The sequence below is a fragment of the Stigmatopora argus genome, chromosome 7 (genome assembly GCF_051989625.1).
Source record: "Stigmatopora argus isolate UIUO_Sarg chromosome 7, RoL_Sarg_1.0, whole genome shotgun sequence".
NCBI lineage: Eukaryota > Metazoa > Chordata > Actinopteri > Syngnathiformes > Syngnathidae > Stigmatopora > Stigmatopora argus.
In genome coordinates this window covers 12,180,010-12,468,367 of record NC_135393.1, presented here as the reverse complement: position 1 = coordinate 12,468,367, position 288,358 = coordinate 12,180,010, and the positions used below count along the sequence as shown (strand labels likewise).

Genomic DNA, 288,358 nt, shown 5'->3' with positions numbered 1-288,358 from the left:
GCATTTTATTTAGCTATTTAAGCAGGCTAAATTAGTCATTCTAAATTAACACAACAACTAACAATAATGAACAACTCTATAGTGCTGTTCATAGAATCTAAGGAAAAAATTGTCGTATCTATACTCCTGCTATAGCTGCATAATCAATATCATTGATGCACTCTTGAGGATTGATGAATGTTAAGCCTAGTAAATTCTTTTTGTTCCCAAAAAACAACTCTTGTTTGGCATTCCGCCATTTGTCATAGTGATGGTCAGTTAAGTTGCCTATTTTAAAGTATTTATGAGCTTATTACCATTGTGTGACAATATACTTCATGTTATGTTTATCAGGCAATTAAATATATAGAAATGCAGATTAGACATTGGGCATAGAAAATTCCTTTTTCTTCAAAAGCCATTGTTTGATCATTGGATATCAGTCTTATGCTGCTCTTGGCTGATCCTCTCAGTTACGACACTAAATGAGAGAATCAACATGACACCTTAGTAACTTGGTAACGTAAGGAAACAGGGTGAGTCTCTTTAGTGTGTCACTGGACATTTCAGAAGCAGTAGGTTGTCGATACATTAAAATTTTTTTTTATCTTTTCCCCAGCGCTTCCAAATAGTTGCACAAAGCCACGAGATCCAAAGAGAATTATCAAGCAATATGATTAATAGTTTGTCTGTCAAATGTACAAACGTGAGCTATATGCACATACATACTGCAGGTCTTTCAATTTTTTTGTTCTCCAGGCTATTGTGGCTGAGGACCTTGTACTTTCATAACATTGTTTTTATTGGTATCCCAAGTAAACCAAAATTATTTTGAGATGTGCAGTACATTACAGCGAATAATTTAACTGTTCAACAACCTATTGTGTTGGTGAAAACTTTTTTGTCATCCTTTCTCCTGTGAGCGGCAGTCACATCGATAAAAGCCTGCTGAAAAATACTTGATCTTTTTCATCATCAGTAATACATTCAGCTGTCAGGTTTAGGGGCTAACAGGTGCTCTGCGAGCTATGAACGGGGTCTGGGGACATGATATCAAATGTATAAAGCTGCATTATTTTAGCTTATTTCAGTATTACATTTGTAATAGACCACCGAGCTCTTGTTTTGATTCTTGTGTTTCTGTAGGCTAACTTCGTTACATTGTTTTTATTATGTTTCTTTTTTTTTAAATGAATGTGTGAATTCCACTGTGTTTTCTCTGTAGCCTTTTGCAACATTTCATCTTATAGTTTGGATATTAAATTATTTTACGTCATTTTCAACATTTTCTTTAGTGTTGTAAATACCACAATGCACACAAAAAATACTAATGTTGAATAAAACTCTTTGCAGAAATTGTGGCATTAGTCAATCCCTTCGCTTAATAAAGATAAAAACAAAGTTAAACTGAACAAATATAGATATCCAAGCTACAGACTGTGGAATTGCTACCATGCTGCAAGATGATTCAGTAGTAGGTATCAGATGGTGTAATCATCTAAAGTAGTCAGCTTTCCATGAGGACAGATAGGGTTATCTAACGCTGAATACCTATGCTGAGTGAAGCTGGGGTAATGAAACACCAAGCTTCGTACCCAGCTTCGTTCACTAGCCCTTTTAATTATTCACTTCCTGTGGGGGTGCTTGCAGACATCTTTCGCTCACACCAGCAAGTCTGCAGCAATGTTTAATTTACACCCCTCAAGCTGTTTCCTTTGAGGCCAAGGTTGATGCAAACTAGTATCTTTCGCCTTTGTTCAGATTAACAAAAGTTCCAGTTTTCTTGTAACGTGGCTCATTCATTCATTTTCCGTACCGCTTATCCTCACTAGGGTTGCAGGGATGTTAGAGCCTATCCCAGGCACTGTGAGGTCAACGCACTAGGTTAAACTGCATACCTGTCAACCTCTGCCGATAACTGCCCTTATAAATGATTATGATTCCCCTTACAAACCCCCAAAAAACCTTACAAACACCGTACGAGTCGTACGGTGTTTGTAAGGTTTTTTGGGGGTTTGTAAGGGGAATCATAATCATTTATAAGGGCAGTTATCGGCAGAGGTTGACAGGTATGAAACTGGTTTCTTCCCACAATCCCAAAGCATGAATTATACATCAATTGGAAACTCAAAATTCTTAATTGGTATGAATGTGAAGGTTTTTTTTTAATGTACCCCTGAAATTGGTCAATTGATCATTCCTTGCGTTAAACAGGTACTTTCTGAAATTCACACTGCACACTGAAGCTGACAGTGGCCTGCAACTTTAATTCCAGTAGAGAGCAGTGTTACACTATGACCAAAAAATAGTTGTCTGCTTCCATTAAGAGATAGAGGACTGGTTGGACAAAAGCCCCCCATCTATTTAGATCTGATGCAAAGCGCTCGCAACACTGGTTAGGCAACACACAAGCTTGACCACTGATGTAATGCTGACTTATTGTTTCAGCCCTTTTTGTTGAACTCTTATTCAGAATATGTTCATGCCTCAAACCTCATGTAAGAGGAGACTTGGCCTGTCGAGCTTCAAACTTTTCCCTGACTTGTTCCTATTTTTTTGTAGACTTTGTGGAATAATATCAGGACAAAGAGCACCATTTGAATTAAGTTTAGGGGAGCTGCAGGTATTGCATGGTCTGATATGATCATGTCATTGAGATCTAATTTACATAGATGAAATGAACACTAGAAGTATAGTGACGAAACTATGATTTCATTTTTTTTCCCAATGATTCATCAGTGTGTTTGTGTGTTTATGGACAGAAACCTGTCATTATGTCAACATGAAGATGGAAGGAGCCTGACAACAGGTGGAGAGATTGACAGCTTTTATATCAATGCAGCTGCACTCAAACTGTGTGTGAGTGTGTGTATTAACGTGTTAGGAAAGGGTATTAGGTTGGAAACAGAAATAAATCATGTCATTTGGATGTCATCACTTGTCAGTTTGGCTCACCTCTGGCTGTAATCTCTAAACTCCAGTGACCACATGTAAGTCTCACGCGCACGTACATAAACATGCACACACACACACACACACACACACAGTGTGACTTTGACATGGACAGATGCCCATGTGTGTCACCCACAAGGAGAAAGTTGGCCAAATGTTCCCTTGGCACAAAAATCGAGCCTGTCTGTAATTTACTCTGTGCTCCTCTCCACTCGGAATTAATTTCTCCGGTCTCAAGTCAACCTCTTATTTTCCAATCCTCCTATAATTCCTTCCCTCACTTTTCCACCCACTACCCTTTATATATTCACTTTTTTTTTTTTTACCAAACGCCACCCAAAGCACAAATTTGCAAGGAAAACATTTGAGTGGCGCGGCCCTGACACATCTCAGACAGCAGCAATAACCAAGAGGTCAGTAGAGACGTGCAGGCTCAGAAGAAAAAATGATAAAAATCGCATCTCAACTATGATTAGGTAGCAACCTCACAGGTGTGATGTTCACACAAACACAATTACTTAACCCTATCTTTATTTGAACTCAAAGTACCATTTGCTCTCATATGTCTCTCTAATCACTGCTGAGTTTTTATTTTTCAGATGAAGGACAAAGTCACGCTTGCTATGATATGCTCCCAGAAACATGCTTCGTTGTATTTGCATTATATAAACACTCCATTTGACAAAGCTTGCCTACAGTAGATTGCTTATAAATGCATTATAATTTTCCATGACGTGCTGAATTCACTTGAATGTTATAACAACATTATTTTTTCTATTCCAAAGGAGATTTAATCCACCCATTTATACTGCAAATGCAAAACTTTTATGGAACTAATTTTTCAGGTGTCAATCATACATTCCCAATTTTAACATAAAGCAGTACTTCATTTCCAAGTCACCAAACTACACGGGGAGACAAGTTAGATTAACATTTTTAGCCAATACACTTTTACATTTAACTAAAACTTGTAAGATGTGGCCAAAAAAGCCTTAGTGTCTTTTTTTTAATACCATCTTGAAAATCAATTATATTTATATGTATCCTTGAAAGAGAAAATCAGTACTCTATTTTGTGTTACACGCTATTCCAAGCTTGTATGCGGTTTACATTTAGTCCATTATGGGACTTGAACCCTTGGCCCCTGTGACGTGAGCCAGGAAATGAACAGACCCAAGGGTACAGAACTGCAAAACAGAAATACAGTAGCCAAAACCATGGGGCCCCCTCTAATTTCACGATCTATTCCAGAACGCTGTGCGCACGAAGGAATTATTCGAGAACCCAAAGTGTTTATTTTTTAAAGGAACTAAATCTCACATAGCTATCAAGACTGCATGTGTGTTTAATTATTTATTTTTCACTGTGTACTCAGGTGATAGAGGAATGCTGATGTGTTTATTGGCCTTTTGGGCAAAGATGATTGTGCTTTGGGTACGCTACCTAGCAACAAGTTTTCCAAAAAAAAGTACAATAAGAAAACAAGATAGAGCAGCACAGGAGCTTCAATAAAGTCATCATCGACCTTCAAAACACTGTGTAAACACTCTTGTCAGATATCCAATTGGTTATCTTAAAGAGCGGATATCAGCGCATCTTTCTGTGTGCGTGCACTCGTGTTGAAGTGAGCACACATTCTCAGGAGCCCGTCAGCTCGCACTCCATCTTTGTGAGCAGCAGCCTGGCGCTCCATGCTTGATGGATGAGTCTCCCTTGAGCAGCTCTGTTATAGTGTGCTTCTCTATTGGTCCGACGCCACGTGGGCCCTCCACATTTGATTAGATCCCAACGGAAGCTGGTTGCCGGCTGCCATCACTCATACGGTGTCGTACCGTGCCGTTGAAGCGCAGAAGGTGACACAGCGGCGACGCCATTTTCGGCATCCCGTCCGACTAAATTGCGTACGAATGACAAGGAGAGTACGCATGCAAGCTATTCTCACAGAGCAGAGGGCTCATCCAAGAATCCGTCTATCTGAACACCCTCAGATTCATTTCAATTGGAGGAGAAAGACAATGAGGGAAATTATAGCGATTCAAACCTCCAAGGCTTTTGTGTGACATTGACTTCCGTTCTTTTTTTCACACTTTCCTTCCGTCGCTTTCCTTTTATCTGCCACCTCCGTCCATTCGGATTTACATGTCAATGATGTCCGCGTAAATGCATCGGATGTTTTTGGTCTCAATTTTATATTTCAGCTTAAATGAGCCGCATTCAAATGAAAGCTATCATTTTGCCAGCAAAATCACTCAAGCTGTCTGGTCAGTAAAGACATTTATGCTCTTGTCTGAAATAATAGACGTTGAAAGAGGCTGAAATAATAGAGGGGTGGCCCTTGTGCTTTTATTGTTTGTAATCATTTTTGCTTTTAGGGACAACGGAGGACTTAAAGAATGACACTAAAATCCAATAATGTCATTAGAAGTATTCAAAGAAAGCAAGACATAGTTTTAAATTCAGAGTGACCCACTCCAAAAGATCAGGCTCCTAATGTACCGTATTTTCACGACTATAAGGCACACTTAAAAGTCTTAAATGTTCTCCAAAATAGATAGGGCGCCTTATAATCCAGTGTGCTTTATATATGGAAAAAATAAAATAAAATGTGTCATTCATTGAGGGTGCACCTTATAATGTGGTGCGCCTTATAGTCGTGAAAATACGGTACGTAGCTTCATTACTTGATTTGTTTTTCGCTATAAAGAGACTACCTTCCCTTATTAATTTTTAATATAATATATAAGATCTAGAATAAAATGGAATACAGTAACTAAGTACAATGTGTACCCCAACTGTCCAAAAGATACCTGAGCTGGGGTCCAGCACGCTTTCGCAAATGGGGAATTAAAAATTCATTAAAAAAATCAATAGTTGAATAGATGCACTGAGCACAAATTTTAAACAGTTTCTTAAATATAAATCTTAATCCTTAATGTGTGCACTTAACAGTGGCAAATTATTAATGAGATTTCTCTTTCAGAACACTTCCTCAAGGTATTCTTTGTTCGTTAACATTTATTCCTCATTTACCTACTGATGCATCTTTAAGATTTAGGATTACCTGGGCGGTTCAGTGTGTTGCTAAAACGTGACTGCTCGAGCCAGTTAAAAAGATATGGACACCCACCTCTTATCCTGGTCAGGGTTGCAGGGGTCTGGAGCCTATCCCAGCTGACTTCGGGTGGAAGGCGGACTGCAAAATTAACTGGTCGCCAGCCAATCTTAGGGCACACACAGAAACAGACAACCATTTGCATTCATAATCATAGGTCCACTCAACAAGGATTAATCCCACTCATTAATCCCACCCATACCGAAGTCAGGCGAATGAACCACTACATTAACAGGTGACGTGAGGAATTATAGTTCAATCAAAATTTCAAAAATCGACATTATTGTCGTGATTTACCTTCTCAATTCACATGTAGGCTTCAACTCTCGCCTATTGTTGTCAAGACTTCCGTTGTCCATTAAAGATTTAGTCTTACAGGCAGGACAGAAATAAGGTTTATTTGGATTGAAATATTGATGAAGGCGAGTAAATTATTAACTGGGCTGATTTCTGGAATAAAGATGCTGTTGACCTACTGAAGTGAGAGGTGAGAGTAGCAGTCTTCTTTCTTTCCTCTCCATTCCGTTGGAGGTTTGCACAAGGGAATGGGACCGTGATAATGTTGCTGCTTTTATTCTTTAAACATACACAGCACAGCTCACATTGTTGGCATGAAGGAGCCGCCTGCCGCATTTAGTAAGAGTAGTTAGTGAAACTGCTACTGTCATAGAGTGGGCAGCACAATGCAAATTAGTCCTGCAGCTTGTGTGTGTAATGGAGGTAATGGTTGATTTATTTTGTTTACGGAGGAATTCCTTGCAAGCTACCTCACGCAATCTCCTTGTCCTCTTAAAGATTCACAAGCCTTCAGATCATTTTTCAATATTTACAGTCGCCTGCTGTCTTCTTGTTTTTGTGGCGCTAGTAAACCTTCACTTTGGCTTTCAGTGGCTTACTCGCCTCACTTACTTTTCACAGGTTGTTATAGGACTGTTTTTCAACCCCTTAAAAATGTCACTCGTTGACATTTCAATTTAAACAGGCCTTTCATCATGAATTTCATTTAATGAATTGATTATAAGTGTAGCATTACATATGATCCCAATAGTACTTTTTTTGTTAAGGTACCAAAAAGTGCCAATGACAGCAGGGTTTGTTGGAAGTGAATCATTGACTCATGTAAAATCACTGCCCAGAAACTTTTAATATTTCATTTTTAACCTTAATTGAAAAGTGGTGTACAAACTATGGCCCGCGGACCAACTGTGCATCATCGCCTTTTTGCTTTTACATTTGTCTCACTGTCCTTTGAATGATTACATGTTTATCTCTTTAAAAATACACAAATATGTATACGTATACGTATGGTATGACTTCAAGCCGACTTTGTTCATTCCTCCATAGGTTTAAATGAGGATCAGACTAAACTTTTTGATGTTTTTTGGTAGACATTTTTGAAAGGTAGATAGATAAAGTTTCTGCTCTAAGCTGCTTTGTCCTTCACGAAGGTCAAGAGGATAGATTGAGATGGGAAGGGAGGTGGGAGGTGACATGAAGGGAACACAATCTCTCTCCTAAAGGGATAAAAAGGGGGGAGAGGGGATAAACAGGTACGAACTTTGGGAAAATGAAAAGATGGAGGGATTGAGAAAGGAGATAGTGGTGGAAGTAAGGCCATATTGTGGATAAATTGGTAACTTGGCCTGAGTAAAAACTAAGACAAAAGGATAGAGGGAGAAGTTGGAAAAAAAATTCAATATGTGATAAAGTAAAATAATTCACAATTTTTGTTTAAATTTCTTGTTGATGGATCTATTACACATGGATACAGAGTTTTGAGCTTAAGGTTTATGGCTAGAATGGCCATCACAGGACAAATCCTTGGGTTTAGATGGCTGGTATAGATTAAGAAAAGTGTTGAGGATATAAAAAGATTAGCTCAAATCACTGGAAGCGTGAGGCTTTTAGAAATACAGAGCACAATCGATTGTTGCTAAATTTGGAGTTTTGTGCAGGATGGGAATCTGTGAGTTTGTGTTAATATGTGTCTCTAAATAAGGAAGGGGAATCCCAGCACACCAGGCAATAGTTTCCATACATTTATAGGCACTACATTGTTTTAGATTTAGACGCACAGGAACAAAGCTAATGTTACCTACTTTACCAACTGACACACATCACAAGTAACATCAAATTTACCTGGAAATCTTTATGCATGCATAAACACAGATTTGGGTAGAAGAAGAGGATATCTTAATGGCAAAAAGAATGTAAATCTTCTGGAATTTGTTATATTTATAGGGCTTGCCATGTACATTATTGATATGAAATCCCTATATTAATCTCACTGTCTTTTAATCGTTCACAGGTGAGAAACCTGGGCATGATCTTTTGACTGAAAAAATAAAATAAATAATAGTATTTTGTATAACATTGCCAGCCTACTTTCTCTCGGGTCGACAGGTAGAATCTAATGCAGACTTTTATCACCAGTCGTATTGATTATTGCAGAGCCTTGATTTCTTGTCTGCCCCAAAAAGTATTTCAGGTGTACAGCTTTTAGAAAATTCAGCAGCACTTGTCCTGACAAAGACCAGGAGGTAGGATCACATCATGGCAGTTTTAAAGTTGCTACATCGGCACCCTTGTATGTTTCAGGATCGATTTAAAGGTTCTTTAAATGGTTTGAAAGTGCCTTAATGGTTATGGCCCTGCTTATCTGAGAGAACTGCTTTTACCTTATGAGCCTCTGTGGCCTTTGCGCTCCTCTGGCAGAGGTTTCCTTGTTCCTCTGAGATGTTTTTCCAAGTTTGCGGCTCTCGCTTATGGAGCATCAGGAATCAAGCAAACAGTAGTGGGGCTGCTGTAAACACAGATATTACTGTATTGATCAACCCTTCATATATTGTAGCAAACAAAAGCATTCAGTCCACGATGTGTGGATGTTGCATTGATTGTGTGCACTTTGTATACTTCTACATCAAGACAGTCTGTAAATTATTTTGTTAAAGCACAGGTGACAGAGCACATAAGGACAAGTGTTATTGATTGTATTTACACAGCAGTGCCAGAGAAAGATGTGTTTGGGGACACATCTGTAATTACACCCCTTGTTCAATCACTCCGCCATCTCACTGTCATGTTCACTTAGAATACATCACACTCATGACTCATGTGGCACAATTGTTTGGGCCCAGAACATTCATTCATTCATCTTCCGTACAGTGCATTCTCGTAAGGAGTGAACCCCTACAACATGGCCTAAAACAAAGCGTGTGATTTGCCTCACTAATTTTTAAGACACAGCAAAGTTTCTTCTTTCTCAAACATAACCTATTTACAAGTTTAACTATGGATTACTTACCTCTTGAAAGGATTATCCTTATTTAGCCTTTTAAGTGGTGTATGAACATTAATTGAATAATCCATCTACAGTGACATCTTGAAGGGGATTTAATCTTTGCTTCTAATTCTTTACCAAGAGGCAACTTTGAGTACGACTTATCTTGTCCACATACAAGGGAATTGCATTAATTGAGTTTCTCTATTTTTTTTTTCATTTCACACAATGGTTGGCGTATCTAGATGTTAAATAAAATTTTAGCTCTCTTCACAAAACTAAAGATCGACCATGGGATAGGTTGTAAATCACTCATAAATTACCTGCAATATATCTAATGGAAATATGCGAGGAGCGGAATGTGTGAACTTCCTTAGGCTCTAATTACTGTGTGATCTGGTCATCAAGTCTCCTGAATTTAACACACTGGTTTACTGGTTTGCATAGACCCAACAAATTGAGTGTATCACAGCCTCTGGCTAGTGGACATCTTGGTTAGTGAAATGCTTTTGGCGTTGAGTCAAACTCATTCGAGTCAGCATATCATAAAGATGAACATGGGCAGGGATAAAGCCATTGTGAGAAACAACATTTTACAATCTCTTATGGATAGGTCAGATAGAGCCAAATCCATTATTATTATTTTTACAGCAGTTGCTTATCGCTCTTTTCCTAAAAGCAAGGCAAACAACTCCTCCACTTTACTAAAAAAGTAACATTGATAAATAATTGTACTTATCATTATTATAGTAGCCCGGTGTACAAGAAAAAATGCTCAGTAGGCTGTCAGTATTACCTGGAGAAAACCCACACAAGCCCAGGGAGAACATGCAAACTCCATACAGAGAATACCCACCTGGGATCGAACCCGTCAACCCCAGAACTGTGAGGCTGAACCACTCGTTCACCTGACTGCCCACGGAGAATGAATTATTATTAATACTATAAATGGAGTTGACCTTAAATTTTGCGCTGTTCTCTAGATCAACATGGTGAAATTATATTTCTAAAAATAGGGCACTCATTTTCTTTCATTGACTTTTTTTCCCTTTTTTGAAACTCATAATAGTGGGTCTCAACTTAATAACAATAGGGAAATGCACTTACCAGGGTGAAAACTAATTAAATCCATATTCACTGGCATCACATTAGAACACAAATACTTGTCCAGTACCCAATGCTGGGACATGATGATGGAAAACATGTCCTATTTGCTATTCCAACCCAATCCAGATCTCTGACTGTGTTACAATTGTAGACCACATGAAGTATATGGGCACATCTGCCAATATTAGTGCTCACCAGTTTGGCTATCCTCCTCTCGTTAGAATGAAACAGTCGGAAACACAAAATTGATTTGTCTTTCTGCGGTATGTGTGTGATGAGTTAAATACGATTAGTTTCAAGAAAGGGGACAGAATCTTAGTCTCATTATAATAAGGGTCAAGAACCCAGATTGAAAGAGCAGCATTATGTTTCCCAGATTAGCAAATGTGCGTGTGTGTCTGTGTGCGCCGACATGTTTTTGCCTGTTTTTCTCATTACAGGATTAAAGAGCATCTGGTTCAATGTTCCTACTCAACTGTGCCAGTTGAAGTCTCAGGGGAAATAATACACAGTTGTCCATCTGTGTCGTTGTGTGCATGTGTGGACAGGCCACATACGTGGTCGAGCATGCATGTCAAACAGAGCAGGCTCTTATGGATCGAACAAAGCTGGACATGAGTGGAAATTCAATGCCTCTGTCTAGGGGTTGTGTGAGTAGAGACGCTCTTCTACTGGGATTTTGGTGTAATAATGCTCTTGACTCAAATCTATTTTGGTTATATACATAATAAAAGAAGGACTACGAGGAATTCAGATACGCTGTTGGTTGGGGTGAAGGTGGATGTAGATAGATTGCAAAATACTTTAATATTTGAAGGATGATACCTCAGGTGAAAAAGGTAAGATTGTGAGATGTATAGCTGTCTGAAGTAATAATTTTTATGCTTTTTGAGGTGCCTTGGAGGTTTTTTTCCACTAGTTGTGTTACTTGTATTCTATGTACGACATATGCTATGCTGTATCTGATGATAATAAAGCCAAAAGTTTTTTTAACATCTGATCATAATGTAGTTTTTTCAACCTATTCAAAGAGAATGATCAGCGAGGTCAAAAATAAACTGAGGTCAAATGCAATGAAAGTAAGTTGTGAGTTTTTGCATCAGTATACATCGAGAGACACACCTGAGAGAGTCAAATGTCAAACTGGCCAAAGACATTTCATTATCGAAACAATGGTGTCAAAGCTTCTAATTTAAATGGCATGGTGAGTTTCATTGGCATCAATTCTTGATTTTGAAGAATGGTTTATCAACTTTGAGCTTTTAACATGCTTCTTCTGGTGATCCACTATCATTTTGTGGAAAAACATTGCTTTAAAAATTCACCAGCACATGTAAAACATTCAAATTGCATTCCATAAAGATACAGAATAAATGTAACTCGGCAAGCAATACATTAATTCACATGAATCCGCATAATGTATATGTAATGGATGGGAAATGTACCCAAGAGGTCAAAATGAAATGTTTATAGCTGCATTTTCATTTCTCTATTTACCCAAATAATTATGAATCATCATACATTCAATGGTATTTTTATGGGCTGATAACAGTTTACGTCGGTGTTATTTTTGTGTGTTTGTGGATGTGTTGTGTGCATGTTTACTGCCGGAGTGCCCACTAATCAGAACCTATCACTTGTCCCTAATGGAGACGGATTATGAAGCGGAAAGATGTGACTTTCCCAAGAGACTACCTCGTATCTGTGTGTATGTCGTGTACGTGTGACTGATGGAGAAAATACACGGATAATCATGTGTCTCTTCAGCGTTGGTGACACATGACCCCAATAAACCTTGCAGTTATTTTGGGGTAGAAACAGAGGCAAAGCACTTTTGCCTGCAAATAATTCAAGTGTCAATTTGTGACATGATAAAATCTTTTAGGCAGAAATGGCCAACCATTTATTTATTTTTTTATTTAAGAAATTAATGTTTTGATTGTTAATGATTATCCAAAATGACAGGAATGCAGGGATCAAAATACTCAAAATTCACCATATAGTAGTAACATTTTAAGGTCTTTTTTATATTGATTGGCAGCCAGACAGATTTGGTGATGACCTTTAAATTCAGTGTTTGTTTACTAGTGTATGCGTGTACCAATGTGTGTGTGTTTATATGTATATAAATATATATAGTATTATCTAGCAGCAGAATTTGCTCTGTCTTTGTGCTCACTCATGTTATCATATTTTCTGCTGTTCTCTACATTGATTATCTGTCAGCTGGCTGAAAAGTGGGCCTTAGTTTGGCTGAGTTTGAAACGACGAAGAGAGAAAAAGTGTGTGTGTGTGTGTGTGTGTATGCGCGTGTGTGCACTCTTTTCCATCTTTGTTGCAAGCGTTTCTATTTCATCCCTGCTGACCACCAAAGGCAGTGCTGAAAACCCTAAATGATCCCTTAGCGCATGTGCAGTATGGCTATTAATACCAACAAAGTCACCTGTGACCCCAGGTTGACCTCTGGAAATGGTATAAGTTCCGGTCTTTATTTTCTTCTCGCGTGGCAGGCAGTTGCTGCTTGCCCGTGTGACACGGATAGACCTGTGATCGTGTTGGCGAGACAGACACAGGAGGCAATCTTGCTCGCCTTCGGTTCATTTTCTATGAAAGTAGTGCGACAAGGTGAAAATGGCCTACACTCCTGTGGCTAAGTGAGACGTGACAAATATTGCATGTGAAAATTCACATGACAAATATTGCATGTGAAAATTCACATGCACGCTATTTGACAGTAAAGTCTTCGGTTTCCTTAAAATTCATAGCCAATAGGAGACAAGCGTTGACGCACAGAGTGAACGCGTAGGGTGTCGTTGTGTCACTGTTTGCAATCGTTGAGTGGATAGGTATAGGATGGTATGTCTTTTTTGCTTCTTTGTTTGTCTCATTGCAGTATTTCAGTATCCAAACGTAAAAAAAAAAATGCATCATTAATCATTGAAGAGTTGTGGTGTCCCCTTGTCTCTCGCCATGCGTGACTGTCTTTAGCAACACACTTACAAATGCTACGTAGTTTTATTTTCTTTCTGGGCTCGTCAAAACGTGTGCGTATACAGGAGCAGCGCTGAAGAGGTTAATTAGAAAGGTCGACAGGGGGACAAAATGATATCCACCCGTTAGCAGAAATTGATACATTTGGACAGACATAGAGGCCATTAATTTTCATTTCTATTGGAAGGACAACTGTTTTGAGAGGTAAGCTGGCAGGCAGCCTGAGGACAGCTTGGCATATCCACTGCAGACATTTGGATGAGAACATTGAGCCCAACCAAACAAATCAGAAAAAAAAGAAATCTCACTTGGCTACAGTGTGGTTTCTTCTGTGTTTTTTTTCCGCTATCACTTTTAAGTCTAAGCGGTGAATAGTGATAATTGATTTGACCAATTTACCAATTGAAGCACTCAAAAGCAAGAATGAGCCTATTTTTATTGAGAAAATTAATGGTAGTATTGGAAACTTTAGTAGAGCTTCACTGATATCTTAGAAACTGTGTTTATTTCCATGAAATGACTGTAGTGAAAAAGGCTATTCAAATGTAAAAATAATTCCTCATGTCTGTATCACAAACTAATACCATCCTATTTTTCATGACAGCACTTTATATGATGTCCTAGTAAATCTTAGTCAGACATAGTGAAGATGAGTTTTCAATTTGAAAAACCAACATTATGTACTTCACGTTCTTCATGGTCTGCTGTCTTGGACATTTTGCTTTTGACAACCACCCAAAAAAGACGTCACCCAACCAGTTCTCTCCTATTTTCTTTCCATCTCTACCCACATTCCTCCCACACACTACACCACCTTCTCCTGCTTTATCCTCCTCTACTTCTTCCTCACTTTCATTTTTCCTTCTGCACCTCCTGTCTTCATTGCCTCTCTAATTATGACTATCTCCTGCAATGACAGGCCTGGACGTGTTCTATTTCTATCTACCGGTACTCTTAGACATGTGTCACACGCGTGTGTGAATGGTACCTGTGAAAGCGAGAAGGTACACACACAACAACACCGCTTATGGGAGCACGTTGACCGCTGTTGCTGCTTCTGAACTATCCTCAGGCAAGACAGTGTTGTCATCTATTTACTTTTAATGCTTCCTCTCCTAAATACATTCCAAAACATCCATCTGATTATCTGTAGGATGAAAACATGGCATAAAACATTAACTGCATGCTCCTTCACATTCCCTGATGGGACGCCTATTAACAAGCAGAACACAACATTAATATGGATGAGCTGATGCAAGAGAAATGTGTTGGGGTTTGTTTATAAAAAGTGGCTCAACAGAAAATATAGATTGATGTACACATCATTCATTGTAATGGAATTTGTCACTAATAGTCTTCCGTCATTAAGGTAACCGTGTATAACTTGGCAAGACACAAGTTTGCTTTTAATCAGGTAGGAAAAGGAATATACTAACTGTAGGAATGAAACTTTATTTGGATTCTGAATGTTTATTCGATTATGTTAATTTGGATTATTTTTATTTGTTTTGGGCTTGTAAAAGATTTTACTGTCATTTTCAGATTAAAAACACCACTCACGTATTATTCCGTGCGTTTGATTTTTTTTTACGGACCAATAATTTGCTTGTCTATTGGTGTAAATATCCTGTAACACAATGCGGACACCTAAAGCAGTGCAGCATATTTATCAATAAATTTGGCGGGTGTGGTTTATGCTAAACAAAAATGACAATAATTGGAATATTTGGCTGCATGTAAACCAGGCAGGAGTTATGTTTTCAAGGTTGTTCCCACTTTAGATTTGGCTGCTACACATGCTGTAATGCACTTATCGATCGTCCCACTTAGCTCTACCAGTAAGTGAGTTTACATATTTTTAACAGCTCACAGGTAAAGTTCTTTGCTAAGAGTAAACTCCTCTCTGAACTTAAGATACGGAACCTTTATTTATATATGACATCTACATACCTGAGTTTTCAATTTGAAAAACCAACATTTTGTACTTCATGTTCTTCATGGTCTGCTGTCTTGGACATTTTGCTTTTGACAACCACCCAAAAAAGACGTCAGACAACCAGTTCTCTCCTATTTTCTTTCCATCTCTACCCACATTCCTCCCACACACTACATCACCTACTCCTGCTTAGAGTCGTACGGTGTTTGTAAGGTTTTTTGGGGGTTTGTAAGGGGAATCATAATCATTTATAAGGGCAGTTATCGGCAGAGGTTGACAGGTATGCATCTACCTAATGAAACATGTTATGTATTTGTGATTTGGACTCTCCAGTTGGAAAGACAATAAACGCACATAACAAAAGAGAAATAGCTGTTTTGCTGCACTCATTTCAGTATCATTAAACTTAAACTAAAATGATATTTCCATCTCTTTAGCCACACTAAAACATTTGGTGTGTGTTGCTTGACCCCACAAGGCCGTCTGCTCTATCCCAAAGCTAGCGTCGTTTTTTCTTTTGACCTCCCTCACAACCTTCCTCATAGCCTCACAGGGTCTCACACACTCCAATCAGATCATAGACCTATTTGCAGAACTTCCCTTTAGGCGCTCGAAGGATCCAATCAGATAAGAGTTCGTGCCAAAGCTCAATCAACAAGGGAGGTGACCACAGTTACACAGCCTTCAAATAAAAGATGGATGAGAAAAGGGTCATTATAAAAAGCTTCATAAAATAGTGCATGGGTGTGACGAGCTCTGACTGCTGTGTTTCACTTAAAACGCCCTGATGAGAGTGGGCATCTTACCCTGAGTGACTTGCTATGCAGAAAACATGAGGATGCCAATTATTTTGAGGATGATGCATGGGGACTTATTCACTTCCGTCTGTCTCACAAGCTGTGCGCACCCTTGAACAAAACAACTGGCTCTTCAAGACGTACTCACATTTTCCCCGCGAGTTTATTTTTTTAGGGACATATCCTCCCTCCCAGTAAACATCTGTCGCCATGTTCCCATTGTATGCAGCAGGTTGCATGTATAATATTGGCGTGCGCTCGAGGGGGAGCGAATGTGTTACTGCGCCTTGTGGTGCAGTTGTCATCAATGTCACTTTCATCCTGGCGTGGTACTTTCCCCTCTGTTGAATGCTTTGAAGATTCACAGCAACTTTAATTCCCTCTTTTGCTCAAAGCGACTCCTCGATATGTAGACAAACACATGCCCATGCTGAAAATTCTCCATTTGTAATACCGTTCTCCAGGCCTTGAACGAACAGTTGTGATCTGCAGAGGAGGCCTTTCTTGTTCATTATTTTGTTTTGCCCAGAGGATGAAATGATTATTCATGGTTAAGCATTCATGCATCCATTACTATACCGCTTATCGTTTTCATGGTCGCTATTCGTTGGACTGGTTGCCAGTCATTCACAGGGCACATATAGAGACAGACAGGCGTTCACATTGGAGTGTTAAATGGCATGGAAGTTAGGAAAGTGACTCACTACACATCACAGAGTTTTGCTGTTTGACGTTTTGGCAATTTGAATGAATTTTTTACGCCCCAGTTGAAGACCCAAATTGCTTTTTTAGAACTTTGTTAAATTAGCAAACACTTGGATGTTTATTTCAAATGGGTCATATTTACTGTCCATTTCATTAGTTTCACTAGCATCATATAAATAGACTCACCAGCGCGCATGATGCAAAGCTGCTTTTTCAAAGATACGTAGATCTAAAGTTGAAATGAAAATGTCAACAAAGTCCTCATTAAACTGCCCTGTGTTATGCTGGCCACCAATTCGGGTGTCCCCCGCCTAGTAGTTGGCTGGGATATGGTCCAGCACATTTACACGCATCCTTGTAGCCCTCATCGGGGTCTTGACTTGACTCCAGTTTGCCGTCGTACATTTGTAACAGACTCGTAAAAATGTTCTCATTCCATGTTGTCTGGCAACTAGGAGAAATGTTCTTTTCACGAATGGATACTGGTTTGCACTGTTCAGGGCAGATGGCAGACAGCGTGTGTGGCATTGTTACATCACTTCATTTAGCAGCGTGATAATGCACGACCCCCATGTGGCAAAGATCTGTGCAAAATTCTTAGAAGCTGAAAATCTACTATTTCTCATAATGCCATCATACTCAATTGACATTGACCGGGTTGGAAATGCTCTGGATCAGCATATGGACAGTGTGTTCCAATTCCTGCCAATATCCAGCAACTAGCACAGCCAATGGGGCAACATTCCACAGGGCACGATTGACAACCCGATCAAGGAAAGCAAAGGAGATGTGTTGCACTGCATGAGCCAAATGCTGGTAACAACAAATACTGACTTGTTTTTTTTGTGTCGACAACCCCTCTTAATTTGGGTGTATTATGTATGGTTTACCATAGACTGTAATACATCAGCTGGCAAATGTGAGTTCGCTACAACACCCAGGGCCTGAAACGTCCTTTACAAGTGTCAACATGCCAAATCATTAATCAACACTTCTACGCTTGCCTGTCGCTGTGACATCAACATGCCTTTCACTGCAAAACATGCATGACTCTTTTTTTTAGCTTCCTTTTTTTCCATGGATAATTAAAAATGTAAACTAACGAGGAAAAATACTCACCACTAAAGCTGATTTTCATGATTAAAGGTAACTTGAGGTCTGACTTAAACAGCCACTGAAAAATAAAGATCTTCTATGTCAATTATCTTTATATCCCACTTAATTCCAAATATAAATGTAATTGCAGTTCATCCTATTTCATTGCTCAGACCAAAGATAATCAAGCCTTAAGAGAACAATAAAGCTCTTGCACAAGCTAGAACAATATGCAATTATCATTTTTTCTCTCTCCTTAATTTAGTCTCAAAGCAAGGAAGGAGTTGAGAGAAACATATTATTCACACATGCCCTATAACATGTATGTAGGTGATGGTTTTATTGAGACTCACTGTTGGGGGTCACTTTCTCTAAAGGGCCCTTCTAAAGCAGTCAAATTCTACCTCACCCACACAGAAAAGAAACACACATACACCTTGGTCAGCAGACTGTGCTAATGTGTGTAACTTGTGCATAAAAGATTGCGTTGTAAAAGTGAAGCTTGCCTAATGTACTGTATACGCTGGATGGTGCGTGTTTCTGTGTGAGTGTGTGTATTAATGTGGGTTTCATAATAAGTGCATTTGGCACCTCTCCACCACCAGTAAAGAACTCCTCTCTGCTATAAATGTAGATTTTCACCTCTTTGACCTGCAAACACTCACTCAAAAGTATTGACTGGTGTCTTACTTAAAAAGCCAGAGGCAGCTGAGTGTGCTGAATTTCAATAATAGTCTTTGGCAACTCATAATGGTTGCAGTGATAACATGAATCCATCAGCTCAATACAATTGTTGTTATTTTCCTTTTTAGAGAGTGTTCTAAAAAATGGAGAAAAAAAAATCCTCACACGCATTAGTGAGGACACAACATGATTTCTAAAGCAAAATTCAACATCATGCCCCAAAGCCAATATGTAATATCCAGTATGATCGGCTATCAGACAACTGTTCCCGAACATAAACTTGGAGCCGGAAGGACTATCTTGAGGTGGATGCATGATGAACCAGAATTCATTTAAGGAAGGATGCATAGGAGAAGTTTGCATTGGTAAAATTGTCAATGTATAGTGAACATAAAACCAAGCATATACTTGAATATGTTGTATACATGAATTTGAAGCATTTCTTCACTGCAAGGCGGAGAAACTACCAATGAAATACTATATTCCAGTTGTGTATCTATTTCAAAGTTCACATTTTACTACTGTTATTGAAATGTGGAAAATGTAGGCTTCAGGGTGTTTAGGTCACTGGTTGAGTCCACAGAGAGTCTTTAGTGAACATATACACGATAAAAACGTCTACATGCGGCAGAAATTAACAGCCGACTATCCTTCCACAATGTCTCATGCGCTAGGAATGTTAACCAGTGATCAGACATTGTCTCTCTAGGTCTCTACAAGCCAAATTTAAGACTTAAAAACACTAAAGACAGATTTCTTGCAAAGGATATGCCATGCGCTCAAGTCCGTGTCTAATTTTTCAAAAGTAATATGCTGTTGTAGAGCCAGACAGAAAAAAAATACTGCTTCGTCAACAATTTTACACTTTCATTCAATTTCCCTAAGTGTCAGATTGCAGTTAGACGTCCTTCGGAAAGATCCGAAACGTGCACTGTACATCTAACATGGAGCTCCACTTTCATCTCCTTAATGCCTGTTGATTACACTTTGATGGCCTCGTTTAGTGCCGTATGCCTTTCCCTCTTTGCTCCTTGACCATTAGGCCTAATATCCCTCCTCTGCTACTACAAAAACATGAGAAAATAATAGATTTTTCTTGAGGGTATGAAATAAAATTTGCATTATTATGAGGGCATAAATTAACTTTTTTTGACACTTCATACCACATTCCTGTGGTGCTGGCTTCATCATAGCTTGGTATAACTGAAAGCTTTCCGTCAACAACAGAATCATCTTTCTTTGTGAATGTGTGTTTAACGGGCCGTGAATTGATTTTTAATTTTTTTTGAGAGTCGCACAGAAATCAATGTTACGCTTTGTCTCAATATTTAGTGGACAAGTGAGCCGTGAATAATAGAAACCTGCTCAATCGTGCAAATTATTCATTTTTTTTGTCATTGTGTGCATTACACACAAAAATAAGCACACATCATCCTGTATAGCTATCACATTTGGTGACTGATTTGGTCTGTGATCATTTATTTATAGCCATCATTTTTAAAAACATGTTTTTTATTGGTGTCTGCATATGAACACATTTTAAAAAAATACATGTGATGAGTAAAAGAGGACATGACGCATTCCTGATAACAAACTTGTAGTGGTGCTGCATGTACATATGACTAGAATATTTAGGTCAGATAGGGGGCTCATTAGTGGTTCACAACAAATGCCTCAACCCTGTGGGGAGTAATATCAGTCTGCATGTTTATGGATGAGATTAAATGCATGTGCAATATGTTGTGTAAGGGGAGCGTCTAACTGCTAATGCAAATGCTACCTGCGGTAATTTAACAAGTAATCCAGTTGGTAGTGAGGGGGCTAAATAAATCAGGGTTCGCCAGTGTATCCCTTCAGACAATTCATAAAAAGAAGAAATGGACCAGGGAAGGCAAATGTTAACCAGTGATCAGACATTGTCTCTGTAGGTTTACACAAGCCAAATTTAAGACTTAAAAAGACTAAAGAAAGATTACTTGCAAATGATATGCCATAAAGTCGAATGATTTGATTTAAGCATTTTTTCCTTTAAAGTATAAACTTTTTAAGCGAATGCTCTGTTGTCGAATGGGGAGGAAGAATAGTAGTAGCATACAACAACAGTCTGTATTTTGTATGTATGTTGTTATGGATAACAGTATGTATTGAGTATTTTGGCTGCTGCATGTTAGCTATTTGATGGCAAAAGATGTCTACAAGGGTCACATTCATGTACAGTGATTCTTTTATAGAATTGTCAGTAGTTTGGCTGTGACATTGTTTGCCAAGTTTTGACCACATTTGGTGCCAAAACTCTTTCGCTCAAGTTCCACAGTGAATTCATCACATTCCATATTTACATTCACTTATGAAAATGTTATAGTCAGCTCCACTGATCTATTTTGCACCACCTGCTAGCCATCTGATTATATTTTTTTTATTACTTAAAACAGAGAAAAATAAGAAAACCCCTGTGGTATTAGGCCAATACCCGCAGACACCAGGTTGCCCTAATTTACTCTTTTTTATTCTTGTGTTTTTTTTTAATAATTAGATGACAAATGAGAGGAAAAAAACTTGCTTTCAGAAGAAATGACTGGATCAGATGTCTCATTTGAAATAAAAATGGACTTTAAAGAGCTACGGTACTTAATGAGCCACAAAGAAGCAGTGATTTGAAAGAAAAAAGAATCACAGAAAGACTAACTTGCAAGTTAAAAGTAACTGCGTACTGATGTCGATTAAAGCGATCAAATAAGCAAGGCAAGAGAATTTAGCTTCATCATGGGAAAATTCAGAATGTCTATTACAGATGTTTTATTAGTATTTATGGAAAGCTCATGAAAGCAGAAAGAATACAATTCCTAGAAGAGAAATATGAGGTATGATTGCTAGCTATAAAAAGACAAGTCGAGGAAAAAGTAATAAAAGGAATCAACAAAAAGGAAAGTGAATTTGAATGTAAATCAAGGGAATCTATTAAAAGTTGAGGATAACATTTTAAAAGACCTTGAGCATTTTTTTCCATTGACAACATAGTTGGGTGGGTGGTAGGCTAGAGGGGGCTCAGATATTGCTTCTTAAAAAGTCCAGTTTCAAAATCTCTATGTCAGTCAACAGCCAGCTATTTTTGGTGCATCAGAGGCAGTTAACTTTATTGTAGTTCAATGGGGGAGAAAATGAAAATTAAAAAAACAGAACACAAATGCGACCGTAAAATGGTACACACTATTGCTGATTTATGCTCTTTTTTTAAAGGATGTGTGCCCTGTTCACTTCTTTTTTTCTCCCTCTATCTTTCCTTTCCTCAAATCTTCCAAACAAACTGATCTTCTTTCCAAACCTTCCAGAGCTCAAGAGAGCTGACTAAAATAAAATTGAACATGATGGCTCTCATAATGTGGGTATAATTTCAATAGTTAGAAGGGTTGAAATATAAAATTCAGTATACAATTACCCTTCTCCTCAGACTCTCTGAGGGAGTGTCGCCGTCATTTGGGGTTTTTCTGCAGGATGGGTTAAAATGAAGGCTAATTCTTGTCTCAGGGAGGATACTTGGAGACAGATGGAGATGGCATGATGCGCCCCGTGTATGGGTTGCATGTTTACATGGACATCTTGAGCATCAACACTCCTTGGAGAGAGCCTCGTCACTTTAAGTAGTGCAAATGTTGTTTATAGTGCGCATGGTGAGTCAAGGTGACCTTTCGAAATCATCTTGTTGAAAATGATGCAGTCTTTGGGTTTTAATTTTATCTGGCGCAGCAGGTTTAATGTAATTTTCACCTGTCCTATTAAAAAGTTAAAAAACTTTCCCTAACCCCAAGATTTCTGAACTGTTTTTGGATCTAGTTTGTTCATGAATTAGATAATAAGTCATTTGTTTGCTTTATGTCCAGGGGTGTCAAACTCAGTTTGGTTCTCGAGCCACATTAATCCCAACTAAATCTCGTATGGGGCAGACCGTTTTATTTTTGCCCAGAAAAGTTAACTTTCTTGCCGCTATTGACGACGCTAGGTGTCACAACTCACAAACTTGGATCAGATCGGACCCTGTGTAAATTTACACAGCAAGGCTGACCCTAAAATTAAAACCCTGAGTTTCTGAACTAAAGGGCACACATGTCATAGTGCACTCTCGTGCACAATATTAATGATGAGTGAGATGTAAAAAAAAGAGAGGACAGGGAGAAAAAAAAGAAGACAGGACACTAACTATGAGAAAAATAAATATAAAAAATACCATAATATCATGTTGGAGTTGACTGGTTCAGTTTGCTGAAGGAACACCAAGTATTATATGAAAGGCGACTTTTGTTTAAGAGATAATGAGCTTGGTGTTGATAGGATAGAAGAAGTATTCTTATGTTCCTTGCTTTTGCAAATATCCACTTGAACTGCCAATTATACAGCATATTTAATACTGCTTTGAAAAAAGTGAGGGCACAAAGCTGTCTGTTGGTAAGGGTAAATATAAAATTCAAGAGTAAGAGAGAATGTTTTAGCAGGATATGAAGGAGACCATATGCTTCAAATTACGTCGAAACAAATGTAAGCAGTTTTCATGGAATAAAAGCCCCTAGAACGATATAACTCACAACAAAAATACAAGCGAGTTTTATTCACATCTATTCTCTGTTAAGTTTTGCCTTTACCTGTCTACATTCCTCAGAGTTTTGCCTGTGACCACTTGCATTCATGTGCATTAATCCACACACATGGGGGTGTTATATAGCATGTTTATGTGTTCTGGCATGGGCGCACAACATATGTTAGTGTAATTTGCATATTCACTTTAGCACAATACACTGTAAAGTGCGATGAGCCCCTCCCCACCGATCCGTCTCCCTCATCTCGTTTTCAGGTTCAGCGCAGGTTCTCTAATGCTATCACTGCAACCATATGGTGGGAGCATCAGTTAAATTGCTGCTGTTGCAGTGCCACCTGGCCTGCTTGTACCGTGCACACACACACACATCCCCCCCCCCCACACACACTCAAGCTGTGTACAGATAGTGAACACCACAGTATGTATGGCTGGTTCAGCTGTAGGACAAGAGAATAGTTGAAACCAAAGCTAGTGGGAGATAGTACAAAGGCAGGATGAAATACGTATAAGCACATATGGGACCTTCCATTGGTTTTACCAACCGTGTATCCCTTTGTATTCCTGGGATTCAAAGCCATTAATGCACCTCTATTTGGTGTGAAAAATGGGACAAAATTAAACTCGAAAATCTAGTTAAGGATCGGCCCCTCATCAGCGCACTTCTGATCGAGCAGGAAATTCACTCTCTGCTTGCTTTCAAGTTAAAGGTCAGTTTAACCCAGCCGCAATAAATGTCTGTGCATGTGTCCAACTGAGTCTGTTTTTAGGAAACATGACTATGGATGTTTCTTATCCTCCAAGCCATTAGAAAAGACTCATGTAACCAGCCAGTAGGCCTGAGAGACACACACTCTATAAATACACACCACTTAAGGGCCTGTGGGGGGAATTGGTACGGACACAGTGCACACACACAGCAGTTTCATGACTTCCTATTAAGACTTTAAATTGATGTTTATGCTTTTCCTAATATGAGCAAACCTGAAAATTGCACATCTAAATGTACTAAAGTTGAAAAGAGAACAATTTAGCCAGCCTTATTGCTTACTTCAATCCATATTGTACACCTCTGCTTTAATTAACCAATTAGATTAAATTAGTAATTTAGACGGGTTATATGAAAGTGCTTCTGTTACCATGTTACTGTGTGAATGGGTTAGATTTAAAACACAAACAGCCTTGAACTCGATCACAAGCAACAAAGCTAACAACAATGTTTGTGCCGTAATTTCTGCACTATAAGGCGCACCTAAAAGACTTCAATTTTCTGAAAAGCAGGCACTTCGCCTTATATATGGATCAATATAGGTTAATCATTGTATGAAATTCCCTTTTGTACAGCTCCAACTAGTTGATGTATAACGCAATTCTTAACCACTACTACTATTAATACTGCTACAGTTCCATCTAGTGGATGTATAACACAATCCCCTACTACTACCACCACCGCCACTACTACTACTACTACCTTTATAATCTGGTTTGCCTTATATATGAAACAAATTTTAAGAAGGCCATTCTTTGAAGATTTGCCTTTTACTTTGGTGTGCCTTATAGTATGGAAATGATAAAATGTCTCCCTCATTTTCAAAATTATAAACAATAAATTAGACTTTCAGTTTTTCATACTAGATAGAAAATCATTCGGACATATTTACACTTCAACGCGGAGACATTACCAGATACTGCATTCTGTCCATGGTGTTTCATGGCAGGCCTTGGTTGCAACTGTGGCCATTTGTGGCTTATTTTTTTGGGAATCTTTCTTCAGTTTTGTCGTCATCAAGTGAAATGCATACTCAGTCAGGTCATTGACTACATCATTGCATAATATTTGACTTTTTTTTCCCTGAAGAGAAAAGAAACTGGTAGCTTTCGCTGTATGCTTCGGGTCATTGCCCATCTGCCCTGTGTAGTGCCGTCCAATAAGCTCTCAAGCATTTGGCTGAATATCAGCGTATAATATTGCCTGAACCATGATTCATCCCGCTGCTTCTGCCAGCAGTCGCATCATCAATGAATATGAGGGAATCAATTGCGTTGGTAGCCATGCATGCCTGTGTACCACAACCACTCTTAACTCCAAACAAAGTATTTCATGTGGCTCCAAATAGCTCCTTAATAATTAGAAATTAAACAAAATAATAATACTACTTTAATGGCAGCTATTCAGCTTGAAATTGAGGGCCTTTCCAATAATTTAATTCAAATAAACAAGCACTGTACAACTCAATCTGATTCTTCTCAGTGTGTGTCACACAGGGCATATTACTACACACATCCTACTTGATCAGTACGTTAATACTTTTAGCACATTGTTTTGGCATCTTGTTCACTAATTCCTCAAGTGCCAGTGTAAATGGTCTGAGCAGGATGACACCTAGATGCACATGTGCAAAAACATCCCGCACGAGGCTATACACACTTTCGCACTCACCCACACATCTGCATACACACTTTAAAGATATAATGCTTGATCTTGTTCCTCCCACATGTCCATTCCCTATATCCCAGTAGAATTTAATGTATGCAAGTCTAGCCATTTTTCCACAGTGTGTTCGAATTATGTTAGCACATGTTTTTAATAATTTGTTCAATTGAGTTTTATTATAGTATCTTTTCAAATTTGGAGATTCTGCAAATAAGTTCCTTGTAGTAATGCTGTGCTGAATTTATTACCAGGCTATTAACAACTTTGGCATTGCTGTCTGACCAAAATATTTCAAACAGATCCCAGTATTAATAAATGCTTTCCTTAATCCCTCTTTCTGTATGAAAGTGATAATCAAGACAAACTTGAAATTTATGTGTTAAAATTCGAGGCACACCAAACATTCACATTGCTTGTCAAGGCCAAAAGTAGTGGTGCTACAATTATCACTCCCCCACACATTTTCTTTGTGATAGGGACTCATGCTGCTTCTCTCCTACTGACTACGACGCAGCAATAGAAAATGAACGACAAACTTGAGCATTTTATCATTTGGCTCCTGTGCAAAATAAAGTTGTCAAAGTCGTCACATCTAAATTCTGATCATTGCTGTTTTCGTTTCAAACATTCATTGGCTTGAAATACTTGGCACATTTCAACAGTGTCTGTCACTCATTGTCCTTTGTTTCGGCCAACAATTGTTAATGTGATTTGAAAATTGTGTGTGTGTCTTATCAAAATAATAAAAAAAAACTCGTGAAAAAATCCGCATATGAAAGTATTTTTTGTCTATTCAGTGCAATCAAAAGACATTTCAAGGCAATATGCGCTGTAATTAGTTTGATGACAGATGCTAATGTACAATGACATTTATGTATAGTATAACAATAACAGGCGGCAATAAAAAGAATAAAAAAAACAATAGTAAGATGACTCGGTAAACAAGTGTTCGTTCAAATTTCTGAAATGTTTCAGCAACAATTTTAACAAAACGGTCATTGACACCATCATTGGTTTGTGTTTTTGATTGTACTGGTACTATGGACCAAATGATATTTATTTTTTAACAGCGTTCTTTTTTCTATTTGACTCTGTTAGACGCACCTAATGGGAATACGAAGTCTCTGGCAGGTTTCACTGTAAGCCATGGTAAAAATGGATGCTGGCTGCTACCCCGCAGGGTGCACCTCAGGGGTTGATGCCGAGTTGCTCTTAAACTCAGATTCTCACACAGTCAATGACTACTTTCTGATGCTCTTTTAATCCTACGATTTATCCCTCCAATTTTCTGGTAGAAGCAATACTTACTTTCCCCCCCCCCCCCCAAGTATCCCATGTACAGAACCCAAAGAGTAGCAGGAGCACCTAAAGCTGAATTCTCTTGCCCCTCTAATAATACCACGTGCCTGCGTGCGCATGTGGGTTTCCATATGCGTTGGGTAGTGATCCATTACTCTGTCATCGCACTCCCAAGATACTCCCAAAAGCCCCACAACCTTCTTTACATCTGGAGAAAATGACTTCATCCTCGAAATGGCCGCACTACCTCATTCCTTTACTGTAGATTGTCTCCTCTCCTTTGAACTTGTCTCTGTGTGCTATAATAAACTGCATTGGCAATCCCACATTTTATCTCTATCCCCTCTCTTCTTTCCTTGATCACTTCATCTCCTTCCCTATGTTCTATGACTCATTTTTGTTCTCCCTCACGAGTACATCAACTCTGTCCTTTTTTGCCACAAACGTTATCAGCGACATGCCTGCTCAGTGCAAGATGATCCGACGAGCTGCTTCATTCTTCATATGGAACGCTAACGTGACAAATGCTGCGCCCGTTGTCTGTTTCACTGCCGTCTCACCCACGTGCTTATGTGCAGCGGAACATTTAGTGTGATGCGCTCGAGTGTGAAGCAACAGCAAGGCCCCCAGCTATTTGACTTTGTCTATTTTCATCAGAGGGAGTACAGTATGTGGATTTATGCTCAATGGTTGAATATGACAGTAAAAATGTAACGCACTAAATCGAACTTACGACCAAGGAAAAGGACCACATTTCACCAGTATAAGACTTTAAAAAATATCTTAAGTTAGATTTGCTAGAAAAGTTTTAATGGGGTTTTATTGTGGGAATGCAAATAACCAGATTGCGTGAATGAGCTGCATATCAGTTTTTAATTTCATTTTTTTTTTATGGTACAACAATAGCCAATCAGGCTAATCATTCAATCCCCTCAACACTGCAGCTGTAATACTGGTCATCATTGTAATAGAGCCACTAATTAGTTGTGTTTTATGAGGACTAATGTGGTTTATTCGGTACTCGGTCGTTTGGTCGCCGGTCTTTTGGTCGCCCGGAAGCTTATTGATAATTACCATTTAAATTGTTGCTCAAATTCCCTAAATACAAACTGCGAATTATTATTTAGTCATACTTAATGCCCTGTTAATTATTAGGCTAAAAAAAAGCTCAAAATTTCCCGTAATTTTATTGTGTTTTATTGGAGAACTTGTTAAGACCCTGACTGATGTCCCTTCCTAAGGGGAGAACTCATGTACATACAAACTCTTATACACTCACACGTCCGCTCAGTGAAACTGCTCAGGGCCATTGTTGGCTTTTATTGATGCGTAGACCGTGTTGTTTTACCTTGTTTTGACGGCGGTCTTTTGGTCGCCCGTTGTCGCCCGTTGTTTGGGTCCGGGCGACCAAAAGACTGTGACCAAAAGTCCGGCGACAAAAAGACCGGCGACCAAAAGTCCGGCGACCAAAAGACGGCGACCAAAAGACGGCGACCAAAAGTCAGACGACCAAAAGACGGCGAGCAAAAGACGGCGACCAAAAGTCCGGCGACCAAAAGTCCGGCGAAGAAAAGACGGCGACCAAAAGACCGTGACCAAAAGTCCGGCGATCAAAAGACGGCGACCAAAAGACCGCGAACAAAAGACGGCGACCAAAAGTCCGGCGACCAAAAGTCCGGCGACCAAAAGACCTGCGACCAAAAGACGGCGACCAAAAGTCCAGCGACCAAAATTCCGGCGACCAAAAGACGGCGACCAAAAGACGGCGACCAAAAGACCGGCGACCAAACGACCACACATGGGTTTATTCCATCGAACTGAAGTATATTAGTCAAGGCAGCTACATCAGAAGCTTGATTTAAAATAACTGCACAAATCAAATATTCATTCATTTTCTTAACTGCTTAGGGTCTGCTAGGCGATCAACATATTGCACACCAATCACCTACAACATCTTAACATGCATTTGTGGATGCACATGTAGCATCAGTGTGTGCACAGTAAATGTCTCTTCTCTCTGCAGGGCTTTTGCAGACAATGACAGCCTATTCAAATCCAATTAAGTAGTACTCCGCGGCACTTTCATTCAGCTGCCTCTCACTCTCACGATTGTAAATGACAGGGTAGCATGCGGCACCCGAGCACCTTATTTCCCATTGTTGCCTTTTCCATTAAAATCACATACTGTTTAGTTTTCCTTTGACCTTCCAATCATCAGTGTGTGGAGGCACGCTATAAATCACCCATTAAAATGTCAGAGATGACCTGTAAACACAGAATTCTATGGTTGCAATATAAGATTGTTTACATTGTCAGCAAATCACCCTGCCAGTGTAAAAGTTAACCACCGTAAATTGTATAAAGTACAACTCTATCATAATTCTGAGTTACATTCAATGGTCTTACGGCATGAATGCAAGTCATTTTTCCTTCGGAAAAAAACGTTAATGAAAGGTTAAATGTTGACAAAATAGTTTTCCTCATGCTCACATTATTTCCTGTTAGAATGTAGTCATTTCTTTGCAAAGCTCCCCACATATAATATTCATATTTTTTTTATCCCATTCACTTTTTCGGAGCATCGAACGCAGACCACAGGCTTTAACCGATTCAAATTGTTACAACTTTCAACAATTTAAAAATTCATGCGCTCTAGGCTCTCTTTCAATAAAAATCTAAAGATTTATGGATCCTGCAAAAGCACATTCTTTTGACAAATGATGGCCCCTTTATACATGTATGTAGTTAGTGATTTTATTGTCATACATTAGGCAAAAGGTCAATTGACTGACCAATATTCTTTACAAAGGAGCATTTATCTCTTTTTTTAAGTCATGTATCATGGATAAACCTATCTACAATTGCCTTTTAATAGTGCATTGTTGACACATCTTATAAGTAATAACAAGAAATTGAACGTTTTCCGCCTAGCTGCTTGTTTCCTGAAATGAAAGAACTCTAAAGTGTGTTTGCAAGGTCTCATAAACATTTGCATACCTGCATCTAACTCCATTGTAAACACATTCCAGAGAGCATGCATGCACTCCCCATTAATATGTCAGCTAAATTGCAATTCCGTCATCTGAAATATGCTAATTTCTCTTGTAAATTCAAAGCAAATTCAATGGCTTTCATTTTCATCATTCAAATCAATAAAAGCTCAATGTCATAAAGACGCGCACACAGCATCGCCCTACTGTGTATGAATCCTGACTCGACCGGCCTGGGAATCATATATCATGCTCAAATTAACGGGCCCGTGACTTGATACATGAACAGCCCTCGACAGCTAATCTCTAGGGTGTGATCATAAGTATATAATGTACATTTCATCTTTTCAGAATTAGCTGATTCATGATAACCTCAATACAAAAAGAGGAACGAAAACATTTGACAAGCTGACTCATGCCGAAAAAAAAGCTACCAAATGGTTCTAAAAGATGCATTTACAACACTGGATATTATTATTCATTCATTCATCTTCCATACCACGCATCCTCATAATGGTTGCGGGGGGTGCCAGAGCCTATCCCAGCTGAATATTACGTTGTTCAATGTTCCTTCTACAGTGGCCAGTCTGGAATTGATCTAAATTAAGATAACTTATTTATATTTGTAAAAGTAAAGGGCTTTTGAAATGCATCATCACATGCCCACGTTTTTTCCTGTGTATGCAGACGTGCCTTTGTCATGTATCCTCCTCAACATTTATCTCTAAAAATGGGTCAGGACTGAATGGAATCAAGAGGTTCCTCAGTGTATGAAAGATAGACATACAGGAAGAATGAGATAATATTGTGTTGCTGTGGGTATGGAAGTTTATTGTTTTTTTTGTCAGCTGTCAAACTGTGAAGGAAAAACAAAATGTATTTTTCATATTCTGCATAAAGAGTGGGTGGCTTCTTGTGTGTCTATGCAAAAACACAGATGCCGTATGCTTTCTCTAAAAAGTATTCGAACTATTGCTATCACCAGTTTTTGCATGGAATTATTTTTCTCTTTGTTGCTAGACAACGGTCATGAAGTGAATGTAATGCCTGGCTGACAGTTTTGCCCTGAGCGACTTTTTCTCCAAAGTCAAAAGGTCTGCAAGGAGTGTGATATTGTTGTGTGGCTAATGATTCAGTAACGTAAACAGCCTTGCAGGGGAGGCATGGGGAGGCAGGCACAAAAGTAAACACTGGAAGAGCAGGACCACGGGTGAGCAAGGATACAGAAAAAACAGGACCAAAACGCTGACACTTTATTTCATTTTTTATCTATTTATTTTTTTACAGAACGGGAAGAACTTTCTGCTTCTTTTATTATAAATTCAGGAGAGTGGCAATGCCTTTATAATTTCCACTCAAGTGAAGATATTTACTTTAACTACAGTATTTTACAGACTAGAAGTCGCTCTTTTTTCATATTTTGGTACGTGTGTTCTTGGTTTCTCATCAAATAAAACATTGCTCTCCCAAAAATGTCACTCCAGTGAGAGTAAATGAGCCATTTTTAAATGTTGCACTTCAAATATTTAAGAAATTGAACTAATATTTCATTTAACATTACAAAAAATGGGTTTTGGAAATGTATTATTCGTATCAGGACTATGTATTTCAAAGTTACCTGCTGCTTGAAAACAAATATTCAAATGAATGCAACCCAGGTGGTTGACTATAGCAAACTTTCATTCAAAATGTCTTGTTGTCAAAATGTCAAAGTAAGCATGCGCCATTGTTACAAAGAGCCAGTGTTTTGACTGGAACAGTGAAACTTCAACAAGTTTTGTACATGGCCATAAATAAGCACAATCCTGCTCCATTTCCTTAAAGTGTTAAACAACACTTCCATAAACTGTAAGCTTGATGACCCGTAATTAGTTAGTGGTGTATACAGGTCCTCCATATCCTCTCTACTCGAAACAACCATGTGATGACCCTGGAGTGAGTGCTGGTGACTCATATGGATCTTAATTTGTCAACCACCTTCTGCTGTGCAACCCATCAGCAGGGAAACATGATGGAAAATAAAGATGTTGGCTTTGTTCTTGGACCATTAAAATAATTTAAGTCAATTTATTTTCTCATTTTTATTAATGGAAATGCCATTAATCCATTCTTGATCATTCCTGATTTGTGAGAGAATCAATGTGTCAAAATCCAAATAAATAAAGTCGCAATAATAATGAAAGCCTCAACATTGTCAATTTTGGGGGGAAATATAATGTTAGAAAAGCGAGGAGGGAGATTAAAGCAACATCAACATGAAAGGGTTATTTAAGTGTATTTTATATTCTGTGAGTTGGATTCTGGGAAGGAATCTATTGTGCGTCTTGAACAGAGAAGCTATAACAAAACATGGTTTACTTTGGCATTCTTTGAACTTAAACCAGACATCAAAAGAATATAAAATGAAAAACAGTGATCCTGATTAATTTGAAATAAAAATGCATATGTATGTGTCTACTTATTGTTTTGTGAATTGCCAGACTTGGAAATGAACATTTTATGTGGCTACTGTGGTAAATAAATGGTCTTATTATAAAATAACTTTAAATTCATATTTTTAGGCCCTCACCCTTATTAATCCTACATCTTGGATTTGCAGGATAAAGTGGAATGGACCATGCGGAAATGTTTATTAAGAAATCCGGAGGGATTCCTGCACAGTATGCAAATAAGGGAAATTCATCTGTCATGCACCATAAGTTATGATTTTGATTCCTGGAAGGTATTTCATGTGCATTATGCTGAAAATATAAATAGTATAGAATCCTACAATGAATATTGTGAAGTGAATAAAAAATATAAGACTCTATTATTGTCAGTAACTAATTTAGCATGTATTTTTAAGCATATCTGTAGAATGCCAATTTCTACACTGAATATAGAGTGTATTGCAATGCAGTGTTAATAATCATGAAAAGATTAAAAATATGTGTTCATGGCAATGCGTGATCTTGCTATAATTGAATAAGTATGCATTGCCATTTTGCTAACACAATTTTGCTTTGGAACTGATGGGCCATAAACCCCTTGTGATTGAGATTGTGGGTTTAAACGCCATCTGGTAAGGTACAAATTAGTATTTCTTCACATTACATTTGTTTGTTTCAAGTGTCTACCCTTCTCCAAGATGGTTTCATTTTAAGATACATGCTTTTAATTTCATTAGAACTAATAAAAATGGCCTGATTGTGTAGTGGTTTACTCGGCTGACTTTGGTTCGGGCTCGATTCCCGCTGATGGCAGTATGATTGAGGGTGAATGGTCACCTGTCTCTCAGTGTCATACGACTGACTGGCGACCAGTCTAGGGTGTAGTCTTTCACCTTTCACCTGATGTCAGCTGGGATAGACTCCAGCAACCCCCGCAAACCCTTACGAGGATGTGCGGTACGGAAAATGAATGAATGAATAATAAAAATGGGTACTATTCTCTGTGAGGTTCGGTGGCACATAAAGCTGGGTGGGTAATATTGATATAAAATGAATATGAATAATGAGAGAGCAAACCATCATGTCAATTTCAAAATAAAATACAAAATACAATATGAATTTAGTGTTTTTCAACTAGAGGTCAACATTTTTCTAGCATTATATTCATGCATAAACAAAATTGTGCAACCAGTTTGGAACAAGCCTAAATCAAATGAGATGCTATGAGTATGCTTTAGCCAGCTGCAAATTTACCAGGATAAAACAACACATAAAGGAGAGTTGAAGAAGACTTCAAATAAATTACTGGTGACCTTATCACCATATGGTTCTACAATCTGCTGATGTTCTTCAATTGTGGAACGATAGGCTTTCTGTCCTTTTACTAGGCACACAACGCCATATATGTCCTGCTCAAATATGTGGAATAAATGACCAAAACAAAAACAATCACATTAATATTTTGTTATCAACAAGAGACAGAATCAGATTTTTTCACTTATTGAGATCAGTCTCCTACTGCCATTGTATATCAAAATTGAAAAACCATTTCATGAGAGCATTTTGATTACAAAACTAAATCGTGAGCGTGTGTGTATAAATGGGAGGTTTAACAGTGTATCTACTTCTAAGAGAATCATTATATGATTAACAGCCTGCCCCCGACATCAGTTTCTCCACTTCTCTGCTTGTCACGACTTCACACTAGCTGAGTGGAAAATGTCTTATGTAGACACACACACACACACACATACACACATTCTGCAATAACAACAATGTGCCATTCAAGTGCACACAGATCTGTGTGTACATTGTTGAGTGGTGATGTTTGTTAAATGCACACTTCATTTGAACTCTGACAACTCAGTGCATGTTCCTGATGGGACAATTGGCAGTTCAAGGTGACACTTGCCTCCAATCAATCCAGCCATGTGCTTTGTGTATGACATTGTGACTTCACACTTTTTTAATGTGGTTCTGCTTGAACCAGGTTGGGTGTATCTGTCATGTGTCCCTTCTTTTTAGCCATGCAATTTATCAGCACGCTGGTGCAGGAAGCTTTTCCTGAGTCCTAATGCCTGGAGAGGAAAACACATTTATTAAAATGTTTTCCCTTTTATTTATTTTTCTTAATCCATGAAGCTCAGCCAGCTGTAATCACATTTGAAAGGAGCATATAACGTTAAAGAAGAAATCTCTTCTTCTCTTTTCTTTATAAGTGCAGTGAAATAATAAAATCAGCCCCTTTTTGACATGCTCTGCAGCCATACAGATTTTTAAGTCTTTTGTTCATCCTATCGTGATACCGAAATTTATTCGAGGCAGCTGTCAAAAATAAACCATGACTATCAATATCGCTCCTCAGATATCATTATTTTAGTTGTATTCAATTAATTATGAGAGTGCACGCTGAGACGCTACTTTAGATCTCATTTCAGGCCCTAAATTGGTTTGTGAGCATTAAAACCCATGTTGTGTTCGCCCTGCAGCTCTAGCCCTCTTTTTCTTTCCTTCACACGCACACAACCGTGGTGTGGAAAGTGAAATTATATGAGGAAGTAAAATGTATAATTTAGTAGTTGCACATCAAAACTTTTTCTTTGACATTGATAAGCTTTTATTGTGGCCTGAATTCCATCTTGGCCATTTTTTTTTTTTTTAACAGAATGATTTGGTTCCTTTTGAAATGTACATTCCATCGTTCGGTCCCTAGTAACGGTGGCTTTCTCTGTGGGAAGCCTCTTACTAATACACTAGACATTTCTACCCCACGGCACCCCACCTTTGCTTTTCATCTACAACTGCTGGGGGTTAAAGCTTTCAGAGCTGGACGCTGATGAGGAAAACCACACGTAGACATGCTTTAAAAATGAAATGCAAATCATTGTTTGTTTAACCTTCTATTTCCTTGCCGTGTTCATCCCAGCTCAATTCTTTCGTGCAAGCAAACGCGAGAAGCCCGGTTGATAAATAGGTCGTGTCCGATTTACTTCTCCTCTACTGTCGCTCTCCTCCTCCTCCTCCTGCTCTCATCCGACTACCCTTGTCTCAACTCCCCACTCCCCTGGACCAACACTCTGTTCATTCCTGTCAGCAAAAAAAAATAGGAATCAGTGAAAGAAGCGGAGCTGAGTGTCCAAGCATGCACGCACTCATTCATACACCAATGAACAAAACGGACTTGACCCCCCATAGGCAAAGGTAATGATAGGATGGTAAAGTGCAAAAAAACAACAAAAATAAAGTACTCACACACACACACTCACACACAAACACACACCATATACCTAGCCAGAATTCTTTAGTGTTCACAACAGACGGTGCCAACAAATGAACATCATCGGTCACCAGCATCGACATCGAACAAGCACCAGTTCATCACCAAACCGCGGCATCTTTTCATTAATTTGTGTGAGTTGTTCAGTTATTTTTACACACTCACTACCATGACGGCATGAAAATATCACACTCCACTTGGCCAGTTCATTTGGTTCATTGGAGTACTGTATCATGTTTTATTGTATTTGCTCTTTTGCATGAAAGTTTGAACCAAAAGTAGAGTAAGAAATGTCATGCTAGTCTGAAACTCAGAGTTTATTGTAGCAAAGTCCATCTATATAATTCTACACAGTTGGTCCTGTGGAGTTTACTCTCTGATACTAAGTGGGCTACACCCTAGGCTGGTTTGCACAGTACGTAGACAGTCACTTGCATGCACATTTTAACCAGATTTATACCTTGGAACCTAGACAAAACTACTGCACATTATGAAACACTGTGGCTCTAACCTGCCCCCCCCCCCCAAAAAAACCCATTGGTAGAGCAGAATAAGCATGAGTAATAATGCCAGAAACTAGTGCATTATTCCATTTCAAAAGGGAGCGTATTACTGTGTGAGAGACACAATGAAAGGAAAAGATGGCAGCGTTGTTGAAAAAATAATTTCTGAAAATTTAGATCAGAGAATAAAAGTAAGATAGGATACAGAAAAAATAAAAATAACAAGTAAGGGTAATGCTCAAAGCCACAAAGAGTAACATTGTTGTGAAGTGAAATTAAAGATGGTCATCTATGGCTCAGAATAAAAATCACTGTAATCACAAAAGAACGAGGTCATGAATAGCTAAGCAATCAAATGAAAAACAGCTATACAATGATCCTGGATATTAAAAAATCCATTCTTGGTCACCATTTTATTTTTAAAGATTGTGTTCTGCTAAAAACATCATGCAGTTTGCAAAAAGTGTTGAGTTCCAGAAGTTATAAACTAATATTGAGTCCCCATATGAGGTATCACTGCATGGCTCTGTGATTGATTGGTGACCACAGTGGGGATTAGTCTACCTTTTGCCCAAAGTCAGCTAAAATAAATATTTGAGAAATTTGATGGATGAAGTGATATATGGTGCTGAATGGTAAATATGTTATCTCGTTCTTCAGTTATTCAGTAAAATGTTTGTTTGCACTATTCTAACTGAAGACTGCCCGAAAAGAATTAGTGTCAGGATTGCAAATAATGATTTTTTTTAAATATAGAAAAGTCAAGGGCAATATGTACCAGTAATAAATAGATCACAGTGGCCACAAAAGACCTTAATGTTGCAATCATTGCACCTCTAAAAGATTGTAGTGAACTTCACTTGACCTCCGGTATGCAAGCCGGAATGTCACTAGAGCTTTATTGAGGGACAATTGGTGTAAGCATCCCCTCAGTGCGACCATGGATCAGCACCTGTTCTATAATTGAAGGCGCCAAGTGCCTTTTAATGATCCTTCAGCTTAACCCTAGGCCTATATTTGCATTCCTTTAGCTTAGCAAACAGCTAATAGCTAGCCTGAAGGCACACCATTTCTGCTTAGGATCGAACACCAATTTCCAAAATGCCAGGGGCGAGTCCTCCACGTTATTTGGAGCACAAAAGAGAAGCTGCAGAAACGCGTGGTCATGCATTCTCCAGAATGACTAAAACGCACAAGAAAATCTACACGCAAGCACACACAACTACTTTTTATGATTGAAACTAGGATTTGGCCTGCAGGGGTGTTGAACAGAACCATTACAAGATGCCATGAATTTAGCTGAGTGAAATGAACCTGTAAGCAAAAAGATGAGGTGGGAGGTCCATACAACATCCCCAGAGAATCGGGCTGCATCTTTCACCCAGTATGAGGTTACTGAGGGTTAAAAGCTAAAATAGCAGCCTACTAGAGAAAATTGAGTCTAAATGGAACACGCAAACACGCAATACTCAGCCACCTCTCTATATGTCTTTGAATAGGGTTGTAAAAATTCACATCTCTCTGGTTTATACAAGCGTCCAATGTGAAATAGAGCAAGAGATAAAAACAAGCAAATCAATTTAGGTGGCGGATTTATTTTCCCATCACAGCCAGCAGTGAGTTATAAAAATCGTATACTACCAAGGCTAAGCTTGACTTGGATTTGACATTTTTTTTGTGGGAATATAGAGACCTTCCACAATATTAGGTACATCAGCACAATCCACTGGTATCCATCACATTAACTGTGTAAAAAGGCATGTGTGAAATAAACTGCAAGGCCAAAGAATTCATAATCGCACAGCATCAGAGAGCACACTAGCCAGCGTACAGTTTTACTTTGGAAGGTTTATCTTGCATGCAAATAATGACAGTAATTATGATTAAACTACTGTGTAGGTTGGTGGCAAGCAACACCTCATTCTGATTGAGGAACAAAAAGGGAAAGTTCATTTCTTCAAGTCATTCTTGTTTGCTTTGGTTCCGCAGAGCATGATTAGGTTATCGCTACGTGAGTTCTGTAAATAGGGTGACATTATGGCAGCAGGACATTGAATCCAACAGTGGAAAAATAACGAGCAAAAATATTATCTAGTCATATCTTTGTAGCATATTGCATTCTCTAAATAACGGCTTTAGTTTCTTCACAGATAAAACATCAAGAAAAGAAATAAACAAACAAAAAATAAAACGTGAATTTTATTCTTAACAAACCAGAGCATAGATTCATTCATCCATTCACTCAACTACTCATGCAATATTTCACCATTTAATGTTGATTCCATTTGATATTGATTTAAACCAAAATCAATACGGAAAGAAGTAGAAATACAAAATGAAGATTACATTTGTGACAATTCTTTAAGAAGCAATCTTAATAAAGACGCAGAGAATTAGAATCAGAGTGTGCTTACAAACTGAACAGTTTTAATGCACCACATGAGAGTTTACTGTACTCCCATTGTGATTGTTCCTATTGTTTTGTCTATTAAAAGAAAGAAGTGGACGGGAAGAGGTTTTGTCGCAAGAGACAGAAATGAGCCACATACAAAAGAAGAAAAGAAACAAACAAGAAAAATAAATAATGAAACTACCCATGAATGTAGAATTTCTATATAACTGTATTCACCAGAAAACACCATGTGAGGTTGCGTCTGACAACTGAAACATAAGCGGAGGGAACATAGGTCGGATAGGAACGTGATAGGGCAAGGTTGGTGTGCGCGCCATGATTTATTATTCTGAAAATCACCTGTGAATATTGATAAATCGATATTGTTCTCTCGGGTACCCGATCTCGAAGTCTGGCACCAACAATCTTATTTCCCTGAATGTCCCTAGTTGAACCTAGTCATGCATGAACCCACTCCGTTGTGTGTTATTCATGCATAAAATAAAACTGCTGTGCTGGGGCCGCCGGGGGGTCCTAGCACCGCCCCCGCCAAATGAGGGGAGAGCGAATGTGGCTTGTCCCACACCTGCAGAGCTGGCTGTTTACAAGTTTCCTATAATGCTCCCTGGTCGTCTGAACATTTGACTCAAATTCCTGTTCATTAGTTAATGAAATGACAAGTGATAGTTCTGTAGGAAAGTTGCTTGAGAAGCCAACACATGGTCGTCATTATAGAAAATTTTAAACAGTGGGGTTGCAGACAAAGAAAGGAAGAATTGGATGAAATAATTCTTAGTTACATTCAATAAACCAGGAGAATTTGAGGGAATAACACATTCCATTTTAATTATAACACAGAAGTAACATTTTTCCTTTAACCGGAAGAAAATAATTGAACTTTTTACAATATAACTTTTCTTCAGGTGAATGAGGATCGATGAGATGTTTATGGGGATTTTTTTTAAAGGACCGATACTAGCTCTAATAACCCTGTTAAAGGTTTATCATGCTGTAAAATATATGCGCATACTATCGACAGCTTCCTCATCAGCAACATTTTCTGTATGTGTGAGTGTGTTTAGAGGTGATGCTTTATTCAATACAAGCCAGACATAATAAAAGTCCAGTGGGTCCTATTTACAATGCAGAAATATCTACTGCAGTCAGAGAGCAGTCAGAGACCTGCCTCCCATATCGGTTGTGATTTTGGATGCAAACTTATTATTGTAGAGTAGACAGACATAAAAGAATCATTGAGAAAGAAGAGATTGGAACAACCAATGTTTATTTTTGTATTCTTTAGGTGTCATTGTCTGGTGTCCAATACGTTTGCTCCAAAATTCTACAGGAAATCATCTAGCTTGGGAGTCGGCAAACCCTTTGACATGCAAATTCTAAAATTTGACAGAGGCATCAGGCCAGGAACAGATGGATGGTGTGTTTGAGTGAGCTAATATAAATAAATCGCTAGACATATAAATGAGTTGAGGCAATTCTCAGGACAGGCCCAAGTTAGTATTTGAGACAGGGAAGAGGAAATCAAAGGCTTCAAAATAATAGAACTGCTGACTGAAAAAGTGTTCAGCTTGTTCAGTGATTTACTGTTTCTTTGTGTTTTTGTTTACAAATCAATTTTGACCAAATGTGCCTGAAAGCGGTGAATATTTGGTTCTAAATGCTTTGAGATTTCTCCCAAATAGAAATCAGTGTAGGGTCCTTGGGCCATAGTTTGCTCATGTCTGATCTAACTGAACTGTATGTCCCTACGTTTCCAAAGCACTCTACAACATTAATTGAAATGGAAACAGTGGGAGAAGCCGTTACAAACAAGATGGTGATTTATGAAATCCATCCCTCTGTTCATCCGAGTGAACTCATTACATATGCGCAGTAGCAACGTGCCTACGAGAAGACGGATGAGTCGTCCTGGCGGTGAAGGAAGAGCGATGGCGATGGTAAACTCCGCCGGTAATCAACTGGTGAAATTAAACATCAAAAAGCTACGAATGATTGTGTGCGGCAAAGCGATTTGTCTGCAATTAGCGACTTGTCGCATAACTCACATGCAGGAGTCCATAAACAAGCTTGCGCTTAATGGAACAAGACGGTATGTGTGCGTGTGTGTATGTGTGCTTGCTGAATAAACATAAAAACAGTAAGTTAATAAAGGTAAGTGACATTAACAGGACCTGAGGCTAATGGTGAACAGCTTCCTCGTTTGTCACCAGCTCCTATTGAACATTTACTGAAAGGTCTGCCAGTATTTATGGTGTGGACTTACTCATTTGTACTTGGTCGTCAAATTAAGTAGAAGAGGGAGACTTTACATTTGCTTAATGTAGTTCTACAAATGCCACCGGTATGAGCTTTCGAAGTATATTTTGATTAAGTCGACTGGGAGACAACTTCACAAATTTAAATATACTGCATGTCTCACGGTCTAAAGTTCTGCAATCGAATCTCAGAGTCTTTTTGTGCTCAACCTAGAGACAGGCTTACTTTCTGCTGAGTCAACTGGAATAAACTCCAGCTCCCTCGTGACCTTGATGGTAGCAAATGGATTGATGGAGGACTTGGACTAAATGCAAACATTGTTAGTCATGTAGGTAGTGAGTGCTTGTCAGCTACTGGCCCCTCACACAACAACAATTAGTCACAAATTATAAAAGGATTTTCTCCTGTTTATGCAAAAAAGAGGCTAGAAAATGGTGTAGATGGGTTGTTGTAGACCTCATGTAGACCAAAGGTTCTCAACCCCAAAAAACAACAACCATGAAGCAAGATACCAAAGACCTACATCTTGTTTTTTTGCTTTACTTGGACGTTTCTGTATTATGGGCTTACTAGTTGTCTGAATTTATTTACATACATATGAGCTATTTCTAATCCCTAATCCATGTAGGAGGGTTGGAGGTCTGTCAACTGATTCAATAAATAAAGCTATGACTACCTGGAAGAAAAAAATGTCCTCAGGCAGTGTTGTATACAAAAATGACTACATGGAGAAAGGAAAGTTAAGATTAACGTGAAAAAAACGTATCCAAGAAGAAAAAAAGCATAAAATAAAAAAATATGGGGTACTCACAAACCAATTATTTATATGATATACAGTACATTTTCTTTCGCTCTTAATACTGCGGTGGATAGTTGGTAGTAGTGCAGTAGTTTTTGCTTTTATCTGGAAATGCCAAATAAATACTTTTTATGGAGTTGGAGATGGACAAACATTCACACATACTCATACCTAAGAGCAATTTAGTGTTCAACCACCAAAGCAGATACCTTTTTAATTAAAAATACATAAGATGGCCTTCAGATCTTTTGGCACAAGGAGTAGGTCAGATAGAGTTGAACCAGTGCTTGCTTTTCTTGCCAAATAACTAGTACAAACTCCTTTTATCTCCCCAAAACCTGACATCCAACTAAATACAAAATACTCTTGGACAAAGCCGCCTCTCTCAAGCGGATGTCTCCCGCGGTAGTCTTCAATCTATCCTTTCCTCTTTACCTCTGACCTTTTCATCTTCCAATTCCTGTGTGACAATCCGTTCTTCCATCCTGTCATCTGCTCTCTTTCTCATGGCTGCCATAGCGCTGACCTTTCAGTTTCATTCCTCTTCCTTCTTTCCACTTCTCCTCTCGTCCTGGTCCGGGCTGTAATTCAGCTTGTTTCAGGGCCACTTAGGCAGCCAGTGGAGTTAATCTGTCTTTTCAGGTCATAAATCACTTTTCTCACTTTCTGTCTTGTGTCCCCTGCTCTCGTTTGCTCATACCTGCTGCATGCAGACTGAGCATATTAGGAGACGATCGCACCTGAAAACCGTCTCTGTCTTTTCGGTACTCGGACGTTTCGTCGAAAGATGTTTGGTCGACCGGACGTTTGGTCGACCGGACGTTTGGTAGAACAGACGTTTGGTAGAACGGACGTTTGGTCGCCGAGTTGTTACTGTTGAAACCAGCTCTCAAAATTATAATCATGAGAGAGAGTGAGTTTAATATCTAAATATCCAATATCAAAATATCAACAGTAAACTCTCAAACTGTCATAATTTGACAGCGAGTGAACCCGGTGACCAAATGTCCGTTCTTCCAAACGTCCGTTCGACCAAACATCCGGTCAACCAAACGTCTTTCGACGAAACGTCCGGTCACGGTCTTTTCAACCACTTCAACAACACGGTGAGGAGTAAAACTGCAAAGTGGAGATTGTTTTAAAAAAAAAAAAGAACAATCAAAAGTAAAGCTCTTCTCCCTGGAAGGAGCCCTTTGGTGACATTATTTTTCAAGCACACATTGGAGAATCTTAAGGGATGGGAAATTTGCGTCTCATTTCTCAGTGTTAAAAAAGTAAACACTGCACGTGTGTAGGCTCTTGTGAGCTGGCAGGTGCATGGGAAAGTGCTGCCCCCTGCACAAGACAAAACAAAAGTTGCATTCGGGGGAGGAAGAAATGCCAAAGAAAAAGTAGAAGCAGGGAAAGCAGCTTAGTGTGTTGCGAGGGAGGACAGGAAAAGAAAGGGATAGCGGGAGGGAAACACGTTGAATAGCGCGAAAGGGTTGCAGTGGGGGAGCTGCTGAAAGAACGTGTTGTGGTTCTATTGTGGTCAGCTTTTCAATGGGGTGTTACTAAGCTAAGTGGTAACCAGTGAATTACAGCGGCAAGGCCAGTGCAGGTGAAGTGGGCAAATAATAGCCTTTCATTGGCCACACTCAGCAACAAGGAAAAAACATGTACTACTCAAGTAGTTGAGGTGCTTCATTAACTGTTCACTGCCACTGGGCCTTTAGAACAGAGGAACAGAGAAACAGCTAACTAAACGACGCTTCAAGACAATTTTGGAATATTTTGTTCTTGTTTGGACTGAAATATAGAGCAAATTACCTTTCATTTCATAGCCAGAAGAAAAGCTGTAATGCCCATTCCCGTCAGACCACCGATTTGCCTTGACTCATTTCAAGTGTTTTGGTGCGATTCAAAGATAGATGAGTGATATCAAAGTGAGAGCTGCTAGTCACAGCTTGTTCGAGTCAGGTGGAGTAGCCCGTAGCAGCCATGACTCAGCCAAGGGCTGCAGCTTGGTGTCTGGGGACCTATAAAATATTGGCTCCCTTGGAAACCACATAACCTCAAGAATTTTTCTTCTTGCATCAGTTTTGACAAAAGGAATCATAAATTGCCAGGTGTGAAGGACCCAAAAGCAGGAAAAAGGAGAAAGACAAGTATAGTCTGTTTAATGGCAAAATGGCCCATTGGCAAGTGACCTTGGTGAGAATCAGTGCACAAAAAAAGAATGAATAAATTTAAATGTGAGTGGATTAAACATTACAGACAGTTGGTAAACAACCATATTACGGAATTTGACCTGCTGGTCTTGACAAAAAAATCACGAGTCCACCCAGCCAGTACGTGACAAGCAATTATATAAAGTAAAATAGTCAAATCTAACAAACACTTCACTAAACATAAGAGCTTTGCAAACAACACTCTTAAGCAATCTTCATCTTGACAAAAAAGTGTTGGGAATTGGTTAAATATTATATATCCAGCTTTGTGGGATATTTCTAACCAACATTTTGGTCATACTATAAATGATGAATCTTTTGTCATGTTCACACTTCAAGGTGAAACAGCTGATTCAAGGCAACAGACAACAAAATAAGAGCTGCCCTTTCTTCCAATACCTGTCCACCCGTGTTGTGTAAGGAATGCTGATTTTTTTTCCTCCTAACACTCCTTCTCACCATGGGGACCTTGAGCAAATATCCACCGTATTAGAGCAACAAGCCCTGTGACGAATGGGAGAAAATAGAGGAGCAGCGTGTTGTTTATGTGTGTGCCTGTGTGTGTGTGTCCAGAGTCCAGCTACACGTTTGCCATTCTGATTTGTTGCAAAAGTAAAAGGGATTCTGGGAACCAATATCCTGCCTCCTTTTTCACTGTTGGATTGGGATAACAGCAACACACACTTACACACTTGCTCTGCAATCATTTCCCATCAGATTGCTCTGCATAGACACTTTGGTAAATGCAGATTTTGCATCACCGTTTTGCAAGCTGGGTCAGCAGTGAGCCCAAACTAGCCTCCCCCAAACGTTGTGCAGTTCTTTCCAGAGAGCCGAAGACCTCGGCCTCTCTTCTAATGATCTCCCATCCCTCCCGACTCCTCTTTTTCCTCTGCCCTTCCCACCCCAGAGCTTTCCTACTTCTGGCAGAGCAGTTAGTCATATGCTCTCACGATAGGTCTCTTCCCAGTGTGAGGCTCATGTCCAGATGTACACTTTCATTTTCAGCAAGGCAAAAGATCTTCCCATCAACACCTCAGTTTTTCACTCACTGTATCAATCTTAAAAGCAATTTCTACTCATCCTGGTGAACCTTAGCAAAAATAATCTGCAAAAATAACCTTTTTATAGACCTTGACATTTACAATTAACTCTGTAGTTGCACTGTGACATGTACTATGAATCTTATGAAATGTTGATTGTGAGGTACCAGATAAAAATATTTGAAGCATTCACCTGCCAAATGTTTTTCTGTTATTATTTGTATGAGCAAAATAAATATTTCAGTTATGTCTATTGCTAACCACAGACAACTCTCAAATTCCAGATAAAAATATTGTCTCCTCTTAAATTTTCTCCAGATCTGTATTCAACTGAACAGGTCTCTGCAGATGAAAAGCAATGCTCCAAATAAACATCACATGATTTGACTAATGATTTGTAAGTCAGTCTGTTGTTCATCAATGTTATAAAACATAATCTTTTCAACAATTTTAAAGCAGTTTCATGTAAGTTTTTATTATTGCTGACTGAACTAAAACTACAACTAGAATGGCAAAACACACAAATATGTTTAAATAAACATTGCTTTTCTAGTTTATATGTCAGTTAAGGAGTTAAAAACTGTACTCTTGACTTTTCCCTGATGAAAACCTGGGGTCTTTTTTTTCTTCAAAAATGTATCCCTTGTGAACTAAAAGGCAATTCTAGCCTTATACAATTTGAGACTTCTGTCCAAATATGATGGATGGATTTATATTTGGAGAACCAAGAAAAAGGCCTCATACTATACAGTTTCTATAGATGTGTCAGACGTTCAAATATCAGCATTAGTGAAATGTTAGCCAACAGTTTGAGTTGGAACAACCAATGTGGTGCAAATGTGTACCTGTCTGTGTGTCTCTAGGATTTTATTGGAGGTTAAAACAGAAGTATCACTAAAAGTAAGTGTGGTATAAGTCTCCAAAACATCTTAATATATGTAATGTATACAGAGCTACCATGATGATCTAAATATAAAAGTAATTTAATGGTCTCAATATAGACCAAGTGTAATAACTGAGGGATTATGTCTTGTTATATTTTACCTGCTGTATTAGAGTTATGGGATTCAGCTCTTCATAGAAACTATATCTCAGATGTCTCATGTTTTTTTTTCATTGGCCCGTTAGAAAAGATTGGTGATTCAGAGCTATATAAATGAAATTGACTTGATTCATTCGGACAATGGTGAGGTATTATATAGAGACTCAAACTGAAACCACATCATAATAATCATGGATACTTCATCCACTAATAATGTTGTATAAAGAAAAAAACCTCAACATTTAATTTTATTGCACTATTATCCACAGAACAAGCCACATTTGTCTGATTACTGATTTAGTGCGTGATTTTAAGTTAATTCCTTACTGATGTTCTTCAGAGATCAACGGTGAAAACAATTCTAATCTTCTGAGAAAGACTTTCAGTAAGAGATAAAAATGTTATTAGAGCAAATTTGCTTCCCAGCTGTCTCTCATTATATTGCATATTCAAATTATAAATATAGGTTTTCACCGGGAAGTAGTTGCCGAGATAAGAAATGTGGGTAGAAAGAAAGACATTGTAAAGAAGATGGAAAATGATCACAACTATTTACACAAACATTGATCATACCATTTGGCATGCATTGACAAAAAATAAACCTCTTATATTTTAAGTAACAGATGCTAAATTGTACATCTCAAAAGACAAGAGCAGAAGATGATGCAGAGAAATGTTGTGAAAACTGTAAAGCAGGTCCAATATCAACACAATGAGTTCAGCAACCATATGCGGAGGACAATAATTGAAGGCCAAGATTCATTCTCCATAAGATTTCATAAGGTAAACGTCAAAGCAACACTAGTCATTGGGACTTAAGTTTACACTGCTTTTTTTCTTGGTGGAGAAAATGAGTCCTTGTTGCTATTGGTAATACTATCAGACCAAGTAATTTACAACTAATTTAAAGAAAGATGAACCATACTGGGAGAGTCACAATTCAACAATATTTTACATTAATCTCCAGATTTAAACCCTGTAAAACACACATTTTCAATTTAAAAAACATGAAATTAACAGTTTACAACCTTGGCATTTCCCTCAAAGTTACTACTTGAGACAGTCCGGCTCACCCTAACCCTTTTAAACAAGTCCTACTCTTTAGCTTTTTGCTAACATACATGCACACACAAATGTGGCCTGTGTGAGTATTAGAAGTCAGAACATAGTATGAATAATTATGAAAAGGTCTCACATTCTCTGGATATTTGCTATTCCCCACAGAACATCATAACCCTTGCTTGATAGTAACCGGGATGCCATGTCCATGTTCATACCCACATCTGTGCCCTTTTCTCTGCCCACCCCCTCTCGCTTTCCCCCTCTCTCCCCACACACACGCACACACACACCCCCACACCGCCAGGCTTTTTTCCTGTCAAAGGCAAACACACAAAATTCAACACTGCGTGACTGCCCATGTGATGTTCATCCTTGGCCACCATTTCATTCGACAAGGGCCTTTGCAAGCTATTCTGGGAGAGAACGAAACGTCTTTGTTGATTGCTGAGACGTCTCCAATGGCAACTGAGACCTCTATGGACTCCCGGTGTGGCGTCCGGCTCTCCCTATTTATGTTTTGGTCCGTATCCATGTAGAAAGGCTTTTGCATGTTCAAATGTATGCTTTACCATGCATGTTTGCTGATGAAAGTGGACGTGATGATCTTTCAGTGGCAGCTCAATGCAAGCGGGGATGAACATGTTAGTGTCAGCAGGAGCCCTAAAGGAGATGAGCTGCTGAGGGGAGTGAGCGAGTGATGCCACAGATATTGATTCTGCCTGGTAATTACAGCACGATTTATTACCACGGAAAGGGCGGTGGAGGGGAGCCAGGGTGGGCTTGGATGGAGGCAAAGATGGAAGCTATCATATTCAGTTTGGGTTTGTAAGTCAGGTTTTTTGGCAAGCATGAACAAGGTCAAAGTGAGAGAGAGCCATGGATCATTTTACATTTTCCGCCCCTTGAGTGTAATATGATGACTGTCACGTTTCCCTAAAAGCATTGTCTCCACACTTCCGCTCTCATTTTCTCATGTAACACCAGCATGCTTCTGTGCATACATTTATCTTTTGCGTGATCACTGTGTGCACCAAGCTTCACCTGTATTTGGCGTTTTGATGAGATGCTGATGTAAAAGAAAGATGCTTGTCTCAGTGTTTTTGTTGTTTATTGAAGTGTGGGAGCTCTGCGCTTGCAAGTTGTGTGTGGGTGTTGTTCACAATCCTTATGGGCATGTGCATGCATATGTTTTGTGTGTACGTAATACTAAATATTGTATGGAGAGAGTAATGCGAGAGGATTCTTTGAGTTGGCCACATCAAACACACTATCTTAAATTAAATACTCAATGGTAATGTTAGTCTTACATGTTATCCGACACGTTTAATCCGTCTTAATGCATGTTTGTTTATATACTATAATATTTCATGCAATAGCTGTAGAGTACATTCACACCAAGTCAATCTTTATATATATACATTATTTGTTGCAAGTGAGAGGTGTGGGTGGTGAGAATGTGAATGAATCCATTCGGGATCGGAGATGTGAAGACGAGGTGTTGATCTTATTTTGGTTGAATTCAACGACTCCTGAATGTAAATCCAAATCAACACCTTACACTGGAACTGTTAGGAAAACATGCTAGCAGCTGACGGCAGATATCGACGGTTATCGGGGGATCTGGCTCTACCAACGAAGTTTCCCCTATTTTTATTCCAGGGAGTTGGCAACCCTACGTACAACAGAATGTTGAGTAAAAAGTAATGGCAGTAAGAATGTAATCTTTGCTTAAAACATTATTGTTGTCATTTTAGATGCAATATTGCTATCTAGCATCTTCTACATGTGCAATTATATTTTCTTATCAGTATTGGGCTCTGTATTGATTGGTCAAAGGAACCGGCTCGAATGTGCACAAGGCAGGAGGTCGGGGCAGCTCTCATTTAGCCTCCAAGCTCTTTGGGGAGCATCTATCTGTCAACATTTCCAGGCAAGACAAGGTCGACCTCACAAACACACACACATGTTCATATATACATATGTATATTTGTACACACATAAACAGCCTACCCTGCCTATTTTTGGGATGTTGGAGGAAACCGAACTACTCGGACAAAACTCACACAAGAACATGCAAATTCCACAAAAAAAACCTCGACCTCAGAATGGTGAGGCCAACACGGAATCCACTCGGCCCCCGGGCCACCTAGGTACAGTCATTAAAATACTGATGCTACAAACAGGGATTTTGTTTGTATGCGTTTTAGAGGAGGTAGCATTCTGCTGCCTATCTCTGCCAAGACATGTAGAGCATATTTATAAGGGTATAGTGCTACTTCCTCCAATAAAGAGGATCAAGCATGAACAAAGTTTTTACACTGCAACACAATTGAGTCAAAAGACATAAACACATGGATCCAAAAACTCCTGTTGGTGGAGAGATGAAGAGGAGTGGATTTAGGCAGTCTCCTGCTCTTGTCTCTCACTTAACTAAAGCCCCTGATGAGGACAACAAGCATCGGTGACATTTTTCTCTTCGAGCTGTTTTCTGTTTGAGCTCTGGTTAGATGTGGCAGCTAAGAGACTTTCCACATATCTTTTGTTGTCAGACAGCATAAGGCCTAAGTGAGTGTTGCAGTCACAGCCTGGCACTCTGCGCGTTATGATTCTGCACCCACATTGGAACTGAATGAGTTTGGAATTTCTTTCTTAGCAGTAAAGATTGCAAGAATGTGTATTGCTGCACTATGATGGCATTGTTTATTTCTTACAGTGAGCTATTGTTCTCTCAAAACAAGTAGTTTCTGTGTTGCAGAGTACAACATAAAGTGGGTTATCTAACCTGCTCTGAAAAAACTCAGAAAAACAATCTGTACATGTTTTTCTTCAGATTTCAAGGTCAAAATTAATCAACATGATGCTGTGTAAAAGCAACAAGACTCCACTGTTGTTTCATTGACATTTTTTATGTTTTTTCTGCTTACCTATTATTGTGACAACTAAAGACAAGTGAAGGGTTGCAGTATAAATTTTGGTTATCACAGATTCAGAAACAAAACAATTTGAATTACTCAGCGAACCGAGACGCTTGTGAGGATAAGCGCTACTAATTAATTTCTCAGAGATAAAATAAAGTAAGAAAATGCGACATTCCACTCTCTACTTATGCGAAAAACTTCACCTTACTCAAATTATTGAGCATTTTTATTAAACAGGTTATTGATAGATTATGGTCTTCTACTTTCTTAATTTGGAGCATTATGACAAATGATGCTAAGCAGAAATCTCTGTCCAACACAATTGTACAATTCTGTGTTTTGCGATGGAAATAAACAATGCAAGACCACAAAAAAAGGCCAGGCTATGTAGATTAGTTCTCATTTGTCTTCATTTTTGGTATACAACAGATATGATGACATACTTGCCCATAGTTGTCAATACCCAGCATTTCATTTATCATTTTTGGCTTTTCATTTCTAGTTTGTTCTGAGCAGAAGTGGTTCTCATTGTCATATGGAGAAATGGGTGAACATCTCTAATTACACTTCACCCACTGACACTCATTTACATACAAACACAATCACACTCCAGTACAAAACCTTCATTATCTCTGAATTCCATTCTTGTAGGGCATGATATTCTTGCTGCTATATTTCATTCAAGCTCTTTTTTCTCGCCCTGCTGCATAATTACCTCAGCAAGTGAATAGGGTGTTTTCATTGCTTGCGGTGATGGTGTTTCAGCTTATATGATGTCTTTATTTTTCCACCCTTAGACCATTAAAAAAAGGTTAGGTGATACCACTGTGAAAACTGGTGGGATTTATATAGAGTGTGGATGCATCTATGTGCATGTCTGATACTACAACTATCATAAACACAGCATTGTCATTTCCATAGTCAAAAATAGGGCTGAAGAATAGTCTATTTCTTACTTCTTCAGAGAATACGCGCTACAACACTTGAATGTCAAAGATCGCAATGATACCAGTACTTTTTTTGTCTGGAAAATAGGTCATTTTGGTCACCATATGCTAAGTATACTGCAAAAGATAAAAGTCCAGTGGGAGTATTTCCAATTTTTGACTTTATAGTTAAACTTCTCTTTTGTTTCTAAGGACAAAAAGACAGTGGCATTTCAATCAGGATTAAAATGGGTTATTGCATTCCTTAATGACACTACTATTGCATCACAATTTTGAGGTGACTATAAGGTAATGTATGGTAAAGTAATGTCACAGAGAGTAATGTATTATAACCTTTCGTAATCTAACGTCTACGTCCGACAGCAGGGAAATTTACTAAGGTTTGCCCTTCCCATTAGGGAATTAAATACCAGTTTTTCCATAATAGGCAGAGAAACTGTTTACTGTGCTAATGGGGAGTTGGTGGGGCAATTTACAAACTGATATACACATACATCAACACAAGATAGGTGGAGTTAGGGTAATGTAGGGTGAATCTCAGTACTGTGAGGCTCACGCGCTAACCACTCGCTTTCTGGGTCGCCAAGTTTTTTAATATATATTATCAATAGGACAATTTTACAAGAAATGCAACACTCTGTATTCTGCATACAACTTGAATTTTATACTCCACATCACACAGAGAACCAATTCATACAAATGCATGCAGATGGTATTGCACCTCTTAAGAGAGAGATGGGTGTTCTGTACTTTGACAGCATATTTACAACACCCTGCTGCCATTTATTTCATTCTCAGAACCTTTAGTACAAACTTTAACCCTTTCCTTCAACGCTCTTACAGATAAGCAATCACTTCCCCATCTAAATAGAGACAGTCAAACAACAAACACGCTGTGCATCACTCATCACTTGATATCGTCTAATGTTTACATTTTTAATAGGAGTTAATTTCTATATTCATATGTTCATTTTAAATAAATCCGAATTCGGTAATCCTGCTCCAGTGAATTGTGTTCGAGCTTTGAGGTTCCACTTTAAAGACCAAATGATGTTTTTTTTCCTTTTCCTGAGTGCACAACTTTGCCCGAGGCAACAATGTTTCCCTCATACCTCTCTCTCTTCATCGTAACAACTGGGCCCCCTATTAAAGCACACGCACACACCCAAGAATAAGCCCTTTTGTGTGGCCATTACAATGTGAATAAGGGGGCCCGCTAGCTCCATTGAGAGGTGCATGAGAGAGTGTGCGTCATTGCAAATGGGTTTGGGGGAGATTGATGAACTAGTGAGGAGGGAACGGGTGGAAAACCTAATCAAGTTAAACCTGCTGGCCTGACATGATTTGCCTGATAGATAGACATTTGGCACTATTGGGCTCCTAAACCCTAACACTTAAAAAGAGGGAGGGGTCCTATAAACTTCAAACGTGTTTAAACTCATTAAAACATACATTTGTAAAAAATATTTCACATCAGTGTACGCGTCTTCTCTGGCTAAAATATTAGCCAAGTCCCCCTTTCTCTGTATGACTTGCACACACTCATGACTAACAACAAGGCACTCCAAAACAGCCACATTCACGGGTGATTCAAGTTAAAAATGCATTTTTGGGATGTATGTACAAGAATTAATTTAATTGCTTTCAAAATTGTAATACATAACAATGGCTCTCAAGATTTTACCAGATCTTGAACATTTTGGGGCGAACTATCTTGAAATGTGCATAGATAGTTTTTTTTAAATATATATAATCTTTATGAATAATATTTTGAAAAGCATAAAGACAATTTCAGCTCTCATGGAGGACTCTGAAAAGTAGTAGAGTTACACACTTAAGAGCCATGAATATCAAGATTATTTTTTGTCGTGAATATACAGCATTAGTGTTTCACAATCTATATACTATTTGCTTTGTATCGGATCAATACACTTTGTTTTACTCAATTTGAGTGCTTAATAATCCCATTCAACCTGTGCCACCATGTGCTTTACATCGACCAGATTCAGACTGTTATGTCTTCATTTTTCAGTTCCGTCCATGAGGTATGACTCAACGAACTGCTCAATCTATTGAACCAATGCTGTCTATCAGTGAGGATTATTATGAGTATTCTTGAAGAAAAAATTAATGAAAGTGTCCACCCTTAACATCCAAAATATTTGCAGTAATACAAGTACCATCAGGGAATGTCCACTATGATTGATGTTTATCCGCCTATGACACATACTTCATTCCACTCTAACGTAACAGGACTTGAGCAGTGATCTTTGTGAGAAAGAGAAAAAAAGAAGGTGCTTTTTGTGTCAATCATCCACCCAATCTGAAACCTTCCCACTCATCCACTATAGTCGAGCATCCTCCTGCGTGTAGGCGCTCCTTCTTTAACGCTCTTTTTTTTACGCGCAGCCAAGAGTCGTTAACGGGCATCCTTCTCCCGGTATTCCCCGGTCTGTCTGCTGGCTGCCAATCTTCAGCCTTAAAAGCGAAGATAAAGGCAACTTGGCGAGAGCGAAGAGGAAACAGCGTGTAGGGAGGGAGAGAGTCGGATAAATGGAAAGGAATGATAAAAGGGGGAGGAGAGCGCATCATTCCGGGTGGCTGCCCCCGCTGCTCTAGTGGAGGGGAGCGGGAGGAAGGGAGGGAGGGAGCGAGTGGGAGAGGGAGAGAGAAAGTGGGAGAAAGAGGGAGAGAGAAAGAGAGAGACATCCTCACACACAGGGCTTTCGGCATCCAAAACACACAGGGGAAGCGCACCACCGAGACCAGATCGCTGGAGTCACACGGAGCATCACCGTGCTCACCGGTCCTCCGTCGGAGCTCCTGCCCGCGCAGCAGTGCATCAACGGCGCCTAGAGGTAAGCGGGAAGCCCGGTCCCCCCAGATTGATGGATGGTGGTGCAGTCGCCTACAGGAAATTTCGTTTGTTTTCTTTTTGCAATGGGAGTCTTGCTGCGATCTGATTTTCATTCAGGATTGTTTCACGCTTCACTTTAGTGCATTTGCAAGGACCAATATTAAACTTAACGTATCGTCATTTTGTTCTGTTAGTAGCTATGCAAAGTTTGCATGTCCTGCACTGTAGGATGTTTTCTTGAAAATTAGAATATTACAGACAAAGTAAAATGAAAGTGAAAATACCTGTGGCTTAATGAACAACCAAAGGAAAGTGTAAAACCTTACTTTTACAACTATAGGATACACATTTTAAAAAAATGTATTTAACACGTTTTAATATAAAGTATATAAAAAGTGCCGCTAAATATGATTTTTATTCCACTATCAAGGATATAAATACAACTGTTAACTAAGGTTTGTGTACCAAAATGCGGCGCCCTCGGGTGGCATCCAATGACACTACATCAACGAGTAACAGGTTACTAAAATGTTTCACATTAAAATTGTTAATAATTACAGTGTTGAGAATGATTTCACTTATTGTTTCGTGTGAGAACTCACTCAAATATAAATTAAGTGCTCTTGTGTGGGTGAACCCTAATAAACAAGACAACTTTGTTAAGAGATGCTATAAAGAAACTGAAGTCATTTTCCTCATTCAGTTTATATATTAAGATTTTTCCACTGTAAATAGTTTCATCTGATGATGACAAATAAAAGGACGAATGTTGGGGGGAATGCTATTCATGTTAGAATGGTAGGACGGGGATAGAAAATATGCTGTGGGATCTTTTCTTCTCTCTGGCTCCCGGCACATACATTAAGATGCTAATCCTTTTTTGTCTCTTTCTATAATTCACTGCATTTTGTTCCCCTCCGTCTCTTTCTGTCTTTGCTCTTTGTCTCCATTTCTCAATTTCTCTCCCGCGCTCTATTTCATCTGTACTGTCATAGGCTACCCTCAGATTAGTGCTCCTGGCAAAAAGAGTCCAATTCTAATTTTGTGGTACTTTAGATGATTAGGTTCAGAAATAGGACAGAAGTGAACAGAGTTGGCACAATTAGAGGGAATCTCAGCAGAGCTTCCTTGACTGATTATTGTGCCCCTTTCCACCTCCCACAAATTAAAACATGACAGCTGTTGTTTATTGAGTTGTGTTTTCACTTGGGTGTCATGTGTGTGGGCGTATGTATCTTGGGCAAGTCTGAAGGCTTCAAGTTTCTATCAGTAATACGCGTACATACTAGCGGTTTTATGTGTTATGAAAAGGTGGCAAAATTACTCACGGACTGTACACAAATTTAAGTGCCGACAACATATAATTACAACATTTAACATACTACTAATAAGACTGGTTTACTTCCCTAGAAGATGATAGATGCATCGACTTAAAGGGGCAGAAGTGGAGGTAGACGGTCAACGTGAATATTTCATAAACGTATTATTCATTTCACTATTTTACTAATGCGGAAATTATTTTGTATGATTGCACGCGCATCATGGCAATTTGATTAATATTCATTGTCCCTTGCAGATGGTTTCAAGTCAATCAGAGTTTAGGTAAACGGGTATAACTGATCTCGTGCAATATAAGAGCTTTTATTTTGATGTTTAACAATGTTTTCACTTATGACCAAGTCTAAGAAATTACTCATTTGCACAGTTAAATAACTTTGTCTTTCTTTTAGACACAGTAAGAATATCAAATGTATACTTGGAATGTGCTATTGATGTTGCTATTCTTTTCACAGATATTGATTACAACCAGCTGTCCATGTGAAGACTGCAACTTCACATCCCCACTTGCTTAGTGATGGGTGTGCCTCGACCACCAACATCTCCACCTGCCATGGTCACATGACGCCCCCGAGCGCTTTTGCTCTCCGATCCACAGACTCGTCCAACCGCTCTTTTTACAAAAAGCACATCTGCTGTGCCACCATGACAGTGGCCGTGCGATTCCGTCGCCACTTACGGCGGCTCCTCCTCCTGCTGGCCTCCTGTTGTCTCCTCTCCTTGCTTCTCTCGGCTTACTTCTTGTTCACCAACTCCTCACCTTCCATGCAAATAGGACAATCCTCCGAGCCTGCATGCTCCCAGCCCCTCTCCCTGTCCCCCTACCGCCAACTCCCATTCCCATACCCTCCGAATCCGCCTCACACGCATGTTTTCACCGAGCCCGCGGTACTGGTTCTAGTAGAATCCCAGTACTCTCAGCTGGGCCAAGACATTGTGGCTATATTGGAGTCTGCACACTTCAAGTTCCGCATGGAAATAGCCTCGGGGAAGGGTGACCTCCCGCCTTTGACAGACAAGGGCCGAGGACGATATTCACTAATCATTTATGAGAATCTCCTCAAGTATGCACATGCGGACACATGGAACAGACAGCTGCTGCACCAGTACTGCACCGAGTTCAGGGTGGGCATCATCGGCTTCTATCGGTCCACAGAGACCTCCCCGCCTCTGCTCAAACTCAGAAATTTCCCGCTAGTGCTCAGGACCAATCAGGCCCTGTGGGACTGCTGCGTTGTGTCCAGCTCTCCCATACTTCATCTAACCAAGCCCGGCACAGACCGAGGGGCCTTACCTGGGGAGGAATGGACATCTTTTTCCTCCAATCACTCCTCCTACCAGGCTGTGCTGCATGCCCGGGCCAAGGACGGGGCAAGGGCAAGCAGTGGCGACAATCCGGGGCCTGGCTTCAGCCTGGGTCTGCAGGCAACCGTTGTGCAGGACCTTGGGCTCTATGACGGGGTGAGGAGAGTCTTTTTTGGCCAGGGACTAAACTACTGGCTCCACAGACTCATTTTAGTGGATGCCATTTCCTACCTCACTGACAGGAAGATGACTTTGGGTCTGGATCGACACATCTTGGTGGATATTGATGACATTTTTGTGGGGAAGGAAGGCACCCGCATGAACATCAAGGATGTCAAGGTATTTCTTGGGGGGTTATGGGAAACTGAGTCATTCTGTAACCGAATTAGGATGATATTTGCAGGATACAGAGCTGATATCTTATATTTCGACTATTGGAATATCAGTTTTACAAAAAGAACTGTATTGCAACAAACTTGCTCTGCCAACCATGCTTTAAAAATATGCCAAAAAAACAGTACACAAATGTACATAAATTCCAAACACCTCAAAATTCAAAGCACCAAAGTCAGGCGAGTGAACCACTACACCACAAGGCGGCCCGATGAGTAATGTTTTATGTATTAAAGTGAGCTCTGGCGGTAGCTTCTTGAGAAAATGTCCATTTGCAAATATTCCACGATGGTTATTTACATTCTTTCGTTTTCAAAGAGCAAAGAGAGGGCATCTTTGGCTAATAGATTAAATTACAGCAGCTCAAAAGCACAACCAAAAATAGCCATATTCAGCGCTGATACCAAAACTGAGTATTGGATCCGGTAACACAAATATTAACAAATGTTTCTCATCTCATCTCATTTTCTGAACTGCTTTATCCTCACTAGGATCGCGGGGGGTGCTGGAGCCTATCCCAGCTGACTTCAGGCCAGAGGCAGGGGACACCCTGAATTGGTGACCAGTCAATCGCAGGGCGCAAGGAGACAAACAACCATTCACGCTCACACTCGTACCTAGAGGCAATTTAGAGTGTCCAATCAGCCTACCATGCATCATGTCTTTGGAATGCGGGAGGAAACCGGAGTACCCGGAGAAAACCCACACAGGCCTGGGGAGAACATGCAAACTTCACACAGAAAGGTCCGAACCTGGATTTGAACCCATGTCCCCCCACTGTGATGTCGACACGCTAACCACTCAGTCGACACCTTGCTTCAAATTTGCCCATTTTGAAGGTTCCTTTTTATAAAAATGTAAAGTATGTTTTTTGTTACTGTTGATTCTGGGTCAAAGCTTAGACGTTGCTCCAAATTCAGGGGCTATTTATATAGTTAGTGACTTTTTTTCCAGCCCTTCCACCAACTATTTGAGAAACGTACAAATTAATCAACTAACAACCAGGCACACATAAATGTTGTATATCGCACACTATGAAACAGCGTTTTGTGATTTTCTTGATGACTGGCTACTTTTTGATGCCCTGTAGGGTGTTTATTCATTACATTTTCACTAGAGTATATGACCTCAATTATATTGGGGGATATTTATGTGATGGGTCTTTCCAGTTCTCATGTTTACCCATCCTGACTGGACACAGGTGATATAAAAAAGTAATAGTGTGTGTGTGTGTGTGTGTGTGTGTGTGTGTGTGTGTGTGTGTGTGTGTTAGAGCATAAAAGCATTTCAGTGCTTGTGCGTATGTAGGCATGCTTGAATTTGTGACATTTGTAGAATTGAATGGCACTTTCCATCAATGCATGACAAAAAAGGTCACGCTGGTTCATGGCTAAAATGTGGAATGGAGAGATGTGAAGCATGTGGTGTAAAAAAACAAACACATAATAGGCGTTGAAGTGGAGAGGGATTCCGCAGTTGAATGTAAAAAGGATGCTTATAACCCATACACACATCACCCACAAATTGAGCAGCCGCACTCTACAGTAGTATGAATTTTCATTTTAAGTCAGCTTGACGCTTCAGCTCTGTTGCATAAATATACATGAGGATGAACTGGTGGTGAAACGCAATGACAAGGGGGTGTGAAGAGGGAGGTCAAACGACGTTCAGTCAGTTGTACCAAAAGACAGAGCCGTTCCATCTCAAACGGGCACACACGTCTGCCACATTTGTTCCTTCAGGATAGCAGGAAATCAGAGAGAGGAAGAAAGGAAGTAATGGGTGTTAGTGGAGCCTGGGGGGAATCGCTTGCAGCAAACTTCTTCATTTCACAGAGACAAACTGCTGACAGAGTAGGGCTGGTTGAGGAATAGAAATACGGTGATGAGAAGCAATCACTCCTGACTTCAATATGTGATGAATGGTTGAGAAAGATGACAGTTCTTCTAGATTTTAAGATGTCACAGGTAACGCATAAGACGTTAACCATGGTAAATAAATAAATAAAAATAACGGCAAATTAAGTTCATTGATTTTACAGCGTTTCTTCTTTAATCACACTTCTTGTTTAGGTTAATTCTTCTTTTTAAAGACTTGAAAAATCAAACGCAGAACAAAATAAGTTGGAGCTTGCACCTTTGATGCTCACTGAAGTAAGCTCAATTGACGTTTCTGAGGTCTACCGTTCGATAGTCCTGGCATTCCTAACTTTATATGACCAAAGTTAAAAAATCTCACTGCTAAACATGTATAAAAAATTGTATTGACAGAAATAACTTAAAATATTTTTACACATTTTCAAATACGGAGTATGAAATTGGTGCAGAATAAAGCACTGCACTCAGAGGAAGCAAACTGACTCATTGCATATTATAGTATACAACAGGTTGAAAACCATTTAGTGTGCCATATACTATCCAAGTAAAGAAAGAAATAGTCGTATTTTATGGCTTGATTGGAATTAGATATTTTGCCTCATTTTAAAAAACGGCATTCTTTAAATATCTACATTCCAAACATGAGAGGATATGAAGCAAAAAGTGCAAATTACCACAGAAAACATCTTTATAAAATCCTGAATTGAATAAAGAAATATTATTGAGCATAGTGAGACCTCCTCCTTATGTCTTTTTCTTTTCCTTTTGTCTTTTCAATCATAGAATGAGAGCAAAGAGTGAGTTGGACCAATTAAAATGCCACCCTTTCCCTCTTTCTCAGCACTCTTCATTAGTCTCACCCCACGAGTTCATCTAGTGACAAAAAAATTGACACAGCCTTCCTGGCTACACACACATGAGCACCCTACACACCTTTATTTCCTCCATTAAAAATGATTCACAGGGAGGCAGCCAGCGAATGACATTTCTCAAAATGAAGGATGATGCCAGTCAGAAAGTGCCATCACTGATGCGAGCGTGCTGCTCTCATGTTTTTTTTTTCTTCTAATTTGTGCCTTTCTCCCGCTCGTCATCAAGACGGTGTCCCATCCTCATTTTCCTCCTCACTCAACCGCCCCCCGCCGCCTAGCCAAGTCATTGATCACTATCTGCGGCCTCTTTATATTCTCCTCCTCACTCTTTTGCTCTCGACTCGCTCTACAGAGTTAAGCATTTAGATGAGGCCTTAACGGAGGGTCTTGGTTGTGGTGGGGGGAAAAAAAAGCAATGTCACTGCACATTCCTCTTCCCTCACTGCTTCTCTATGTGGAATTTATTGAGATTTTTGTGGAAATTAATCAAGAGATTGACTGCCAGGACATTGAAAGAAATGTCATTGTTGCTTATGTTCAAATGGGCTGTGCTTTGCTGAACTAAAAGTTTAAAATATGAAACTTTCAAAGACAGGGCTTTTTATGGTGTTCATGTGTATACATTTCATACAATTCATTGATGCGATTTGTGGCATTGAAGCCAAGTGGAAGCTTTAGAGTTGAGAGGTTTATGGTCTGCTTTTGTAGAATTAAGATCTTGGTTCTATCTTTTATGCAGTAGTGCGATGGACTGACACTATCTTTGAGTTCAATTGACAGTTAATAAAATGCATGGATAATTGAGGAGTAGATTTTTTGGAGTAAAAATGATGCGTACAAAAAGTTTTATCTGTCCTCATGTTCACTTTGGTTCTTGCTGACTTCAAATTGAAAGTTAAAGAAATGACTTTGTACAATATGTTAATAGTCTAACTTCAGTCAAGGTTTTGGCTGAGCACTCTGCTATTTATTGCACATTTGTACTTAGTGCTAAGCTTTAGAGCTAATTAATATGATGCATATTTGCCACTGAAGTTTGTGAAATTGAGCTGACTCCATATCCATTTGTCACCCAGCCAAAGCCATAGCAGAATTGGAAAAGGGAGAGAAAATGCTATTAAAAGCGTCTCAAAGTAATTTCTCATTCAAGTTGAGATTTATTTCATGGTGGAATGTTTCATATAGTTGATATGGTTGAACCATGGAATAAAGAGATATCAAATAAGTGAAGAAATAAGTCACTTTCCCTGTCCTGGTCACCAGCTGAGAGGACACTTTTCATTTTTTGGACTTTTTGTAATTTACAATTATCCATTAAAGAACACAATACTTTTTTCCCCATCTATAAGTATATACCTGTGATCTCAAAAACACAAGTAAAAACAGCAAAGTAAAGTATGCATTGGTTCCAAGTCAACGTGCAAGGGAGAAAGAGACCCTCGGAAGATACAAGGAGACTGGCATCCACTTCTCTCATCAAATAAAGATGCCTGACCCACTTAAGTTTGCTAGTCTGGTGTTCATATTACATGCATAGCTACACAAACAGGCACAAGCACTTGACAATCTATAGCAAGATTCAAATCTCATGCGCAGTGCTGTTTTTCAATGAAAAAAAACAACAACATTAGGCTACAAACCACTTAAGGGCGCTGAAAACCAGAAAAAAACATTTCCCTTTTTTACTCCCTTTTTTCACAAGCCATCCAGACCCATTGTACTAGGTACTACACATTCATAGTGCATATTTGTCATGTGATATTGTGTTGTTTCTGAATGAGCATTAAAATAGGCAAGGGTTGCACAGTGACATCTACAACATTTATGAAGTACTTCCTTGGTAAGAACCACATAATAATAAATACAAAAGCCGCAGTGTAGTGAAACAAGTCACACAAACAAATCGTAAATGGAATGAGATAGTGTTCAAATGAAATGTAAGTGGGACGATTTAACCCTGCTAGTACTCCTCCACATGTCCAACACATTGTGAATTCAAAGCGCAAACAGTTTGTCTACATATCAAGGCCCCAGCAGTATTGTAACTTCTAACAATATTGTAAAGGCATGAAATAAAGCAACTCAGCAACACAACTCCAGATGGCTAACAATCTACACCCTACATCGGGTTGGTTCTGCTTCTGCCCACTTTGTCCGCTGATGTGCTACCTTTGACAGTGATTGATTCCCAATCCATTATAACAGAGTGTGGGAATGTGTTAAAAACATCCAAACTTAAATCCGTAGGCATCACAAGGCCCCAGAGACAAAATATATGAAATTCACGTTTCCTCCATGCCAATAAATGAGCAAATCTGTACACATTTGTGACCTACCTACACAAAATGAGTCACAAGCCGTACAGGCAATGAAATAAAAGGCAATACGTTACACAAGGTGATTTTTGTAATATTAACATTCTCTGATCAAAAGTTCCACAAGACATGTTGCCCTCCATACCAATCCATCTGTTGAAACACCAACATTTTGCTGGCATACGTTACTGTGGTTAGGACCTCCCCCCACACACCCCAGCCCAACAAACACACACACACACACACTAACAAACAAGCATTACTTCAGATACTGACTGTGCAATGCAGCTGTGGGATTTAGCACAGAGAGCAGGGCTATGGTTAACCGCTAATCCTAGTGTGTGTTTACCTTCGTCACGAGAATTGTCAATATGTAGTGTACTCACCCCCACCTCGCACACCTCCGCTTAGTTTTCCCTCGAAGGCAAATGCAGCCTTCTCTCTTTCACGGGTTTATCACCACGCTCAGTATCCATGAGACAGATCGGCCCGTATTGCTCCAAGGCCCCTCAATTAAATCGACAGCCATTACTGTCACAAGAAGAAAAAAAACAGAAGGGAAATACATGATTGTTTCTTGGAAAATCTTGAAATGTGTTTCTGACTTTAGGATACGTCATGTCTTTCCCTATGGCCTACTTAGAATGATAATCAGTTCTTTACTGAGAAAAAACAGCTATCAAATGTTACCGTTTGAAGCCAGCAAAGACCTACAATTTGTCTGACACATTTCCTTTTTGTGATATTAACAGATCTTTTTTGCACTACTAGTATGAATATTTTACTGATTCTGTGAAGGTTTTTCCACATCTAAGGCAGTACATTCCTGAACATGATATGCAGCAGAACCTCAAAACTATCCTTGAAATTGAGAACTTTAGAGCCGTTGACTATTATACCATATATCATGTTAAAAGTCAACATTAGTGTGTTTGTTCCTGCCTCAATGCATTGAATCCATTTGTGTTGTCTAATCATTCTTTTCTCTTATGGCTTATGTCTACACTAATACAGCAAACAATTGGACAGAATCCCTTGGCAGTGCATTCTCTTCCCAATGTGTATTAATAATGCATTTTGACCAAGTGCATCGATGAGAGTATATTGAGTTAAAATGTAAAGTGGTCGACAACAAAGTTAATTTGATTCAGAGTTTGTCAATGTGTGTGTCGGGGGTGTGTGTGCAAGTGTGCATGAAGCTGTGATGTAGAGGATCTCATCACAGTGGAGACAAGGGATCAGATTAACACTGTGCATATCTGTCAGCATGCAGCCTCCTTCAACACCATTAGATTAGTGCTAATGAAGATACTGTGCCTGCCGATTTGTATATAGAGTATACACGCACAAACAGTCAGGAAGAACCCAAGCTTGCGAGCGCCTCCTCGCTCATGCATCAGTTGCTCATCCCATAAATCAGAAAAGGTTCCTGGGGATCGATTAAAAGCGGCCTGGCAAACATTTTTAATAGAGACGTGGCGCTGAGCCCGACAAAACGACCCCGCAGCTTGAAATACACACGGAATCATAAAAGTTTCATAAAAAATATTTATGGGGCACAAACAGTAAGAAGTGCAATGATAGCAAGAAGAAGGTCTGGGAGAGAAGAGCAGAAATAGTTAGAGTGAGAGAGAGAGAAAGGAGAGTGAGTGAGATATTGTCCGTGCTGCTTCAGCCTTCCTTTTAAATTACAACAAGCACGTCCCCTGAGAACGTGACATTTGAGCAAGCGATGGAGAGATGTTAGAGAGCTAGAGACGAACATGCAAAAGAGGAAGACTACAGGTTCTCTAAAGTGTGTGTGTGTGTGTGTGTGTGTATATACTAAAATAGGGATGGGTGACACGTGCATTTTCTCTTGGATAATGCCTGGATTCGAGCAGTGAGTTGGAGTGTGTTCAAACGTGTGTGCACGAGTGTGTTTAGTTGCGGAGTTTGGGTTGTTAGTTGATCCTCTCGAGGCCTTCCATGCATTGACCTTCATTAACTCATGTTACTGCCTGTGCGTGTGCGCGCATGTGTGAGCAATGCTCTTCGTTAACACTCATTAAAGAGTCTTTGTTTAAAGGCCAGTAAACTAATTAAGTCATTACAAAAGTGAGGAAAATCCTAATTTGAGGGTTAACACCTGACACTGAGGTGCATTTAAGGATGCCAGATAATGGATTTTATTTTACTGCATCTGTCCATTGTGTAGTATCTAAGCAAGTCTGATCTCTGATCTAATCTACAGGCGCTTCTGGATACTCAAAGACAGTTGCGGGCTAAGATATCCAACTTTACCTTCAACTTGGGCTTTTCTGGCAAATTCTATCATACTGGTAAGTACTAATAGTTGACTAACAAACTAAAAGGAAAATAATATAACTACAATTGGCTGGCAACCAATTCTAAGGTTCACCTTGCATCACACGCCCACATTTGGTTGTTAAATTTAGGGAGTATGTTTTGATTGTAAATTCTATCATAGCTGAGCTGAAAAGGTAATTAATAGTGCAATGTGCATACAGCATTCAAAATAATTTGGTTTTTTTTAAAGAATACTAATTGCCAACAAATGTTGATTGAATATACCAGCATGGCATCTCTTATTGAGGACAGCAGCACTTTTCATTATTGTGGCATCCGAGATCCATATTGATTTTGCTGCGTACGGCTAAGTGAAGCCTGCTGCTTGATGATGAACTCTGACCTCTTGCAACAAGAAGTTGTCTGTCGCTACATCTGTCACACTGCGTCCTTTTGTCCTTGTGTGTTTGTGCGCGCATAGGCACCGTGGAAGAGGATGAAGGAGATGATTTGCTGCTAAAGTATGTGGATGAGTTCTGGTGGTTCCCCCACATGTGGAGCCACATGCAGCCTCACCTCTTCCACAACGAATCTTCGCTGCTGGAACAGATGGTGCTCAACAAGGAGTTTGCTTTGGTATGATTGATTTAAACACACACGCACATCCGCACACATCGATGGGAGTTGGCGCTGTCTATTCCATTGCGTCTTTTCTCTTTCATGCGTCCTTGAAGTCATATTTGCTTTCTGAAGCGTCTCAGTGTTGAATAATTGCAATATCTTTACTATAAAAAGACGCAAATGGAGAAGAGTACTCCATTTTCATACACGCATGAGCCTTAAATTATATTAGAGCATGGATTTACCTGAATCCTGATTTGGTATTTACACTGACAATTGTGATTGATCTTCAAATTAATTTGTAGTTACTTTTTCCAAATGGCAAATTGAGTATATATGTACGGAGCTTTATCTACTTCATCAACACACGATTCAGCTTTGGATTCAATCTTAAAACCGTGAAATATTTTTAACTGGTGAGAACGTGTTGCTTGTGGTTTTGACATGCATAATTTATTTTGTTTTTTTGTAATGTAAACAATTGCCTAATTTAATATTTTTCCCCAAAATGGTAACGGCATTTACAAGCACGGCGTTAATTATTTAGCACAGGCATGCGGTCCAAGTAACACTTTCATTAAAAAATGCATTTTACTAATTACAAAACCTGATATAATTGTTATTTTTATTAATCTCTTGGTTCATTATTTTTCATATCCATTTTATCGACTTTAGATTACCTAGTTGGTCTCTATGTCGCTGAAGCTTGTAAGCACCGCTGTGTATGTTGTGAAATGCTGTTTGATCATGATTTTTATTATTTGGGTTTATGGGCCCTAGTCATATTACTCACCCTCGCAACTGACATATGAGCAAGACACACGGGAGGCAAAGTCATCACCATTAAGCTGAAACACAAAGCATCCTGCCTGTGAGTCATTGATTGTCTATAATTGGATATGAATTTAGAGGGAACCAGTGGTTTTTCCTCATCAAAACTATGAAGAGGTAGAATGTTTTATGGGAATTAACGGGGCTCCTGTATTTAATCTAGATGCACTCAAACGATTTAAAAAAAAATGTTTTAACCCAGAAAATATGCCAAGAAGTAACAAAGTATTAGCTGGTTGCACACTGGTAGTGTGGACATGATATCCTAGTTGGTGATTTGTGGATCCAAAAAAAAGTTGCAGTTTGATTGTAGTGCCAGCGACAGTGACAGAAATAGAACTTTTCCCTATTTTCTTATATCCCGTCACATGCAGTAATTGTCACGTGTCGCCTAGCCTCGAGAGGATACCTGTTTGGATGACCTCTTAGTTCTATTGAAAACAAATTGAACATGGAAACATCACATCTCGTGTCTCACCCATAAGACCCAAGTGTAAACAGTTTAACTATTAAATGCAATGAGCATTATTGTTTTAAGAGCTCCCTGGGAACCTTGCCTCATCTCCTGAGCCTTTTACTTTTTTCCCTTGAGGTGAAATAATTCAAGGAGCCCTGCCCTTTATTAAAAAATGACCACAGATGCAAATGAGCTTGGTGTTGGTAGCCTCGCCTGACCGGCACTTTACTAATCTCCTAAATCCAAAACAATCTTGGAGCACCCATGGCTAATGGGGCATTCACCTTAATGGCGACCCAGGAGCCGTTTTTATCTCCAACTATTTAATCTGAATTCCTCAAGGTAGGCTGCTGTTATTGCTGTTCTCGCTGCCTCCATTCTGTGAGTGTATGTGTGCAAAGATAATTTGTATGGCCATTCAGGGATGTCACGCATAAGCTATGATACAGCGAGGTTGGATGTAGGTTCATGTTATTGAAGGTGAATCTGCTCGTAAAGTACAATCCCTAACCTTTATTGCACACACACACTGAGCTCACACATCTTATGAGGCCGGATAGTTGGTTTTGACAGTGTAAGCGGTGGGCTGTGTGACAAAGGACAACACCATTCGTCTACAAGGTGCACCCTGAAAACATCCGCCCTTGTAATTGAGAGCATGACCACAACTATTTTTTAATTTACCATTCTAGATCCAGGTTGACAGAGATCACAAATAACAAACAAACCCTACATCTATGAGAACAATTTACTTGCTGTAATTTTGTGACACATATCTCATCAGCCATATGACCCACTTCTACAAGATGAAAAAGAGGGCACCCTCCTGTATGTGGTATGCTGTCATGTTCACTCATTCACAAATGAATTGTTTTTGCAGCAACATGACATTCCAGTGAATATGGGCTACGCTGTGGCCCCCCACCACTCTGGTGTCTACCCGGTCCATCTGCAGTTATATGAGGCTTGGAGGCACGTGTGGAACATCCAGGTGACCAGCACAGAGGAATACCCCCACCTCAAGCCTGCCCGCTATCGCAAGGGTTTCATCCACAGCAACATTATGGTGAGAGCACACCCAACTACCATCTACATATATGATATATCTTATTATTCTGACTATAAGCCACAACAGAAAATACATTGCAACAGCCCAACAATCCAAAACAAGATGAAAACACACACAATTTTCTGTCACATGCAGTAGCGGGCCGTCAGGGTCTTCAAGGCCTTCTCTGCTGGCCTAAGAAATATCTGAATCATATTATATTTTGTCCATCAATACTTATTAAATAATTCCAAATTGTCTGTTAGCTTCCTTTCATTGCTTTCCCCCCTGGTTGCACTTGCACTGCTTCCAGATGTGTGTTTTCATAGTGAAGCATTTAACCAATTACATTTCAGCCATTATTTGTTGCCAGGGTCAGAAATCTGCCTCAAGGCCTTCACAATCATTTCTGCAGGTTCTGCTGCATTAAACAAGCATTAATAAGACTGTTGCTTTAACCAATCAGATTTCGAGTTGGCAACACCACAATGCCTTGTCCTAGGCGTAGGGATACGTCATTGCCTTCTCGCAGGCGTAGGGATACGTCATCGCTTTCACCAACTATGATTGGCTAGTGATTAGCCAGAGCTACCAAACTGTATCTGTAGCGAGCTGCACAAGCAAATATATTGTTATTGATTAAAAGCCATTTTCAAGACGGACTATCCCAGAAATATACGACAGGACAGGCTCGACTTTCAGCATTAGCTTTGATGGCGATAGAAAAGAAGGAAGAAAGAAAGGAGGGTGGATATTGTGTACAGTTAAAGGATTTTTGGTGAGTAAAATATGGCTATATTCCTAAATAATATTTCACTTGTGGGCCCGGTTCTGATATCTGAAAAGCTCCAGTGTTTGTATTTAAACTCCAGTGTTTGTATTTAATCACTAAATGCTGCTAGGAAGTGGATTTTACCCCATTTTAGTGCAATTTTTGCCGTTTCGCCATTGAAGTCCATCGCTGTCTTTTCCCGGGAAAATCACCCCCCGGCCCGGTTGTAATGTCTGAAAAGCTCCAGTATTTGTATTTAATCATTAAATGCTGCTAGGAAGTGGATTTTACCCGTTGAAGGCGCTACGAGAAAATGCACGGACCGCCACTGGTCATATGTATATGTGAATATGAGGTTTTATCATAAAGCCCATTCAAAAGTATTTTTGCTACCTCCTTGTATGTTGCATATTATTACAAATCCAGTTGAAATTCTTAATGCAGCAAAATAACAGGCAACACAATAGAAAGTATAGGATATCTTTTCAGTGGACAAAATGCCTTTTTTTTCTTGCTGCCTGCTCGTGCGGGGATTGCTTCTTGCATTCTTAACTAAGAATCAATTAGGATATGTGCTTAAGTGTGTGTGTTGGATGTAACCTTGTTGAGTTTCTATATGAAGCGTTTGACCTTGCCCAACCATACCATTTTCCTCTGTGCGGTAATTCAATATTTAATAATGGGCAGTGTGGCTGAAGATGAAAGCCCTTCTGCTCCATACAGTTTGTGCATTTCTACATTAATAGCCCGAGCAATGGTGTTTTCCTTTTTCTTAGCAAGCAGGAGGTCCATTTGTTTTGTGTCTCTCTTAAAAGTTCTCAACTGCCTCATTCTTGTCAGGGAAAATGCTCCTAATGTGATATTAATTATGCTTTTCCTTGCCACATTAGGCAGGACAAAAAAAAAATCACAAACTAGTGGTCCTTCCACTTTATTTTCTCCAGTTCTGCTCTCTGCTGATTGCAGTGTTTGTTTTGTCAAGCTAATGGACAGATTGAGGATTCAACCCCAGAAAGATGTATTTTGGTGAAAAAGTCTTTCAATAATTTTCATTAATTAGCTTTACCAAAGTTTTGAAAGGCATTCATATTTAAATTTATTAATAGAGTGTCTCATTTGTTCTGTCAAATTATTTTTGAGTGTTGGTTCATGTTTGCAGTTGAACTGTTTAGGACACGTTCACATATTGGCCTGTATGTTTATTAAAATGAACACATTATCAATTATCCCCTCTGTTTGATTGCAGCTCTTCCTCCTTCATTCACATGTCAGGCAGGCTAGTTTTCAAAGAAATGGTTCTATTATTAAAAGAAAAACAATCACATTTGATACAAGAAGATTTTGCGATGACATTTTGGCTTGACAAATGCTTTTTTTAAAAGTCTGCTTCCTTCTTTTTGATGTGACATTGTAAACATCACTTAATTCCTAATTATAATACATAGCTGACAGTTGGATACCTTTTATCATGTGTGATTGCGTTTCCATTTGTGCAACACTCAAAAGCCTAAGTGCCTTTATCAATTTAACACTAATCTATTCAATACTAAGATGAACAAAGGTTAACAAATAAGTATGTGATGAAAGAATCATTTGTTTATTCCTTTTATATTTGAAATCACCCAAATATTTCAATAGAGATTAAATAAATACTTCTCACACTCTCAATGCCCAAGTCAAGATTTTTCCATTTTAAAAGTTGATGTTCAATCAAATCCTTGAAAATTCTTAGATTTTAAAGTCATGTTTTCAAGGTTTAGAAAATGCTTGAATTTTGCCTACGGTCTTTAAAGGTATAATTTATCAAGTGAATGCAAATAAAATACATGGGTATGCACAATGTGACTGCCCCTAGGGGCAGGATTACTTTCCTTCTAATGCCTATCACTTCAGTGATACTGCAGAGTCATGGTTATGATGTGCCCTAATGTGGAATAATCCATATTTTGCATAGGTCCAATCAGATACATACTAAAGCTAAAGACCACATAGAACTCTACTTCCGCTCGTTCTTTGCAATTCCTCCCAATCCATATCTTCCTACCGTGCCTCTAACTTCATCTTTGATGGCTCAGAGGAGGACAGGAAGTCATCTTAAAGTTGTAAAATTGCTCTTCGTGTGTCTACGAGCAGATTGAGAGACGCCCACTGGACCCGTGGTATCAGAACAAATCAGGCTGAGATATGGGATTGCGTGTGAGTGAGTGCATGTGTGTGTGCGTGCGTGCACTGTTTTTTTTAAATGTACTATATCAGTTTGAGCTATAGCTCTCTAGATAATTGGTTTGGTGAAATAGTGCTGAGTGTCTGAAGCTCTGGTGGCCTTCCATCTCTCTGTCACTCTCACTCTACCCAAACAAAACAACATCCATATGTGTGAGAGAGAGAGAGTGCATTGTTGTACTGATTTTAGGAATTCCTCTCCTTTCATATAGATCAAATATCTATGTTACATAAAAACATTCTTCCCTGAATATCACAATGATTTCTTTCTTTAGTGCATAATATTCCCCTTATATATATGTTTGTTGCTATCAAAGAGAAGGCATTTATCACAATTTTTAGTTAAACAGCGTGTTTAAATCTGACCAACACGGACAAAACATTCATGAGATGTCCAGCCTCCAAGTATAGTGAGTCTAAAGCAAAGGGAGTCTTTTGTGTCTCCTGCATTACAAAAGTGCTATTTTTCTGCATTGTGCGAAAAAAAAATGTGCGACTTATTCATAGACGTCACTCAAACATCAGAATATGGACTGACCCATTTTTAAATCAGCAGCGTCTTTGGACAAAGACAAAGTACCTTATCATAAAAAAAGCACATTAAACTAATAGCATTTAGTTGCTACTCTGTTATGGGCCTCATTGCTATCATTACTCTGGAAGTAATGTGCCTAACATGCCATCCATTGCACTTGATCTGATGCTGTTTAAATAAGGTTTGAGCTTGTCTGGCCACCCATAAAGAAGTCACTTTCATCGCTGCGTTTGATGAAATTCTCATCTGCTATGTGACGCGACATTTCACAATATCCCTGACCTGTTTTAAGGTATATGTCACACATTGTAAAATTTTCTGCATGCTGGCATGACATTGAAGCTGTGTTTCATCTGTTCATCCCTCAGATTTTTATGCTCTCTGATGAATTATTTCTGTGCTCTCGAATATCTGCTTGTCATGTTTGCTGCTACCTTGGCGGGTAATTTGTCCTCCAAATGTATGAGGGCTCTGCCGTTAATGTAAAACGACTCAGAATTTTGTGAAACATGCATCTTGAATCAGAACAAAATGAAAAATAATAATAATAATACTGTTCTAATGATTGCACATTAACTATACAAAAAGAGTAAGTCTAACATGACCCTCTCTAATGAGGCCACCATATCTCCCGAAGTAATACAGAAAAGTCTCCCAATGTGATATTAAGTAAAACAGAATTGATTTAGAAGAAGAATGACCCTGTACTTTCTTGACCTCATTGTCGATCGTCAGCAGTGATTTACCATCCATGTGACTGTCTTGCCCCGCAAACAAAACGGAGTAAAATGTAATTTCTTAATTTCACGATCTTTTTCTCCATTACCCCAAAAGAAGTTTTGTGTTCACATTGACTTTTGGGCGCCAAAATCAACCCCCAAACAACTTCCATTGCATGCATCATGAAAATAAGCAATATGACTATAATCTATGCCACATTTGTCAAAATGGCAGCCCGGGGGCCAAATCTGGCCCGCCGCATCATTTTGTGTGGCCCGGGAAAGTAAATCCTGAGTGCCGACTTTCTGTTTTAGGATCAAATTAAAATGATGGGTATAGATGTATATTACATTTCCTGATTTTCCCCCTTTTAAATCAATAACTGTAATTTTTTTAATCCATTTTTATGTGTTTTTAGTTCAAAAATCATTTTGTAAAATTTAAAAATATAAAAAAAGCTAAAATAAACATTGTTTTAGATCTATAAAAACTGAATATTCAGGGCTTTTAATCCAGTTCTTTTAATCCATTTATAAAAAGTCTATCTAAAATGGTCCGGCCGGCCCACATGAAATCGAGTTGATGTTAACGCGGCCCGCGAACCAACCCGAGTCTGACACCCCTGATCTATGCTATAATACAAGTTCATCATTAACATCAGTACTTCCAGCACGTTCTTACAATACATGTCACGAAACATATTAGGATTAGTACTCAATCTGGTTTTCTCAAATGATTTTGTTTCATGTCAACCACATAGAAGCAAATCACATACAAACAGATAGGCAAGAATATATATTAAAATGATTGGCCATCATACAATGACTGCACCCATGAAGTGCATCTGGTTAACTATTGTCTCAATTGTAAAGTGTACTTTTCATGATTTGTTGTTTATCTTTTTTTTTCAACTAAAGAAAATGTAATAATTGTAAAAAAGTAATCAAACTTTACCTTGTTAATAGTTAGTTATCATAAGGTGTATACTATATTGATTTTTTTTTCTTAAAACAACTTCATTCCACACGTTTATGCACTTACTTTGTCTGTGTTGTCCATAGGTGCTTCCTCGTCAGACGTGTGGCTTGTTCACTCATACTATCTACTATAAGGAATATCCTGGTGGACCTAAAGAATTGGACAAAAGCATACGAGGAGGAGAGTTATTTCTCACTGTACTTCTCAACCCTGTAAGTTTAACAGACACTAACATGAACAATTTCAAATGGGGATTTGTTTTGTGTTTTCATCATTTCATAAAAAAGCAACCGCAAGAAGGTTTCTTGCCTCAGTGTGTTTAGTCCACTTATTTCAATGTTTGCTTGTTGCATGTATTTCTTTCTCTTGTTGACACAGATGGCTTCAGGCTGTGAATATGTGTTCTTTACAATTTAAATTAGGTCTCACCACAGGGTGTGCTGCACTTTCATTCGCACAAATGAAACATAGAACATGTTCTGGATGTAATACGACACAGTCCACTGTATGTGTTTTTTTTACTTCTACTTTGACATAAATTGAATGATTAGTTTCAATTCAGGCATTCCCTCCCGCTGCCAGAGGAAAATCTACAAAAATCTACAAAAAAAGGATACTGCGGTCCTCAAAGTTATTAAGGACAGATGAAAATCATATCTCCCCAATCTCTGGATTAATTTTGACTCCCATTCCGTGGGAGTCCTGCGGAAATCCCTTGACTCATGGGATTTCCCAAAATAACTCACCCAATAAGGCAAATAAAAGTAATAACCACAGAATAATAACTATAATATCTTATATTATGCACTTTTCTGACATTCTTTGAGTAATAACTCAGGCAGGATAGTGCACCAGTGTTAGGAGAGTAAAGGAGTAAAGTTAGACAGCCAAAATATAACATGGGCAATTGTTCAATCAGTATAACGTGTTTAATCTGTAATCATATTAAAACAATATATATGTATATATATATGTATATATATGTATATATGTATATATATGTATATATGTGTATATATATGTATATATGTGTATATATGTGTATATGTGTATATATGTGTATATGTATATATATGTGTATATGTATATGTATATATATATGTGTATATATATATACATGTGTATGTATATATATATATATGTATATATATATATGAATAAATGGCAAAAGGGAGAATGACGAAAACTGTGATTAATTCTAGTTTTTGTCATCCTCCTTTTGACATTTGTTCTCCAATATCGAGTGGATCTTACACTGAACCTCCTAATGAATGCACTTTTTAAACGCAAAAGCAATTTAAACCTTACATGACAGTTCCCTGACATGTCTCACAAACACCCAACACACACACCCACACGATGTAGCCACTGATGATTCACTTTTCTGTCTCCCAGCTAGGTTTCCATTTGCAGAGACAAAAGCTTTCATTAGACTGTGTGCTTTGCAATCAATAGCGTTCTGAAGCGTGTAGCTTTCATCCCTCTAGGCTTTCCTTTTGTGTGATGATCCACACGATGGTAACATTGTCACTTCCTATTCAATGATTTTTAATCACATTCGCCCCGTGGTGGCAGTTCAGTGACAAGCACCAGCAAGCTGGTGGGACTGCATGTCCCCACATTTGTATACTTCATCATGGCGTGGCCACCCCGTCAATTACTGAGAACCCTGCATGCCCCTCCCAACACAAGCTCAGCAATTGATTGCCTGACCTGGGCTCTGCAAACAGCAAATAGGAGCCAAGATTCCATGGATAAATGGTCAGAGAAGTGGTGAAAATGTAGAGGAAGAGAGAGGGAGGAGAACAAACGAACAAGTTTTAATTTTCAGGTCACGGTATCTAATGTCATTTGAGAATCCAGAGGCAATACTGAATAGGATCAGAAATACTCACACTGCCACAGACTAATGCATATGTTAATGTTTCTGCTAGAGTCTAACTGTATGTTTATCCTACCTGATTTGCTTACATCAGCAAAGACGCAGACATTTATCAGGGCTGACATTTACGATTAACTCTGCCTCTCTGCTTATTAGCCAAACCCTAAAAAGTCAGCACTATCCCCTCCGCTGCCTTCCAATCTAGGTGTTTTACACTTTCCCCTCCTGGAAGCTTGACTTTTTACTCATTCCTTTTTTTCTCCACATCCAAAACCCCAAATAGAGAGTCCGAAATGTGCTAACTTGCTAGAGGGTTGTTTTTTTTGTCTTATTTCCATTCCCTACTGCAGTATCCTCCTGCTCACCTCTATTAGCTTTGGCAGTTGCGTGCACACACACACATGCACACCAACCCACGCACATGAACACACACACGATGCAGTAACAGGACAAATAAAGGAAGCAATTACCAAGTGGGAGCAGGGCAGTAAAATATTTCAGGAATGGAGGGATACAGTAGAATTTGACTGGAGCAGACAGAATAAATTGAATTAGAACCATTTACTGTATTGACATTCAGCTTTCGATTATCAACAGCAGAGGGAGAGAAAGCCAAATAGGCACCGAGAAAACAGAATAAAAGGCATAGGCAACAAAGTAATTTAAACACTGAGAGGAAAATTGTTTCTTTTCGCTGTAATAATGCTATCGAGGAGAATTGTATGCGGAACTAAGTGGTATGTAATGGGGAATTGGCTAGTAAAGGTTTAATGCAGGGTGAATGAAAGTATGCATTATTAGGACTATTTGTGAGTGCACTTAGTGAAAGTAGGAATAAGTGTGGCATCAATTGTCTTTTTATCTATAATTAGATAAAAGATTGAGGAGCATATGCCATCAGCGATCTTCAGTTCAAGCCTAATCTAAATGATGAGGTAAAAAACGGAGCTTTGAAGTTCTTCCACACCACCGCATAGTTTGCCAAATAGGCCTTTTAAAGTAGATGGGAGTGGGGTACACGAGGAGCTGGCAAGAAGGGTGAAAACTAATGTCTAACTAAAGAAGGATAAAACGGAAACCAGAAACATTAGGAATGAAACTAAACTAAACTTAGATGTTAACAGATGAGTGTATAATGGATATATAAAAGATGAATGATAAGGACTGTGCAAAGAGTAAGTAAATTCATCGGAACGTGAATGGATTTCACTGAATCAGTAATTTAAAGATGTAATATAAATATTATGGAAAGATAAACAGGATGATGAGCATGAGGATGATGGATGGAAAAGTTACGGTTTATGGGTGCAAGAATATGTGGTGATGAAACTGTAAATGAATGGATGGATGAAGTCAATGAAGAATGGATAGAAGGATAGTGAATTCTATAGAATGGATAGAAGTCCTGGTGATGTGCAAAGTGAATGGATGAAAGTGGATCGCTGGAAGAACAGCCTTACCAAAACAAGCTTTATCCAGTACAAGTAAAAAAAAAAGTAATTTTCCCAAATCGTGCAATCATGTCATAGTAGGTTACAACATGTTATAACTCATCATAAATGACTGGCCTAATCCTACTAGATTTGGATGTTTGTCAGTTGTGTGCATATTTGTGTGGATGTAGATGGATTTTGAAGAACATCACCCCATGTAGAAGTGACAAGCTTCTTTAGAGCATCTAGGTCAGTGGGAATGTGGTGTAAAACATAAAGTGACATTTTTGGGCAGACGAAGGCTCTCCAATAAGACGTTCAAAGATGAGAGAGGACGGAGGAAATGAAACTGATTGCGTGAGACCATTGGGAGAAAGAGACACGGGACAAAGATTAAAATGGCAAGGCCGTGCGTTTGGTATTATTACTCTCACATTTTCAGACTTCTTCATTTGGTGCACTGATGACTTCAGAGTTATACAGTGTCTCAATTATTAGCCCATTTCTTAATTATAGTCACAAATGGAAATTTCTGAAATTCAACATTCAACAATTGAGTCACAACATTAGGTGTCAGAGGAGAAAAAAAGGTCTACATGGTTCAGTTAATTGAATTCGAAGCCAATATTGGTTGTTCCACTGTGAAGGTTTAGGTCCTCTGCTGTGTCAAGTGGCTTTTTAAATTCAGACACACCAAGGTTACATTCTTTTTCTTTTTCTTTATGATCCACATATGTCCAACACTTCTTCTAATTTCCTCCTCTTCTCCAATTCTAAACTCAATCAGCCTGTCTTTCTCCCTTTGTTTCATTTGGCAGCCAACGATCACACTCTATAATTAATGTTTCCATTTTAGTATCCAGCTAGTTTCTCTTTCTCTCTGACCTGCACATATACACACTACACACAATCCTCCCAACCAGATCAACATAAACTATTGAAGAGAGACCATATATCACTTTTTGATCATATTGCACTCACCCCCTCCCATGCACATACACCCCTACACAACATAAAGGAGTCTTTCTTTATTTACATAACTGCATACTGTATCTATCTCATTATGACCACGTTTTGCATCTTTTTCCCCCATCGCCTTTCCTTCTGCTTTCTGCCTCAGGCAATCATCTTTCTACATCCCAAATGTGAATAGAAATCTCCAGTGGGAGACTGTCTTGTTCAATTTTTCACATGTCCATAAAGTCACATCCATGAAAGAAGAGGCTTCCATGTCGTGTTTCATATGAAACAGATTTAGTGGCTGAGCATGTGATGATCATCACCGTATTGCATCTATGCTTTCACAGCCACCCACTAGTTTATAATGAAAAAGATGCACAATTTAGCTGAGATGACAACATGAGGCAAACAAACTTAATTGGAGTGCACACAAACTCTGTGCTGTAGAACCGTCAAAATGACACACACACACGTACACACACATACACACAGTCACTTCAGTGTTGTGAGACTTGTTATTCCCGACAGCTTTCCAGTTTGGCCAGATGCTGATCCGTCAAACCCCAACGCTGTCGCTTTCTATTCGCTGAAACCTCTAAAGCAGTACCCCGGTGTTCCCACGTGGGTGTGTGCAGGGGTGCGTGCATGTGTGTGTGCAAGTGTTAACATCCACAGACCCAAATATTCTGACACACAATCCCTCATGCACACGCACGACAAATAATTCATGTCCTAATGGCTAATGTTACCATTTCTTCCAGACATCTCCCATGTCTTCCACTTACAAAAGAATTGCGCACGTGTGTTTAAATGTGTGCGTCTGAATGTGTGTGTATCCCTGGTCTCATCCTGTAAAAACACCAATGCGGACGTGCATACATCACACATCCACCAAACCCCCAAGATCCCAAACCCATACCGATATCAAACTCCCACACACAAAATATACTGTATATAGAAATCCCCATTTCCCCATCATCACCCAGGTAATATTGCCTCTACTTAATCTGTAATCAAGACTTAAAACATGTATTCCTAGTGGTTGTTTTCCTTCTTGAAGCTGCACTCAGTGTTACTTAACCAAAATAGCCTCTTTTACTTTACAAAGTGTTAACAATATTGATTCCCACTGGACAGGTGCTCTGATTTACAAATAATCTGTTTGCGTTCCACTGCACTCACAGCTACAGCGATTGAATTTCCTGTGTTACCTTAATCCTACGCAAACATGGGATATGGGGGAATTCAATTTAGACTTTATTACCGTTTTTCTCAGCTCAATACTGCATCCTATTTGTGGCTCTACATCTACAGTATTGTTTCAACCCTTTTTACCAATCTCTTGATTTCCTCCTTTTTTTGCAGATCAGTATATTCATGACCCACTTATCCAACTACGGCAACGACCGTCTAGGACTCTACACGTTTGTCCACCTCGCCACTTTTCTTCGCTCTTGGACAACCCTAAGGCTCCACACACTTCCCCCACGTCAGCTTGCACACAAATACTTTCAGTTGTTCCCTGAACAAAGGGACCCACAGTGGCAGGTACCTTTGTGTTCTTGCATTTGGGTTTCTTCATTAAATTCTTTAAAGGAAATACACCTCATTTATAATTTTTTTTATGTATTTTCTACAAATATTTGGGTGTCATCATCACCTAAAGCAACAGTCAGAACATAGTTTACTTTAGTTCATGCTGCAACTACAGGCATGACTGCTTTCTTCATTATTTATTCATTAACTAACTCTTTTACCTGCATCTTTAAACTTTAAATCAATTCTCTCCAAAAGCGGCTTTGCAATTTGGATTTTTCGTAATTAGTATATTTTGCATAATTTGTTCCACGATCTTCAATACTACTACTTCATTTAAAATGCGATATAAGTTTATCTAATGAAAATGAAGACCGAAGCTTCCCCATATGTTATTGAAGGATTAGTGACATTTTAGTGAAGAGATGTGGCCCCTCATTAATCATTTACATAACTTGCAAGGCATGTTTCAATAATGCACTCGTTTTTTTATGTACTATATTATGTTTAAAATGTTATATTGCAAATGTATCCTTATTATTTGTTTATGCTCTTGCAGAATCCATGCGATGACAAACGACACAAAGACATTTGGTCAAAGGAAAAGACCTGTGACAGGTTACCCAAGTTCTTGGTGGTAGGGCCACAGAAAACAGGTATCATTCACTCAACTATGCCAGGACCATAAATATTCTCCAAATTTCTGTAAAGACGAGCACCTTAAACATTAATCCTCTGGGACTGTGTCGACTATACGTTTTTCCATGCCACAGACAGCCTGGGAGAAAATTAGCAAAACATATATGTACAAAATAAGGGTGAGAGGATTGCATGATGCACAATTTAGACACAAATAGGGCTGCTGTGGCCCCAAGGAAAACTGCCTGACCAATAGAAGTCTGCTGAACTACCTCTTTTTTATTCATGGTCATATTTGGCAAGTAGAATAACCAGAACCAATGCTGTAAACACTGTTTTACATACTATGGTCTGCCTTCAAAAATATAATAATAATATCCTGTTTTAATTTATACATTTAAAAAATAGGCCGGTATGTAATATTGTTGATCAAGATACAAGTATAGTTTTATTTGACGCTGTTTACGTCTAGACCACAACAAACTATAAGTATAAAATATACAATAACTTGCTTGCCCACAATTCACTAGAGACAATTATTTTAATCCATCTAACTCTCTGGACAGTGTCAGTGGGGGACCGAGTCTGAGCCCCATTACTCTACCCACATGCTATTTTATTTGAGATAAAGAACTACACAAACAAAACAACCTTTTATGCTTTTACTTAGGATTTCTGTACACTTTGAAGAAAAAAATATAAGAAGCATTCTGTGTAAAGAAACACAAAAAAGTTTTTGTGTGTGCTCATTGTAGATGCATATGTACACTGTGCATTGTCCAGAAGTTGAGGGTTGGTTAGTAAAGAAAGTATCAGGGATGGGTGAGGGGGTGACATTCATCACACATGCTCACATTTCCCCCTGCTCAACTGAATTAATGAACTCCTTATGAATTATGCTCTTTCTTTGCAGGGACGACAGCACTTTATCTCTTCCTCCTCATGCATCCCTCCATCTCCAGCAACTTCCCTAGTCCAAAGACTTATGAGGAGGTCCAGTTCTTCAACACCAATAACTATCACAAAGGGATTGACTGGTGAGGAAATACACCACTATCTCTGTTTCCTCGGCTCTGGATTTCTTTTCCACCTGATTGGCTAGAATCCACAAATGAGTGAGCTATTTGAAACAACCATTCAATAAAGTAGACAGACCCATTTCTCCTTTATGCCTTGAATGACAGATAAAGCATTTGGTTGTCTTCAAAATGATCCTTTCAGGCTTTTAAAAATATGCTCGGAGGCATACAAAGACCTAAATTGACCAGTAAATGGGTCATTTAGCTGGCAGGGACACGGATGTCTTATACTTGAAAGTCATCGTTGGAATGCTATAAGCAAGCTCATTTCAAGTTTTGTTTTTTTCAAACTTTGAAATGTCTTTTGCAGCTTGTTTTCTTTTTGACTTTGAGAGCACCAATTTGCCTCCATCTGGCACTATCTATAAATTATTGCTTTTGTGTTGCAGAAATGTGTTAAGTAGTGCTTATTCTGGGTTATAACAGAGGTCTCCAAACTATTCCAAAGAGCTGCGTTGGGTGCAGGATTTACTTCCACCCAAACAAGACAACAGCTTTTCACCAAACGCTCAATCTGGTGTTTTAAAAATATAATTGGTTGATTGCCGTTAGGTACTGTTTTAGCAGAAACCTGATTGTTTTAACTGTGCAGGATTAGTTAGGACCAAAACCACAACCTAACATGCATGTCATGTTGACAACTCATATTGGTAAGCTTGTTCTTTTGGCTCAGGTCATTCTCCATCAAGATAGTCGGATGAATAATCTGCTACTATAATTGGACTCTTACATTTGGAGAAAAATCCCATTCCAAAATGCCACTATTTTCTGAATGAATGCCATGACATGGGATTTAAAGGTGGTTCCCCAAACAACTAGGCTAAACGTAGATCAGTGGGAAAGACAAAACCCTCCACTACAATAGTGACAGTTCAGAGTTCTGCTTGCCAAACAGAACAAAAATATATATACATACATCTAAATATGTGTGCATTTCTTCCTACAGGTACATGGAGTTTTTCCCAGTACCCTCCAACATAAGTACAGATTTCCTGTTTGAGAAAAGTGCCAACTACTTCCCCTCAGAGGATTCCCCACGGCGTGTCGCAGCCCTGCTGCCCAAAGCCAAGATCATAACACTCCTTATCAATCCCTCAGATAGAGCCTATAGCTGGTACCAGGTGAATACAAAAACACATCTAATATGCACCATGTACACTGGTCACTTGAATTTACATACATCAGGTAAAAAATATGTTACATTAAATCTGTCTTTAAAAAACTAAAGATTCTTTATATATAATAGAGTAGTATTCTTATATCATTACTTTACGCAACTGCAAACAACAGATGATCTGATAGTTTTGTGTTTGTTTGTTTGTGTTTTTTGTCACCACAGCATCAGAGAGCTCACGAGGATCATGCCGCGCTTCGCTTTAGTTTCTATGATGTCATCAGTGCAAAAGCGGGAGCCCCAACCGACCTACGTTCCCTACAAAACCGTTGTTTGAACCCTGGCTTGTACGCCACACACCTTGAGAGGTGGCTTACATACTACCCTGCCAACCAGGTAGCCTTTACATCATGTTGACTTTAGTCTTGCACTTCTCCATAACCCACTTTTAACATATTCATGTTTGTTTTCTATATAGGTGATGATCATAGACGGCCATCAACTGAGAGCAGACCCTGCTGCTGTGATGGATGAAGTACAGAAGTTTTTGGGAGTCACTCCTCATTACAACTACTCACAGGCACTCGCGTAAGTCATTTATCTAGGACTTTTTATAAAATAAGATTTCACATAATATTTAAACCAAAGCATCAAGCCATTGCACCCACGGAACTTGATAAGGAAGAAAAAAAATCCACTTCCGGATTACTGTAACCCCACGAGTTGCCAACATGCAGTAATCATTTTCCGATAAAATTAATGATTTTCTTGATAAAAAAAAAAACAATAACTAGCAGGGGTGGCCAAGTCCGGTCCTCGAGAGCCTCTATCCAGTCTGTTTTCCATATCTCGCTCTTCTACCACATCTGAATCAAATGATCAACTCATCAGCAAGCTGTCCAGCTGCATACTGATCCCGATTATTTGATTCAGGTGTGTACGCTCTTTAAATGTGGGAGAACTGCTAAACGGTTTATCAGCCAAAAACTGCTCATTAGAATGCAGCCTGTCCCTCTTCTCCAGACAGGAGTCTCAAGTTGTGTACATGGAGACAGAGAGTGCCTCTGTCTAAGATCCCAGACTGACGTGCATACAAATAATGTGCAGAGAGATGCATCTTGACAGGAGTGTGTCTAAATGTGTGTGCACACCCATGGTAAATGTAAGAGGGAGGACCGCAAAGACAGCCCCCAAAAAAGCCTATATATTTTTGTTGTTCTTTTGACATGCCAGAAACCTGACAGCTTCTCAACAACAAAGGCTCTTTATTTAATATTTTCTTTCACTTGTCTCGTCACATGGAGAAAAAGAACATTTGATAGGATTGCCGAATAATGCATGAAGAGCAGGATTTTTATTATCTTTCACTTCGATCCTGGTTTGCTATAGAGGCCTTGGCTTTCCATACATAACAAATATAGTTTGGTGAGAAGGCTCATAGGTTGTTTAGAAGCTCAGTGATTTTGAAACACTGTCATACAGTTGTAGTTGTGTTTGGTGGCTGTATAATGCTGATAAGGTACCATAAAAGTTGTTTTGTATCATATGGAAACAGTATAAGAAGCAACAATATGATTTATTTTCCCTTTATTTTGTTTTTTAGTCTCACATCTCATTAATAGTGCATAGAATACAAATATTGAAGACAATTCAATTGGGCTCAACACCAACTCTATGGCTTTAGGAGTAACATTTCATTTAGATAAATTTCCTATTATAGATTTCCCTTTTTTTACTCTTACACCAGCCACTCTAGAATGACCCCATTCTTAATTAATAATGGGGGAAGATTACAAAACTGTTAATCATCAGTTAAAACAATATCGTATTTTATTTAAATTCCTTGCGATTTATTTTTTTAATCAATCATATTAAGAGGATAAGTATTCTAACAGAATAAATAGAGAGTTATGATTGGATTTTTGTTATTTTTTGTGCAGCATTTTGGTACAGCTGAAGCGAGATAAATCACATTGAATTGAGTGTGTTTTCTCTCAAATGATGAGACGTCCTTGCTTGTTTTTTTTCCTAATCAGATTCGACCCCCAAAAGGGCTTTTGGTGCCAGCTCCTTGAGGGAGGAAAGACAAAGTGCTTGGGGAGGAGTAAAGGGCGAAAATATCCTCCTATGGAACCAGAGGTAAAAAAGTAAACACTGCATATTATGTATTGAATGAAACAGTGTCAGTGAACAAGCAGCTTGCCAAAGTAACATGGACATAGGAAAGCCTCCATAATGACAAAACATAAAGAAAAAAAAAGGTCTAATCTCTAATCCTTTGCTCCTGCAACGTGATTAATCAGAAGGTGGCAAAATTACACGTTTAGTCTGAAATGAAGATGAGTGCCCATAGATTCAATTCATTTTCCCAGTGCAGTCGCACATGGCTAATGGGTGCGCCGCACTCACCTGTAATTAATCTGTGGGACAGCACCCTTCAAAGAGGAAAAAAGCAGAAAGGAGTTTGCATGCTTTGTAGCGAAAGAATATTTCTTTCATGATTTTTTACAATCCTTGCCTTCAAGATGCTTCATCGGACTGTAAAATTCAATTCATCATTTCCGTTTCATGTATACTATATTCTGCATTTAGGTATTCTTTCTGATTCTACAAAATGAGATTTTGCCCAACCTTAATGGAGCCAAGTCACATTAAAATTAACCTCACAGAATACCACACGAATGAAAAGTATTGATAATTCTGTCATTTTTAACTCACAATTATACCTAATCTGGAAGTCAGGAAATCTGGACCTTGTTTATTTTACAGAAAGATTATTTTGTAGTATAGAGTAGATGTCAAATGGTCCTTACCACTAAGTGAACGCTTAGATGTAGTAATTTAATTATTTAATTCAAATCAAGTTCATGTCTAAACAAACTGTTGCACATTATCCATCAAAATGTTTGCCAAAAATGTATGCTACAATATAAACCAATAGTAATTTAAAAGCAGCACTGAAATGTGACATTCAAAATATTTTACAGGAAACATAGTGATTAGACTGAAAGTAAAATGAGAGCAGGAAGTTAAATGGAGTTAAAAGGAAAAAACCCTCTCAATAAAGGAACAATTACATTCCATTTGGATGACAAACATGATCACGCCTTGAGATATCATCCAAACTATTGGAGAAATGTAGTTCCAAGCCAACAGTAAACCCATATAAATATCTATTGCCCATCTTGCAACACAAACATTAAATAGTTCAAATAGAACAGACCACATTTCACACAGTTAAGTAGATTTCACAATATTTAAGTAGTGTTGAAATTTCACACCACGTTGATGTATTTCTAGGGATTACTTTAATATTCATAGTCTGGGAAACAATGAAATAGCACAAAACAACATAGGCAAACTACCTGATATTTTCATTCTCTTCTAAAACAGGGATCAGCACCAGTCTGATTTCCATGTCTCCCTCTTCCAACACACCAGGATCAAATAAGCTAATTACCAGGCTCCTGGACAGCTTGCTGATTAGTTGATCATTTCATTCAGGAGTGCTGCGGGTCGGGAGACATGGAAAACAAACTGGATTGATGCCTCCGAGGACCGGAATTGGTGACCCCTGGTCTAAAATATACCATCTTCTTCCTGTGCTGCCTTGTCATCATTCCAGTTTTGACATTTGTCCTATTATACTCTCTTCTGTGTGTAGGCTCGGGCATTTCTCTCCAGGTACTACAGGGAACACAATGTTGAGCTGTCAAAACTGTTGCATCGACTTGGACAGCCTCTTCCCTCTTGGTTGAGAGAAGAGTTGCAGAAGGTCAGTAGCAACTCTACCAATGTCATTTCAATTCACCCACCCAGGACAGCAGCTTTAAATCTTGCATAATGAAATGAGACTTGTGAAATTTTCAGTTTGCTATTGATTATAGTCATTCCAATAATATACAGTCATTCATTTGCTTTTCTGCTTTTTTTCCCCCCTAGTGAATTTATTGCCAGTACTGCTCCTCGTGGGTGTGAATATGTGGTTGGTTATTTTAAGGGACAGATGACACCTATCATAAATGACTTTCATGTGAAAGACTGTTACGCAGAATATTAACTTTGCTATTGGGGAATTGTTCGCACTTTATGATAGAGAAAATCATGTGTGAAGACAAAAATATACATACTGACAGACTCGAGCACAGTAAGGAGTATTAATGACATTTCAAGGAGGGGAAGGGAATTTGGAATTCTTGTATTTGATTGTCTAAACCGGAGGTCTCCAAACCGGTCCTCGAGGGCCGCTGCGGGCGCAGATTTTTGTTCCAACCAATCCAACACAAACAGTTTAACCAATGAGGTTTCTGCTGAAAAAAAGATACACCTGACTGAAATCCCCTGTTTGCACTTCTAGAATACCAGATTGGTCGAAAGGTTTTCTGTTATAGGTTGGAATGAAAACCTGCGCCCACTTTTCTGCACCCCATTCTGGAATAGTTTGGGGACCACTGGTCTAAACTATTATTCATTCATTTTCCAAGGCATTTATCCTCGCAAGGGATCATGGGGGTGCTAGACTCTATCTTAGCCAAAAACCGGCTATCATTAGTATTGAGTTAAAAATAATTTAAATAAAAATCTTCCTGGAAATCTGGGCTTTTATTTGCAGCTTTTCTTGTAAGACAAGAAAAATGACATACTTTTTTTCATATAATTAAACACGATGATTTTATCTTTCCCTTAGCAGGCTAAATTGTTTAAAATAGAAAAACAAATGTTGGCTTTTTCCATGTTCAGATGCTGAATAAATTTCTATTCTTCTACCCTTTCTACTCTATCCTCCTCTCTGCACCCATCCACTCGGTGTTTACCTCTTTCTTAAGGTTAGATAACCTTTGCATCCATGAGCCGAAGTTAAAGGCCAAAGGTGAAACAGGAAGGAGCAAGCAAACCTGGACCACCTGACCCTCCGACGCATTCTCCAGCGAACCTCGAGGCCAACGTGAGGAAAACGAGGCCTTTGTTTCTCACCTCTGAAGGACAATACGTGATAGGAGGGCAAAAGAAAGTGGAGCACTTGACAGGCTCCATGAAAGGATGAATGGTGGGAGCAGCTTGGAAGTCACTGAGGACAAAGACGAGTTCATCAAAGTAGAACTCTCACATAGACTTGCAGGACCTTTTGAAAGTTTTGTGTGATTTCACCTTTAATTTATCACACCAGAACAGCGCTGGTCAGCTGTGGGAATCCCATCATCTGCACTACTTCCTTGAGGCTGAAAGAAAGAAAAGAGATTCCCTTTTGTTTTCTTGTTGTTTCTGCCACTGAGAGAATGTGAAATGGAATCATCTCAGGGTGTGTGACAGCCTTTTGTTTGATTTTCTGTTTGTTTGTTTGTGTCAAGTGTCTGCTGGTAGATCTGGCAGTCCCGTTCACCTCAGAGATGTCACCCTGGGCTGTCTCCAGAAAAAAAAGCAGCTGGGAAAATACTACTGATGAACACAGAGGAGCTTCTGTGTTATTCTAAAGCATGAAGGAGAAGAATACCACGTTCAATTTATAAGTTTGATGGTTTCAGGGCCGGAAACTGCAGTAATGAAAACCAACCAAAACGAGTTGGTTACGAACAGGATGCGATGCCGGTTTGGTTTTTCCATTTTTTTTTTCACTGTACTGCCTTCTTTATGCTGTTTTCCTTCATGCCATCACTTTGTAAGTTCTTCAGGTGCAGTTTCATGACAACAAATGTGACATGTCAAAAAGGGAAACCAAAATTAAAAGAAATGCATACACTGGAACTCATGTGTGTTTCCTGGTTATTAAGTTTGCTGCATAAAGTCACCATAAAATAAATACAATAGGTGCAGGAGTTTAAACTGAAGTAAAACCTTGATTTTTATCACTGCAGTCAATGTACTAAACTAAAAAGTTGGTTACGCCTATGCATCCTGTTGAAAACCACATGGTGGTGCACTTGCGCAGACAAAATTACATTGGCTATATAGCAACTAGAGTAGTATTTATATAGTACTAGTGCAAAAACATTATTATAGTTTTCCATGCTTGGAGAGACATAAGTAACTACACATGGAATCTGTCAGTTTGTGGCCGTCACATTCACTATCCATTTTTAAATGTGTTAGTTATAATGCTTGCCTGTTGAAATTGATGGACACACGTCTGAAAATGGCAGCTAATCTTGTAGACATGGTGCAACATACCAGAGAGATTCAAATAGAAGATTTATAGATGCCAAAAAATATGCAAAAAGGTGATGTCACTTAAAGGACAATTATAAATATATGAGAAGCAAAAGTGAAAGGGTTAACATTTGTTTTTTAAATACAAAATCATAGTTTATTCATAAACAACACAGTACATTGAACTAGATAGAATTATTTATCAAAAATAAGGAGACAGCATTCAGAAGCATCAGCCTTTTTCAAGTGTATCAGATTGTTGCATGTTGTTAAAATATCCGAGCACAATAAATGGAGTCACGAACAGGTGCATGCTGTTCTAAAAATCTATAGAAATATTATGTGCTTTGATTGTAATCACTTCTGTCCCTGCTGAAGACAAACATTTATGAGTGTTGGTGCAAGAGAAAATGTCCTTTCAAAATGTCAAAACAATGATATATTTAGTATTTTTAGTCATGCAAGCGAGGACAAACGTGCAGACGACTGAGTGCAAATCTGCAAAGACACTCATGCAATTACTCCACACATTCACGCTGTGGTCCCTTTACACATTAAAATATTTAAACATTGCTCAAACGGAACTTAATGTTGGTAGAATGCAGCTAAGCGACAAAAATAATATTTTCAAAAAAATACTGCAAAGACATTAATATTAAAGAGCCATTCACGACCATTTTAAATAAGTGCTTATTACAAAGACATATATTCAGTGTCTTTTTTTTTTTGGTCATTCAACTCACCTTACCAATCAGGTAAGCCTATATGGAGACTGAGAGGTCGGTTGTGTTTATGGGCTTCTATGCTTTCCCTCATTATGTGCCATCACCTTGTGTATCCAGGAGCTGAAGGCTGACACTTTAGTGTAGACACCAGGCGACTGCTGCGTCCGGCAGGCGTGACCCCACGACGTGACCCCGTAAACCACCCAAGAGCCTCCGAGGCGCTCGCACACCAGAGGCCCTCCGCTGTCGCCGCGGCAACTGTCAACGCGCTTGTTTTGCTGAACGCTGCCTGCACACAGCATGCGGCTAGTGAAAGCTCCTTGGAAATATTGCTGGCATTGGCGGCGAGGAAGAATGGAGAGCGGTGCCTGCTGGAGGGTCTTGGAATACGAACGACCTGCGGGGAAGTTGGAAGTTTTCAAATGAATACTAATATCTTGTCAATTAGTCTTAGTGAGGATTTGTTATTTGATACTTTACATGAGATTTTATTGTGTTAACGTCACCATAAAATAAAGAAAACCCTTTAAAGCTTCATTAAACCCACATCTAACTTATAACTATGCCTTTCCTGTATCTGCAATCTCACCCTCTTGCTACTGTCACAATGAAATTTTCCAAATACGGGATGAATAAAGTTATCCAATCCAATCCAAGTGGAGAACATGCAAACTCCATACGGATAACCAGAGCCCAAATTCAAACTCTTACTTAAGCCTTTGTGAGGCTTGAATGTGCATGAAAAACAAATATATGTACTGCACCTACTCAGCTAACTTAAAAAATGAGCTGAGGGAATGAATGAAAATTCCACTAATTTGACCTACTGACGTGACTTTTACATCCAGCTACATCACACATTTTACAGTTAGGTGAATTTTTTTTGTTGAACGTAGAAAATGAGACCTCTGAGCTCAGCTGATAAAGAATATCGCAACAAAAGCATGAAAAAAAACATCCATTCTAAAACCTGGCTGTTAACAAAATACCAGTTGAATAAAAAAAAAAAAACATGCCTGGCACAACCACCATTTCACCACAATTCTCAATCTGCACATCATTGAATCCATTGAATTAAATGAATTGAACTTTTAGGCACAGTTAAAAAAAAATCCGCATAGCTCAGAGACACTTTCCACTACTTGGTTGTTAAAGTAATAAAACCCTGGGCTGCAAAGTGTTTTCAACATACAGGTATGCATGTCTAAGTGTCACATTAAAGCACGTGTGCAAAGTAGACATCTTGTTGTTAGGTCAAACAGCCACCACACTCCATTAATAGACACTTTAAATAGCCCATGTTGTCACTGTTCTTACATAAACTAATAAAACACCCCTTTACTTTTTAAAGAGTTCCCCCACTATAATCATGAGTCAATCAACAAATGAATCAATAATTATTGATATTTCTTTTCCCGCACCCGCACCTTGAGGCGTTTCAAGCTTTCGACACCACAGTGACAGTTTTCCGGCTTGTTTTGCACCCAAGGGCCACTTTGCCTTCACTCCTCCACGCACACATACACGAATGAAAGCTCACCTGTATCGCCCCAGCCGGTGATGTGACAGTTGCTGGCTTGTTTGAGCGCCCTCTCCTTCCTCAGGGGCAGACAGGCGGGAAGGACGTGACGGTTGAATGACACGCACTCTCCCGGTGTGTGGCCGACAGCGCCCGGTGACAGCCGAACCAAGGCCAGGTCGTAATCGTTGCTGTGGGAGCGGTAACTTGGATGAAGGGCAATCTGATCGACACCGTACTCCTCCTCGTACTCCTCAGGGACAAGGGCGTGATAGTCGCCTACTCTGACTTTGTACTGTCTAGTGTTGTTGCCATACCTGTAAAGAAAGATAATATGATGCAGTAAAGAAATAACATATATTAAGCCAAGGGTGTCAGACTCGGGTTGGTTCGCGGGCCGCATTAACGTCAACTCGGTTTCATGTGGGTTGGACCATTTTAGATATAATATTTAGATTTTTTTTAATAAATGGATTAAAAGAACTGGATTAAAAGCCCTGAATATTCAGTTTTTTATAGATCTAAAACAATGTTTATTTTAGCTTTTTTTTATATATTTTTTGATTTTACAAAATGATTTTTGAAATAAAAACTGAAAAAAATGGATTAAAAAATTATAATTATTGATTTAAAAGAGGGAAAATCAGGAAATTTAGTATAGATCTATAATCTTCATTTTAATTTGATCCTAAAACAGAAAGTCGGCACTCATGGTTTGCTTTCTCGGGCCGCACAAAATGATGCGGCAGGCCAGATTTGGCCCACGGGCCGCCACTTTGACACATGTGCATTAAGCTGTGAGTGACCAGTTATTTAAGGATGCATTTATAAAAAATATAGTTTTTTTGTGTGCATGTATAGAAATGCACCAGATAATAGTGACAGTTGTTACTAGTAGTGAGACTCTCCTCATAAAGTTAAATCATGCAAGCAAGCACAGTATTAAAAGAAAGCTCTGATGCATTGTTTACAAGGTTAACAGTTGCTAAAATGCTGGATATAAAAGCCAAAGTGCTGTTTTTTGTTTTGTTTTGAAAAACAAAGCATTTTTTTTTTCAATCTTAGGTCAATTAGGATTGGATAAAATTACTTTTCATTATTTCATTTGCTAAATAATAAAATGAAATTGAACAACTTTGCATTACTTTCTTCAAAGTCAGAATTTTACAGACTCTACAGTTCATTTGTATTGTTATCTTTAAACTATAGTATGTCTTGGATTTATTCTCACAAGGTAGATCACTTGAAAAGTAGATTTTAGCAGAAAATGGTTTGAGCACCCTTGTTTTAGACCAACTTTTCTTTTTGTTTGTGAAATTTAGTCTTTGGAAGTATTTAACCAGATAGCCTCTGGCAATATAAAATGGAATTAATTATCCTCAAACTACCGAATAAATATACAACCTTCTGCAACCTTGTTTGTTGATGACCAGTTGGTGAAAAGTACGCACAAAACTATATGAAGATAACAGTCTATTTGTCCTTGTGCCATTGTGTTTATGATTTAATCTCAGTCACAAGGCCACATGATGAAATGTTTTGATTCACTTGCTGACATGTTTGGATATTTTTGCAAACGCCTTTCAGTGGAAACGGCCACACACAACAAAGAAAACACCAGGAAATTTCCACAACAATTCAAACAGATTGACCTGCAGCTAAGTACTTAGACATTTATAAACACACACCCGGTCCATCTGTTAATACAGTTGGTGTCAGGTATACGTTAGATATTAACTACCACATAATCATGTTGCCCAAGTTACCCATCCCGTGTGTTTAAAATGGTCTGGTGTTTTGTTACAGTTGGCACGACCAGAGCTTTACAGTCACAAAATATAAATAGCATTAATCTACTAGCTGCAAGGAGGCTAAATGATATCAGGTCGTCTGTGCAAAACTGCACAAACCAGCAGTAGTGCTGTAATACATAGCATGACACGCAAATGTAAATCATCACGTGTTTATGGAAAATGTGAGTAGAGTTGGAAAATGCTAAAACACTAAAAACCAGCATTCTTTAGCAGGAGCGTATTTGCGTCATGTCACAGGTTACATTATTTAGTTTGAAATGTTGGTATTAAAAATAATTTAATGAGTTTAATGAGGCTGACTTACTTGTTTGCAGGAAACAATAAAAGAGACGTGCTTAATGTTACCTTACCTGTTTGCTCGCGGTTTAGGTGTTTTTTTTTACGTCAATAATTTATACCTATTAATCTATCAGTCTGTGCCGCGTTGCCACAACCTATTATTACTGCAATGTCTGGAATAACATCAAAGCATCAATTTTTAATTTCCATTGAAGACATTCCAGGCATCTTTTTGTTTCGATTTATTTTTGAATAAGAAAAACAGATGAGATTTATGTATTAACTATACATCTCTTTCCAAGTGAGTACCGGACCACAGTTAGGACTTCGGAGTCCACGTCTATCTTGATTCATATTTGGAAATAAATAAGTCTTAGTGGTTAATGCTACATTATTGAATGGGGTGTCGGAAAGTCAAAACAAAAACGGAAATTAAATTATTAAGTGTCTTTAGTTAATACACATGTCGAGGAAAAATTATGTCCAAGCCAAACTTCTACTAGGTTTTTATGTAGGGGAAAAAGAACAAAAAACCTAAGAGACCAGACATAATTTCACATCTGGATGACTGGTATGGTAATATTCTGTGTATAATACTCAAAGCAAGAAAAATATGACACACTTTCTTTAAGTAGCTACTGTATTCAAAAGGGAGAAATATGTGACATATGTCCTTACTTCTTAAAGCAGTGTGCCGAAGTGAGGACCCAGCAAGTGTCAATTAAAGTCGCTCCACACACCAGCCTCCCATCCCCTCGAGACCCGCGTAAACGTATCGCAGCCTGCCAAGGCCAGCCGCTCCTAAAACAGATGTATGAATGCACACAAGTGACCACAAAGTATTAATGGCTTCTTCTCTTTTTTTTTCATATTTTCAGATGCATTTGTTGTTCACTTCTAACCAGTATAGCAGGACTCAAGGACAAATACACAATAAACAATACACAACTTTGTTCTAAACAATAGCTGACATTTTCCCAAAAAATATGTGCGAAAAAAAACCTGTTGAGCAACCAGAAGCTGATTGGAAGAGCACTCCCATGGAAAACTTCCAGTAATTAACAAGAACTGAAACCTTATAACACAGTAACGAACTAGTTTCTGCATGTTTTAGCAGAGATGAATCATGTGAATATTTTCTCTGTTTATCACTCATTCGTTTTAAACATACCAGGATCTATTTTAGTATCTTGAAGTCCTACGCAAATGGGCCAGGTGATGGAATGTATTTCAGATATGCAATATGGCAGCACTGTTGAGAGACAACCTTTTGTGCTGTTGAGATATTGACTCCATTCTAATCCATTTAGCGCCAATCAAATCTGCCCCTCTTACCTCCTTAAAATGTGGCACACTCACGTTGAGATATGAGCTGGTGTTAACTACTGGTGACTTAAACAGACCTCTTGTATCACCCATTTCTTATTTGTGTGTCACAGCTATTGTCACTTATATTCAAATTGGACACTGTCCTTTTCATGTTGTTATTGGAATAGTAAAAATGTGTTTCATGTTCCCCATCGTATTGTGTGGGTCTTTTGAAAATCTTTTCTATCACACCGCAGCCTCACCTCAGTGAATTCTCCCCGCCGATGATTCGCCGCTGCCGAGTGTGCGCGAGCCGGAGCCCGCAAATCTGATTGACAGGAGCTGATTGAGACAGATTCGAGATGTTTATCATTATGAGAACGTTCTGGGAGAGTGGTGATTGTAAAACCATAAATTCAGGCTCGGATGTTGGTTTCTTTAAACATTTAACATATTTCTTTTCCAAGTCTGAAATTGCTCTTTTTTATAGGATAAAAGTTTAGTTGCCAAACATCCCAAATGGGTGTTGACTTACGATTAAATTTAATATGTGTAGGAAACTAATGGAGATGTGAGCCTGTCTCAATGTGTGATGGACAGGATGAAACAATAACATAGGAAAAGATCCATTTCACAAACTGGACATTTTTACACACAGTGGAAGGGCCATGCTAAAAATACCTCTATGATTTATCTTGGCTCATTAGATTTTCAGTGCACCAAGCAGGAAAGTGTAACCTCAGTTCAAATGCTGTTGAAATCAATCAATCGATCGCAGAGCTCTCAAATTACTTTGAGACATCAAAACTACAACTACAACGCACTACCTGACTCACCTTTAACGTCCTTGTGGCCGAGCTGGTGTTCACCGTAGTCACAGATTACGCCGGCGTCCTCGCTATGGCGACAGTTGTGCGTGCCAGTTGCCTGCTTGATACAGTCAGAGATGGACCGTTCGTCACCGCTGCACTTCACATTGTCCACGTGAATGGGTCCCGTCCCTTCGCCAAAATACGCCATGACACGGGCCTTCGCCTGCCCCCTGAAGACAATAGATTTCTTGTTTGAGTGTGTTTTCTCAGTAATTATCATCCATTAACAATATAACAAAGTTGAGCACTCAAAAACATGTGAATGGGATGGCAATATTTGGTATTTCACATCATGAAACTGTTGCCAACGTCAACTAAACAATAATTAAATCAAAACTGAAGACAGTCAAGTGTAGATTAGCATCAGGGGTCAAAAATAGAATATTAAACAAATGTGTCACACTGCAGAAATTTTCAAAACTAAACAATTATCTTAAGCACCAATATGTACATCTCTATGAACACACATCTTCAAATGCATGAGTTCACAAAACCTATTAAATGACATTTAATGAAAGATCACTTTAATAAATAATAATACTAAATAATAAATAAACAGAGATGTTTGGTTTATATATATAAACAAAACATCTCTGTTTATTTATTATTTATTATATATATATATATATATATATATATATATATATATATATATATATATATATATATATATATATATAAAGCAAAAAAACTCTATTTAAGGGTAAAAAAGCTCTTAGAAATTGCAGTATGACAGCATAATCCCAACATGCGTTATTCAGGTCAATTTGGGTCAAAGTTGGATCTGTATATAATTTGTATACATTTTTGCTTTATCATCTGGAGAGAACTGTCTAACCACAGGGGAGGGTTTTGTATTTAACAACCTTTCACCACACCCTGCTTCAGACAGAATGATGATCCCGACCTGGCCTTTAGACACCTTCAACATGCTCCGCTGCTCCGTCATGCTAATATTCACCAGATGTGGCTTTCACCAACACAAGACACACGCATGCGGAGGAAAAAAAACGACAAGCCATTTGTAGTCAGGGAGTGCAGATACTTTTGTGTCCTCATGACAGCACTCTCTAGACAATAACTTGTCATGGAAAAGGGAACAGCGACTCAGAGGGACAGGATAATAAGACACAGAGAAGATGAGACATTCCATCACTTAGCACTATTTGGTCCCCTAAGAGGTTGTTTATTTTGGTTTTCAACATGATGTAAGCTAAGCTGTTTAATAGTGAAGAATTTCCATTCAAAGATTTGGGTAATAGATGTTATCTATCTGGCTATCTTGATAGCAAAGGTTTTGTTAGTCTTTGTAGTTTAACTCAATTTGAACGTGATGTGTTATTAAATGGAAACAGAAACATTGTATGAGATGAAGAGATGAACAGTGGAAAATTCATGCCCGTGGTTAAATGTGGGTGTAGAAACAAAAAAGTGAATTATTATATCGCTTTAGGGTGGGATGGTGGACGAGTGGTTATCACATCCGGCTCACAGTTCTGAGATTGAGGGTTCAATCCCAAGTAAATTCCAACCTTCCTTTGGGGAGTTTGTTTGTTCTCTCCATGTAATCTCTGTGTACCCTGCAATTGGCTGGCAAACAATTCAGTGTCCTCTGCCTACTGCCCACAGTTGGCTGGCATAGACTCCAGCACACCACCGATTCTTGTGACGATAAGCGGTATAAAAAACAAATAACTGAAAATATCATACTATTTCTTTAAATTTCATAGCATACTCTAAAAAAAAGGATAATAACCAGCTCCTTTTATTACCCCAAGATAAAGTCTCATTGTTAAATCATCGTTCTTAACTACTAATATAATTAGCTGGGATCCTAGCCCTACTAATGAGCTTTGTTGTAATTTTTCCCTTAAAAAACAAATAAAAAACAACCTTCATGGCGCATCTTTTGCACATCAGTGTGCTGCATGGATTAATTGAGGTGCAACAGATACAGCCAGATTCGTTAGCCCACATACCTGTATCCCATCTGTCGACACACAACTTCAGCATCCCGATCAGTCCATCCGTCATCACATACTGTCCCCCACTGACCAGACAAGTAGATTTCTACCCGCCCCTCTCTGGGGCTTTCTCCTCCCACGAGCCTCACTGGAACACCTGAAAATCAACACAAAGACACACACACACACTGAAATGACTTTCCTTGCTAGGGAGCCACCATTAAAAACCCATCCATGATGACAAACTGTAACCCAATATTTAATGAATCCAATATCATACCTCCATCAGTGTCTAATGAGGTCACACAAAAATATATTTTTGATGGATCATCCACAGATACTGTCCTGGCAGTCATTTCCTCTAAAAGTGAGCTATGCTTTTGAGAAATGCCAAGACCAAAATGAAAACATACACATGTGGGCAAGTGTGCACACGTTCCCGACAAAGGAAACAGCTGCTGCACATGTCTGCTTGAAAGTAATTGGCGAAATTACAGAGGCTCTAAATTTAGGTTAGCTATGTCATCAACCTTTCATTGACTGGAATATTGACATTTTTAGGAACTGGGGATTTTAAATGTAATGTGATACTGTGTTTCAAACGTGTCATTAGTCAAACATGTTTTTTTTTATTGCAGGAAGTCTTAAACCGATGCCATTGTCTTTTAATGTCTCATCTCATGCGGGTTTTTCTTTAAGTCGTCACGGGAATTTTGAACTTTGTTTTGTTCCTTCCTTGATTTCAACATCTAGGTAAATATATTTCTGATAATGTCATACGGAGTCAATGCGGTCACACCCTCTTTTTATCTTTACCAATATAGTGATGCCTGAAACATGCTTTTGGCATCTACTAGTTAGCCTACACCCATTTATCGTAACACCTGGCTAAGACTGCCTCATTTTGCATATCTTTGAAAATACTAAACTGTGGAACAAAAATATACTAAAAATAATTTTGCCTTTTGCTGTTATTTTTCACATTTGAAAATAAACTTTTAGTTTTCATGTCTACATTCTCATTCTATTGCCACATCCCTGCATCACACACTATTTTCATGGTTTAATATATGACAGAGATGGGTTTTTTTTATGTTGGCGCGTTCCACACTGCCTGTAGGTTTGTTTTACTTCCCTATACCCAATGCAAGTTAAACATCCATTGAGCAACTATCAGGTAGAGAACAATCAGTTGAAAAAAATATAGAAAACAAGCCTGTAGCTTTGGAGAAACCCATTCCTGCCTTAAAATGCCATTTTGCGTCACTTGAAAACCTTGCCAGTCATCTCTACATTGTCTGTTCTTTTGAAAAATCAACATGAAGCAATCTGCCGAGGGGGAAGGTTGCACACATTAACACACATATCCGCACAAGGAAACTCATAAATGCTTTGCAGTAATGACATAATTCTTAAGCAACCCAGAATGTTCCTCAGGCTTTTGCCAAAGCTTCCTAAGCTGCATAAATAAACCCTCAGCATGTGAAACAGCTATTTCAGTCTCAACTGTTTGATCGCCAACCAAAGAAAAGTCCCACATGCTTTCTCTTCCGTGACGCTCAGTAGACTTATCACATCCAGTTTACTGTATGTTGCATTTAGAGCGAGACGACAGAGAACTGGACCCATAAAAACAACGACCACACTTTCTTCTTCCTCTCTACCTTCCCCTTTTTTATTGTCCAATATTGCACTGACTGATGTTTGTGCTAAACCCCAAAACCTTACATCCCACTTTCTTGCCAAAAATGACACAACAGCACCTTTTTTACACAAAATGTGTGAAGTCTGGTTTTACACTTGAGCAGTGAGTCTACAGTCTGAGCCCACTAAACCCACATATAAACTATTTGGTCAGTATCATGGGGATTACATTCAGAAAAGCAAGTAGATTAACAATAAATCCAGTTGTTACAGCAGGGTACGTTTATCGGGAGATGTGCCTTTAAAATCTGCATGACATCACCAACCACCACTTGAGGGATGTTGGATTTTCTAATATGAGGTTTTAATTGAGTGCAGGCGCTTGGGAAAGTCCTTGGAAACGTCTCCATCACATAGTAGACAAAGGAAATTGGTGAAAATGAAGACTCTGGTTTCCTGTGTTTGGCTCTTCAGGAGTATGTATGGTATATACATCAGGAGCAGGGTCAATAGTTAATGTATTAACCACTAAGCATAAAACCACTGTACTGTACTATATGATATAAATCGCATGAAGTTGGAATTAGAAGTTGTGGTTGTTTATCTTAGGTTTGCAGAGAACCTGGAGTAGGCTATTATAGTGTTTTGCAAGCACACATTGGATATATTTATTATTGCTATGTCAAAAAATATATTATGTCTTACTCGTCGGAAGTCCATCCCCAAGGCGGTCTCCATTGCACGCGATGTTTACATCTTCATGGTGTGTGCAGTCATGACGGAGCCACTCATCCCGCTTGCACAGCAATAGGCTGGGCTCTTTTCCTGTGCAGCTCACGTCATCCAAAAGAATTAGACCAGAAGCAACCCCAAAACGAGGAACTGGCGTAATATCTAGTCCTTCTGGGACCAGTGTGTGGCCTAATCTGGACAGTCCAATCACACACACATTTATTTATGTAATACATCCATTAGAAATGACAATACACATTGATGTCTAAATTAACTATTCATTGTTACCTGTAACCTAGTTGACGACACACTACTTGTGTGTTTGAGTCCGTCCAACCATCATCACACACTGTTCCCCACTGTCCGTGGTAGAAGACCTCTAAGCGTCCCTCATAGCCCCCAGGCCCACCCACCAACCTAATAGCTCCATCTGTGGTGATAAAAGGCAGGTTACCCTGTTGCTTCTAATCATTTTCTCCAAATTGTTAGGTAGACATCTATACCAATAAGACTAGTCAACAAAAAAAGTCTTAAAGGTTCAAATTCTAAACTTAGTTTTTCTGAAAGCTCTAGTTTTTCGGAAATCAAATGCCAAGTACATGAAAATGTAAGCATACAAAAAAGTTGGAAAAACAAACCTGGTTAGTGTTGCACTATGGTTTTTGATAAAAACATGGGTAATTCACAAAGATGCAGGAGGCATCATATACCTTTTAAAGGGTTACAAGAGACACCGGCATCTTCGGAATGGAGGCAGTTGTGCTCTCCCCAAGCACTTTTCAAGCATTGTTCCACAGTGAGTTCATTTCCTGTGCACCTCACCTCATCCAGCCACACACGGCCAGAGCTCTTTCCATAATGTGCCTGACCCCATGCCCGTGCTACACCACTAAAAGGAAGAAGGAAAATGCAGAGTAATTATTGGAAAACTTACAAGACTTCCGATCTGATTGCTTCTCATTGATTATATTAAACCTTCATGCCTTCACACCTTAGCCCCAGTTGTCGACATACCACCTCTGCATCACTGTCGTCCCACTGGTCATCACATATGGAGCCCCATTGGCCCGCATGGAACACCTCAACTGTTCCTTCAGATATAGTTTGACCTCCTACCAGCCGTATAGGCACCATCACTGCATCTGATAAAGTACAACTCAGAACGTTCATTCATAAGACACATTCCAAAAAAATAAAATAAAAATAACTTGGAAGCTACTACCACCTACCAAGCTGCTTGGTGCAAGTCACAGCTGCAGCAAGAGAGCACTCATCTCCATTCCAAATGGTTTTTGGACACTGGAGCAGATCAGATTCATCTCCCTGGCAATGGACGGATTTCCAGTGGAGCCTGGCCATGCTCGGACGAGACAGAGGGAGTGAATAAGCACGGCCTGAGAGGCTGGAAGGGAATCGAGAATCAAAATGTAAATCCAGGCGATCCAATGTAGCAGAGAATAGAGAAAATGATTTTTAAAAAGACAGTTCTACTTGTTAACTGTTTTCTGCAGATCCTACTGGAAAGCAGGTACAAGTCTTTCAAAGCAGAAATGCTTCAAGCCTCTTGCAATGCCATTTAGACACGAGACTGTTCATGATTTACCATCATTACAAATACTATACACTGTGAGCACTTATGCACCCTACAGTGTTCAATATCTGGCCACGTGACGCCCATTCGTGGCCTTTCTGCCAGACATATGGCTGACATTTGTGTGCTCTCCTTCCTGCTAGGGGTTTGCCTCTTGCATAAAAATGCAGGCATGCGTGCCAGAGCTGATTTTAGTGTCAACAGATGGAAGCGTGCAGCTTAGTCCTCTGTCATGCATGACACTGTATGTGTTTGTGAAAGACCTAAACACAAAATAAATCCATATTTTAAAACATTACATTGCCTGATGATTTGTTTAGAGCTAAAAGAAAATGCAATTGAGGTCATAGGTTAGACAAAGTAGCAATAAGGCTCAGATGGAAGAGAAACAAGAGTGGTGGTAACAAGGTAAATAAGTGAAGCACACAAGGTATTTCAATATGTCCAGGGAATGGAGGTTTGGAATGCAAAGGTCACTGGCAAAAAGGGAAAAAAAAGACAAAAGAGTACTACGTGCGATCCATGAGCCTTCCCATCATGCTCTCATCATTTTTAACAAGCCTAAAAATACCGTATCAATGTGAATTTTTTTATGGTGCACCTGCACTGAATATGTACATACGTGATTTATGGACATTCACGCACACACATTACAGCTTATCCTCAGAGGCTGTATATTCCTAAAGTTGGGCTGAGAAAAAACTCTCGAGAAATTAGTTGTTTCCAACTGTAAATTGTGTGCATCAATCAGTATTTTATATTGTATATAATATCATTAAGACAAAGGGAAAATTTAGTGACCATTAACCCCAGTGAGTCATCGTTGCTGCACACATTATATGTAGACTTAACTGTGAACATATGCATATGTGCAGACTTACCCCCTGCCAAACTGCCTGCAGACAACTGCAGCGTCTTCATTTTGCCAGTTGTCACTGCAAACGGACCCCCAAACTCCTCCCAGGTAGACCTCCACCCTGCCATCCAGTTTGGAGCGGCCCCCTTGCAGACGTACTGAGCCTTGGCATGCAAAGCAGGGCACGGCTCATATAAAAGTAGGGCTTTTCATACAGATACCAATAATTAATAAGCATTGAGTTTTAATGGTATAGGAAACCTAACAAAACTGGTGACACAATATCATAGTATGTATATGTTTTCATGTGTGATCATAGACCCTATCTTACTTCTCAGGGTCTTAGATATCTCAGACAGGTTTGACTGTATGATCAATGCTCAAGTGCTTTTGAAATAGGAAAAAAATCAAATCATCTTTATGACATTTTGACCCAACCAAATTCATTTTCTACTTGGTATCAATGTAAATATGAATAAATAGGCAATTGATAGCATTTTTTTCCTTATTGTCTTAAGTTCAACCTTGGAAAAAAATGGAAATCATACTAAAGATTGTATATTTTAATATTGGTGTGGGATAGTTTTCTCAAACAAAAAACAACAATCAGACAACAAGCACCCACAATTTTTGAAGTACTATAATGTGCCTTGTAAGTGTGCATGGAATGAAATTGATTAAATGTGTAAATTAAGAAATATTTGAATGGAAAACAATATTTGTATAAAAACATTTCTCACTTCACCCTCAATGGAAGTCCATACTTCATGAAGTAAACTTATACATTATTGAAAGACTCAGTTGTGTTAAAATATAACACAAAACTGTGCCACATCTGAGAGCAACATTTGGAGGCTGCTCTTTCATTGTTTCACAGCAGTCTAGTACTCATGTTATATTTAAAGCCATTATCATTAAATCATACTGTGCATAATAAGGTCATCATAATGAGATTTTGAAGCGATAATCTCCTGGGTCAGTATTGTTTTTTTAAAAACAGTTGTGCCAAGGCTTTATTTGGACTGAACGTTAAACAACTTTGGAAATATCATTGAAATTTCTGCCTGCAAACCTGCAAATGTTGAGTGAGATTATGCTCTGCAAATAAGAAGTGCGCTGCCTGCCTGCCAAAGCTGCAGGATGCACGATTTATGGTGTTTACCTTGTTTACAATCGCAATATCCCCAGTCCACTCTTCCTCTCTTGTTCCGGAAAAAGCACCAGGCTCGGATTCTCCCGTCAGGATTTCGACACTGATTGTGCTCCCCGACGTCTTTTCCCGGATGACGCTCGGTGAAGCCGCCCACCTCGCTCCAGTTCATGCACCGTGCGCCGGACTCGGTGACGTCGATCGCGCCCCGGTACGCAGCGCCGGACCCGCGACCCTGCGCGCAGTCACCGAACGCCTGGATAAATGACGACTGGCCGCCGCTCGACCACAGGAGGACGGCCGTGAGGGCGACGAAGACCGCCGTCATGCCGGGGATCTGTCGCTTGGATCCTGCAAGTCCGCACGCGGCTGGAATAGCATCAGATGAGGAGAACGAGGAGTTGCGGCCAAACGCATCGACCTGGCGTGGGACGGGAGGGAGCATGGGGTGGGAACCGATCAATCAAACTGCATTACAGTAGACTGCTGAGTGGGAAAAAATCATATGGCTGTCTTCGACAAAGAGAATATAGACGTACTCGATATGGTTTGTGTCTGTAAATTTATGAGATGACGTGCATAATAGAAGGGCAAAACAGACAATAGTCTACATAAGTACTGAAATTACCATTTTCATCTCATATTTTGTTTACAGTGGCCCCAAAAATTGTCCTTAATGTGAAAATGTTCAAAGGCTTTTCAACCAAACATCTGAACCATACCAAATTAACACAATTCGTGTTCAACGCTTCCAGAATCAGTGGTCACTACACTGGACAGCTATTCAAAAGTTAACACACATGACCTTATTTCTACTATATTTGGTCATTTCTATTTTTTTTCTCTTCTCATTTTTTTATGCTTAAGACTTTTGACCACTTTATATATATCAAGTGACTATTTTTTAATAGCAAAAAATGTAAATGTTAGCAACTATTATTGTACACATTTATAATTATTGATCATTATTGCATTTTTTCAAATATTATTTTTATGTAATTATCAATAACAGCCATAATGATAATCTTTCTGTGCTATTGACGGTGCTTGACATCCGATCCATTCAAACGGGCATAGTCGAATTTGTCCACTGAGCAAACTAGTATTTCAAAATAATAAAATCTCTCTGTATACTTATGTGCGTAAAGTCAACGCCCACTAAAACGGAGCGTAATCTGATTGGAGGAAGAAAACTCTACACACATAGGCGTCCAGTTACATTACGCCTACATGTGGATGCTTATTTTTCACGGAAACACATTGAGCGCCCATGTTGTTGATATTTTGATGTTTTCAATACAATTTCATTGTTCCAAGCACCAAAGCCACGTGTATTATATTAAAAAGGTAATGTAATTTGATTAAAATTAGATTTAAAAAGTTAATAGTTACTCCCGCATTAAATAAACAACAAAGCTCCGCCATTCTGACTATGGATACATTGAGCGCTCCCACAACACTTGACCCATAATTCCAACGTTGGCTAGTTGTTTGCTTCTAGCTAGCAAGTCATTTTTGTAAACACAGAGTTGAACTAAGTGTGCATTCCGTTACCTGAAAACAATTGACAAAATGAACAGTCGTCTGCAGGAAATCCGTGAGCGACAAAAACTTAGGCGGCAACTTTTAGCTCAACAGGCAAGTATGCTAATAGTATCTGGTACCTCTGTTAGCATTGTAGCTAAAGCACACAATAAAATTTGCAGTAATCTGATTGAATACTGCGTTGTATGGTTAAATTGCAATATAATACTCCCAGCCATGCATGGTTTGCAATGTGCATTGCAAAGAAACCTGAGGTCAGAATTTGAATAGCTGTGCGTTCAGAACGTGTGATTTTAAATCCATACATATAATAGTAAAATACTATTGACATATTTTTGATTTATGTTTCAATGCTCATTGAACACAAAGACATTATTCACGTGGAGCAGTTTTACTCACTTTAACTTTATCAACAGTTGGGAGCTGAGAGTGCAGACAGCATCGGGGCTGTGCTTAACAGTAAAGAAGAACTAAAAGAAATAGAAGAGACAAGAGAAACATGCAGGTAAGGAGTTGCAAATCCATTTGGTTACAGCATGGTTAAAATTGCCCCTCAGTAGGAACCCTTTATGCACAAGTTATAATTACATAAATCAGCGTTCTTTTCATTTAAATCCTCTTTGTGAATCCAGGTTTTCTAGGGCCTTCATTGGCAATCATTGGCAGTGGCTCTTTAGCCGGTAACCGGTCAAATAGTCCCAGGGGCTATTTAGCCGGTAAGAATTCTGTGTGGGGTAAATAGTAAGAAACTACGGCTATGGAGCCACTGCCTAAATAATAGTCATTAAATCCCTATTCACCTAATGTTAAAATCTATCAATTTGCAATAACACATCAAATTTCAATACGATTGGTTCAATGGTTTAGAAAGTCCCCTATTCATTCTATGTTAAATAATAGGTTACCGGCTAAATAGCCCCTGGGACTATTTGACCGGTTACCGGCTAAGGAGCCACTGCCATAATCATTTGATGCCTCCAATCAATTGCTGTAGCTTGAGAACATATCTGTTGATGTGCTTTAATTTTTATATGTTTCTGAATATTGTATCAAACTCACAGTTACTGTAGAAAATTTTACTAACCTACGTAGTGCAAGGTTGGTTAGATAATCAGTGTTATTAATGACCTGGTGTAAGGTAAGGTGAGAACTGCTGTTTCCAAAATGATATGCAGGAAAAAGGCTGATTCTGCCAATTTGTGCTCATGTTAAAGTTAATATTTGTGTTTTGCAGGTCCTCATTAGATGATTCTGCCCCTTCCTCCAAGAAAAAGACTCTGACAGAGGGTGATGACACTGAAGAGGATGCGGAGGAACAAAAAGTGAGTGTTAGTGACAGCAGCATATTGTTGAAATATGCAATAACTACTTTTACAATTTTGCTGTTGCTGTTGTTGTTTTGTCAAATTTCCATGGTATGGATGTAAGAAATACCTGACCAACAATATATTTGCTACTCTGTCTCAGGATGAGGTAGAGGCACCCCCGACTGAGGAGATTAACCCGTACGAAGAAGTCTACAAGGACTCGAGTACTTTTCTTAAGGTTTGAATTTAACCTTTTAGTGCATGAACTACATCAGTTGTACTTTTTTTTACAACTTTATAAAAAATAAGCACAGTAGGTCTTTGTCATTACACTGTTGTTTTGTGTCAAATTTCAAATTGCATCTCAAATTCAGGGATTTTCTCTTTGAATTTTCAATATATTTGTTAAGAAAATATCCCCGAAACATTTTTATACTGTGTAGGACAAAAAATAACAACAACAGAAAATGTCTGTTGATTAGGTAGAAAATTTCCCAACACAGTTTTCATATGCTCTATCATACTAGATCCAACGTGCAATGTTTTTATTTTCAGGGTACGCAGAGTTTGAACCCTCACAATGATTACTGTCAGCACTTTGTCGACACGGGACATAGGCCACAGAACTTCATTCGAGATGTTGGTGAGTACGTTGTGTTTGAGTGTATCTTATTGTATTTGATTGCATGCAATTTAACTTTTTGGGGTGGCGTCGGCAGGATTGGCTGATCGATTTGAGGAGTACCCCAAACTACGAGAACTGATACGACTGAAGGACGAACTTATCTCCACAACCAACACCCCTCCCATGTATGATAAGAAACCATGTTTGATTACAATTGTATTTACATTTCTACTCTAAATTCCTCACAAATCGAACAATTTTCATGATAAATGAATGAAATAACATGGGCCATAATATTGTTACTGCAATTATTTTCACTTTTAAATTGGCTTCTTCAAACCACTGGCTTTAAGACAGACGGTGGGTGGTCCACATTTATCCAAATGGGTTTGAAATTACACCTTGGCTAAGTAGTATTACAGTGTTTGCTGCAGTACAAATCTTGACATAGGGATGTGGTGTGCATGGTTTCATCAGGTACCTGCAGGCCGACCCTGAGCACTTTGACCTGCAGGATTTAAAGTCAGAGTTTGACGTAATCCTACTTGAACCTCCATTAGAAGAATATTACAGAGAATCGGGCATCAGCCACACGGAGCGCTTCTGGACCTGGGATGACGTAAGTTGGTATGGTCTAAATCGTAAAAATGTCTAACTTGAGTATTAGAGCACCTTAGCAGGAACAGGGGTAGGGGTACTGGTCTATATGAATTTGTACTGCATTTCTGGCTCTGTATCCAGTAGAGGGCAACGTGCATTCATCTTAACAAGTTGGCAAAATTGTCCGTTCCTGTCCAGTGAAATATTTGTTCTGACTTTCCTTGACGATGTGTTTTTTTCCTTACTTCAACATGCCAAAAAATGCATGTGAAGATCATTGTGGACACAAAATTTTTCATTGGTTTTGCATGTGTGTGTGAAGGATTGCTGTCCTGCATTTGGTTGAACACCAGGCCAGTTGTGGCTCAGCTCTCACCACAGCAACACAAATGGAATCCTAAATAGGAGAAGTTAAAAAGAAAATAGATACAAGGGATGACAACTCATTAATCTTCTTTCCTGCGTTTGGTAGATCATGAAGTTGGAGATTGAAGAGATCTCTGCCCACCGGTCTTTTGTCTTCCTCTGGTGTGGCTCGGGTGAAGGCCTGGATTTAGGAAGGATGGTAACTTTTCCTCTCACTGTCATACACTTGTCAGTTCACAAGTTCACATGTTGGCCAGCGCTCAAGGAATGTTTCTCATTCTATTGTTCGTTTTTTATTTCGTCAAGAGTCACGTGAGTTGACACACTTGTTTTTGTTAGTCAAATAGTAACAATTATTTGAGAGTCTATTCTTAGATCTTCTCACCTACTTGCAGAGCCCCCCTTTGCTCATTATGCACTTGGTAATCCTACTTAATATGTTTTTCCAACTGAATACAGTGTAGCTTCTTTATCTTTATACATTTTGAGTGTGACCCAGTTGGCAGAGCACGTCAACTGCTGAAAGAAGGGTCCACGGTTCAATTTCCAGCTCCAAATGTCTTCAAATGTCTTCAAATGTCTTGTGTTCTGGGTCAAGGCACTGAAGAGAAACTTCATTTCTCTTGCCTTCCTTGGTAATACAAAGAAAGATATTAGGTTATTAGGAATAATTATTATTCTTAAAATACCGTATGCCAAAAGATGACCATTCTCCCTACTTAATTGATTGTGTTCTATGTGCAGGTACAAAATAAGAGTGAAATTATTTTGGAGATGCAATAGAAGCATTATGACTATGAGTTGATTTTTTTTTTTTATCAGGAGTTAAAACTTATCCTTATATTGCTTATGCGCCATCAGAAATAAGTAAACTACGGTATCCTCTAGTCATTCGTAATAAAAAATAAATTCCCATTTAGCATTAAGACTTTAAGTGTACACTAGATTTGAGTCTTAAATATTGACCTTGGACCCATCATGTTCCCCTTTTCACACAATGTTTTTAGTGTTTGCGGAAATGGGGCTTCAGGCGCAGTGAAGACATCTGCTGGATCAAGACCAACAAAAATAACCCAGGGAAAACAAAGGCATTGGACCCAAAAGCAGTATTTCAGAGGACCAAGGTACAACAAATTAAAACAACAATGTCCAATTTATTTCGAACGCTAACTAATTACACTCAGATACATTCAGGTAGGCTTTGGCGGTTTTCCATGGATTTTATTCCCAGAAGACTTGCCCTGTTTATGAACTGCTATGCTGCCAACTTATGTTCCTCTGAACAACAGATAGTGTCTCACGCTACTTTACAGTAAAATCAATATTACTTATCAATTTGTTTGATGAAATAATATGGGACACCACTATATTTTTACAATATAGTCTGATTAAAGGTAACCTACCATGTGATTGATGCACAATAAAGGTCAAGATGCAAAACTCTGCACCGCAAGCAAGCGTGGGAACAATCAGTAATTAGGCTCAGGGGAAATTACCTTTTCACCCTTTAATTAATTAAACTGTTTTACAGTAACTTGGATGTATGTCTCTCTGCAAAATTGAAATTTGTTTGATTTTCTTAATGATTTAGATGTTAAAAATGTCAAACTAAAAGACATTACTATTTGGGAAAGTAATTTTTCCCTGCATTTTAGAGTAATACTTTGAGATATGGGCTTAATGCGTTCCGGGACTGAGCTCATTTACGAGTCGATTTACTCGTATCTCAAATCAACTTACCCATAGAAATGAATTCAATGCAAGTTAATTCGTTCCCACCCTCTGAAAAAAACACCAAAAAACAGGATATTGGAATGGAAAAACATTTTTATTTGTTCTAATTCACCATCTACTAACAGAGTAACTAATAACTATCTAATTGTTAGGATGTTGAATACTAAAAAGAGACATTATACAATCGTATCTCAAGGTATGACTGTATGTATCTTTTAACACAGCACAACATTAAATATCAAACAAAATGTAACATGCTTCTTTCCAGGAACACTGCCTATTGGGAATCAAAGGAACGGTGCGGAGAAGTAGAGATGGCGATTTTATCCATGCCAACGTGGACATTGACTTGATAATCACGGAGGAGCCCGAGATGGGAAATGTCGAGAAGCCCGTTGAGATCTTTCACATCATCGAGCACTTCTGTTTGGGCCGCAGGAGGCTGCACCTTTTTGGACGAGACTCTACCATCAGGCCAGGTGTGACAGATGTTTGTTTTACACATCATTGTCTTTTATTTTTCTTCCTGTTCTGTTTGCTTTTTATTTGTTACTGGATTACATTTTCCCTTATAGGATGGCTGACCGTTGGTCCTACACTCACCAACAGTAACTTCAACCCAGAGACTTACGCCGCTCATTTCGCTTTGCCTGAATCCCACCTATCAGGTTGCACTGAAGAAATAGAGCGTCTCCGGCCAAAATCGCCTCCCTCAAAGATGAAGTCCGACCGTGGTGGCGGAGCACCAAGAGGTGGGCGTAGTGGTCCGAATGCGGGGAGAGGTGGAGAACGAGGCCGGGAAAGAAATAGGCCAAACTTCCGCGGAGACAGGGGTGGCTTCCGTGGCCGGGGAGGACTACACAGGGGCTTTCCGCCACGCTAGCGAGAAAACTCTTACCCAACTTGTCATTTTTTCCTTGACTATTCACAAGTTGCTACTGATAAGAAGCCTTTCATCACCTCCGAGACACATTTTGGACACAGAACAAACAAATGTGCTCCAGACCGAATACGCAAGCAGCTTATCCACCGTCAAGCCCCACTTGTTTTCTTCACACCCTCTTTTATACTTCTTCCCCATGTAGATTCTCCTGTTAAATTCAACTTTTTAAAAATCATTTCACCATTTATTTTTATTTTTTTTGTATGATAAAAACAAGGTCTTCAGTTTTCAGATCATTAAAATCATCATCATCCTCAGACATTGAGGGAGGATGTTTCATAACAGAAAATGTAGTATTTAGTTTTTTTGTGTTTTTTTTTGTCTGTATGTGTGTGCATTTTAATACTCACTGGGAAGAAATGTCCAAAGTTGACACCATTATCTAACTTGACGTATGATTGAGCAATGCATTCTTTAAAACAATGCAATTGTTTTCAGTACAAAACGCAATCTTCCACACAAACGTCACTACGCTGATACTACACTACATCCTTGTATTGGTCTGGCAAATTCTCAGGTGTTAAAAATACATGTTGAAATAGTGCCAGATTTTCACTGCCCTAAAAAAGTATTTGCTCCCTTATTGCTGTTTCTTTGCATATTTATCACACAGAAAGTTTTCCGTTCATTAAACTAATTTGCATACGGAAACAACCTAAGAGAATACAAAATTTAATTTCTAAATGATTTGATATACTAAGGTACAAAATAATCCAAACCTATTTCCCCTTATGGAATAAGTAATTGGGCCCTTGAAAACTGAATAGATTCTAATAACTCGTGTTTAAAAAAAAAACAAGACTCCAGAAGGGGCAAAAAAATTTCCACTGCACTGTCGTGAAGCAAATTCCTTCCGGACTTGACAAAAATTTCCATTAAAAATCTTTAAAAAAAAAATATTAAATAGCTTTTTTAGAAGTTTATGTTTGTTAAGGTTTAAGGGCCTGAACCGTTATATGTAAAATTACAATGACCATAATTTGACCAAGTAATAAAACTTGAAAGTTGGAGAGCCTCATTCATTCATTTTTTGCTCGCATATGTAATTATTATAGGGAATTTCCAAGTAGACATACTGGAAGTGATTTAGGGGGAGCCTAAATCTGGGTATAACGAGTCTGACTGCATAATTTATACTTGAAAACAATGACAATAGTAGAACACGTTCTGCACGTTTCTGTCAATAAGACGTACATCATTCTATTTATAAATAAAAAAAACGGGGGTAGTGGTATAAATGGCCGTTAGCGCTCTAACAGGAGCATTAATCTACACCACAGTTTTACGGCACGTCCCATCTAAAAGGTAAGCATGCAGTAATTCTTAATCAGAGATTTTTTTTGTTATTTTTCCTTGTGTTAAACTCAGAATATTAATTTGTACAGTAATGAATCCTGTAAATCAGTCAATTGCTAATCTTAATTTAATAATGAAATAATGATTAAAATAACAATGTGATCATCAATAATAATGTACTTAGTGTAACACGGTAATTAAAAAAGAGCTGTTCTACTAGGTTATAATTATTGGATATCTGGTATGAGTTGTCTTGCATTTAAGAAGATTATTTGAATAAGGAAAATTCCAGCATAATCAGCAGCATTTTTGACAGTCCAGACTTTCTCAATTTTTATTTCAATTTAACTCACAAAACTTTGGGCCAAGAGAAATTTCTTTGGTTATGGTTTATCTTAGAGCTAAATTTTCAATTATAGTATCTTGCAATAAGCTAAATTTTAAATTGTTCGTTTTTGTGCTTTTCAACTCCGTAGAAACTGAGTACTAATTCCTTTGTCACAAAACACTCATACCCTTAAAAAATGTTGTTGGCAGAAACTCATTTAACATGAGCTTGAATGTGGTCGTTAAGGTGAACTCAAGACCCATAATCTGTGAAAAGTTTGTTGTGCAGACTTGTGTAATCACATTTTTCATTTCTATCTCACCTCTGGGAAAGTAAAACCAGAAAAAGTGAGTTAAAAAGCTACAAGGCATATTAAAAATAGCAAGAAAAAAAGTTTTGCGTGCAAGTAATTTTCTGCCTCTACGTGTTCCTTCCAACTGACTGGCCACTAGTTTAGCGTGTAATGGGGCTTTTACCCAAGATCAGCTGATTTAGGCTCCAGCACCCCATGACCCTGACAAGGATAAACTCTGTTCGGAATAGAGGAATGGATGACATTACTAATGTGACTCCACCTGAAATCGAAGGCCAATTGGCTGATGAGTCAATGATCATTATGTGAGACTAATTATCCAATTTTTTCTTTACAGGAGGAAGAAATGGAAAAGAAAAAAGATGTTATAGCTCTTCTACTATTTACAGGTATTGTGGTTTGCATTAGTACTAATTCAGAAGCTAAACCCTTATGTCTGTACAATCGATGTCAAAGGTTTTGAGACAATTATTCTCCAAAATGTTGACTACAGGTATAAGACAAAATATCAAATATAAATAAAATCAGTGATTTCAGTGACGAACTCAATTACCCCTAAAACATTTCAAGGATCCACGTGTTTGTAAGCGAGTTACTCTAGAGACTAACAATAACAATATTTTATTCTCTGGTCTGCAGGAATTATGGGAACAATGTTACAAGATATTGTATATAAAACTATATCTGTTCATTCATTCATTCATTTTCTGAACAGCTTTATCCTCATAAGGGTGCATATTGGGTGCTGGAGCCTATCCCAGCTTACTTTGGGGCACCAGCCTACCATGCATGTCTTTGGGTTGTGGGAGGAAACCGGAGTACCCGGAGGAAACCCACGCAGGCCCAGGGAGAACAGGCAAACTCCACACAGGTGGACCGGCCTGGATTTGAACCCAGGACCCCAAAACTGTGAGGCTGACACACTCATCTGCCGGGACGCTATGTTTGATTAACCCAAAAATTATATATATATATATATATATATATATATATATATATATATATATATATATATATATATATATATATATATATATATATATATATATATATATATATAATCAGAGATTGACAGATAACCATTTGCACCCACATTACCACCACTAAGTAGGATTCGATGACACGCTTGCCTGCAACGATGTAACACAAGGGAGCCTCGACACCATCAGATGGCTCCATGCTATTATATATATATATCTGTGCCCTACGGCTGATGGGCAAATAGTCTAGGATCCTGTCAGCTTTTCGCATTAAATTGGCTGGAATAGGCTCCAGCAAGCCCCACAACCCTTGCTAGAATGTGTAGTATGGATGATGAATGAATGAAAAAAATCATGGGATGATTTCTAGATTGTAAAACTAATCTTTTAATAGGCTACTGCGCTGCAGTCAACATGACCAATGTGACTACAACTGAAGTCAACATGACCAATGTGACTACAACTGAAGTCAACATGACCAATGTGACTACAACTGAAGTCAACATGACCAATGTGACTACAACTGAAGTCAATGTGACTACTCCTGAAGTCAACATGACTATGCCTGTAGTAAACGTGACCACGCATGAAATAATAATAATAATAACAATCAATGTAACCATGCCTGAAGCCAACGTGACCACGCCTCAAGTTAATTTGACCACTCCTCAAGTTAATGTGACTACGCCTGGAGTCAATGTGACCACGCCATTAGTCAATCTGACCACACAGGATGTCAACGTCACCACACCTGATGCCAACGTGACTACGCCTCAAGTGAATGTGACTACGCCTGTAGTAAACGTGACCACACCTGAAGCCAACGTGACCACGCCCCAAGTTAATTTGACCACGCCTCAAGTTAATTTGACCACGCCTCAAGTTAATGAGACCACGCCTCAAGTTAATGTGACCACGCCTCAAGTTAATGTGACTACGCCTGGAGTCAATGTGACCACACCGGATGTCAACGTCACCACACCTGATGTCAACGTGACTACGCCTCAAGTGAATGTGACTATGCCATTAGTCAATGTGACCACTCCGGATGTCAACGTCACCACACCTGATGTCAATGTGACTACGCCTAATGTCAATCTGACTACACCTGAAGTCAATGTGACTACTCCTGAAGTAAACATGACTACGCCTGTAGTAAACGTGACCACGCCTCAAGTTAATGTTACCACGCCTCAAGTTAATGTGACCACGCCTCAAGTTAATGTGACTACGCCTGGAGTCAATGTGACCACACCGGATGTCAACGTCACCACACCTGCTGTCAATGTGACTACTCCTGAAGTCAACATAACTACACCTCCCGGAAATGTGAATCTGTCAAGTCCAACAACAATATTTGCACCTTCTGTGGCTACTACATCTACTGCATCCACTCCCTTATCCACAGACCTTCCTGCACCCTTAGAAGGAAGGGTTGGTCTTCGGTTTAGTCTTGACCGAACATTTACAGTTGCTCTGGCCAACAGTTCTTCGCAAGAGTTTCAAATTTTGGCTGCAAACGTAACCAACGAGGTAAATGTCCATGCATTCTTTTGTCTGAAACAAAAAAAATCTTCATTTATTTTCAAATGGTAAAGAACCTGCCCTTTGACTTGCCTTTTTTAATTGCATGATTTTCCTTTTTTTTAGGTGAATTCAGCTTGTCGGAACCTCTTTGGTCCAGCTTTCAGGAGATCTCGTATTGATTCCTTTACGTAAGACGACTTTTGTTCCATTTGTATATCGTTCTATGGACTCCATCAATTGATTTTTTTTTTTAAAGTTTTCTCTTTGTTTTCTTTTTGCTTCAGCAATGGATCAATCATTACCAACATGACTCTGGTATTCCAAAATTCATCTGTGGTTCCCTCTCCTGTTGAGGCAACAGGCGGACTAGTCCGCGAACTTAATGAGTCATCCCTAAACATTGTCCCAGGCAGTATTCTTGCAAATAATGTCACTACTCCTGAAGTCAACGTGACCACACCGGATGTCACGCCTGTAATCAACGTAACCACGCCTGAAGTCAACGTGACCACGCCTCAAGTTAATGTGACCACGCCTCAAGTTAATGTGACTAAGCCTGGAGTCAATATGACCACACCGGATGTCAACATCACGACACCTGATGTCAACGTGACTACGCCTCAAGTGAATGTGACTACACCTGAAGTCAATGTGACTACGCCTAATGTCAATCTGACTACACCTGAAGTCAATGTGACTACTCCTGAAGTCAACATGACTACGCCTGTAGTAAACGTGACCACGCCTCAAGTTAATGTAACCACGCCTCAAGTTAATGTGACCACGCCTCAAGTTAATGTGACTACGCCTGGAGTCAATGTGACCACACCGGATGTCAACGTCACCACACCTGATGTCAACGTCACCACACCTGATGTCAACGTGACTACGCCTAATGTCAATCTGACTACACCTGAAGTCAATGTGACTACTCCTGAAGTCAACATGACTACGCCTGTAGTAAACGTGACCACGCCTCAAGTTAATGTAACCACGCCTCAAGTTAATATGACCACGCCTCAAGTTAATGTGACTACGCCTGGAGTCAATGTGACCACACCGGATGTCAACGTCACCACACCTGATGTCAACGTGACTACGCCTCAAGTGAATGTGACTACGCCATTAGTCAATGTGACCACACCGGATGTCAACGTCACCACACCTGAAGTCAATGTGACTACTCCTGAAGTCAACATGACTACGCCTGTAGTAAACGTGACCACGCCTCAAGTTAATGTGACCACGCCTCAAGTTAATGTGACTACACCTGGGGTCAATGTGACCACACCAGATGTCAACGTCACCACACCTGATGTCAATGTGACTACTCCTGAAGTCAACATGACTACGCCTGTAGTAAACGTGACAACGCCTCAAGTTAATGTGACCACGCCTCAAGTTAATGTGACCACGCCTCAAGTTAATGTGACTACGCCTGGAGTCAATGTGACCACACCGGATGTCAACGTCACCACACCTGATGTCAACGTGACTATGCCTCAAGTGAATGTGACTACGCCATTAGTCAATGTGACCACACCGGATGTCAACGTCACCACACCTGATGTCAATGTGACTACGCCTAATGTCAATCTGACTACACCTGAAGTCAATGTGACTACTCCTGAAGTCAACATGACTACGCCTGTAGTAAACGTGACCACGCCTCAAGTTAATGTGACCACGCCTCAAGTTAATGTGACTACGCCTGGAGTCAATGTGACCACACCGGATGTCAACGTCACCACAGCTGATGTCAATGTGACTACGCCTGAAGTCAACATAACTACAACTGCTGTGGTTACTACATCTACTGCATCCACTACCTTATCTACAGACCGTCCTGCACCCTTAGAAGGAAGGGTTGGTCTTCGGTTTAGTCTTGACCGAAGGTTTACGGTTGCTCTGGCCAACAGTTCTTCGCAAGAGTTTCAAATTTTGGCTGCAAACGTAACCAACGAGGTAAATGTCCATGCATTCTTTTGTCTGAAACAAAAAAAATCTTCGTTTATTTTCAAATGGTAAAGAACCTACCCTTTGACTTGCCTTTTTTAATTGCATGATTTTCCTTTTTTTAGGTGAATTCAGCTTGTCGGAACCTCTTTGGTCCAGCTTTCAGGAGATCTCGTATTAATTCCTTTACGTAAGACGACTTTTGTTCCATTTGTATATCGTTCTATGGACTCCATCAATTGCTTTTTTTTTTTTTTAAGTTTTCTCTTTGTTTTCTTTTTGCTTCAGCAATGGATCAATCATTACCAACATGACTCTGGTATTCCAAAATTCATCTGTGGTTCCCTCTCCTGTTGAGGCAACAGGCGGACTAGTCCGCGAACTTAATGAGTCATCCCTAAACATTGTCCCAGGCAGTATTCTTGCAGATAATGTCACTACTCCTGAAGTCAACGTGACCACACCGGATGTCAACGTCACCACACCTGATGTCACGCCTGTAATCAACGTAACCACGCCTGAAGTCAACGTGACCACGCCTCAAGTTAATGTGACTAAGCCTGGAGTCAATATGACCACACCGGATGTCAACATCACGACACCTGATGTCAACGTGACTACGCCTCAAGTGAATGTGACTACACCTGAAGTCAATGTGACTACGCCTAATGTCAATCTGACTACACCTGAAGTCAATGTGACTACTCCTGAAGTCAACATGACTACGCCTGTAGTAAACGTGACCACGCCTCAAGTTAATGTAACCACGCCTCAAGTTAATGTGACCACGCCTCAAGTTAATGTGACTACGCCTGGAGTCAATGTGACCACACCGGATGTCAACGTCACCACACCTGATGTCAACGTGACTACGCCTAATGTCAATCTGACTACACCTGAAGTCAATGTGACTACTCCTGAAGTCAACATGACTACGCCTGTAGTAAACGTGACCACGCCTCAAGTTAATGTAACCACGCCTCAAGTTAATATGACCACGCCTCAAGTTAATGTGACTACGCCTGGAGTCAATGTGACCACACCGGATGTCAACGTCACCACACCTGATGTCAACGTGACTACGCCTAATGTCAATCTGACTACACCTAAAGTCAATGTGACTACTCCTGAAGTCAACATGACTACGCCTGTAGTAAACGTGACCACGCCTCAAGTTAATGTGACCACGCCTCAAGTTAATGTGACTACGCCTGGAGTCAATGTGACCACACCGGATGTCAACGTCACCACACCTGATGTCAACGTGACTACGCCTCAAGTGAATGTGACTACACCATTAGTCAATGTGACCACACCGGATGTCAACGTCACCACACCTGAAGTCAATGTGACTACTCCTGAAGTCAACATGACTACGCCTGTAGTAAACGTGACCACGCCTCAAGTTAATGTAACCACGCCTCAAGTTAATGTGACCACGCCTCAAGTTAATGTGACCACGCCTCAAGTTAATGTGACCACGCCTGGAGTCAATGTGACCACACCGGATGTCAACGTCACCACACCTGATGTCAACGTGACTACGCCTCAAGTGAATGTGACAACGCCATTAGTCAATGTGACTACACCGGATGTCAACATCACCACACCTGATGTCAATGTGACTACGCCTAATGTCAATCTGACTACACCTGAAGTCAATGTGACTACGCCTAATGTCAATCTGACTACACCTGAAGTCAATGTGACTACTCCTGAAGTCAACATGACTACGCCTGTAGTAAACGTGACCACACCTCAAGTTAATGTAACCACGCCTCAAGTTAATGTCAACGTCACCACACCTGATGTCAATGTGACTACGCCTGAAGTCAACATAACTACAACTGCTGTGGTTACTACATCTACTGCATCCACTACCTTATCTACAGACCGTCCTGCACCCTTAGAAGGAAGGGTTGGTCTTCGGTTTAGTCTTGACCGAAGGTTTACAGTTGCTTTGGCCAACAGGTCTTCGCAAGAGTTTCAAATTTTGGCTGCAAACGTAACCAACGAGGTAAATGTCCATGCATTCTTTTGTCTGAAACAAAAAAAATCTTCATTTATTTTCAAATGGTAAAGAACCTACCCTTTGACTTGCCTTTTTTTAATTGCATGATTTTCCTTTTTTATTTTTTAGGTGAATTCAGCTTGTCGTAACCTCTTTGGTCCAGCTTTCAGGAGATCTCGTATTGATTCCTTTACGTAAGACGACTTTTGTTCCATTTGTATATCATTCTATGGACTCCATCAATTCCTTTTTTTTTTAAGTTTTCTCTTTGTTTTCTTTTTGCTTCAGCAATGGATCAATCATTACCAACATGACTCTGGTATTCCAAAATTCATCTGTGGTTCCCTCTGCTGTTGAGGCAACAGTCGGACTAATCCGCGAACTTAATGAGTCATCCCTAAACATAGTCCCAGGCAGTATTCGTGCAGATAATGTCACTACTCCTGAAGTCAACGTGACCACACCGGATGTCAACGTCACCACACCTGATGTCACGCCTGTAATCAACGTAACCACGCCTGAAGTCAACGTGACCACGCCTCAAGTTAATGTGACCACGCCTCAAGTTAATGTGACTACGCCTGGAGTCAATGTGACCACACCGGATGTCAACGCCACCACACCTGATGTCAACGTGACTACGCCTCAAGTGAATGTGACTACGCCATTAGTTAATGTGACAACACCGGATGTCAACGTCACCACACCTGATGTCAATGTGACTACGCCTATTGTCAATCTGACTACACCTGAAGTCAATGTGACTACGCCTAATGTCAATCTGACTACACCTGAAGTCAATGTGACTACTCCTGAAGTCAACATGACTACGCCTGTAGTAAACGTGACCACGCCTCAAGTTAATGTGACCACGCCTCAAGTTAATGTGACTACGCCTGGAGTCAATGTGACCACGCCGGATGTCAACGTCACCACACCTGATGTCAATGTGACTACGCCTAATGTCAATCTGACTACACCTGAATTCAATGTGACTACTCCTGAAGTCAACATGACTACGCCTGTAGTAAACGTGACCACGCCTCAAGTTAATGTAACCACGCCTCAAGTTAATGTGACCACGCCTCAAGTTAATGTGACTACGCCTGGAGTCAATGTGACCACACCGGATGTCAACGTCACCACACCTGATGTCAACGTGACTACGCCTCAAGTGAATGTGACTACACCATTAGTCAATGTGACCACACCGGATGTCAACGTCACCACACCTGAAGTCAATGTGACTACTCCTGAAGTCAACATGACTACGCCTGTAGTAAACGTGACCACGCCTCAAGTTAATGTAACCACGCCTCAAGTTAATGTGACCACGCCTCAAGTTAATGTGACCACGCCTCAAGTTAATGTGACTACGCCTGGAGTCAATGTGACCACACCGGATGTCAACGTCACCACACCTGATGTCAACGTGACTACGCCTCAAGTGAATGTGACTACGCCATTAGTCAATGTGACCACACCGGATGTCAACGTCACCACACCTGATGTCAATGTGACTACGCCTAATGTCAATCTGACTACACCTGAAGTCAATGTGACTATGCCTAATGTCAATCTGACTACACCTGAAGTCAATGTGACTACTGCTGAAGTCAACATGACTACGCCTGTAGTAAACGTGACCACGCCTCAAGTTAATGTAACCACGCCTCAAGTTAATGTGACCACGCCTCAAGTTAATGTGACCACACCTCAAGTTAATGTAACCACGCCTCAAGTTAATGTCAACGTCACCACACCTGTTGTCAATGTGACTACGCCCGAAGTCAACATAACTACAGCTACTGCACCCACTCCCTTATCTACAGACCCTCCTGCACCCTTAGAAGGAAGGCTTGGTCTTCGGTTTAGTCTTGACCGAAGGTTTACAGTTGCTCTGGCCAACAGGCCTTCGCAAGAGTTTCAAATTTTGGCTGCAAACGTAACCAACGAGGTAAATGTCCATGCATTCTTTTGTCTGAAACAAAAAAAATCTTCATTTATTTTCAAATGGTAAAGAACCTACCCTTTGACTTGCCTTTTTAATTGCATGATTTTCCTTTTTTTATTTTTTAGGTGAATTCAGCTTGTCGTAACCTCTTTGGTCCAGCTTTCAGGAGATCTCGTATTGATTCCTTTACGTAAGACGACTTTTGTTCCATTTGTATATCGTTCTATGGACTCCATCAATTCCTTTTTTTTTAAGTTTTCTCTTTGTTTTCTTTTTGCTTCAGCAATGGATCAATCATTACCAACATGACTCTGGTATTCCAAAATTCATCTGTGGTTCCCTCTCCTGATGAGGCAACAGGCGGACTAGTCCGCGAACTTAATAGGTCATCCCTAAACATAGTCCCAGGCAGTATTCGTGCAGATAATGTCAACGTAACCACGCCTGAAGTCAACGGGACCACGCCTCAAGTTAATATGACCACAGCCCAAAACGTTGTCCCAGGCAGTATCAGTGCAGGTAAGTTTATAGATTAGTACATATGTATTAAAGTTGTTAGGGTTCATATTTATAAGTTCCTCTGTATTAATCCTATTTTTCTGAATACTTCCAGGTGCTTCTCGGCCTGTAGTGCTTTCAAAGGCAGTCATGTACCTGACCCTGGTGATTGCGGGCTTGATGCTCACATAATTATAATTGATGTTCTTGGCCATTATAGACATTGACTCTGCCTTGCCACCAACTTGAAACTAAGAAAGTACCAGAGTGATAAAATGCTGACTATTGTCATGTTTTTTTTGCCTATTTTGCTTTGTTTTTAATTTTCTCATAATAAGGCATTTATTTAATCCTTTTGAACCAATATCCAACAAATGTATATATATATGTATTATATAGTTACAGATGTTCAAGTTTCTAGTCATTATGTTTTTTTCCTATTTAGTCTTATAGTAAGGAAAAAGTATTATTCTATTTATGAACATATGTAAATAGAGACATTTGTAATTACAGGCACCACTGAGGTTTTTTTTTCACCCAAACAGTTCTCTCGAACTACTTTTTCCCTTGTCAATCTTCGTCTGTATAGCTCCTGTGTTTCCATGTCGTATATTTCAGTTCCTGGTTCAAAATTGCATGCCTGGTCATCTTGGGTTGTATGTCTGCCCTTTGATAATAATATAGGGGATCTAAAGAGGATTTTTACAGTTGGATGATATTGTTTTAATCCACCTTACTGTATGTTTGTTTGCTTTTTCATGAAAATAAATTTATATTTTTGGAAATTCTTTTTCATGAAAATACATTTATATTTTTGGAAATTCTTTTGCATGCTAAATTTATATTTTTGGAAATTCTTTTGCATGCTAAATTTATATTTTTGGAAATTCTTTTGCATGCTGAATTTATATTTTTGGAAATTATTTTGCATGCTGAATTTATATTTTTGGAAATTATTTTGCATGCTAAATTTATATTTTTGGATTTTTTCTTGCCAGGATGGCTTGTCTGTGCTTCTAGTTTTTGCTTAACAGTATATCTATAGCAAAGTCAGTGTAAATGATCTGTCGAGATCACGTGAGGATAATTGACTCAGTTTTCCAAATGGGAAAATCAACCTTTTCGTTTGCACTTTAATGATCCTGTATAGCGCCTGTGACTGAGTGTTGGAGTTATCACAATTCCGTATCAGTTTACTTGTAATGGAAACTGTAATCACATTTGATGAAGCACTTTATTTGACTGCTGGAGAATAAATAAGGACTCGAATAAACCTTTGCTCAGTCCTTTTTTGGGGTTAACAATAGAGCAGATGTGCTCTCAACCTACTTGAGTCTTTAAAGCACACTTGCTTTACACATATGAAAAATACACTCAAAGGCTGAGCCAACGTAGCTTTTATTACAGCCTTCGTGAACAATCCCCCCTGTTTAATTAGATAGCTCACCCACACTTAAGAGAGCCTGTCATTTCAGGACCATAAAACATTCTCATCATATTTGACGGTGTGCGCTTCATTGCACATTAAGAGACAAGAGAGGGATATTTCATACTCATTTTAAAGGCGAAGCTCCTCATCAATTTACAATTTCAGCAATAGTAAATGGATAGACGGAAGTCAAGTTGGTCTAAAATTATTCCAAATGAATTATCACTTGAGTAAAATTGAGTGGGAAGAGAGCCCAGGCTGCTTGACTTGCAATGACGTGGTTGGTTTAATAATCTGTCATACTGGTCTGAGAACCCTCATAAGGTTGATGCTGTGAGATCCCCTTCACCCCAGCCCCCAAAGTAGAATATTTTACATTAAGTTAGTATAATTTGTTCCAATTTAAGACCACCCTAGATCCTTTAAAAATGATAAAAGTATAACAACTTTCTATTAAACATGTATGCAAAAAAAAGAACAGATAAGAAAATGATTTATTAAACCATTAAAATGAGGGCATTTTCCAATGGGGTGGAATTGCAAGTGGTAGCTTAGGAAACACACACATACACACAACTTAACAACTTAAAATTATGTTATGCACACTCAGAAATACTAAAGAAACAACTTCGTGATGAACGAAGGCCGGAGAAGATTAAAAAAGTGCCCAGAAGAGGGGCTTTTGGTTGGATGGTCACGATGCCATTTCAGGGATTGAAAGGCTCACAGGTTGAAATGCTGATCCAGCCCAGCTCTGAATGACGATAACGTAAAGTTGAAATGAGGATAGCATACTGCAAACATTTTATGATCTACGAAGTCATCACTGACTTTTAGTGACTCATTGGTCCTGAAAGATGCTGGACAGGCACCATCAATCTAATTAATAGGGTTCATGAAAATTTTTAAATGTAGCGCAGCATATTACGAATTATTCAGTAAGTCTTTAAATAGTTTTTTGGAGATGTGTTTATTTCCAGAAACATTTCATCTTCTCTCCAGTGATGGTTTGGATTCTCTTCTGTGATTAATGTGGGGTGTATCCATTTCACCCTCCTCTCATACACCTCACATCTCACTGTTGCAGGGAGGGCGTCATGAGGACAGACCGTCTTCTTTCATTCACACAAGTGAGTGCGTCTTTTACACATTTTTCACAAGACCATAGCTTTTATATTAGAGAAAAAAAGATGTTGATATTTGTTAGTATTATTATAAATAACAAAAGAAAATAATTCTTGTGAAAAATCAGTTCTAGCAAGCTCGTTGGATATTGACGTCTTTTCCAAATATTTACATTTGATGAATAAATTCATCTTTTCTGAGGTAGCATTAGGGTGTATTGTAGCATAATCTCAGATGATTAGAAACAAATGCACGCTAATAATCTGCCTAGAAAAAAGCGATTTGGGGATATAAAAGCTTTCTTTTCTTGTGTTTGTCTCAAGTGTCAATCTCTGCATTGTCCCAGTGGTCTTCATTAAAATGAGTTGGAAATCAACTGAAACATCACATACCACTTCACATCATTACCACTGCAATTAAATGTCATCTATTGTGATACACATCAATGCATGGATTACTGCGAGTGGACAAAACAAATGAAAAGTTTTAAATCGTGTGATTATCTTAACTTTTCAATGATCTCACTGATTTCCTAACATGATACATAATTCAAAAGATATTACAGCATCTTTTCCTCTCTTTTATAAATTTTGGATGATGTTTTGGTGTTCGTTACATTTACTCAAGTAATCTTTTGATATTGTGGGTTGTGTTGTTTGTTGTGTTATTGCACTTGTTATTGATTTAATTGCTTTGTAAATTATGGTTCTCCAAGTAATTTTAATATGACGTAATGGTATTTTTTTTAACTTGGGTAACAAATATGGCATTATTCCCTTTTGTACCTTTCGTAAACTTTTGGATCCCTCTTACATACAATCCAAAGCATTCATAGTTGATTCATAGCCTGGATTATATGGAATTATGTGAATACAATGTAGTCATGGTGAGTCAACCCATGTCTTACCAAACAGAGCTATTCAAGTCATCTGTTGAAAAATCTCACACACGCCAAAAATGTTCCACTGACATTTTTTTCCAATATCAATCATCCCCCTCGGTTGCGGAACAAGAAAATCTTTTTTTTGTTTCCTCGATGATCTTACTTTCCTGGTCGGAAACTGGCAGCATTAACGGTTGTCGTAAACAAACTCCACCCCGCCCTCATGTTTGATTTTTTCCATTGTGTTACCATATTACCTTTTGCTTGTGGTCAAGTATCTCTCTGCTCTCATACAAAAATACCAGAAGCCGAGATAACTGCCTAAGGTGTGTCAGAAGTTCAAATGCGGTTAAACGTCTAGTGTTGCTGTGTAGTTTTACAAGATTCACAACGAATTCAACAACATCATAAGCACTTTAGGCGAAAGTTGTAGCGCATCTGAGGCCATCTATTCATCGATCCATCCATTTTCTTTCAACTTATGTTGTCTTTTTAAGCAACCCTTCATCATTGGTGTTATTGATCGTGTCCACATTTTGACAGGTTGAACAAGAAGATGGACAACAGTAGCTTTGAAGACGCTGCTAACACAACACTTGAGATTGATCTGATTTCTTGCACCGTCTTGAGAAACAATGCACTCCGCTTTGTCCTCTACGGCTTCTTCTTTATCAGCATCATCTGCACAGTGTTGGGCAACCTTCTGGTGGTCCTGTCAATTTCCTACTTTAAACAGCTGCAGTCACCGACTAACACCTTTGTCCTGTCTCTCGCTGTGGCCGACTGCCTGGTGGGCCTGATAGTGATGCCTTACAGTATGATTCGGACAGTCGAGGGGTGCTGGTATTTTGGCTCCCTGTTTTGTCAGCTTCACTCCAGCTTTGATGTCATGTTGTGTACTGCTTCCATATTTCATCTGAGTTGCATTGCATTTGACCGCTATTATGCCGTTTGCAACTCGCTTGTTTATTCTTTAAAAATGTCCCACGGTCGAGTGACTTTCCTCATCATAATATGTTGGGCGGTTCCAGCGCTGATTTCCTTTGGTCCCATAATGCTCGGACTCCATATGGCTGGCGTTGATATTCCGCTCCCTCCCTCGCACGTATGCGTTTTCTTAGTCAATCGCTTCTATGCTGTCATGGCTTCCTTGATAGCCTTCTATTTGCCCATGGCTATCATGTTGGTGGCCTACTGGAAGATATTCAAAGCTGCCAGACGACAGGCAAGACAGATCAGTGCCATGGAAAGCCAGATGGCCGCTGGAGTAGGAAAAGACTCGAGCAAAAAGAAAAAGCAACGTAACACCATGAAGAGAGAGCGAAAGGCAGCGAAAACCCTGGGCATCATCATGGGAGTCTTCCTCATCTTCTGGATGCCATTTTTTACTGTCAACATTGTGGACCCTTTTATTGATTACAGCACAGAAGTGGTCATCTGGGATATATTTTTATGGTTGGGCTACATCAACTCATCACTAAATCCCTTCCTCTATGGTTTCTTTAATCGCTCCTTTCGGAAAGCATTTTTTATGTTCATGAGCTGTAGGGTGTGCCAACCTGGAATGTCCCCGGGGGTAGAACTGTCACACAGCCGTAAGGAAACAAATTAATGAAACGGCTGATTATAAAAATAGATTAAGGAATGGCATTTTTGAACAGAGCCAATTCAGTGTTGGGTAGACAGACAAACAAAAGTCCCCTGCCAGGTGTCTTTAGTTAGCTGGAATAATGATTGAATGAATGCCAGGTGTGTTTAGTTAGTTGGAAAAATGATTGAATGTATGAACATATTTATGTTATTTATCTTTATGAAATACATGCTTAGATACAAACGTAGGTCTTTTTTTCAAATGGTATCCATTAAGCAAAAAAAAAACCCAATTCATTTTGACTGACCTAAAAGAAGAATACAAATGTGCCCACTCATACACACCAAAATAAATAGATTTTCTTTCCAAGTGTCTATCTCCTCTTCTCATAGGTATATCACCCACCTGATCATCTCTCCCAGGACACCTGATCCTCATCATCCCCTCACTAATTATATTCTCTCTCCCCCTCTACTTCAGTGCGAGTTGTTAGCCTTTCAGTAACATACAATTTTTTTACTTCATTTTGTCTGTGCGGATTCTTTATGTGTGTTGGATTCTGCATCTTTGTTTCTTGGTTCAGGAAACTCAATTACTGAGTCAATCCAAACTTAATTGGGTGTTATTATGGTAATTTCTTTTCCATTATGTAAATATGTTTCATATTGATGATTGCTGCATGGATAAATGAGTCAAAGTCAAAGAGTAGAATTAAAAAAAAACAACAACAACAAAAAATCAAAACAAATCATTTGATGTGACTTGTTTTTGTCCGACAAGGTAGATTTGTGGCACGCTTGGAAAATTGCTCTCTCTATCTCATTCGTTTTGTTTTTTTCCATTCAAAAGTGTGTGCAACTGTGTGTTCTCTCCTGAATCACCATTATGATTGAAGATGCTTCTAACATTGTTATTCGAGTGATGCACTAAAAACCTAACGGACAATAGTGACATCTGCTGGAAGGTCTAGTTCATTTGTTAATTCACAATTAGTATTGACAAATCATTGACCAACATTAAAATGAATAGGATTCATGTGAAATTTCAATATATGCACCAAGCAAGGTTGAAACAATGTGTTAAATCTATAATAGATGTGAAGGATAAGAATAGCTGTTAAATTCACATATATTTGTCATTCTAAAACCAGCTGTCATTTACACTTACTGTCCACAATTATATGCCAAATTAAACCAGAGGTCTCCAAATTATTCCCCATTTTATTCCAACCAAATACAACACAATTTCACAAATGTGGTGTATGACAAGTGTAATCAGTCAATTGCAGTCCGGTGCAGCTTGTTTTAACATCATTGGTTAAACTGTTTGTGCTGAATCTGCCAGGAAACAAAAAAAAACAAAAACACAAAAAAAATAGGATCCACATTGCCCCTCAAGGACAAATTTTTGGAGACCCCTTTTTTTAAACAACACCACAATCAGTATTGTATACTATACACCAGAAATGTAAAGTGGCCATTATCATCTTTGTAAAGAAAGATTTTTGATCCATCTCTTGCATTGAACCCTATTAAGTGTATATTGTCTTAGTATTATTTTTGACCTATCAAACGTTGGTCCAAAAGATCTTTTTGGAAATAAAGCATTCTCTTGCGGTCCATCAAATATTCGTCTCTTTCATGCTGTAACACTGAGCCAAGTCATAAATCCGGTAACTGCTTTGTTCACACACATTGTAAATCCCCATTGAGACTCCATCGACCACTGCAGGTGTGCCGCCTCGCCCGGTGCCTCCCTTGATCTTGTTGGAGAGATTGTTCACTGTTTCTTTGAGCTGAAAGGAAGATTTTCTCAGTGGTGGGAGTAGGTTCCACCGCCTCAAACTCTCCCCCGGCTTGCTTATCAAAGAGCTGCCACAGGAGTTGTGCACCGTGTAGGCACACTCGTGCTGTCCTGTTTGTTCCAAAGCTATCCCCCTGACGGCCGAACGCCACTTCTGGCCGTAGAATCGACGCAGAGCCCTTCTTCTGGGGTGACAGTGACACCTGAGAAGTCGCGTGAAAGCCCGCTGGAACTCTTTGATGGAGCAGGGGTAGATCATGGGGTTGATGCAGCTGTTGAAGTAGCCCAGCCAAAAGACCACCTTAAATACTGTCTCTGATGGCTTCATCGCTGGAAAGAAGGCTCCTACAGAAAGGGAAACAATTTGATGTAAAATATACACCAGGATCTTAACAGTAAGATATCTCTGAAGAACACACACTGTTCTAACTTACTCAACATTCACATGAAATGACAATGTAAAGTTGAAGCTTTCATTTTTGAGGGGAACTGGGAGAGGAAGCGATATAGCACCTGGAGAAAACCCACACACCCTCCACACCAGATTGTGTTGCACGAAATCCTAATGGATTTGGTTGAGTGGTGAATGAAAGTGAATGTGGGAAATGAGATGCATGGCTTATGAGGGAAATGTTTAGTATTCAAAATACATATACATATTATATAATAGATGACTTTCATTTAAAACAGCATGCTGCATTCAGAGCAGTGATCACACAAGAGACTCATGGAAACAAACAAACTACAAAAGGTTTTTTAAACCTCTGCGGAAAACAGACAACACTGAAGATACTCGTTTTACTGCAGTTGAAATACCCAATTTTCTCCTTTAGACAAAATTAAGTTATGATTGGAGAACATTATTGACAACAGGATTTGAAAGTCAGCAGTCAACTGGTCCATATTTCATTCTTTTTAAAATATGACTAAGTTTTCATTTACTTATGATGGATTATTTTTCCACATGTACTCAACAAAGTGATGTTGACGAACTGGCAAATGCTACTGGAGATCTCGATAGGTCAAAGCACTCTGTCTACATCATCACAAAACAAAAGGCCTGCAATAAATAGGCGTTTAAAGTGCACGTCTGGCCTTCTTGCCAAAAGGTGACTAATTGCTGTGCAACTAACACGTTCCCTGCACTCATCAATTTGTGAGTTAGTACAGATGGGTGGCTTTTAAAAAAAAGGCTCATTTGAACTCATTCTTTGAAACTTGCCTGTGGACTTAAAATTTTGGGGTCAACTCATTTACTTTGACATACAGTATATCCAGATGCTACTAAGAATGCTGATTTGTTACTGTATGTGCCTCCTACCATCTACTGTTGGAACATTTCATTTTTGTTTCAGTCAAGATACAACACAAGCAATATTGGAAACAAGAACTTCATTTATAATAGAGATGCAATATAATTGCATTGGACAAATATGTTGGAACTCATAAATGTTTAAATAGTCTATTTGAAATGAAAATAAAACAAAAAATTCTAGATGTGCATCAAAATATAATTTAAAAAAAAGTGTATTTCTTTCTACAGTGTATAAATTCAAGTAAAGTTGTTTTTAATCTGATTATTTGAAAAAGAAAGACAAATCAACAAATGTATGGGAGGTGAGTACGTTGAAAAAAAACACGCAGGCCAGTGGAGAACATGCAAACGTCACACAGGAAGGTGGGAACCCACAGGGGATTGAACATTTGATCTCAGAACTGTGTGTGTAAGGGGGGTGTTAAGCACTCGCCCACAGATCACCCTTGTGAGATCAATATACTGATAGATCAATAATATTGTCCCGCTCTACTGTCACCCATCTTAAAATGGATTAGATGTCTATCGCCCTCAATGGCAGCAAATTACTTGGTGGTCCATCAAATGGAAATTATTTATTTTGCTTTATAATGACACTAGAAGGGAAAAAAAGGTGAAAACAAAGAAACAAACACCAAAAGAAAAACACTAACCCATAGGCAAAAAGAAGAAAAAGGGCATCCAACACAGGATAAACATCCCCACGACGATGGCGAGGGTTTTGGCCGCCTTTTTCTCCCTGGAGAACTTCATGAGCCGCACGGAGAGCGAGCTTCTGAACGGGTGATGCTTGTTGCTTTTGGAACCGACCGTGCGCGTATCCTCCAAGATGCTGCGGCAGTGGATCCTTAGAACCACCTCCATGGACTTGTCTCGTTCCCGCTTGACACCCGCCTCCAGACTTCGGGTTGTCCGACGGGCCACCACGTAAACCCGAAAATACATGATGAGGATGACCAGGAGCGGCAGGTAGAAAGAGAAGAGGGAGGAGAAGAGCGCATATCCGGGCTCCTCCGTGATTCTACAGACGCTCTCGTCCACGGGAGGTGGTTCTTTCCAACCCAGCAACGGTCCGACGGAGATGACAATGGACGACACCCACACGAGAATCAGGACCACACCTGCCCTCTTCTCGGTCATGATGCTGGGGTACTTGAGGCAGTGTTTGACGCCGATATAGCGGTCCACGGAGATGATGCACAAGCTGAGGATGGAAGCCGTGCAGCACAGCACGTCCACCGCCGCCCAGATGTTGCAGAACACCCGGCCGAACACCCAGCAGCCCAGAACCTCCAGAGAAGCGGAAAAGGGCAGCACCACGATGCTGAGCAGCAGGTCCGCCATGGCCAAGTTGACTATGAAGAAGTTGGTCACCGTCTGCAGGTGGCTGTTGCAAAACACGGATAAAATAACCAAAATGTTGCCCACAATCGCCACCAGAATAAATAAGGCGAGAAACCCCCCGAGCCACACGGATCCAAAGTCCAAAGTCAAGTTCAAACAGGTTGTGGTGCTGTCATTGGGAAAGAATATATCCACAACTGATCCATTGAGAGCTTCTGTCAAATAGATGCTGTCGTTCCTCAAGTTTGAATGCGTCATACTGAAGAAATGTCAAGCGTCAAAATAACTAACTAACAGTGGGGGCGCCAGTCAATTGGCATTGCTGTTTTAGGTAACGCGTTCAAGAGCTCGTTTGGAGTTCAGGAGGCAGGAAAAAGAAATAGATGAGCCTCCAATTCTGTGCCTTGGGTATGCATGTCTTCTCAGCTGTGCAGCGGCGTGCACTGTCGGCATCATTTGGTCCATCAATTGCCTCTCAGAGTCAGCGCGAGCACATCCGAACGCGTGGCCCCACCCACGTCAGACGCACGCACGCTCACACGCAAACGCACACAAATTCTTTTAAACCACTGAGAAGTCTCGTCGCGTCATACGTGTCACATCGACCTCAGCGACTAATTGAAAATCGGAATTGTTTTGCTTTGCTCTTGAAATGAGTGCACGTTATACGTATATAGGATCTCACAAAAGTGAGTACACACCTCTCATTTGTGCATTTTTTAATTGTATATTTTCTTGGAACAACACGGAAGAATTGACATTATGTAAAGTAGTCACTGTAGAGCAGGGGTGGCGAACACGTGGCTTTCGAGCCACATAAGGCTCCCAGGCAAAATGAATTTTGCTCTTTGCTTTTTAACATAATTTGTATATAGTGTGGCTCTGCTTCTTAACATAATTTGTATATAGTGTGGCTCTTTGCCTTGTGGTTGATGTTTTGACTGTGGCTAAGTTGCATTTGATGTGTGTGATACTTAACTTGAAATTAAAACATTGTTGTTTTGTAGGGGAAAGAATAACATGGTGTTAATTGTGTTTTTGTGTGTCTGTCTGTTTTGGAAGGTCACTGCAAAGTGTGGCTCTTTGACTCTCACAGTTTAAAATTCTTGGTCTATGTGTTGAACTTGAGAAATACCTGCATTTTTTTTAATTGTTGTGAATTAATTTTTGTCAATATGTTCCCTGTGGGTTGCCCGGTGGACGAGTGGTTTACACGTTGGTCTCACCTCACTGTGTGGAGTTTGCATGTTCTCCCCAGGCCTGTGTGGGTTTTCTCCCGGTAGTCTGGTTTCATTCATTTTCATTCATATCTGTATTGAGTCTGCTCCATCATGATCGAATTTGGGTCAGTTTTTTGTTTACATAAATGTGATGTAATTCCCAGTGTGTAATTTGGCAGCCAATAGAATCCCTAAATACACTAACCATTCCCACAAAAGGTTATTTTACTGAAAATGATTCATGACGATAATTGGATTTATTAATGCATTGTGGCACAAACCTTTTTTGTCACTTTTAAAAGCTTGTTATGAACACAATGCTGTGATATCACTTCATAGAATTTATTACAGTTGTGGAAGTCTTTTTCACTGATCCGCATATTCACATAAATGTGTTTCTTTAGCCCTGTCACCCTTGTCAGGATAAGTGCTATGGAAAATGTATGAATAAATATGTTTCTTTAGTCTACTTTCTTTCTATCTTCCCCCAAAATATCTGCAAGAAAAATAAACTGATCCAATTTATTTGTCCACTGTCTGTTTTGGTTATTCATGCAGTCATCATCCATAGCACTTATCCTTACAAAGGTCATGGGAATTCCATTTTGGCCTTCTTTGTTGGTCTAAAGACTATTAGAAAGTGTGCCCTGCATTCATAATCAAAACTGTAATATTAGTTCATTGCAATTTTGTGAATGTATTGTCAATAGTGGGTGGCGTGAGTGGTTAGTGTGTCTGCCTCACAGCTTCGGGGTCCTGGGTTCAAGACCAGGTAGGTTCACCTGTGTGGAGTTTCTCCCAGGGCCTGCGTGGGTTTTCTCCGGGTACTCCAGTTTCCTCCCACGTTCCAAAAACATGCATGTTGGGCTGATTTGACACTCTAAATTGCTCCCTAAGTATGAGTGTGAGTGTGCATGGTTGTCCGTCTCCTTGTGCCCTGCGATCGGCTGGCCATCGATTCGGGGTGTCCCCCACCTCTGGCCTGGGGACAGCTGGCATTGGCTCCAGCACCCCCCGCAACCCTAATGAGGATCAAGCGGTTCAGAAAATGAGATGAGATTCTCAACAGTAGCTTCTCATTTTATTTTTTGCAAGTATTAAGAGATGACTAAACAAGACAATTATTATACCCAAATAAAATTATATTTACTTTGGGAAAAGAATAATTATGAGTATAGTCTTAAATAGGAACTCAGTTATAACAATAAAATAAAATAACTAGGAGTAACTGGTGATACATCATACATAAATAGCCGTTTACTTCTATAGCGCCTTTCCTCCTTCAAGACACTCAATGCACTTCGTCTGTTGTGAATCGTCATTTACATACTGATGTCATACCATTAGGTGCAATGTGGGGTTAAGTATCTTCCTCAAGGATACTTAGCCGAGGTCGCCAGGCTAGCAGTGGAGAAGTAAAGAGAAGTGAAGTGTATGGTAGGAGTGACAGAAGAGTTTGCGGATCAGGTGGAATTGCATCATGTGTCTGCTCTGAGCACCTTTATGTTTGTCATGTTGATGGATAGACTGATAGATAAGGAGAGACAGGAAGCTCATTGGAATATCATATTTTCAGATGATATGGTGACTCCTTTTTGTAGTTTACCTACTTTTTGAGCCATCACATGAGCTCATCATTTGAACCAAATTAGGAAACACATTTGTTTCAAAGGACACTAGGTACAGAATGCTATCCACCCTGATCTTGTGAAGAAAAAAATGTCTAGCTGCAGGAGATCTGTTCTAGTCATCCAAGGTGATCACATCTGAAGTGGCTGTAAATGACTCATAATCAGGTCCCTTACAGAATGGTGATTACGTGGTTTTCGCGCCCTGCTTTTCAATGTGCATAACCCCTGAATGCATCGATGTGCCCGGATGTCCATGTTGCAGCTACTGTAATTGGTCAACAATGGTTGATCAATAGCTAAAGGGACTATACGTTTTTTTATACCATTTACTCAATAACTAATTACTAAGAGTGTATGATACTGACACCGCCTTGTGTTCCAGGCACTCCACTCAACTGAAAGGTTTTTGACCTCTATAAAAATGTCTGGAATTTCCTGTCTGATTGCGCTGTATAGAGATGTGCTGTGGAAAGGGATTTTTCTTTTTTAAATATCTTCATTTTACCTAGTTAATGTTTTAATTGTTGTTTTCTATTTGGTCTTTTCTCAATCTGTCTGTGGTTAACACACTTTTCACCAATCGCAAGCAGCAACATTTTAAGGGCAATGCCAGTGTTCATGTCAGTTTATTCATTTGCTTTTCTTCATGCTTCTTCATTAGGTTTCAGCAGGGTCATTTTAAGTCAAAGAGAAATATAAAGTTCACTTCCAAGGCTCTTGTTCAACGATTGATTTATATATTCAATTGCAATAGCCTTTGCCAACTATACCCTAAAGTAAAGAAGCACATCACTCACTATGGTAATCACTAATATAGACTGTGACTGGTCCTACTTATCACTCCTCGGCAGTGTGACGAGGATCCAGTTTGCCACTGGTGATTTTGTACTTTGATATCACTTCACACATGAATCTTCAAAAAGACTTGAAAGGTCAAACAATTTAAGTATTATTTTCCTGTACAAATGATTGATGAGATCAATTTAAAAACATTTTTTTCATAAAAAAGTAATTGACAAATAGCCTTCACAACCACAATATTTCATGTATTTGTTTAGATTAAAAAACCCAAAAAGGTTATGCCGATAAAAGGAAACATAAAAGGTGGATTTTATTCTCTCCTGGCATTAAATCGTGGGCATCGTAAGCCTCTTTGCGTACAGGAAATATAATATTATGCTCTTTTTGAGCTGGTTTTATTAACTGATTTCTCGCCCTCTTGCATTGTCTCGCTTAGGATGGCTTGGTAGCTGAAATTCACTGGAACTCATCAAAAAGACTGAAGAAATCACTCACAATGAAATCCTGAATGAGGTAAGGTTGAAAATTATCCAGCAAGTTGAACCACAGTGAGCTTTATGTGAACCACTGAATACCATTCAGTGTCAATTTAAAATAGTGTAATTGCACCAATTGCTGCATTGTTGGCATATCTACTTGTACAAACCAGTTTCTGGAAAGTGACAGATGACAGCCATAGAGCTGCAAAACAAGGGAAATAATGACATTTCTGAAGTTATTGCAAACTTGGACATTGGAATGATTGACAGGTTTTTATTAACCGTCCTGAGGGGGCCGTAAGTATTGAGGCAGGTCAGACATTTATAGAATATGACCCAGGGTAAAAAAAATGCAAAGCAGAAAGTACAAATAAAACAAAATTCAAGGGAACTGAATGTAAGTGCACCATATTACCCTATTGGCACAGTTCGTCCCTAAAGTGAAAAGGGAGAGCAAACCTGAAATGACCGAGAAGTCTTTGCTCTAGATGCTCCATGTGCAGCTTTATGTTTGACACCGTGTGAATCGCACTTGCAGTAATTATGCGGCACTAGCTGAGTTTACTGAGACGAATCTCCAGAGACGTGCTCTGTGTACTTCGGCTGTCCTCTCGAAAACACTGGGACCCCACGTTGCCTTTCTCACGCTACACATGCTTTGTTCTATGTTTGTGTGTCACTTCAACTGCGAGAACAAAACGGCCAAGACAACTCAGCACAGTTTCATGAACTGCATTGAGTACATGTCTAGTGTCACTCATCTTAAAAATAGAAATAATCATTAAAAAAAACTGTGTGTGAGGGTGTGATTTTGGGGTGTTTCATTTCAAAATGTAACAGATAGAGATTGATCATACTGAGATAAGCCTGACCCCAGATTTCCCTGTTCCGTATTTGGTTATCATTTCTGATGCCATTGTGAAGGTTAAATGCGTATGATGTATTAATAAAAATCAGTGAAAATACTAAATACAATAGGAGAAGCTCAGCAGTCTAGTCCATCTGGAAACTTGGTCGTTGTTTGAAAAAAATATTCCTGGAGATGTATATTTAAATGTTATAAGATAAAAATATGGGTCGAGAGTGCTTGCCTGTATTTCAATCAAGCTACTTCATTTAGAACTGTCATCATTTGTTATACTATTTAAGCATCTACTGCTTTCTTAGTGTGCTTGAAAAGATGGACAAATACAATTCATACTGGGTAAAAGAAGACAGAAACGAGAAATTAAATGTCAACTGAGTGGCCTCAATCAATGACTTCCATTAGCCACTAAAAAAAGGTTTTCCTGCCCCTCTGGCCTAATGCCTAATGCAAGCTTTCTAAAAGTAATCAATGGAATTTGCACTTTTCTCATTTAAAAGTGCCATAAACTCAAAGAAAAATGAATAAATTGTTGGGCTCTGCTAAAGTAATGACTTGTTAACAACCCTGACAAATTTGAATGAATATACAAATAATAAATGATTGAACATGCGAGGATTGTGTAGAAATTACAATTAAGATTGTATTTCAGACTATTTTGAAATGTCTTTATTCAACACACTTTTTCACAGACATGTGGACTCAACCAAGGAAGTTTTACTTTCATTATCATGTATAAGCATGTCAAACATGCCTCACAAAATAATGTAGAGTAGATTTAGTAGACAAGCAGCATTAAAATGAAAATACACACATTCAGAAAATGTAGACCCTTTTTAAGAGTGTCACCCATAAGAGATATTGCAAAGATGAATGGTTCCTAACAGCTTTGCTTTATAAACACTATTTAAAACTGAGAAAGAAAAATAAATTTTGAGCTGTTAAAATAAACCATGTGACATATTGATTTGATACACATAAAGCAGTGATGTGTAATACAGTCTTTTAAATATAATTTTAGCTCATCATTACTTATTAAAATAGACTACATGATCATCCCACCAGCCCTCCCTATATTTCCATTTATCCGCCGTATACTATCAATCATGAATACTAATTATCCACCATGACCTCATGTTACAGTGGAGTATAAGGAAATGTTTGTGGCCCCAGGTCTCTTTCACATAACCCCTATTTTGTATTTCCCAATGTTTCAAGGACTTTTCTACAAAGTGTGCATGCATTTTTTTAAATCTTGACTGTTACAGTCTAGTAGCCAAGATGAATCCTTCCAAGTGATTGAAACTAAAAATAGAGCAGTCCATTCATTGAAATTCCAGCAGGCACACATCCAGCCATAATAGACAGGTGGATGAGTCCATTTCATTTCTTCACCAGAAATTCAAATGAAATAGCACTTTGGATAATTAGATGCACCCAGAGGAGGAACAATATAGCGTCACTAAAAACAATAAACTCTGAAGTCCCCAGTGTTGTTCTTGAATAATAAATGTTCTGATGAAAATGCTGTTCTTTCACACCTTAGCGCACTGGACCAATTCACATTTCCACAACATATGTTTACCACTTGCGATGTAAATAAATCACCATGAAATATTTCAGGCAGTAAACTATTTTATGACGCACTCAACCTTTTTGAAAATGTGGCATGGCATGACCACTAAATCTTTTTCCACCTGCGATTTCGGCGTCGTTCGAATTGAAAGCGTTGTTGCGTGCACGCAGAATGGTATGGGTCACTTTATATTTATTGGGTCAGAGCGTCACCGTGTACACGGGCCCTTTATAGTAGTACGACTTTTGTTTTAACTTTTACCTTGACAAAGACTACATTCTTAGAGATGCCGTTTCTGTTACACTAATTCTGTGCCCCATACGTTTGAGCAGTGGCGGGCCGTGAGGGCCTTCAAGGCCTTCTCTGCTGGCCTAAGAAATATCTGAATCATATATTATAATTTGTCCATCAATACTTATTAAATAATTCCAAATTGTCTGTTAGCTTCCTTTCATTGCTTTTCTTGTGTGTTTTCATATTGAAGCATTTAACCAATCACATTTCAGCCATTATTTGTTGCCAGGGTCAGAAATCTGCCTCAAGGCCTTCACAACCAGTTCTGCGGGCTCAGCCGCTTTAAACAAGCGTCGATAAGACTGTTGCTTTAACCAATCAGATTTCGAGTTGGCAACACCACAATGCATTGTCGCAGGCATATGGATACGTCATTGCCTGGTCGCAGGCGTAGGGATACGTCATCGCTTTCACCAACTATGAGGCTAGTGATTAGCCAGAGCTACCAAACTGTATTTGGAGAGTGCTGCACAAGCAAATATATTGTTGTGTTAAAGCCATTTTCAAGACGGACTATGCCAGAAATATGACAGGACAGGCTCGACTTTCAGCATTAGCTTCGATGGCGATAGAAAAGACGGAAGAAAGAAAGGATGGATATTGTGTACAGTTTGTACAGTTGTGTACATGATTTTTGGTGAGTAAAATATGGCTATAGTATTCCTAAATAATATTTCAATTGTGGGCCAACTTCTGATATCTGAAAAGCTCCAGTGTTTGTATTTAATCACTAAATGCTGCTAGGAAGTGGATTTTACCCCATATTAGTGCAATTTTTGCCGTTTCGCGTATGGACGTATATGGACGTATCGACGTTCATCGCTGTCTTTTTCCCGGGGAAATGATACTCCGGGCCCGGTTCTGATGTCTAAAAAGCTCCAGTAGTATTTGTATTTAATCAATAAATGCTGTTTTCAGCTGGATTTTACCCCATTTTCGGGCAATGTTTGCCGGTACGCCATTGACGTTCATCGCTGTCTTTTCCTGGGAAAATCACCCCCTCGATTGTAATGTCTGAAAAGCTCCAGTATTTGTATTTTATCATTAAATGCTGCTAGGAAGTGGATTTTACCCGTTGAAGGCGCTACGAGAAAATGCACGGACCGCCACTGTTTTTGAGTAAGCCAATTTTTCTGGCTGTTACCTTGAAGCTATTCTAATTTTTCAATAATTTTGAGCCCTCTGGAGATTTGCCGATCTTAATTATGAGAGGCCTACTCTGTAGCACTAACCTTGTATTTTGCAGAAAGTGCAGTGCATTGTCTTTCTATGCCGCTCCTGATGCTGCAGGTGAAGTTTAAATAAGTGATGGGCAGGAATTGATTGATATTCCAGGAAGATTTATGTTTTGGGGGCATAAAAAGCTTCCATCTCATATTCATAAGAGAAAAAAAGCACCTGGCTCTTCTTTTTCATCTATACTCACATAACCTGCTTTAACAAAAATATAAGATAGACAAGTATATCAACAATGCCTTTATTTTTACCTACTCCATGTCAAGGACAAGAATGATTGTTTTGACCATTTTTTTCAGTTGCTAAGGTAAAATCTAAAACTAGACAAGCATTGAACGCCCCACCACGTCTCTTTGTCTTAACCCTCAGGCCCCCTCATCCCTCGTACAATCCCGCATACAATATAACGAATGACATGTTCCTGTCATCTTAGACTTAGGTTATCAGCATGCTATAATTCTTCTTCTTGCATGACTTACTGTCATGATTTCTGTTATTACATTTATGAAGATGTCACGCAGAAAGACATCATAATGAACATCACCCCCTGTGGTGATATGTCCGTCAAGACTTTATGACTATGTTCTTGATCATACTGTGTCCTTCAACTAAAACGAACCCCTGCTACTAATTAGAGCAAAGTGTAACTGTGAATCTGCCTGCCGAGCACAATTTGTGTTGACAATATGAAACAGCCTTGAGTTGTCTATAGCGAAAAGTGATGAGAAAAAGTGACTCTAAAATGACAAAGTGCTGGGAAAAAAAATCAAAATGTAAACATACAGCATGCAGTACTTTGCAAAAGTCCACCTTGATTTTGCAGTTTTGAAATGAGCAGATGTTTTTGTAAATAGGTCATTACAATTGTAATGTATTAATCTGATAGGACCAAAGTATTGTCAATTAATTCACCACAACTTATAACCAAGGATGAAATGAACGTTTGCAGTCATGTTGATGAGTGTCACCAGTCAGTCAGTATTGTGTTCCTTTATTCAGATAACACTGGCTATTATGTTGATAAACCCGCTTATATTCAACAAACACCCAGATCATGTTTTACATAAATCCGTGAAGAACACAGAGCTGCGTTAGAATAAAACTGATTTAAAGGAAAGGCTTTAGCACAATGCAATCAGCTAATTAAAAAACGGTTTGGATTAGAAAAGGATGGAATTTGAAGTCATCAGCAGGGGAGGTTGAAATGGCAGCAGGCTTTGTAAATAGCAACCTCCATTCAGTGACAGTTCATGCCAAACGCAGACATCCCTGGATGGTGGAGTGGCAGGCAGCCATTTCACTCTTTTTGGTTTAATGATCTTGCCTGCTGAAGCAAGAGAGCTAACGCTGCAAAGCAAGAAATGTTCCCACATGCAAAGGCGAGGGACAGCCAAGAGGTTAATCTCTTTTACATACTTGACTCAACATTCAGAGCACACGACATAGTGTTAGGAGTGGACTCCACATTGTACCAGATAAGAGATCAGTGTTGTTTATATATCTGTCAGTAGTCTGAAGTGTTAAAAAATCAGGGTTAAGTGAGTTGACGTTTTTCAAACCGTTTTTTTTGTGAAGACCACCAACTTCCGACTGAGCAGAATTCTCTTATATGTGGTAAACATCATATCTTATATTATAATCTTGGAATACAAAAAAGCAATACAATATTTTGGTGACAGGAGAGTAATGTATTGTAGACTTGTTTCAAAAATTGGAAAAATACTGTGACTTCTTATATTGATGATTCGTACCGCTGTTTCTCTTATGGCTAGGCTCTGTTTTCATATTTTTGTGATAAGAGCTAATCTAATCAAACTACAGATACCACATTTTGTTTTCTTCTTAACATACTTTTCTGAATGGCAAAAGCTTTCACATTGGTTATCTCGGTTGTGCTGTGGGATGAGGCGCATTTAATTGTAATCCGTGCATGTTGATGAAAAGGGGGAAACAAAAACACAGAGCATTTGGACCGAAAAATTGCTCTTACAGATTAAATGAAACAGAAACATCAGTATTTTGTAATGCTTCATGTATTAAGAACAAATGAAGCCAATTAGCTGCACTGCTCTGCTATTTAGTTTGCCAGAATAAGAATTGTTTTTGTTTGGAGGAAAATCACAAGGCTTATGAAATCACCATGGGTTTGTTCTCCTTTGTTGAAATTAATGTTTGTTATTTTCACAAGATCTTTCAAGTATAAAATGTGGTATTTTCTTAAAAGCATCATGCAGTGCAAAGAATGATTCAGCCACCGGTTACCATGTAGGTGAGTTTAATATTCAACCATTTACAGCCCCACATTGAGTGGCATGCCATCTGTGAAGACAAACTTGGCACAAATTATAGTCACGCTCAAACAACCTCTAAGTACTGCTGGTGCTTGTCACCCTCATTTCACTGCCTCACTTTAGTGAAATACTGCTCAACTCCCCAAAAAATAATCTTTTATCAATTCAGTGGCAGAGACCCATAGTATAGCAGACTCTTAAAGAAAGAAAAATGTCATTATCATTTTATCCGAGGTCTCACTGCATTCTTCTGACATTTGAGTTTTTTGTTGGGCCACGGCAACCACTGAAGAAGCCCAACTATAAGCTTTGATCATCATACAGTATGTGTTCAGTGAGGAATACCTAGCTAACATCTGGTTAAGTAAGCCCATGAAGAAAAGAATGAAAAAAACATTTGAAAAACACATTTAGAAATTTTAAATGTAATTTATTTACATGTTTTATGACGTATATTCTAATACAAGAAGTGACTTCTGTTAATTGCAAAGACAACAATGCACAGTTTTGGTTAAACTCCCAGAGAAGTATTCTTTTTCACAGCGTGTATATCGCTGTGCTTGGAAAATGGAATTATTTGGTGTGTATTGCCCATTGTAGAACATATTAATAATATCACTTGCACATCTATAAAGCAGAAAACCAAAATGTCAAAGCCAAAGGCTAATGTTATTATTATTACAGTGCTCCCAAAGATGTGTCATACCATCCATCACCGAGTGTAATGTGTTTGCCCCATTGGGTAGAAACAGAAGTACCTGTTGACCATATTGTACACATTTGCAGTATTTATTTTGTGATGTTGATGAAGGGTTGTATACAGATGTTTACATTGATGCAAAGAAACAGTCAGACAAAAGCAAATGCAGTGTACAATAACACACAGGTTAGTGTTTTGCTGTCCTTTCCACATAATGACAGAACATTACTCTTACATTAATCATTAACCCATGTAACAGAGACCTAAAAAAAGGAAATATACACACTGAGCATTTTACCCACTTTTAAATCCTTTGGATTGAGAGAAACAACACATTACTCCCCCTTGTCTTGTAATGCAATATTTACTGTAACTGATAAAATAATGTTAGTCAAAATATCTTTCAAGCTTAACAGTAGTTAAATCAAAATCTTATCTAATGACACATATTTATGCAATACTTTTACCATGCATATCATCAGTTTTCTTTGACATTATTTACGGTCCAGCAACCCTTTCGAGGATGGCTGGTATGGAAGATGAATGAATGAATATATTTGGCTTAATCTTCTCCAAATAGGCCTCTGTTTGTTCTTTTGAACTAAATTAACATCTCAAGTTAAACAGACTATAACAATTACTATGCATACGCTGCTACACATGACCCTTGTCATCACAGAAGAAAAATATGTTAGAAATTCTGGCTGCATTCAAAGCAAAGTAGACTCCAGCCAGCTATTCCAATCATCACAATCACTATCCAGAATTGCAATAGCTGTTTCTCGACTGTGTTAAAAAGCCGCCAAGCCTTTCCGCACTTGGAAAATGTGGAGCCATACAATAGCACCCTGAGCTCACAGAAGACTTAATGACAGCGAGTGACCAGCCTCCAAAAGTGCGAGCCTGCTTCATTGTATTGGTGGTGACGGGTCGGGATGTGAGCAAGATGGGAGAGGGCATGAAAGGAAGATGGACGTGTCAAGAAAAAGAATGAAGGCGAACAAGGCGAGGTAATGAGACAATGATGGTGAACATGGAATTGCTGGAGTCTGTGCAATCTTAAAATTTATGCTCTCTTCAAAGACAATTTTCTTTTTTCAAGAACTCAGTAATTTAGAAATTCCATCTACCGCTATTCTCTATCAGTGTGATTTTAATGCCTTACGTTCACCGAGGAACTGAATTTGTGATATTTGTTTCAAGGTGGGTATTATATTCATCATATTGTATTTAATTTCCAGCCAATTCCAGGTTATGAATACATAATCATTGACACCGACATTACTCAATTGGTAGCCAGCCAATTACAGGGCACAAGGAGACCACCACAACCATTCACACTCATACCTAGGGGCAGTTTAGAGTGTTCAACCAGCCTACCCTGCATGTTTTTGGGATGTGGGAGGAAACCAGAATACCCAGAGAGAACTTGTAAAAAACTCCACACGCGAAGGTCTGAACCTGGAATTGAAACCTGTATCTCAAAATTGCTAGACCACTGCGCTAACAGCTCAACCCACTGGCCCACATAGTGTCCAGTATATATTCTTGAATTTTCCAAGCAACCTGGTTGATTGAATGCCATTTAGAGGATGTGTTCATGAAATGCTTGTTTTATTTTCAGCCCTATCTGGGTTGCAAATGTTGTCATCGCTAATGAGAGACTACCTTGCAGACACAGTGCACCAATTCTCATGGTGTAAACCATGGTTTGTTTGGGCTGTGTTCACAAGAGTGATCCTGATCAGCAATTAGTGGCAATGCTGAGGATAAAAGCTGCTGCTGCTGACCTTTCAGTGGCATATGCAGGTTAGACGCAAAAGGCTGGAAAGGAAATGAAAACTCTAAATGACACACTGATGGCAAGTCAACGCCGGATATGACAACAGTAGAATGATGTGATTTCTTGTACAGAGATGGAAAGACTAATTCCCCCCAATAGTCATTTGTCTTCCATACTGTGCACCCTCAAAGGGTTACAGAGGTTCCTGGAGCCTAACCCAGTTTAAAAGGCAGACTACACCTTAGACTGGTCGTCAGGCAGAGAGACAAACGACAACCACAATCATACCGCCACCTGTGGGAATCGAGCTTGCCTGCACTGAAGTCAGGCGAGTGAACCTCTACACCACAAGGCGGCTACTGAGTACCAGTTAAGTAAATTATTGTTTCATATTGCTGACACACTTTAGCACCTATTTTAGTTATGTATAGTATTAATTATTAGATTGCAGGGCAGTCAGATCTGTACCTTCCCTCCCAATTTTTTTTTAAATCTTTTATTTTATATTTAAATCTATGAAAACTAAATTGAGTAGCAAAACTCATTAGATAATAGCACAGTGTGCCCAGAAACGTTTAGGATTAGCTATTACTAAGTTAATTTCACAACAAGAGAAATATCACTTCTCCTTTGATGTGGATTTAAACATTCAAACTGCCTGATGGTGTTGAGTTCCTCCTTTGGGTCTTTTACTGCCTGTAAGGTTTTATCAAAGCGCCTGGAAGTGAGAGCACTTCATCTTGTGTCTCTGCCCTTCTTTGCCTTCCCTTGATATATATTCGCTGATCTCATATTGATGTAGTGTTTGTTCTGCGGGCTGTGAATCACACTATGCCAGATGTCTAATAATTTACTGCACCAAAACACATGCAACGCTGTAAACAGGACCTATTTAATTAGAAAACTGCAAGTCCTGTCAACCTCCAAAAATAGTTTTATTTTATATTTACCTAAATCTCAACTTTCTCAGGGCTATGTATGCATGACGGATCATGCATACGTATGTCTAAACATTGTAAACCACTGACCCAATTTAATATATTTTATGTTTAATATATATTTTAGAGGGCAGCTCAGTGAATAAGGTTTCTCAATTTGGAGATGAAATATCATGCCTTTGCAGTGTATTAAATGAGTATAGATTTTACATGATTTGCATCTTGTATGCTGGTTTTATGTTTAACACCACACCTCAAATTTATTGGTGTTGTTCTCAGTCCCGTTATTTGGCCGTCAGACTTATTTTTTAAACGTTTCTTTGTGGGCTCCTGCCTGTTTGTGTAATTGACATGTGCCCCAAAACACAAGAATCAGTGGATATGTATAACAAACCAGAATGTATTAACTTTCCATTCAATAGAAGCCCGAAATCATTTTGTTAACATTGACCGAGAATGTAGACTACTTAACAAATGACATTGAAATGATCTGATAAAGAAGCCTGATGGGACATTGTGTGAGACTTTTCATAATGTGCCTTTTACATAACCATATTAAGATCACCTCCTATGCTCTGTCCTCACTGTTTTGTTTAGTTTAGCTTCCCCAATAAGGGACAGCCGCATCTTTAGTCCTGATGGGGTGTTTGAGATTATGACAGCCATTTGCCTCCATAGATGGCTCATTATTCTCATTTAGTCATAAACACTGATGGCAACGCTCATTAACAAGGGACGCTCCAATCATTTCTGAGGCCACATTAAAACACTAAACCCAATTAGTCCATTATCATTACTCAGTTGGGCTATCTAAAAATACCCCAGCAGAGAATTCATGAGGGTAATTCTTTTGGTTACCCCGCAACACATCATTTACAGCTATCTTTCCACTTCAGTTCTACGCCATTTTCATTTCCACTTTGCTGGATATAAACTGTTTGTACATTTTTTTCCCTTTTCTGAAATAATGCCAGCAGAGACCAGCCAGAACCATTTTTTTTTTAGACAAAGTAGTTTATTGCTATGTTTATTGTTTAATTAATTTTATTTCAGCACCACACGTATGAGAGATTTTTCATGTATGTTGTATGGCAGGTATGTATAGCACATCTGAGAGAGATCATGCATTTTTAATATCACATTGCATTCTTCAGTGAAGGTTGCATAAAAATGCTGATGCCATGAGGACCAATGAAGTTCAGGGATAATTATGTCATTTATATTCAGTTGGGGTTTATGTTGTTTAAGGTTAAATGAAAGGCTGATTCTGCTTATATGATTTGTGGTTGGTATGAAGCTTGTTCAGTTTGGCCTGCCCATGAAATGGATTCCATGCTCGTCCTGTTTAGTCTCTTCTTGGAGAGATACTCTTGTGAATGTGTACGCTGTTTGTCTTAATATTTAATTTTACTTTCTGCTCATGGCCAATATCACAGTGCAAACAGTAAAGGTCCTGTAAATTCAAATTACAATTAATAAATTGTTGGATTGGGTGGAAAAAAAATGTATATATAATATTACACGCAATAATGCTTTAAAAAAGGGGGAAAACAGTTTTTTTCTGTCAGTTTTAACATACTGTATGTGTGTCTGTGCCATCTGTCAAAAGCACACTTGGCTCTTGCTTGTGTTGATGCTAATGCGTTTAGTCTGTTCTCTTTGTTAACACAATCACACATCCTTGAACCATCCAAACTTAAGACATTCTGAAGGGAAATCAACAATTTTCTTAGTGTCTGTCTAAGTCTACAGCTCAACGGTACAGTATTTTATCCTTTTAAATTCTTACAATTATCAATATGCATTCTTTTTTGTACATCTCATGTCACCCATTATATTGAATTTCCATATTTAGTATAATATAAAACTCGGCATGAAATCACCACATAACTTAACAATGAAAGTGCAAAAGCGCTATAAAAATACAAAAGTCCATCCATTTACCATGCACAATGGCGGATTTGCCAATTCCACTCACCAATTAAATATAAGAATCTATTATCACTCCAATTTTTCACATGCATGTGGGAAATAATTTTAATGCCCTATATTATAATTTATGGATACACACAGGTTCACAGAGCTCACAATCTGTCCTGATGCAATTCATCAAAAAGGTTTACACCACCTACGCAGGAAATTACATGAGCCTCCAAATGGCCCAGTCTTTTTAGACTGGCTTTCTACTGCCAAATTGTCAATCTGCCATGCATATGTTCAAGAATACAATCTCACTATGCAGGTCTACCTCAAAGCCGTCTGCCAAATGGCCAGATTTGGGATTACTAAAAAATCATGATGTACCAATTTTTACGTCCTCGCATACTTGTGCTGTCTATAAAAATACAATTCACAGACTCATGTAGGTAGTGCAAACTAATTGGTGACATACATCTCCAAGACAATAGCCAGATGGATTAAAACAACACACATTGTGCACTCATGCCTCATTAAGAGGCATTTCTGTTCCTTAGTAGAAAATATTGCCTTCTCATTTAAGTGAAAAAGCTGAAAACATAGTCATCTCCACTAGACCATCATACCAGTGAATTCCCTTTACTCATTATGTCTTTCAATGATGAAAGGGGATCCAAACTCTATCCATTTCCTCTCTTCTTTTTGTAACCCAGCGAGGACCCTCCATTAGTACCAATTACTGCAGCTGGGTCAAATGGCAAATCGATGCTAAATTACTTGCTGGATCACAGGAAACTCTTAGTTGCTCTATTGCATCACCTCACCATGTATTTGATCTGTTATCTCTATTCATTACTGAAAATCATTATTATCACATTTTTTTTAATAAAAAATAAATGCACACATCATGATTTGTAATTACCGGTAGCTGGATTACATTTTAATGCATTATCTGATTGATTGAATGATTGTATTATTGCGTTGTAACTCAGCAAATACTGAATATGTTTGACACATTTTCTTATGTACTGAAGAATCTTACCTTCTGGCAAATTTGCATGACATGATCCGACCTGATTGCAAATGAGAGCAAAAAAGGCTTGACATTCAGTTTAGATTGCATAAAATGTTAGACCTGCCTGTGCATAATCATATTGAGAGTACTACTTTGAGTGAATAGCTGAGCTCTCCGCCTTGGATGCAAATCACATGCCACTTGCATTCCACATTGAAGACACCCTTAATGGCAAATGTTCAGTTCCATACACAGTCTATTTTTTATGATAAAAGCCTTAAAATATGCCTTAGGAACATTGACAGGGACTATTAGTGTAGCCTGGTAAGACAGCCTTACTTTTGACATGTACAAGATACATGGGAAGTTGATTTGGTCTTGTGGTTTGGGATGGATCTCAAAATCATTTTTGGAGGGGAGGGGCAAACAAGCACGGATTGATTTTAGTGAATTTGTAGTTCTCAAACAAGGATAGCAAATGAGCGTATCGGTGAACGATAACCGCCATTTTTCTAGGAAACATATAAGACTACATGCTGTATTGTTGTGTACAGTACTTTTTTTTAACAGACAACAAAGACTAAAAGTCCATTAGAACGATTTGGAAATTTGACTGTGGAAAGTTTGTGTGTTGTCTCACACTTTGAACGAGACTTTATGTTCAATGGCCATACAGGAAAAGAGACAAGAATGCACAAAATGTCCCAAAACTCCCAATATTAGTACACATCCGCAATGATCGACATTGACAAATAAAACCTATCATGCACTAATTTACATAAGATCTCAACCTCTGTGGGCTACTTGCTCCTGTCATTGAGAGTCATTAGTATCCTGTTTGATACATATCACAACAAGACAGACAGAATGTTATATACCATAATTCCTTTTATCCATACTGAGCGCTGTGGATTATCCAGATGATGTAAATGTCCTGTAATATTCTATTGTCTTTTAAATTCCCCCTTTCCACCCTCATGTAGCTGAAAACTATATGGAAAAACATTAACTGCCTTCATAGGAAGAATAATAAAACTAATAATAAAGACCTTGATTTTATTTTATACAAGATGAGTAATTACATTTTACAGATTAGGTTTACCTTTTTTTGTGAATGGCATCTGTAGAAAACAGGTGTACTATATACACACCACGAACCTGATTTCCTAAAGCTGTTCTACCCCCTTGTGGCTGAGCTGTGAAAGGGAACAATAATGTTGCTTCCATCTGCAATGGTCAGCTAAATAGTCACCATTCAAGTGAATAATTGCTCATCACAACATGGCTTTACTCCTCAAAAATCAATCTCTATGTGAGTGGATCAACAAGAACCACTGATGTATGTAATAAGGTGTGTTCATAAGATCAATAAACCACTTCCAGAATAAAAGCACTTCATTGTGAAACTTTAATACACAACAACATGGGGCAACATGAAAATGATGAATGCTATTTTTGAAATTTCAAATTCACTTTGTCCTATACATAACCTTGTTACTGCATATGTTTTCAATGAGAGTTTTCAATTTATTTTTATATACCAATCCTTTTTTTGTGTTTTGTGTCTATTGCTGTACAAGAAAAATCTAATAATGTGAACAGAACTCATTTGAAAGACATAAGAAAATAGGGCCCTGTGTCTTCAACTTCATGGTAACCTTTCTCAAAAGTTTAATACATACATTAGACACATGCAGTATAATTGCACTATCCATTGAACAATTGTGAATATTACCACAGTGACTGTGGTAATGCGACACTCATCAAATTCATCTGCCGCTACGGCATACCATCACGCGTTAATTCAGCTCCATTGGCAGGAGAGCAATATAATCCAATTTCCTGAGGAGCCATTACTTCACTGTGATTTCCTGATTCCAGGCTCAGTAATTGTTCTCAAGTTTAACTGACCATGCAAGGAAAATATCTTCTTTTTCTTTTGCAGAAACAGGGAATTCAAACTAAGTATTTAGACAAAGTAAGCACCTTTGCAAATATGTTACAAAACTATATGTAATTTACAGTTTGATTTCAAGAATATTGTAAATAACTGCGGCCTTTTTGCAATGTATATGGTTTAGGCATGCAAAAAAACATTATTTCAATTTGAAATTTGTACAACAAGGACAAGCGGTGTTGAAAATGAATGAATGAATTTGTATAATTAGGTGGGCTGAAACTGCAATGAACCCCCCAAGCATTGGGATGGTTGAATACATTCCATACAATGTGCTTCTTTTAGGGCGCTTCCTCAGCTATTGGACTGCGCATGCACAAACGACGCTACCGCTTCTGATTTGACAAGCGTCAGATGCGACACACAGTCCCACGATAGTGCAAGCTTTCCCGTTACTAGTGCATCATCTGGCTCACCTGCCTACTCCCTTGTCGTAGCTGGAGGTCTGGGACCCCTCTTTATTTCAAATTCGCTGGGAACTTTGAGAAGAACGGACATTTTCTTATCTTTCAGAGATCGCGACAAAAGAAGCGAAAAGCACAGATTCAGCACCACATCATTGAGGAGAGCGTCCGGATTTGAGGCTCTTTTCACTGTTCATACAGGAGGATTTGATTTGGGAATAACCAGCAAGGCGTTTTTACACACTTTGTGGACCTGCAAATTTGCCATCTTTCTAGGTTAAAGGTGGGTTATGAGTTTGAGCCGGCCATTTGTCATGTGGCAGTTGCCTTTGCTAGCACCGTCGCTGGTTGCTAACACTAGCTGAGGCGAGGTCCGCCCGACTTCATTCTTCGCTGTACCCCGGCTAGTTTGCAAAGCGAATCAGTATCCTGAAACACGTACCAAAAAAGGCTTGTTTTTACTATGCGTCCGTGTTGTTGCATTTCTAAGACGGGTTATTCATTTTAACCTGCAAAATCAGTGTCGTCCACTGCTACCGTCACTGGAGGTGCTGCTATCCAGGGAGCCCGGTGCTGAACCACTCTTTCGCCTTTTAGCAACGACACACTCGGGCAGATGCAGGCTAGTTTGCTAGCGACTTTCCTGGGTACGCTAAGCAGCTACCTCTCTGCTCATAAAATCACTATCCAGCTTCCAAATGTCAAACGCCCTTTGCACGTTTGCATATATATTTCTAATTGCACAACAACAATTTAATCAAGATTTTTTTTTAAAAAAACAAGGATAAGCATGCACTACATGGTTCCTTTAAAATTCGTATGCATTGTAGATTAAATGATTTACACCCATCAGTTATTTTCAGATAAAAGATCAATTTATGTCAATTTTAATTTATTTTTCCTGGAATAAATCACTCGTAATGCCTTCAATATGATGAAAATGCACCAAATTCTCAGTTAGGTAAGTCTGTCAATAGTGGTTGATTAACTTGATGCCATTAAAAAAGTTCTCTGAAACAGGCAATGATGAAGTTGTTTTAAAAAGCAATTGGCAAAAACTGAGCCAAATAGTTTGCAGTTGGTCACAAAGGAATGACTCCATCGATATGGTCAGCATTGAGGATGACTGGTTAACATTTACGACAGATATTTACAATGTGCCGCTCACAGTTGTGAGGTGAGAATTCAAACTGGGCCTTGCATGTTCGCCTCATGCTAATATGCACTCTGTCCACATACTATAATTTTCTCCTACATGGTAGGTTAATTCAGTGTTTCCCCTCCACTGTGCCATGGCACACTGTTAACAAGCAGCTGTGACAGGTCGGTTATGTTAGGTAGGCTGTCAGCACCACACTTAGGATCTTAAGATTGTTGAAGAGTCAGATGTGAGTTTTCAAAAAAGTTTGACTATTGAGCTTGGCACATTATGATGTTGCGGTACAAACGATACATTGTTCAGGGCCAAAGGAAACCAACAGACAGAATCAAGTCTTACTCACAGATGTTCTAGCAATAGTACATTGGCTATCGACGTAATGAGCACCCCCATTGTATGATATAATGTCATGTTTTGAGGATTCATGACCAGTTTTCAACATTGTATTCCTTGATAAAACCAATAAGAACTTGTCTATATATTTTGTTTGAGGCATACATCCTCTGCTGGCTCCTCCTGTACTTTTGTGAGTTGTTTTGTACGATTTCAATAGTTATGGATCTGTGTGTCTTGCTCATTTACTTTTGAATACTCTTTGACAGGATTCCATAATTTAATTGGTATGGAAAATCTGTTAGTGTGCCTTTGATCACAATCATTGTTACATTTACCATGTTTTTTTTTTTCCAGCAGTTCTGTGTTCTTGTTTATTTTGCCATTTTTTGGTAAATAAAACTAATCTATCCATGCAGATGCCAAACTGAAAATATGAGACCAGATGAAATCATAAGGCTGATGTTGTCACTATCTCATGTGCCTTTAAATATTTTGAAGAATAATACATTCCTAATATCAGATTGCCCCCCCTCTTCAGCTCTGTACAGTTTTGACCCAGTGTGGATTCTCTTCCTGTAACCGGAGATATGAAATCCCAGGGGCCTTTGAGAGACTGTATTTAGAGTTTGGGTTTATGTTTGCCAGAGGGACATGCTCACATTCCTAGCGACTCCGGTGGACAATGTTTTGTAATTTTCTTCTTCCGGACTGTTCAGTCTGCAATGGCAAAGATTAATTTAGTGTGTATTTTATGCTACAGTTAAGTTATGAAAATATTTAATTACCTATGTAGTAAAACATTATGTCCATGTCATTTGGGACCAACTGTATTTAGGATAGAATTATAGACTGCAATAAAATTATGACACCAGAGCCTCCCCAACATACTGTAGCCGCTTTTGTCTAAATAACATTTCGAAGGCACATCATGTCAGGGTAGTGGAACAAAAAGAAGCATTGGTCAAATGTTTGTTACATAATCATGATTGATAAAAATCAGGGAGGGGAAATAGTTTTCGATGTATATCCGTTTTTCATCGGGTGAGATCAAAATACACTATAGAGCACATATTTGGACTAGTTAATTATGGCTTATTTAAATAAATGTAAACAACCTGGTTAATATTATATTAATACATTTATATTCTCTGTTAGTGCAAATGTAAATTTAACATTGGAATGTGAAAAATATTAAACCCTCTTTTCGTGTTCATTGACCTTGTTTCTTTGCCCAGAAAATGCTTATCATGTATTAACCCCATTTGTTAATACGCCCATGACAGTAAACTTAATCCATATGCTTGTGGCTGTACAGAGGGTGGAGTGGGTCTGGAGACATGGCAGAATGTGATGGGCATAAATATAGATATGTTCTGTCAACTATGTGAAAATCAGTCAACTATGCCAAACTAATATCAGAGAAATGTAACTTTACAAACAACTGAAAAATAAAACTGGTGAAACTTTCTAAAGATTCTGTATAATAATAATTCATACTGTAGTCATAGAACAACAAAAAAATGGAAAAAAAGTTTGCTAATTAGTTTTTCAATGAAAAATACAGTACACAAAATATTATAAGGTTGCCAATGGCACCATTAAAATGTAAGTACTGGAGCAAAGAAGGCCGAAACATGAATCTAAAATGACAACAAGGTTCTATTAGTAAAATGGCAATATTACTAAAGAAAACAAAAAGAGTTTTCATAAGACTTCAAACCTAACATTAACAACAACAAAAATACAAGAACAAAATCCCTAACCCCAAACATAACAGTTTTTGATTTTTCGGATTAGGGCAAAGGCTAATCACAGATGATAAATCATTCAAGTATTTAAGTTTTCCCAATGGGTTACCATCAAACATACTCGACAAGCTCCACTAAACTAAAACTAAAACTGCTGCCTTCCTACTTTGAACCATTAATGTTCTGTTCTTCATATCGCCACAGGTTCATCATCTAGCCAATTCACTTTAAACTTCTTCTCTTGACCCACAAATCCCTTCTCAGTTTTGCCCCTCCTTACCTGACTGAATTCCTGTACTACCACACTTCTACTCCAACCCTTCCCTGCCAACTTACTGTCCCCTCCCTCGAGACAAAATACAAAACCTGGGGAGACCAGGCCTTCTATGTTGCCACCCCTACCCTCTGGAATGCATTCCCACAAGCCATTAAAAATGTAACCCCTCACTTTGCCATTTAAAAAAACACAACTGAAAACCACATTTTACTTCCTTATGATTACCTCCTGTTCATGCACTTTTTCTCCTTGTGATTCATTCATTTATTTACTCAGATTCAATCATTTAATTATATAATAATGCATATTTATTTCTAAATAAGGACTATGTACTAATCTTTTGGCGGTGGGGGTTCGATGGTAATGTGCTCGGGGGTCTGGCAATGAGCTTTAAGTCTGATCTTCTGTGGTTTAAGTGTGGATTTCAGAATGGATGTTAGACGTGGAGCTAACACACAAAAAAAAACTTAAGCTGAAAGAACCAATCACAGAAGTATGGTGCTGACATTTCATTACTCTTCCTTCTACTTTTGACTTCAACAGAGACCATGACGACTGCCACTTCCCCAATCTTGTTGAAATGGGACCCAAAGAGTCTTGAAATCCGCACACTGACTGTGGAGAGACTTCTGGAGCCCCTTGTTACACAGGTAATTCCTGAAAACGGTTCATGCAAATTTCACACTCAAATGAACATATTTTCAAAACAGTATCTTTAACACTCATTGTCTATAAGGTACTCGGCCGTTTGGGTGCCGGACGTTTGGTCGCCCGGAAGGTTATTGATTATTACCATTTAAAATTGTTGCTCCTATCGACTAAATACAAACTGCAAATTATTATTTAGTCTTATTTAATGCCCTATTAATTATTAGGCTAAAGAAAAGCTCCAAACTTCCCGTACTTTTATTGTGTTTTGTTGGAGAACTTGTTAAGACCCTGACTGACGTCCCTTCCTAAGGGGACAACTCATGTACATACAAACTCTTATACACTCACACGTCCGCTCAGTGAAACTGCTCAGGGCCATTGTTGACTTTTATTGATGCGTAGACCGTGTTGTTTTACCTTGTTTTGTCGCCGGACTTTTGGTCGCCGGTTGTTTGGGTCCCGGCGACCAAACGTCCGGCGACCAAACGTCCGGCGACCAAAAGTCCGGCGACCAAAAGTCCGGCAACCAAACGTCCGGTCACGGTCTATAAAGTGGATGTATTAATTGTTGTCTATTCACCTAAATATAGCCTTTCAACAAAGATTAATCTCAGACAATTGATATAGAAAATTTAAAAGCTATGCATTAAATCCTGGACAACACTCAATAGTGTTTCTACCCTTCACTACTGTTATAATTATAATATACACAACTATATTATATAAGCTATTTGCACAATATATGGCCCATTTAAGGTGAGAGTCCACCATCATCAAAAGGCTTTTCTTCGAACTGCTTAAGTGAATAAATTGTTTGATTATGCTTCACAGTAAAAGTGTGATCCGAGAATAAGGAGGTTAATGTACTCGTACAACAAGTAGAACAGTCATCCTTTTCAGTAAATAAACTGCATGTTTTCAGATATGAATGCAGCACTGTTAATGTTTCTTTTGCAGCAGTTGGCTTATTCATTCTGGTTAGATGAAATAAAAGCAGTGTTGTGGATGGCAAACAAGCAGTCTGTCCATGTCATGATGCTTCCAATGCCACTCCTATTTTTCATTTCAAAGCATCTCCAAAATGCTGCGTCAGACATGTTCTCAACTGATTGGAACAAAGGACTTGACACTTTGCTTGACCCCTATGGTTTGTTTGCTATGCCATCACACACAAAACACGTAAAAAGAAAGCAGAGTAGAGTTAATAATTTCAATGCTCACCAAGCTAAATTTACACAATATGAAGTATGCTGAGGTATTGCAAGATTTGCTGAGGTCTCAGATGACTTCATGCTTGACTGCATTTTGTATTCTATTTTCACGCTTGACCTCAGAGAGATACATTTTCACAAAGTTTTGCAGAAATTAATTTTAGTAGTTCCACTGCAGGCTAAAAGATAAATACCCGCTGCTTGAACAGATGATTCCAAGATATTAGAGGTATTAAGATAAACCGATTCTAATCGTTTATCTGTCTTTGATGTGCGTGGTCCAAGTGTATCGGTCTGTGAAGAGGTAAAAAAAACAAAAAAAAAAACATGCTTTGGGAGTCAAGCTTTGGAAATTGTATTCTGTGCTTTGTGCAATTCTCTGAATTGCCCATAATTTTTTTTTTCCTTAATTAAATAATGTTCTATGGTTGGCATTTTAAAAAAAAACCTCTGGTTATCTTAATTTCCTACATAATTATTGACTATTTCAACTACCACCCCCCAACACACATACATACACCAAAACTGGAAAATAAAAATCATGTTTTAAATCTTCTAAGCCAAAATATGTATGATAAAAACTTGGCAAAACCAAATGGATTAATCTTATGACCAAGAGCTTGCCCTAATTCCACTACTTGGATGGTCTCTACATTAGCAGCATATTTTGTGACGTGCATCTGCAGTAGAATCCTTTTTTTTTTTTTTGAGAGATCACAGTGCGAGCGACAACTGTGAAAGCATTTCATATTTTTAACAGGCTGGGTCATTACTGTTTTTTATATTTTCTAGAATGGATTCATTCACGGTAAGTACTTTCCGTCATTTTCATAGCCTGGTGTCAGAGATCAAGTGTTGAGTATTAGTGCTATGTGTGTGTTTCAAATGAATAAGAATCATTTGGGTGTTCTCCCGATGTCATCACATTTTTTTTATAAAGCTGCGCTCAGATATAATATATAATAAAGTTAGTAGGAATCTACTCGCTTTAGGCTTTCACACATGAACACCATGTGTTCATCAAATGTACTGGTACTACGGAATTTTTTTTTTAATCATTCAAATTTGTCAGGGTTTTTAATAATAAACTTTACTTTGGCCCAATCTGACAATCTTTTTTTCATTTAAAATTGACTTCAAGGAAACCTTTAATTGTACTAAATTAAGCTTTAGAAGAAATTTACTGTACATATTTTTGTAACAATTATTTAATATTGATGTGTGTAATTTACTTTGCAAGTAAGTATTACTTTTTGCTACATGAAATTTGCAAAACAATCTTCTTTCATTTTAAATTGACTTTAAGGAAACCTCTAATTGTACTAAATTAAGCTTTAGAAGAAATTTACTGTACATATTTTTGTGACAATTATTTAATATTGATGTGTGTAATTTACTTTGCAAGTGAGTATTACTTTTTTTTCTAGATGACATTTGCAAAACAATCTTCTTTCATTTTAAATTGACTTTAAGGAAACCTTTAATTGTACCAAATTAAGCTTTTGAAGAAATATACTGTATATATTTTTGTAACAATTATTTAATATTGATGTGTCTAATTTACTTTGCAAGTGAGTATTACTTTTTGCCAGATTAAACAATCTTCTTTCATTTTAAATTGACTTTAAGGAAACCTCTAATTGTACTAAATTAAGCTTTAGAAGAAATTTACTGTATATATTTTTGTAACAATTATTTAATATTGATGTGTGTAATTTGCAAAACAATCTTTTTTTTTTTCTCCCTTTAAGGCTGTGGTTACGAACTCAAGGGCACCTATCCAGTCTGTTTCCCATATCTCCCTTCTCCAACACAGCTGCATCAAATAAGCAGGATCGTTATCCAGCTTGTGGAGAGATTGCTGGTTGGTTGATCATTTGATTCAGCTGACTTTCAGGAAGTAGACTTGCAAAGCAGACTGAATAGATGCCCTTGATGACTAGAGTTTGTGACCCTTTACTTTAAGGTATGTGCAAATAAAGGTTTAATGCCTGCATCACAAACATTTAGTGTACATTTAAGGATTTTTTTCTCAGTTTTACATTATTTAGTTTTTACTGCATATTTGAAAGTTTAGAGATCTTCACTGTCAGAGCTATTGCTCCATGCCACCTGTTGTACTTGCGTCATTGCTGCAGAAACTTGGGTATGAATCTGATGGCTGCCAGAGCTAATCATGCTCCAAAGGGTAGCCAGCCACACTGTCTGTATTGTGCTTGTCTCGCTGTAGAATTGCTACTGAACTTGGATGCCTTGCCAAAAGATATAGTTTCATATGTTGATAGTCAGCTGGAAAACTCTGATTTTTTTCCTCTTCATGGTATATTCGCCTCTGTTAAAATGTTTTTGTTACACACTTTCTTTACTTTTTGGTATCATAGCCTGAAGGGGTTCTGCACACACAAAGAAACTGAAAATGAATAACTAATGTGAGAGCATAAGCATTTAAATTTAAAGCATCACTTATTTTTACTGTACTTGGAAAAATCTTTAAAAAACAAGTATACAAAGTAAAATAAATTGTAGCATTACATTACTTTTCCAGGCAAGCTCTGCAATGTTTTGAGAAGAGTAAATGTAACTGCTTGGTTTATTTCAATCCAAAGGCAGTTTATAATTTAGGTGCTGGAAAATAATTCTATTCTTAGGGAATTTCTGGGTGAATTGGATGCCAAGCTGAGAACTCCAACACCGACTTAGATACAGCATTAAACTGAAAAAGTCTTTTGTTTTTTTCCCACAAGCGTGTTCCAGGGATATTCTGGCACTTGCGTGCAGAGGCAACATTACATATTCATAGAACTAGTACTGTTAAATCTGTCTGAAGGTAAATAAATTCCCTTAGCAGACATCTTGCTGTGAGGATATTTAGGGCATAATTAAATATACATTAAGACTTTCAAGCCACTGTTAAAGAACAAAACATCAAGGAGCTGTGACTTGAATGAGGAAGTGCCAATGGAAAAATAAATGAAAAATACTCTTGTATTGTGTATTCCACAGTCTAACCCAATAGGAATTGTACCAGCCTTGGTAGTATGCTGCATTATGTAGATTGCAGTTTATATATCCCTTTATGCAAAAGACTAAATTGCACTGAAGCCTGCATTATTAGCACAATGTCTAAACAAAAGCAAGATAATGATGTGTTTAAAATGTATATCTTTCATGGACATATCTACAGATGTACCTTTATTGGGCCCTTTATTTTCGAGTAATTGCTGACTCCTACTGTTTAATGGTATGAATAACCACTAAATTGCTTATTTTGTTGTTGCTCTGTTGGCCAGTAAAAAAGGAATTGGCTTGTCAAAAGACCAGGTGCTCTGCAAGCAGATTGTGATGTTACTGCTGCATAGTTCTGAAGTAATTGAAGTAGAACTCAATAACACTGATTGGATGCCTTCCATAACTCTACATCTACTATGTGTCTGCAGTGGCACACTGTTGTAAAGAGTGTTCTATCTAGTCATGATTGGGCTGTACTTCACTAACATGGATCATTAAATGGATCCACTATCAATGGATAAATTTGAGCTATTGTTTGGTTTGAAATAACATTTTATTCATGTGACTTTTGGAGTGTGACACTATTAACTGTGTATTTTACTATTGACCGTTGGGGGTTTTCCTCGGTTGCGAGAAATTGATTGTCGGTTAAAGATCCGAATGAGCAAAAAGGGAGTAGGCTACTTTGTTTTATTACTAGAAAGTTTTGTTTTTGACTTCTTTTCATTCTGCTTTTTAGGTGACTACTTTGGTAAACACAAGTAACAAAGGGCCATCCAGTAAGAAAAAAGGTCGCTCCAAGAAGGCTCATGTCCTGGCAGTCTCAGTTGAACAGGCTACTCAGAACTTTTTGGAGAAAGGAGAGCAGATTGCAAAAGACAGCCAGGATCTGAAGGAGGAACTTATTGCTGCTGTCGATGATGTCCGTAAGCAAGGTAACCATTTATCAGTATTTTCATTTCAGAATTTTTTTCTTTTAATATATACACCCAAAATTATTGTCGTATTGCTTAATTATTTGAACCCCACACACTGTTTTCCCCATGAAAATTATTCAATTGTATTTACAGTGGAAGTAAATCCATTTCACACTTTTGTTGTTAAGCTGTGTTTTCTGGCTTCCTTTCAAATTCAATCTAAAAGCATTTAGGGTCATTAAATAACTTAAATTGTCCTTTTGATTTAATGCATTTCTGAACGATTTATTTTTTTTAATCTCTGTATGCTCTGCTGATGGCTTGCAAGCCAGTGTGGTTCTATCAAAGTCAATGGGAGAGAATAGTTTAAGCCCTTGATTGCAAATTTGCTACATGTTCATTGCTATGACCTCGCCGATCAGGCAATTAATAATTTAAATGTAACGTTTATTTTTGCAGGAGAGACCATGCGTATTGCCTCCTCAGAATTTGCAGACGATCCCTGCTCTTCTGTAAAACGCGGCACCATGGTGAGGGCTGCCCGGGCGTTGCTGTCCGCTGTAACACGCCTGCTCATCCTTGCTGATATGGCTGATGTTATGAGGCTGCTGGCTCACCTTAAAATTGTAAGATGAAGCAACAATACTACACCTATTAGAAGTGACACACTTGGCTTTAGTGTATCAATATTTTTATTGATGTTGACCTTTTAAAGCTTTGTCAAACATGTTCTGTGTGCATCAACTTATTTATATTTTGGGATCTATTGTGTTCCTGTGTATAACAGGTGGAAGAAGCCCTAGAGGGAGTTAAGAATGCAACCAATGAGCAGGACCTGGGAAATCGCTTCAAAGAATTTGGGAAGGAGATGGTCAAGCTTAATTATGTAGCAGCACGGAGACAGCAGGTAGCTGAATGCCCCCTTTATTCATTTTGCTTTAAAAAAAACTTGTAATTTCTTGGTATCTTTCAGTCAGGACCAAGCATGAATGGAAATCATAAATAAGTCCAAGTGATTATTACATTTTACTTAAAGATTATCAGAATCGGCTAGGGAAAAAAGTAAAATAAATACAACTCTCATTAATAGAATATTTTACCATTGTATTTATATGTTGCTATGATTCTTTGGAAAAAAAACACACACAAAAAAACAACAATTTATGCAAATTCTACTACACTTCACTGTAGAATTAACAAATACAACAAGATAATGTCCAATATCTAAATCAGCTTCACCATAAGTTAAGCTCTTTTTGTAGCTTTTTCTCTGGCAATGTGGTTTTAATTGTTTATTCAATGATGTCCCTCAGGAACTGAAGGACCCTCAGTGTCGAGATGAAATGGCTGCTGCCCGTGGGGCTTTGAAAAAGAATGCCACTATGCTGTACACAGCCTCACAGGCTTTCCTGCGGCATCCAGATGTGGCTGCTACCCGTGCTAACCGGGACTATGTGTTCAAGCAAGTCCAGGAGGCCATCGGAGGCATTTCCAGTGCCGCTCAAGCCACCTCGCCTACCGACGAAAAGCACAGCCATGCTTGCATTGGTGAACTGGCTGCTGCACTCAATGAGTTTGATGTAAGTTCATTGTTTCATTTTCTCAAGTTACAAAAATGTGCAATTTTATACAGTATGGGACCTCCATCACGCATGCTTGCACACACGTCCCAAATTTCCTCCCTTCCTCGTTATGCCATGAATAATTTCATTCTTAATGTTTCAACTGTGAGCACCAATTGCACCTTAAAGATTTAGAGATTGCAAGCTCACAAATGAAGCTTGACACTTTGGCTGAATATATGCAAAATGGGCAATCTGTGCTACAAATTCAAATACACTTTTTCAGGTTACAATATTTAGTTCACATTCAAACTTCGGTTTGTCATAAAAACTATCTTTTTTTAAACAAAACAACACAACGTTGAACAACAGTAAATGTTCCAAATTCTGATCCTTTAGTGCTACCTTGTGGCTTTATGCTGCCATTGCCATACTTGCACAGACACTGCAATTTTATATGCAATGCGTGTCATGTTTGGTTAGCACTGGTTTTCTGCAATTACATCCGCCCTTGATGAACCAAACCTTTTTAGGTTATTTAAACAATTTTTGGGAACAATATACCTTTTTTAGAGTAGTGAAAAACATTCGATGTCTCAGCATTTGACTTAATATATATTTTTAAAGTTGCTGTGTATGAATGAAGATTTTAATATATCTATATATATTTTGCTGAACTGGCTGCTCTCACATCTGTCTTAAAGTACTGTCATTTATCATTCTCAGAATGCAGTAATACATGTCCCTTATGTAGGGACATCTAGATGTTCAGAAAATTAAGTTTTATAAACTTGGAAATAATCAATTCATATATTCATCATGTTTTCTTCTCCTGGTTAATATCCATTGAAGAACTGTACATGAATACCGAATTTACAGTTCCGTTGGATGTGGATTAAATGTTAACTCCTGACAGACCCCACAGATAAAATCTGACAAAATTCTGCATGACTAACCATTGAGAAAGGTCGCTGCAAGGCCTGGCAGTTCACGTGGCTTGCTCTGTCAATGGCAGCAAATGAGTTAACAAGTTGCCAGTATATCTACTAACTTTTTGATAATGGTGGAGTCTGTGCACTGCATCGACTTTTCCAAAATAGGCTCGACCATTTTGAGATAGACACAAGGAAACAAGTGAGCTCTTCACAGCTGAAGCACTTGCGGTTGTCACCGTTCGTCCCTGAACATATGCACTGTGCATTGTGACCACTGTGTTGTTTCCTGAATTGAAATTATGATAGTGTCACCCCCACTCCCCCAAAAAAACAGTTGAATTTCTAAATTATCATGTTGCATTTTGTTCTGAATCATCTTTACTTTTTTTTTTCTCCCCCAAGGCTGTGGCCTTTAATAATTACATCAGTTCAGCTTTTTTTTCACCATGTAAAAAGAAAAATAAATAAATCCGCTTTTAGTAAAGCAAAAGACCTGCATAATTTGATTCGGTTGACAGGCAGACAGACAGCAATTAAATGAGACAAATTGCCCTTTACTTAGCCCTCTCTGCCCGGTTGTAGCTGGTGCACGTTTAATTCTTAACTTACCACAAAGACATAACACAGACTGGTCAAATGCTCATAGAATAGTAATTACCTGATACAGAGGGGGCTGTGACTCACATTTCTTTCAATTTGTACCTGAATATACTTGGTTGGTTACCAAAATCGGAGGTGCCTACATCTTTTTGGCTCACAAAAATTGAGAATAAAATTGGTCATTAGTTTGATCTGTCAACTTGCACTTGATGCACAACATTGTTTCCCCTTTTCTCAGTGTCAGCTGCCTCACTCTTAGTAGATTGTCTTCTGAAAAGTCAGAAATTGTCCCAATATAGCATTATAGGGTTGAAAGGGATCTAATATTGGTTCCTTTGCTAAAGCTTAAGTGATTTACATTTGTCATATAAAACAAAACAAAATAAAAAATCAGTAGCCAGAAAGAATGGACCGACAACTGGCCATTCTTTTTTTCTACAAGCGACGACATCTTCGATTATTAATATTTTTGTGATCAACCACTCACTTACAATCAATGTATTGGGCATTTTTTATCCAAATACTCCTGCAGCATAGTTTTTTTAAATTATTATTATAAGGGAACCCTTCATTTTTAACTACTCCAGAGAAAGTAATGCCTAAAATATGTTCATTTTAAACAATGGGTCACAGCATCATGAGTATTTGGCAAAAAGAAATAATTTCTCATATTCCTAGTCTTAAAAAAACAACCATATATTAGATCTCTTGTGAAAGTGTGTGCACTGTTCTTTCAGGCCGGAAGCTACCCAACAATCACACAAACAAGTCAGCAGCAATATAAATGGTTCCTCTGTGCTCTTTAATTAGGGCCAGAAAACATCCCCGGGACTCTCTTGACCCCATTTTTCCACCACAGCAAACACAATCCTAGGCATAAATCTTTTTTTGTTGTTGTTTTTTTTAATGCCTGGAAACATACAAATGTGTTTGAGGTGAGGTTCAGTTTCTTATATTTAATGGATTCCGCCACGTTGGAATACTATTGGTAGTAGTTGCAGTATCTCTGGTGGGCGAGGGATCAAATCACAGCTCCAATATTAAAGGTTCTTTCTGAGCTTGCATTGCTTTAGTGGGAGGTTGTATCGAAAGATTCCGATCAAAAAGAGAAAATGTTTTGCCTGCCCAACATTTTTCAAAACTGACATTTTCTCACTAAACACTTAAAAACCTTAACACATTAATGTGAAGTAGCTTGTGAACTTCCATCAAATTATAACAAAAGCTCTTTCTACTGGAAAAAATGCTATTTTTCCCCCATAATGAAACATTTCTAATCAAACCAGGTGTGAACAATGCATGATTAGAAAATATTTATTTTTTTCTTTGATTTGATGTTTAGATTCTGATTTGTGAAGTAAAAGCGCACTATATGACAAAGACAAGGAAGAGCGAACTCCATACAGTATATTTTTATATCCCCACTATAACTGACACATAGAATTGTGTAACTATACAACATTTTGCAGATATGTGACTTTAAATTCGCCACACAGGAAAGGCCTGTCATGTTGGAATAAAGTCTTTATTTGGGAATTTGTGGGAGAACAGATGGAGTTGAAGCCTCAGGGGTGTGTTTAGGAAAGGCAGCATTGCCCACATAGGCATAGATTTCTTTCTAGGTCGCACCACACAACAACACACACTTTCCAGCAAATCACTTCAAACTGAGTTGTGGGGACATGCAACTGAAAATACTTGGAAAATACCTACTTGTACAGTCCTCCCCCATGGACTTTTAATCTACTAGTTTTTACCTCAATCTGTATGCACCTTGTGATTTTCCAAGGAATGGTCAATATCTTGTAGAAGGAAATAGACTAGCATGCATTCCCATTTACCAAGTGCACTGCCCATTTCTAGTATCCAATACACATCGTTCGAGGCAGATTAGGTTCACCAAAGGGTAAATAAATAAATAAATGTCACTTCACAGTATGTATCCTCCCCTAGGTCTCTCCTTATCAATTGCACGGCATTGTTTAACGCAGCCTTTTCTGTGTGAAATGCAACCTCTATGAGCATCAGAAAATAATACAAAGACAAAGCAAGCTTGAGTATAACTTACATAAAAATGGATTATTATTCCGCTACAGTTTCTCCCATTTTATTTAATAGGCAAAGACGGGGGTGGGTAAATTTAATCTAGATGTAATTTCATCAAAATTAATGACCTAATCTTGTATCTTCTCCAGGAGCTGATTAGATTTTCTGTCTTGAGTACTACCAACATAAAAAAAATCTATATTTTCTCTGTCTTGAGTACTTCCAACATATTCAAAAAAATCTTTGTTTTTTTACATCAATTCCCGAGCCATAGCAGTTCATGCAGTTCAATGCTGCTTTTATATTAATAACCAGAAGGGGGCAGTGTGTTGTTATCTTTCTGAACTCTGCAATCTCAAGTTCACCACCCTCTCCTGTCTTTTCCATTTTTATCCCGCTTTCCCTTAAGTCCTTAGAAACAGAGATTTAGAGCTCGCTCATTCTCATGTGAGCCAAAGTGCCTGCATCATCTTGCAGTGTTTTGCAGTGTGCGTGACGGAGGCCATCTTCTGATTCTGAGATGTATTGAGAGCCTTGAGATGAAATTACCTGTTTTCAGAATTGTAGTCTGAACACATTGGCCCCCAGAGAGACCCCCTCACTCCCTTAAGGAAATTCTAGGGGTTATTAGCAAACATATATGCTAACCTTATCTTTTACTGCACCGTATGTATGCTGACACAGTGCAGCATGCATTCAATGGTAGATACATTTATACTTTGATCCGCAACAGAAAATTGAAAGATGAAGTGAACTGGCTTTACTGTGATTTTTATTTCCATCTGCTTGTCCTCTGGCTTTCTTGCTGTTCTAATTTCCAGATGCATCTGAAACTAGATGAGGTGCTATAAAAGCTGGTATGCTTTCATGCAGTTTCCTAAACCATTTGGCAGATTTACAGTATTGTCATGCAAAACTCTCCAATATACCTTCAAGACTTAATCCACAATGTACTAGTATGTGCCCATCCTTAGTCAGCATTGGTTAACAGGATTTGTCGGCTTGTACAAAGCAACGTGTGCAAACAAACAGTGGCTCCACATGCAAATTACTTTCTGGATGCTACATGTGTCAATCTGTTTAGTGGCAGGTAATTGGTTCTAGTAATGTGTAGTGAATACGATACTTTATTGTGGCCTGTGCAGGATTTATCGATAAACACCAGACGAGGGCAAAGGCTTGACAGTTTCTTCCTGTCTGTCACACTTTTTGATGTTCATTTCTCTAAGACTGACAACGTTGTAATTGTGTGAATGTTCATCAAAATACATTCACAAACACTTGCAGTTTTCAAATTAGTTATAGTACTGTCCAAAGAAATTGTGGGTAGGTAAATTGACAAATGCCAAACTAAATAAACAGAGTTTAATTAGATTCCATTAATCACAGTGAGTGAAAAGGTGGTTACCATGTTTGCTCAACAGTTGTGAGGTTTGGCGTTTGTAACATTGGCTGCAGCCTTTTTTGTGGCATAATCATGTTCTCACTTTGCTTGTGTGGATTTCATGCAGGTAGCCCGGTTCCCTATCAGGTTCCTCAAACATGCATTTTAGATTAATTGGTGACCAAGAAGTCCATAGTTATACGTTTGAAACAAACGACTGTGCTCAAGAAAAAAAAGATGCCATAAAAGATAGATCAGTTGTTGTGCTCTTGAGTCTTCTCACATGCAAATTCACCTGCCTGATTCTGACCTGTTACCATGTTAACAAGGAAAGACGTCTTTTGTTCCCTTGGAATATTTTTACAACACATTTTTTTCAGTATGAATTTTCATACGTTGCAAATCCCCAACTGTCTTTTGACAAAAAATCTTTGCGGTTGTGACATTTAGCCCTCCACACTGTATGACACAACTGAATTATCCTGTGTTATCTGGCGTGGTGTGATCCACAATTTGCAATGCAGACTTGCTACGATGTGTTTGAATACTTCACCCCTTCTGAGGGTTGTTTCTCTTTAAGCATTCAAGTAAGTTTCTGGTGGAATTCCAATTTACATTGTTTAATGTAGAGAAAAATGTAATTATCTAGTTATAACAGGACTTCATGCTGTGCTTGGGGGTCTTTATGGATAAGTGGATGCATAGTGAATGGATAGTGATTTCACCTTGTTATCGTATTGCTTGATGTAACATGAATATTCTCTCACTTAGCAATTTCTATAGTGTACAGATTCATGTAAAAAATGAAAGATGAGAATTACTATTATAAAAAAAATCAAAATAAAATGGCCAGGTGTATAAACATGGTTAAAGTCGTCAAGATGCAGGATGAAAAAGAAAAACAACTAAGTCCTATTTGTTAGTGGTTTGGCCTCACAGTTCTAGGATCGTGGGTTCAATCCTAGGTCCCGTCCTTCTGATTCTTCTAATTTAAAAAAAACAAAAAAACAGGTGGGCAATTGCCGAGTTTAGTCACTGGTGAGCACAAATCCGAGATTCCTACTGTTTTTTTAATTGTAGCCCTAAGGCCAGTTCTTCACAATCATGTTTTCTTTAAGCTAACTTGGCATCTTTCAGCCAGTATTTTATTTGTTCATATTACTTTAGTTTTGGTCGAACAGACTTAACATCCACGTCACTTTCACACAAGTGCAATTGAAATAAAGATTATCAGTCATTGTAGCAACAATCAATTCCTAAAGTCTCTTGAAAATAGAAAATAGAAAAGTTACGGAAGTACAAAACCTCTAGCCACCGAACACAATTGGTAGACCGTTTTCTTTGACCGAATTAATATAATATTAATAATTGAATTTATTATTTAACAACAATCTTCAAAGTTCGCTGTAATGGATAGTTAATTTTAATACAACCGCAGACACATGCGGTTCATGCGTTTCTAACAAGATTGGCTAGTTGATTCTCATTCTGATGTGCCAAGCTCTGATTTATTGAGGTAAGTAGGCAGACTCAATGCTTGAATAATGGAAAAGAAAAAAACATCGGAGATAATTAAAGATTCGTCAGGAAGGCAGGCTTTTCAAGACTTTCCGAGGATAATTTAACCAACAGGGTTGCTGACTAGCTTTTTTCAAAATGGCTAATTTGGCATTTTCAGGACATGTATGAGCACCAGAGCTAGGTTATAGGCAAAGAAACAAGGATGGATTTTATGACCTATAAATGATAGGCATCTCTGTGTATGACGCGCAAGTTATTATTATTTTTTTTTTACATTTTATAAGATATGTTACTGATAAAGCACTGGTTTGTTCCATTGCATCCCGTCTTCTCTCAAAAAAAATAATGTTTCGCGTTGTTTTCCAAAGATCAGCTAGTTAAAGGAGCATGATATTTGAGGATGTCTAGTGCATTTCGCCACAGGCCAAACTCCGGATGACCTCAGACACAAAGGCATTCGATGTTTCCAGCCTCTTCTTTCGAGCTCTGCATTCACTATCTCTAACTACCAAGAGCGGACACTTCTATAATTATTATTTTTGGGGTAACGAGAAGCCATGTGGCCCCTGTGGATTCTGTAATACATTTGCTACACTTGTACATCGCAAAAGTTGGTATTTCAGAATATTCGAGAATCCAAACGGAACGTCAGTTTCTCAGGAAAATTTCAAAATGCCGCGTGTAGAGTGATCTCATTCAAATGACAATAAAGTAACGTGCCTGTGGAGGATGTTACATTCCTACATGTAGGATAACCATGCGTTTGTGTGGAAACGGTGAGGACGATGGGCTATGCACTCTATTTTAGGAAAACATCATTTTTAGCTTAAATTCTTGCTGCTTTTCCTCTTACTAATTTATGCTGTGACCCATCTCCGTGCTCTAGTTACATCTTCTGTATCTGTTAATGATTTATTAATGCTTTACATTTTGATTTTAAGAAGGTATTTGTGTTGCATGTGTAGCCCTCAGAGGAAAGAAACGTGTATTTCATAAAGACATGGATTTATACAGTTTATGCATGGCACATGTCTGTTGCATGTCACATGTAACATCCTGCTACTGTATTTTATTCATATCTGTATTTTTAATGTTGCCTATTTTTCAAGGGCTTTTTGTACCGCCATTTTCTGCACCTGTCTTTTAAAATTAATCTGCCAGGAATATTGCATTTTTCTTATTTAAAATACATAAGTTGATGGTGTTGTTTAAGTGAGACATTTGCCTTTTATACATGCAATACAGACACTTTAATTGATCATGTTTTAATAGGCCCATGTCAGTAAGCCTCTAGTTTATGAGGATGGTATACACAGCTCATTAAGGTATAGACAATGTCGGACTCAACACACACTGATGAAACAGACTGCATATTCTCTTAGTAACTTAACCCATTTTCAACATATTTTACGAAATGTCAGGCTATTCTAAGACAGTTAAATCTCTATGACAATTACAAATGTTGAAAAAAGTCAGCTTCTGAATTGTAGTCAAGCTAATACCTTCCACATTTCAGGGGCAAACAGAATGTTCCTTCTGATTCCTTCTCATTTTCTGGGGATATAAGGCTACATAAATATATGAGGTATCTTGTAGATACATATTCTCTGTAACCTAGCAAATCTGTTTACATAATTATGATTTCTTTGCTGTTTCTCACAAACTGTTTTGGTATGTGGCACCGACAAAATATTTGCTTATACTTTAGCTAATGGGGTTTTGACTTTGCATGTGCATAATTTTTCTTGATTGGCTCACGGATTAAAAAATCAAATTATCTTCATGGATATTGCAGTAGGGAGGTTAGCACATTTATCTCACAGTTCTGTAAATGTAAATATCATAGGTATAATGAGCATGCACGTGTAGTTGCAAATGCATAGTTTTAAATTTGCTGTACAGAATTTAATGTTACCCCACTTTGTCTTTTTATGCCCCGGATTCTTATTGAAATGATTAATCATGACGTTAATTTGAAATCTGAATTTTTGGATGAGAGAAATGACAATATATCAATCATTTCATTTGTTTTCTTTCTGATGGAGGTGTCGAGCAATTGCCAATTAAATTGAAAACCTCCAAGTATTTGACAACCCAACATTTTCTAATCTTTCTACCCCAACTATTCCCAATGCCCTATGGTAATTGCTACCTGACATCATGCTTGAATAACAATGAAGTAAAGCCCTTTGGGAATGTTCTCAGTATGCCTTCATGTTCTGTTTTTCTTTACATCTTTCATTCGTCAGGCTCTTTGTGTATTAGGCTATGGTATGTAGCCTTCAGAAACCTTTTATTTCTAGGGGAGATAACCAATTCCAGAAGACACAATGGAAAAAAAGATCATCCAAATCATCAAATCTTTTCTTTAACACATACTAAGCATATCACTGATAGTGTTTTAATTATTTATTAATGAATTCATTTACTTTTTCATTGCTATTTTTCTGCCAGGTATATGATAGTAATTAAATTTGATGGCTCTCTATAAACTGTTGACCGCTGTTGTTTGGTCCTATTAAATTTGCAATTTATTTAACATAACCAAGTGACTTACCTTTGTTTTCTGTTCTTGCTTTACAGAACAAAATTATTCTGGACCCTTTGACATTCAGCGAGGCTCGTTTTAGGCCTTCTCTGGAGGAGCGTTTGGAGAGCATTATCAGTGGTGCCGCATTAATGGCAGACTCTTCGTGTACACGTGACGATAGACGTGAACGCATCGTGGCTGAGTGCAATGCTGTTCGACAGGCTCTTCAAGACTTGTTGAGCGAGTACATGAACAATGTAAGTGTTTCCTAATATATTTTCCATTCATACTCCCTGTCGGAGTGCATATGACTATAGGCCACACCATACAAATCTTTATATATTTCTTCACTCTATTCCCACATTTCTCATCAAATTTTTACATTTCACTCACCCAGATGCAATTGGGGTCATTAAGGAAGGGAAAATAGATTTATTTGAACAATAATACTCTTCACTTACTAGTCATCTTTAAAATATTGTTTGTTCAATGCAATTGTCAATAAATTGGGACAGAGTGCATTTTTATGCAGCCTCACATGAAAGAAACAAAATTCCCCTTTGTCTATTGAATTACTATTGGACAAAGTTCTTTTTTCACTCTGTCTGCAAGCAGATAATTAAGAAATTCCCAAAAGCATTTCGGGTGGCATTTAAGCATTTGTTTTAAGCAAAGTAACTTATTTGTCAATTGCATTGAGTCACGTTGCAACATTTAAACATTTATCACATATGCGATGCTACATAGAAAAGAGGGCTCCAATTTTTCAGGTGAGTTGCTAATAGAGATAGTGTTGTTGTAAATCAAATCAAAAGCCTTTATTGTCATTATAAAACAGCTGCATATAACGAAATTAGTGGTGCTACTCCACAGTGTGTGTTTCCCAGCAAAAACATAAATATGTACTTTAAAAAGTCCCGTCCGGGCAAGGTAATTCTAAAATATTGCACAATCTAAGATATTGCACACCCCAAAGTTATTGCACAGAAGGGATTGCGTGTCGTGCTAGTGCAAGTTCAGAGCCCTGATGGCTCTGGGAAAAAAAACTGTCCTTGTCTATTTGTCCGTGTTCTGTGAGACCTGTAGCAATGTTAATTCTTTGAATTGTGCAAGGACTTCTAACTCCTACCTGTAAAAGACTAAATTATACCTCTTGCAGTTTGGCGGTGTCCATGATGCCATTGGATGTATTCTCAAACATATCATTCTGACAAATTTAACAGCGTGAGAAACGTCTACAACGCGTCGGATGTAATCTTGGACTTGATAAAGAAGTCTATTTTTTTCCAGACGGCAAGCCCTGACCGCATGAAATTGACGTAATACCCATGTCCTGGAAAGAAAGTTTAGCATGGATACAAAATAAAACTCCCGATTTCCTTTCGAAATAAAGCACTGTTCTCATCGAGGATAGTGAAGCTTGTCGATACGTTTCATTTTAATGACCAAATAAAATATGTATTAACTTACATTAGCGTTTAATGTCCTCATGCAGGAAAAAAGAAACTCATGATGATTGAAATCCGTGCAAAAAAACTCCAACAAAATTTAATGACCATTGTGGAATAAGTAAAAACGGAGGGTTAGATCACTTTATGGACATGACACCATTTCAAAACCTTATTAATTGCATATATATGTTTGAAGAAATTTAATAAACAACTTATTTTCAGTTGTGACCAATATCTAAAGGCAGCATCTTATTTTTCCCCAAGAAGCTTGAACCAAAGCACAAGGTTAATCAATGTGGTAGCAGGCCATAAATTAGGTTCAAGTGACAGGAGAATGTCCATACCTGTCTTTGCTGCTGGTGATCTGTGATTGGTGACAGGATGCCTGGCTCCCTGGCTGGTGCTGAATCATCAAGAGCAGCTGATTTAGTTACGGCCGCTCAGACAGGGCCAATCTATCAATTGATCTGGGGAGTAATGCATTACCAGTCTGGGTCAAGGGAGCTTGGGCAGAATATAGCCATAGCCAGAAGCCTTGGTAGGTAAAAAGGGCAAATGGGCAACTCGGTAAGTAGTATAGAGAAGGATTTAGGGAGTGTGATAGTGAGCACACTCGTCTCAGTGTTTGCTGGATGTGGCACATAAAACCAAACATGGGTGCTGCGGTAGGCTGATCATTAGGAAAAGATGGATGGCCTTATTTTATTCACAGTCCCCTTGGAAGTTTCCATGCAGGATGCTCATTCAACATTTTGGGTGACTTGTCCAATGCGGTCACAATGCATGTGGTTGTTTGTTTATGCTGCCTCTATGACATACAAAATATGAAAATCAGACCTGCACAGTTGAACGCCCCAGTGAGACATGCTAAAATGTGGAAACAATGGTTCCCAAAGACCAAATGTCGCCACCTTAAACTGAAGTATTGTCCAAACCTAAGTGCTTTTTAGAGTCTTAAAACTTTTAAAAGTACACTTCCCCTAAGTGAACTTGAAATTTATCCATTTTAGAATTGATTGACCATTAAATGTCTTTTATTCAGCTTCCTTTCAAACAAAGGGCTCTAGCTTGTGTCTGGCAGAAAGGCAATACCTCACTTTTTTTTCACTACATAAAGAGGGGAAACGATTAAGTGCCCCCATAAATAGCAAAGTATTGTGCTGTATAAATGAGGTGTGGTGAGGTGCATTGCTGCAGCATTCCTACTGTTCGGATGCTGCAGACAGCATTTGCGTCACTGATCAACAAAAAGTTATTGCAGTATCATTCCAACTGTTTAAATGGTAGTATATTTGATCTATGGTCCTCTAAGCAGGCACATGGAAAAACAATTGTTCTCAATTAGAGCAAGAGAGGGTAAAACATAAAATCATTAAAGGTAACTCTTAATGTTTTTTAAACATTACTTTCCCAGAACATGTGCAAACATCTAATTAGGTTTGAAAGACAATTTCCATGTCAAAATCCCTGAATGTACATTTTTCAAGCTATTTTATTTGGTCATTTGTGCTTGGCTTTGCGAGCAGTCAGATTCTAATTAATAAATGGCTGAAAAGATTGAATACGAATGTTTAAGTTCTAAATGCATGCTCTTATCTGATTATTCGTTGAACGAGTGAGTTAACCGGAGGGCAATTCTAAAGTCCTCATGTATTGATCATTTGACCCAAGGTGTCACAAATGTTAATAGAGACAGGAATCACAGTTAACTTCACACATTCACACATACGTAAGCAACATTCAATCAACTACGGCCTCTTCTGTGATTGGCTGGGGCCGAGTTTTGGGTGTACCCCACTTTCTGCCCATAGTCAATCATCGTGACGATAACTCGTAACGATAGTAAATGAATAATTGAGTATAGTAGTAGTGTTAAAACTGTACAGTGCACAAGGTGTACAATTAGCTCGGAAGATATAGTTTTTTCAAAAAAATTGCTTAGTTTGACCATTTCATGTTTGTTTTGAGATACTTTCTTTTAATGCCAGTTAGCCTCGACACAAAATTGACTCAACACAGCTTGTACGATTTTATTATTCTATTAGTTCAGTCTCATTTTCCTATTGCCTCTACATTACTGGCCTCCAGACTCCTAGATCCAGCAATAAATCACAACTTATCCGCTACATGCCATGGCCTCCCTCTCATCTGTCAACAAGTAATGCACTACTTGACAAGTTGCAATCCACCGGGCACATATTAACCTCCCACTTTGAACAATTTAAGATTGTTGGCCACTCAAGGCTGGACCACAATTTTGCACTATATGGATATATCAAACATCTAGTACTCCCACAATTAGTATTCCCACAATAGTTAATCACATGTTAGAAAGTTACAAGTTCTTGCAAATTCCTCAGAGACCTGATTTGCTCTTTTTTTATTCAATGGAATATTGAATTTGTTTTGATTGTTAAACAATCAACTCCTCTGCCTTGTGGGACCCAATAGGTTACTAAATTCTTCTTGCCTATCTTTGTATATTGTCTGTGTTTAAACCATGCAAATGTAAAAAATACTTTTAATGCTTGGTTTTAATGGGTGGTCCTGTATAGTGCAAGATTCTGTCCATTCCCAGAGAAATTCTTTTCTCTATGGCAGCAGTGGCATTTATCAGTAGTGTACTTTTAGTGTTGCAGTTCTGAAGTTCAAAATCTTAAATTTTGTTTCCTTTTAAAGATTTTTTTCCCTATGTTTTCAATAGAGACTAACTAAGTGGATTACCTTTTTGAAGTAGTTATCCTTCCTCAGCTAGCAACATTTTTTTTTCTGGTTTTAGGTTACTGCGGAATATCTTGTAGTCTAATTAATTCAATTTCCAAGTAACTTTACCAACACTGTCTATTAAAATTAGGTTTTACTTGATGGGAAACGAGAAACCCAATGCTTTGCTGTTATTAGGAGCACACGCATACCAGAACCCCTGAACCCATTCCCTCACCATTTAGGATTTAGGTGATCGAAGAAATGAGACTTAATTGGGTTTAAAGGTCATATCAGGGTACCTGATGGAATTATCTAGGAACATATTAATGCAATGAAAGGCTTTTAGATTTGGCAACTATATTGCATTAGAATGTTGCCAGCCCTTGTTCTACCCCCCATCTCAATGCTGTGTAAAGCCAATTCCCTTTAAGGGCTTGCTGTTTTGAGTAGCACAAACGTGATTGACATTGATAGCTTGATCAAACCATGGAATCAACTCTAATATCATTATGTAGGCAGACATGCAAGCAAAGACCTGGGCTCTAACTGTATTAACTGCTACATATGTTAGGATTATAGATCCAGAGGGCTAAATGCAATGGGAAATCAAGCTTGCCGGTCACGATTTAGAGCGTGTGTGACACTGTTTGTGTTAAGAGATGTTTCTTTCAAATCCTGTGACTGTGACTGTCAAGGGAGAATGAGCTGGGGGTGGTTCTTCTATTTAAAAAGGCCTCTTGTGAATAGTAAAAGTTTATGTTGAATCACAATTCTTACGCACTCATATCGGCACATTATTTCTTAATGCTGTATGGATTCGTGTGACTGTTTTGAATTTTTAGAATACAAAAAGGACATTTTTTTTTGCATGATCTACCACTACTCCTGAAAAGACATACCAACCTAAACCCCCCACCCTAGCACATATTATCATTTGCCAGTAGATACTTGTGGAAATCTAGAATAATTAAGCCATTGTGAAAATGTAAAAATGGCTTAAAAATATTTTAATATTAGTATTGTTGGTATATTATACTGTTAGAAATGTAAGAGGTTGGCGCAGCGGAAAAAAATGTTTTGCTTCCACAGAACTAGGGCACTTTTGCATGTTGTTGAAATTGAGATGGCCCTTTTCAGTATTCTCTGAACATGCTGAATATTTCCTGAATCATACAAAACTGGGTGTCTTACAATTTCCCAAATCACTTGATGGCTATTTTACACGATGTTTGTCTTAGTTTTTACATGAACAATTTTACCTAAAAAAATAGCCAATAACCATTATGCATTGAAAAGAACTAAACTTTCTACCTGTCCAATTGGAATGCCAAGTTTCAGGTTTTATTTAAGAATGTACCTTTTGGAGGAATGAATTTTATATAGCAAAAGTACAGAAATAATTTCCCAAAAACTCTCTTGAGGGATATAGTAATCTAAATCACGATTCCACACTTAACATTGTTATCATTCCCTCTCGCACTCCTCTCTGTGCAGCCATGCAACGTGCAGTTTCAGTGATACAACGTGTAAGTGCTCAGGCAGTAGGACATAAATTATTCTGCCCTGTAGGCACATGAGTTACAGTACATATGGCAAAGATAGGATTAAGTGACCTCATGAGATGTTTTCCCTTTGCATATATTTTTCCTAGATATGTTTAATATTTTACATTTGAAGCCTTTACCTTATTTGATAGGTTAAAGAAATGTAATGGAATTCAAAACTAAATGCTCTTTGCTAATTGGCTCTTATTTTTATGCTTAAGATTTGCATAAAGTTATAAGTGAGAAAGAAATCAAAGGCAACAACAGAAATTATCTTTTAAGATTTTGGTAATTAACAGAATTAAATCATTTTGGTAATCCTGAAGAAACTGAAGCAGAAAGTGTTTAGTCTGATCTGCCTTCATAGAGTGAGACAAAAAATGAAATGAAGTTTTTTGGGGGGGGAGTATGGAAACTACTAAATTTAATCTGTAGTTTTGGATGTCATTATCATAAAAATACTCTACATTACAATGTCCTTGTTATAGACCTTCACTTATTCCAAAACAAACGAAGCACCCCTTAGCATTACCTCAATGTCACTGTTATTCACAAGGCTTCTAGCCCAAACACTCATTACTTTGCACATTTTGACTTAACACAGTCTAAAATGAGTATATTTTATCAAGATATATTCTTACAAAATCTGCATGTCCAATGATTTGCTGTTCTAGTTTGCTTTAATAGCCAGTAGGAGCCGTCAAAGACAATAGATCACAGTCTGCGTCGTAGTGCCGGCAGTCAAACAAAGAATATGCAGAAAGGCAAATGGGGGGTTGAGGGTGGTGGACCAGATGGAGAGTCATAGTGAATACTCGGCCCGAGAAGAAACCGATAGAATGAGGAGGTAAATCTATGAGCAAAGGGGGATAAAAATACAAGTAAAAATGTGGGTTAGAGAAAAACGACAGCACATCTAACTTTCCTTTAGGCTAGTACAGTAAGGGAAGCGATGCAATTATTGTCTATAAGAATGTGGTTCTCAAAGAAGCTCCCGAGGGTGATGACTCATCTCATGCCTTCTCAGGGATAGTGGCTACTCATGGCTCTTAAACACATCACTTATGTGAGCCTCAAGTCTTGTTTACTTATCTCATTAATTAGGTCCATCTTAATTCTATCTATCTGGATGGATGCGTATCTTCATTTTATCCAAGAAAACTTGTTCTAAATAACATGAAGTCGACTCTTAGAACTATGCTGGCTATCTTAACATAGTCTTCTTGCTCTTTTCGCTGGCGTAGCTACTTGTTCCATTGCCCATATCAATACTGTAATTCCAAAATATTGGCTTTCACTCTCCTAGACAATCAGCTCAAATGAATTCTCAGTGGTGCATACACTTATTGAAATTAAGGCTTCACGTAAGAAAAGGAGGTTTTGACAAGTATTTTATACAATCCATGAAATTTAAATGACACGTTTGTTGTTTTAGAAATCTTACATGTTGATTATTTAAAATAAATGGAAAAGTAAAAGCTTTCCTTTTGAAATACTGCAGAAATATATTAGATCACAGTTTAATGGACATTGGAGTCTATTGGGCCCAAATAAAGTACACTGTATGTTGCCTCCATCACAACACTGTCACAATCTAATTACCGAACCCTGATTTTTATCTTTTTGGAAGAGCCATTAAATACTTTACTAAATAGCAAAATAAGATAAACTCTGAATACTCTATCAGTCTGTATCTGAGGTCACAACAAGTTATTAACCCTACTCTTGAATCACTCTGTCATGGGTAAACAACCAAGAGTAAATAATGACACTTGGTTTACCCCCTTTCCACCTAACATTCATCCACTTGGACAAACTTTACGCAGCTTTCTTCCCCTTTTCACATTGTTGATTCTATTAAAAAACATACAGGCACAAGGTTGTATTGCAAACCAAATCCCCGTAGAATGGGTAGTCTGCCGGATGTGCATCCATAAATCACATAGTTTCCATTACAGTGCTTGTCCATCTGCTATCCTGACGGAGGGTTCTCGAGAGTCACCTTTAAAAACTGATTCATCATGAAATATGGAACCCTTCGGATCAATAAATCAAGGTTATGATGGGAGTGAAGACTGATGTCAACCCCTCAATAGTTTTCTTTTTTCAAACTGGCAGGCAAATATAAGGAGAACACTTATCATAATTGTGTGTGTTATTGATACTGAAATTGCATGTTTTAGTTTTATTTTCTTAATTTTGGTGGTTAGCTGATAACCTGGGTGCACCCTGCCTCTGGTCCAATAGGCAATAGTGAGGATACTTGGATGAAAATCACTATATTTTTAGTATTGTTGTCTGCTGGTGGTGTCTAAAAAAAGTTGGAAAATGTCTCCCCTTTCATAATTAAGTTGATTGATAGAACCCTATCAATAAACCTCTAGAAGAGAAAAAAACACATTTAAAAAAATATCCATTAGTATAATCAAATTAAAATATCGCCCCCTTCTTTGAGACAGGATTGGACTAAAATCACCTTTTGTCCAGATTGCTTCAATTATTTTCTATTCCTGACCCTTTCCTCCACTAAATGCCAGTTATTTTTGTGATTAATTTCTGTCTCTCATGAAAACAGATTAAGTTGTGGTCTTTGAGGTGTTAATGTGCAATGCATATGTAATCTTTTTGAATGACTAAATAGAGAGGTTACTGCAAGATCCTTTCCAAAATTATCCGTTACCACCTCTAATAAAAAAAATCCTTTACCACATCTAATATAGATAATAAATTTGAGAATTGGCCTTCAGTCATAAGCTGTCCCCTTCTATTTCTGGATATTCTTGATAAGAAACTAAACATTGTGTGGCACTGAAGTGCTCCAGTGTATTATCTAAAAAAACAGTTAATTGAAATACTCCAGTCAATCATAAAAAAGGTACATTTTTATTTTTTATATTTATTTTCTCATCTTGCTTTGTCTTAAACATTAAGATACAATTATAAAGATAAATCCATACTTTTTTTTACCTAATACTTGTAGGTATGCAACTTACATTTTATCAACATGTCTAAAAATTGCAAAGCATATTTATTCTGTTTTTCTTTCAAACTGTCATTTTGTAGCCACCCTTTCCCAAATCTATAATTAAACTCAACTTAAAAGCCAAATGCTCAGCACATGACCTTAGGGAGGTGCTGACTTTTGGTTGCACTTTAAGTGGGCATTTATTTGTGTTTGGTGGGCATTAGCTTGTGTTTTCACAGTTTTCAAAACACACTCTGGGAAAAGACTTCATACTTTAAGGCACACTTGTCCCTAAAAAGGCCCTGGGATAAAGAAATGCATCATGCTTATTGCACTAGAGTCTCTTCTTGTTTAATTAAGAGTTCTTGCCTTTGTTTGCAAGATATTCAAAGAGGAGGAATACATTTTCCCATGGAATGGGTTTTTCTCAAACAATTTCATGCCACTGTTTACACAGTAGTATATCATAAGTACACCATTTGTTTTATTATATATTATTATTTTCTATTACTATATGTTATTGGTTTGCATTGCATATGCAGTGGCATACTTTAACATCTCTTTCTTATTGAAATCACGTCTTTTGTTGACCAGTTCACTGGATCTCAACTCCTTTTCTAATAACCATGTTACACGGAGAACATAACATTTCATTCATTTCATTTTAGTCTTGAGGGAATTCATTCCAGTTGTTGTGGTCAATCGTTGCTGCATACAATCTATGTTAATCCTATCATTGGGGGATTGGAGACTAACCACTTCCATTTGTGGCTATTGTGTTAAATTATAGGGTTAGGTTGGCACAGTTGAGTTAAATGGTCTGAGGCCCCTTGCATTTTGAGTGGCACTGCCCAGAGTGAAGTAAGCCCTTAGAAACTGTGATTACTCTGCTACAAAGCCAACACTTGACAGCAGATGCTTTTGCTTCGATTTCTTTATGTAATAAGCAAACACAACAAAGCTTACGCTGGTCTATGAGGAAGGGTTATAGTCATGTCAGATTTTTCATCTATTTTTTTACCGTGCCATCGGTGCATTACATTTGACTACAGTTCTGAGACCAATGATCCAATCCTAGTCTCCAAAGTTCTTGTGTAGTTTCTCCAGATCCCCTAGTTTCCCCCCCACATTCCAAAAATGTGGTGGTTGAACACTCCAAATTGTTCATGGGAACGAATGTATGTTTGAAAAGTTGTTCGTCTGTATGTGCCTTGCGATTGGCTGTCAACCAATTCGGGGTGTACACTGCCTATTGCTCATAGTTAGCTGGAATAGGCTACAGCATGGGTGGCCTACTCTGGTCCTCGAGAGCCCCTATCTAGTCTGTTTTCCATATCTCCCTCCTCTACCACACTCGAATCAAATGATCAACTCATCAGCAAGCTGCCCAGAAGCTTCATACCGATCCGGATTATTTGATTCAGGTGTGTTGATGGAGGTAGACATGGAAAACAGATTGAATAGGGCTCTCGAGGACCGGAGTTGGCCACCCGTGGGCTGCAGCATCCCCGCAAGCCGCTTGAGGATATACGGCATGGGAGATAAATGAATTAATCTATCATTAGCCATACCCTACTGTTTAGTTAGGGCAATCTCAGTACCCAATTCTGTCCCAAGTCTTATGGTCCGCATGATTTAGAGAATAATAAGTTTTTCTATTTCCAATCTTGTGAATAAATACTCACTGGTGCCCAATGTGTTTTGCATTGCAGTCTTCATTTTAAAAGCAAGCAGACTCAATGAGCAATTGGTAGGGGGCCAATTCTGTTAGAGGTTTAAAATGGCACATCATCTGCATCACATCCAAACCTGCAGCAATGTGCTGCACAATTTTCTCTCCAGGCTTCGTCAACCTTACTCAATTACTGCCTTGAAGCTTGGCTGCTTTAGTCTATGCAACACACATGAATATGTAGGGTATTATCTGATGACATTGGGACACAGGAGAGATTAAAAGAATGATTATCTAGCTTCCTGTTTTTGTTTTCAGGCATTAGATTAAACCGATATTTTAAGTGCATCGAGTTGAAATCATTTGGATACAACTATAGTTTACTTTTCTTGATATAGCATGGGTGTAGTTAGTGTTTGCAAATAGATTCAATTTTCTGGAACTGCCTTCCTTCTCTGTTCATGACTTGAGAATTTACATAATGATGCAGTCTAACCCATCAGTTGTTATAGACACATTCAAATCTTTAGAGATTGATGCTGTGTTGGCGTCATAGTTATCTGCTTCCACATTTTCCTACTGTACTTTTTATATTCAGTGAGCGGGTCACATGAGGGCTGATAGAAGTCTATGTATAGTCAGAGTCTAAAATATCATATGATTTTAACTTGGTTTGTGCAGGTGGCATCTGTTGCCTGTCAGCTGAATCTGCTAAACCATGTCTATAAACATTAACACCATTTCCATACGTCCTGAGTCGGAAAACTTTGTCGCAAATAGCTAAGACCTCTGCCTCTCTGACACTGTTTATTTATCTACATTCATTCCGACTGTTGTTGGCTAGGGAATGTAATTACTGGTGTGGAACAGCAGCTGAAGAAGCCAATTTAAAATCAGGTTCCAGCGAGGTGTGAGGCCTGCCCCAAAAGGCTTAGGTGCTTTACTTGTTCCATTTAGGTTGACCAGTGCATTGGGACTAAGGAGGCGGTGGGAGGGCTTGATGGAATGCAGGATTACCAACAGATTTTAGTTGTATAGATTGCATACGCAAAAACATGAATCTGCCATAATCTTTAAATATTTATTTGTTATTACACATGGTCCATATTTAGCCCTTTCAAGATCCTAAAATGCTAATCAAAGGGCATCTTTGTTCAGAGGTTAAAACAAAGGATCTGAGCGATAAACCTTCTTCAATTACAAGCTTTAAATTCATTCTTTTTGGTTTGTTCTTTTTTTTTTCCCCCCAACATGAACAATAGTAAAATTTTATATATAGAATAAAGGGTGATGATTTTAAAAACACCGTATCAACCTTTTGCTAAACGTTTGGGAATAAATTTGTATCAATATAACATTTTCTATTGATGTTAAAAATGTCGGCATGATTTGCAATGTCTGCTGAGCGCCAAATGAAGTACACACAGCTCTTGTTTGGGCCTCTTCTCAATATACAAAATTGGGTTGGTAGAAGTCCATGTATTTACCAAAACCTTCACGCCTGTTATGAGAATGAACAAATTGGAAATGCCTTGCCTTCAAGTTCTTTCACATGTCATATTTTTGAAAGATTACATTTTTTTGACATTAGTACCTTCAGAAAGTATATACATACTTTGACTGTATGAAATGCCAAGCTCGATCCACATCTTTTTCAAAATATTTTAGCACTTTGTGGTTCTTGTGTTCCATTCATGCAATTTAACACGCATCCAATGCATGACAGTACAATTTAGTCATTCATCTTGATTAAGTGTGACTCATAATATCTACCTGACAATGTCAACCTCTCTGCTTTAATTCCAGTAATAGATTGACATGTCATGTTGCATTTCATCTCAAGCAAATAAGTATTAGGGTCACACAAATTGATCAACATTTCAGAGTTGATAAAATTGAGTTAAAGATGGTTTTAGATCATTAAAAGCAGTACTTTTTATCAAAGCTGGTTTAGGGTATACATAGTCGCTTTACGCCCAAAGTTGGTTGGGATAGGCTACAGCACGCCGAAACACTGACCAGGATTAGTGTTCAATGAAAATTGATGGGGCAGCATGGTGAGGCAGTGGTCAGCACAGTTCTAAGATCGAGAGTTCAATCCCCAGTGGGTTCCGATCTTTAGTTACTTTCTATTTTCCTTTACTATGCAGTACATTAACTATGAATGACACTACGGACTTCCGATGTCGACCAAAACATTGTCAGTGAAGCAAGCATATAAAACTTTCATCTTGTCATCATTTTATATTTAGTGTGAAGAGTTTTTTTCATAATTCATTACGTCAATATCTGTTTATTACTATGAATGTGTGAGTCGGCTTTAATTGAGCCGTTTGTTTCTGCGATGTAACAAAATGTTTGATTTGATTTTGACCCTGGTTGCAGAAATCTCCAAACCATTTTCATCAAAGAGAGGAATGCCCTAAACATATAGTATGCCTGTGACAAATTGTATTAATAATTACATGCGGAAGTGTGTTGAATCTTATTTTCTATTTTTTGCATTTTGCTACCATACATCACGCTATTGAAGGGTGATACAATTCCTGCTAAGCCCTTATAATCCACCTTGGCTAGAATAATGATTGCTTTTTGTCTGCTGTTGAGCAAATAGTCCACACCATGTGGGTCATTGCAGCCGAAACAAATCTTGATCTCCACGCTTGATTTCAATACCTCTTTATGCTCTCTCTCCTGCACGCGTTCCTCACTTTCTCCACTCTATCTTCTCCCATAGCTCTCTGAATCTTGTAACTAAGCCTGTTTGTAACAAAAAATGTGCCCTGGGCACTTTTATTAACAAACAACACCAACAATATTCATTTTTAAAGCTCATATCTGCACATACATACTTCTTAACTGGCCTAGTTGCAGTCTGTGTTACCAACACACAAGAGGGAGAACATAATTCACATTTCCAAACCACTAAATAATTGTGGTTAAAAGTGAGAAAAATACTTTCCTTTTTTCTTTCTTTTCCTTTTCACTGCAGGATTCTACATCCTGGCCATAGTCAGCTATCATAGGCTCTAGCACACACCTGATTGTCGTGAGGGTACAGAATTAATTACTTTATGAACGTATGCCATTTTTACAAAACATGATCTCAAATCAGGACAGCCCAGCAGCTGAGTGATTAGTTCTGGGGTCTAGGTTTCTATCCCAGGTCAGTCCTCACTGTGTGGAGTTTGCATCTTCTCCCTGGGCTTCCTTGGGGTTTATCCATGTACTCTGATTTCTTCCCACATCCCCAAAACATGCAGGATTGGCTGGTTGGACACTCTAAATTAAAAATCTGTCTACATTAAAAAAATACAATTTGAAATTGTGCTATTGTTAACTTTACATTCAGAATTTTTTTATTTTAATTAAATAACAATTCAATTGTCGTTTTCCACAATCTAAAATGCAAATACCGTGTAATCACAGTACCACCTGTATTCAAGCAAGGACATGTAGTCAACAGGCTTTCCGTACAAGTCAGTCCACTTAAAAAGTCAGGTAGTTGTTAACCTAAAGTAATAAGATTTTACTAACAGAAAATTTCAAGAGCAATACAGTTCCTAGATACACTGTTAAACTCAGAAACTCTCAACCCGCTTTAATCAATAGAGATTGTATTCTCAAGCTGACGAATACGGTATGCAAGTAGACACATTAAATGGATGCATAACGTTTGACAAGTTAGTTTTCTATCATTGTAAGCACTTGAATTCACTTATTTTTTTCTGAAAGTGTTTCTTTACATGCAAAGCAAGAATCCAAAAGCCTATTTTGGCCATATGTGTATTGAGTTGAGATGGGATCAGTACTTTAAACTTAATCTTTTCTGAGGCACACAAAAAGCTCAAGGCCATAAGTTGATATCAAAGACAGATGTGAATGATGTATTCACTCCTGCAAACGCATCATATTTGTATTCAGGGCTTGGTTGTAAACAACTATCATTCTTTATTCAATCTGGTGGGTGCAAATGACATGCTGTGGAAAAGGACAACATGATGATCAGAGTGAATGTTTTATTTTAGTGCCAGCTCTAGTAATAAATTGCAATGTAATCAGCTATTAACTTGTTCTCATTAGAATTAGCTGAATGGTTAACATGATTTATTTTGGCCATTTTGTTGAAATATTTTATGCATAATTGTAATTCGGGCTTTATTAATGGCTGATAAATGTAAATATTTTGTGTCTTGAAAAGAAACTAAATATAATTATATATATAATAAATTATATTCTTGTCCAATACAATTCAAAGTTAATCAATTCGCTCTAATTTAAGGCATAACAATAATGTAATTTCTGAAAACTATAATCCGTTATTTATATCATTCTTCCGTTAATGTTTTGGGAAGGTCAGAGATAGTGGACATTATCCATCCAGAAAATTAATGGTTGTAGTGGGTGGGAATCAATACAATTTTATTGACTGGTACACGTTACAGACATTGGTTAGTGGCTTTTGCCGTAAATATTATATTTTATGACAGGGTAATGTTTTTTTTTTAAAATGGAGATGTGTAATATTCATTTAACTGTAATATTTTGTCCCCTAAGGCACTTTCATGCAAGCAGGCTATTTTTCATGTGGAGTATTTAGTTATAAAAGATAATAAGACAACATAATAAGGCAAGACAAATTACAGAGATCCAGAACATTTGTTTTTGCATATTTGTCGATATAAACATTGCGATCATAGTAACATTTGGCTTATCTTTGTTCAGCATATTGGAGTTTTGCTCGGCACAAATCATAATACATTATAACAAATCTTGATTAAAAAAAATCTTCACAATGATTATCGTGAAACTGATTAAACTAATCCACTTCAAACTTCCATGTAAGCGCAATTCAACTTCTTGAACTCTGTGCCAAGTTGCCAGGCAGTTTCTCCTTAACATATCCGGAGAGGAGCTCATAAAGAATTATACACTTTACAGACATTTAACTGATTATGTCAGTATTTGCCCCAGGCATTTGTGTGGAAGGTTGACAGCTTGTTGACATGACTTTATGTCACTGAGCCACACAGTGGGGGTTCACTGTTATGTTTTGCTATAGTTTCATGTTAACATTAGCTTGTACTCGGCTGATTTCGACACATGGTTCGGCTTGTGCAATTTATTTTTCCCTTTGGTCTTTGTACATTAAGATTCTGACATTACATTTCTTGTCTTTGTAATCTTCAGGAATAATGTTGACAAGGTTTGACAACTATGGCTCTAAATGCCAAATTGCATTAATTGAATTTCCCCAGAAGGACTTGTGAAGTGTCTTTGTTTTTTGTTCCTTTCTTCTTCTTCCTACTATTACAGTTTAGCTGCTAACATTTCATTTACCTACTTTTATTGTACTGTAGTTTAGGGGACACTACATTTGGTTTTCCCAGTGAATTTTAGGCATACCTTTCAAAAAAACTCCTTGTTTCTGTTTTGTTGTATTTTTCAGTGGGTTTTGTTTTTGCTACCTCATTAACACACAACCACACTTTGATCATGTCCCATAGTGTGACTAGATAAGAATATTGATAATTTTGCAAGCCCCAGTTTGAAATTATGCAGATCTATTCACTTTCCTCATTAAATGCATTGAATATGTTTCCAATGTTTAATAATGACTTAGACATATAACAGTATAAAGAGCAAATCCACAAGTGTATTCAAATTTTGGGGGACATTTTACAACCACTCCCTTTAATGCTAAATTGGTTCATTAAAACATTTTTGGTCTCATTTGTGGCCAGATCCCAAGTTATGGTGACCCATCAGGACTGCATTGTCTTTACTTTCAAGTACATTTTTATTTTAAATTTCATCAACTAAAATGCCTCATGATTCTGCCATATTTATTCCTTCCAGTGTGTGTTTCAAATATTTTTTTGATCATGATCTTTTAAACGGCGGCCTGGCGAATGAGTGGTTACCACATCGGCCTCACAGTTCTGGGGTCCTGGGTTCAAATCCAGGTCAGTCCTCCTGTGTGGAGTTTGCATGTTTTCCCTAGGCCTGTGTGCGTTTACTTCCACCCACATTCTAAAAATATAAATGCTAGGCTGGTTGGACACTCCACATTGCCCCTAGGTATGAGTGTGAGTATGAATGGATGTCCGTCTCCTCGTGCCCTTTGATTGGCTGGCCACCAATTCAGATTGTCTCCTGCCTGGTGCCTGTAGTTTGCTGGGATAGGTTCCAGCACACCCGTGACTGTTAGTCATCATTTCCGGTAATGAAGTTCTTTCCCTACTCACACCAGGGAAGGGCTAATGCTGTCGTCAAACCCAATTCTCTTTAAAACAGCCTTGGGTTCCCAATGGCCTTCATCTGTCTTCGCACCGCTGTTAAACACAAAGCAAACTTGAAGGATGTTTTAGTACTGACTGCTATCCCATAGTGTATTTTATATTGTCCTTGCCCAATTCAAGGTAAATATAACGATATTCCAATACAAAACATTTTCACTTAATCCTACAAATTTTCAAGAAAAATATCATTTATGTTTCATATAATGCAATTCTCTGGGCATCGATTCATAGTGTGCACCATCTGGTGCCCATTGTTAGCTGGGATAGGCTCCATGACCCCCTGCAACCCTTGTGAGGCTAATCGGTTCAGATAATGAATGAATGAATTAAGTTTTCATATACATTTTTGTTTTCATCATATTCTTCACTGGAAGGTATTGTAACATGCAAACAAAGGGTATTTTTGCACTCACAAATGTAAAAAATAAATAATAAAAAAACACTAATTTCCAGACTATACGGCACACTTTATTATATGCCACTTCTACCCTATTAATATATAGGTTGATCCATTTATTTGTAAATTTTAAATAGTTAAATGGTTAAAGAGTCTTTTAATGAATTTTACTGCGCTAAAAACAGTGTTTTTACCCACAAACCACTGCACAGCTTCAAGTGACAGTGCAAATATCAAGCATACAATATGCAGCAGGAAGGAGGCCTGCAGCTTTACTTTAGAATTTGCTCTTGATCCTCAAGGCTTGAGATGTGGGCGGGACTGTCAAGAACTGTTATCACTACCAAATATTATACCCATAAAAGTTTGATGGGGGTTCACATAACATACATTGTTTTGCTTAGTGCAACCACCTTCCTACACTGAACTTCAAATGTTGCACAGTGTCTTTAAGATACTAACCATATTATTTATCCTTTTTGTTTTACCCTTTATGTTATCAATTACAACCAGTGACAGAAGGTGCAGCAACGGTTTGGATACAAAATACTGAGCATTTCAACTTTGGGGGTTTGCAGAGTGGATGCAAGTTAATTTGTTTTATTTGTATAAATGTCTTAAGGAGGCCAATTAGATTTTTAAGAGACATTATTATCAACTCTTAAAGGTCTATGTTAAATGTAGATTTTTGGGCACATTTGTGAATGCCAATTCAAGCTACAGTTTTATGCATTCCCCATTTTACAAAGGATTCCAAGAGGAGATAAGACTGTTCTCTGTGATGATAACAAAAGTATTTTTGTGTCCGGTCTACTGTGAACATGGGATTCTGGGAAGGGCAACACAAAGAACTTTTGATGATACTGGAAATGCTGTCAAGCGCTAGTGGTTTAGATGATGAATTGTTCTTTTAATCATGACCGATGTTGCCTGTTTTCCCCCAAACCTCAAGACAATGGTCCACAGTGTTGCAGTGTGCCTGGGATGAAGAATACATAATAGCAAATGATGTATTGGATATAAAGCACAACAGTATGAGGCACAATGTGTTCACCCATCCTCAATGACCTTTTTTGGAGAGCAAATGAGAGGAAATGTGCCCAAATTGGTTGCATTTAGGTTTTGACCAGGGGTTTGGGTATTTGGAATAGGCCCCGGTGGGTCAGTTACTCCATTTTCTTTGAATGAATGTAGTTATTCTCAGCGATACAAATAATCATTATCTTCGGTCATGTTCCATTCATTCATCTTCCGTGCAGTTCATCCTCACAAGGGTCGCTCGCGTGAGTGATGGAATCTATCCCAGCTGACTATGGGAAGGACTGAATTTATTATCAGCTAACCGGAGGGCTCATTTCCCATTCAATTGCTAATTATATTCTAACATTAGGGACATGGTTGATTTGATTTTATTCTTGGCTGTATTTGTGTTTTATTTTTTGTGAGAGGTGGAAATATATTCGGCCTAAAAAGTGGAAGCCATCAGGGTGACCTATTTGAGGAGAGGTGATAACTCAGACAGATAGCTGGAGATTACCCAGGGATCAAGAGGCTCAGTGGCCTCTCAAACAACAATAACTGGAGAGCATATCCCATCTCTCCACCCCCTGCTAAGGCCCTTATGGCTGGTATTGACCAAAACACTCCGGTACTCCCTCAGCAAAGCAGATTTGTCATGTGTACTTCTTGTTGTTTTCTGTTTAATGGACAGAATAATTCTCCAATTTTGGACCAAAACACATTCTAACCGTCTTTTGAGATTTGAGGAATAAACAAAACAAAAAAAAACCCTTTTTTGGTGAGCTTCCGAAATATCACTTATTTTGATCTAGGATTATTGGCTTTGAGGCAGACTAACATTGTTAGCATTTTTTTATGAGCAGCAATCATACAAGTATAATGTTAAAGCTATTGATATTTGTCTAAACACTGTAAAATTGTTTTAAAGTCTTGCTTGATGAATATTTCAACTCCACATAGGCCAAAATAAGTGTCTTAGTGTGAGTGAAGGCTGTTTATGTGCAGTTTGTAGTTGTGCAAGATGCTTTTAACTTTTCTTTATTTACATCCAAGTTTTGGATGTTAATAAGGAATTTTGATGATAATATTACATAAAAGACTATTGCATCTATTGAAGGGTGGGGGTTGATGGGGTTTCATGCACACTGTAAATTGTGAGGGGGAAGGTAGGTTGCTCTCGGAAAATTCTCATTCACGGGACCATCTGGTTGTATTGGATTTTGGCATTGTACACTCTATCCAACAAACCTTTTAACTCTCATTCTCATTTGTTTCAACTAGCTCCAACAAGTGTTGATTACAAATAAACAAAGAATAGAAGAACAACTTCATTTTATGTTTTATTTATTTGTTTAGTGGTCAGAGTTTGGTTAGCTAGCTGAAGGCAGCCTTTGCTTTGCCAATTCTTGCATATTCATCAGTCCCTTCTGATTCATCCGCATTACTTTCCTCTTCTCTTAAGTCTTTATTTCCGGATGTGGCTTGTGACTCGTATTTTTTATGCATCTATTAAATCATTCTTTCAAAATTTATTGGCCTTTGATGTATACCACGGTCAATTTATATAGCGTTTTAGTTGACTCATCTGGCTTTTCCTGAATGTGGTTTTATGTAGTACTTGTATCGAGAAGCAGAGTAAACTCATCAAAGTTGATTATATTTTGATTCCAAAGTGAGGGCTTATGAATGCAATCAGGTTTTTTCTTTTTTTTAATATCAAGCACCTTTCCAATAACACGATGTAAATAAATTTAAATAATGTTGTTTTTTAGGGTATTCATGTCGTAATAATCATACTTTGCTACTGTATAATATAAATCTCGGTTTCAAGGATATTTTCTAACTTTAATAACAGTCTCTCCTTAACCACTTTTTTGATTTGAGCACTCATACCTGGATGGATGGATGTAAGCCAATTTTGAAGCACTAACTGAACAAAATATCTTTTCATCAAACATCCTACCATTGTATTGGAGCACCCAAGGGCTTAATTAGCGCCAGCTTTTAAATAAAAAGCCTTATTTCCACTCCTACACAGTGCTCCCAGATGCTATAGGCAGAGGCAGAGAAGGAAACATTTGCCAAAAGGGTGCTTGCATATAATTTTAAATGTGCAGTCTCTAATTCTTCCCAAAGTATTTGTACTTGTTTGTATGATACTAGATTGTTTCTCAAAAGACCATAAACCTTTTATAAAAGTGAGTTTACTGTATTTACACGAAAACATATCCCAAATGTGGTTACTTTTCATCAGCATCCAGAAATCCAAGAGAACCTTCAAAGTGAATTTTGCCAATGCTTTATTTTTGTCACCATCCATGAGTGTATCTTTGACGCATTTGCTGAAGTAATTTTAATTGTTCCCACTTTGAAATATACATAACTTTACATAGAATGCATCAACCCAACCATCTGGCACCACTTGGTCTCCTGCTGACCAGATGAAGCATTAAAGTACCTCAACCCTGATTAGAAACGAGGAAATGTACTTAGATGATCATGCATGTATTGCGAAATCAATACGGAGAGACGGAAAAAAAGTTTTTCAGTTTTTTTATTCATTGTTTATTTCTAACCTACCACCAGTTGATTTACAAGACAAATCCCATTCACTAGATTCAAGAAACAGTTCATATACAGTGCTTAAAATCCCAATTCAATATGTAAATCATTTTTTCGATGTCCAGTTTCAGGGGTGGGTTGGTTTATGTAACAGGGAAGGAAAATCTGGTTTGCCATACGCTTTTTTTATTGTCACATTTTCTCCTGAGGTGCCCTTTTCCTGTGTGTCGCTTATAGAACCTTTTCAGAGGGGCAGTCTACCGTTTGCTTTGTTTGAGACATTTAACTTTTAAAAAAGGAAAGGACAGAAGGTTCCCAGAATATCCACAACCTATTCCGTATTCTACCGATGTTTGATCCCGACCTTACTGATGCATGTCCTTGGTGCATGCAGAGCGCAGCAAATGCTTTTTTTCTTTGAAATGGAGGGGTGTGGGGAGCATGCTCCAGAACATTTTAATGTGGCTTGTCATTCTTAGCACACTATCAGTAAGCCCCACAGCAGGGGCTCAGAGCAACCATTTCTATTATCAGGCTGATTGAATTACTGCTGCTGAAGTTGACACTTAATGGATTATGATGGTCAGAATGGTTATAACAAATGAGTCAGATCTGTGTAAAGACACTTTAATCCTCTTTCTTTGCAACATGCTTAGAAAATATATTCATTTTAAAGTTTTATACTCTTAATCTACTTATGTTAAACCTATTGAAATATAGCCTGATAAACAACCACAATGTTTTTTCTTTTACTTAAAGAGCACCTTCATTGGAATGATTCCAAATAGTCAGGTTTGGTCTAAAAAACAGCTTTAATATTACTGCCAAATAGTCTGGCAGACAAAATCCTTCATTTTCCAATGCAAATTTTTTAATTGAGGTACCAAGTAAGGTATTTTTCTAAAACTGAAGCGCAAGAATGTGATGGGTTCAATGCCCGTTAGTCTTCGACCTTCCCGAATGGAGTTTGCTTGTTCTCCAGTTTCCTTCTACATCCTTAAAATGTTCATGGTAGGCTGGTTGAACTCTCTAAATTGACCCTAAGTGCAAGTGTGAATGGTTGTGTCCTGCGATTGGCTGGCTAACATTTCATTGTAATTGTTCGGATTGGAATGGCAACTCTGATTTCCCTGCCATTATGAGGAAAAAAAATCTTTAACTAGTTTTAAATTCAATTAACGCTTTTGCTTTAGACATCACAGTAAATTAGGCTTTTGGATTTTAATCTGCATACGTTTTTAAATGCATATTCATTTAAATTAATACTATTGGAGCTGTCGACCTCAATAACACATTGTGACATTTGACATTAAGCTTGATGTCTGTTATGGAATTTTCTCGAGACCAGAGTCACGATACAGTTACTCTGTTCTTATTAAAAGTGAAAGTGCTGACTATTTACCCTGATATCCCCCCATAAACATAAAGTATTTATTTTTGTCTAGTATATATTTTTTTCTGAAGAGTGCACTCTTTTAAAATTTAACATACTAATTGACTTTAAAATCTCTCCATACAAATACGTTATAAATTGTCTTTTGTGAACAGTGATACACATGCTCTTCTGAATTCTTCAGTCTCAGCTAGCAATTAACACTCGACCCTCAAACCAGCTGTTTTCCTGATATGCTTTCTACACATCTTCACCTATCTATACAAGAAGAAGCCTGCTTTTTTTCTTAAAACTGTTTTATTCGGTGTTCTTGTATTATTTTCTTAGCTTCTGCTTCTGTATTTGTGCTCTCCGTGTGATTAAAGCATCACATTACTAGAGGAGTTCAGAATGATAGTATACATGCGTGTGAATAACATGTTTGAAAGTACTTTCCTCTGTACTTTAACTTGTTTTGATGTTTCTCTACCATGAAAATATATAAACTACAATTACTAATCAGCTTTTTCTCTCTCTCTCTCCCTCCCTATTACATTTACTCTGGGTCACCTCCTCATCAATGATAGGTAAGTGAATCTTTTAAATCTCTTTTAATTTTACTGGGCTTTGCACGAATACCATTGGGAAACCCCTTACCCAAAAGTCTTTATTGGGTGTGTGTATATGAAGAATGCTAAGGGCAGTGCTTGGTAAATGCAGTTTCCTTAGTTGACACTTGGGGAATGGAGCAGCCCCATTTATGCAGCCAATCTCATTTGCTGCTCGAGATGCCAATCTTCCTTCTCAGACAGTGAGGAGAGAGGCAGCAGAGAGTGGGGAGAAAAGCATTTATTCACCGTGACACTGATCAGATAAAGGGGAAATGATAAATGCTGTCTCTTTTTATTTCTTTTAACCTGGGTTAACTTTTTACTTAAAACAGGCCTACAGTTTTGCACTGCAGGCTTTGAAACGTGTTATCAAAGGATCTCTGCGATTCAGTTTGAGTGAGGTGATGTTGTTCCAAATAAGGCTGCGTGATACAGTTGTCATGGTGATTCATTTACCAAATGGTTGAATAAGAAGGGAAGAAAACTGCAGTTGGGGACAAATACACTTTAGATTATTTTTTAATCTCCCTTTGTTTAAATCTTTGAAAGTGAGGTAGCATTAGATAAGTAATAAGAGGTTAAAATATTGAATGTCTGTTTGAAACTTACCCATTTAGAGCTATTAGAAGACTGAATTTTCCCGAAAATAGGTAATATCCAGTCACATTCGTTATAGCTGACTACAAATTACATTTTGGTTTTGTTGAAATGAGCGTCATTGATTTCACAATTGTGTCAGATGGCTAAAGAAAGAGTTCTTCTAACGTTGAGATATGATAAGCATTAGGCTGTCTGCCACAATCTCAGAGGCTGATGTGACCAAAGTGGACATTTAAGCTAAACCGTTAAATCTATACTGTATGCCTATAAGGCAATTCGCATTATGAGCCAATGTTGTATATCTCCTATATTTAAAAATGCCTCCTTGGCTATTTTTCAACTGACTGCCTTGCACAATAAATTCAATTAACTCCGTAAGTAACTTTAACGTCAAGTGTATTTCCCACCCTTTCATTACAACACAATTGGACAAATTATGCATTTTCAGTCAAAATTTTGTAATTGTAGTTTTTATAGGCATTAACACGTTTATTTATTTTTGTACTCAACAGTTTAAGAGCCCCCATTATTCAACATCTCTTAAAAAAACTGAAAAACCTAAAAATCTTGCCGGCGCATCAATTGTTTGTTTACTTTAACAATAAATAAATGAAATCAAACTTAATATAAATCAGATCAACATTATATTAGGATGTATGGATTAAGTTAAAAAAATCCTACATGCAGTCCTTGGTAAAGCTTTTTAGTCCAGCCACCGTAATACCCTGAATATTAGGGACTGACCCACATGTGCTATTAGACTGGTTACATGGAGTCCCAGATGTAGACCCAGCTGTTGCCACGTATTATCTCACTGTCTGACCCTGGTGTTTAATTTTAAGTGCAAGGCAAAGCATTAGTAAAAATCGACGTAGCCTTAGTAAATTTAAAACAAAACACCTCATGTATAATAATGACCGTAATGATGAACAATAATAACGACCATTAATTCACAGTGCCTTTATCTTCATCTGGCTCCGTGTAATGAATATTCAGCCTCCAACCTTGCCCTCGTTCTCTTAGCACATTCACCCCCCACAGTAGCAGCCACAGGTCTACCTACTGTGCCATATGTAGGTAAGAATAATGATTCCTCAGTCATCATTATATATTCAAAGGTACCCATACTGGATGTAAATGAGGCGTTTGCTATAGACCGCCTGCAAAATTGTCCCTCATAATGATTATAATTAAAGTCACTTACTGGACCTTTTGTCTCTTTTAATAAAGTTAGTCATCTGACAGTTAACTCCTTTTATAGGAGGGGAGGGATTGTTGTACAAGAACCCCAGTAAATGCAGAGCTACTTATTATTCAAAACAATATAATTTCCGATATGCTCAAAGCATGGCTTTTTTGTGCTCATATAATTTGATGTATTCACAGCTTTCATTAGTGGGGTATGTAAACAAAATAGGTTCCTTGATTTTTCATGTAGTAATATCTTAATGGAAGGAATATGACTTTACAGGGAAGTCTGCATGCAATAAGAGAAATGTTTGGACTTTTAGATTAACCGTGTCATTCATCATTACTGTGGTGGTCCTGATTATAACCCACCTGTTAGAAAAGAAGCAGTGCAAAGCCGCCCACACATTGCCATTTGTCATCACCATATCCTTGCAGACTACTGCAGTACATGCCACCCGTGATTTAGCCCTGCATCTAGTTATGAGGGGGTGTTAAATGTTTATTATGCAGCACAGACCTCGCCCCGATGACACGGCAGAATGTTGCTCAATCAATAGCCCTCACAAGAAGCTAGGTTAATTCTTTTTTTTTTTTTTCCAAGGATTCTGTTTTTGCATCGATGTTTGTTTCTTAAAGGTCCGTCTGCAGAGTGACATTTTGTCATAGGCGCCCACGCTACAATACAAAGCCATTACCCCTTCCAGCTCGTTAAACGCTCACAATTGTTTGCCAGATCGAGCTGTCAAAATATGATTCCAATAGTCCGTGTTTGGAGGTTGGTTAGAGCCCTGGCCAGGATCAAGAGTACATTTTCCGTATTAGAAGTTCTTTTCAATCCAGCTGCAGCTATTGTGGCTATTTCTCTAACCACTTTGAAACATCACATAGATGCCGACAGACCATGTAGTTCGGGCCGGGAACCTTTTTGACAGAGAGCCATAAACAATTTATATTTTCTAAGGTTATTCACTGAGCCATACTCACGATTTAAAAGTGAAAATACATGAAAATGTGTATGTATGTATATAAATGTATGTGTCTATGTATATATATATATATATACACACACATACATATATATTTATATACATACAGACACATACATATGTAAACAAAAATGATTCCCTACCCCTGATGTCGAGCACTTTTTTGTTTTTTTCATCTTCCAGTGTTTCAGTTTAAACTAACTCAAAGCCAGGTTTACATGCCTAGACAGAGTGCCTGAGTTGTTTAGGGTCCTGAAAATATAATTTTCAACCTTTTACATGATGTTCACACTCAAAAGAATTTTCTTCTTTGGTCTGTGTCACCACATTTCAGGTCTGCATTACTGTGACCTTTATTCTTTAGAACAGTAGTTGCATCCCATTGCCCATGTACAATGGTTTCTCACATTTGCTTCAATTTTGACCTACATTGCAGTATTTCTGTGGCTGCTGTGTTGATTAGATTTACATGTGCTCAGTTGTGCACACGTAACACTACGAATGGGTACCTATTGTATATCATGCAGCTGGGCTTATAACACATAAGGCTCAATAAGAAATAAAATGTGTCATGTGTCATAGTGTTGATACAGGTTGACAGTAGCTCATCGCAAACGAGTTAAGAAATGAACATTACTACGAGAACATTTGCAGATGATTACATGATGATAAAAATAAGATATTGCCACTATTAGTAATAATTTCAGGCCTGACCTTGTGCTAACCCTAGTCACAAGCAAAATCACTGAAAGTCAACTGACCGTATTATCCTTTTTAAAATGCAATCAATCTTTTTTTTTTACAATTCTTCAGAAAGTAAAATACTACAGTATTATTTATCAGCCTAAGTATTTGGTTCATTTTACTAAATGGATTTTTATTGAGCCACATTAATCTTGTCAGCCAACGGATATTTTCCCTAAGGGAATTATCACCCCAAGTGTTGGACAAGCAGTGATATAATGTTGTCTGTGATATGCATTGTTGTGTTTTCTCCCTATATTTATAGTTGGTATTGTCCAAAAGTAACAGTGAAGGTGAGGGTAGAAGGGAAAGAGAAAGTAAATGTGAACAGCAAGGGTTAGCATTTTCAAGTAGTTTAATGTCAGTCCTTATGAATCCATGCTTTTAAAATATTCAGTTGTTCTGCATAACCTTTTGCTCCCATCGCTTATTAAAAAAAAGTTAACTGAAAGCAATGATAATGCCAACATTGCCCTCAATGCGAGATCCCATACAATATTTATACAAATGAAGCCTCACACTCTCAAAATTCATCAGCTGCATGTCAAACAGACCTTAAAGGACAGGTGAGGGCAAAATTACTTAAAATAATTTGGATCTATCCCATTGTAAATGCAACCTTCCATGTTGGATGCATATCAGTTAATGATTAACAATCAAGCTGAGTTTTCAAATGAATCAAATATGAATTGGATCATGAATCTCACATGGCAACTAATAACCATTATCCTTCTCTGAAACATGGTCATCGAAAAATGACTTCAAAGTTTAGTAGTTCACCCCCTCAACGTTAGCAGGAAATGGTGTGTTGACAAAAAAACTTGACTGATTTGTGATGTGTAGAATTGACCACGTAAAAGACTAGTTATCCTTTAGTTGTTTGTACAGTGTATGGACAAATCACTGTAGATGCAAATCCGTGTTTACCCATCAAACCCCACACCTCAAAATTTGTCTTTGCTTTTAATAGAATTTAATTTCAGATATTTTTGAAGAATGTCGAATAATATCCCCCCTCCCGTATTTTTTTCTACGCACTGGTTTCATAACCAGTCTTATGGTTAGTAACAAGTGAAGTAAATGCTCAAATTCAAATAAATGCTGTAAAATTTATGGACAGATATAATGCAAATTTGTGTGTTCCCATTGGCCTTGTTTAGTCCAAAACTCATCCATGGCCTTTCTCCTTTATCAGAAAGATTGTCTTGACAGAAAACATGTTTTGTTTGGTCTTTTTTTTATTCCTGCTGAATGACACTTTGGAAACATAATTTTAATTTATATCAAAATAACACAAAATTCTGCTGTGACACCCCCCTAGACACCCACAAAATTCACTGCAAAGTCATTATATCGTCATCCTGGTGTGTGAATGGCATCTGACTTTAGTGTACAACAGGCAAAAGGCATCCACACTCTGTAAATGTATGCACACTAGAGAGCAGTCTGTTCCCTCTTTCTGCAGTTGAGATCATCCATCTCCATTTTACAGTCCCACCTCCTCTTACAAAATACAGCAGCTCATGTCAAACGACAGAGGAAAATAACATCTGTACATAACACAAAAAATATGTATATATATATACAATATATGTATATCTATATATTTATATACACATGATGTGTACAACAAACATTTTACATAACATTAAAATACATTATATTGTATGTTCAAATTTCTCTTGAAGCTGATTGATTACTCTTTTTAAATTAATACGTAGATCTGCTTTAGATGGAATATGTCACATGTGCTTGATTTGTGTGAATCCACCAGGGAAAGCCAAAAGGACAAAGCAATGAGTAGCATAGATTTAATACATTGACATTTTGATGTCTTTACGTTGTTGGTACATGTGTTATGATATAAAATGTGTGCCAATTGATCAAAATAATCACCTGGTCAAGTTATCTTAAAGCAAAAGAAGGTCAAACTACTCTGCAATTGAACCAATTAAGTAAATCTTAAAACAACACGTGAACAAAATTAAATTAACGAAAATTAGCTCATGGAAATTACATTTGAGTTGCACTCATCACTCCGCCCCCTCTTATCTAGTTTTATTGTTATGTTTTTGGTCAAAAGATTAGAGATATTTCACAACAAGCAAAGTAATCTTCCATCTTTTCCGATAAGTGTCCCACATACAAATAATTTCTCTGAAGAGGAATTTATTTAAACTTTTTTTTAAGTTTACAAAAGAAATAGCTTTATCAGATATATCCACAGTTTCCTTCTTTTTTTATTTTCACAGTTGTATCTTTACATTTTTATCCCAACTTAAATATGTTTTATACACATTAGATCCTTGTGAAATTGTGTGGTTCCATAATACATTTTTTTGTTTCTTTTTTTGTGTTTGTTGGTTGATGGGTGTTGCTTGTATGTGTGTGTGTGTGTCCACAGTTTAAATACATGTCCTGTAGTAGAAAGACACATTAAAGCTAAAATATCCATTTAGTCAGGGGAAAGAAAATGTGCACAGCTTCAAATAAAATCCTTCTGGTGTTGCTATTGCATCAACAGGTCCAAAAGTCCAGCGCCCATTTTGGCTCAAATCGGTAAAGAAACGGCATGAAATCCACAGCAAAATGATCAGCTGTATGAATCAAATTCATTACAGATCACAGTGAGAAGCTGTTTAAAATGTGGCCATAATTTACAAGTAATCCTTTCCAGTGTAACAAAAAGAATACTTATTCTTTGCTCATAGTTATACTTAATCATTGGTGACAACGTGCTATAAGCCACAGGTCACACCTCACATTCCCGAGAAGGTTGCTGTTGACAAGTACAAGAACCATATTCATTTATGATTACCAGAGCACCCTCAATATGGTTAGGCTTATAGTCAACATAGTATTCCGGTGTAGAGATTGTAGCCATCTGCTGCATGCTTTGCTTCTGCTTCTGTTTCCGACGCTGACTGCTGAAACATTGCCTCATCTGTCTTATTCCGGCTGGAAAGCATTTCCATGACACATACAACATGAGAACAATAATGAGGAAGGAAAAAATTAGTGCCATTGTGCCAGTCACAACTTTGTGGATCTGCATGGTACTCTCCAGGTCCTCGTGTCCCACTGTGACAGTGAAAGAACTGGTGACCACTTCACTTCCCTCACCGTCATAGGGGTTGGGCGTAAATGGGCCTAGGAACACAGAACCCCCTTGGACCAGGTCCCTTGTAGAGGTATACAGCCCTGCTGAGGTAACTTCCAGCGTGGGTTCGTCGCACAGCTGAAAAGCATAGACGGCATCCAAGACATCCTCACCTTGTGCAGTGTCTGGGCTTGTACACAGAAGTGAATTGTCACGTTGTCCTTTAAAGGCACTCAACCAAGAGGCCAAGGCACAAATGTTGCGGCTGCACTCCCAGTCATTCCCCCCCAAGGTAATGCTGTTCAGGGAGGACCATGAATCCAGGATGCGCTGGTCTATAGAAGTCAAGCGATTGGAGTCTAACATCAACACCTTGAGGTTGGGTGCACCCTCAAAAACATGGGGCTCAATGTATTCAATTTCATTGGCTGATAAGTCAATCTTATCCAAGAAATGCCATGTCCATTCTAGAGTATTGACAACAATCGTTGCTCGATTGTTGTGCATATACAGAGTGCGTAAAGAGATGAGTCGAGGGAAATGGGCCAGGTTGACCTTAACCAGCTCATTGTGCTCAAGATGCAACTCTGTCAGCTTGAAGAGTCCAGCGAAGGAGTTCCGTGCCAGACTTTGCAGCTGGTTGTATCCCAAGTCGAGAAACTGCATGCTCCGACAGTCTTGAAAAATCCGTACTGGCACAAATTTGAGAGCATTGTAGCGCAAATGCAGATTAGTGAGCTTTCGAAGGCCATGAAACAAGTCAGGCTCAAGGGCCTGCAGCCTGTTGTACGAGACATCCAGGATGCGTAAGTTTGGGAGGGGCCTAAAGGTGCCATTTGGCAGAGTCTCAATTCGGTTGCTGCTCAGGTCCAATTCTTTTACCCGCCTTAGCTTGTCAAAGGCAGCTTCCTCCACAATATCAATGCTGTTGTGATCAAGGTAGAGCCAGGTGAGCTGTGACAACCCGGCCAATTGACCCTCACGTAGTTCAGTCAAGTTGTTCTCTCTCATGGACAAGCCCAAGGCGCTGCTCAAATTCTGGGGAATGTCTGTGAGGTTCAAACCTTCGCAGTACAGCAGCTTGCTGTCGCAGCGGCACAGTTTTGGACAAATGCCCTCCACCATGGGAAACAGTCTTAAAAAAATTGCCACTGAACACAGTAATAACCCGGGGGGCTTCTTCACTGGCCACTTTAAATACAGTCCAATTAAAAGGAAATCCATCAGCATGAATATCCAGGGATTTTACCAAGCAAATGTCCATTCACTCTGGATATGGTTTGTCCACCTATCACATCATATGCAGCACATTATATGCTTTCAACGTTGTTTGTTCTGTTTCCTTAGGTTGTATTTTATATCAAAACAAAACCAGTTTTGTTCTCATTAGGTCAGATAAGGAAATCCTTGTCCAAAATACTCACAAAAAAAGTCTCTTGGCTAATGACTCGGATCAATCGGTGGAGGGAGAGGCAGGATAAAAAAAATGTCCTCGTGGATGAATTTTTATCTGAAAAAAATCCTACTCACCCCGATCCAAAAGCTGACAATCTCCATTCAGCGTCTTGCTTTGTACCACGACACTAATTATGTGCGGATCTAAAAGGACCCCACTGTGGTACAAATTCACCATCACCCCCTCGCCTCTCTCCTTTCAGTGGACACCAGATCCTTGGCAGGCTTACAATGTCTTAGTTCTCCTCAAGTGAAAGAGACAGAAAGAGAGGAATTGAAGTGAAGAGATGGTAGAAAGCGCAAGTTCCTCAGTCTGCATACATGAGCTCGGTCACTCCGCTCCTCCGCAGTCCTTTGCTGCAACGATGATGAGGATAAGAGTACATCTAAAAAAATATATTTTCTTTCTCTCTTACTTGCTTAAGTTTCAGCGGGTCTGAGGGAGTATATTTGATCGCCCATCGCAAGCAGCAGTCATTAACTTGGAAGGTTTAAATCCATCCAAGCGGTTAATCATGCTTTCAATGATAGAGGTTGGCGAGAGAAAAAAATAAATAAATAAGGAGATGAACCCAGTTCACTGATGTCCTATGTGACAATAATCCATGTTATTTGCTCATCTGTGAGGAAAAAAAAGAAAAAGTAATATCAGCCACTTGCATCCCCTGCGGCTTGCAGGTTTCCCTCGTTCTCCGGTTGATTTCTCTCAGCCGTCTGGTAGAGGGTGCTGAAGGTTAGTGTTGTTAGGCAAGCACGGGCGGTAAATATGGAAGGCAAAGGAGCGCGCAATCCCTCGCAGCGGACCAGTACACCGATAGTGCATGCAGAAACACAGACTGTTCACTGAGTGTCGTAAGCCACTCACAATTCAGAGTGCTCTCTCTCTCTCTCTCTCTCTCTCTCTCTCTCTCTCTCTCTTTCTCTTGCTCTCCTCTTCCTCTCTCTCTTTCTCTGCTTTGATTGCTCACTCACTTGGGCATGCGGTTCCCCTCCTCTTCCTCCTCCTCCACCTCCTCCTCCACCTCCTCCTTTCTCTTCATACTTCCTCTTGTATTTCTTTTGCTGCATTTTTTTTTATTTCCTCTGTGCCAAGACATTTACATATTGCAAAAAAACTGGATTTAAACCAAGCACTTAAATGAAACTATTGCCAAATAATGTCTGCCTTTTTTGACCTCACTGTGAGGCAAACACTTGATGAGTTTATAGTTGTGAAGTAACATTGATCCAGAGAAAGGGAATTTTTTTATCGGTTTTTATTTTGTTCTTGTATGGGTCTTCAGTAACTAAAAATCTCCATGTTTAAATTGATGGATCAGGTGACTATGAATGAAACTGGAAAAATGGGCATTTAATTGTTAGCATATTTTATTGAATATTACTTTTATATAGAAGTGATCTGCAAGCCAATGAAATAATATGAAATTTCTATGCAGCATATTTAGAACAAATACAAATTTATGAATCTTCTGGCCAAAGTAAAGCAATATATATATATTACCTTAGAGAACTATGAACTGAACCAGAGGGATTGTCTGTTTCGAAAATGGTATTCATTTGTATTTTCTATGAATGCCAATGTAGTGCAGATTATCCTCTGCCTACATATATAAATTGTTATCAAAAGCCAGATTCTTGTTCTCGGCACATCACTTACACAGTACATTTCTATGGACACAGTCGTTGTCTTGTCATTTTAATTAGGATATCTTACAGTGCAAAGAGCTCCACTTCCTGTATCATTAGTGTGTCTTTTCAACTTGACCTTTTGTGGCCACAAAGCTCATTTTACTGATACAGTAGATGTCTTAACACTCTATTGGCTCATTCAGGAATCAGAATCATGGTAAAGGGGTTTCAATTTCAAATATATAATGACTTAACATCTTATTTGACTATTCCTCCATTCATGATATACTACGACTATATCGAACTTCATCACTACCATTTCTGAAATACCTAGTCTAAATGTTTGCAGCTATGCAAGTGGTACCCTTACATATGAAATATTCAGGTTATGTAAAGCTTCAATGGTAAAATGTCTTTATAATGTCAAAGCAAGTTTTGCATAGTCAGTGTTTATACTTATTAGCATTTTGAATTCTTATAAATTTGTTATATATAAAATAGACACTGTATTTGATAGCCGAACACTACCCCTGCAACCTTTTTTTGTATTTTATTTATGCGTACAATAAAAATAGTACAGTGGTTTGGTTGGCGATCTATTGTCAGGCTGAAAGCCTTTGAATGATCACGTAAACAAACACTACTCACCGTCACCAAAAGAAAAAAAAATCTGCATCTATGATTGCAAGCTTATTATTGAAATCACTTATTGAATCAGTTTAACTGTGTGAGCCCAACAAAACAATGTGGATGATGACTAATTGGCCCATCCATTTCAGAGATAATGTTGACGTGTTGCTATGAAAAAATCATGGTGTAGATATTAATACAAGTGTGGCTGTCAGTAATGTTGGAATAGGTGGTACTGTACACACAAGGTACCACAACCTTCAGCAGATTGAGGATACTCTCAGTTGACAGAGGGCTGAGATGTGTTTATTCATCTACGAATCACAATAGAGATTGATTTTTATTACCAGCACAAATATTCTTATTAAAAAAGTGCATAGACAGCAGCCTTCTGATTGTAACATAGGATGGGTTTGCAATAGAGCCACCCAGTTATTTTCTGTAGAACGTGTCTTCGTCAGATCCGTGGGTGGGCTATCCAACTTAAGGTTTTAAAGTATCTCACTTCGAAAATATATGGAGGATGTGCTTAATTATGAGGTCTCCAGATTGTGAAAAACTATCTAGAATTTGTGCAGTATACATATATAGCTAGTCTCATAAGAAGAATATCTTGACATGCAAGCTTCCTGTTGTACAGTGATGCCTTTATGTCTTGTATTGTGATTGAAAGTTTAACTCTACATGAACTCTGTTTTCTACAACAGGGAATCCAGCAATCCACTATCTTGTAACTGTGAAACCCTAATAATGACAACTCGATGAAAGAATATTATTAAGTCCTGCTATTCAGTGTTATTTATATGAATTGTATCGCTGAAAAAGTACAGTCTAATTTTCAGCATGAAGTTCACTGAGAGTTCACCCTGCTAAATAATCTCTTACTCATATGTATTTATGAATAGTGAATCGCACTGACATTTTAAGGCAGGAACAACTGCTTTGGGCTCGATCCAAACTAGGGTGATCCTTTGAAAGAAAAGACACAGTGGTTTAGACATATTACAACACAGAGCAGTTATGCTCTTCGGGTCATATATGTTTTGTTAAACTAAAAATAGGGATTTTTCGGGACCGATTATAAGTAGTTAGGGAAGGCTGATAACTGACATAAATTAAAGCTGCCTCGTGGAGTAGAGTTTCCCGCTGGTAGTGGTAAGATTGTGAGTGCGGATGGTTGTTTGTCTCTCTGTGTGCCCTACGGGTAACTGGCGACCAATCTAGGCTGTAGTCTGCCTTTCCCCCGAAGTCTGTTGGGTTAGGCTACAACAACCCCCGCCAAACTTTCGAGGATATATTTCTGTGAAAATGATCTATTTATTACGTTATTAAGTTAGGTTTATAATGTAGCAATTTTGTTTTCCATTTTTTTGGAACATGTTTACAAATAAGTTCAGAAAGCTAGATCAGGGGTTAGGGTTAGTACATACCATGGATTTTTTTTCATGCACCATGAATAGGAAAGAAAAATATTGTCATCGCATCATGAGCTCGGATTCAAAACGGCATCCTTGATTAAAAAACAGTCTGCTGTCTCTGTCAACAGACAATAAAAGGTAAATCCTCTGACAAGACAAGAAAATACACAATCTCTAAGCTGTCCTTTTGCCATTGAGTGTCTGTCTTCTGTTTTGCTCAGTGTTTCACCATTTGACATATTGCCAGAAGGCACCAGGCCCCTCCGATTCCTAAATAATCCATTTCAGCTGCATAAGACGCAACAATGTTGTAGTCATGATTTTGGTTGTTAAGATAAAATGACTCGGTACAATATGAGGAACATTTTGAAAGACATATTGTTAACCATACTCAACCCTGCCTCGCAAAACTAATTGAGATATGGATTTCCCAATCATTTCATCATCTACGAATAATTAAAAATGCACTGCTTCAATTAGTACCAGTGTCTCTTACGAACAAACTAATTAAAGAAGTAACTAAACAACTAAGTAACTAACTAAACAGTTTTTTTTTGGGGGGGGGGGGGGTATAAATTATTTATGTTAACAGATGCCTATTAAGCCTGCTCTTTTCCGTTTTACTATTGTTATTTTAACATAATGTTTTTATTGGTTTCTGATTAAATCAAATAAAACACTCCCAAAGTTGCGACTTATACTACAATGCAACATGAATATATTGTTCCTCTTTTATGTATTATTTGGCTGGTGCGACTCAAGTGAAAAGTCCCAAAAATACGTCACTCCCTTGATGCCGCCTTAAAAGGTGGTCATTTTAGTATTATCTGTGTGCCATTAGGTACTCTATGGCTTTATGGCAAATATGCTTTTTTGTGGGTGGACTAAAAAGGCTACATGAAAGGATAGTGTGCAATATAATAATGACAGTGGTTATGGTAGCAGCTTCGCTTTGCCCAATATGTCCCTGCATCATTACAGTAAGGGAACTCACGAATGAACCAAGGTAGAATTTTTCCACATTGGCTCTGTGGTGGCTTCAGTGATGCTGATGTTTCTACTTGACCATACTATTCTACACTGGTAGTTGCCTTACTTAGGGATACATTTCCTTAATCTCTGATTTGAGCTACTAGTACGTCAGTTCAGTTCACCACCCACCAATATGAGCTGCTTGACTCATTATCCAAGCTTAAAGAAACATCTCTCTCTCTCTCAGGAAAAAGAAAGAGGAGCAACTTCAAACCTACCCACTGGTATAAAAGAGTCTGTTGATGATTTTGACAGGTGTTTTGCTTTCGTCTTCATGATTAATTTATATTGCTTATCCACAACACATTTTGAGGTAGTTCATTCCAGCAATGCAGTTTCAGAGATCACAGATTGGCTTTGTTTTATGAATACTACAAATAATTCACACAAAATGTGACTCTTCCCTTGTGCTTGATCTTGATTTTGCTATTTTAAGATCACAGTCACAAAAGCCAGCGAGCAGCATTATTTGTGGATTTTTCAAGGACAGGGAACATGAGTCAACAAACAATAAGCGATCAGTTATTAAAGGTGGGAGACCTCTTTCAGACAGCACTTCACCACAAATACCTGCTTTTGCCCCTGCCTATCCTCAAATAAAAACTCTAGTTCATGTCCCATGTTTGCTCAGCATCACTGTTCACTGAGATGCAATAGAAGTAAGAGAAATTTATAATGAAATTGGTTTAAGTCTCCTATCAAAAAAATAAAATACATCCTGGAATAACCGTATCCTAGCTTTATCTATTGTCGTTTGTATTTAACATGAAACGACACTCTTTTAAAATTGAAATAAAATGCAACTCATCCCGCCACCAAAGCACCGTCCGTGCATGAGCCCAGATAGTGTGTGATAAATACCCCCACCCATTCTCCGCAGTATAACATCGATGATACACAGACCCTCTTCTCACCCCATTGACTCTTTTTCTCTTTAGCAGAGTTCTGCTCTCACAGATATCACACCACTCATTTTCTCACCCTCTCCACCCTATTCCCAGCCTCTCTCTCCCTCCACCCCTCATGTCTCATCTCTCCAGGCCTTCTTCCTCCAGACCCTCCCTCGCAAACTACTTGCTATTCAGTTCAGGGAGACGGTAGGCAGCGACGCTCTCGCTGGCCATGCTGCTGCTGCAGGACGAGACTTTTTTTTCCTCCTGCTTTAGCACTGATAACCAGGCATTTCCTCTATTCACACTTATTTTCTTGAATATATATATACACACTTAGAACGCTTGGCTCTATTCCCAGTAACTCTTCCCTTGCCATGCATTTTGGAAGATGTTTTTTGGGAACTACCAAACCAGCATCGATACCATTCCCCAATTTCACACTAATCATTATGCAGGTGCTGGCTTCTGTAAAGACATTATGTTCTTCAAGTATACATAGAAAAGAGATGGTGAAATGTACTAGGGAAAGCGCCACCATTCCATTCCATTTTTAATGAACACTGAAGCTGAAACGTATTCTTAGGAAACACATCATGGCACAATAAGAAGGATGACAACTGATGGCTACCTTGGAGAAAAAAAAATACCACAACATTGAGGAAAACTATTTCTGATCTTTTCCAGTACGACAAATATTAACTTCATTCATTTTCAATACCACTTGTCCTGGACTGGATTGCGTGGTGTGGGAGTCGAGCCCACCTAACTTCACATGAATGCAGACCACGCAGTGGACTGGTCGGCAGTCAGTCGTAAGGCACACATGGAGACAGACAACCGCTCACACTCACAATCACAGTTCCACCAAGTGGGAATCGATCTCATGTTGTCTGGACCGAATTCAGGCGAAAGAACCACTGCACTATCAGATGGCCCAAAAACATGCATGATAGGCAGCCACTAAAGGGTGTCCCCGCCGGCTGCCCATAGTTGGCTGTGGTAGGCTCCAGCACCTCCCCCCATGACCCTTGTGAGGATAAGATGTACAGAAAATACATGGAGTGAATTTAAAGATCAATAAAATTTACAGGAAAGCATTCGGAATGTGTGAAAGAAAGGGTAACAATATTAACAGACAAGTACCATATTTTCAGGATTATAAAAAGCATTTTTTTGGGGCCGTAGTGTTCTTTATGCTATTGTTATCTGGAAAAAACTCTTAAAATGTTACGGTAACATAACAGACACTCTCTCATTTTGTTGTTTGCACGTCATGTAAGAGTAGGATTACTCAGCCTGTTTTTCTATATTTTGTTTTTATTTTAAATTGGCTTTTCAAGAGGACATGTCTGCTTTTGGTGTTGAATTTTATCAAATAAATTTCCCACAAAATGCAACTTATACTCCATTGTGACTTATATATTTCTCTTTTCCTTCTTTATTATGCTCTTTATGGCCGGTGCGGCTTAAACTCGGGAGCGCGATATAATCCAGAAAATATGGCATATGGCTGAAGCATTCCCTAAAAAGAATTTGCTACCCAAACATTCCAGACCATTAATGTAGACAATGTTTTTTTGTGATTGCTGACATTGCCCATTCCCCAAACTATTCTTTTTAGCCACACATTGAGTATAAAATAAATTGCAGACTTCTTTACATCCATAAAATGTTTGCCAATGTCAGGCTTGCAATCTAAATAAGGAGTAAGCAAACAGGCATCGACTATTAGACATACGCAAGTACCAGAAGGCACTCTGGAGCCACCTCAAGCAGTGCCGTTCTTGGGTGCATTAACTCTAAGTGACAGGGGTATTCCAGGCCCAAGCAGCTCCGTTATAGATACTTTGGGCAATCATGTGAGAGGGAGGATCATTGTACAAGCAACATGCCCTGCAGAATTTACTGAATCAACTTGGCTCTGGTGGAGTAGAATTGTTGCTGGCGAACTAAGTGTTTATTTTTTGTTTGTTTGTTTACAGACTCATACTGTGAACCATGAATTGTGTTTGTTGTTTTTAATCATTGTTTTGGATGAAAACTCTTTAGAATTTAAGGTACCGATCCTCATTTTTTTAGTCATTATTTTTCGAGATATAATAATTTGGGTTGCTAGCAAACATTTTTTTTTTCACTCTTGGTTCATCTGTTTTTCAGTATATTTAAAGCAACAACAATAATAAGCACACAACTTTGTTTGTGTTGGAGTATCCTGTAATCAAACTAGCAACGTGGCTCTTTAATGTCCACTTAATGAGAACAAGTCAAAACAGACCCATCCATGGTGCTATAGTCGAGGGAGCTCAGCGGATCTTAATGAGCATCTCGCTCCCTATTATCTGCTGGTAACCTGACCAACATGTTAGCACTATTATCAAACGCCACCCCAGGCTCACACAAACACTTCCTCACCCTCTCGTTATCAGCTTGGCTTCCTTTTAAAGTGTTCCACAGACAGTGTAACCACATTGGACGGTAATTGTACCTCTCACTCCTGCCTAATTGAATTGACAAGGAGCCGGAATTGATATCATTTAACACATTGATCTTAGGAGACAATGAGACAAAATACCCCTTGTCCTCCCCTACCTGTCTACTGCTTTTTTCTCTGATTTAACTGCCCATTTCTTTGATTTGCCATGTTATTGCGGACGAAAACACGCACCCATCCTTCCCGTCCCCCTTTTTTTATTGCTCTTTCTGCCATTGTCACTTTTTATTACAATAATTTGTAAGCACTGGAATGTGTAGACCATTATGAAATAAATTCATATAAATATGGATCACTGTTTTACTTAAAATATTATTTTACGGCTATATATATATATATATATATACATACATACATACATACATACATACATACATACATACATACATACATACATACATACATACATACATACATACATACATATTTCCCCCTTTTGTTCCTTAGCTTCTTTAATCCCACGTCCCATTGGTGCCTAGAGGATACGGTCTTTTTTTAGACGGCAGCACAATGACTAAGTTTGTCATGTCCACTTCTTTGGAATAGAAGAGGTAAACTATGTATTCAAAAGGCTGCTTGTATGAGTATAAATCACATAGAGACTAGCCACTGAATATGCAATTAATTTCCTTTCCAATTTGTATCAATTTTCCCAAGCAGTAATATAATACATCCAGATGCAGAGAATCTAAGATAGCATCCGATGGTTTTGTCAGTAACACTTGAATGGGTTAGAATGAAATGAGATGATTTTTCCTTGTATGATTTAGAAGCCAAATTATTATTTCTTTGCTGCACTTGTTCTTGATGCATCTGAAGCTATTTCATTATCGGACAAAGCTAAGAGGTAACGCGTCCCTGTTAGATCTGATGAGCTTGTGCTTGCCTCTATGCTATCTGGGACAAAACTGCAGAATTGTTGCTAAGCAACACCACAACTAACTATTTCTGTATGCTGGTATTGCTTTGTCAGAAGATCACACTGTATTGTTTTTTTTTTGTTGTTGATCGTTTAAAAAGCAGGCGACATGCAAGTGAGTGTTTCTGAACCCTAATGGTTTATCAGCTTCTTCCTGTGTGGCCTTTGCATGTTCTCCTGGGCCTAATGGGTTTTCTCTGGGTACTCCGGTTTCCTCCCACATCCCCAAAGCATGCGTGGTATGCACTCTAAATTGGCCATATGCGGCAGAGTATTTGCGGAAAATAAATTAAAAAATTAAATACAATAATTTACATTCCTAATTTCAGAGCAATTGTTCTAATAAACCTGATTAAATTAGCAAAATATATATTCCAGAGTCAGAGTATATGCCACACAAGATTTTGCTGTTCTTTTGTTGTGATGGTTTATATTGTGTTTATTCAGACATTAAGACTAAGACTGATTTCAACTGGAATCATCTTATATAACATTAATTCATTTATTTTCTGTTCCACTGATCCTCACAAGAGTTGTGGTGGTGCCTGTAGTACTTACTTATGATTTGCCACTTTTATATTGACAGATTGCCTTGTTTCCTGATAGTCATCCATTTCTCACACTTGCTTAATGGAAGATTTAGAGATATGAATTCATTGTTGTGCATTTTTATTTAACAAAATGGCAGTGAGTATTATGCACATGGTTAAACCACGAGTTTAGGGGATCTGGCAACAGCCAAATTGATTTTTGACAGATAGGTGCAGTTGCTAGGTAACATTGAACATGAAATCATGTGTTATGGAGCTCTAACAGTCAGTAAATGTTTTCTTGATGAAGTGTGTTTTGAAATCTGACAGCACTGAATACTCAACATCTGACTTGTTGAAATGGTTAAAACACTAAAAGGACTTTAATGGTATTTTTCATTGTTTTGTGACATGATCCCCATGTTTTCCCTTTTCCTTTTCACAGACTGGCAGAAAAGAGAAAGGGGATCCACTTAACTCAGCTATTGACAAAATGACCAAGAAGACCAGAGACCTACGTAGGCAGGTTGGTATTTTTCCTTTTTTTTAATTTATACATTGCTTTATATTGTTTTCTTTTGCTTAAGCTTGCAAGCACAACGAAAACATAATCATTCACTACAAACTTTGAGAAGTGCATTATTGCTGACACCAATTGTGTAGCATTTTCTTGTACCTATTAGTAATGCATTTTTTAAATTGGAACATTTTTTTTTTATATAAAATTAAACAAATAGTTGTCTTTAATCTATTATGATATATGGTGCATTATGGTTTCTTCTAGTAAAATACATTAATACCTGAGATTGCAAAGAAAATGGGTTATCATGTTAAAATATCTTACTTTTGATTAATTAAACCACTAAAAAACATTATTATGAATCATGAAAGTGAAGACAATGGTAAAAATGACACAAGAAAAGAATGTCAGCATGAGTCAGTCTTATTGTGAACAGCTCAAAAGAGGAAAAACTCGCTTCACACTTTTTCATTTGAGAAATTTGATTCAAAAATGCTTCTTTGAGAAAAGGTCATTCCATATGTCAACTGAACATTTTTTTCACCCTTTCACTCACATTTACAATTTGCTCCTCAACCAAACTTTTTGTGCCTGGCTACATTCTCTCGACTTGCACGGATGAATTGCGACCTTGTCCTCTGCAACTTTTGAAGACCAGGGAATTATTCCAGATGGGGAACTATAACTCCCTTCCTCCCAGGGGGGCATTTGCTATCTGACGAGCTGGCAGGTGGTACTCATTTTAAGGGGATGTTCTATTGACTCCTGAGTTGGCTTGACAGAATGGGTGCAAAGCATGCATATAGGCATTACAAAGAGCTTTGATAGTGTAATACACCACATCAGGTGTCATATTGCCTCATCGAATTACAGAGCTTTCCATTGGGGAGGAGCACAGCTGCTCTGTGGTCATTTAAAATGTATCTGTCGTTTTTGTTAAAAGGCCGAATCAATTAATGGGTCGACAAGCACAAATGACAGTCTCTGCTTAGAAAATGAAAGTACCTTAGAGCAAGCACGCCTTATGACACCACCAGCAATGTGCGGCATTGTTTTATCCAGTGTTCTGTGATGAATACAAAAGGATACTAAATGTTTTGTCACCCACTGCACACACACATGTCAACCTTGTACTCCCACTTGTCCTCCAATTGAATTAGAGCATAATACATTTTAAACATGGCGGACTTGTGTAGTGCTGGTCAACACGATGTGCCTTGCTGAGTGTCAACTTGGATAGGCTCACTTTCTAATATATGATATCTTAAATTACAGCATACGTTTTCGTATAAAACATATACAACAAATAAATAACACCGTATACTACTTGTCATGTAAAACAAAGAATAACATTTTCTTAAGTATTCTTTTCAGCATACTTTTAACTGAACATGCTAAAAAGTCTACTTATTGAAACTCTTGAATGTTATGCTATTCTTTTACGGAAATAAAACACTTTAAATTCCTAAAAGTCTCACACAATCTTAACCTAAAATTTGGACAGTTGACAACTAAAACAACCAAAAAAAACACCTTTTTGAAACATCTTCAAATGTACAGGCTATTTTTTTATATATATCTATAAAATGTCATTAAAATATTCAGCAAATCTCAAGAAATACTTCAATTCAAGGACACGAGCGCAGCTACTTAAAGATTGAGTGTTGCGTCCAGGTCGGGCCATGCATGCTTGGCTGATTGAACACTCCAAATTGTCCATAGTTGTGGCTCTGTGCATGAATGTTTTTTGTATATGTGTGCCATTCAAATTGCTGGCAACTTGTTCAAGCTGTCTCTTATTGGATGTAGTTAAAAAGACAATTGATGCAGCAAACACGGTTTGATTGCAACGTTCTGTTACTGATTTTGTCTCCTGGGCACAAAACACTGCTTGATACTGACTGGTAAGAGTGACTTTGCAAGTTGCAGTGCACTCAGATGTTCCCATGAATTTGAAAAAAATCAACACAATGGTAGCACAATCAGTATAATTTGCAATTACTGAAATTTTATTTGCATCCCAAAATGATATGTTCATATGCACTAAAGTGTGAGGGGATTGCATTTACAGCAAACACTTGAAGTTCACACAATGGAAGTAGTATTATGTTACTACACCCAAATACTGAAATTTGATGTGCTGAAATATTTTAAGCTGTCAAGCCATGAGAGAGATTTGCAGTCAAGAGTTGATGAGCTAGCCCTCACTGATTTTGGCTGTGTAGCAAAATATATCTATATATATATATATATATACTAATATAAGTTACTTTTTAATCCTAAACTTTCAGTTTGCTTTCCAGAGTGCAACTGTAATCATAAATAAGTGCAAAACAGGCCAGGTTCCTTCCAGCAGGGTGACATGAGTGAAATATGTCTGCAGTCACAAATATAGATAGTATAGAAGGGTGAATGGAATAGACTTGGCTTTCAAAATGTTTTGCCCCTTGAATTGGTATGCTTTTAATAACAAAGTGAACAAGTTGTTTGAAATGAGCCATGCATTTTACTTCTTATCATTCAGTGTGTAACAAATGCATCTGTTAAGTCATCTTACTTTGACTGATGATTCTCGGACTCCCAAAGCCACAACAGCCTCACTTGTTGTTTGGCTTCCTTTTTCTTGGTTCTTCAATGTGATATTGAAATCATTTCCATTTTTGCCATTAGTTTGTTGATTGGTACATCTGTTCCTAATTGTTATGGGTTATGGTGGTAAGGCAGAACAGCTGCCACAATTTCAAGATTTAGAGGAAAAACAAACATTTGTCTTTCGTCATTAGAAATTATTGATGTTGGAAGTGAGTTTTACAAGACCACATACTGGGTTTTCATCGATGAATGTTTTAGGAGACATTTGAAGAAGATACAACATGTTCAGCTTTTTTTTTCACCAAAAGTAGGTGAACAGTAAATGTTGTTCGCATAAATACAATTATATGAACTAACACAATCATTAATGGAAAAGTAATTTTATTGTAAAAAATCATTTAAAAGATGCTTTCAAATTTTATAACTGCAGCTGCTCAATCTGGTCTCATCATGATTTGTTCACCTTTGAAGATGGCCTCTTACACGTCGACAAACTATTTTTGCACCAGTCTATCTAGCACATTAATTTCTTGAAATGTATATGTCATTTTTCCTTTCATAGTTTTTGACTATAAATATTGCCCTTGAGTACTCCCCTAAAGGGTGAGGCCATACCAAATGTTTCAACCGAAATTGTTCCCACAGTTTCATGTCATAGACCTAAAATGATCACGATATTAAACTGTGTTTCTGAATTACATTCCATACCACCAAAAAAAGAAAAGGTTTGCGCCCCCCACTCTTGGACATGGCTATTAATTGTCCTAATATCTAGGGAATTTGTACTCTTGTGCCTGTGTTAATTGATGATTATTTTGTAATGTATCCTTTATGGATATTCAGCTTTTACATTGCTGCAGTCTGTTCTTCACCTCATTTCTATACACCTTCAATTGTTGAATAAGATGATCCGACACAAAACACCAAGGTAACACAGCCTGTTTTCCTTCAGAGCGTAGATGATCAATTAATCAGCCCTTTTCTCTCTTCTGCCCTTCCAAGCTGTACTTGCTGATAGATATGAGAGTTATTACTCGATTTTTGATTTGCTCAGGCTGTTTCCTCTCAACTGTGACTCCAGCCATTCATGCTGTGATTGCTTTTGACATTTTAATAAGAACTGCTCCTGTACTGACCCCAAGGTATCTGACATGATGTGTTCTGAATCATAAGAACAGCAGACAAACCAAGAATGGACCTGTAAACACTCAGACATCCTATATCGTTGATCCCTTACAAAGCCTTACCAGCATTTGTGGTTCAATAGCTCTTTAAAATGAAATGAATGAGAGAATCACCTAATCCAAGACAGTTTGTTAAATGTTACCTTTACCAAGGTATTGTGTGTTAAAATGTTTATTGCTTTATGTGCTCATAACGATAGTGCCATCTACGTTTAATTACGATTAGGAATTTGAATACAATTGATTAAAACAATCATTGTTCCTGTACAAATGCCTCAAGAACCTTTATTAATAGTTATAGCATTGACAAGCTAATAACGGCAAAAAAAACCTTACGTTGTGTGTATTTTCCGCCAAGAATCCCAGAATAATAATGCCACATCTTTGCCTTCTACAAACATGGTGTAGATGTGGTACAGTAATGTGAGATTTATATCTGCTCACATTCCGCATTTGTACTGCCAGATGACTGGATAGCAATGATGCACAACCGCACTGGTGCAGTAAAACGTATGCAACATTCACCATACCAATGAGCCAAAGAATATAAACTATGTTGTTCTGTACCTGGCATTGCGGCTCTTTAAATCACTGACCGAGGATTGTACTGTTCTTGATAAAGTGGTGCTTCGATAGTACATTACGTTGGCTTCGTGTGGTTTACGGCTTCAGTAGCACTGACGTGTCCTCTAGACTAAAACTTATAGTATAAATCTTTAAATTTGTTTTTTCCACCTCTGTCGAGCAAAATAATTTTCAAAAATTTAATGGTGTAATGCAAGTCTTGTTTTTGTTTGTTTGTTTTTAATTGGGCTGTTCGTTACTGTACCCATTTAATTTATCCATTTGATGTGTTACCATATTGTTTATGACGTGTTGTGCAAATTTTCTTCTAAAAGATTATCAATTATTTATTTAATATGTTCCCCCAAAAAGGCAAAAAATTGTCACTTTCCACCTACTGGCTGTGCCCTCAATGTGTGAGGAAAATACTTCCTCTTCCTACCCCGTGTGCTTTAGTAGGGGTCTTATGTACCTAACCCCATCTGTCTATAAGATAAAGCACCTACCTGTCATACATTCTGGACTGTTCAAGCCAGCAGCCCATCAGACATCCCAGCGAGTACCACACAGGTCCATTTATTTTCATAAAACAACCAGTCCCTTGCCACTTGGCTACAAACTGTTTCCATAAACAAAGATAAAAGTCACAGAATCTTTCCCTCGTAAAAAAGGCCTTATGGGAAAAATTATGCCTTGTAAGCAATCTGCACTCCATCCAAATAAGAGTTACTTTTCACTTTTCCACTCTTAGTCATTCCAACTCTTGCTCTCTCTCCATCTGCCTCTCATGCTCTTTTTTCCCCTCTTTTGCCGTAGACATTCTAGGATAAAGTTAATAAATTAGTATTGTGACCTGCTTGACCTGCTCTCATCCCACTCTTCTTTATTGTATTTCAGCTAAGAAAGGCAGTGATGGACCACATCTCAGACTCATTTCTGGAGACCAATGTCCCTCTGTTGGTGCTCATTGAAGCGGCCAAGAGTGGAAATGAGAAGGAGGTCAAGGAGTATGCCCAGGTGTTCCGTGAACATGCCAACAAGCTTGTGGAGGTCAGTCATAAATTATACATGTACATACATTTCTCTCTCCGAACCCTTCACGCACGCACACGGACACATGCACACATGCACACACTCACACATTATAATTCACTAGGAGATAAAGAATGTGCAAATGTAGAATCAAGCAGGTCAGGGCATGTGGGATGCAATTAAATTTTGACTGACAAAACTGGCTAACCACTCAATTCAAACCAGACTTGTTGAAAAAGAAGTGAAATGAATTTAATGACGCAAACTAGACATCCTGACATGTATTATGTGATGCTTACTGCTGCCACTGTGGCACTGTGTGTAAATACAAGCTTATACAGAGTTCATTCTTTATACTAGGAAGGGAATGTGTAATTTAATGGTATAGTCGTGGTGGGAAGCACATGCTAAGTAGTTAAATTTAGATTCTGTTTTAATACAAAAATGACTCTTGTTTAAGCTTCTTTAGCCATTTGTCATTTGTTAATGGCATCATGATGGTGACTTTGTAGCATGTGCCTATTGGATTTGAGAGGTCGGAATGGCTACACGCATTTGTTCTCAATAATGTGGCAATCATTTTGCCAAGGGAACACACTAAAATGAAAGGAGATTAACCAATTTTTCTGACATTGCCGTGCAGAATTTGGCTTAATGTGTTTGGAAACCCTTGGATCTTTGTGGATATAATATGACCACTGGGCTCTTATGTGACGACTGTAGATTTTATAATTTTTCTAGGTCTGCTTCCTCTCAAAGCCCACACTCTAATATAACTAAATATAACTATTTCAGCATAATGCCCACAAAATACTGATGTTTGTCTGTTTTATATATTTACATCCTCCAATGGGAATATAGGCCAGATTTTCACATGGCACTCTTGTTGCAATTCTCATTCTACAGGAAGGTCCTCAAAGGGTGTTCAATAGGCTTAACATAAGTACCCTGTGATAAATTCTTTTCCTCTTGAAAATGAGTTCCCTTTTGTTCTCATAGCCCATTCAGAGACCTTTTTTCTTAAACTACTGTTACTTCAGATGACATTACTACTTCCTTTGACTTGAGGTGAGAGTGATGTGTGTGACCTTTTGGTCCACCCTGGCTGTTTGCTGATGAGTTAAGATAGTGGACTGATGCAGTCTTTAATGTATACTTTTCACACCAAACCTTAGACCTTTGCTCAGATAAGGACACCAGGGCAGATGAGATCTATACTGATTTATTTAATTATTCAAATCTTACAGCTAAGAAAGCTGTCTTTTTCTTCTTTTTTAAAATGCAAATGACTTGATATCAGATACTCCTGTCTTTTCTAAACTTAAGAGACATTGCCTCTGCAACAGCATATTTGAAATGTGTATTTTGGGGAGGTGAGAGGCACTCTGCTCCGACTCCATATTAGATGCTGACGTATCGGCTATCTTTGCTTTTGTTTGTAAATAAACCTCTAAAAACTGTAAATACTAAGTTGGTATTGTCCTTGTAGACACTACATAACATGCTGAACTTACCATTACTACTGAAAATTCTGGGAGAGTTGTTGCTGAGGGTGCATGTGGACATGAATTTGATGACATAAGGTCTGTTTAAACTCGAGACTGATTTTGGGAATGGGCATAGGGAGAATAATAGTGTGACTGCTAACCATTGGTCTGAACACAGCATATCCCTACCGATGTTCATCAATACCTCTCCTTTCTCTGATCCTTCTTTTATGAGGTTAAGCTTTGTTTCCGTGATAATTGCTTTTTCGTTTGGCTGAACCAGCATCGGTAGAAGCCTCCAGTTTTCTTTTTTGGTGCCTTAATGTGTTGGGGGAAAAAACGAGAAGAAATAGGCAAAAATACTCCAACACACAAACAACTACTAAGCACTGGCTGGGGACTAACAGGTGGACAAGGAACTTGCATTGAGGTATTGGGCATAAGGTTGAAACATTGTAGATCAACTTCCCGCATTTTCATAATTACTCGATAGTACATACTACTTAACATACACTGAGAAATATAATTACCATACGATAGTAAAGCAGCCTACTGCAGTGTCTTTGAGCACCGTATTGAGCTCTGACTTGGTCGGGGTATGACAAAGGAAATAGTCATTCAATGCAGTAGCTAATAATACCTTGTATGACCTTCTAAAGGAGGCTTAATCGAATGAAGTGTCTGACCACCAATCTGTGGAAATAGAAACTAAAACTGAATATTCCACTGTGACCTTTTGTCAACTTTTTGTTATGTCAATAAATAATAATGAAAAAATTATATTGATTTAAAGGCCATTAGAAATGTAGCGCAGAAACAACAAACATAGATTGTGTACTGACAAAATAGATCAATTCAGACTTTTATCCTGATTGCAAATGCTCACATCCTCAGTAGATTTCCCTCCTGGTGTCTTTGTAATATCTCTGAATCAGTGCTTATACCTCCGGGGTGTTTGGTCATTTGGTTTCTGAAGAATAACATCTGTGCTCCGAGATGCAATCAAACAATCTTTTATCCTCAAGCTGACATTTATATTCTTTATGTTAGTACATCTCTACTTTCTCTAATAATGTAAGTGGGAGGAGCAAATAGAACATATTCTCTCACTAAGTATGTGTTCGTATAGATTGTATTCCAAAATCCAATTCCTCGACCCATTATCGTCACAGAACACAATGATTGGTTGTATTGTTAGTGAGACACATCAGACCAAACCTTTGAGGGTCAATTCACTTTCATCCCTGAAATGACACAAAAGCAGTTTATAGTAAAATCTTTACAATATGCTCTACAAAAGGGATGCACAAAAAGTTATAGTGCAATTCCAGTTATAACACTTTGCTTATTTTATGTAACAACAACAAAAACAATGACATTGCTGTCCTAATCATTACAATTTGGATTGCTAACACAGAAGTGAAATACATCCCCAAGGGTCTGCTCCACAGCCCATATTCCTCTTCCCTGAAGAGAAAAGCCCCGGTTTGAGTGTTTACTTACATCATCAAGCCCCAGCATCTCATGTAATATTAAGATGTGCTAAATCAGTTGCAAACAGTGGTAGCAGTGTTTACACAACATCAACACTAGCTTGCAAAGCCACATAGTGCTGATGCCTTTGTATTCAAAGCTGAAGATGATCTGACACCCATGGGAAGTGACAAGATTATAGAGAAAACTTACTGTTTGTACAAGTTCCCTAATTTAGGCACATGTCATGATGATTCTTTATAAGATTTGTATAGGTCTATATAAATAAACACATTATAATTAGTCATTAACTTTGATTGTTATTTGAACAAACACTATAATAAAATGCCCTAATGGTCACAATGACAAGTACGATATTATTGGGAAAGAAAAATATGTGATATGAGAGTTTAAGTCTATCAATAATATAAATTGTCTAAATCATAAAATAAGTCTTACTGTTTTACATGTTCTCTAATTTAGGCATATAACATGTTGAAGGCCTAGGTATCTGAGTGGTTAGTGCGTCAGCCTCAGAGTTCTGGGGTCTTGGTTTTGATACCAGGTCAATCCTCCTGTGTGGAGTTTGCATGTTCTCCCCGAGCTTGGGTGGGTTTTCTTTGAGAACTCGAGTTTCCTCCCACATTCCAAAAACACGCAGGGTAAGTTGGTTGAACTAAACACGCTAAATTGCCCCTAGGTATGAGTGTCACAAGAATGATTGTCCGTTTCCTCGTGCCCTCCGACTGGCTACCATTTTTGTAACGGTTGTATTTTTCCCCATATTCTTCATGTGAGTAGGCAAGTAAATAAGGACAGTCTTCTGTGAGCAGTAAAAAAGCCGTATGCAGTGAAACCTTCCCGCTAAGGCTTAAATCTGGTAATCAAAAGGTTTTTGAGGTGAAGTGGGTTGTCATCAATAAATTAAAATCTTCTCTAAATTAGGCTCATTAATCCCACAGTGCTTAATTTAGTCCTTTGTCCATGTACTGCTGCTGAAGCGTCTCTACATTAGACATGTATAAGAGGGAACAGGAGCTTCAGTTGAGAAGAGTGATACAAAGACAGCACATGCTGGTACAGAAGAAATGGTGTAGATTTAAGTAATCAAATGGGCGTCTAGTTATTTTCATCTAAAACCCCTTTGTGAATTATGCAACATAAGCGGATCGGAAAATGAATGCATATCAAACAGAATAATAGAATCTATCAGTTTTTCTTTCTGACAGAAATGTATGAAGACTTCTTAGGAAATCATTCCATAGTGATCGTAATAAAAGTCAAAGAGAACTAACCCCTATACAAAAGATTTTTGTTTGTTTGTTTCAGATTTACAATATATCTTTTGTCCATCAGTTAGCAAATTTTTAGTCATTTAGTCTTGAAGGGCATCTTCCCTTTTCTTGCATTTCCCGTTTCTGTTTGTCTTTTTTTTCTTCTACTTTCCAATCCTACCGCTTGGGCAGTCCCATGTCGAGTCGTGATTCTGCACTTTTCTTTCCCGCTCTATGCCTCAATTGCCAATTTCTGCCATTATCTTGCTAGATGGGCTTGAGTTGAGGTTCGCTTAACAAGTCAGAAGTGTGGTCATAGATCTGTTTCATGTGTTAAGTACCTTGAGAAAACTTCCTTTTTAATTTGGTGCTATACATATAAATACAATTTAATTGAAATCATCTTTTTCTCTTTTTTATGAGTTTTTGTATCTGGCATAATTTCATGAACCATAATGGTTCTGCAAACTCCACAGGCTTTTGCTCCTTCTTGGCAAAGTATTATTTTTTGTGTCGTCCATACCTTATTGAATAAGCTAATAATATAAAAAAGGAAAAAAACCTACCCCTTCATGCAGTTTCTTTACCACATATCCTCCAAGCTGATATAAGGTTCAGACTTTGATTCAGTTAATATTATGACTCTTATTAAAAATGAATGAAAAGAAGGCCTTTTTGGAGCAAATCTGATAAAGTAAATATCACAAGGATATCTTTCATGGGATTGATGAAAATACCCAAACCAGCCTGCAATAGGAACAGAACTAGGGCCAAATGCATAGAACTCTGCAATGTGTAAAGCTGTATTAAATGTTGCACATGCTCCTGGCTGTATTTATCACACGTGCAAATGGATGTATTTAGTTTCAGATTTATCTCACTCAATTACACAAACACAGATATGCAAACATTCCGCACGACCGTTGCTATTTATAGCACTTGTCTCACTAATGGATCACATGCTCAAATAAACTAGCATTGAAATTCATCAATCACCCTCATTAAATGTCAGAACATTGGAAGCAGATTTATTTGTAAGGCTTCATCTGAAATTGCCTTTACCGAGGGCTTCACATTTCATAATAAATTGAAAGATAATTCATCAGGAAGTGATGAGGTACTTTTGTGTATATACTTAAATGAGCATGCATGTGTGTTTGAGAGATCGACATTTGATTGTAGTATGTCTTTCCTCAGTCTGCTATTACTTACTATATTTGCATAAATTAATTTGCACATTCAGGATCAAATCAACCACACAACAATGAGGTGTGTATTTTAAAAGGAGGCCTTCATTTGATGATTGCTAATGTTGAGGCAACACTTAATGAACTGGTGTCTAATCAGTTGACGGAGAATTGTTATTTTTATGTAACATAAAAAATAAATAAAAATCTCTCAGAATAATAGAATATATCTGTTTTTCTTTTCCTACAGAGAAATGTCAGAATTGTGGGAATTTAGGGAATCCCTTTGCAACTCATATTCAAAGTATGAGGAAAAAAGGACAATGATAATAAAGAAGTGAGGATATTTTCAGATTATTAACTAAACATTTTTTCTATTTGTTTTTTTTATCATTCATATTAGTTGACCGTAGGTTGTGCAATATTATGAAAGTGATTAATTCATACAACATGCTGAGTCAGTGCTTGTTGCGTGGAATGTTTCCACTCCTGTTTGGTGCCAGCAACTCTCCTATCTGACAGCCAACTTCTTGTGGCCATTTCCCCCGAGATTAGACTCAAGTGGACATATCCAGTGAGACGGGCTAACAAACACAAAATCTTTGGTCATGTGCCACATGTGACATGTACACCACAGAGCTGCTACATTCCCTGTGGTGTCACAAAGAGGGACATGCTTGTGTTGCCTACCCTGGACAGATGGGCAGAGGAAACATTATATGTATCGCTAGTCTAATTTTACATGAGAGGGTATAGTATGAAGCAAGGGCAATCGGATTGATGAAAAGGTTTCATCTATGCATTGGTTAAAAGGAAAACATGCACTTACTTGGCCCTCTATGGAATATATTTGACACCACTCATGTAAACAGTTTGACTTTTATTCTGTAATAGTAACCCTAATCCTCTGGGCTGTTACTCTAAACTGATTTGTTTTCATAACATTTTGACATTTAATTCATTGGTGGATTTCTGTTGCCTACGAAAGTAAAATGTATCTGAAAATTTGAAGTTGGAAACAATGTAAATTAGGATCATGCACTTATTATTGAACTACCTGTCCACTTTGTGCTTAGTACATGCAGAGAAGAATAAAGGAGTTGCCTTTGGACATATTTTCTAGAAGGTGAATTCAAAACCAAGCTGCCATATTCTGCTGTAAATGTATTCTGTGTTTCCAATCCAACTGGGAGCTTTGCTACCACCAAATGTGCACACAGTGTGAATCAGTGTGTTGTGTTTCACAACAAAGTTTAAATAGATTTAGTTTGTGGAACATTACCATGGATAAACTAATAAAGTTTGAGTCCATTGACGCTAAAGTGTATGGCAGATCTAGATGGTAAAACTTCAGCACTGAAATGGGAACTTGTACTTCTAAAAATGTCAACGCCAATGTAAGCGTGGCTGCATATGAATTGAGTCACTCAATCAGAGCAAACCTTTTTTACATGCCGCATATGAATATGAAATCATTCTATGTCACCTGCCAGGTGGGAAACTTCAAGAGAATAGTTTAAAGGAGGACACTGTTTTTTTTTTCCAATGTATTTTTTTTGCAATGCCGATAAAATATCAACAAAGACAAATATTTGAACAATGTTTTAGTTAATTGTAAAAAATGTTCTGTCCTAGACCATCTCTTAATCATTTTTTTTTTCAAAATAAGTTGACTTGTTTTGTCGATAAATTAATTAGGGTCTCACTAATACAACTTTACGGTTCCAACTCATGCCAAATCTAATTATGATTGAGCTAGAAAGTATAGAGACAATTTCCCACTCTTGATATGGATTAAATAATTTCCTAAATTGTTGGTTCATTTATTTTGTTGATTACTAATCAATCAAGCTGATCGTTAGTACCGCTTTACAGTTACGACTCATGCCAACTATGATTGTTTTTTAGCCTAAGATGGAGAACTTAATATATTTTTTTCTCTGAACTTTGTTACTTGGACATGGTAACATGCTTCCTTAATTATGGAACGCCGTGCAATTGTTGTAGTCAGTATCTCTTAAATGTTTTCTACTACATCAATTGCTGTCATTGGTGGTGTGTCGTGAATGCATAGATGGCATGCTAAGTGAAAGGGGAGTCAATTGAGATTAGTGAAGCTCGCCAAGTTGCTCCTTTGGAGTCTTGGTCACAGTGCATTGTCATTTGATTAATGGGACAAAAGAAGCCCTCCACTCAATTATTTGAAAAGGAGTATTATCTGTGTATCTCACTGATGCTGCTTGAGCATGTTCCAGCAGGATGTAACTGATGGAATGTGTTGTAAACATCACATTTGTACTTGTTTATAAATGAAATCTTTACAATAAGTTGATGGATGTAATCTGAAACATTAATTTTATTTGTAATTACATTTTATGGCCTATAAACTAAATGGCATTAACTTTTCCATGGCCTTTAAGTCTTTTTTATGCTATAAATTTTGGATTTGTTATTATATTGTAAATGCGAGGTGCTTCACAGATGTTCTGTAGGGTTTAGTCCTTGGCAAATCACCACATTATTTGTGGGAGTAAGTTCATGCTCCATTTAACCCATTTTAACCGACTGTCCTAATTTGAGCACAGCCTCTAATTCTTTTCCTTCTTGATATATGAAGGAGTTTTCCCATTTTATGCTGTTGTTGTGAAAACATGACAAAAATCTTAAAATGAACTTGGATTAAAATGGGTTTATTAGTTCTGAGTGGAATATCTTACATGTAAATTTGAGAAGACAAAAGTCAAAATGTACTATTCTCTTTATATTTTGGGGAGGTGGAAAAGGTTCCTGAAGGTTTTCTTTCTGCTGTCATGAAGCATTTATTGCAAGTAGTGTGTCAAGTCCAGTACATCTATTTTTCTCTTCCCCAATCTACTTGGTCTTGGCTTTCTTTGAATTGGTTGCAGGGGCATAAATCATAATCTTCTACCAAAATTAACTGATGTTTTAAGAATATTGTAAAAACAAATTGATTTGAGTGAAAGAGTGTAGATATTGGTCGGTCATGGATGCTTTGCAGTGATAAGTATATTAACATGCATGACTACTGAGCAAAGCCGCCTCGTGGTGTAGCGGTTCACTCGCCTGACTTCGGTGTGGGCTTGTGCAGGCTCGATTCCCGCTGTTGGAAAGTATTATTGGGAGTTTGGATAGTCGTTTGTCTCTGTATGCCCTACAACTGACTGGCGACCACTTTAGGGCGTAGTCTGCCTTTCCCCTGGAGACACCTGAGTTGGGCTCCAGCAACTCCCGCAACCCTTTCGAGGATGGGTGGAATGGAAGATGAATGAATGAATGACTACTGAGCATTGTCGGTGGCCCCTGAAAAAAGGTAGACAATGGGAGGGTGGCTCCTTGAAAAGTAGATATGGAGCAAAGAAAGTTTCAGTACCCTTGGTTTAAATCGTCTGAGCCCTCAAGAAGAAATAGTTATCCCATGGATAATGTGCTGTAATTGGGAATTTGAGTATAAGTATTATTATAGCTCCTTTAATAATGCCATCTTAAATAAATAAGCCAGAAATCATATGCATATACATGTTCTACCCTCTCATAGTTAGCACGACACTTCACAGTTCAGGAGATCAAGGGTTCAGTTCTGGGCTGTATCGTTCATCTGTGGAGTTAGCATGTTCTTCACGTGCCTATGTGGGTTTTTCCTAATATCCTACCTCCTCAAAAATGTGTAGTAGGCTGATTGAACACTCCAAATTCTATGTATGACTGAGCATGAATAGTTGTTGTCTTGGGCTTGTAATGATTTTTGTCATATGTCTTCTGCTCCAACAGACATTTTTCCACTTGATAAATGGAGCAAAAAGATGTGGTCTATATGTCTGATAACCAATGTATTATCATCTACAATTCACTGGTGCAGTCACTTTCATTTTAGATGTCCATTTATTGAACAATCTTATATCAAACCATCATCTTGTGTTTGAATAAATTGACCCATGTCAAGACGAGTTATTGTTCTGATAAGTGGGAGTATAAATGCAAATTATCCGTACTGCCAATCAGTTAGGTGCTCAGCACACATTACTTGGTCTGTTCAAAATGGAAACCATAAATAGTAGCTGTCTGACACTTTTCTATCAGGCCTCAGATGCGTATGAATATGAATATGAAAAATATGATCAGCATCATGATTATAAACCCAGCTTGGTGTCAGTATAGGTTCAACAGAAGGCCTGGTTATGAATATCCAATTACCCAGTGCAGTAACAACACTCCTGGGATGGCAGCTGTGAAACTGCCCTGATCGGGACTCCTACAGCCTGCCTTCTGTTTTATATGTGTTATGGAAATCGCCTTAAATGCTGCAGGCTGGGTCCCGGATGGTCATAAGGCAGAATCATTAAGGCCACTGTTTCCAATGAAGGAATCGTGTTTTAATGAGTCCGTTCATACAAAACAGCCTTTGCAAGAAGGAAAGGGGAAGATTGAAAGTGTTATTTACAGTGTGAATGTTCAAGCATCACTCCCTCAGGGGCAATGGTCGTTACTGTCTTCCAACTCCTACTGTTTTATGGTACAGTATCTGTGTATATGTTTTAAATTTAGTATTCATATTTTGTGAAGCATCATCCTCAAATATTAAGACACCAGAAACAAATACCAGGTGGAGTCTTTATGTCCTTATATCAAAAGCAAGTTTCTGGAGGTTACACTGGGGGCCACACTAACTAATCACTTTAAATATTTGGTGGGGCATCATGTGTACACACATTTCAGAAGCACATGCTCAAGCACACCCCTAGCCTCCCAAAATTGGCACCAAACACTAAAATTAAAATCAAGAAAAGGCAAAGCAAAGCATCAACACAGTTAACACAACTAGTGCTGGCCACCAATACAGGGTGTCCCCCGCCTGGAACCCATAGATAGCTGGGATAGGCTCCAGCACCCCCCACGGCCTTTGTTAGACTAAGCAGTTTGGAAAATGAATGAATTATGATAATTTTGTTTTTCCTGTTTCCTGACTGACCTGAAAGAGGAGAGTATTTTTCTTTTTTAATGTATTTTTGTCAGTTTTTCCCCCAAGGCGTAGAACTGCCATCATTGGTTGGCACCCTGCAAAAGGCTTGTTTGCTCCTCCATTTAAAGCACGGGGCTGTGAAACCAAATCATTTTTTGGGGAAGCAAAATAACTCCCAACCACTTAGTGCTATTTAACACACAGGCCGTTAGTCAAACTTGTATTTCAGTAACTAGCTCCCTTCTGATGCTGAGCAATAATTAGGTTGCAAATGTCTTCAAAGTTCTATTTGCCTTTACCCATCATGACATGTCTTGTTTGATCCCTTGGTGATAAAAACAAATGTTTATAGGATCACCATTTTGCTTTAGCCCAGCTGGTGTTGATTTGCGTGGTTGGATGGATGCACAAGGAAGAATTACTAACATATTTCACGTTTTTATGGCGCATTTCCTTCCCAAAGTACACAGCCTGACCATGGTCTGTCCATGTGTTTTTGCAGTAAACAATTATAATTAGTTATGGAGTTAAATGTTGTGATTATCTTATATAGATTATGCGCGTTAATACCACTGTCTACAAGAAATTTCATTTTAATGCATCTTTGAAAATAACAAATGAGAAAAGAGTTGACAAGTTCAGAACTTATTCCCCTCATTGTATGTAGTAAATTATGTCACTGGGCTAACTTGCTAACCTTTTGATGTTGGAGGTCAAAAAGTGTGTGTGGCCAGTCCTGGGTTTATTATTGTCTCCTCCCCATGAATTTTGGATGCTTCACTTAAGACTAATGTCTGGTGACAAGCCTGCCCATTCCTAGTGTATAGTTTGTTGAGACCAACATTGTGTTGACACTCCTTCCTGTTTAAAAAAAAATATAGGTCTAGTTTTGTTATCTCTGCACTTTTTAACGTGTGAAATTGACTTTGGAAAAACATGTCCCAAAAAAGTTATTCCATCGTTTGTTTGATTTGATTTCATCCTCTCTCCCATCCCCCACCTTAAAGGTTAAGCATTACGGTCTGACAACTGGTGACCTTTCTCACCGCATGCATCTATTATGCGGCAGGACTAATCATGCTTTTCTTCTGCATCAGATTGATGTGAGAAGGCAGAAGGATGTGACGAGGAGAAATGTCAAGGTCTTGCTGTTTTCACATTCTGCAAGGGATTTAGCATGTTCCCAGATTCTTTGGATCAACTAAAATTGTGGCCTCTTTGAAATTGATTAAGCCTTAAGATATATGAACTATGTCATGTGAAGATGGCTCTTCCTGTAATTACTGGATGTAGAGCAACAATTTCCAATACATACGAAGATAGAAAAATTGTAATCTGCATATCGGCAAAAAGCCAATGTAGGGTCCTGCTATGATTCCCAAACTTTATTGAGTATTTTTTTTTACAATAAACAAACTATAAGGCTTCCCGAACAAACAAAAGTATGTGTTCTCATGCAAAAAATTAAGAAAAATTGAGTATACATATAATATCTAAAATAATGTCTGATGAATTACTAGGACTAAAAAATATGTTGACTGTAGCTATATCACGGAAATACAGATGTACAATGGGCTCATTGAAGTACAAGTGAAGGAGGGGTGAAGTGATGTATGAATAGATGCTGTTTGCTATGAATGCCCTAGAGAGTAAATTGATGGTGGATCTCTTTAGACAAAAGCCATCAACTTTGATGTTGAAACAAATCAGGGCAGTTAGACAGTTGAACTGAATTGTGAGTGTTATTTACAATGAAGGACGTTGAGCAGCTCCAATTCCACCTTTTTGCAACCCATTCGAATGGCCCATGGTGCAGATGGACTAGGGGAATGTAAGGATAGATTAAATGAAACAACCTAGAGGTCCATTTTCATAATTATGTTCTTGTGCCAAGCCTGCCTGCTTGGCTTGCACTCATATAGAGGGCAGGACAGGAAGAGAGGAAGCAAAGGGAAATCAATAGCTTCTTCGAGGAGGGAGAGACAAGTCTGAAAAGACAGTCTAACTCCCGTGGTAGCATTACAACTTCACAACAAAAGAAAATATGTTGAATGAGTTTAAAACATGTGTGTGTGCTACCTAAGAGACACTGTGTTCCCTTTGTTTTGTAAGGGGTACCAAAGATGTCCCTCTGTTGGCTATTCACACACACACTCGGACACATTTCATTATGAACAGCTACTTTTATGATTTGGTTATATTATACTCTAAATTAACATTGATTTTTTTGTGGCCTATACATTGATATTTTTATTTTACAAAACAAAAAATATATAAGCCAATGGACAACACAAAACTTTGTCATTATTTACATGCCACTCCCATTGAAATCAAGTCTTCTAGAACAGGAGACCGTATTGAGGCAGGAGGATTTTCATCTCACTTGTATTTACCATTTGTCACGAATGCGAGCAACTTGCATCACCCCCCTCTTCTAGGTCAGTGGTCTCACACACCTAAAGGCGTCCATGCGAAAACTCCTCCAGGTCTTAAGTTCCCAAAGATGTGCTTAGTTTGCGCTAGTCATACTGTTCATGAAAAAAGGTGTAACACAAGACAAAATAATGGTGAAGATAAATGTATTTAATTTCATGTTTGTTTGAAAGACAGGTAATTACAATGTTTAAATCAGCACAGAAGGCTCTGAAAGCCTCACGGCATGCCACTGGTGCATTTTTTCGTGAGAAGCCCACCCTCTCCCCTGATGGCCTTCTTCATTAAATATCCAGAATTTTAAGTCTGTTGAGAAGGTCACTTGAAGAGTCGTCATGGCTCACTGACATTTATGTAGTGTAACATAGAGGTCAACAACCAAAGCACGGAATATTGCAATTTGATTGCCAGCATCATCATTTGTGTTACATCAGGTTCCTCCCCTCTTGAGTCCATTGCAGTGACACGTGCACACGTTATTGTACTCATCTGAACTGTGTCGTCATTCGCTACCACTTGTTAACTCGCACAGTTCAAATGTCTTCCCACTAGCTGTGCAGTTTCACCCCTACAATAGCCTGCAGAAAAATTATTTCATTTATCAGTGAAGCAGCTGCATTTTTTTAGCTGTTATATTCAATCCTCAGCCAAGAACTGTAGCAGTACAAATCACTCTGTCAGGCTCCCATGCAAACTGAACCATGGTTGTCAAGGAGATCACAGCGATGGTGAAGGGGATCGCATTTCAACAACTTCCAACCAGCTCTTCAGGCTAAATCATGTAGACTGAGAGCATCACAAAATCAGGTTGCATACTGTATTTTTCTTTTTAATACTGACTTGTTATCTTAAGCGATATTTGCCAGGATTTCTTCATCTTAGTTTAAGATGTATTCCAATTTGTACACTACTGCATATGTCAGTGTTTCATTTTAGGCTGGAAATAATATTTCCTATTACAGTAGCCTTGGTCCAATATTGTGAAGAAGACTGTTTCTTACCTTAAAATAGTTAAAACAAAACTTTGTTAATTTGTTGTGGCAATAGTAGATGGTATTTAGCCATTTAGGATCAGGTTTTTTGGAGGGGGGTGCATGAGTGTACAAGGAATATCAGCCTTTGCAATTAATCAATTTTATATTTTATTAGCAAATAATTTCGTGCTTTTCAGACACCATTGCATTCCTGGCAGTTTTGCTTGCACAAAACTTTAACGATGAAAAAATTGCTGTGAAATTACATTAAGAAAAACACTAATCCCATCAGGCAGGTGTTAATGTGTTTGTAAAATTCTGTGTAAACCTACTTCACACTAACTAGAATGAAACCAAACACAGATCAGTCTTTAGTCATGCACCTGACATCCGCAATCACAAAAAAAGCTTTAAGATGTTTTTCACATTATTCTTTTTTTAATGTACCTTATAGATGCCTTTTGATGTAGTGCGAACTGGTGGCCATTATTCTTGTGGCAATGTACGTATGCTCTTAAACGGCATTGATTTTCCGAAGCTTTGTTCATAGTAAATAACAGTGGGTTATAAACCCTTACTGTTTCATTTCCCCTGTGGACTCAACTACCTCGACATGTGGCATTGCCAAGTGTCTCACGCATTACCTTTGTCCCCTCTGGGTCATGCAATGTATGTGCAGACATTTGGGAGACTGCTGGGAGCTGTCAACTTCTGTCAAGGCAAGTAGAAGCTACCCCTGTGGGTAGTACTGTGCTTGTTTCCCAGTCTGCATATTGTATTCCCTGGACACCTGCTAGTCCTCTTGAAACATTGACTGATTTATTTCCATTTAAAGCCTTTTCACATTAGCAGCAGCCCAGTGTGAAAAGGTCTAAAGGCAAAGTGCAAACAGTCGGCAAAAGGAAGGACATTTGTGGCTGAAGTAGACATGGCCAGAACTTGAAGAGCAAGGACTCTGGCAAGCCTATTTACTGTAGTGCCAAGCATGACTGCATTTATTTTTCATTGTTGCTCAAGCAAATAATGACTAGAATTATTTGATAGAGTAAGACGAGGTATAATAAAGAGCTTTACTGCTAAAAGGTGAATAGTTTGTTTATATATATATATATATATATATTTTTTGTGCTGTTCTTGAACTACAGTTTCACACAAACATGTCGCAATATCTTTAGATAGGCACGGAGTCGTATGAGAGCCACACGTTCAGAGTTGCCACTCAGAAATAGAACGTTTCTTTTATTGCAAGGCCCGCCTCACCATGGTAAATTCGCTTAGCTTCGCTGCTCCATCCGAAATGGCCACAAACGCTGACTGCCGCCGGGAATGCCTCCTCGACCATACACAATGAACGGCTTTCCGTACTACAAGCTGGGCACTGCTACAGCGAGCGTGATTAGGCCATAGTGTCCGTGCGTACTCAGTGTGTGTGCCCAAAGATGCATGATATTGAACATGTTCTTATTCATTTTCGCCTCAAAGGCTGTATGAGAAGGTCGCATCTTTTTTTTTAAATGTAAAACTCACCTGCACCAACATCCATCTTTCCTCTTTCAACAGTTTATACCCATCATGGCCGGTTTGTAAGCTATCCTAGTTGATTTTTGGCATAAACTGATATTTGAAGTAGAGGTAACATGGTGGCTACCTGTTTAGAATGCCACTTCAGAGTTCTCTGATCAAGGTGAGTTGTGTCTGGATGAATGAATATTCATGAAAAAATAACATGGAGGAAAGTCAACCTAATAGAAATGTTTTGTAAGTATTGTATTGATTTGTCAGGCAAGTGCATGTTTTACATGTTTTAATCAATTGTAATTTTATATCCAGTTCCTATAAAAAGCAAACATCAATAGTTTTAACACAAAGCTTTGCTATGTAATATTGGAAAAACTAGAAAATATTCTTTGAGTGATTGTCAGTGTGAAACAATAGTACATAGTCAAAATATTTAATTGTATTGTCCTTGAAAATGAATTTCTGCCCATTTTCATTAATAGACACAGGTTTTCATTTTGCATAGAAAATCTCCCCCAGGAAAAACAACGAGTACTGCTAGTACATGCTGTGAAATTTTGCAATTTGTGAAAGCAAATTTTTAAACCTTTTGGGTGTGAAAAACATGATTAGATTCTGACTGATCATGTTCATGTGTCAGGAGATATGAATAATCAAAGGCGTTACACTGCTATGCTTCATGGCTGCATCAAGGGATCACTAAAGGTATTTAATTCATTAAATATGCAGTGAAAATAAAACCAGGTTATCATGCTCTCCAACATGGTGAAAACAGCATAAATTGATTGAGCCTGAGCCAAAGGTAGCTGACCATGTTTCTCTCCTTGCTCTGTGTATATACATATATATACATAAATATGTATTTATAGAAATATGGTACCTCTACTTAAAATTTACTTATAATTTGTTCCAGAAGAGGTTTCATAATTGTAATTGCTTTAATCTGTTCCCCCAATATTACCCTCTAACCCTTTAAAAATGACAAAAGTATACCAATTTTGTATGAAATGTTTTCAAATTAAAATGAAATTATTTACTAAACCATTAAAATAATACCAGCCACATTTTTTTGCGATAATACACAACTGCATGCTTTTTTTCATATAATTTATCATCTCCTCTGTTATTTCTATTGATAACGGAGCCCGCTTCTTCTTTTCACTCACACTGGGAATCACTTTCTTGCCCGAGAACGAGGATATCACCCCGTTCCTTCGTGTTGTTGAGCCTGAAAATGGTGAGTTTTAGAAAGCCGGGAGAGAAAGGCCAGGTGCTCGAAGCCTCAAGAGTGCATCTCTTTCTTCTTCTTCTTTTCCTTCATATTTTTTTTTGCACCAGCATTACAGAAATACAAATACTAAATTCGCACATAACCCTAAACAAAATAATTAATTTTCTTTTGCCAAGAAAAAAAAAAGATTGCATCTTTTCATTAGTTTTAAACACCAGTAGAACATGGGCTGTAGTTTTTTCATTGTGAAAACTATCAAATCTGTATTCCTTCATACGATATGGGAAAATGTGTCTAAATTAACCAGCCTTGTTCAGTTTGTGTATGTTAGGCTCTACTATTTCCTACATTTAATGTTGAAAAATATCAAGGTTCCATCCACTGAGGCTTCATCCACGTCAAGTGACTTGGTGCAAACAGTAGAAAAGCAATAAAGACAGACAGCTCGGACATTGTTTGATTTATTAGGCACCTTCTGTGTTCTTTGACGCAACCATTTCGATCAATTTCCAGTTACTCTCCTCCATTTGGGTGATTTAAGTTGCATGACAAAATAATGTCCACCCTTTCAAATGCAGTGGATGCCATCATCAAATTAGAATTGAAGAGATTATTCAGGGCTGAATGTAATGACAAAATCAATAGTTCAACGCTGAGATGAATAATGGGCAATTGGAGGGCATCACTCCTTTGACTGCTTCTTCTCCATCCCCCTCGTGATTTCTCTCAGTTTGAGCTTCAATCACAGAAAAAAGGAATAGAAACAAAGGAGAAGCACTTCCTAGGATAATTACAATTAGGCGTTTGGCTGACGTTGCAGCATCGGACCTGTTCCAGCACCGTGTTTTTGTGGAATTGCAGTGGGATTCAGTCTATTTGGCTTCTTTCTAGCCCCCACAAAGCTTGTTACCTCTCAGATAGTCGTAAGCGTGTGCAAGAATAAGCACTGTTTGGGGTATTTTTGCCATGGAACTGAAAATAGAACAAATGGATGAAATATAATCCACCTTTCATATTTTCTGAGACCACAAACTGAAGCGCTGAGAATAGTTTTGACGCTTGTTTTCATGTATAGATATGTGTTTTGATTTCAAAGAAAAATGCATGACCAAATCAAAAACAACCTAATGAATTAAGTTTTCCAAATATTTCTTGTTCATTTGACTGCTTAAATTCCTACGAAAGTACAGCTTTCCCTTTCTTTCTGCTCTCACGCACACTCAGGCACTGACACTTTAAACACATCTGCACAGGCACACACTTTCACACTAAAGGACGGCAATCCATCAATGCACTCATTGCTGTCATGAGGAAAGAGACAGAACTCTAAGCCAGAGTCGTCTAACACAAATTTGATTTAGTTCAATTTGCCTCAAACGGCGACATGTGAGCACTAGCAGTGCTAATGTGGACTGGCACTTTTGCTGCTAACAGCCCTGTGTTGGCTCCTTTTCAAACGCTCGCAATATTTGCAACAGCACAGGTGTTTAATGCTTTATACAGTGTGAAATTATGAAAATGAACATAGTGATATATCTACTTCACCTTCTCATAATATGCAAGAGATGTCAAAGATTATTATTCAAGATTTTGAACTTGTTTTTTTTCTTGCACAAAACAGAAAAAAAATGTTACCCTGGTAAAAAACAACAGACAAAAATCATTTTACCATCTAAAAACATCATTAGGTAGCAGTGTGGTAGTGGGTGCCGCAAATTTCCATCACTGTCAAGGAGGTTCTTTATTCGAATCGCAGCACAGCTTTCACATGTTGAGTTCAAGTTTTTTCCTTCGGGTGTTTGAGTTTTCTCCTTGCAAAGCTTTCTCTCATTTAACAAAACCATGAATGGTAGCTGAATTGATAACTGAAATGCAGTGGCGGTCTGTGAGTTTCCTAGTGACGCCTTCAGCCTGTCCTGTTTTATTTCTGGCATACGTTTTTATTCGATTTAGTGCTGAAAATTTTCGTGACATGCTTGCTTGTTTTGGAGTTGTCCGACCTTTCTTAATGATGTCCAGCTTTTTTTTCTTGAAAAGTCCGTCTTGAAAATGGCTTTGACAGTAAATCTGCAAACAAATCAATTTCTTCTCCTTCAGCCATTGCAGGTTGACAAAACCGCTATTAAATCAACACAACAATATATTTGCTTGTGCAGCTCGCTCCGGAAACAGTTTGGTAGCTCTGGCTCGTCCACTCTATCACTAGCCAATCATAGTTGGTGAAAGCGATGACGTATCCCTACGCCTGGGAGAAGGCAATGATGTATCCCTACGCCTGCGAGAAGGCCTTGGTGTCACCAAATCGAATTCTGATTGGTTAAAGCAACAGTCTTCTCGGCGCTTGTTTAATGCAGCAGAGCTTGCAGAACTGATTGTGAAGGCCTTGAGGCAGATTTCTGACCCTGGCAACAAATAACGGCTGAAATGTAATTGGTTAATTGCTTCAATATGAAAACACACATCAGGAAGCAGTGCAACCAGGGGGGGAAATCAATGAAAGGAAGCTAACAGACAATTTGGAATTATTTAATAAGTATTCATGGACAAAATATAATTAACATCAGTCTGTGATTCAGATATTTCTTAGGCCAACAGAGAAGGCCTTGAAGGCCCTGACGGCACACCACTGCTGAAATGTCATTGGGTGTCGCTGTGATTGTGTCACTTTCCAATGTATGCCATGCAGTTTACTGACAATGAGTTTAGAGTGTGCCCGGCCACTGGCTATAGCTCAGCTCAACACTGATAGATGACATATCACTGACATGTCTTTGTTTATTGTCTTTTATCATCCAGGTGGCCAATTTGGCTTGCTCCATCTCTAATAATGAAGAGGGTGTCAAGCTGGTTCGAATGGCTGCAACCCAAATTGACAGCCTTTGTCCACAGGTAAGTTCCTTTAACGTGTTGTAAAGCATTTGCAAAGCCCTGTGTTGAGTGCTTATGTCTAAAAGGCATTTTAAAGGATACCCTTTTTTTCTCAAATAAAATGGAGCTGAGACTTAAAGAATCCACGTTGGCAGAATGGAAGAGCCATTCATCAATAATGCGGAGGAGGATTTTATAGTGCTGTTTCTAGGGATGTAAGCAGCAGTGGAAGTTAAAATCAATACATTGTTTCCAGGGTTAAACGTTGGCCCTTTTCACACAGGACCCAAACTTTAAAGAAGCAAAATTCGACTGAAAATTCATATGGAATGTCCAATTTAACAACCTAACATTTAAAGTCCCACTGTCACCTCTGGCCCTACCTGTTTAAATTTGATAGCTTGGATTTAAGCTACAACCTGTAGTCCTATTCATTGTAAAATACATGGAAAAAAATACAAAACACAGTAATGTGCTAAAGACCCCCACATTAATCAAATCCATAGATAACATTTATTAAATAGAATAATAATTACAGTGTTAAAAGATTAAAGGTTAAAAGAACAAATGGTAAATGCATTACATTGATGCACTAATGCATCTTATAATCAGGTGTCATCAAAAATCAAATCAATTTGCTCAATGATGGTGCGCCTTATAATCCTCTCCATCCTATTGTCGAAAAACTATAGTAATGTTTTGCTTGAACAGTAAGTTTAAATATAGGTTGTATATGATTTGCATATAATTGTATTCAGTTTTTAGTCATTGCTAACAAAGTGTCCCAACTTTATTTGAATTGGGGTTGTAAATTGTTGTGTGGGATTTAACCGTTTATTGGTTTTAACAGGTTATCAATGCTGCCCTGACTTTGGCCGCCAGACCTCAGAGTAAAGTGGCCCAGGACAATATGGATGTTTTCAAGGACCAGTGGGAGAAGCAAGTGCGCATTTTGACGGAAGCCGTTGATGACATTACTTCAGTGGATGATTTCCTGTCTGTATCAGGTATAAACCAGTGTACAGTGAGTAAATGACAAAAAAGTCATTATAATCCATTGAATGTATTTTGCTATTCTTCCAAGAAAACCACATCCTCGAGGATGTAAACAAATGCGTCATAGCCCTTCAAGAGGGAGACGTTGACACTCTGGATCGAACTGCAGGAGCAATAAGGGGCCGCGCTGCTCGGGTTGTCCACATTATTAATGCAGAGATGGAGAATTATGAACCAGGTGTCTACACAGAGCGTGTGCTGGAGTCCATCAAGCTGCTGTCTGAAACTGGTTAGTAGGACAGAAATATGCTTGATTCTAATATATAGGATTTTCCAGTGGTATTTTGGGGAAAAAATCTAATTACTTATGAATTATGTTATTTTAAAAGAAAAACTGTAAAGGATTTATGAAAATTTGAACACAACTGTGAGGCTAAACAACACCCCCATCGTGCTGCCCTATTATATTATTATAATTATATACCTGCAGCTTCCTTGTCTGGGAAGTGTTATATTGCAGGTTTTCATGTATTATACTTTTAAACTACACCTTTTGCCTTGACAAAATAAAACCAAACAGCAGACCTAGCCGAGATTAACAGTTACCTGTCTGTGATTCAAATCGGATTAAAAAGCCTCTTTTAATTAAGTCAGCCCCTAACATATTTTAATTCTTGATTGTCACCCATGTGTTTGTCATTCACTTCTCTCCCCCGAATTATTGTCCATTTACAGATTGATTATGCCCATTGTTTCCTTTGTATCGTGTATACGCTTCGAGATTTGCTAACGCAATAACCAATCCTAGCAGCTAACTGATAAATTGCAAACAGCTTTAGGTGAGTCACGTGGTCTCATTCTCATCAGTCTCAGTCTGATAAGGCTCTGTCTGAAACATGCTGTTTTAATTAAAATAACAAGTGATAGATATAGTTTGGATAGTGTTTAGTCCAGCAAAACAAACTTTGAAAACCTTGAGCACATCCAACTGTTTGAAATATTATTTTCACAATTGTTCATTAAATTATCTGACGATAAAACAGCCTTACCGGTATGAATTGGGTCAAGTAGCAATTAACAAGTCTTCTTGATTGCATAGTGTAGTGTAATTGAGATCAGCAGTGAAGTAGGAAAATGATTGTACCATATTGGCTGGAAAAAGTTAGATTTTTCCTTTCTGGTAAAAATATAAGGTGTTTTAACGCCTTATATGCACAATCTGGGCCATGAAGCACTTATTGATCATCCTGAACTTTTGCTTCCCTCATTCTCTCAAAGACCTGCTCTCTATGAATTTGATCACAGTCAAGTGAAAATCTATAGCTGAGGGAAAGATGATTAAATGTGGCTGAACAAAAGGAAAAGGATGCGAGACCACACACTTTTAGAGGATACCAAGTCTAATTAACTCAACTCTTCCAAAAAATCAATAGCTGTCACCGGTGATTTTACTAAGTGTTTCTAGCTTTTTGTGGAATCCATTGATTCCTATTTCCCTCACCCAATCCTAACCCCGCCCGCTCCAAAGATTTGCTGTCAACGAACTGGTATGAGGCCTGTGAATAAAAAGCCTTGAGATGGATCGCTTTATTACTAATTTGACAATCTTTGTTAAACTTCTGTCCTAATTCTTCACCTTAAGGACAATTTGGATGATTAGACTCTGGGGGGACATCTTGGGTTATAACTTGAGAGCCTTTATCTCAATCTCAGCAAAAGATTTTGTGAGTTCAACAAGATCAGAAGGGTCGCCACTTGCTGTATGTACTGGCCTTTATTTCCGCTTTTCTCCACTATTATACATCAGGAAAAAATCTCATTTCTATCGATGCACTAAACAATGTATTAAAGGTGTTGTCTGATCTTTTAAATGAACCAGCCATCATTCCCCCATATACACTAACTAATCGGAACTGGTTTCTCGGTAGGCACTTTCGCCTCAGTCGCAAAATCTCTCCCATTCTATAATAATCTACAAAATGCAAGACAACATAGTTCTTTGACTTGTAAATACTTTGTTTGCTGGAAAATATTCATTCTTCCCCGTTAAAAATATTAAAATAGATATTTATACTCCGTTTTATTCAGATTCCCACTATAATGTAATGTGTTCTTAGTTGACGCGAAGGCCCATCTATTCAGACAAGGATTATTATTTTTATTTGTTATCCATACCTTGTTGCAAGTTAGTGGAATCCCTCACCCTCAAACCATTTGTGTTAATGTTTTTGTGTTTACCTGTACATTTATGTTTACAACTACGTGCCCATCTTTGTGGCAAGAGCCACATCAGCACCTGAACACTTATCATAACTGGCTGACCTCTAACCTTGTCCCAATTTGCTTATCCTTCTCGCTCATATATTGAGTCTGAGTAGATTAATGGCCCAGCCAAATAGTGGCAGCAAAGGCACACAACTCTTGGGTGTAAAGCTGAGCCATAGATTCCTGACAGACAATCTACACATCGGCCCAGGATTGAATCGTGTCCTTGAGAGGAGGAAAATCGATAGCTTAATGGGAAAGTGGTTATAGTCAAACTCTTCCTCACCCACTTCCCTCCTCCTTTCTTCTTACAAGACACTTTTTGCCAACTACTGTAACTCCCCATGTTTAAACTAATCTCCTCCGCAAAAAGTGGGCGACACATTTTAAAGCCAATCATTAATGTGGTGCCTGGAGTGGTAGATTAAAAAACTGATATATGGCCTAACTTAGTGTGCAATTTCAAGGGGTGGGGTGGTATTACTCCTAGTTATTACATTAGGGCGTGTTAAATGGGATTTAGCCGGGGTTTTACATTTTGGGACCATTACTAAAGAACGAAAACAATTTCATGCTGACTGAGTCCTAAACCTAAACTAAAAAGGCCATGTACACTTATGCTATGTCATTGTTCTGTTCGAGTATATTTTTTATAAAAATATTTTCTGTTTTCCACTTTAATATTGAACATAATTAAAAATGTTTCCATTTGAAATGAAAAATGATTAAAAGATGTTTTCCCTTACAAAGAAAAAAAGAAGCTCAAATAGCAATTAGCATCAAGGGGTTAACTATGCATGCTAGGTTGAAGTAATGTTAATGTGAATTTTGTCTACAGTGTTTTCACTTTGAATGACTGGCAACCAGCCAGGATTTCACCGCCTCCCAATTACAACTTATAATTTAGTAGAGATAGGCTTCAGTTACAGCTACTCTAATTAGAACACAGTCTACACAAAAAAGAATAGATAGATATAAAGAAAAACATTGTTTATTAATAAAATATTTTATATTTTATTTGTTTGTTTGTTTTGTATTGTGGTTTGTTTTAATCTGGTTCATTTTGCTTCCTGGGTGTGACAACCTTTATAGTGGGTTCAATTAATAAACCTGTTTTCAAGGTTAAAATCATGTTCAGGATTAATAATATAATTTTAAGAGACTCCATTTGCAGTAAGTAATGCAAGCAAAAACTTGACATTCGCCCAGTGCTGATTAATCCGTGTTTATGATTACTTTTTGCAGTGCTGTGCAAACTGCTCTGTGGAACTAGGATTTAAAAATGAGTGGAGAAAAATAGGTTGTGCTATTTAGAGCTTGTTAAACACCTCACAGGAGCACACCATCGCTGCACTTGGGGTTCTTCATTGTTCTTGCATAACTTCCTACTTTAAACCGTGCCTAAGCCTGGAGGGTGAAAAAATCCATTCCTACATGGTCACATTTAATTCCCTTCATCATTTCTCAACCGGAATGAGTGAAATTGCTACTTACCATCAGCAACCTTGCTCATTAAGAGCTTGCAGAACATTTAAATATTTCTATTTAAAATGCCTTCCAAGCGATTCCCAAAAGCCTATTTTATGCTGCTCTAGTAAATGGATTAAAGTAAATTAAAAATGAAGAAAGTAAGAGATTTTTTTAGGACCTTTTATGTTTGTTGAAACATAGCTTAACACCAAAAGAGGTATGCCTCAGACATATGCACCTGTAATACTAGCTGACTATCATTGTCAGTTCAATTTTTCATGTGTCATCTTTAAAGTTTCAAAAATACATATTTACTGCAATGTCTAAGAATATTTACCCTAGCAGAATGCTTACCGTTGCTCAAATCTCTGAGACCTATTGACGAAAAAGGGCATTTTTACTCTGCAGAAAATGGAATATTAGGTTATCCATTTCTGCAAAGTTATCAAATCTTGTTTTTGTCATATGTCCACAGTCATGCCTCGTTTTGCTGAACAAGTAGAGGTAGCAATTGAGGCGTTGAGTACAAACCCACCACAGGCCTTTGAAGAGAATGAATTCATCGATGCATCCCGTTTGGTCTATGATGGTGTCCGGGACATCAGGAAAGCTGTCCTGATGATAAGGGTATGTCACTTTTTTTCTTATATAATATGAAGACCTTATTCTTAGAAGTATGCGGTACTTATTTTGTTCTCGTGAAATTTGCTGTATCCTACTAAAATAACATTTTTTGTCCCTCCATATAGTTTTTTTTTATTTGTCTCATTTTATTTCCTCTGGATAAAACTTTACTTTATTTTCTCTATGGCCGTTTTGTAATAAACATACTGTGTAAACTTACAAACTAAACAAACCTTAGTTTTCTTGTTCCATTGTTCATTTTTCACGGAAGTAAATATTACTAAACTAAACTGATTAAAGGAAAAAAGAAACGTAGTAATGGAAATTGATAGTGGCATTTCTCAATTCCAAGCCAATGCACTTTGAGAAAGACTTTGAAACTCTTGGCTTCTTTATTTTTGTTTTGTATCACTCACACGGCTTAACAAAAATGTTTTTAGACATGTGAGCCTTTTGGGAATGCTCCTTTTTTTAACCCAAGTGTGATGTTCACCTGTTTTCAATCGTCTTTTGCCGGGGGGTGGGTTGCTATCTTCCATCTATGTGGGAATGTGTTGCAGGCATCAATATATCCAATGAGAGAACATTGGCCATAAACAAGTAACCTTTATGGCCAATGTTTTCTCATAACATTTCAACATTAAATATATTTTCTTTATTGGGTTTTGGTTTTTTTTTTCAATTAAATGAGTTACAAAAAATTAAAGATGAAAACATTGTGTTGTGGTTATAATTTTAGCTATATTTTTATATATTTGTCCCAATTTGATTAGATATTTTAAGAATTTCTCTTGAATTATAATGAATCATTTTCATACTGACGAATCAATCCCAAAAAGATACATCACTCTATTTGAAGCAATAACTAAAAAGGATTCTGCATGCAAGATCATTCTCTTCTGAGCACCTTTATAGTCAATAAAATGTTTGTATATTTATGAGAACAGTTGTATTTACAGGTTTGGTTTTGTCTCTAGGTCAGAATGAATAACATTTCAGCCCTGACAAATATTACATTAATAGAGCTCATTTCAAAAATGTCACATCCGTGCAATAAATCTTGCTGGTCATTTAACAGTGCATCACAATAGGAAGGCTGAATAACAAAATGGTCGCTGTAGTTCTTTTTTTCAGACGCTCTGAAATGAAACTATCTGCATTCTGCACCCGAGCTGGCCCTTCTCTAGTCACCATGTAATTCATTTATTCAACTTTATGCAGGCTGGAAGCTTTCCCGGTGCAGCTCATGAAAAAAATCTAATTATGGAAAATAATTTGATGCTGGTAAATAATGTAAAATAGGCAGCTTTGAACTTCAGTAGACCAGCTGTATTCATAATACCATCCATGTTCAAATCCCTTCTGAAATCATAACATGTTGTGGAAGCTTTATTTTAATATCATTTATCATGGTTTTATTTGTTTGTTTATTATTATTACTACTACGACTTAGATTTAATGAGCTGCCATTAACCTGGCAAATAAATTTGCTTCGATATTTTAAAGAAATTCCAAGTTGGGAGGTTGAGAGAAGAGTGTTAATGTATTCTGGTTTATTAAAGTTCTGAAAAGTATAGAGTGGCGTTATCAGGTTTGGGCATAATGAGTTTGACCAAATCAATGAATATGGGATGACTATATATTCAATTATTCTGTTTGTTTTTTGTTTGCACAGCATTCACAGTTTTCTTACAATATGTAACAGCATTATACATCTGTTAATGCATCTCAGCAAAAAAAATCCAATTTTTACAGTTTAACCTCATTCACCGCAAGATAGGCATGCAGAGGTGGTGAATGGTGATTATACAACGCAGTCCAATGCCATTAGTATATACTTTGGATTGCACACTGTGCGCTATTTAAAGTAATTATGGGTGTCTGAGTTGTCATTCATTTCTAATGTTCTAATTTTCAATGTACAAAATTATAATAGTCTTAATTCAAAATGGTTCATTTATTGAAAATACCATTTTCAAATAGGACTTGAACAAACCAGTGTATTTTTAATGAAAGATTATCACTGTTATTATCATTATCATTATTATTGTTGTTATAATTTTTATCACTAGAGTTGTTCCATTCCGATACTTAATGACTGATAAAACCTATTTTTTGACAATGGCACTCGATCTGATTGGGTCATGCGATCAGTACTACTCCCATTTGTTTTAATCACCTTCACATTTCTCAGCTTTTGTAACTCAAACCACTCTGCAATGTCATTAATCGCATTTTTTTTGTCCACATTCTATGGTTTGCATGTTTTCCCTTTTTAAATTGCAGCACTTTAGAAGATTATTGAGTTTGAGTTTGATTTATTTTATAAGGATCAGCACATATTAATGAACATATTCATATTCATGTTAATTAACATATACATATATGTAAATATGTAAGATTGTAGCCGAGGGATAATTTCCATCTTTAGTCCCTTGTGTAGGTTGAAGATAAACGATGACACGTACACATTAATTCACAATTTTGTTGTGTGTACACTGTAAATAAGTGTGTAGACGTGTACGTTGTCTATAATGGTCGCTCTTTGTCTTTCTGTTTTTTCCCCCCTGCCAGACACCAGAGGAGCTTGAAGACGACTCAGACTTTGAACAAGAGGACTATGATACCCGCAGTAGGACCAGTGTCCAGACTGAAGATGATCAACTTATCGCCGGTCAAAGTGCCCGAGTAAGTTATCATTTTCTTCTCATTTATTCTGCCACTCTGTATGGCAAATAAAATGCTGCTACCCTCACCCTTTTTATTTAACTCCCAGATAAAAGTGAGAGTGACTGTTCATTGCTAATTCAATTAGTTCATCTCGTTTTACATAACATGAAAGTCATTAAGAATACACCTTTTTAAATTGGATTATTCTGATACACAACGTTTTAAAATGGTATGTATAAATCATGTTCATCAACATTACGACTGTTAATACACTTTAACTCAGGCAGACATACAGTAGTTGACTACACTGATTGCCAAGCCCCATTAGATCATTCACTGTAGACCAGATTTTGTTACTTTGATTAGAATTCTCTAGGGTCCAGTTAAACATCTCTTAAAAATATATCAGACCTCCCCCCCAAAAAAATAAAAAATAAATAACGGCAAATCTCATGTTGAATAACTTGTAAATGAGAAAAGTGCGACACAGCCAGTCTCTGTGGTGCAGTTCTGCATTATACTGTTTTGGCCTTCACCCTCAGTGCATCAGATTATGCACAAAGAACAGAATAATAAAAAAAAACTATAAAGCAGAGAGATTGTGGCTGAATTATTTCGGACCATATCATCAATAGCAATTGTTTTTATTTCCAATAAAATTACAGATGTGATTCTCCACAATATTAACTGGAATGAACTATGCAAAAGTGTTAAATTTTTAAAAAAGCAAAGATGAACTTGGGAAAACTTGCTGAGAAATCAAACTTTTACTGTTACTTAAAAACATGGATTACTTCATGTAACCTTCATGAGTGATACAAGACTAATTTGTAGCTATGTAGGAGTGCCGAAGGAGCACTTTTATTTGTTGAATAAAAGATGTGCAACATTACCACTTTTGTTGCATATTAGTAATTGTAACTCCCATGACATTATGTTTTCACATTCATTTTTAATGAATTGGTTGCTAAATAAAATCTCCCAAAAGAAAAATATCTGGCTGCTTGGAGCCTTTCAAAGCAAACAAATATTTTAATATTTTTAAGGAAATAGACACTAATCTTGTGATTTCTGAATACTTGGTCATTTTTAAACATGCAGAATATATTGCAAGCTCTTGTACCTTTGTTGCCACGATTAGAAAGGGGAAGAAATAGATTCAATACAACAACAGAAAGGCGACAATGCTGTTGTGACAGCTCCATTATTGAACATGATCACACCAGTGAATCCCAAGTTGTTTTCTGGTGTTTTGTTCGCAGTGAAATAACATTCACATTTCTACACTGTGTAGAAACCATTGTATATTTTGTGTTCTGAATAATTTATTACAATAGTTCCAATGCATTCAAAAACAGAAAAGTTCAAGATCACCAAGTGAGAAATCCAGCCATGAACCAAAAGAACAGAGCCTGGCATTTGAATCAAAAATGTAGCTACAGGGAGTCTGCGGAGGTCCTGGGTGTGAATTGTTTTGAGTCGTTTGTATGTACTGTACACTCCCACTAAGGCTCCTGCAGTGTAACATCGTCGAGCCATCTGAGCTTAAATGCGCAAGCTCTGCCACGCAAAGTTGTTTCACAGCACCGAGCTACTTGTCCTGGCAGGCATCTTTGCTATGAGTGGGCAGCTCGTTTTGGGGAGCAGTCTGAAGTCACAGCATGCCTCTTTGTCATAGCTTCATGGTGTGAAGGCTGTGATATAAGTTGGATGTTAGGTTGATGTGGCTGAACGGAAGAAGAAAAAAAGGAATAAATAGTCATGCATAATTTACTTTTAGGATGGGTATGTACGTGCATGTTTAGAAATTAATTATAGCCTTATTTCCCTCAGAGCTTTAACCAGTATTGCATCTTTCCTGCTATTAGATACTCCTATGCCCCTAGAGACAAAACATTTACACATGCAGAAGACTAGTGCATCCATAAAAGATGTGTTTGCTGCAAACCACTGGAGATGTGCCCAGTTGGCCCCAGCCTGTCATGTCAGGACAATACTCCCTGCCCTCTCATGCTGATGCTAAGTGCATACTGGAGAAATATGTTTGTACTGAAACAGACAAGAGGACCACAGTTGTGATCCCCCTACAGCCTGCTTACTGGAGAACAGCACTTTGAGCCATTACCTGTTCCGATATGACTGGTATATCTTTATTAAGTGCATTAAAACTATAAAAAGAGATGGAAACACTTGTTTATGGCACTTTTATTTTCCATCAGAAAATGCAGATATAGTCTTGGTCCTATAGCATAAGCCAGCATTACTTAGCATTCTGATAGGATAACAGCGTTGATGGGTGATCCATAAAATTGAACTGTCCTGTATATGGGCCATCTATTTCAAATAAATCAAAATTAAAGTCATTTTGGGACACCGCGTTTCGTGAAGAATCCCATAAAGCACTTTAATCCCTGCAGACATTTACTCGCAGAGTGTATTGGCACAACACACCCTTGGCTGGATTTGCTACTATGCTAAGCTCTCCCGGTTCCCTCCTTGTTGTTATCAGTCAGGGAAGGGATTTGAGGATAAGTGAATTCTAGAATGTAGAAGGATGGATCGAGGGAGGATTCCATAGAGTTCCTTACTGCTCCCATCTGACGTCCCACCCGGTTCACGTATTTACCTCCGAACGCTTGTTTTTTTGTTTGTTTGTTTTTTATTAATCTTTTTACTAGCTGGCGAGTGGTTAATACGTCGGCCTCACAGTTCTGGGGTCGAGGGTTAAATCCCAGGTGGGTCCTCTCTGTGTGGAGTTAGCATTTTGTCCCCATGTTTGTGTTGTTTTCTCCAGGTATTCCGGTTTCCTCCTACATTCCAAAAACATATACGGTTGGCTGATTGAACACTCTAAATTTCCCCTAGGTATAAGTGGGAGAGTAAATGATTGTCCTTCTCCTTGTGCCCTGTGATTGGCTGAGCAGCGATTCAGTGTGTCCTCCGGCCTGAAGTTAACTGGGATAGGCTCCAGCACCTCCTGGGACCCTTGTGTGGAGAAACGGTTCAGAAAATGAATTAATGTAATTGTATCCTCACCCAAGCATATATGTATAGGTGTATCCTATCTTAAGTGTAAGTCCATCGCCCATCCCTAGTAAATGCATGTCTATATGATGTCGATTTGATTTCACACCCAGTATGCGTATGCCCTTTCAAAGAATGAAACTCACACTGATGTACTTTGGCATCATTATTAGCCAACTCCAAACAGGCCCTGAGGTTCCCAATTCTGTTTGTTTGTGTTATGCAGCTATGTCTTTTCACTGGCACTGTGTAGACACACTGATCACAAGGCCAGCACTTATGGACGCTGCATCTGTTTTATGCATCTTTATATTGTTTTTTTTGTTTTTTGTTTTGTTTCTCACCACAAATCTATTTTTAAAACGCATTGTTTAGTTTTTGCCTCTTGACACTTCTTGCAAGCGACATTAACCAACTGTTGCACTTTCGCAATGAGCTCATGTGGCACCCCCACCCCAGCCTTGCTGTGAGGAAATGTTATTGAATTTAAACATAGGGCGATTATTTTAGTAAAAGAATACAATATTTTCCTGGGCAGGTATAATATATTAACTTTCAAAACAATGGTAGCTTCTTTTTTGTGAATCTTTCTCATTTCTTTCTGCTTCCTGAGTCAATATAATCGACCCCATGGAAACGAGGGTACTCCCACCTCTCTGACATAATGTTGAATTATTCATCTTCTGGTTTAATACGTGAGATAATTATACATTTGCCTCGCAAATAATACAGCAGTCTTACTGCATCTGTGACCTTGCCACAAGATTTGTACCATTTTGAACCTTTCCCTTAAGGCTGCTCGGGAACATGTGGTAAAAAAATGAAAAGTGTTAAAGAAGACAGCTGAATTTTTTTACGTGTATAATATGTCAAGAGTTATGAAAAGGTTCTATCAATAAATGTAAAGTTTAAAATTGTGCTTTTTGTGTTAAGCAGATTTTGATAGGGTGTGTTAACATAGAAATTAAGCAAATGCTTCGACAACTGACTCTTCCTCTATATTTTCTTCATTTTCACTAATCTCTTTTCTTATTCAGCCGTTTTCTCAATTCTGCTCCCAGTCCTTATCTCCCCTCTTCACCTAAATTGTTCGCTTCTGGCAATGTACTTCATTCTAAGCCAAAGTATAAGAACCATTCACAATCAAAGAAGAGCCTGTTTTCTGCTTGTAAAGTACTCTGTTGTTGTTGTTTTTATTTATTTAGTCTTGCTTTTGTTTTCTCCCACAGGCCATTATGGCACAGCTTCCCCAGGAGGAAAAAGCCAAAATTGCAGAGCAGGTGGAGAGCTTCAGACAAGAAAAGTGCAAGCTTGACGCAGAGGTGGCCAAATGGGATGACAACGGCAACGATATTATTGTGCTTGCCAAGCAGATGTGCATGATCATGATGGAAATGACAGACTTCACCAGGTAACGTGTGACAAGTGAAAACAATACAATTTAACGGCCCTTCACAACTCTATGGCTTTGCTCATTGTTTCCTTCACTTGAGTTTTCATTTCACAATGCACAATGATGTATGTGTCGAGTATTGCTTTTGAAGGCTCTAACAAGTCCACTTGCTTTTTTCCCTTAACTTTTGAATTCTAGAAAATGTGACTGTCTGAAAAATGATTGCAATGGACCAATTATACATACAGATTTGGGGACGTAATATTAGTGTATTATAAAGTATTTTAGATGTATTGCTTCAAGCGGTCTAATAGTCATAATAAAGTAATACATCAAATTTTATTTTATTTTTTATTCATTGTTTTCAATTAAATACAAATTTCTACCTCAAAATAAAATAATAAAAGGATGGGTTTGTTTTAATTAATGCCGAAATTGCATTTGTATTTTAACATTCTTCTCTTCTTAGTTGAAGTTTGAGTTCTGACATTCTGCATTCAAATGCAATCATTCTGTTTCGTAGTAAATTTAACACCAAAGGGGATTTGGCTAATCCTTCCACTGCAATTGCAAAGCATTTTGAAGGAGGAGAGTTTGATGATTGGTTCTCAGTAATTACTATTGAATGTTTTATTTGTTTGTATAAACTGTACCTGTATTGTGGTCAAAACCTATCTTCAAGGCAAAATGCAAGAAATCCTCTTATGTTACGATGTAATGTATAACTTAAGATATTTGGCAAACACATTTGTAATATTGAATGAGTTTTTATGAAGTGATTTCTTGTTCCTTATTCCATGTTTGGTGGCTTGCAGATATGTTCCCAATATCCTTTTCGCTATCTTAGTGGACACAGGGACGAAATACATTTTTTATAGGATTTACTCTAGATGTTCTCTGCTCCTCCAATTCCTTTTTCTTCCTTCCCTCCAGGGGGAAAGGCCCTCTCAAGAACTCCTCGGATGTGATCAATGCAGCCAAGAAGATTGCAGAAGCAGGATCCAGGATGGACAAATTGGCCCGTGCTGTTGCCGATCAGGTAGCTGTGCAACTCTGTTTGCCTGTCATCCTTATCATTTCCATGACTTCAAAATCCACATCATAGCTCTCTATGAACACACATATGCAGTTTGAGTAAGAGAGCATAGCAATAGTAATATTTGACAGGGGATTTGACATGGCAGTCTGTCGTGGTGGGCTGTTTTGCAGCATGACTTGGTGTCCCAGTAGGGCCAGGCCTGAGAGCAAGACAGCAGCAGAACCAAGTTATGTCTCTAATATAATTAGCTTGGGCTGAGGTGTTGCATCCATTATCAGATGAGTACCTCTCTAAAACATGCTGACAGACCACTTTCAATATCTAATCAATCAGTGAGGTGCCTAGGGAAGGTGGGAGGGAAAATAACTAGGCGTGATCACGGTCTATGTGTACAAATGAAGTGGGAAGGCTGTTTAAATGCTGGCACCACTGGAGGTAATGCATAATGTTATTCATTTCATCTACTTCTAATAAGCAGTGAGAATAAACTTGGGTGCAAGACTAACTGATTTATTAAGGCGAGCTCTTGTAACAATAATAGAAAATGATTTTAGCGAGTCTTGGAATAATTATTGTTGACTTCATGATCACTCCCCTAGCTTATTTGATTTGCTGCATTGCAAATGTTTGAGCTAGCAGCAAAATTGAAGATATCCAGTCATAAGAGAAAGGGGGTGGCCCGGTGGTGCCAGTGGTTAGCGCGTCGGCCTCAAAGCTCAGGGGTCCTGGGTTCAAATCCAGGCCGGTCCACCTGTGTGGAGTTTGCATGTTCTCCCCAGGCCTGTGTGGGTTTCATGCATGGTAGTTTGATTGGACACTCTAAATTGCCCCTAGGTATGGGTGTGAGTGTGCACAGTTGTCCATCTCCGTGTGGCCTGCGATTGGCTGGCCACCAATTCAGGGTGTCCCCCGCCTCGGGCCCGGAGTCAGCTGGGATAGGCTCCATCACCCCCCCCACCCCCCCCCCCCCCCCCACGACCCTAATGAGGATAAAGCGGTTCACAAAATGAGATGAGATGAGAGAGATGGGTGTTTTTGCCAACAAACCTGCTCTGCAAGGCATAATGAACAGCAGGTTTAGGACAGTCATTTAATCAGTAGTATACAGCATGCTTGGATGTTCTTTTTTAATCAAATGATTAAAAATGGAAAAGCAAATAGAAATTACTGCGTCAGTAAGATGTTTGTATTTTATTTTTCATGGAAAACAGACTGCAACATTTTATTTGCCTCAAAGTAGTAAAATGATTGATTGATTCTGCCTGTAGATCCTGTGAAATATACCAAATAAGATATGTAAAAATATTCATCATTTAGGTAATTATCTGTTTAATGAAAAAATACACAGTGGTACCTCGAGATACGAGCTTAATATCGTATGTCGATTCAGTCGTATCTTAAATGAACGTTTCCCATAGAAATAAACGAAAAACAAATTAATGCGTTCCAACCCTCTGAAAAAACACCAAAAACAGGATATTGGATTGGAAAAACATTCAACCAATAGTCGAATGCTTTATCACAATTAGTTGAGTGCTTTAGGTCCTAAAGCATATTACAATTACATGTAAACAACATGAAAATAATATGGAAATGTATATCTCAGTTCTGTTTAGGTTTTTTTTCTTTTACAGTTTAGGATTATACTTAGGAGGGACTCTTACCTCAATTCTATGGCTTTTTTTCTGATAAAATATCCTTAATATTCTGAACATGACCAAGCTTTCATCTGTCAGCTCCACACAGAATGAATCTCCCTTTAGTTGGCCTTTGAGTGTGCCGAGCAACTCAACTGGCCAGAGGCAGTGCATGTCAAAGGAACTGCTGGTCCCCTCTAATGTCACTATGTCCTGGATTCCAGCTATAAAGCTTGGAAGCTAGTCCCTGCTTTCCAGCTATAAAGCTTGGAAGCCAGTCCCTGCTTTCCAGCTCTAAAGCTTGGAAGCCAATCTGTTTAATGGTCTCTGTGCTAAACACTTTTATAGGCTTATATGTGTCAGAACATTTGTTTTCAATTGCAGCCGTCAGTCTTCTTGGATCTTAGGCATCCTTGCGCTGGGGTCAAGTTATAAACCCATGCATTCCTTTGCGGGTGTCCGGAAAAAAATTCAAAGTTGCTAATACGTGCATGTTAATAAATCTGTAGTCTTGAAATAGTACAATGGTTTGGTTTGGTCCTCCAAAAAAAAAAACGGACTCCCTGTTACACCCAATTGTTTTTGACTGCAAGGTATAGTCTGACTTTCAGAATCCACTAAATGGTTGATGCGCATCTTGGTCATTATTAAGTGATTCAAGGTTTATGTATGTATGTAAATAATGCATAATGGAATTCCTATTTCATAACTTGGTTTCTTTTAGCTGGATATTTAAAAACTGTAATCAAACAGTGATTTTATCTTTTCATTCACTTTATGATACTTCATTTTTTGGGTCATGTTTCTTGAGTAAAGTTATTCATAACCCTCTACGATAAAGAACTTACATTGCATCTTCTTTTAGTCTTAACTGTTGGAGTCTAATCATCACACATTATATTTTTTTGCACAGAGAATGCAATAGATACTAAAATAATAAATGCAAAACCCCTCTGTGTTTTAGTTTTTAAAGATGTCTTCAAATTGTTATTCAGCAGTGATGTGCCATAAAATCGCTTATTGATATTGCATTGCACACTGATAATGCGTTTGTGACATAAACCTATCAACTAATCCACCATTTAACCCAATGAAAAAATGAATCTCATCTCATTTTCTGAACCGCTTTATCCTCGGGTCGTGGGGGGTGCTGGAGCCTATCTCAGCTGACTTGTGGCCAGAGGCAGGGGAAACCCTGAATTGGTGGTCAGCCAATCGCAGGGCACAAAGACGCAAACAGTCATTCACGCTCACACTCATACTTAAGGGCAATTTAAAGTGTCCAATAAACCTGTCATGCATGGAGAACATGCAAACTCCACACAGGAGGACCGACCTGGATTTGAACCCAGGTCCCCCGCTGTGAGGCCAATCCGCTAACCACCGCAAAAATGAATGAATATAATTAAATTTTAATTGTAGGCCAGTGTTTCTAATAGTGAGTAGACAATCAAAACTTGCATTTCTACTATCCATCAACTTGTTTCCTCTTTTTTTATCATGGAAAAACATGTTTGCCATTTCAAGCATATTTTATTTAAACATCAACTGCTCCATTTTATTAAGCATGTTCATGTGATTATGTAACCAACAACATGAGTTTGATTACTTGTCTTTATCCAACATGTACACTACATGTTTTTTGCATTTCCACATTATTAAGAGTAACCTGTGCATGTCGGGAGCAATGGGCCTTGACAGTTAGAATTCAGCCCCAATGCTTTCAGACAGCTCCCTTAAGTAGCAAAGCTTGTCACAATGACTCCACACCAGGCCTATTGATGAGCATCTGTGAAACAGTAGGCAATGTTCCAAAGCAAAAGGAGGGCCTGCGAGAGTAATTTAGTCACTGCTTTTAGCATTAAAAAGAATATAATCTCTAGAGGCTACTAAATCCATTAAACTCTAGCAACATTTCATTTTTCAACTGATTTTTACCCTTCATTTTTCATGTTCCAATCCACTCTTAAGACCACACTATTCAGACTGAGAGGCGAAAGGAATACAGCACCAATTTTCTGTAATTATATGAAATCAATTTTTAAGTGGTTGCACCTTCCGGCACTTGTGATTTTCATAGCAGTCAAAAGTTCTCCTATTGTAACCCACCCTTGTTATCCAGGCTGTCTGCATTAAGGACAGCAGCATGTACTACATACAGTACGGTACAGCCATGGCCAAAAGTTTTGACAATGACATAACCTAAACTTTAAATTTAACCTAAATGAACTTAGATTCCTATACACACTTCAAAAAAGTTTCTATTTTACGTTGCACTGAATTTGTGTACCTTGTCCAAAAACCAAGGCAGAGAGGTTAATGTATTCGACCACAGTCAAATTCCTGCTTCTCCATACGTATTGGCGAGCCAGCTCAATCACGCATTCACTACTCATGCTTTTTTATTATTTCGTGCTTAATATGAATTGTCATCATACGCATTTTCTTCGCACTACCCTTCATTGCATCAGCTTGCTTTGGACACATTGTGTTTCCCTTAATTCTGCACTTAGTAACGCAAAAACACGGGAAAAATCCAACGCTCTGCCCAGTGCTCGTAGAAATCTTTAATATTTGTGCAGTCTGAATGTGATGTGTGGTTTCTATTGGACTTCATTTTTGACAGTGTGTAGCTGTCGTTTTTGATACCAACGTTCACACCATCCTCCTGAATTATACACCAGGAATTCAGTTGTGCTCAATCCATTATATAATATACTTTAAAATAACACACTATTACAAAAGGGAAAAAAAACTGACCCTCTGGACTGAAACACAAAATAATGCTTAACATTTAGAGGCCGAGTGGTATGGGGTGGGAAAAAAAACGCTTACCAACCACGCTAACAGACAGTGCCTGCTAAGTCAATGAGCCTTAGTGTTTATTTCAACAGGCAGCCTGCAGTGGAAATGGACTATAAGTCAACAGTACAAACGGGAACAATTGTGTCATGTGTGCATCAAACAGGGCTGAGCAGTAATGTGTGTGAGCTGATGTGTTCATGTGCCAGCAGTGTGAAGTGCAGTTAGCAGTGATCACGCCCAAGGAGATGCTTCCTTTTGCCTCACTGACTGCTCTATGAGATTCAGATGCACCGCAGGCTACTTTCAGACACTTACGGGAAGCTCCTGGCAGTCTCTTGCTTGGCTGCTCTCTTAGTGTTCTGTGCCAAAAACAATATAAACCATTCTTTCAAATTACACTAGTAGGTTAAAAAATATTAGTCTGTCCTTTCATCAATACACTCAGCTGAAGGAAGGAATCAAGCGGGTTCATGTAATTATGCTAAAAGTGAGTGGGCCGGAAAGAGTACTGTTGCGGGTATTTTCATATCACAGCGAGATGTTTTCCGCCCCCCACTGCCTGAGCCCACAAGCTAAGAAAATGAGCAGTACCTTCCCCCATACAGTGCTTTTCAATGCTCTAGTTAGGACCATTTAATATTAATGTCTAAAAGAAGGCTCTTGTTTCCAGTTATGCTCACAGTGTTGTTGGAGTAGCTGATGCAGTTCTTAACCCACCAGGGACTTAGTTGGCCAAGAGTGAGGAAAAATGCCAGAATAGAGAAAGTAATACATGAGGTGAAGGCCGAAGGTGGTTATTTTCAGAATACTTGATGGTAAGGATGAGTACAGAAGATTAAAATGTAGAATTGCCTCTTTATAGATCTATCATGTTCAACATGTCTTTAAGATACTATTCCCCAGATTCAACTAAAAGCATTGCTCTGTTTGTTCTTTAACAGGATTAGAAATAAAATTCCTTACTGTATTTTTTAATAAAACTCTGGGGGAGAAGGTGCAAGACCCCATTAAATTTGGACATCCCAATTTAAACAAAGCCCTTTGTAATATATAATGTTCGCATTTTACTACTTGGAGAAAACATCAAAAAAGATTGCTATAACATAGTTAGGTGACGAAATTAGGAGCTAAATGTCCGCCACTTAGGTACTAATTAAAACTGCCCCAAAGTATTTACTTTTGAAAGCTGCAGTCACACTGTTGCTACGGAAACAGGCGCCAGCTGTTGCAGCAGTTGTTAGCTAATCTTTATTCATAGTCACAGGAAGTATGAGGCGAGACTTACCGCAGGTAATATCACTGCCAGGCCTTGTTCATGCTGACTGTTTTTCATCAGAATCAACAGGAATCTGTATTTTATGATTGTCTTTGTCCCGCTGCACCACAACTCCAATTTTCTCTTTCGCTGTCCATCACGCCACCACAGAAACAAACTCTCTGCCATCAACGTCATCTTGGCTTCCCTCAGTGCAGTCTGCTTTCGAGTTATCATTCACAAAATGAGGGAAAACGGCTAGTATAATTTCTTCTTCTGACTGTTTTGCTCTTTTCAACTGGGTACAACATTGGAAAACAAAATACTTTTTGGTAGATTTTTTTTTTAAAGCAGGTGTCTTTTTAAAACAATAAAAATGTTATTTGGTTATGCTGTGCATAAATAGAATTGATTACATTTTGTTAGTTAAACAGTTAAAATTTAATGTATCCTGACCTTAATCATTTTTGACAATATCCATTTTCGCCATCTGTCCAATACTAAAAGCAACATACGGTTATAGCATATAGATATATTAGATCGAATTGAAATAGGACAACACACAAAATAATGTCATGAACATAAAGCTCCTTGACACCTTATTTTCGCTAAACAATTGCTGTCCACCTTAATACAAACGTACATTAAGATTGATGCACTGAATTTAGCTCATTGCATAATAGTGGGATTATGGCGGGTAGGGGGGGTGGTTGTTAAACACACAGGAAATCCTGAAAATGATGTCACGGCGCTTGATGTGACCACCCCAGCAGCTGCCTGCTACACCTTAGCAGACTCCAATGCGGCATTATGAATTTGCCAACATTGCTTACAATAGTTTGACTTTTCAGATGAAATTGGTTCATATAGATTGGCAGGTGATACATTATGAGACCAGCATGTGTATTGCTCCATTCATGAGTTTTAGATCTGAGAAGTAAATATAAACCAACAAGATTATTTCATCCAAAAATGCAGTGATTTTTTTTTACCCATGAGATGTAAAAAATTAACTCTATATCTGAATTAAGTCAATCTCCACTTTGACACAGGTGAGATCACCAGTTATTTGTTCTTTGAAAGTCAACGAAAGAATGACTAATGATCCTAACAAATGCACCTTGAACTTTAACTTGTGATAGGCTCCAAGAAACAATTTTTATGTTTTACCTCCATCTTCAGCGTGTTGTTTGCACTACCTACACAATGTCAACACGGTAGTCCGCACAACAAATCAGAGAAGTGCTGGCTCTCACAGGAAAGCATCTCATCCCACACGTACCCACTGTGTAAAAAGCCAACGGCAACATATGATTATTATTAACTTTCTTTTTTCTATATACTATCTAGTGTCCCGACTCGGCCTGCAAACAAGATCTCCTGGCCTACCTACAGAGAATCGCATTATACTGCCATCAACTAAATATCTGCAGCAAAGTGAAAGCCGAAGTGCAGAACCTGGGCGGAGAGCTGATTGTGTCTGGGGTAAATGTGTCCACTACTCACTGTCACCTTTCGGCCATCGTAACACTTAAGCAGTATTTTATACTCTGTGCTGAGGCCCACCCACTACATTCAGTTCAAGGTCAGAGTGAAGGTTAGCGCACAGAGCAGTGGTTCGTAAAAATGAATACTGATGTAATCGTGTCTGAGCCAATTTGATCTAATCATACTCGATAAAATCTATAGCAGGTGATTTATATCTCATGGGTCCTATTATCATTGTTCAACATAAGTGTCCAATTAGCCAGTATTGCTTTAACATGTCGGTTATTTAACACTGAAGAATTATTTCAACACACAGTATCAGCAAATACTTATTTCATAATCAGTATGATTTTAGGACCGGTTTTAGTAAAATCTCAGATTTCATATTTGTTCACTCAAATTGATAAACGATGTGAAAGTGGTGACTTAAAATCTTGAGTGCAACGTGCGTGGTGAATCACATATCTGCAATGGCCCTGAGATTCTGAATTAAATATGCCTACATCTATCAGAAACTTCAGATTTACATTGCTGACTAGACAGCATATAATGATCATTTCGGGTTCTTGCATTCCAAAAATGTTTGCGCTAGCGGAAAAAATCAGTTCTTCGCACATCGTTTTATTTTGGCTCTGCCTCCTCATAATGGTTTTGGAATGCAGTGCAGTTTGTTCCTCTCTTTTAGATGCTGTCTTAAAAATCAGCCAACGCATTTTTCTCAGGTTTGATTAGTCACATTTCATGCACTTAATTCAGCTATTTGCATACACTCCCTCCAGAACAGGCAAAGTACTTGCCTGGGAATCAAGCTCTTTTATACAAACAAGCTTTCATGCAATTCAGACCATTTGCCCCGAAACTGGCAGCCCGGGTACGAGTGGTTAGCACATCGGCCCCACACTTCTGGGGTCGCGGGTTCTATCCCATCTATCCCAGTTGGGTCCTCACTGTGTGGATGGAGTTTGCATGTTCTCCCCGAGCTTGCGTGGGTTTTGTCTGGGTACACCAGTTTCCTCCCACATCCCCAAAACATGCATATAGGATGGGTGGGTGAACATTCTAAATTGCCCCTAGGTGTGAGTGAGAGCGTGAATGTTTGCCCGGTCTTCTTGTGCCCTGTGGCTTGCCTCCAACTCAGGGTGTCCCCCGCCTGGTGCCTAAAGTCAGCTGGGATAGTCTCCAACACCCTCCCGTGACCCTTGAGAGTATAAGCAGTTCAGAAAATGAAGGAATGCCCTGAACGCACTTGACTCCGACACAGCATTTGTTTCCAACACATTTTTGCCTTGCGTACATGGATGCCATTCACATAATTTGTATCTGAAAAGATAGATACTGAACCTTTCTTAAACTCACACAGAAAAATATCATTTATACTACCAAAGGATTTAGAAGGGTTTCAACTAAAAATTAGAAAAATTGAAAGGAAATAAACATGTTTTTTTAATTCATTAGAAGTCACAAAAACCTTCCTCTGTTTACCCTTAAGTTCTCACAAACTGCATTTGCAATATTTTTCTCACACACGAAACATAATACAGCCATTTACGATGCAATGTTCACGCAGTGCCTACTTTAACTAAACAAAATAAAAAAGCACCCCACAGTTATCAGTTTAATGTTATATTCGTGAGGTACATTGATTTTTTTTTCATTGTAATGTTAATTAATTTCCCACATGGCTTTAAACTGGTTTGTTTAATGAGAGAGCCATAATCTTACAATGACTACACCCTATGGTGTTCCCTTCCATTTCACTCAGACAGTGTGGGTGGACCTAATGTGGCTGACCATTCTCTACCGAGATCTGCAGTAACATGTAGTGTATAATACTTTATTCTTGATACTTTATACAGTGACCTGCTGCTGTTGTTTTTATTTTTTAAATGACCAACTAATATTGTTTTGTCAAATCAGAATGAGAGCCCCTCATCTCTTGATCTATGGGTTCCCCATTCCCCACGTCATTATTTTTTATCGACTTTGGTGTACATGTTTGTCTCTTGTGGGAGGTGCATTTCCCACTGAGATTTGAACCTTCACGGTGGTCAGCTGGAATCCATACTCATTAAAACTAAGCAGTTGACTTGTCTCTGCATGTGGTCGGAGGAGGCCCACTGGCCGACGACCCTTAAATGTCAGCCAAACAAAACAGACAAAAACAGAATACACCTGACCCTGCCTCCGCTCATTAGCAGCCGTAAAAGGAAGACGTCATAGCGGGTGCTGTTTTATCTCGCTTAATTGACAGTTACAGAGAAGATATCCCACCTTGCAACGCTAATGCTTCCTCATGCGCAAAAATGAGCCAAAGTGCCAAAGAACTGACGCATTGGATTTGACCTTAACTGTTTCTTATCTGCAGCTGGATAGCGCCACCTCGCTCATTCAGGCTGCTAAGAACCTCATGAACGCCGTGGTGCTGACGGTCAAAGCCTCGTACGTGGCCTCCACCAAGTATCAGAAGGTTTACGGGACCGCCGCCGTCAACTCGCCCGTGGTGTCCTGGCGCATGAAGGCCCCAGAAAAGAAGCCACTGGTGAAAAGGGAAAAGCCAGAGGAGTGCCAGACTCGGGTGCGACGAGGCTCCCAGAAGAAACACATCTCCCCTGTCCAGGCCCTCAGTGAATTCAAGGCCATGGACTCCTTTTAAAATAATATTGCCCCCAAAAAATACACCCGGGAAAAGATTTACATTGTGTTAGCCCACCTATTTTCCTTGCGTGTGTACTCTTTTACACCTCAGGAGAATGACGGAACACATTTAACTGCCACTCTTGGGCTCATGGAAAGACTGTGGTTCTCTAACAGCTGGCGTACACAAACGTATATACACACACACTCACACACAAGTAACATTATTTATCAATTTTATCGTAGCTTAACATGTGAGCGCCAAACTGTGACAAAATACGGAACTGTTTAAAAGACATATCAGCAAGGGATTTTTAAAAAATTATGGCAGTCGATATTGTAGTCTTATTATTAACACAGTGCCGAATGGCTGCTTGTATACACATTTAAAATTGCTGAATGGAAATCCTGGGTTGTGCTGTAGAGAAATGACTCTTGGGGTTTATAGACCTCTTTTCTTGTTTTCTTTTTTCCACCCCTCATAAATTGTAACCAGTAGTGGTAGGAAAAATGACTTATGTTTAAGATACCCAGAAGTGTCAGCATCGAAGTAGTCCCCATGTTCTGATAGTGTTTGATCCAAAGCACGCATTATATAATTGTGTTGCCTTTAAAAAAATTCTGATGATGGAATCACTAACAATGATAACCTGACTGAAAGTTGTGTAGCGTCTAAATATATATACCGAGTGATTTGACTAGTTGTGTTTTTCTCCGAAATCCGTGCATACGTTCCCTTTATCTCTAATAAATCCCTCGACTTGGTCCCAATAGGTTCATGTTTATTTATTACTGTTGCATTTTGCAGGACACAACACTTCGAATCTGCATCATCCCACATGCTGTTTGTTTCTGCATTGCACACTGCCCTGGAAATTGGTAGGTTCTTGTCATTAAATAATTCAATCTGCAGCAGTTTTTTTTTATTTTGCAAATTCAAGACAAATAAAAATGAAAGCTGCTATTAAAAAAACGGGACTGTTTAAACAGGAGCGAGCCTCAGTGGTATAGACTAATACTGAGGTTAAAGTGTGTTATCTGAATCACTGACCAACAGCGGCTGCTCTATAAACTCACTTAAGAGTGTCCTGAGTGTGTTTTCGCTCTTATCCGCTTCAAATTGTTTTTTTCCCTCTTGAGGAAAAATAATTAACAACAAATAGGCTGAAGAAATACTCTGTTTTTATGCTCGAAAATGTTATCTCACACTTACTTTTGAGTTCGGGTAACTAAGTGCATGCCATAACTAACTAATCTGATTTATGAATTTGTGTAAGACTTGTATTGTTTTTGGATGGGGCCAGGAGGGACAGAACATTTGTTCTTAAGAGTGGTTGGTATTAGAAGGCAAATTTCTGGTTTGTCTGACAATTATTTACATATGCGTTATATCCAATTTTCGGACTTCTCATTATCCGAAGTCAAATCAGACTAAATCTCTCATCTCTTCGTGTTTGATTGTGTAAATTGCACAATATTCAGAAGGAATTTCATATTTTCTTCAAGGTCAAAAGTTTACATAGACAATATTTGTTTTTAAGAACATTAGGAAATCCTGAATTTAAGGTCATGTCTTTGGAAGATTCTGATGATTAGCTTACACTAATAAGTTAACATCTCGAAGACTCTGCTTCCCTTGTTTGAAATCATGTGAAAAGGTGCTACATACATCCATTCAAACAATTATGATATACATAAGCATTATGGGGATTTCCAGCCATCAAACTGCTTGGGACAGAGACGTGCTCTGTGTCCCAGAGATGAACGTGTTTTCAGCCAAGATGTGCTTAATTGACCCCAGAACAAATGCTAAACCTTGTAAAGATGGTGTAGGAAGCTCGAAGGAAAGTGTCATTATCCACACTGAAACAAGTCCTGCGCCGACATGGCGTGAAAGGTCACTCATCACGAATTACACCATTACTTCAAAATACACCTGAAAAAGTGTTTTAAATTTGCAAAAAGACACAGTCTTTAATATCGGGAGATAGGAGTAATGGAGAGAAAATGCAGGAAGCTTGTAGACCTGAAGACGCTTCGCATGGAGGTGTCCGTTTCATGTTGTGGAGCAGCAGGAATTGGAACTTTTCATGGGTTTGACAACATCATGAAGAGATAACATTACTTGGAGATATTAAGGCAATATCTGAAGACATCAGCTGGGAAGTCAAAAGTCCAGTCAAAAGCTTTTGGAGGTTATCCAATGTGTTTGTCCCAAGTCATGCAGTTGAAAGGAAATGTTCTTCGATACCAAAGAAATGTGTGAAAGTGTTTGACCTCAAAGAAAAAATAATACAATTCGAGAATCATAACAATTTCTTTTTCATGAAATTCTATCTCTCATTATTGTGGCATTTAACAAAATGAAGTCATTCTGGTAATGCTTAATAACCCGAAACACAAGATGCTTTGTCTGATTTGACTTCAGACTGTGAAACTTAAATTAAATCTTAAATTAAATTTATTTTATTGCACAGTGTATGTAAACCTCCAGCTCCAAATGTATATATCAAGTTACATATCGTTGATGACTATTGTATTAAAAAAAAATGAAATTATATATCGGCGCAAACCTGTGGTAAACAGAACCAAGCAGAAAAAGCATAATGTTGAGATTGTGGCATCTTGAATTTTGAATAGTAGACTAAAGGATCAAATGTAATTTTTAGCGTAAATTAAAGCCTTGAAAATGGAAAAATCAGATTTAAGTCTGCTGCTTATTGAACAGGTGCTGTTGTCATTTGGGGCGGTGCTTTTGACATGATTGAGATGCCATTCCGCTGATGGCACCTAAACACAGAAATATTTGCTTGTAGTAGTATTTGAGCACTTCGAATTTGCAGAACCTTTGTTATTATTTAAGAGTATAGAATGCCCTTGAGTAGCCTCGGAGTCTACGACGGAACTTTTCATCGCAGTACTGTCTATTACCCCAACCTCCATTTGATGAACAGCGTAAGCTGCAGCTCTGTGGTGTCATGGTCTCAAAGTCAACTGCTGACGATGTCAAGGCCCGTAATCTCATTTTGACCAATGAAGTCCTTGTCAATCCCTTTTAAGTCTGTCTAGTTGTTAAGGGATGGAGGCTAAGAACAGCAGAGCTGAAAGGCTGAAAACACCGCCAGTCAGCAAAGCATGAAATCCGAGAATGTCCACAGCCAGCAGCTCTCCAAAATGAGAAACACTTGTGAGTGCAGGAATCAAATGAGATCGTCTGAGTCCTGACTACAACTCCATGCCACTGTGAATTGGTTCCGTTTAAAATAGTGTGACACATTTATTTTGACGCTTGGAAGGCATCCTGTTGCACATTTGGGTTTTTACTTCACACCACAATGATCTGAAATCAAAAGTATCCACAGGATGATTCAAAATGTGGTAAGCCAAATTCATTTGTTGCAGTTCCTTGGAAAAAAAGACAGGTTTTAGAAGTCCTCGTTGTGCTGCTAATGGCGATTATACACTACATGCATCAAGCATCCGTGCATCACCAAAGTACTTTGTATTTAGGAAACAATGCCACAGGGGACATATTGTTAGACAGTCCAGTTAATGGACAGATTAATTCCTTTTGTGATACTTTCTAACAATACAATAATCCCTGTGCGGATGCATATTTGTACTCTCATTGAAACATGACAGACAACACTAGAGAGAGGGGAAAAAACATTTTTTTGTAAACCTCCTGGTTGTGTAAACAAAGATAACAACTGGAAGAGAAAATCTTTGAGTTGGCCCTTTGGTCCAATTCCCCATAACAATGGAATCGGGTTTGAATAATTTAGGGATACAACTGCCTAGGCCTGGAGTTGTGAGATTTTATTCTTGCTTTACCTAAGAAAGCAAGGTGCCCAGAGTTGTCCAGTTGCCTGGGCATTAACGACCTTGAGGGTCCACACCTTTTCACATCAGCCAGAGGGTCCTGTACACAGATATATTTGATAAGTAGATCGGTACGTGTGTGCGGGTGTGTGTATGTATGGGGGGATTTAATACTTGAAACTCAGTTGTGAAGAATATTCAGAGTTAAACTTGACAACTCAAACAGTGTGACCTTAACCACATCTTAGGCTGCTGACAGATAACGAAATAGTCAATCACCAGATCTCAACACAGTCAAGCATGAAATTGATTTGCTCATACTGATTATAGTACTTTAATTATAGCTTGAATATGTTTTCGTAAACAGCTAAAAGAACGATGCTTGTGTCACTGTCCAAATATTTCTGACCTGCCGTAAGTGCGAGTGTGATTGTGAATGGTTGCTTGTTTACAATTCAGTTAATGTGGCCGGTGATTAGCAGGTAATCAGTTGCACCAGGTCACTTTGGATAGACTCCAGCCCACAATGAGGATCAGTGCAAAGAATTAATATGTTGCTTACTCACCGCTATTTAGTTTCTGCAATACAGATTCTAGGACAGATGTGAAATACACACAATTATCAATTTATTTGATCAAATCTTTTTATTTTCAGTCAGTATTTGAACGAAAATGAAATGTTTATACTCATGGAAGTACTGTTAAAAGTTATGAATGTTCAGTTCCAAAGTTGTAGTGTTCTATTCATGTCTTAGTCCTCATTCCGAGTAAATGCATTGATTTTTACCGTCCAAATCATGTCCTCTCTGTGAAAGTGGCCTTGTGTGTAGCCTGCAGAACAGAAACGCCCCTAAACTTAATGACTTTTCACTTGGCCTGTGCTTCAACCCTGCAGGAAGTTGCTGAAAAGTGAGCCTTGTGGCAATTTTTTTAAATTCATTTTGACCGAAGCCCTGGCCCAGCTCCCTGCAAGGCCATTGTGAAAATCTATTTCATTTATTTTAAAATTTGTAGTTACACCCCATATAACTCCTCTCACCACTCACACTAAAAACAAATGATTGTAATAATATAAGGTTTATTCCAAGTGGTTACGTTGCAGGAAGAAACTTTTTCCCCGCAACATATCTCCATTTATGTGGCTCTTTAATGAAGAATTCTTAAACTTTTAATTTTTTGGTAATTTAAATAAGGTCATCACGTTTTAATGTATTGTGGAATCAAAAGACTGTGCATATTAATTTGTAATTATTTGTATATATGCTAGCAAAAATCATGACAAAAATAGTATTTTCCATGACTCGCTGTGCTCTCGGTACTAATCTTCAAACATATTTTATGTCATCAAACTGACAATTAATTCTCTTAATTCTGAAAATGATTATTTTTCTTCCAAGGTCAAGGTCAAGCAGTAAATTCAATCTCTTGGCCAATTATTCACAGTATGTTTTTTTTCATGTGCTCCTCTGCCAACATTTGTACAACAATGCACAGATAAGTTGCACCATTGTGCAGCTGTCTGATACACTGCAGGAGTTCATTCAGCACTGAAATATATCACTACGGGGGGAAAACTCATTCTTACAGCATATGATATCTCTTTCCTTTCTAGCTCTGATGCAATCGAATGTAAGTCATCAGGAAGGATATGTCAAAGTGCCAAAAGTATTAAAAAAAAACTACTACCCTACTCGCAGTCTACAGGTTGTAGTAATGATACTAACTAAACACTAAGTGAACGGGTCACTAATTTGCGTCGACACCCATTAAAGATGTTCTGAAGTCATTTTGATGAATTTATTAGAAATACTACATGAAATATATATATATTTTTAAACTGTTTTATTTTTTCAAAATTTGCAGGGGTGTTAAGATCAATCTTTACTTTCACCTAATCCAACAATTATTTAATCTTTATATTACCTTCCAGGACCTGTATGTAAGCGTTGCATCAAAAGTCACTGACTCCAAACTATTCCGGAAAGAGCTACAACAGGTGCACCATATCTTTCCAACCAAAGAAGTCAACAACTTTTAACCAATCAGGTGTTTAAAAGTGTAATGAGTTGATTGCATTCAAGTGTTGCTTGTTTTACCAGAACTCTCATTGGTTGACACATTTCTGCTAGATCAGCTGCAACAAAGACCAAGCAAGACCCACAGCAGCCCTTGTGGGTCAGGTTGCAGATCCTTGACTCAAAATGATGCCGAATGATTCAGTTTAAAAAAATGCAAGTCAAGTAAGTTAATAATAGGACAAAAGAAAATGTTTAAATGCATGCTTATAGTGGATCAGGCTACAATCGTTTTACAGAGCTGAAAACAATGCCTTACAAGTTATGCAAAAAGTGATAGCTGGGGTTGCGTTATTCTTGTTACATAAATCCCAACATTAAACTAGTCAAGTATGTAGCAGTTATTTGTACAACGATGCAACACTGTTAATGAATAATTTATAGCTTTAAGGAGGAACAGTTATTGGTACCGTTGGAATTTTAGTGCTATAGTAGTAAAGTATTGTTAATGAGAAGTAATATTCATGTGTATGTAATGAACTTGTGCAACATCTATAGTATCTGCAACATCACTGATGAAAGTTTAATGATTTATTTTAGTGAACTGATGACACTGTTCAAATTCTGCAAGAGAGCCACATTGTTCTGGATTAAAGCATGATGTCAAAACAATATCACAAAGGACCAAGAGGGTTCTGGATTCCGCTCCAACCAATACAGAGCAGGCGGTTTAACCAATTACTTTTCTGCTGAAACAAGCAGCATCTGACTGCAATCAACTGACTACGCTTGCTGGAGATCAGGTTAGTAAAAATGTGTCCTCTTCGTTGCTGGTTTAAATGTTAAAAAACCAGTTAGGTGACCGTGTTCTCAATTTTTATAATTCTGCAAGGCTCTTTGTGAAGAATACAATTCCTTGGCCCTTTTTCCATCTAAATTTTTAATGATCAGGCCCCTATAGAAATACATAATCTGTGCAAGCTAGGTAGGCTTTTCCTGATTGGGTGTTGGTGGTCTTGAGCGCATCCCAACTGAATTTTGCTTTGGCAGTGTCTTTGCTCAATTTACATGTAGGAAAAGAACATTGTCTTGCTCCAAAAGGAGAATTTAAGGCCAGGTCCCATATGTGTATTGCATTCTGGTGACCCCAGAGTACCTCTATTTGTTTCTGAGTTAATTTTAGATGATTTTAGTTTGTCCAAAGCTGCTACATTCTTTGCTTTTCTTCTAGGCTGGGGGCATGTTTTGGGTGCATTCAAATTTGATCAACATAGTGTTCTAAGTTGAACAAAAAAGTGAATTCCTGACTTCTAGTGGGGTCTGTAACTGGATGTTACAATTCATGTGTGTATAAAAAGATTTAAAGGGCATAGTAACATTAGTGTTTTCATATAAAAACCTCAAATCGTTATCTATTGCAGTTTGTGAACTGGTAATTATTAGAATTGGTTGGAGGTGCAGGCTCCGCTTTCTTTACTCATTTTCCTTTTCACCAGATGGCATCTTAATGAGCCAACATTGTCCGTTTAATTCAGACAGGGCAAGGAATAGAGAGGCAACAGTGGAAAAATACCCTTTGCAAATATGAACAAGGTCATAATAAAGCGGTCAGCAGATGCCCGAAGTGTCTGGAATAACAGCTTGATTTATGTCCGTCTGTAATTGAATGAGGAAGGAGAGCGCGACCTCCTTGTTATGCCCAAGCTTGTAGATGATCCAAACGGCAATTCTATTATTATTGAGTTATTTCACCCATCATCAATGTAATGGCCAACCGGGCTACTATTTCACTAATGTCCGCTTTTTAAAAGGATTCTCATCAATAGAGGCATTTGGCAGAGGTGAATATGGAAAAGGCACGCCTACTGGAAAAGGTTGAAAATTATGAATGCACAAATCCAAATGCATATTCAATACTTTCTGCAGATAGTTTCGAAAAGTTCCATGCCAGAGATCATTAGTGAGTTTCTGTTCCACGTGTGTGATTAAAAGCAGCATTCTTTCTCATATTTTAGGTTCAATCTAACACATGTACAGTGGTACCTCGTCATACGACCGTTCGTCATACGGAATGCTCGTCTTACGGGGGAAATTTCGATCGAATAATTCGCCCGTGATGCGGTCAAAATTTCGTTATGCGACCAAGCCAGGTGGCCATGGTATTTTTTTTTGCATATCTTTCGTGTACGTATAACAATATTTACGAGCACCGGATGAGCTATTCAGACCAGGAAACGCACAACGCCCATGCGCGGGGAAAAGAGGGCTTTCTGGGTAATGAAGTATACTCGTGCTCGCAACAGCATCCCCGGTAGCAACTCTATCATAGGCGCCGTTCGAGGGGATGCGAACACAGATGCTACAAGCTAAAAGGAGCCGCTAGCCAGCGCCCCTGAAGCTCCCATGAGCAGCGGGGCGATCGCTGATAAAAGACTCTGCTCGTTGGCTGCTCATAAGAACATCGGGGGCACTGGCTCGCAACAGCATCCCCGGTAGCAACTCTATCATAGTCGCCGTTCGAGGGGATGCGAACACAGATGCTACAAGCTAAAATGAGCCGCTAGCCAGCGCCCCCGAAGCTCTCATGAGCAGCGGGGCGATCGCTGATAAAAGACTCTGCTCGTTGGCAAGTGGTCGTGCGTTCTCCGATTGTGAGGACATTTGTGTGCATCATTTTCGGAATATTTTGAAGGGAATAGTACGACAGCAAACAGCCCATGGATAGCGAACGTGAGGGTGGAGTGTTTGTTCTGTTTACGAGTGCGTCGTGTTGAAAACAAACCGAAGCCCCCCGCCCCTTTTGTGCGTCTCTCTCTCCCCTCGGCGAAATCCGCCCAATTTTAGTTAGATTAAACACTTTATTTCTATTAAACCACTCGTTATTTATTACTTTGTCAATATATGGCGAATTATAAGAAATAAAACATTTTTTTCAATCCAATATCCTGTTTTTGGTGTTTTTTTCAGAGAGTTGGAACGAATTAATTTGTTTCCCATTCATTTCAATGGGAAACTTTACCTCGAGTTACGAGAAACTTGTCATACGAGCTCAGTCCCGGAACGGATTAAGATCGTATGTCGAGGTACCACTGTACTCATTTAAAAATTCATTTTCAGAATGAAATCCTGTCCTTATTTTGCCATTATGTCAAACCCCATAAGACAGTTGGCTATGGAAACATTGCCTTCTGCATACATTTTCTATACTGTGGTAGCCAGTTCAAATATTGAGTAGACAAGCCATGGCATAAGTGTGGGTTGTCACCACGATTAAATATATGCCCTCTAACCCTGAGACATGATTATATTTAGTTCATTCATGTAGTCTTGAGACTTTTTCACCCTCTCCGAGTCACCGTAGGCAATGCACAAGTGAGCCAAAACAAGTCTGACTTTCTCAACATTTTAACTTTTCATTCATTCGATTTCTGTTCCTTATATCCTCACAAGACTCGCAGGGGTGCTGTGCACAATGAAATGGACAACCATTCACACTTATTCCAAGCGACAAGTGTTCAACCAGCCGACTATGCATGTTTTTTGGGATGTGGGAGGAAACGGGAGTACATAAAGAAAACCCATGCAAGCCTTAGGAAAATATGCATTATCTCGCATCCCAGTAAAACATGTTTAAAGCATGCAGTTAAGTATAACACTTATCTATCCAGCCATACATCCATATTCAACCCTGGAGGCAGATCAAACCCTAAACTAGTATCAGTTGCAGAGCAATTGCAGTCAGGCAACCGATTACCAGCACATTCACACCATCAATGAGTGGTAATTGATCCTGCGCTGCATGTGTTGAAGTCAAGCAAGTTTACCACCACCTGTGATCCCACTCCACATACTCATGCAAGTATGATATATAGTATCACAGTGTGATATAGATAGTGTACAATATAAAATCTTACGTTTAAAATTCCACTTTCAGTTAAAGGGTTCATGCATTAAATATTTGCTGTAGCGAGGGTGTTTTAGAGCTGCTTTGCAAAATTCAACACAGGATTTCTTGAATCTTTGGATCATGTTACAATGAACTCTCACAACATTATTTAGCAATTCCACAATTTCAAAACATCGTCGAAGTCATTAAAGATATACTGCAGCTGCATGCTTGATGTGGACAAATGTTTGTGTGGAAAAAGTACTTTGACATCTCATCATATAAAAAGACAAATTACAGCTTTCTCTTGCAAGCCTCCACAAGGCATCGTTATATTGTTTGCAAAAACAATTTTCTGCTATAATTACAGCTAGTCATCAGTAAGTGTTGAAACAGATATATTGTGTGAAAGCTAATTTGTTTTTCCAATTGGGGAAAATGGTCACATCTTCTCAACACCATTTCATTTTTTATAGTCTTTGCATCTGCTGTCTCGCTCTCGCTTTAATGACAAGCAAAATGGTAAATTATTTCACTTGTATAGTAGTTTTCTGCCTCTCAGCTATGCAGTTTTGCACAGTCCCTCATTCATGATGATGATTGTGCGGCACCAGGAGCGACTATGGTTTCCGTATAAATGAAAATGAGATCATGCATTTTAAATGTCACAACCTAGGTTTTATTTTCATGCATCCATGCAGCAAAATGCTACAATAACTTGACCCAATGATAGAGCATGAAGCAAGGAAGGAGTCCTTACCTTGCTTCTCATTAACCTAACAACTGGTGACTTGGATGCATATTTCAACATACTTGTTCTTTTTGTATAATCACATTTAAACAGACCTGTTTTGGCTAGCTATGTGGCCGCAATAACCATTGCCCAGGCCCAGAATAATATTTGCATTCAGTCTTCCCAGCAAGGTGCCATCATGTTACCCAGTTCCTAACTCTATCTAATTGAGTAATGACAACAACTGTGCATGGTGAGACCACCACGACAAGGTCAAGTCCAAAGTATCAGTGGCTTCCCGCAGAGAAATTGAGTCAAGCTTGCATGTACCACAGAGCACACAGTAGGGGATGTTTCCATATTCAATAAATCTTGACTCTAGGTATTACACAAAGCCGTTCATGCACAGGTATTAGATACAGAGTCACCTACTGGTCCAATTGTTCACTTTATTTTAACCTTTATAAATTATATGAAACCATTTTTTTTCTTTTAAGCCTTGTAAGTCTGCACTATAAAAGAAAGAATATCAAATACAGCCTTCGATACAGCCAAACAGTGGTGCAAGAAATACACAAATTCAATTAACATATTCAACAGGAAGGACCGCTTTCAGTTTAAACGAGAGCAAGATAGATAAATGGATGGATGTTGCTATAAAACACATGCTAATGATTTATAGATTCATTAATAGGTTGTTCAAGAACTGTATTTTTTTAGAAAACTACTTAATGTTCCTGTCAAGCAAAAACATTTATAGTATATTGAGAGATAGACTATAAATAGTATCCATAATAGATAGTGGACAAATCACTGTCAGGCCTCCCATTTCAAAGTGGATTGGATGTCTATCACCAGAAGCAGTTCTGTCTAATTTTGCACTTTAGCCAGACAAGTCCCTTGGCAAATCTGTGCTCTACCAAGGAAACCTTAGACACGAATACGGCCGAGAGCAGCCCGGCACAGATGCACCAGCTCACAGTGTGCTGTCAGCCATGTTTGTTGTATGAGGAGCACATGAGTAACTGCGTGCGTAGGTTCGGCAGTGTTGATGGATTGAGCGGAACCCGCTGAATACGTGGGTAATATTTACACTGTCTGATCTGTTTCCTGAGATAATGGATCCCTTTTGTGGTTCATACATGTGGAGGAAGAAGGACAATGGTATCATTTCTCTCTGTCCACTAATGAATTTAGAGTGCTATTTGTTTCCCATACCATCCCTTTACGATTCTGTTCCGGCTGCATTTAATAGCACAGAGAGCTTAGGGTAAGACACTTAGGTGTTTCTTTAATTATAAAAATGTTAGACTAGCCATTAAATGCATCTGAAGCATTTTGTAAGTGGTGCTATCAATCAGTATTATGGTTCGTGCATAGTCCGGTGGAAGGAGATAATGCTGAATCTATGCTGAACACAGAATTGTGGCCCCCTTCCGGGGTTCTTTTTACATGTTTCACAATACTTTAAGCGTGTCATCTTAGAGAACTGAACTGTTCATGATTAACGTTTACCTCAGCACATTTAACGACCGCATTGTATCGATTTTTCGAGAAATGAATGGAATAGGATCAAAATATTCCCCCTTTAAAGATGTATTTTTTTTAAATGGAATTGCAACCCATGTATGTACGTATTGAATTTGCTGAACTCCAGAAATTCCTAATGCATTAATGTAGTCACCAATATTAAGTAAAAGTGTACTATTAACCTCTGGCATGTGGCTGATGCATGATGCAGTAGAGAAAGGATTTGAAGGTTACATTGTTGGCAACATTCCGTGCATCGATTCCCAACACCATCTCATCAGCATGCATGACACAATTAGACGCATGTTTTTCTTTTCTTTGGAATCCTCCTGTGACTCAAAGAGAGAGATCCACGATGAGATGGATGTTAATGTGCTTGGAAGTGTCCTGTGGTCAGAAAGCAAACTCTTCATGTGATAACAGCGGTTTTCACACTTGCCTGGCCAAATGACTCTGACTGAAGGAGGAATGGAAGCGGTCAAGCACACCATCACTAAGCACTTCAGAATAGAGCCTTTCATCTCACCACTGCTGCAAAATGCTATTCCAGGTCTAACCGTGGAAACGGACCAAACAGAACACCACATGCTTCTAGCAAAAGCCCATACATTACAAAGAAAAAGACTAAATGATGGAATTTCTGGATGTATTCATTCGGCAGTGATCTATATACGTACATTAAATTCGAAAGGCTGGGAGACTTTGAGAGATTTGTTATGTTTAAAGGGGATTTGAATAGTGTCTAATTGTCCTCAACACCAGGAGAACATTTTACACCCACGCCTCATTTTTATGCCGCAGCTCCTCAACACTCAAGAGAGCAAAAATCCGTTCAGGTGTTTATGCTATTGCTCATTCCTTTTGATGACATCTTCACCTCTTTCATATGGAAGCGGTTTTGTGCAAACATGAGCATCTGTGTATAAGTATCAATAATATACCGCCCATATGTTTTCACTCTATTCAAAGAAATGAGAGAGACCACATATCTCCTGTGTGACTCAGCACATGACTTCTGCCTTTGATAACAAGCAGCTCAACATGACCACTGGGGTTTTCTTCAATTCAAATTCTGAGACAAAATAGAAATCAAGAGATTCCCTTTTTGTAGTAATATTAATGTTTTATTTGTTTGTTTTTATTGTCATTTGCCGTTTGGTAACAGGTGCCTTGTGGTGTAGACGTTCACTCGCATGACTGGTGCGGGCAGGCGCAGGCTCGATTCCCCCTGGTGGTGGTCTGATTATGAGTGCGGATGGTTTGTCTCTCTGTGTGCCCTACGGCTGACTGGCGACCAGTCTAGGGTGTAGTCTGCCTTTCACCCGAAGTCAGCTGCGTTAGGCTCCAGCAACGTTATATGTTTACACAGGTTACCAGTGTGCCCTGTCCATGTTTGGAAAACAGATTAATTTTACGTTTCTTCTCTGAACTGACCTGAGGTCCCCTACAGGTATTGACCTGGATCCACAAACTGCCTCTTGTCCAGTTTCATGCCTTTGAGTCCAGCTGTGTGATCACCTCCCCATTGTAACACTACGTACATCCATGTTTCTTCTCCTAGGTCAACCGCTAGCCCTATTCCTTAGCACTTTCACCCTCAACACCCTTAGTTCCTCTCTCCCCTCTGGACATGCCCAAACCATTCAAGACTCTCTCACCTTGTCCCAAAGACCCACAGCTAACTTGGCTAAATGGCTCCTCATCCTGGCAAACATCCAAGATAGTTCCGCTTGCTTGTATATAAACTGTCTTCACATTCATCCTGGAAGTTGTTTTCCCTACTTTTGTGTAATACCTCCCAAGTTTCAGTAATCATTCTCACAAATGGGTTAACGTTGGTTTGAAATCTTTATAGAAGCAATCGAAATGCAGCTCTTTTAATCTAATGACTGCAGCAATACTGGAGCACTCCCACTATTTCCTCCTCGCTTTTTTCCCTCTCTAGTGAGGTCTACGTGTCTCTAGAGGCCAAGTCTTCAGAACAAAAACTGAACTCTTTAGCCTACACAAATGCTCTCAAGAAAAATGTTACATTACAATGCTTTACTGCTTTCTTGTGCTTCGCTTAGGAAAGAAAAAAGACCAGAAAAAAGTCATGGGTCACTAATTTCTTGCAGTGATTAGAGCATTCGACTGTTTGACTGTTCTCTCCCACCAGACCTTTTGAAATTAGGAGACAGGGAAGGGGTCTTCTTTTGTTTTGCTAGTCAGATAGCAATGATGACAGCATTTGAGTCAGCTTGGGGGCCCGCACTGTGGATTCTCTTTTGAGCGCTGCCATCCAATGCAAAAAGGAATTTTGAATCTTGCTCCTACATATTTAATACACAACTTGTTCCACAGATGTTCCTCTAGACATTTTCTGCCTCATGAAACAGCTTGTATTATTTTTTAATAAGGTAACATCTCCTGTTGTTATGAGGATAGGTTGTTAGGCCCATCAGGGCCGCTTTGATGTGAACGTTGACAGATGGATGCCTAAGTTGGGACGACAGCGTAAAAGGGACGCAAACGGGGACTGCTTACATGCAAGTTTGGATGCAGCAATGCATCAGTGTACAAGATAAATTCGCTTCTTAAGGTCATACATCTATACAAAGAAAAGCATACACAGGCAAGGTAATGGATCTCTTGCTGTGTTCCAAGTGTCTCTGGTAAATTAAACTGGGTTTATGTGGTTATGTTGTGGTCCTGAATTCATGAATTATTAACAAAACACACAATCTGTAGTAATGGACAAAAACAATACAGTACAAGAGCCTTTGTTGATTGAGTCTTGATCTCGAATTTCTAATGAACAAAAAGTAAATCAACTAAACATCATAATCCTACTTCCACAGGGAACACAAACCTTTTTCCCCCGGAAAAATACCAAACATAAATTACAAAAAACACTGGAAGTCACATAAACCATCCTGCAATATGTCGGGAAATCTTACGAGACTGTCGTGTTCCAGCTTTGTTGCCACTTTGCTTTTTTGTTTTTTTGATTTCTCTATTGTAGTTCCCAAGAAGAGAGTAGCTGGCAGAGTCTTTAGCATTGCACCTGCTGGGGTTTGTCATCAACCGGCTATTTAGACACAGGAGTAATGGAAGGAAGATGCCAAGTTATTATATCTTGCTTGCTGCCATTGCCACAGGTTTTGCTTCTAGTGCTCAGAGTCCATTCCGCACTGCTTCATGATAGATACCATTTCCAAGGCTATTGAGAGAAGGTTATACAGGACCCTCTTTTACCAAGAAAAAAACCCTCCCACCTATACTTATATCGATCTAATCACTGTGATGATTTTTTGGGGGGAGCACTAACTCAGCAATAACAACAACAGATAGTGAGTTTAATCTAGTGTTAAACTTGTCAGCTGGCAAGGAATAGACTAAGAATTGGCTTTTCCACACCATGGTCAACCTGTTAGCAGGTGGTTAAACCCCTTGGCCAGGCAGAAGACACTGATGCCCACCTTTTATTAAAAAGAAGAAAAAAAGAAAAAGTGGAATTCTTTTCGAAATGGCAGAGTGAATACAAACAGACAGCGGAATTGCTGAAGGTCATAACAGGCCTAGAAAAATATGCATGTAAATGTACCAGCAGCACCCGAAGCTGAAGATAGGTAGGTTTGAGTGCACTGATTCCATTCTCCCTGTGAATTTCAGGAAAAGGGCACTTGGGCATGGAGATCACACAGCCCCTGTGTAGTCTCTGTGACTATCAGTATCCCTCCGTGAAGTACCTTGAATTATATGAGAAAGAAGCAACGCAGGGGCCATGCTTAGTTACACAGTGGATTTGGCATCCAGGTCATCAATTCATACTGATTATAAATCAGTTTCATAAGTCTATCTCTGAATATTAATATTATTCAGAGCCTTCTTAGCATAGCGAGGTGCACAATTTAATAATCCATCAAAATTCCTTCTATTCCCCTCGCAGAATGACATAATTGAGGGAATCTTTTGCAGTAAAGCTTCTCAACCTTTGCGACAGACCCAGTCAATCTTTTCAGAACAGGTAAATCTGAAAATGATATCTAGGAGACAATGATGGATTTTGAACTGTGCAAGATGGAAAGTTTTCACCCGTGAATAATAGTAGTCATTCAGAGAGAAATCATTGGGGCTCATGATTTTGGTGATTATATATTGAATAGATGATAAATATAAATATTTAATTAGCAAAACTAGACACATTGATTACTAGATTTCCATCCGTTGTTTGGGTCAAAGCCAGCGACAGATTGGTGAAACTGTGGGGCCATTTGCGGGAAAGCAACAAGGCAACAAGAACACACACACACACACACACACTTCAAAGTCACAAAGAAACTTTGGGCGGACTAAAATGACAAGACCTAATAGCAGTAGCCACAAAGACTGAATGAGAGCAGGGAATGAACACAAAGAAATCCACTAGTTGCCGGGTTGTCTGTACTTTTTTCTTCTATAGGTCAAAAGCATTCTCTGTGTTTAGGTGACCCTCGGAGAATCATTCATCTTGCTTCTTCACCATGATAATGCACTAGCTCACAATGCAAACATTTTCTGCTCGAGAACACCACTGTGCTACTTAAGCGAACTGCTGCTATGTACAAGGGCTGGCAAGCTGTTTTGTCATTTAGATAGCGATGACAACAACTAGTTGAAATAGAAGAATGCATACTATTTCTGTCTCCTTTCAGCCACTCTAATATCAACTTCTGTGTTGATTACGGGGTAAATTATGCAAGAAATGTGTTTAAGAAATCCAGATCTTTGTAATGATGTAAAGTTCATTCATTCCATTTCTGAAATACTTATCATCACAACGGTCACGGGAGGTGCTGGAGTCTATCCCAGCTGACTTCAGGCACAAGGCGGGGGATACCCTGAATTTGTGGCCAGCCAGTCGCAGGGCACGAGTAGTCAGACAACCATTCACGCTCAGACTCGTACCTTGGGGCAATTTAGAGTGTTCAACCAGCCTACCATGCATGTTTGTCAAGTGTATGAAGAAACCCGCACAAGCCCAGGACCCCAGAACTGTGATGCCAATGCACTAACCACTCAGCCGCCGGGCTACCCATGATTTAAATTTAATAAGTAATACTAATTTGTATATTGAAGTAAGTTTAAAGTTAATTCTGTAGAGTTCCAACCAACATTAGCAGCAGACTCTTTGTTGGCCATTCACCATTCATCAGTGAAACATGGCAGCAGGCACAGTTTCACTCTGGGGGATTGTCTGACTTTCTACAGAAAATACATCAGCAAGTGAAATGACGTTATATTCACTGAAGCATGAGCCATCTCTGTTTCTGATGCCTGATTTTCAAAAAATGGGAGTATAATATTTGGATCTACCTTACCATGCTTGCTGAAGAGACCAAAGTGACAGTTCAGCCAGAAAGAATTTCTACAAGTGATGGATCAGTAACTTGGTTGGCTTACAAGTACTTAATTTTTCTCCAGAGATAGGTAACAACTGGAGCAGGAACTGCCAAGGAGGCTGCTACTGACCTTTAGTGACATTATTCAAATTGAAAAGCCTTTTCAATAGTGTTGTCTATGGCTCATTTTGGGAGGAATTAACAGCATGAATGAATACCCAGATGGATAGGAAGTATATTTGTCTGTCAAATTGTGTTGGTGAAGTGAGAGAAATATGAGAACAGTGTCATTCATAAATTAGACACCTCCGCATTTTGAAACTGCTTCAAATCAGATGGAGGCCATTTTTTCTTCTTTTTCTTATCCCCAATGTCCAGGACAATTGTGATGATGACATTGACTGGTGAAAGCTAGTTAGTGGAAGATGTCAGAATGGCGCAAAACAAAATTGACGGTGTGGCTACCTTGATAAAATCTCTGAATTTAAAGGAAATACCTAGCAATGTGGAAAGGCATTTCAAGGTCGAAACTTATCATGCCATACAAGGTTGGCGGGACACAAAAGAGCAAACAGGCTGTGTTGGTGGAGTTGTTTACCTTTTACCACCAAAGACAATTTATTTAGCCTTTCAAATGTGACTAAGTCAGTATCAATATTTGGCCACACATCTGCAGGCATGGGGCAATTTGAAAACTTGAGGAAAACAAAGATTGATATGCAGCTAGTCGAGCATTGCCACTATCATGCTTTGGACTTAAACAAAAATGTCCAAGCACAACTGAGAGATGTCTCATCAATGATGTTCCATTTCTCGGAAAGCAAAGGTTAGCATTCCAACGGCATTGTGGGAAGCCAATGCTTTGACCGACAACATGAGAGTGGAATAAAAATTTATTTTGACTCTGTTAGGAGACAACTCACTTGAGTAGTGTGGCCCTCATGCCATTTTGTCCTGCGTTATAGCACATACGGTGTTGTAAAAATGCTGGTTGAAAATGATGGAAAGTCTGTTGTCATATCATTTTCTAGAATTGTTAGGCTTTTTTTCTTTGTTACGGTACATAGCTGCTGTCAGGAACAGTTGGACGTCTGTTTGTTATCAAAGGAACAGTTTTCTTCTTCTGCAGAAACAAAAACACATTATTGTTATGTGATTTAACTCCAAGTTTATCATGAGAGATAATGGAACTGTATACACTGTCAGCAAATAGAGCCTGATTTTCCCCCGCATGACTCATGGTTTTAGTCTGCAGGGTCATTTAAAGGTCACAATGCCACATTGGATGGCTGTGTATGTGACAGGAACCATCCCTCTGATAGAGGGAAGGCTGAGAGCCGTCAGCAAAGCCTATTAGCACTTTAGCACGCTTTGGGCTCAGATGTGTTTATGTGCCAATGTGTTTCTTGATGTGTGGGTTTCTGGTTGAGTGCCTGCATGGTTTTGCTGTTATTGTCGTTCAGGGTGTACACTGGGGGAAAAAATCTCAATTTATTTTTTGTTGTTTTAGGTTTGTGTTCAGATTAATTTCATCCGCTGATGATTGGTGTGACATTTTTGTGTTCATTGCCCAGAAGACTGCTCTGTTAAATCTGCATATTTGGATCAAACCACGAAGTATCTTGGCTGGCTATATCTGGGATGCTTTAAACATTTAAATTTGTTACAGTTTGAAGGATAGAAAGTCTTGACCTTGTCATCTTTTGGCATAAAACGCTACTAGGCATTCAGCCAGCTTCTCTCTAGATTTATCAACACGCAACTTTTGACTTAAGTGATACAGCTCGTTTCATACTGGATGAAGTGAAAATTATTCTTGTTGCTCAGTAAGGTACCACATTATTCTTTGCATTTCAGTGCTTGCTTCTTGGCCGCTTAAACTTGAAATTCAGGCATGCTAAAACAGCTGTAACAAGTGCTGACAATTCAGTATTTTAAACCGTATCCCAATTGGCGTTGGCGCAGGACACCCTGAGTTGGTCACCAGCCAATCGCTACTTTCACCCATGAGCCTTCAACTCGCATGTTTCAGGGATTCAGGTGGAAGTTGAGGGAGAGCTGAGGATTATGTAAAATTCATGAAGATGTCTGTCAGCGGTATGCATGAAGTAATTGGTTCAATAATAAAAGAAGAACATGTCACGCCTCCTCTTACAGCATTGTGAGGGTTGATTGTGTATGTGCGAACAATAACGAAAGTGTTTGATGTTACTACATCCTTGTCAACCACAGTGTTCTCTCTAGACATTTAGCTGTGAAACCTCCCTTCTTTCCATTTGTCTTTTAATGTCTTCTTAAGTTGACACTGATATGCAGTGAATTTTGTTAAATTGTTTTGTAAATACCTTGCCTTTCACAAGGGATGTAAGCAGTTAAATCTCCCATAGAATGTTTTATTACTGTGTTGAGTAATTTGAATTACATTGTCCCATTTGGCACTAAGCCTTGGTATGAATTCTGACAAAATGGCTAGCCGTATAACACAGATGGCATGCAGAGCTTTATTTGAGGCATGCAAAAGTTGGAAACATTAAAATTCTGCCTTAAAACATTCAACAGGGATAGGGATTTTGAAATAGGATATCTTGAAGAAATTGAGTTGGATTCAATAATTAAGGCTATTTTGTTACAACAAAAAATGGTGTTAAAATGTGGTCGGAAGAAATCATAAATCAGTATACTGACTGTCATTGTCAATACAGTAATTATTTTAAGATCGGAATGATGTGCGGTACTAAATGAAGTACTGTCATTAATATCCTCACAAAACTTTTTAATGGTGGTAAAAATAACCAGTACATTTTTAAACAGCCAAAGAAGACATGTAGTGCCAAGCGAGCTTCATTATATTCCTGCACAGAATACCTTAAATATAGGTATTTCTGTCAAGATTTAAAAACTATTTTGGCTTTTTTCCAATCATGACATTTCATTTGTACCTGGTGTATTTATAATATATGCGCCGTGGGTCGATGGAAATGTGCCAAATATGCACTTTAACTTGCTCTACATTAAAACTGCACATTTATGAGTGTTGGTCAGCATTGCTTTGTTCATAAAAACGGGTCAGGGTGGTACAACGTATTAAAAAAATTCCATCAATACAACATTTTAAACCTATGTTTACAATAAAAACTTGAAACCTTGCACTTAAATGTGTTAGTGCATTGATTTTCTCTGATCACCCTGCTGAGATCAGTGTTTTAGTCCCCTTCTATAAGTGTGTTATTTTGTAACCAGCTAAGTATAATTTATTCCAGCTAGCCTGCACGAGGAACAAAAATCCAATGAGTGTTATTGGAATTTTGAAAATGAAGACCATGTTGCTAATATAAAAATGGAACCAATGGAACTTTGTTTGAATACCTTTTACGTATGCTTGATAAACATTTGGCTCACATAACAGTATGAATGTAGTGAATCTAATCTTTCGGACTGACAGAGCTCAGTTATCTGCTCTTACTTTGCTCTTCCATGTTTTGCTCCTTTATTTTCTGGATACACATTCAATGCCTTTGCCTGTTTCTGATTCTGCTGATATCTGTGTGCTATTTATAATTTGATCAGATGCTTGGAATGTACATTTTCATATCAAATATGTGGCTTGTTTGTTCAGTTTTGTGCTCTGGGGTTTTGGTTCAATACATATGAACTCGTAGAGAAACCCATTATAGTCTGTTTAGTTAGTCTGAAAATGAAAGTGGTGAATATCAAGTAATGTGGTGTGCAACTATGAAATTGATCTACGTTGATTGGTTGTTTAAAGACAATAATTCAACTGAGGTGGCATCATTTTATATTCTATTCATGCTCAAATTGGTGTTTTACTAAACTGAGTCCTTGCCTCTCGCTATCAGTGACATGTGATTGACTGGCGACCAATTCAGGGTGAAAGCTGACAATCATCAGCATGTCAACTGGGTTAGGTGTCGCGTCCACTTTGGCCCTTAATAAAATATGCTGTGCTGAACAGTACACCAATGGCATTTTCGTCCATGGAAATCTCCCATAAACACAGTATTCTGTATCAGTGAATATTGCACTTGCTAATTCATCCAAAAAATTTGAATATTTTCAGGCAGTAGCATATCCTCCAGGTTGCATTTCCCAATCCTGGAGTCTAGGTTTGAGCATTTGTGTGCCACATACGTATTTTGGATGCCCTCAAAAAGCAGGGCATTATTACAAAACCCACTCAGGCACTTGTGTTGGTGTTTACCGCCTCTTTGGTCCTCATAGCTCTGTGCTGATGACCTGGATGTCATAGAGCCAGCAGGAGACCTCATCTTAACTGACCTTAACGACTTCTGAATCAGACCTCGTTTCCCCCACCTTCCTCATAGCACCTCTTTCTCGCTCTCTCACACTCCACGTCTACCTCAATCTTCCTCCTGTCTCACACATGCCCTATTAGCATGGTGCTATCTTTAACCTACCTCTTTGATTCATTAATGAAGCAAGGGAGTAGCTGAAGCGCATTTAATGAATTTAATGAAATCGGAGCATGACCAGCCCTCCTAAATCATTGGCACAGGTTAAAGAGCAAAGTAGCCTTTTTTAAAACTTATTTATAATGGAAAGCAAGTTTCCACCCAGCCTTTGGACAAACTGCTAGAAATAAAAAAAGAAGAAAAAAAAGCATTGTCACAAAGAAAACATTTATTAATAGGCTCCAGTACCCCACGTGAACCTTGCGAGAATAAGCGGTTCAGAAAATGAATGAATATAATTAGTGAAAAAAATCTGATTGCCTGCAGCAATTGCGTTTGATTTAGGTTCAGTTTGAACATAAACAAGCAACTGTAGTTTTATAACAGCCAAAAGTTTGACTATTGGCACGAAACACATAAAGGTTGATTTGATTCTGTAGTCTCAGTCTCATATCACTTTTCTTTTTAGTTGCGCAGACTCGTATGCCTCTCCACAACTCCTTTGGGGTCCAATTGGCCTCACATAGGCAATCTGACAGTGCCAACATACAGCAATTAAGTTGAATATGCTTGTTGCCAAATTCATATTAAATACAAATTATTAAATAAAAATAGACACATTGGTATATGTTTTGCATAATAAAGGAAAGCATTCTTTTGGAAAAAATACAATTTGAAATGCTGAACAGCATCATTTCAGGGTTACACGGAAAACAATGCACATTCTAAGAAAGGCACGTTTAATGAGCTGAGTTTTAAATGCACAGTTAAATGTCCTGTTAACCTGATAGAATTACTATAACAAGCAACAACCCCAATCTCGGATCTCATTTTGGGCATAATGATAGACCTCATCTGCGTGCCCATAAAGTACCGAACTGAACCCAAGTGCAAAGTGTGTTTAGGAAAGAAGCACACGATGGTGGATTGGTTATTTGCAGTCAGTCATCGTTGTGACATAAAAATCCATGGAGAAGAAGAGTTGCCTCTCTCTCCTAGGCTGGAATTGACCACCAATCGATGCGCTGGGAAATTGGTCGGTGGTGCAGAGGTATGAGGTGTGAAGCAGATGGGAGGGGTTGAAACTCTTTGGTGATGCATTAGCTAAAGATTATTTATGGCCATAAATATATTTTCTGCTGACACATTGGCAGTTGGGGCTTAGATTACAGGCTCTTCATTACATGCCAAATGTCTCAGTTTTCTTTTTCCAAATGGCAGACTGGTAATCGTATCTCTTGTCAAATGGTTACTCTGTGATTACACGCCGGAGTCCAAATGAGGATCATTTACTCATCTTCATTGTCAGCTCATTCTCACACAAGTCCTCAAGCCTGAATGTCCCGTGGTAGCTTTGCTGTTTTTCTCATTATATCGCTATATCCTCTCTCTTACCCCCCTCCCGTCAGCCCACCAGCCAACATCAACCCCCAACTCTCCATCATTTTTTCTGGCTCCACTGCTCTCATTTCCTACTTTGGTTCATTTTCATTTTCTCTCTCTCTTTTTTTTTTCCTCCGGCAGCACATACACTTGAAGATGAGCTTATCACTTTCTGCATCGCAGGGCCAAGCTGTCATGTTGGCTCTGAGTAAGTGTGCATGTGCGTGTGTATGTGTGTGTAATGGTGGTGAACAGCTTGTGAGTGTAGGTAGGCTCGAGGACAATGACTGATTTTGCTTAAAACTCGTCACTGCCTGGATCGAGTTATGACACAATCATCCCTCCGGTTTAATTTGTTTAATTTTTCTTATTTATTTTCTATTAAAATTCTCCCAATAGGGCCAATCCCAGATATCTTAAGGCTGAATCTGAGGTACATCCTTCCTTCATGGGCAAACAACCATTTGGACAAAAATTTGCACTTTTGGAGAATTAAAGCGTCTTTAATTGACATGAAATAAATACCAAGTAAATTTCAGGTCTAGATTGACCTTAGTGTGGGGCAGACTAAGTTAACGAAGCTTCAAATTTTTATTTTCTTTGCATATATGATCACAAAGCATCTTCAACTCAAATGAGGGTTACTCTGATTGGCTACTGGCTCAGATGGCACTCTGGAGCAAAATGTGCAGCATATTGTAAGTCTTGCGTGTGATAAATAATGCTGCAATTTCCAGTCAAGTCATTACACTAAGTACACACAACAATTCACTGCTTGTTGTGTTGGTTTGTCGCCTAGCAATTTCTTGCCCACAGAATGCCCTGCACTCCATCCACTCATACAATTAGGCTGGCAAGCTCAATATTTTAGATGAATACACATTTAATTTTTATGAGGGGAAACTAAGGAATATTGAAGACCTTGTCAAGTTATACTTTAGTAGTGGTTTCAATCAAAACAATGACCCTTTTGTTCTTTTTCTTCCCTCTGATTCATAAATCAAGATTTCACTGTCATGGTCAATTAATTTCCCTTAATCTTTAAAAGGATATTTAGGGAACGGATTTAACAGAGGTTGCTTGTGGTGTGGCTTTGAAAAATGGGGACTTTCAAATTAACCATTTGTCAGTAGGGATTTTTTATTTTATTTTAAATTCCAAAACAAAATGGTTAATGGCTTTCTTTTGATTAATCTGTTGCCCTATATTTGGAGTCTAAACAGGCTTATCATAAACCATGTTTTCGGTTACAAATGTAAGTTGAATGTTGAGCAAACTAAGAAATAGGATGAGTTGTAGTGGGACAAATATGAGAATAGCACTAATGCAAGTGAGAGGTTTACCAACTAAAGCCACACAACTAAGAGTTTAAAGATGTAATGTTTACTGCAGTTCTGAAGAATTTGTACTTGGGTCCATTCATGTAAACAGAATTTATTTTGTGTCATCTTCACTGTGTCCCTTACTGTGATATTCTAATTAGTTTGCCCATCTCATTGCTGTCCAGTGGGCAAGTCTTGAATAATATAAGAGACACTACCAGAGGATGAATCATTTATTGAGTTACATGAAGGAAAGAGTTTCTGTCATTATGGCAAGGTGTCATGAGCCATGTTTATAAAAAAAAAAAAAAATGTTGCATCCCTTTTAGGTTTATAGAGAAACTTGCTTCTTGGAGATTTGGTTGTCTCAGTGTGAGTTGTGTTTTGATCATCCCTTTTCTGGCGCTTTTTTGTGGTCCTGAGTTTACCACTTTCATGTAAGCTTATTTTAAGAAATGGTCAAATTTGTTGGAATAAAGAGTACATAGATCCACAATCAACTATGATTCATCCTATTCTGTCACGAGTGACTTGAAAGTGTGGAAAATAAATAAACTAAACTATTTCCGACAAAATAAGTTACTCGCATTAATATGGCCTTTACTCTTGCTACCTGCAGCCTTGCATCAATTGCCATCATTTGGGTTCCTTGTACAAACAAAGATGCATAATCCATAACCATTTGAATGAGGTTAATTTAAAAACAGAGGTGACATTTTGCAACTCAATCTATAAACCTGACATCTTAAATTTGGGAACGACATTGTAACCAAGTGGTTAGCGTGGCCGCCTCACAGTTCTGAGGTCGAGGGTGTGGAGTTTGCATGTTCTTCATGGGCTTGCGTGGATTTTCTTTGGGTATTCATGGTAGGGTGGTTGAACACTCTGTATTGCCCTGAGGTATGAATGTGAATGTGAATAGTTGTCTGTCGTCTTGTGCCCTGTGATTGGGTGGCCATCAATTCACAATGTTTTCTTTTTTTACATATTTGGATGTTAGTTCTTTTTTATATAAAAGTGTCTAATGAGCACGACACAAAATGTTTCATGTGCAAATATAAAAGAATAGAGGTGCAGTCACGTTGTGAGCAGCTGCAGGTTATGATGCAGAACAGTTTATTGATTTGTGGCAGATACTTGTGGCTGGAGAGAAGAGCTCGTATTTTGGCAGGGTCAGACAGAACCAGGTGCAAGGTCCAAACAGGCAAAAACACAATCACAAGTGGGTATGGATGGGATCAGGAGAGGAACAATCAAATGCAGAGAAGGGAGCATTGTTTGTCAGGTGTTCAAAAGAGTTCAAAGCTTAAGATAAAATGATATAAAGCTTAAAATAGGTAGGTTTTGATTAGCAGGATGACGTACAACTGCTGGTGGGGGCATGAACTCAAATCATCAAATACTCGTGCACAAAGGCGACAGAGCGAAGCTCAGGGTTCTAAGCATTTAAAGATAGCTTATCCCATTCTATTCCAAATGCAATAAAAACAAAAATCCCTAAAGTCTATTAAGGAAGTCTAGTGAAATGCTTATCCGTTCCTAACAGCTACCATTTGAACAACATCTGGATGTCATTCTGCTTGACATTAAAATTATGTTGATGTCCTTTGAACCACACTGTAAATAGTGCAGCCATTACATGTGAGCCCAACATGCTCTTGGGTGATTTATGTAATCTATGAGAGAATAAATAAATCTGACAATTAAATGATGAATGGGTGTTAATGAGTAATTAGTGAAGCACAGCAGAAACAAGTCAACATGCCCGAGAAGATGACAACCAATATCAGATGTCAAAATCATGTTATTCACCCTCGGCCTTGCACTTCCGTTAACAATTAATAATCAACTGGCGTAAAGCTCATACTTTTTAGAGTAAATTTCATTTTAGCAAAATCAATCCATCCATGTCGATTATTTTAATTTAGGGTTTTGGGTTATCTGGCAATTCACAGACAAATTAGCCTTTTATAACAAGCACAAACAAAAACAATCTCAATTTTGGATGAACTTACAAATCAGTGATTTCCCAGCCACATCCATGAAACTTGAAAATTATAATAATTATAAAAATATAAAAATAAAATAAATAGGACTACAGTAATGTTTTCATCGCATCTCTAATTTGCTTTTATATTCTTCTTTGCGTGTAAAATATCCTCCACAGAAAGGATGTCGCGCAGTGACCTCGAGTGGTCTCTTGAGTAAGAGACTGCTACGTTGTTGTATCCAACCATTTTGTTTCTGTCTTGACTGTGTGCTTTTGCCAGCGGATTTACCCTCTTGGATTTTCTCAAAACTGACAAGAACCCTAGACAAATGACGCTTCTTTTGCTTTGATCCTCATGGTCTGATCTTGCATGTGGGCGTGTGAAGAGCTTGCATACCTGATACGAATTTGCTGACATGAAACCTTCTTCATGCCTTTCTTTATTAACTTTATTATCAAGTAAATTATGGCAAATTAAAGTGACTCATTCTTTATTAATGAATTCACTTCTGTGTATTGAGAAGTGTTTTAATGAGAATAAGAAATACTTGGCCTCAATCAGTAATACATATTTAATATGTCTATACTGCAAATCCTAGCTATTGCCGAGGGGGGGAAGAATTAAGGAGGTGAAATGTAACGTACGTACCCGAGACTACTTCGCCACCCACTTATGAAAGAATAATATAAGGCAAACTTTGTTTTTCGTTGTTTTATAATGAAAAAATATATAATTTAATATATGGTAAAAGTTTGTCTTTTTTCTGTATGAGGCCATTAGAAGCACATAAAAAAAGTAAATATCGTTTTTCTTCTGTGCTTTAAAATTGAAAACAGAAATGGGTTTTTTTAATCAGTAAAAACCATAATGAATGAATGACTGAATGAAAGAAATCAATAATCAGACATACATTCTGTCTGTCTAAGTGATTGAAAGTGACACAATTTCATTCAGATGTCAGCAGTTCACACAAGGGCCACCACTAAATCGCCCGTAATCGCCGCCTTATACTGAATAAGGTACAAAACGCTTAGAACATAACAGCTCCTGGCTAACGTTTTTACATCAAGCCCAACATTGTTTTACTGCAGCCACATGATTTAATCAGTGTGGTACTTCTAGAGAAATTTGGATTAACAGTCATGAGGCAATTAAAGGATCTGTGGGCAAGTGACGTCTGGCAGCTAGTGCGACATTATTGGTTTTCCTGCTTAATCAGTTGCTAGAGAAATAAAATCAAACATTTTGCAATTCCTCAACTGTTCTAGTTATTAGAAAAATAACCCGCGTTAATTGCTTGTTAGTTATTTACTCGCACGCAAGGGTGGAGTTCTTTCTAGTGTCGTAACATCCCCGACCAGTCGTGATTTTAGACCAGTCTCAAGGCACACAACCATCTGAAAACCTCAACATTTTGAAACTGTAGCTTTGATGACAAATATGAAGTCATTCTCATCAAAGTTCCATCCATAGGAATCAATTAAAAAAATAAAAACTTAATTCTACGTAGCCAAACGTTGAGCATCTTCCAGTTCAGGTTACAAAAAAAGTGCTGCCCTCTCAACCGCTGCCGGTCAAACAACAAATTGTGAAACACAGATGAAATTCAAAATATATCATACAGTACAGCATCTTAAACAATGCAGAAAAAAATGTTTGAAATAAACTCGATTGATATTTCCTCATTGAGTAATTACATTATTTTCTTTTAGTCAAGTGGCACGAGATGCCTATTAAAAGCATAAAGTATTTTGAGATGAAGATAGCAGTTGCCTTCATGAGAAGCCAGATGCATTTTCACGCTCTTTTTAATTGTCACGAATGTGATGCTTAATTATGTATGGAGTCAGACTAACGTCAGTGCACACTCCACTCTGTTTATTTTGCCTCTGGTCACATTGCTGTGCGAGTTGCTGGGCTCTGTGTATTTTCAAAGCTTCTTCATTATGTTTCTACTTTTCCCTCAAGGAGGCTCACAGCAGGTTAAGAGGAGAAGGCATGAGTAACATTATAGGTCGTCTGTTGGAATCAGGATAACTAGTCACCAGAAAAGGCCCTGTAGAGGCAGAGAAAATGACACTTTTACCAAAGTTCATTTTTTGCTTCCTTTTATGAAATACATATCGCCAATCGCACGTCAGTTCCTTTGCTCCTGTAGAACATGATTAAATTGTTGCATGCAGTTTGTATTTACCATGTTGTTTTTAAAAGGTATTAGCCAAGTGGACTCTATTTTTTTCTTTTTCCAAAACCTTATATTGCACGATAATTTGCTTGGGTTTTACAGCAGGCTTGAAAAAGCATTGGATTGGATTGGATAACTTTATCTATCCCGTATTCGGGAAATTTCATTGTGACATTAGCAAGAAAAGGCATAGTTATAAGTTAGACAGTACAGTCGCAAAGGCCGCACAACAACAAAGCAAAAGCAAAAAGTCCAAAGCAAATCAAAGTAAATGGAAACTGGAAAATGGAAACAAAAACTCGAACCACACACAGGAAGTCTTCCACAAGATGGGGAACTTCTGCAGACTGTGACCGAGGTAGAGAATATGCAGTCACTCTTCCAAGCTTATCCGCACAGTTCCTCAGTAGTCTGGAGCTGAAGACAACAGTAGCAGAGTAGGGCACCTCGACTCCGTTGCTGGTAAGCGCCGACAGCTCTTCCATCTTATCCCACGATGGAATGGTTGGTCAGAAGCGTTGCTGCTTCTCCCGGCACTTTTGTCCAGCTCCGAATCCCCGGCGGCACCGAGGTGTTGCTCCTTCCGCTGCATATTGTAACAGCTAGTTCCATGTGTGTGACAGCGTAGGCATGGCTGAATGGTTCCAAAAAAAGAAGTAGCCGAAAGAAGCCAGGCTAACAGAACAAGGAAAGTTGTAAAAACATTAAAGTACAAAGTAAAGTAAAAAGGAATGTATTAAGAAATATTAAAATGTAATTAAAAAAAAGATAGAAGGGCTGTAAATCACGAAAAACATAAGAGTGTACAGAGCTACTTCCACTGGCTCCCGCGTGAACGCCGTCATCTTGGAATTTGTTCATTTATTGTTATATAACAAAAAAAGCAATATAAATGCACTACCTGTAAATGTTTTACGACACGGAGGAAAATGTTATGTACAATTTGTTTTCATTTCTATCTTAAACATGAATGAAAAATGAATTCTTAACATGACTAAATGTTTGTTGTGCACCGCAGGCACGTTAGCATAGGGAAAAATTGCCAATTACAAACTTGCGCTAAAACATGAACTCAATATTATGTCAGCCAGTAAACTCTTTCATATATAGATATCTATACTATATGCCAACAAAACTCCCAGATCAGTCAATTTTTACTGCTGAACACATTCTATTATGTCATTCATGTCAAACAATAACAAGTAATCTGGCTACTAAACTCAGTAAAATCCTCATATGATGCAATATTATCCTTTTATCACTCCATTTGATCCCCACATATTGCTTAGGGAAATGTCTGGCATATTTGCTGTGATATGCAAGATACCAGCTTTGTCTGACTGATGTGAACTGCTGTGCAGGCTAGTGTTTTGCTGAAACAAGCAGGCTAGTACTGTGGTTCAACCTTCGACTTAGGTTTGTTGTCATATTAAGACAGTAACACTGGAAATAATGCTAAAAGGTGGACTTGTACATTAATAAAGAAACAAGTAATCTTGTGTTTATTATGGTAGGCAATCCAGGGCTTTCTCTCGAGCCAGGGATTTTTTTGATGGTGGTGTAGCTTGGGATTTTTTTTAAGGAGAAACGTGTGCTCTGGCTCAGAAAAAAAATGTTAATTGTGGTCTGGATTTGCAGAAAGCTCAAATATTTCTTATAATGGATACTGTATACACATTTGGAAAATGATCAGAAAAGAGTAACATAAGACGTTCAGAAGATGAATGAATGGATATTTGAAAAAGACTTTCCATTTTGATTCTTAATTGACTGTTAAATTAACAGATACAGTCATTTTAGACCATTGCACAAGGGAATTCAAAGAAATATTTCAAATGGAGTTATTAATTTCCAAGTAATAAACAATTGATGGTGTACATAGCATTTGCTTATGTTATCAGCGCTGAAGTTTTTTTTTTTTCTAAACACCTTCGTATTCTTTGGTTCAGCGAATTCCCAAGGGGCATTTTTATTCATGAAGTATCCTCCTATATGGTTCACTTGATAGTATGATAAATGAGGAGATACCGAGGGACATTAAACCTGAATCCTAGGAGGCAGTTAAATTCAAAGCATATTTGCCTTGGGCTTACCCTAACTTCTTTCCCTGAAGAAATAAGTGAGTATTATAGTTATGAAGTTTAAGCATTACTTTAGTTTAAGATCATACAACATCTGTATATTTCTGTAATACAGACACATCTTAACAACTGTCATTTGCATTTCAAAAGAATGATAATTCTGATGATTATGTCCAACTTGGAACAATATAAGAAGACACCAAAACCAAGACCGAGTCTAAGTGTTGTTTGGTGAATTGATAAAAGCTGCTTGGATCACAAGCAAAATGTGTTTGTTTGACAAACAGAAAAGTCTAGTTGTGATGGGTTGAATGTAATTCAAAGGAAATTACATTGATCCATGAGAATATACATTCATTCTGGTGGCCATATTAGGATGCAGTGTGTGAAAAAAACTACAATAAATAATTAGAAAAATAGTATAAACAGTGTTGTGTAAAAAAACATTACTTGGAGAAAACATTACGTCATATTTTAAAATTAAATGCTGTTTGTTGAGTGTAAGAACAGAAGAAACGGTAAATTTTGCATTTTAATCATGCAATTTGTGGCGTAAATGCCGTTTATAGAACATGTCTTATTTGTGGTTGAGTTATTTCTGTTAAATGTTTAAAACAGCTTCACATATTCCAAATCCATCAGACGTTCTACTTTTCTCTAAAGCTGCCTCCAGTCCCCAGTGCTTCTAAAATTGGAGCCCATTTCTAGACAATTGTATTCACGTCCAAAGCTGAAAAGAACTGGCATATGCAGTGGTCCTCGGGGGACTCTTTTAGTGTTGGCTGTCTAATTAGGTGCTGTA

General features: G+C 38.3%; 9 protein-coding genes and 3 long non-coding RNA genes across 21 annotated transcripts in view; 7 read left to right on the top strand and 5 right to left on the bottom strand.

Annotated features, from left to right (window-relative positions):
• ugt8 (UDP glycosyltransferase 8) overlaps positions 1 to 1,335 on the top strand; it is a 9,774-nt gene extending 8,439 nt beyond the window's left edge. Inside the window, exon 6 of the mRNA XM_077605821.1 lies at positions 1 to 1,335. This exon is cut by the window's left edge and continues 1,410 nt beyond it. The gene's annotated coding sequence lies outside the window, so the exon portion shown is untranslated.
• The window catches only part of LOC144077825 (uncharacterized), a 13,485-nt gene extending 4,645 nt beyond the window's left edge, over positions 1 to 8,840 (bottom strand). The window contains exons 1-2 of the long non-coding RNA XR_013301112.1: positions 8,722 to 8,840; positions 6,059 to 6,152 (exon numbers count right to left, since the gene is read on the bottom strand). This is a non-coding gene — a long non-coding RNA (uncharacterized LOC144077825). The remainder of the gene's footprint in view (positions 1 to 6,058; positions 6,153 to 8,721) is intronic.
• Positions 8,841 to 14,478: 5,638 nt separating this feature from the next.
• Positions 14,479 to 84,360, bottom strand: LOC144077823 (uncharacterized). The gene is made up of 4 exons (XR_013301111.1): positions 84,282 to 84,360; positions 72,337 to 72,423; positions 62,186 to 62,330; positions 14,479 to 14,568 (listed from the first exon to the last, which is right to left on the bottom strand). It is a non-coding gene; the product is annotated as an uncharacterized LOC144077823 (long non-coding RNA).
• Positions 53,525 to 86,658, top strand: ndst3 (N-deacetylase/N-sulfotransferase (heparan glucosaminyl) 3). Of its 2 annotated transcripts, none has more exons than XM_077605816.1 (15): positions 53,525 to 53,700; positions 55,493 to 56,681; positions 64,033 to 64,120; positions 64,570 to 64,724; positions 66,878 to 67,063; positions 72,357 to 72,485; positions 77,914 to 78,096; positions 78,644 to 78,740; positions 79,637 to 79,760; positions 80,749 to 80,923; positions 81,142 to 81,312; positions 81,395 to 81,504; positions 82,953 to 83,055; positions 84,581 to 84,691; positions 85,748 to 86,658. In XM_077605816.1, the coding sequence occupies exons 2-15, from the start codon at positions 55,599 to 55,601 to the stop codon at positions 85,775 to 85,777; spliced, it is 2,745 nt and encodes a 914-aa protein (XP_077461942.1). In that variant the 5' UTR covers positions 53,525 to 53,700; positions 55,493 to 55,598; the 3' UTR covers positions 85,778 to 86,658. The 2 variants fall into 2 exon arrangements, with proteins under 2 accessions (XP_077461942.1, XP_077461943.1); XM_077605817.1 differs by having other exon boundaries at positions 85,743 to 86,658.
• Positions 86,659 to 87,190: 532 nt separating this feature from the next.
• Positions 87,191 to 102,042, bottom strand: prss12 (serine protease 12). Its single transcript, XM_077605839.1, has 13 exons — positions 101,527 to 102,042; positions 100,390 to 100,528; positions 99,147 to 99,319; positions 98,909 to 99,059; positions 98,628 to 98,806; positions 98,206 to 98,347; positions 97,891 to 98,111; positions 95,557 to 95,698; positions 93,542 to 93,747; positions 92,969 to 93,047; positions 92,076 to 92,198; positions 89,326 to 89,621; positions 87,191 to 88,182 (listed from the first exon to the last, which is right to left on the bottom strand). The coding sequence occupies exons 1-13, from the start codon at positions 101,957 to 101,959 to the stop codon at positions 87,851 to 87,853; spliced, it is 2,616 nt and encodes an 871-aa protein (XP_077461965.1). The 5' UTR covers positions 101,960 to 102,042; the 3' UTR covers positions 87,191 to 87,850.
• On the top strand, positions 101,960 to 109,642 carry mettl14 (methyltransferase 14, N6-adenosine-methyltransferase non-catalytic subunit). The gene is made up of 11 exons (XM_077605829.1): positions 101,960 to 103,152; positions 103,476 to 103,564; positions 104,294 to 104,381; positions 104,527 to 104,604; positions 104,922 to 105,009; positions 105,086 to 105,176; positions 105,469 to 105,610; positions 106,064 to 106,156; positions 106,965 to 107,081; positions 107,960 to 108,170; positions 108,267 to 109,642. Exons 1-11 carry the CDS (start codon positions 103,087 to 103,089, stop codon positions 108,572 to 108,574), a joined length of 1,371 nt encoding a protein of 456 aa, XP_077461955.1. The 5' UTR covers positions 101,960 to 103,086; the 3' UTR covers positions 108,575 to 109,642.
• A 223-nt stretch (positions 109,643 to 109,865) lies between these two features.
• LOC144077225 (uncharacterized) lies at positions 109,866 to 120,770 on the top strand. Its single transcript, XM_077604790.1, has 13 exons — positions 109,866 to 109,939; positions 110,909 to 110,960; positions 111,211 to 111,234; positions 111,946 to 113,084; positions 113,202 to 113,266; positions 113,363 to 115,043; positions 115,160 to 115,224; positions 115,323 to 117,051; positions 117,175 to 117,239; positions 117,334 to 119,002; positions 119,125 to 119,189; positions 119,283 to 119,518; positions 119,613 to 120,770. The coding sequence occupies exons 2-13, from the start codon at positions 110,918 to 110,920 to the stop codon at positions 119,687 to 119,689; spliced, it is 6,858 nt and encodes a 2,285-aa protein (XP_077460916.1). The 5' UTR covers positions 109,866 to 109,939; positions 110,909 to 110,917; the 3' UTR covers positions 119,690 to 120,770.
• Positions 120,771 to 123,490: 2,720 nt separating this feature from the next.
• LOC144077568 (trace amine-associated receptor 3) lies at positions 123,491 to 124,789 on the top strand. The gene has a single exon (XM_077605413.1). It carries the CDS (start codon positions 123,491 to 123,493, stop codon positions 124,544 to 124,546), a length of 1,056 nt encoding a protein of 351 aa, XP_077461539.1. The 3' UTR covers positions 124,547 to 124,789.
• A 924-nt stretch (positions 124,790 to 125,713) lies between these two features.
• On the bottom strand, positions 125,714 to 129,435 carry adra1d (adrenoceptor alpha 1D). The gene is made up of 2 exons (XM_077605061.1): positions 128,297 to 129,435; positions 125,714 to 126,673 (listed from the first exon to the last, which is right to left on the bottom strand). The coding sequence occupies exons 1-2, from the start codon at positions 129,243 to 129,245 to the stop codon at positions 126,147 to 126,149; spliced, it is 1,476 nt and encodes a 491-aa protein (XP_077461187.1). The 5' UTR covers positions 129,246 to 129,435; the 3' UTR covers positions 125,714 to 126,146.
• A 145-nt stretch (positions 129,436 to 129,580) lies between these two features.
• ctnna2 (catenin (cadherin-associated protein), alpha 2) lies at positions 129,581 to 262,595 on the top strand. 9 transcript variants are annotated; one of them, XM_077605052.1, is made up of 20 exons: positions 129,581 to 129,676; positions 133,076 to 133,152; positions 142,055 to 142,232; positions 152,158 to 152,264; positions 157,225 to 157,420; positions 157,862 to 158,028; positions 158,190 to 158,309; positions 158,716 to 158,982; positions 168,034 to 168,237; positions 208,646 to 208,726; positions 213,958 to 214,110; positions 233,444 to 233,536; positions 234,366 to 234,522; positions 234,600 to 234,800; positions 238,722 to 238,873; positions 241,445 to 241,558; positions 245,794 to 245,975; positions 246,891 to 246,996; positions 254,044 to 254,178; positions 256,547 to 257,588. In XM_077605052.1, exons 4-20 carry the CDS (start codon positions 152,163 to 152,165, stop codon positions 256,832 to 256,834), a joined length of 2,718 nt encoding a protein of 905 aa, XP_077461178.1. In that variant the 5' UTR covers positions 129,581 to 129,676; positions 133,076 to 133,152; positions 142,055 to 142,232; positions 152,158 to 152,162; the 3' UTR covers positions 256,835 to 257,588. The 9 variants fall into 9 exon arrangements, with proteins under 9 accessions (XP_077461178.1, XP_077461180.1, XP_077461177.1 ...); XM_077605054.1 differs by lacking the exons at positions 129,581 to 129,676; positions 133,076 to 133,152; positions 142,055 to 142,232; positions 256,547 to 257,588 and adding exons at positions 148,022 to 148,377; positions 257,624 to 257,694; positions 262,568 to 262,595; XM_077605051.1 differs by lacking the exons at positions 129,581 to 129,676; positions 133,076 to 133,152; positions 142,055 to 142,232 and adding an exon at positions 148,022 to 148,377.
• Positions 195,452 to 199,513, bottom strand: lrrtm1 (leucine rich repeat transmembrane neuronal 1). The gene has a single exon (XM_077605951.1). The coding sequence runs from the start codon at positions 198,431 to 198,433 to the stop codon at positions 196,856 to 196,858; it is 1,578 nt and encodes a 525-aa protein (XP_077462077.1). The 5' UTR covers positions 198,434 to 199,513; the 3' UTR covers positions 195,452 to 196,855.
• Positions 262,596 to 264,706: 2,111 nt separating the features above from the next.
• On the top strand, positions 264,707 to 265,593 carry LOC144077723 (uncharacterized). Its single transcript, XR_013301077.1, has 2 exons — positions 264,707 to 264,963; positions 264,994 to 265,593. It is a non-coding gene; the product is annotated as an uncharacterized LOC144077723 (long non-coding RNA).
• The last annotated feature ends 22,765 nt before the right edge of the window (positions 265,594 to 288,358 follow it).

Bases quoted from the DNA above. Each gene is read 5' to 3' on its own strand.
- ndst3 (XM_077605816.1), top strand. From the start codon at position 55,599: ATGACGCCCCCGAGCGCTTTTGCTCTCCGATCCACAGACTCGTCCAAC. The intron at 64,725-66,877 runs GTATGATTGATT...TTGTTTTTGCAG, and splicing joins TCAACAAGGAGTTTGCTTTG to CAACATGACATTCCAGTGAA. The intron at 78,741-79,636 runs GTATCATTCACT...CTTTCTTTGCAG, and splicing joins GGTAGGGCCACAGAAAACAG to GGACGACAGCACTTTATCTC.
- prss12 (XM_077605839.1), bottom strand. From the start codon at position 101,959: ATGCTCCCTCCCGTCCCACGCCAGGTCGATGCGTTTGGCCGCAACTCC. The intron at 93,048-93,541 runs GTGAGTCAGGTA...TGTCTCAATCAG, and splicing joins CGGCCACAAGGACGTTAAAG to CTCCTGTCAATCAGATTTGC. The intron at 92,199-92,968 runs GTGAGGCTGCGG...CATCTGTTTTAG, and splicing joins GGCGGGGAGAATTCACTGAG to GAGCGGCTGGCCTTGGCAGG.
- mettl14 (XM_077605829.1), top strand. From the start codon at position 103,087: ATGAACAGTCGTCTGCAGGAAATCCGTGAGCGACAAAAACTTAGGCGG. The intron at 105,010-105,085 runs GTGAGTACGTTG...TGGCGTCGGCAG, and splicing joins GAACTTCATTCGAGATGTTG to GATTGGCTGATCGATTTGAG. The intron at 107,082-107,959 runs GTACAACAAATT...GCTTCTTTCCAG, and splicing joins CAGTATTTCAGAGGACCAAG to GAACACTGCCTATTGGGAAT.
- LOC144077225 (XM_077604790.1), top strand. From the start codon at position 110,918: ATGGAAAAGAAAAAAGATGTTATAGCTCTTCTACTATTTACAG. The intron at 115,044-115,159 runs GTAAATGTCCAT...TCCTTTTTTTAG, and splicing joins CTGCAAACGTAACCAACGAG to GTGAATTCAGCTTGTCGGAA. The intron at 117,052-117,174 runs GTAAATGTCCAT...TTTATTTTTTAG, and splicing joins CTGCAAACGTAACCAACGAG to GTGAATTCAGCTTGTCGTAA.
- LOC144077568 (XM_077605413.1), top strand. From the start codon at position 123,491: ATGGACAACAGTAGCTTTGAAGACGCTGCTAACACAACACTTGAGATT.
- adra1d (XM_077605061.1), bottom strand. From the start codon at position 129,245: ATGACGCATTCAAACTTGAGGAACGACAGCATCTATTTGACAGAAGCT. The intron at 126,674-128,296 runs GTTAGTGTTTTT...CCCTTTCTGTAG, and splicing joins TTTCTTCTTTTTGCCTATGG to GAGCCTTCTTTCCAGCGATG.
- ctnna2 (XM_077605052.1), top strand. From the start codon at position 152,163: ATGACGACTGCCACTTCCCCAATCTTGTTGAAATGGGACCCAAAGAGT. The intron at 157,421-157,861 runs GTAACCATTTAT...TTATTTTTGCAG, and splicing joins CGATGATGTCCGTAAGCAAG to GAGAGACCATGCGTATTGCC. The intron at 158,310-158,715 runs GTAGCTGAATGC...GATGTCCCTCAG, and splicing joins TAGCAGCACGGAGACAGCAG to GAACTGAAGGACCCTCAGTG.
- lrrtm1 (XM_077605951.1), bottom strand. From the start codon at position 198,433: ATGCTGATGGATTTCCTTTTAATTGGACTGTATTTAAAGTGGCCAGTG.